Genomic DNA, 288,358 nt, shown 5'->3' on the forward strand with positions numbered 1-288,358 from the left:
GAGATAGTTTGCAGAAACTAAAAGGACTTTTATTTCGGTGCTTTGTATCATTTTTATATTGTTTATTTTTGTTCCTTGTATTGATCTTAATGAGTTGAGCCCATTGTGTAACACTACTTTCCCTGGTTTGTGATAGAAGCGCTTTTTTTACCCCCACCATATTTATCATTTGATTGTTCCAAGTAAGAAACATGTAGGTCAGTTGTTGCCGTTGGTTCAGCTATGTCGTACTTATTTTTCTTAAATTGTATTGTTTTGAATAATTTCCTTCGATTTCTGAATACACCACGTTCGAATTCGTTGCATTTCCTTCAAAAGTTTAGTGAACATCATTTGCGTGTTAAGGCGTATTGTCTCGTCTGTCTCATGCTGTGCGAACGGTTGCAAATATGATGCTATATTGCATGAAATGCCACAAATTATACTCTGATGATTTAAAATCAACACTGCTGTCAATAGTGAATGTGATTAAGTTCCTACAGAACAAACATTATTTCTAGTGTGACTACTGTATAATGACGACCACGAGGACGCTTGAAGAACTTTGATAATACAGGGGTACAGTCGATTCCCTTTTCTGGTAAATGATGTCATAAAGGCGCAAACAGTTTAGTGGTCAGTTACCTTGTTTCACAAATTAAGAGACTGTCCAAGTAAATATCAGGCAAATCCTATGATATTGGTGGCACAACATATGTTTTTTCCCACTGCATTTTTGGATCCAATGCAACGTTTATATCATACAAAGGATATATATGTCAAAGATATTTTTGAATCATCAGTGGATGGCTCAGAAAATGATTCTAAAGTTCACTAACAATGCAACAAAATGTTGTACAAAATGAAGAGTTATCTCCCCTTTGCAATGAATTTGCAGTGCTTTCTATGTATTTTTTTTCTCTTTATTAGTTGTAGTTAATAAAAAAACAAAATTTAACTTTAAGAAAGAATGCAATTGTGATATGAAATAGATGAAAAAAAATTGAAAACAAAATATGTCATGTGCCACCCACTGCCTGGTTTTTCCATGGACACCCTCTTAAATGTAGCGTTTTATTAAGAATTGAATGCTTCTTTTTGTAACTTCATTGGGGTGTAAAAGCGTTGGCCGAAGTACATTTTGTATGTGCGCACAGTCAACGCTTTTACAACCCTATGAAGTTACAAAAAGAAGCATTCAATACTTATAATTACATTTTTTAGCAATGATTATGAGAACACGATTTTTTTTATTGTTTTATTTAATTCACTTGTGCACTTTATTGTGGAACCACGTGTTATCATGAATGAAAAGTTTTATTGAGCAATGCAATTGCTTACGGAATAACACGTGGTGTGCAATTAGCCAATCAGAATAAAGTATCATAATGAAACATACATCTAATGTAATTATTAGCTGACTATACGGTATTGGTTCTTCTCAATATTAACGAAAACAGGGTTGTCTGTAACTGCTTTTATCCACTCTTCATTTGATATTTGTTGAATACATTGAAGTTGTAATATTTGCTATCATGCAACAACTGCTTACTTTTTATTGGTTAAATCACTTACCTAATTGTGTATCGTGATTTTGCAACGTTTTGTCATGATCCACGAGCACCTGCAAAATTTTTTGCTTTCATAGATATGTTATAAATACCACCAATGATATGATAAAGATACATGACCCCTCAAAGGAACATAAATGAGGAAATTGACCAAAGTTGTTATCCATAACGAAGTTGTTTTGATAATAAAAAAATAACTTGTTTCTGAATTCAAAAAAGATCACATGGACTTGTAATTGCATAGTGGTATTTATTTTTAATTCAAAAATAGACTTATTTCAAGTTATGAGTGAATTTAAGCCTATGTATTAAGAGGAAAACCTGGCGAAATCAAATTTGTCTCGCTCTTTTCTTGTATTTATATCGTCTGTGTTCTTGATTGCTATTGTGCTAGGTTATTGATTGCAGCAGTGTAATTATCATAATTGAGGTAAAAAAGTATTATATATACCAAAAGATAAAGTCTAATAATGAAATACGCATTTGTTTTTATGTAATGAAATACTTTTACAAAATGTCCGTGTTGTGTAACACAATTGGTATATATATTCGTTAAAAGGGGCAAACAACATTTTCCAAAGCAAAACTGCGTCGTGTCTTTTTGGAATATATGTCTTATGTCTTTTTTGGATACATGTCTTCTGCAGAAGTCGGATTTTTGCTGATGATGTGTTTAACATTAATGGGTTTAAATACACTTTGATGCATATCTCTTTCCTGTTGTCATACGATACAATGAACGTTTGAAATGTTCATTCAATTGATTGTTTCGACATAGGCACTTGAAAATCTAAATAAAGTCAAAATTATCTCAAGGATATGATTGAAACATTTCGAATATACCTGTAATCGTACTTACTTTATCTATTTCAAACAATCGTTTCTCTATATCTTTCTTTAACTGGTCTATGTTATAGAGGAGGAGGATTTTAACTTTTTCAGTTCATTCACCATATTTATAAAATTGCTATCTGTTTCTGTTGCCACTATTGAATTATATGTCTGTTTGTCCTTTTTTAGTCATGGCGTTTTCTGTTTATTGTCGGTCTATGAGTTTGAATGATATCTTTCGCCCTTCTTTAACTGATAAAGCTGTTCATGTTCGCCATAACAACATCAATGTACGTTTCGGCATAACATTTTTCTGAAATTTCAAAGGTATTGCTTTTGACACTAGTTCCAATCTTTAAACTCAATCTTGTTAGGAATTGCCGTTTACAGACAAACTGAGGCAAAATCCGTTTTAGATAAATTGCTATATTTGTAAACTAAGCGTGTTGAATAAGAAATTGAAATCGTTCTTAAAGGTGTCTTCGCTTGTTTCAATTTTCAAGGGTTGACATCCTTTTATTTTCAAAACTAAACGAACGAGACAAAGAATTCCAATTGAAAATTCAAACTCATATGATATTAATCTCCAGCTTAACGTCATATTGAAGATTGCATGAATTGAGTTATAATTACAATCTCGTTCCCTTTTTACGTATGTAAACTACCGAATTAAACGAAAAACCGGGTTTGTGAAAAACATACACAACACGACGGGTGCTACATTTGGAGCAGGATCTGCTTACTCTTACGTAGCACCTGATTTCACCATCAATTTTTAGTTGAGTTCGTGTTGCTTAGTCCATATTGTTCTATGTTGTGCTGTGTGTACTATTCTTTGTCTGTTTATATAAAAAAAGAAAATGCAGTGTGGTTGTCAATGAGACAACTCGCCACAAGAGACCAAAATGACACAGATAGTAACAACTATAGGTCACCCTACGAACTTCAACAATGATCAAAGACCATATCGCATAGTCAACTATAAAAGTCCCCGAAATGACAATGTAAAACATCATACGACATAACTAACAGCCTCATTTATGTACAAAAAATGAATGAGAAACTGTCTGTTTGTCTTTTTTCTATTTTGAACATGGCGTTGATTTAATGGTGTTGTTTGAGATTTCAATGAACGTTATCTACATGTACCATGTTCATCCTAAAGTTATGGGTAAACTGATGACAAATTACTTAAATCCGTAAATTAATATACAGGTACGTTAGATGCAAACGTATTGCATAATGTTGCTTGGGGAGTTTGAATACTGTAAATAAGGGCAACAGCACTCAGCAGTATATCGCTGTTTGAAAGTAAAAATCCATTGACAGAAAACAAATTTGGGAAACAAACTAAAACCGATCAGACACATTAATTATTAGAGGAAAAACGGCAATGAAACAGTCAGAAAAACTAACTATAAGATAACAACTGCTATGTATCCTGACTTGGTACATGACACTTTAAGACAAGGTTGGGTTGAACCTTGTTTTGTGGCTAGCCAAACCTCGCACTTTTACGTTCTGCTATTCATTTGTATTGTAGTTCTGTATTATTATGTTGTCATTTTAATGTTATATTTAACAATGCCATCAAAGTGCGAGGTTTTGCATGCCACAAAACCAGGTTCAACCCACCATTTTTTTCTTTAAAAATGTCCTGTACCAAGTCAGGAAAATGGCCATTGTTATATCATAGTTTGTTTCTGTGTGTGTAACATTTTTACGTTGTGTTTCAGTTGTGTCGTTTGTTTTCTCCTATTTTTGAGTGTGAATTCACATTACTATAAGACGTGACACGGTACTTTTCTATCCCAAATTCATGTATTTGGTTTTGATGTTATATTGGTTATTCTCATCGGATTTGTCTAATGCTTAGTCCGTTGCTGTGTGTGTTACATTTTCATGTTGTGTCGTTGTTCTCCTCTAATATTTAATGCGTTTCCCTCAGTTTTAGTTTGTTACCCCGATTTTGTTTTTTGTCCATAGATTTATGAATTTTGAACAGCGGTATACTACTGTTGCTTTTATTTTTTATGGCAATGTTAGGTATAACACTAAAATGACAACATTACATGACAGGAAAAATAAATGCAAGAACATTCAGGACAGAATGCAAAAAAAAAAATAAATCTGTATTATGCCTACTCGGAAGAAATAGTTACAATTACTTTGTTACTATAACACGAATCCATATATTTTAGGTATGGTCACAGTCTGTTTATTGCATGATGTACGAATACCTGTTGCTCGTGGTTGTTTTGAAACTATCTCATCGATTTCATCTTGTAACTCTTGTTGTAAAGAACGTTTTATACCCACTTGATGTCGAAGTTTCTTCTTCCATATTCTGTAGGTAACAAAGCTGGGTTTTGTTTGTCACAGCATTGAGTTTTATAGATTGTCTTCCATTTCTGTATCTTTTTTTTACATCATTTGACTGCAATCTTTTAACTGGTTATTCATTCTAGGGAAATCATATTAAGAAGTATACAGTTTGTAATTTGGTTTGTTAAAATGTAAACCCATTTTAAGTCTTAAACTATTTGCAGAATAACACTGAAGATGTTTTAAAAAAAATCTAATTCGTATGAAGGTCGATGCATAAAAGCAAATGTTACTTAATAGTACCAAAAAGATTAAACGTACTTAGACGATTGAAATTTGATTAAAAAGAAAATAACTAGAAAAATATATATCTTACTTTTACTAGATCCTTTCTTAAATAATATTCTGTAGTTTTGGATGTTTTAGAATACTTAATACATCAAATATGGTGGAATTATATAAATACCAAACAGCAAGCAGATTTTCCCTTTAACAAGAAGCTTGTATTTGAATTTGTATAAGTTACAAACAAACGTAGTGTATAGCTGTTCGTTAGTCAGAAATCGTTGATAGAAAACAAATAAGGGTTACAGTAAAACTGAGGGAACCATATCAATTACAAGGGGAAAAGTTGGTAAACACAGAATCACTGAATTCAAAGTGCGACAAAAAGTAACACCAGCGCACATAGATACGGACCATTTGATATCAACTTCCAAATTCCTGACTTGGAACCAGACATTTTAAGAACACATAGTGGGTTGTACTTGGTGTTATGGCTAGCCAAAACTCCGCTTATATGATAATATAATAAACAACAACGCTTTCAGTTCAGCTTTTACCTGTTTTCTTTGGAAGAACGAAATCTCTTATATCGACCCCTGAAATCATTAAATGGGCGGCAGATACCCAATTAAGCGTGTTTGGCAAAACCTGCAAAATACGGAAGATATTCACAAATAAACAAAGTTATCCTTCAAATGTTGGATATCTGAAAAGTGTTAACCCTTCATATTTTTGTTGGGTATCAGATATAGAATTTAAAGGTCGTATTATGAAATCAAAGTAAATATTGGAAGAACGTCCATAGGACAGTTATCAACGAAAAAAAAAATTTCAAAACGCATGTAGAGCATGAATTTCAAGCAGGATACAAACAATATAAAACAATCAAGATTTTACTTACAAAGTATATGTCGATAATGCGTCAAAACCATTTTATAGAAAAGTAGGATAAAATAGTTATTAAGTTATATGCGTACTCGGTATGTTGATATCTTTATCGTGTTTGTCACATGCTATCCTAAATATAGTTATCGATAACAATCATTTTACACAAATAAAGTTTTGGTAAGGGCCTTTAAGTGCAGGAGAACATAATTACAAAATACACATTTGCATTGCTAAAATGAAAGGTCTTTGCATAGAGGTTTTTAAGATAACGACTGAACAATTTATTTTTTAACTATTACATCCTAATGTTTCATTTGAAAAGAAAAATACATATGAGGTAATGTTTTCAGATAATTAATCCGGTGAAACATTCGTTAGTCATTTAAGATAAACCGTAACCTACATTTCTTTTTACTCGTAAGATGATGTTTACATAAAGGAGCCTTGATAAATTAATTGTCTTACTATGAACTTGATAATTTTGAATGGAACAAATTTTGAACCGTGCAATCGCATAAAAACTCAAGCGATTGGGAAATCGTGATTATTTAAGTAAGCTATTAACGCATAACATATTATACGTGTACCGTAGAAATTGGAGACTAAAAAATAAAATGATACGATCAAAATTGAAATATTCTTACGAGATTTTCGTGAACAATACCGTTGTCGTTAATGTATATATGTGAGATTTCTTATGATTCAGTTGAAGAAATAACTTAACATTTTATGAATTTGTATGTAAACTAGGTTGCTATTGTTACAAACATAGAATAATAATAAAGGAGATATCGGATACCCGTCAACGACACAGCAACCAAGCGTTACATATTTTCATGATAAAATAGTTAATAAATTTTCTTGTGCATTTTTGATCCAAGTTCAGTGGCATTATTTAATATTCAACTAAATCATTGCTCGGAAGTTTAAAATGGACAGAACACACCAATATTTTTGATATTTTATCATGTAAGATATCAAACACAAAATACAAAACTAAATAGATAAAGGACATGTCGTGTCATCTCAAACAAGACGCATCCTAGCGACTAAAATAAACTAATTTGTAACATAGTATTTGTTATCTCTTCTTAAACCTCAAGGTTGGCAAATGTTTTCCCTTTATTTGTCAAATTTATTACTCCCATGAAAGTTTGAAACAATATTTTTCTAATTATAATCTGAAAATATATAACAAAACTGAGGAAAAAAATATAAAGAAAGAGGGAAGTCAATTTAATAAGTACATGTGTTTGTCTTTTACACTTTAGATAAGTAAACATTCTTAAAACTTTTGCGCACGCACGTGAACTTTAAATCAAATCGTTGCTGCAACGATCTCCTTTGTTTAAAGACAATACTGTATTTACATTCATTTCTCATGATTCAACTATTTGTATCACACTTTTGTGTTTCATGATTTTTATTTCAAAGCCGTCTTTTTTCCTTAATAATCCTTCTTTAAAATTAAAAAAAAAGGAGGTATACTGACGGGACTGGTGCAGTGATGGGTTAATCGTCACTAACACTGCATGCATCACTTGCCATGCGAAAAATTGTTCAGTTAATGTCACAATCGGGAACAGGGCATAATCGGCATAACTATACTGACCGACTCAAAAAACGCAACACTTAATTATTTTGTTAGTTTTGCATTTAATAAAATACACATGAGGCATGAAATACTAATTTGAATATAAAGTTGATTCATTTCTTCATCGTCTAAGGTAAGTCTAAAATTCGAATGATGAATTGATTGCGTCATGCTTGACGTTTAAATCATGTGATTATGCACTAAAATCCAGGTTTTCCTTTAATTGTTGGTCGTGTCAATCGTCAAAGGCAAATAGTTATCAAAGGTACCAGGATTATAATTTAGTACGCCAGACGCGCGTTTAGTCTTCATAAGACTCATCAGTGACGCTCATATCAAAATATTTATAAAGCCAAACAAGTACAAAGTTGAAGAGCATTGAGGATCCAAAGACAGCTGTTGCAAATTTGTATATAATTGACAGAAAGTTTAACCACAACTGTTAAGAACGGTTTTAGTAAAGTTTCCCTTCTTATGATTGTGTCCATTTTCACCCATTTCAGTCTGTTTGTGAAGTAATGTGGTAAATAGTGAAACCATTTACAACAATTCTACAGTGGATAATGTGGCATTGCAGCATTCAAAACATTGCTTATGTAAATCTGCATACCAAATAATAACTACCTGCTCTCAAGTTTCAGGGACCTAAACGTAATTTTATTTCGTGATATTGCTCTCAAAAGAACGTGCACTAAATTCTGTCTGTAAATTTCTAACGTCATGAAATTCGTGCGACGTCTAAATTAGACCATGTTTGAGTGTCTGAGGAAATTCAGTTATTGATTTTTCTAATCTAAGAGAAGTACGGGAGGCATGATGAGCAATAAAATGAATATACGTCAGGATTTGATCAAAATAAAATAACGAAACATGTGTTACGTTTTTAAAGTCAGTCTTTATACAAATCAGGCGACAGACCCATCATGTATCATCAGTACAGCGGATATAGGTACTAACCAAGCACGCATGAACGTTTTTGAACTTACACGGTAACGAAAATCTTTATTTTGTTCCCATAATATCATTATGCATTTCTATCTAAACATAATTTTGATTTAAGTAATGATTTGGTCGAAGGTTGATGATTAGAGTCTCATTATTTTTTCAAAACAAGAACGATCAATAAAATCATGTGCAAATACTTGTAAACTAAGTTGGCGCCCGTCTCATCCGATATGATTCAATATTCAGTGCAACTCTTTTTCTGATAGAATGCCACTGTGTGTGTGTGTAATAGGTATAGCGGTTTCAATAATTGGCATTGAAATATTACATACATATGTTATTTTTCGATATTTTATTCCGAAAAGAAGCGTTTTGTACGATGTTTAGCCGACCACATAAATCCTTCTGTACTGTGCATAGTTAAGATGCTGTACACCGTACACAAAAACATTATTCGCATACTCGTGTATTACCCCAAAAGTTTCAAGAAATGAGTAATCACAGGTAGGTTTATGATTGGTAACTATTACTTTTGCCCTGTATTAGTTTTCTTTCAGATAAAACAAGTAAATGTCTCGACAAATGTATTGAAATTGAAAGTTGGTTTGACACGCACAACTATTAGCGCATGTACAAGTTAATTGTTCTTATTAGAATTTCAAAGTTGTTTTATAAATAGGAAAAAAATCGATGCGAAATTAATTGAGAGCAGGAATTTTAAATGTTGAGAAATGTACACTGAATATTGATAAAGCAAAACAAAGATTTTCGTTACCATGTAAAGTCAAAATCGATCACGGCCGCCTTGTAAGTACCTATATCCGCTGTACTGTCGATACACGGTGATACCAGTATTTAAATATCTAAAACCGCAAAATCATTTCACAAATAACTTGAGGCATCAACAGATCGAATAGATTTAGTGATCGTTAGACTTTTAAGTACTGTCACTTTCATTCGTGCTTCTTCATTACTCTGTTTGGACAGATTTTGTATAAGGATGTTTCAAATAAAGACAACAGTACTATACCGCTGTTCCAAATTCATAAACTGATAGAGAAAAAACAAATCCGGGTTACAAATTAAAACTGACTGAAACGCATCAAATATAAGAGAACTACGACACAACATTAAAATGTAACACACAGAAACAAACTATAATATTACCATGGCCACTTTACTGACTTGGTGCAGGACATTTTAAGTAAAATAAATGGTGGGTTGAACCAGGTTTTGTGGCATACCAAACCTCCCGCTTTAATGGCAATGTTAAATATAACATTAAAATGACAACATTACATGACAGGACTACATTACAAATAAATGGGAGAAATATAGACGAAGAAACACACGTACAATAGCCAACAAATCGTAAAGGTTTAAAAACTAACACGCCAGACGTGCGTTTCGCCTACACAAGACCAATCAGTGACGTTCATATGAAAAACAGTTTCATAACGAAAACAAGTCAAAGAGTACCGAGTACCGAATGTTCCAAAAAGTTGTGACCAATACGACCAGGGTTATATGCCTGGGACAAAAGCATCCTTTTTATTTCGAATAATTCATGCTTTTGCATTTAGACTGACCATTTTAAATTGTACAGTCTATTTCAATTTTTAGTAAAGTGTATTCCTCTAAACTAGATTAGTGCAGTTCAGACGTTTGTGATTTACTCTTCTATGTTCAGACTGTTGATTAGTTCTTATATACTGCTACACATAAAAATCTGCCGGCTACTTAAAATCATTCTTATCAATATTTCTAGTAATGCTAGGGTTTTTTCTTTTGGGTATTGTAAAGTGCGTGTATCAATTTAAGTCATAAATAACTTTTATACATATACCTTACTTTCCGTTGACCCGTTTTGCGTTTTAAATAATATTCTTAGTATCTGTGATAAGTTATACAATTACTGGTTTAGTACCATGAACATACGTATCGTGTCCGAAGGTATAACTATCCATGTTCTAACTTGTGACTGTTGACACATTAACCAAAATACTAAGGTTTTTCTACTTTTCTTACGCTTGTAGTTAGCAATATTGTCTTTGATTACCAGAAATATGAAGATGGTAAGATTATTTATTTTTGAATGGTTATAAGTTATAGTTTGTTTTGCATACCTTTTGATCATTTATTTTCGTTTGTACCAATTGCATTTTCTTAGGAGATTTTTTTTTTATTTGATCAAGTCTTCTACTCAGCCTACGTACTATGTTTTTCTTCGTTGGACACAAAAGTTCGTGGTTCGTTCACACACACGACATTTACAACCAATGGTACTCGACGAACCTTATTATGACTATAAATTATCTATTGCACGTTAGAACTAACACTTGATTTGCAATATGTAAATTAGAATGTAATGAAACAGCAAAAAAATAATCTTATACAAACTAAATATTTTACAAAAATGTCTATTCGTTTACATGTGGGAGTTTGTGTAAAAGTCATTGAACTTTTACTTCCTTGCATTGGGTTTTATATGTTGAAGTTTTTCAGTGTTCCTGTTGATTAGAATCCACAGATCGAGTCGAACACACGACATTTTAAAATTTTTATTCCAATCATATATTACTTTTTGATTGGAATACTGTCATTGGAAATAAACTAATCTAATCTGAACAAACAAACGTATTCTAAACATACTAAACAATATACATATTATCACATTACCAAAGAGTTCCTGATATAATCTCGTTCAGCAAACGAAAATCTGGAAATCTAAAGGTTTCCTTAAAGATTTAACAGTTCGTATCTACAAAAGCTATAATGTTCGTCTTACAACATCGCTTAAAGAAGAGCGAAAGATACCAGAGAAACATGCAAACTCATTAATCGAAAATAGAAACCGACAATGGCATGGCTAAATATGAAAAAGACAAAAAGACAAATAATAGAACGCAAGTAACATCATAGAAAACAGAGGACTGAGCAACACGAACCCCACTTAACACTGGAGTGATCTCAGATGATCCGGAAGGATATGCAGATTTTGCTCCACATGTATCATTTGTCGTGTTGCTCTTTTTATTACAAACCCGGTAAATAGTCTAATTCAGTAGGTCACGCTCATCTTATGGAAGGGATTTGTAGTAAGAAACATATCTGATATCATCTGTGAAACAGTCATTCCATAACAATAAACCAACTCTTGATTGCGTCCGTAGAATTTACGCAGGGATGATTTCAACTTCACCATTTTGAAATCTTGATTGAATAGCTTCCTTATTAGCAACAACCCTCTTTCAAGAATATATTTATAAGTAATACAAGCTCGGGACTATCGTATCAATTGGAAGATACATACTTCGTATGTAGGTGTTGCTTGTACATGATTAAAAAACAAAACGTTCGCATTATATTTAGTAAACGAAGCATCCAGTTCAAACAGTACAATAACAGAAAGGTTGTTATCATCATCTACAAAAGGTGAGCAAAGGTTTACAATTTTGCCATAAACATTTTTTTTGAATGAGTGCTGTCAGAAGTGATTTTTTTAACAAACAAGAAATCATATAAACCAGAATTTGTGCATAATATTCAATGTTCAATAGACAGTTTAATTGGGGACTAAAACTCTAATTTGGCACTTAAATTAAAAAGATGATATTATACGGAATATGTTTATAACGTTGATTGAACTTCAACTACCTCAAAAACGACATTGACGAAAATCTTTAATATGAAGCGAGACAGACGGACGGACGAACGAACCATTAAACGAACAGACAGACAAACGAACGAACAGACGCACAGACTTAAAAAAAACAAAGTCTCCCTAAGTGATTAAATTTGTTTTTGTGGTTGTTTATATTGCATATCTACATTTATATCTATGTTAATGCGTTAAATGTAACGCATCCCATGTCTTGCTTATGACCAGTACCTGGTGACAAGAATAAAGATTTTCATATGGTTAATCATTTCCTTTATAATTAAGTAACTGTGTAACTTCTTGTGGCCTTGCGTATGCTGAAAATAGATATATATATGATCATAGATAGGTAAATATCCTATGAACAAGAATTTGTGAAAAGTTACCACCGATTAAAGTTGAAATGTTTTAGTTTTTTTAATTATTGAACTGCACAACTGGAACAATATCTAATAATATTGCAGCGATTTTAGTTTGACAGTATAATTTATTATTTCGTAATATATCTTTTAAGTAATACGTTTGGGTTAAATTACATTTCTACAGGGCACCGCCCGGTATTTTTATCTATTTGAACGGTATCTTTATCATTTAAATTCACCGTCCGGTATTCCTTCTTTGAAACCGTCGAGGTACAGCCCGTAACAGAGAAGTGATCGAATTGATGTTTCTTTACCGTCAAAATTAGCTACGTTATCGACAAACTTAATTGAGTTGTGACCGAACAATTGGTACCTTAACGTTAAAAAGATTGACAATGCTGACAAACTTTCATGTGTCGATAATCAAGTTTTATACCGATAATATTGAAAATAATTCTAATAATATGAAACAAAATATGTCCATGCACCATTTCGATTGTGCGAAAAGTAGTCATTTCTTCAAAGTCAGAACAAAAAAAAAAAAGATTTATGGAAGGACGTCTTGATAGTATTATTTCCTTTACAATTTTACCCAAAACTAAAAGAAATATACTGGTAAACAATTAAAAAGGTGTTTGATAGGAATGAAGTCCTTTATTTTTTTTTAATTCAATCAATAACTTTGAAATGTTTTCTCATATGTATACACAAAAGGGAGGACTGGTATTTGTACTTCTGTTTAGAATATGTCTTCGTCCGTTTCACATGCCAAACTTTTTTCTAGTACAGTTTAAACGGGAAAATTTTGTTGAGAATTTTTTTTTATGACAAAATAACGAGCAAAACTATTTCTTGCAATGGCACACACAGAAAATATTATTTTTAGCAAATGATAATATAATTTTTCACATGCCTGAACTCATTGACGATAATGTAAGGTGCTCTATTAGAAAAAAATGGATTTCTGGTTCGGGTTTGAAAAAGAAATTTCGCCTTTTCTTGAGCCTGTTTTGTACATTTAGTTTAACAGATATGATCCAATGGAAATTGTCACATGGAACCTTCGGTAAATAGGAAAATGAAAAGATGTGGGGTAATTTACAGAGAGACCACACTCCATCCATGAGAAAAACGGAGGCCGGAATTTAAAAATCTAGAGGTCTCAACAAGGCTTTCAACAAGGGTGGAATTTCACTCCTGAAAAGCTCTAAATCGCCCCAACGTGTACATACGTTTGGTCATCAAGAGATTCTGGTTTCTCTTTTTGTGTGTCATAAACATTCAATTCGGATTTGAATTTAATTTACCGAAACGTTTCCGTACATTAAATCTTAGGACGGTCAGAACATTTTACGGACGCAACAGATCGAAGTACAATTTTAAGTAGAACATAGATGTGCAATAGTTCAGCTTCCTGTACATGTTCATGAAGTTCTAAATTTTGAATGTTGATTTCTTTAAAAAACACCATTTTTTTACAATAAAAAATCTCAAAATGTCCGTTAACAATGAAAAAGTTTGACCATGAAAAATCACATATCTAAGAAAAGCAGTCGTTTAATTGATTATAAGAAAGTTTCAGTATATCATGTCAAATTTCTTTAATTTGAGAGTTTTCATTTAGTTAGAAATGAACCTCCATGTCTGATGGTGAAATAAAAATGAATGTCTCAGAAAGTGGTGAATTAGTTTCAATAAATGACAGATGAATCGGGCCAAGCTTAGTAACTTACAGTAAACAGACTACTGTAACATTGACGCACTCGTCGAACTGTTTAAAGATTTGTGTTTATGACCAAAAATTTATATACAACTTCATTTATAAATTAATCTGAATTTCATAGCGCGTCGTCACAATAATGAAAGTTACAAAAAAAAATTATAACCAGCAGATCTATACTTCTATAAAGAAAGTATTCTTGTACAAAAGGGTATTTATTATAAAATGGTCCTAACTATAGAATAATTAGTTTACCACAGAAATCTTAAACGGAAGTTTCGACAATTTTAAACAGAAGAGATTTGAAAATAAATTTGACTTTAAATAAACACTGAAATAATTTTAATACCTCGAAGGTGTAAAGAATAAACCAACAATCTCAATCTTTAAAAGTGTCTTCATTGCACTAATCGACGAGTTCATGTTTATCTTAGATGCTCATAAAAAATAACAAGATTGTTATTGGCAGGAAATGGCCACAGCATTTATTAACAGATATGATATATGTACTATTATATGAAATGCAATTTGCACGGCAATTTGTGATATGATATATGTACTATTATATGAAATGCAATTTGTGATACATGTAGATCTATGAACTAAAATTAACTGATAAAAATGCATATGTGTGACAGTGTCTTTGAAAATGTTATATGATGATCGCCGAATATGTTTGAGGTGGCAGACCATATATGAAAAGGGGAAGTTCAAGATAAGCTATTAACCCTGGAAATCAGAGGCTAATGCTATCATACGATTACAATAAGTCTGTAAACTGCAAATATGTTATCTAAGCGCAGCGAAATCTGCCATAAATCAAGCGACTAACCCTGGATATCAGAAGTTATCGCTACCAACGCTAAATTTACATGTTTGAATGTAATAAATATCTTTCCAAGTTATCCATTCAATTTCTATATGCATGTAAGTCCACTCCTCGTCCAGGATTCGTCTTTTTTCTTAAATGACCGTCTCTGTCATTTAAACTTTTTTTACATCTTTCCACAATGAGTGATGGTTTAATCGATGTAGACAATACAATTCTGAAATAAACAAACAAAACCAAACAGCAGTATCTTCCGTAGGAATTGCATTCTACTAATTAAAGGGAGGGTGGGCGGGTTTTAGAAGATAAATCTATGGCTAAAAATGCGTCTGCTTTTCCTAAATGTCGACGTCAAAAGGAGGATTATGGGTAAATCAATCACTTGCAAAGATCGATAATCCAACTAGAAACCAAATACTATTACTTGACGAAGTAGTATAACGACGGACAGTGGTATGAGCACTACCGATAACTGATTTAAAATTTAGATTTTAAATCCTATTATCTTAGATGCTCATAAAAAATAACAAGATTGTTATTGGCAGGAAATGGCCACAGCATTTATTAACAGATATGATATATGAACTATTATATGAAATGCAATTTGCACGGCAATTTGTGATATGATATATGTACTATTATATGAAATGCAATTTGTGATACATGTAGATCTATAAACTAAAATTAACTGATAAAAATGCATATGTGTGACAGTGTCTTTGAAAATGTTATATGATGATCGCCGAATATGTTTGAGGTGGCAGACCATATATGAAAAGGGGAAGTTCAAGATAAGCTATTAACCCTGGAAATCAGAGGCTAATGCTATCATACGATTACAATAAGTCTGTAAACTGCAAATATGTTATCTAAGCGCAGCGAAATCTGCCAAATTGGCGGTGCTGCGACAATTTTAGCTTACAGTTAAAATTTTCACAGAACCGTCAACCGCCAATAAAATTGGGGGGAGCTGCGCATAGCTGTGCCATTTCAAGCAAAATTTGATTAAAATAATTTTCTGATAAATGAATATATGCCATTATATGGTCTAAATTGTAAATTAACAAGCAACTATTTGTATTATTTATAAAACAGCCCAATAACGCCGATGTTTCGTTTAACTGTTCACTAAGATCATATATAGGCATTTGTTACTGACAACGAGTCAACTATAAAAATTCAAAGCATGGAATAGTCGTCTGGAAAAGTAATGCTACCCGTCTTACTAGAAATTATTGTTTCTAGGGCTCCCTGTATTAAGTTCAGAAAAAAATTGTTCTTCTCTTTGTTAAATACACCCCATCTTCTGCTAGAGACTCGTGTTTAGCTTTTATGTAAGGATATCGAATGTAACATCCATGCTTTGTCATGTGGACAACAATGGAGCTGTTTAACCGACGCCTGCACTTGTCCATACATTACAATTCCCATTATTTGAAGTCCTTCATTGCAGTCTTGGCAATAAAACTTGAGACCAAATCAAGTTGTATCAGGCAAATCAATATATAACCTTGACATAATTTGAACAAGCTAATGATGAAAGTAACCTAGTTTGATATTTTATATATATCATTTCCCAATGTGCACTATAATATAGCTGGGAGGATCTTCAAATCTTCGCATTATTTTAATGCGATTCTTCACCTTAGAAATAGTTAATCCATCGGTTAAAACAAACCTACCATCAAATTTTCACTCCCGACCTTTTCAAAGCCAAATAAGCTCCTCCCGGTCGTTGTCTTGCTTCCAAAATCACATTCTTAATAATTGACGACCTAACAATCCAAACCCTTATAGGAGAATCAGCAACATACAAACAATTAAATGGAAATTCGTATATGTGACGCAAATATGCACCCGCTTTCAAACGACCTAAATATTTTTATCGGATAATCCATCAACGACACAAGCTATCTCTATATATAGATATAGAAAGATGTGGTATGAGTGCCAATGAGACAAATCTCCATCCAAGTCACAATTATAGAAGTAAACCATTATAGGTCCATACCTATGTTAAATGAGTTCGACGAACAACGAGAATATTTAATACCTAAAGCATGTATAGATATTTTGAGTATTGCAGAAAATTGGTATTTAGTCCAACTAGCTAACCATCAAAAGACGAAATAGCGGTCCACCTACCACAAGTCTATCTGGCAAATAGCAAAGCAATAAAAGCCACTGGACAAATACATTTGTCTAATTGCGCAGGAATGTGTATAGTTAACCCTCTACCAAACTGATCGGTCTTAGATGATACCAAATGAATTTCTACATATTTCTTGTAAATTTTGACATCATTCTTGTTTAAATCATGATTTGTAGAACATGCATTGCTCATATTTTGAACTGTCAACTCCCCAACCATGCATAAAAAGACAACGTCAAGCCAAGGAAAAAAAATGCCTGGAATAGCCTAGCTTTGTATGCAGAATATCATACACCTGATAATATTGACAAAATACGATGCAATATCTCTCTTAAAAAGTCAGCCTAGTGTCCATCTGAAGCAACCTTGTACGCTCAAAACCATCGCTTACAATCAATTTTTAGTAAAGTCTTCATAATCATTTAGCTTATTGTAAATTCTTAAGCCTGATCAAGCCTGATCGATGTGTACGTATTGTTGAATGATCAAATCCTTATTTAACATATATGCAGTAAAAGCAACAATGTCCAGCAAGGACGAAAGCCATACTTTGGCAAGACAGAAATCTTTCCTGAAACTGTTTAACAAATTTAAAGCCCGGGTAAACTTTTCTGTACTATCAACTACCGAATTGTTTATTTGAAAGTCTATTCCAGTTCCGAAATGACCATATGAAAGTTCATATTAGGAATGTCTGGTATAATAAATGCTTCCGGTCCCAATGAACGGGAACGGATAACCCGAAAACGAGACAGAGAATCTGCACCTGCATTACTTGAGCCTGGAATATACAACGCTCGAATCTGAAAATATTTACTCATTAATAACAATACTAGAGGACGAATCAACATCCTTACTAACTTTGATTTTGATATTTGCTTGTTAATTATCAAATATAGTGCTTGGTTTTTAATTTAATATATTCTTAATAAAAAAAAAATGTTGCTAAATTGAGAGGTTCAAATTAACATTTAACAAACATGTAATAAGATTAAAAATATCCGATCCCAGCTCTTGATTGATTTTCATATGATAATACGAACTTCCGTGCTTAAGACATTAAATTTATTTGCGGTAGTTTGGATTCGAAATCAATACAATCCAAATTCTATATAAAATTAAACATAAGATAAATATCACAAAAATTCTCAATTTGATATCTCTTTAAGATCAATTGTAATTGCATTTGCTAATAATTCGCTTCATATTTTGCCCAGTATAAGATAAATATCACAAAAATTCTCAATTTGATATCTCTTTAAGATCAATTGTAATTGCATTTGCTAATAATTCGCTTCATATTTTGCCCAGTATACGAGTTCGTATTGACGAGTTGGTTACACGTGCCTTATATCTCGGTCTAAACTGAGGCCTAGTTTGCTTAAATTTTACATTTGCCTGCCTTCAGGAAAACAGTCTTGTCTGGGGCACTGAATCATAAGTGGGTGCTGATCATTTGAAGCATCTTAAACAAGAATGAGTATAAGCACATGATTGATTCACACATGAACCTTGGTAATTGAATGCGTAACATTTTAAGCGCCCCATGCTTATTGCCATTACCAATACTAGACGGAGGAAACATATTGAGCAGGCATAAGTCAGGTTCAACGACAGCCCAAGAACCAGCTGGATCCTGTGACATTCTGAGACTAAATTGTTCATCGTACGACTTCCATCCTAGTGCGCACCGCTTAGCGCCTAGCCGTATACTATGCATGTACTTGAGTAAATCTTGAAAAACAGTCAAGTGAGCAGTCGTACCAAATATACTAATATCAACTAAAAAACGCATCTGTCCAGTTACACAATGTACCTATTGTGTAAATTTCTTTTTTTTTGTTGCCGTCTTGGTTGTATTCCGGGGGTGGGGGAAGTAACTGACTATCTTTTCGGGTATAACTGTGCCGACAGCACTTTCCAAATCATATCCTGTTCTAACCAGAAAACATTGCAAATCATACCCTGTTCTAAACATAATATTGAAAAAATTACCTGTTCTAGACACGCTCGGAAAATGTATACCTTGTTCTGGACAGAGACCTATATTTTCTATAGCACTATAATTTCGATTACATTAAATTTCTGGTCGAGTGATCATTTACCACGTGCGATTTGTTAAAGGGATGTGTAGTTCATTCATAAAAAAAATGGATTAATGATTTTGATTCCCAATAAGGATTAATATCAAAGATATGGTGAGTAAATATTTGTTTATAATATGAACCTGTTGATACAACAGGTCTTGTTACAATTAGATGATATACATGAATATATACACAACAGAAATTACATGTAGGGAGTTGCGAGCAGTGTACATATTATTATTCAATCAGTATCAAAGAGGTCATTGAACTGACCTGACCATGCAAAATATATATTTATATACAAAAAATGTCACACATAGTAGAAAAGGCTTCGATTTTCGTATTCGGTTTAAAATATTTGAGCAGAAATTGCATTTCATGTTTTATCATATTTAAAATCACCAATTTACTTATCCCTTTCTTTTGATATTTTGCGATATTTCTAGTTTTCCAGATAACCCATTTCGTGATTAAAAGCACCGTATCTAAAATTTGGGTATAAGATACATCTGCATTAATGACCCCAAAAATTATACTTGTTTCCGATTTTTGTAATTTTTGGATATTTAATTTTGAACAAAATTCCCTTATTTTCTCAAAAATTTCCCGCCAAACGTCTTCCACCAATTTACAATAAATAAAAAGATGAAATAGTGATTCTTTTTCATTGCAAAAGTGACACTTCCCGTTTGAGCGATTCATTTTTTGTAACTTTTCTTCAGTGTAAATTATATTATGTAGTAACTTCCATTGAAATTGTTTAATTTTCCTGTTAGCTAAATTCTTATTCAAAGTTTCCCAAATGTAATCCCATGGTAGTTCATTCCCAAAATGTAAATTCCACTTTAACTGACTATTTGGAGCTGTTTTATTCTCATAAAAGTATCTAATATCTTTAAGGCATAATTTTTTGGCATCAACGACAACTCCATTTTTTATAAATTGACAAGAATTTATTATTTTTATAGGTCCATCAGAATGACTATGTATACTAGAGTCTGCTTTTAAAACGTCAATTTGTTGAGGTGTTAACGAAGATTTAATGCGGCTGTATTGTGCAATCCAATTCCTTTTATCTTTAAGACTGTTAAAAATATCAAGGGATGTTTTAAAGGATTTATTGTTTAAGTCCCATATATCTTTAATTTTTTTTATTCCACTGGAGGCAAAATTTGCATAATATAATGCTTGTCCCTTGAACTTCAATTTACAATTGCCGAAAATATTTTCTTCTAAAAGGTCCTCTTTCGTGACCGATTTTTGGATTTTCTGTAAGTCAGTCCAGGAAATTAAAAGTTCTTTATAATATTTGGACATTTGTATTTGCTTAAAACATGAAGTGTCCGAACAAGAACATATAAAAAAGTCTGTATCATATTTTTCGTCTAGTGACGTTAACCAGTATTTTCCTATTGCATTCCATTTTTGTGTTTTTGAGTTGACAATACTGTACATACTTTTCACTTGTTTTGATTTAATAAGTCCCTTAAGTTTATCATTCATATCCCCCCTTTTTCTTTCGGTAAACAGCACACTGTTCTAGCGACTTGGTTTGTTTTCCCATCCCATATAAAGGACCATATAATATTATTTATTTGTTTTTCGTATATATCCGGGATACCTCTCATTTCAATTTCGTATCCAATGACGGACAGTACAAAGGATTTAATAATTAAGACTTTTCCCGTAAATGTGAGATCTCTTGATTTCCAAACTTCCATACAGCTTTTTATTTTATTTATTTTTTCTAACCAAATTTGATCTAAGTCCACCCCGTATCCATGTAGTACCCCTAATGCTTTCACAGGACGCTTAGACCATTTAATTTTGTTAAATTTTGGTTTTTTATTTCGCCACTTGCCTAAATACATGCCAACAGTCTTATCCATATTCATTTTAGCCCCCGAAGCATTTTCGTACAGTTTTAAAGTTTTAAATGTTTCTTCGATAGACTCCTCGCTTTTATTAAAGAGTTGAGTATCGTCAGCAAACATATTTAGCTTTGTTTCAATAAAGTCCCCAGTTCTAGTAGGAAGTTTTATTCCTTTTATATTAGGATTGTTTCTAATTGATGCTGCAAGTGGTTCTGCTTGCAGGATATATAACATCGGGGCTATTGGGCATCCTTGACTAATTGAACGGGTTATGCCTACGAATCTAGAAGTAAACCCATTCGTATGAATGCACGTCTTAGCGTTTTAATGTCACCAGTTTATTAATGTAAGCAAAAAACATACTTGTGTCAATATCCAGTATCCAATCTGTCCTTCTTTTTAAATCGATTGTTTAAAAATAAACATGTTCCCGACAGCAGGGCATGAAAAAGCAACCCTGTTCTAATCAGCAAGACATGAAAATAAGGGACCATGTTTTTGCGTCACATTCGTACATATAAAAATATAGGAAGACCCCCCCCCCCCCCCCTTTCCGGGGTATCAAAAGTTCCTGTGAAATAACGACTTTCTAATTATCCCCAGAAGAGGCCTGTGAATAAACTAATGGTAAGGCCAGATCAACATATTCTCAATGTTTTAACTTATGGACATTTCTTGCAAGCTCAACATTATCCTTACTACACGGAGATGGGTTTCGAAAAACTGGAAATTTACCTGATTATCATCAGCAGAACTAGAAGTAGCGGTCGTGAATACCGGAGCCATAGTCATAGACATAACCTCTGAACTGTGTAAAGTTGTTGCTACTGGACCCTCTATAGATCTGTTAACACCCGAATCTCCGTCAATGTTTGAACGCAAAAAAGTTTTCTTAGCCGATGTAGACCACATTGTCGCCTCTTCCTACCAGATACCCTAAGAATTTTAAACTGAAAAAGAGATGCTATGATAAATTATGTAAATATGTATATGAACATATAAGAATTAAAACAATGCAAAAGAAACAAACAAAAACAACAAAAAAACCCCAACACATCTGCTGATTCTGCTGTGGCCGATCGTGTCACAAAGCACGAGAAAAAAAATAAATATAAGATTTGCTAATGGCCCATCCATCGTAAAACAAACAATATTTTTTATTTTGTATTCAACAATCCAGCCATCTTAACATTTTAACGTGCGTCTCTAATCAACCAAAATAATGCTAAATTTAGATTTAGAAGTTTGCTCTAAATTTAAACTAAATTCAAATTGTCAAAATTGCATATCGGAAATAAAATTTAGAAATAATTCGATGTAGAAGTAATCTATTTTCTTCTCGGAATGACGACAAAACCTGACCATGCCGTCTGCTAAGAATCATAATTTTGCCATGACCCTTCGACAATTGTATCCATCGAGTCAAAATAAACGACAATTAAATCCTTGATAAATATTATTTGAAACAGTTTTAAAAAAAATAAGGTTTTTAACAACTTATGTGTCAGATTGGTGTCGATTTTTTAGAAGATAAATCTATGGCTAAAAATGCGTCTGCTTTTCCTAAATGTCGACGTCAAAAGAAGGAAAATGGGTAAATCAATCACTTGCAAAGATCGATAATCCAACTAGAAACCAAATACTATTACTTGACGAAGTAGTATAACGACGGACAGTGGTATGAGCACTACCGATAACTGATTTAAAATTTAGATTTTAAATCCTATTACAGTAGAAACAGTGGATGTGACTCCAATAAATTCATTATAATTGTAGTCATGAATATATATCGCTTATATTAAATTGATAAAGATTTTATCGAGGTCGCACCAACTGTTTCTACAGCTAAGATCAGTTACATGTAACATGATCTCGTCGATTCGCACGACGAAACCATTGTTTATGACAGAACACACATTCTAGATTATGTATTTTTGTTTCCGTCAGTTCGAAAGTATTTGATCATTTCACATGTTTCAACTCCTTTGTATTTCATAATATGTGTCATGAACAAAGACATATGTTCGATTGAATAATGATTTCCTCGTAACAAATGATAGAAATTTCGGAGATCCCGTATTTGATCCTTTACCGTTAAAATGAAAATGCCAATGACTGAGGTTGATTATAAAAAATGTTTTACTGTGTTAAAAAAACTTCGACTTAAACAATGAAAACTTACACGTTGGACATGAAATATTTTGTCGATGAAGAAATTTAAATTATGTCACTTCTGAAATAAGTTTGTCGATAACGTAACTTATTCTGACGGTAAAGAAACGCGAATTCGATCACTACTCTGTTACGGGCTGTATAGTCCGGTACCTCATCTTTGAAATTGCCAGGGTGCCGCCCGGTAGCCCATCTTAAGAACCGTTGAGGTACCGCCCAGTATCTTTAGAACCGTCCGGTACCCTATCTTTGGAACCGTTGGGGTACTGCCTGAAATTATAAATATAAAGGGATGCGAGAGAGATCAGAGAAGGTGAGAAGGATATAGAAAGCTAGAGGACTCGGAGTGATATTGTGTTAGTGAATTCGGATTATTATTCAACTGTTTTATTATGTCAAACTGATATACATTTTACAGATTACATAGTGATTTGAATTGAAACGTTGTGTTGTGTTTTTTTTTCTTTGTGCCATTTGAACATAAATTTTATGTAAATTACGTTACCAAAATAACACATCGACATACACGAATCCATACAAAAACGACAACGCTACAATATTGAGAAAATGTAAGTTGTACATTCATTGATGATTAGGTTTATGTCTTATAATGATATAATATAAACACTAAGGTATTATTCTAACTACAGTTGAATTTATTAAGATACGAGTGTAACTATATTTAGATAAACATGTATTTTAGATAGCTTGAAATTATCCTTTAATTAAAATATAGCTAGACAACGTTATTCTTTTATTGTCGTTGTTACATCAACGGACAGTTAGCAAGGTATAAAAGAACATCATCAGTTTTGCGACCTGGTAGTCAAATTCGTTCTGTTAAAATATACTTTTTAACTCTTTTGGTCTTTTTGGAAATTGTTGTTTGTGCTTGTATTTAGACACCTCTACAACGAAATTTGTTTTACATGAATACGTATAAAAATTGCGGGTTTTATGCAAAGCATTCATGGGTTTGGACGTACGCGTTGTTTTAAATTTAGACTTTTTTTTGGGTTTATATTTGCTTTCGGTTTTATATTATCCGTTCATCATATCTCGACTCTTGCAGTTTCAAGTGTTTGTCCTAAATTGAGGCCTTTAAAATACTGTTTCTTTTTCGTACGTCACTGAAGCTACAATAATTTTCGAAATCCGTCTATGGTTTACACTTTTTTGCACTTTTCGTTTGCGGTATTTCACATTTTCTGCAGGTTTATTGTTTTCTGTTTAGTATCAAATCGATATTTAAGATCCATTTTGTGATACCTCGTGATTCGTTTATTTGGCAATCACCATTGGCAGTCAGCAGGGTTTAAGAACATCTGTAAGTCAAATGCATGTGGTTGAAATATACTTTTCAACTTGTTGGTCTCTTGGAAAATCTTGTATGTGTTGTTTTATGACCCCTCTACCAAAAGTTTGTTGATTTTTTTTTGGCATGGATATGTATAAAAATTGCGATTTTAACCAACGCAATCAAAGTTTTGAACGCTGTTTTCAATTTAGACTTATATATTGTTTTAATGTTAGTGCGTAATACAAAATATTTATAACATTTTTAAGACAAGCAGACAGACTAACAACTATCCATTTACCCATTCATTGAGTATGAAGACTCAACATATTTTGCATGGCCTTGCTTAAGGGAAAATCCTGCAAAACAGTTTCATGACATAAAGAATTTTGATTCCAGGGAGAATGACATCTTATTGTGTACAGCGCCTAAAACAGGCAAGTTTAATTTCATTGCCATAACAAATATACAAAAATGTGTGTTTGCATACACAAATAAATCATTTTATGACGATACATTTTATGTTCATTTGTTTTCTATAAACACTTTTTCTTGTCTATCATTACCAAACTTGTAAATATATAGAAAACGATGTGGTCTGAATCCCTATGACAGAACACCCCACAAGAGACCAATTGACACAAAAATTGCAACCTATAGTCACCATACGGTCATTCACAAGCAGAACAATCCTTACCTTATAGTCATTTTTGAAAAATCCCAAAATAACAATTGAAACGATAAAAACAAACGGCCTTATTTATGTACAAAATCATTTTGAAAAACGAATAAGATAAACAGCAATAAACATCCATATTTAGTCCGTATTCATAATGGTAAAACTGTTCTGCTGTTTATTGTTTCAGAAATGAAGATGTGATTGTTATTCACATTTATTCATCCAGGTACCCATTGGGTTCATGAGATTATAACTATGCTAGTGGACCAAACGACAGAACATAACAGTAGGGATGCCACACTGAAAATGCATTTAGACTTTATGACTGACTTTTAAGTTTTGGAGTCCGAAACACGGCGGAGAATTCTTCATTCACATCTTCCTTGAAGTTTCTTGCCATCAAACCATTAAGACAAAAAGGCTAACGTTGCGTATGTGAACAGAAATCCGAAGGATAGACTCGCTTCCCAGTACAATTGGTTGACACATATGAATGGTGTTCCTCCAGATTTGAAATGGAAGGAGTATTTTGAAGATATAGTTATCAATGGTAACGTGTTTTCCTTTTCGTAATGTGCAATTGTAATAGTGTGAGACCCGTAAATATAACATAAAACAAACACAAACGTATATTTGCATAGCAGAGATATAGTTAAATCACAATTATGGCGTAATCCAAAATAAGTGTTTTCTTGACAATATAATTTAAAAAAAGTGAGTTATGTTTATTATTTATCATAAACTATACATTTGTAAAACGTTCACTCGTTGATACTACATAGATAAAATTTTGATAAACCTGCAAAGCATATATACATTTTATCATTAAACACAAGTCGTGATTCTTGACTGAATTATTTATGTTTCCATATTAAATGAACTCATCATAGATACCAGGACTAACTTTTGTATATACGCCAGACGCGCGTTTCGTCTACAAAAGACTCATCAGTGATGCTACACATTAGAAAAAAGTTAAAAAGGCCAAATAAAGTACAAAGTTGAAGAGCATTGAGGACCAAAATTCCTAAAGGTTTTGCCAAATACTGCTAAGATAATCTATGCCTGAGGTAGAAAAGAAAGGCCCCGAAATGTAAACTACAATTGAGAAAAACAAATAGAATAATTGGTAACAAAACAATTGACAAAAACAAAAATAACCATGAACCAATGACATCTACTGAACAACTAAAGGGTCGTGATTTAGGACAGCCACATAACGATATTGTCGGGGTAAATAATGTTTGTGTGCGCTCAACTCTCCGAACCTGGGGCATTGGCATCCATAACCCTTTGGATGAAAAGAAGTTGCTCATCGGGTTCTTAATTTTCTTTGCTCAGTTTCGGCAGATTATCTTAGGTTATTATCTTCCAAACCTATATCGCATATGGATATGATAATATAGACGTTCTTTTAAAATCCAAATATGCATAAATGTGATGATACACATAAGATATATATAATTGAATTTGGAATCTTATACTATGACAGGCCGCTGAAATGAGCATCTAATTTGGAATGTATATCAACAGGGTGTCATTTCATGGATTATTATACTAATGTAGACAATTACATGTGAATTGGTCATAAATATTCATTATCTTCTGTCAAGATGTGTTTTAAATCTGTGTCCTGATTTATTTGATAGTGTCGTTAAATAATCCCATCAGTGTTAACTTTTATGTAAGATGTCATGATAGCTCAAAATGATGTATAATTTGGTTGTTACTTTCGAATGAAATATATCAATGGAGATGGATTTTTTTAACACAGCCTGACTTATATACCCAAATGTGAATGGTCGTAGTGAGACACCCTTCCACCTTCCGTGAACAAAATGAGCCGGCACTTACCGGTTCAAATTGAATAAATCTTGAAGTTAAACTAACATCATGAGAAATAAATGCTCAACATTTCTTGACGACATCAGTATACATTTAAGGTTCATCATAACAGATGGACAAATATGGCCGTATTTTTACCTCAAAAACTACTCTGTGTACAGACTTACCTGTGCTGTTTTGAAAGTTTTAAGGCCTAGCATTCACTAGATATATAAAAATTAAATGCAATTTGTGTTGATTTTTTATGGGCATTTTTTATGTTTAATTAAAAAGACGTTGAAATGTTCGTATTTTGTGCAATTGAAAATTTAAGGACATGATTTATATTCATATAAGAAATCAGACGATACCAAGAGCAATAGAATAATTTGACCACTAGTGCAACACTTACAGGTCGGAAGAACAAAGACGGAAAACAATCAAAAAATAAACAAATTAGACCCCAAAAATTATTCAGTAACTTAAAAGTTGACTCACTCTAAACTCTTGAAATAAGTAAAAATTATGTCATTCAACTCCCAGTTTTCAACTTTTCCTACATGTGCAGAAAATAAACAGGTGTCTTCTATTCCGTCCGCAATTTATGGGAAAACTAAATTTTAATTTAGAAGCATATTGAAATTGAAAGTACACATTTAAGATAAAATATAACACGTCATTTCTTCTTTCACAAATTCCAATTTCGAAGAGATATATAGCGAAATCTGTTTTCTTTTATTGTGCCTGTGTGTATCATTCAAAATTAGAGAATGTAATTTTGAAGTATCAAGTCTCAATTCAAGATAATGAATGAATAGAATATAGAATTACGGGGAGGGGGAGGGGGTAGGACCTTTATCGGAACTCCGGGATCGGGTGTTTTCAAGCTCGGGATTTCGGGATTGACCCTTTCCCGGGATCAGGGAATTCTATTTCCGAATTTCGGGTAGTCGGGATTTAAATTTTTTTAAATTCAGGACCTCGGGATTTCTTGTTTTTAAGCCCGGGATTTCGGGATCTGGCTACCTCCTTCCCTCCTCCCTCTATTATGGTTAAAGAAAAGAGGTCAGGGAAGTTTTGTGATACTTGTAACTGCAATTTAATATTTAGTGGAATGAGAGGTGAAATGTGTTCAGACTATTACATTTCGATTTTTTTTTAAATTTAACCCAAGTTTACTGCAAGGGGTATTTAACGACCTCGATGATTATCCATGAGGATCTCGCACTCGGTCAGCTCTAGGTTTTCACCTAGTTCATGATCATACAAGAATTGTAGAACTAGAAGCCTGTGGTTTACTAGTCTTATAATAGGAGACTTTGGAGTTCATATAATTTACATTCAACGTTTTTTATCGAATATTTCAAGGCTTTTTGACTATCAATGTTGACCCTCCCCCCCCCCCAATTGATTGGAAATGAATTACCGCCCGTATTTCAAACTAAAGTCCTATAAACTGACTGGTATTCGAATTTGTTAAAAGAAAAAAATGGTATCTCTCATATTGATTCAATACCGTAATGCCGAAAATCAATCATTTGTTTCCGCGAATTCCGAACAGCTAAAAATATATTCCCGAGTTTCAATTTGAGTAACTCGAATAATTCAAGCCCTTTCCATGTCCGATTTTCTCCCACACGAGAAATGTAGCATTCGTACATTAGCTGATTAATACGACTGAATTATTCGGGTTACAATTTGTGTTAATCCCGAATGCACATAAAAGTAAAGGTCCAGCCCGACTTTCGGAAAAGGACTGTTGTAGATTTCAGATTAATTTCCAGAAATAAAAATCATACAAAAATGTTTCACACAAATATTCGTCTTCAGACGTGTAAAGTTATACAACGGTTACTAGCCGGTCTGGACTGTGATAAAAAGAAGCGCATGCAATGCATAAAATATATAATGTCGTGCCTCAGGGATGTGTTGAATTATAGAGATGCTTATGCGGCATAAAGATAAGATTAATTTACCCAAATGTACTAAGAATTACCGCACAACTTAAATTTACTTAAATATTGATTTGTTATCCTGTGCCAGACAGATGGCTGATATTCTGAGAAGAGACCTAGATGAAATGAAGTTTTATGGGAACAAAGATTTTGAAAACACGTCACAGTGTTTAGATTTTAACAAAAATAAGGCACCAAGGTCGAAAATAGTTCAAGTTCATAATGAAGAAAATGTCAACCGTTTTCTAGCTTGGCGATCTCCGCACGCACCCGAATATAATAGACAAAGTCAATACAATAGTACACAAAACGAAACATAAAGAACTAAAGACCGAGCAACACGAACTCCAACAAAACGGTATATATTTCATACAAGTATATGAAGCGTCGTAACTGTTGCGGCGACGTCAATAACGTTGTCGTTGTTTTTTGTTTTTTTACACCCAAGATTCAACTTTAACAGGGTATAAGCGTCCGACTGAAACAATCAAACGACTTGCTGAGTTTCAGAAGTTGCCGATAAAAATGTCTTCCGAAAATTGAAAGATAATAAACAGGATGCTACGGTTGTAATATCAAAAGATTACAAGTCAGTGTTATTTAGAAAAGGTAAATATCAAGAGATTACAAGTCAGTAGTGTTTAGAAAAAATAATTATTAGTAGATAACAGGTCAGTGCTGATTAGAAGAGGTGATTTATCACCGTTTAAATAAGATGGTGATTACTAGGATATATTGCTCATTTTCTTAATTTTTGTAATGAGCAATATATCTTATGGATTCGCATGTACTTGGGTTTTTTCTTAATCACTTAAGGTAGCACAATACAAAGATTTTGTTACTCCCAATCAGACAACTTTAAACTGATGTAATTCATTTCATCCTTCTTTATATTTTATAAATAAGGTACCAAAAGAAAGAAGAAAGATTAATCTTTCAAATTGTGATAATTTCATTATGACATAATTATTACATAATTAATTATTATGTAATTAGTTGCTATATTGTGATGTCCACACTTGAATGAATTTAGCTTCTTTGTTCTTCATAACATCCCAAAATATTTTATATATTCTTGTACAACACAGCTTGACCTCCAAAACTGTGTCTCAGATTTCCAAAAATATCAATAGAACAAATTGTATACCCAATTGAATTTAGTGGTCTCTTATGAATTGATGTTGCAAACTTCATTGAAGATTTACGAGAGAATGAAATACGATAGGAAAAATCTGAGACACAGTTTTGGAGGTCAAACTGTGTTGTGCACGAATCTATAAAATATTTTGGGATGCTATGAATAACAAAGAAGCTAAATTCATTCAAGTATAGACATCACAATATGGCAACTAATTACATAACAATTAATGATGTAATAATTATGTCATAATGAAATTATCACAATTTGAAAGATTGGTCCTTCTTCTTTCTTTTGGTACCTCATTTATAAAATTTAAAGAAAGATGAGTGGAATTACATCAGTTTAAAGATGTCTGATTGGGGATGAAATATCTTTGTATTGTGCTACCTTAAGTGTGAGTTACTGAAAACAAAACACGCTACAATTATTTATTCAGGTTAACAGGTTTTTACGCTACATATCGGAACTAACTAAAAACATCGAACTGATTATCAGTGAATGTCGTTTGTTGATATGGAACATAAGTGTTTCTCGTTTCTAATTTTTATATAGATTAGACCATTGATCTTCCCGTTTGAATGGTTTAACAATAGTCATTTTTGGACCCTTTATAGCATTCTGTTCAGTGTAAGCCCAGAATCAGTGTTGAAGACCGTGATTTGACATAAAATGATTTACTTTTACAGATTGTGACTTGGATTGAGGATTATCTAATTTACATCTATAATCATGTGATCATACCACATCTTCTTTTATCTATATGATAAATATGAAAATGTGTGTAATAATGATATAACGTAAATGTTATTCAATTGAGAGCGCTGGCTCCTTTTTGAGCGCATTCTTCACGTTGTTTTTATTGGTTATAGCTCTAGAATTAAAAAGGCAACATTTTTCGCCACTTAATATTCACTTACTCACCTTAATTTGCCTATATTGTCAACATCAGTCGTCTGACTTTAAAATGTAGATAAAATTTTTCAGTAAGTCAAATGTATATAAGTTTTATATACAACTCATTCAACAACTATACGGAAAAAGATGCATATACCTATCAAGATGTCTTTAATTCTTATAAATGTAGAAAATTGATATTTGTTGTCAGTTTAAGAACGTCTACTGTAATGTTAAAGCAGTTGTTGTCCGTTTAAGAACGTCTACTGTTATGTTATAGAAGTTGTTGTCCGTTTAAGAACGTCTACTGTTATGTCATAGTAGTTGTTGTCCGTTTAAGAACGTCTACTGTTACGTTATAACAGTTGTTGGAGTTTATGTCTCCTACATAATCTCTTCAAACTGTCACGTGTGTGAAATATTTATTTGTTATTAATTCGTCTTTAAAAATTATTTCATAAACTATCATTTTCTGAGATGTTCCCTTTCTATGTTTTTTACTTTCTCTTGCAGTTCATTACACGTTATGTGTCTTTTCTTCCAGGGGAAATTGGAGACTGGAAGAATTGGTTTACGGTTTCTCAAAATGATCAATTTGACGCAATGAATAAAAAGGAAATGAAAGGAGTCGAAGTAGATTTCAGCACTTCGGTGTTGACATGAATATCAATTATATGGTCATTTTCATAAATTTTCTGTTTACAAAACTTTGAATTTTTCGAAAAACTAAGGATTTTCTTACCCCTCTGGTATCTTTCGCCCTCTTTTATTATAGAAAACGCACCTTGAATGTACATACTTATCTGATGGTCGAAATAACCTGCCTGTTCTGACAAACAAATGCATGTTACCATAGATCATGTATATCAGTATATTACTAGATTTTACAAAATTATATAATTTAAGGTGGTGCCACCTCTTCTTTTTATATTATCCTTAGTGTTGTTTGTCGGTGATGTATATTTACACAGTTTCGGCTGTTGGATACTAGACATTTATTTCATAGTTTCAACCAATCAAATATTGATAAATATATCAATATATATAAACAGTGGCATAATTGTATTATATATGTAATTGTTAATGTATAATTGTTATCCTCATGGGGCACCAATATAGAAAAAAAAAAAAACTGTCATATAAAACTTGGTTAACCTAAAATATTTTCTCCAAAAAACGCCTGTAAAAAGGCATAAATATCATATTAATTTATGGCGTTGTCAGTTTGTTTTCGATCTATGAGTTTGACAATCCCTCGGTATCTTTCGATCCACTTTTATAGTATTTAAAAGTATAATATTCGATTCTGTTAGTATTTATGGACTTTTCATTTTTGAAATTCACCTTTCAGTTCAGTTTATTGGTCAATACTTTAAGTGTGATATTGTGTTAAACATTTTGCAAATGAATCCTTGATTTTTAAAAACAACAAAAAAGTTAAGTATATGAAGATATTTTATGCATTAAATAAATAACCTGTATTCATTATTGTTACACACGGTGCATTATATAATATATAATATATAAATTCATCGATTGTTCTTATAATTCATGTTCACGTAAATGTACTAATTGTAACCAATGGTCAATAAACTTATCATTGATTCAAGGATTGAAATTATGAAGGCCGTATACGCATTTCATCTACGCAAGACTCATCAGTGACGCTCGAAATAAAGGCCAAATAAAGTACGAAATATCAGAGTATAGGCTAATATGTACAAATAGATAGACAAACGTTTAAAAGTAATAATATTTTGCAACGGATGAAAACATTTAGTTATGCAAGGAATAAAAAAAGCTTCTAACTCTGCAAGTGATACATATTAGAATAGTAAAAACAGCGAACACTGACACACGAAATTCCTTTATAATATCTTGACTCTATATCTCGATCTCCTTCGTATCCAAGTCATCATACTAAAAATGAAAATAAAATATTATAATGAACATGTGTCAACTTAAAAATGCATTCGATAGCTGTATTTGATTTTAATTCAAAATTGATGACTTGACTGAACTTTTATAATTGGGTAGTACCTCAATTATAATGTCGTCATAAGTGTCTAATTTTTCATTTCAAATCAGGTTCTTTTTTTTATTCGAGTCTGTCCCGAAGACAAAATATATGTTAAAAAGAATAGTTTTGGATTTCCTAAGCAGTTAACGCTTATCTGAGTTAGGACGTTTGATGCAACGCTTTGTATGGGGAGAGTACCATGTTCACTGAAAGCTGAAGAACTGTCCCCTTTAACACTAATTTAATCATATCATTACTAGCATATCTTACAATAGGTCTCTGTATATTGACAGATTCTGTGAGAGTAGGTGCTAAAATTTCCGAGCCCTTTTAAGCCTCCTGCTTCCATGACTGATTTTAATTTAAACGGGAATCCTCAGTTTGCATCCTGTACAACTGAGGAAATTGTAAAGAGGCATTGTTTAGAATAGACAAGTATCTATTTAAAATACTGCAATAGTTTAGGTTAACATACCTATCTATTGTTTCTTGTGTATATTCATGGATTCCGGTGAACTGCAACTACAAGCAACGCAATACATGAAAACAAGTTAAGTGAATTTACATTACTATAAGACGTGTCACGGTACTTTTCTTTCCCAAATTCATGTATTTAGTTTTGATGTTATATTTGTTATTCTCATCGGATTTTGTCTAATGCTTAGTTCGTTTCTGTGTATATTACATTTTCATGTTGTGTCGTTGTTTTCCTCTTATATTAAATGCTTTTTTTCCTCAGTTTTATTTTGTAACCCGGATTTGTTTTTTTCTATCGATTTATGAGTTTCGAACAGCGGTTTACTACTGTTGCCTTTATTTTGTGTTGATTCTTTTCTGTTTTAATCCATGGTGTAATATGTTTGTTTTTGTCGATTTATGGTTATGTTATATCGCTAGATTTGATTTGTCTAAAAAAAAACATGAACCTTTGGAAAAAAGGAATAAAAGAATTCATGAATAATGCACTGTTTTATCCCAAAATATCGCTTACTTATATCTACAAAAGAGGGGCGAAAGATACTCGAGAAGCAGACAAACTCATAGACAGGAAAAAAAAACTGACAATGTCATTGCTAAAAAAGAAAAACACAAACAGACAAATAACTGTACACAAGATGATGCATGCGATATCCACTCGGATTTTTACAAATGTTTAAGAAATGCTTCAGAAAAATATTTTTTACCTCTACATGTCCTTCTAGCTAATGAGCTTTCGATGGACGACAGAGCAGCATAGCTGTCTACAGAAAATGAATACTTTGATGTAGGAGTGGACGCTATGATATCCAATTCCTTCTGATCTATGTATGGTCCAACACCTCGGGTAAAGGAAAAATAGTTTAAAATTGTATTCAATGTAGCATATGTTTAGTTGGAATTTGTTTATATAAAATTAACAATGGGAATTGGGAATGTGTCAAAGAGACAGAGAAGAGAGTAGAAAAAAAGCCTGGGGCTCAAAAGGGTCGCTATTTATTTCTTTAAGACGAAAACTTATTAATGTTTGTGAAGCATGTCATTTAATGTTAAAAAAAAAATACAATTTCTAGATTTTTTTCTATGGTTAATTGAATGTTTAAACAATCTACCGAAATTCTGTTATTTTAGAGTAAATTTTTAGATTATATAATCTTTAATTCGCCATTTACTGACTTATGAATCCATATCTTTATCCATCTATTTCTATATTAAATTTTTTTATTCCATTTGTTTTGTCATTGCAGTTGCGAATTTAACAGTGTTCGTTCGACTAAACATTTGTGGTATAGAATTTATTTTGGATTTAATAATCGAATTAGATATTGCAATTACTCCCCTTTTTAATTATATTTGATATGGTTTCTTTATTCATCAAGAATATTTTACATTCAAGACTACGTATGTTTTAATTTCAATAGGAATTTTACAATCATAACGTTTTCATTATGGTTTTTACCTTTTTAATTTCCAACGTTTTGATTATGTAAACATACCTATCGCAAAAATAATAATTCCTTGATTTTTTGCCTTAACTGCTTGCATTTTTGTATTAAATGGTTTCGTTGATGCTCCGTCTGTAATAACGATTGCAATCTTTGGAACTGTGTTTCCTCTCTCGCCACTAGCTCTCGTAAATCCATCCTTGTATAGCAGTTGTAAGGCCTTATGTGTATTAGTAATGCCAGTAGTGTATGGAATATTGAAAATAGCATTTATTATATCTGACTTTCTACCATAGGTATTCAGTTTAAACTGTATTTCTGCGTCATCCGAAAATGTAATGAGACCAATCTTTATGTGGGTTGGACCAATTGTAAACCTATTTACAACAGACGTTGCAAATCTCTTCAATTCGTTAAATGCAGTGATACCTATACTAGTTGAGCTATCAGCAATGAAAAAAATGTCGGCAACTGCTCGGCGACAGGCTACAAAAACAATTGTGTTCTATTTAACGATATTTCATTGCTAGCACTCCTATACCTGTATGATTAGTAGTTTTTATGTACAATGCCATATCTAAAACAACAATGTTAACGGTGCCACTTAAACCATCTTTGTCATAGTAATCTTTAATAAAGCACGAGTATAAAGATATCCGTCATTAGTGTTTCTCCTTTTATTATAAATATACCTATGTGTGAATTGTTAGAGTTCATGTGTTTAAATGCATCCAAACAACTATGAAAATCCGGTTACTGAAACACAACAATGATGAATAAACAGCTGCGCCACGAGCGCATGATACGCGCGTCGTCTTGTGTGTGAATTTTTGTACAATAATCATAAATAGTATATCGATGTTCCAATATGTTATATCTTACTGAATTGTTTTCTTATTATCAAATATTATTTAATTTGTATACAATGAAGACTTTTATACCAGATCATTTGATAATTAATTATCAATTTATTTCATTATATAATAAAGCATTTGTAAATTGATTATTATTGTCTTATAATGAATTCTATTTAACTGTTGGCTAAATGTAAGTTAACTTACGTGGTGATGTCGGTGGGGCTACAAAAACAACATAACAAACTGTGTACATCAGTCAATTATGGTCCAAACAATTAAGACATATTGGTGGCCTTCGGCTGTTGTCTGTTTTATGGTCGGGTTGTTGTTGCTTTGACATATTCCTCATTTCCTATCTTAAATTTTAAATATTATAAGGAATGGAACAATTTCTCTTTCCATACACGAGAAAATTTTTAAAACAAAAAAGCTATTAAGGGTGAAGATCTGTATTTTCTTCAACCAGTTCTCTGACGGTATACAAAAATTTTTCATGGGGAAAACATGTAAAAAAAAATCACATTAGTTTAGTTTAACAAACTGACAAAATACTGTCATTATTAAGATGAGGATAGCCAACACTAGAAGTTTTAGGAATGTAGAGGTGAAAAGGGACAGATCAAAGAACAAAAGACAATATTACACTTTAATACAAACATAAGAAAATGTTATGCGTTTGTGTTAGGAACACAATTAAATCTCTGATCTTTATTTGGGCTGGAGGCTGCCATATACTTATAAATATCGATTCTTGAATAAGGCCATTTGTTGTCCTTTAACCGCCCTTTCTTATATATTGAATTACTATTCAGCGATATACATGCTAAACCGTCAGCAACAATTTCACATATTAACAATTACTCAACGGCTGTCATATATTTGTAAATGTCGATTCCTATTGAAGGCCGTTTTTTGTTCTTTTAATTGCTCATTTTAATTAGATTTTAAGATATGGGATTACATATACGCTATAACATCTGCAGAAACTTTCATATTGAAACAGTTGCTAAATGATTGTCATATAATTGTAAATGTCGAAATTTTATTGAAGGCCATTTGTTGAACTTTCAATTTTTTTTTCTTACATATAAATATATTTAATTGCTTCGTCGACCTTTACGCCATTTTTTCTGCAACAACTAGTGTACTGAAAAAAAATGAAAAGTTTAGATTCTCTTGAAAGATGAATTTGAAACAACGTTGCAAACGAAAATGAAATTTACAAAGGAGAGAATTCGTATAGTAGAATATGTGACTAATTATCAATTTCAATGTTCAAAAGCACGAAATATACAAATTTTAATAAAAAAAAATTAAAAGACTCACATGTTGACACATATTGTTGTGGTTGTGCAGTAGTGGTTCCTACAGCTAAAACAAAAGCAATGATTCGATTTTAATAAATGAACCCACACCTTCTAGATATGGGTAACTGTTTCAAGTAATTTCATACTAAGCACAATACATATTTGTTGTCATATTTATACGTTTGGTACTTTTATTCCCATTGATCAGTTGTTTTATGTCGTGAATAATCGTATTTTGAGAAGAATTACCCTGATATAAAAAAAAGAAAAATCGAAGATTAAATCGTACATATGCTGGATATTGATTGACATTGAACATATTTTTTTGTGTTTGGTGTATAGATATTTCACCAAACAATAGGTATTCCAGTGACTAATAATTGCGCTCTACTATTGACCGATTGACCAACTTATTGTTGCACTGAACTGTAACAGCACATTCGAATTGTTAAGTCTTTGATTCGTATGACGGGCGTTCGAACCCACAATCCGAAGCATACAGACCAGCACGCTTTCATTAGACAATCGAGGATGTTATGCTTCGTTTTGTTGACTCTGAAATCCAAACAAAATATATAAGGGTCCAAGGTCGTTTGCTTTTGTATCAAGAGGTTAAAGACTCTTCGCTTGCTTTCAAATGCCATTCCTATTTTTTTTTTATTGTTACTTCAAACTTATGTTTCTGTTTTCTATCAAACCGTTATCATACATGTTATAATATTTCTTATTTTATAGTGATCTGTTTGTCCGCTTTGGTAGTCCACTGATTAAAATTAAAACATCTCATAAAACATGTTTATACCAAACATGTTTTTTTTTATATTTCTGTTCCAACAAAGCCAGATTATTTTATAGCTATTTTTGTCCATAATCAGTTATTTATTTTTTGAAATAATATATAATTTGATTACAATAGTCGTTTGGTTGCTGTCTAACTTACCCACGCATACTCTTGATAACAACGTTCGTTTGACAGTATCTGTATTCAAAGCTTCAAAAGTAGAAACTTGGATCGTGAATTCTTCATCTGGATCACTAGACATGCCGTTCAGTTCGTCAATATCTACAAGACTTCCAACTCCGATCACAAATATGAAAGCTGGTCTGGCCTTAAGGATGGCAGCCTCGATCTGAGTTTGTCGCTTTCCATTTTCATCTCCGTATTTATCATAACTGCCTGGATTTGTTTTTCCGTCTGTCAAAACAATAACGACATCTGCTACATCCGGCCTTTCACCATTTCCGTGTCCGTAAAGTATGAAGTGTGTATATTCCAAAGCAAGATAAGTTCTGGTTGCATCACCCTGAGAATGATCAATTCTTTTGATTGATTTTAACACATCCTCTTTTCTAGAAAAATTGTTAAATCCAAATTCGGGGAAGCCATAATTGCTAAATGACACAGCTGAAATACGTGTCTTCTGTGGACCAACATCTAGAAAGCTGACAATATCTTCAATAAACCGTATTTGTCGTGTAAAGTCTATATGTGGAATACTTCTTGATGTATCGACCACAAAGGCGAGGTCTACGTTAGACTGACAATAACTAGATGGTCTATCCGGTATATTAACTGAGGCTGCATTTTACAACAATAATAATAATTAAAACAGTAATAGTTATAATATTATGATAAGATAATATAAAATCAATGATAACCACAGACGGAACGAGGGTTTGTAAAAGGGGTAGGCGTTTTTCAATCAAATTAATATCTAGATGTTTTTTTTACCCTAGTAATCATTCTGTTTTCCAGTTATGTGAAGTCCTGGTTCTTCCTTGTTCATTATTTTACTTATATTCCTTATCGGGAAGCTCATCAATATTGTAGATATGATGGATATACGGACTATCATGCAAATGGGATGCATAGCATGCTATAAAACCAGGTTTGAAACATCATTCTCTTCGGATAAAGTAAGTGCCAAGCCAGTTCTTCTCCATTTGTCCGTTGGAAGATAAATAGTAAAAAAAAGTATTGTGTCCATTATTTTTACGAAGAGCTTGCATGGTTAAAAATTATACTCAAGATGCTTAATTAGTTACGACTATAAATTATCTATTAGATTTAAATAAACGGGTTTTAAAGTGTGTGTTATATGTGAGGCATAAAGTCGAAAGTACTTACAATTTACAAGTGGTTAGGTTTTAATTAGATTTCTGACTTCTTTTCCTTACCATTAAAAATTTATAATATAAAGCTTAGAAAATGTGTCATGATTGCCAATAAAGCTCCCATCAGAGACAAAATTGATTAAGAATTTAACAACTGAAGGAGATCGTACGTCTTTACACAATACGCCTAACAATACCGTATCTAATGTCACGAAAGGCCTCAACTTCACAAATGTAAAACAATTCAAGAGAGCAAACTTTCGGATCGATCTAGGTTCATATAATAAAAAGAACAGCAGCATGCGACAATTTTGAATTAAAGAAAGATGTTATCTTACTTACTACTTATGTTTACAAGTTCAAAATTGGAATGAGCAGAACTGCGAATTTCCACATAAATCTTCAATGAAAAGTATTGGAGCATCCGAAATATTACATGCAATTATGTGAAGTAGTCAATTATCCATACATAACAAGCTCGTGTTAACAAGGGTCCGTTGAAATTACAAACTAATTAATAGTTTTTAGTTAAAATTCATGTATCAAACGTTTAGAAAAACATCATGGACAAATTTTATATGGTCTTTCCATTAACCTATCTCCTATGGCAGTGAAATAAATTCCCGAAAAATGAGACGTTTTTTGACTATCAAAAATGTATAACATCGTATAACTATGCCTAGCTCAACTGAATGGGCGAGGTTAAATTCATGGTTTTTTTTTAGAAAGAGTAAATGACAGAATTATTGCACGTTAACTTTTGCATGACAATTTTCCCGCCCCTTATCTTGACACACTATCTTTTAATAAGGTTAATGAAATTGATTTAACAATCAATTAATAAATCAACAAAAGACGAATAAATAAACCCGTTGGTTTGCAATTGGTTGAAAAGTACATAAGGAGCAAATACGAACTTTTACAAATTAGCAGACAGTTGTATGACTTCTATGGAAAAAGATCGCAAGCAAAAGAAAGGTAAATTCCGCGATCATTCTCGATTAAAAATATATTGCAAATACATTATTGCTGTTTCACTTTCTGTTAAAAAGGGAAACATTGCTGTTATATTATCCTTTCTCGTTGTCTCAAATGTGCAAAATGGAACTATAAACAAGAATAATGACGTATTGACTATTATTGACGACTAATAGTTGACTTTCTAACGTCTTTAGCTTTCACACGTTATCTTGTTTATTTAGTTTTTTATGCTTTTCATCAAAATATATCAAACAACTTCTTATGAACAAAATTGCATATTAAATTTAAAACAATTAAAAAAATACTAGAGACTCACTTGAAAATAAAAGTGGTGGTGGAGTTGTTGCCCCTAAAGCTGAAATAATACAAATATGGATAAACATAAACCATTTATCAGTATAGCCATTGTGTTCTTTGTTTAGTTAAAATAAGCACTTTTCAGAGTGTTTGCTCAAATCTTTTTTTCTGTTTCAATCGTTCGATGCAGTTGCTGTATGCCAACTTTTGTGCAGCAACTGATACATCAAAAGTATTTCATGTTTTTAAGTCAGCAGCTCAAATATTTTGAGTTCAACAAATGCGAAAATTTCTCATAACATTAGAGTTAAGGTAGATACATGGTATACCGCCATCTTGGATTGTAAATTTACAGTAAAAAATCGGTCTAGTTATTTGCCTTAATCTTCAAATTTGGAGACAGATTTGCAATTTAAAGGTTAGACTGTTTAATAATTTAAAGAACACTTGGTTATTTATTGTATAATTTAAAATATTTTAACAAATATATATTTTTTTGCTTTTAAAATCATTTTTTTTCAAATGAGCCATTTAAGAGAAGATAACTCTTTTAGTTACTGGACTGATAGGGAACATTTTTCTTCTTATTTTCTTAAAATTTATAACAAAACCTATCTTTTCAGAATTTATTTCAAAAATTCTATCTCATAATATCTTTTTATGAACACAAATGTGTTTTTCCATGAACAATCTAACTAAATTTAGGCAATTTTCAACGACTCACAGCTTGAAAAATAGCACGGTGACCCATACTTTTTATTATATTTTTGAACAGAGCATAGTAAAATCTTCATTTTAGCTAAGTATAAGAAAATTCTGTCTCAAAAAATATTTACTTATGATCTACCTTAAATCTGTTCATAAATGATGGCATCCTGCCTGTACCATGTCATGAATATGACGATTGTTTTCCATTCGTTTGGTTAGTTGGTAGAGTCGATCGTTTGATTTTGTCAGGTTTTGTAGATTTTCGTTTTTTTTTTAATTTAGCTTTAAGATTGAACCGCAGTTTTCTACTGTTGCCTTTATTTGTAAAAAGTAAAATCATAAAATACTGCACTCCGAGGAAATTCAATCGTAAAGTCCCTTATCAAATGGCAAAATCAAATGACAAAACACATCAAACGAATGGACAACTACTGTCATATTTTTGACTTGGTACACGCATTTTCATATGTAAAAAATGGTGGATTGAACCTGGTTTTATGTCAATGTGATTTTTGTTTTAAACGGGTAATATTTGTCACTACGTTAACTGTTTTTTAAAATGTTTTCGTTATTTATTTTTTTTGCCCTTTTCCAGAGTTTTAATTTTGAACATGTTGATATTCCAATTTTGGAAGTAAAATAATAAAATGTTTGATAAATATAAAACCAAGAAAGTCCCACATTGTGTTTCGTGTGCCTTTCGAAAGACAGAAACCTCATCAACATGTTTATTTGTATGATTTTTGGGTCATTTGAAGAATTTGATGTTATGGGAATATATTTTATAGTTTTATGCATAATCAATTCAGACATCACTTAACACGCTGCATATTGCTTGACATATGAATAAGACATCCATCTATTTTGTAACAATATATTTTGACCATTTTTGGTAAGACGGTGTTAAAATATTTATATTGTTCGGTTGCTGTTTTACTTACCCACGCAAACTCTTGATAGCAACGTTCGCTTGACAGCATCTGTATTTAACGCCTCAAAAGATGAAACTTGAATCGTGAATTCTTCATCTGGATTACTTGACATGCCGTTTAGTTCGTCAATGTCTACAAGACTTCCAACTCCAATAACAAATATGAAAGCTGGTCTGGCCTTGATGATAGCAGCCTCGATCTGAGTTTGTCGCTTTCCACTTTCATCGCCGTAATTATCATAGCTACCAGGATTAGTTTTTCCGTCTGTTAAAACAACCACCACATCTGCTACATCCGGCCGTTCACCATTCCCAGGTCTGTAAATGTTTTCGTGCGTGTATTCCAAAGCAAGATATGTCCTCGTGGCGTCACCCTGAGAATGTTTAATTTTTTTTATTGCATGTATGACGTCCTGCTCTCTTGAAAGATTGTTGAATCCAAATTCCGGGAAGTTATAATTACTAAATGAAACAGATGCAACTCTTGTCATATCTGGACCGATGTCGAGAAAGCTGACAATATCTTCAATAAACCGTATTTGTCGTGTAAAGTCTATATGTGGTATACTTCTTGATGAATCAACCACAAAAGACAGGTCTACTTTAGTCTGACAGTACTTTGATCTGTCTGGTCTATCTGGTACTTTATATGCGGCTAAAGTTTTCAAAAACGATATAATGAAATGTTAATTATAAAATCAACTATAACAATATCATATAATATAAAAAAGAAGATGTGGTATGATTGCCAATGAGACAACTATCCACAAAAGACCAAAATGACACATTAACAACTTATGACATAGATTTTGAAATTCAAATTAACGCAACATCGGGTTAAGTTGAGCACTATTGCTCCATAATATCTATAGAGGTAAGAATATGTAAACAACGCTTGAATGTAGCCGACATTTATTATTTGTAGAAAAATAAGTAATACCAATTACCGTAGATGAGTTTATTGAAAAAATAGGTCTAGTTCTAACATTTTATTTTGTATGTATAAAATATAATACTTATAATAATACTGCTGTATAATGCAATTAAAAAAAACACGTGCCCTAACCAAGCCAAGCAGTCTAGACCACGTTTTGTACGTTGTTTGTTTAATTTTGTAGGTCTGTTTTTTCACAGGTTGCTGTTATTTTCTGATTAAAGGAGATAAGTACGTTATTTATCTTTTTAATACGTACTGGATAAACATTTCAAATTGTCGTAACCACAACCACGTCTACTCTTCCATAAATGTTACCTACCGAAAACGACGTATCACAGGGTTTGTACATATATGAAGGATGCTAATGTAAAACAGAATCTACTAACTCTTTCGGAGTACCTGGAGTGTAAATTTCCCATACATATATATTTCTCCTTTTTTATGTATAGAACTATACAACATAAGGCCAGAATTTTTAAGAGTGTTGGTTTACGGATCCGCCGGTCTTATATTACAGTTATCAATAAAAATAATATTTGCTATTTCACGTTGTTTATTCCAGCCAACCCTAACAGATACATTATTTCTGATATATAAATCAAAGTATGTGTGTGTTAACTTTTTCCTGGAATATAATGCATTATTTTAGTATGTATAATTAATACACAGTGTATAATCTGTTTTACATTTCGTTTTAATTATTTCTTTTGGTTTCAAAACAGTCACCATGACAAACTGGCAATATTTTATTCACGCCAAAATACTCAGCTCAAAGAAGCATAACTCTTTTAAAGAATAATAGAATCATGATCTCCTGTCGATTTGCAAATCTACCTTTTATGTGTTCATCATTTACAACATTTCATTAAATTTTGTTTTTTTTTTGTTTCAACATAATTGTGCTGACAAGCTAGAACTGGGTTGACTAACGGCCTTCCGAACGAACGGAATGACGGACAGACAGATATGTCCTTAACAATTGTAGCATTTGTATTAGAATAATTCGTATTTAACATTTTTACACACAGAAGAATTAACATGATAAATGATTCTGCTTTTACACAATAATCATTATTAGCATTTGTAATTAGATAATGATTTTGTTTAGATTTTGCTGAATAAAATGACACTTTAAACATATCGTTTGCTCCAATAAAGCAGGCAAATTGACTTCACCAAAGAAATCCAATCAAAATGTGCTTCATAATGGTTAACTTATTTAAACATTGTTCAAACTGTACCCCTTATCTCTACATTTCCTAAACTATTTGTTTTACATATAATATATGATAATTTTAAACGTTTCAATATCAGAGAACTTAAACTAGTGGAAATGAGAAGCAAATAGATAAAAGAATAAAACAAACTATGTTGTACTTTAATTTGATATTTGTAATAAAAATAATGGTTGTTGTTCGTTCTAGCTGTGATCCTTTATATACATTGATTTATAATTATAGGCTTGTATGCCTTTCACGAATATTTTCGACCTTCCTACATATTTATAATTTTATTATTAATCAAGCTGTTGGTTAAGTGTTTCATCGACATATACCCAACAACTTTCTATTGATGCTGCAGAAACAAGTTCATTGAAACATTGAAGCAAATTTACTCAGTTAAATAGGTAATGAGACTCACGTGTAGTCAAACGCAGTTGTGGAATTGTTGTTCCTAGAGCTAAAAGTTATACAAATATGAATAGATGTAAACAAGTTATAATCAAGATCATCAACTGCTTTGTTAAGTTGTGCGTCATGTTTTGTCAGTTTAGACAATATACAAAATACTTGTTTTTCATGCAATATTTTTGAACTATGTCTACTTGTTGAAGATGTTGATGAGCACAAGACATCATGTTTTAATAGCAGTGGGTCAAAAACTTTGAGCTTACAAGTGACGAATTCGTCTTTACATTATAATGGCATGTGTTATTTGTTATTATTTTGTATATATGTTTAAAGATTGGTTTCCCTATGCTGCTTCTACTGGCTTTCTCAATAATAGTATGTTGATAATGTACTTTGACAAAAAAAGGTAGAGGATTAAGACATGGCGAACCTGGGAAATCCAAGCCTTTTGTTTAGTGTGCCTATCTCATATTGCTGGAACAATTTTTATCGTTTCATTTATGATTAATTCAGAATTTTTTAACTCGTGATGTATTGCTTCGCTTATGGATAGATGTAACATTAGCAGTATTTGGCACAACTTTTTGGAGTTTTGGGTCATCAATGCTCTGTATCTCTGTTTTGTCTGGTTTTATTTACAATTTTGACATGAGCGTCACTGATGGGTCTTGTGTAGACAAAACACGCGTCTGGCGTATATAATTATAAGCCTGGCACCTTTAATAACTAATATAATGTCGTAATGTTCTATTGTAATATTCATTTGTGTTTTTCTCTGTCCCGTATGTTCTTCAATATATTTGTATTACAGTCCTGCCATGTTACGTTGTTATTTTTGTGGTATATTTATGTCGTTTGGGTGTTTTCTCACTTACCCACGCAAACTCTTGATAATAACGTTCGTTTGACAGCATCTGTATCTAACGCCTCGAAAGAAGAAACTTGGATCGTGAATTCTTCGTCAGGATCACTAGACATGCCGTTTAGTTCGTCAATATCTACAAGACTTCCCACTCCGATAACAAATATTAAAGCAGGTCTGGCCTTTATGATTGCAGCCTCGATCTGAGTTTGTCGCTTTCCACTTTCATCCCCGTATTTATCATAACTGCCTGGATTTGTTTTCCCGTCTGTTAAAACAATTACGACATCTGCTACATCCGGCCGTTCTCCATTCCCACGTCTGTAAATGTTTTCGTGTGTGTATTCCAAAGCAAGATATGTCCTTGTGGCGTCACCCATAGAATGTTTAATTCCTTTGATTGCATTTAGTACATCTTCCTTTCGTGAAAAATTGTTGAATCCAAATTCTGGGAAGTTATAATTACTAAATGCAACAGACGCAACACGTGTGTTTTCAGGACTGACGTCGAGAAAACCTACAATATCTTCAATAAAACGTATTTGTCGTGTAAAATCTTCATGTGGAATACTTCTTGATGTATCAATCACAAAGGCGAGGTCTATTTTGGTCGTACAGTACCTTGATATGTATGACCTGTCTTGCATATAATTATTGAAAACACGGCTTCTACGTTTTATGTCAACTGAAGCTGGATTTAGAAATAACAATAATCATCAACACCGATTCCCCAATTGCATAAATAACATGTAACATTAATTCCAAAACGTAGTGTTATTTTAGTATTACATCAAAAGCGCATTTTTATTTAACTATTAATCTAATGTATTAGATATATAAGACCTTTTCCAGATCAAGTCAGGAATATGGCAGTTGTTATCAAACAGTCTGTTTATTTGTATGTTAGAGTTTGTTTTTGTTACAGTTCATTGTTTTTGTGCTCCTTTAGCAGTGTTTAGTTGATGCGTTTCCTCCTGTTTTTAGTGATCTAGATATTTTTTCTTTATTAATCAATTGATGACTATTTAAGAGCGGTATACAACTTGTGCCTTTTTTAAATGTATATCAATTGTATGGAGATACCTGGAACACATCGCAGTTCATTTGTACCCATTACATTGAGTATTCTCAGGTAGATAGGTAGCTGGTTATAGGGTTATCGTCATGTTAAAAAAGATCAAGTATGTATTTGTTTTACTGATACTTCAATTTGTTTAACAAATAAGATATTCGGCGGATAGGCTTTTTAGTCAACATAAAAATATCATAATTTATATTTATATATACACTTGACTGACAAGATAGCTGTATATAATTTATTCGGCTTCCAATACTTTCATTTCGTCATTATCAAAACACGAAAGAACTACGTTGCAACTAGATGGAGCACATACTGTGATGTTCTCTTGGTTTGTTTTTGATCATTTTTTTCACTGTCACATCTAATCCTAATAGCATTAACTGAAATATTGATTTTCCTTTTTAAATGTTAACGTGTTGATTGTATCAAATATTCATAGATAAACTTGTCACAAAAAAAGTTTTATACTTACTTATGACATCGGAGGCCTGTAAAAGTGAATATGATAAACTTCGATGAATGTACTTTAAAAATGATTAAAACCATAACACATCAATTTGTAATATTTCTGTATTATCAAAATATCAACCTCCTTAGAAAAAATAAGTTCTGTTTGGTACATATCTGCCTACATTTGCATTAAATAGTTGCTGGTAAACAAACATATGTTATCGTTTATCCAAAAATCCAAAATCTAAAATCTAAAAACCAATGTGAATATCAGATTCGTTGGGTCAGAAGTTACAATGGAAAACAGTAAAATCCCATAAATACCGAACTCAAAGGAAAATCAAATCGGAAAGTCTCTAATCATGGCAAAATCAAATGTAAAAACACACCAAAAACAAATGGACAACAACTGTCATATTCCTGACTTGTACAGTTTCAATTGTAGAAAATGGTGGATTAAACCTGGTTTTAAAGCGCTAAACCGCTCACTTTGTACGACAGTGTCATCAAATTCCGTTATATTTACAATGATGCGTGAACTAAACAGACATAATAAATACAATTATAGTCAAAATATGGGTACAGCAGTCATCATCGAGTGATATTTTAAAAGACAACCTGAAGTTGAGGATCTCTACTTGTGATAATACTAACAATTAAATGTGTCTGCGAGAAAAAATAGATGTTATTATTGTAATTGTTCTATAAATTTATTGGTGTTTTTGAGAGAAGTGACCGATTGTTAAATGAAAACAGGTTATAGGAAACTTTTCTTAACGTCTGCCTTACTTTCAAGTAACAAAGTAATGCATATCAAACGACGGTATACCTTAATCAATTTACAATGTGTTTCAATCAAAATTCATGTTTTACCTCGGTTGACTAGGCTATAGAAATATGGTCATTTGTTTATTTCTCCCCACCAACATTGAAAACTGTGCTGAAGGGTGTATACATACGTAGTCGTGTCATAAATATTATGCTCGTTTCGACAGCATGGTTTATCGGATCAAAGCTAAGGAAATAGATCAAATGAACCCATCACATTCAATTATTTGAATATATTACAATCATATACAAATGACAATTTCTTAATTTGATTGTTGTCATGCATATGCGTGAAATATTAACCAATGTAAGTTGAGCAAGATTTCTTTCGAAATAATTTTTGATTTACTTTTTTTATGTTCCCAAAGTAGAATAACAAACAGTATAAAGAGAAGTTTTCACAAGCAACAACTATTCCTACCAAAATATGAATAAGATTACTTATACATTTATGTAAAACATTACTCACCAGAATAAGAAGAACTACATGAGAAAACTCCATTTTGAATATAACACTGGTTATTTTTTCACCTTCAAAAAAACTTCAAGTTTTAATTTTTTCATCGAAACTTTACATTATTTACTTATCATAAATAAGTTATTTGTTACTTCATGATGAAAGACAAGTATAGTTTTAAATAAGTCAATAATCGCATAACCTACAAAAACAGTTACTTAAAATTATCTTCAAATTTGACATATGAGATTAACATAAAAGACAAGCACTTTAATAAATTACATCACAATAAATATACAATTGATATAACAACTGAAAATTTCCGGAAATCCCTACAATAAAACAACTGCATTATTATGAGAGCGTTCTGACATAAGTATTAAATTACTCTTAAGTTGATACTGAAAATAAATGTCATATACAAATTAAAGAATTATCTACTTATGTGTGTTTTGTCAAATATGTAAAAAGGTCTTCGTGTCGTACACAAACTAATGAGACCCTGTACAGTTTAAACAAAGAGCTTAGAATAAAAACTGAATAGATAAAGCGTTAGTCGTGCCGTAAAATGAAATTAAACAAAATTATGTAACTATAAGACACCTTCTCGCACTGTTGCATCTCCATTTGTAAGGCCTGGCTTGGTCAAATTTTAGACTTAATACACAAAGACTGTTCGTTTTAACATCATTATTGAAAAGTAGACTAGTAAAACAGAAGGCATGGGATATCAAAGCCACGCTGTTACACTATAGATCTGATTAAAACATATTGTGAATAAATAATAACAAGCATTATATTAATCCATTGCCTGACGGATCAAGTATATTACAATGTAATGAATAAGTAATGGATAAACCACAGATAACTATATCAGCACACCTTCCTACAAAATACTCAAATAATAGCTACAACATATATTTAGACTGCTTATACCAAATTTACGAAATTGTACAAAAAGTATGGTGGGACCCGTGAGATTTTAATCGGAGGAGATATCAATGAAGACCTATAGAATCCATCCAATAACAGCAGACATAAACAAAAAATCAACGATTTAATGATGGAATGTAAACTGAAAACTAACTCTGAAGGCCTCACATTCATAAATGTAAATGGTATAGATACATTGAATATTTTTTATATACTGATCTTAAGTGTGAACAATCAAAAAGACTGCTCGATTTATCATCTAATGAATCAGACCATCATCCTATATCACTGAGAATCAAATGCAACATCACACGAGAATAACAATCAAGGTATTCTGAAAAACAAAAACACAAAGTTAGATGGAATAAGGTTAACAAATCTAGATATAAAGAGACTATCAATAGAGATAATGGAATAAGGTAAACAAATCTAGATATGAAGAGACTATCAATAGAGATAATGGAGATTATACAGAAATGTTAAACTCTGTTAGGATTAATAATAAATTATCACCATTCAAGCAATGGACCTCTTGTCTGACACTGCGAAACAGCTTGACCAGAAGAAAACGTATGGCAAAAATAAATTCAATGTATGGAACAAAGAAATTTCGGAATCATTTGAAGCAAACAAATTGGCATATAAAAACTGGAAATCATCTGTTAGACCTTTAAATATAGATAATTTACTTTTAACAGAAAAGAAACTCACTCGAAAAAATGTCAGGACAGCCATTAGAAATGAAGGAATTTGAAGAAGGCACAATGAAAGAAATGACATTCTCAACTACAATCAGAATGATAAACAGATTTTTTTTAATTAATACGCAAACAAATGCAAAATGGGAACACATTCATCAATGACCTAGATGTTGAAAATGAAATATTTGAGAGAGATGATGTAATAAATGACTGGAGCCAACACTTTATCAAACTGACAATTCCCTCAGAACATCCTGACTTTAACTATCAACACTTAGCACTATGCGAAATGGATTACATCTCTATAAAAAGGATAAGTGAACATTATGCTACCAAACATGTAGATTTAGACACTATCGAGAAAGCTATAAAATCAATCAATAAAGGAAAAGCTGAAGATATATTTGGTATGTCTATTGAAAATATTTTATATGCCAGTCACATTTTAAATATTTTTACATAAACTGATTAATCGAATGTTTCAAGATAGGTTACTTCCAGACATCATTAAAATTGGGTTATTGTCACCAGTATTTAAGAACAAGGGGGAGACAAAAACGATGCCATAAATTATCGTGGAATTACAGTTCCTCTCATACACTTGAAGATCATCGAATTCATTTTACGTATAGACCTAAGATCCGGCTCTCTAAAACTACAGTCTATACTTTAAAAAGGCTTATGGTATAGAACCACTAATTCAGGCCCGGTTGGAATGAACATACAAGAAAGTAGTACATATTTTAAACAAAGTAGTTCCTACGCATAGCTGTATCTTTGTCAATAGCGGGTATATTTGGTTAATTGTGGTATCAAATGAAAGCTTGGGGACTTGGGAACAATGTACAAACCTTGTTGACAGATTTATTTGAATAATAAAGAAATATATGAAATTTTGATAGAAGGGCACATTTGACCGGTTGTTCAGATCAGACGCTCCTGTTTTTGTACTATCAAACTTCAGGGAACCAGTACGCTCTAATATGCAATTAAAGGTATGTCGATTTTTACAGCACAAGTCAGGATAAGGTACAGTTTTGACATGAAATAACTGCCACTTTATTTGAACTTAAGACAAAGTAACCATAAATTCTTGAAATTGCAGAATTTAACATAGAAAGCAATGGGGCTATGATATGTGGTTTTTATACCTTATCAGCAAATACTTCACTATTGAATGCTGCCATTATTTTAGAAGAAGTGTATAGGGACAAAAAAAAAACCGTTTTATATAGTACTATTGGATGCAAAGTCAGCATTTGATGTTGTTGTTCTAAAGATGTTGTTAAGAAAAGTATATATATATATTAGGCACTGATCCGTCATCTTGACTCCTGATTGATTAAATTCATAAGAAGACAGAATATCGAATAAAATGGTCAACGGAAATCTCTGAAAAAATTCAGGTTCTACAAGGAGATAAACAAGGTGGTCTTTTGAGCGCTGGTATATGTAATGTGTATGTCGAAGATCTTCTTAATACATTTGAAAATACTACATCTGTAACACAATTGTGTTTCATATCATTAATTATCAAGGAGTATTAATTAGGAAATTTATTAAAAAGGAATTAAACAATTCAATGACAATCATGTACGCTTTGGACACTTAATAACGATCTGTTCAAATATTATAGACATATATACCCTGAAGCCAATAAATGACCATGTCTACTGTGAAATAACATGTATCCTTCAGGGGTTTAATTGCATAGTTTGACAATTAACCATAGACTAGAATGATTTAATATCCAGACGACTATGTAATCGGCCTACAGCTATTTGTATGGACCACTGGACTATATAAGATTCCTCAATGGACTACAAGGACACAATTCCATTAGACGAGAATTCGAATAGGACAGATTGGTACCGGAGATTCCGCCAAGGTCTCCCCCTCGTGGGTAGGCTGGAACTCATGCGCTTAAATATCCGAAATACTCTAACAGGAACGAACAGTTATACCACTATACGATCACGTACCCGTGTGAGATATTGAACATTCGAACAATTTAACTTTAAAGACAGTTTGTGAACATTCGAACATTTGAACTTTAGAAACATTCTTGACTTTGTAATTACGTAATAAAATATATTTATCCATTGACTATGTTACATAAGTCACGATTTGATGCCGTTTGACCACGATCGACTTGGATTGTCTAAAATAACGCGAAGGAATACAAAAGGTAAGAACTCAGTTACTTTCATTTTTCTTAATGGAAAATCAAGATATTTCTATGTCAGTACAAAAAGAAGAAAAGGCTTTTCAAGGGATGTTACACATATTAAGTAAAGTTTTTAATTTTAAAGGGAATTTGAGGCTGTACTTTTAAAAGGCTTAAAATCTGATGTTTTTTTTCACGAAATGTGGTTGGCACGATTTTTGTTATTAGGTATTTTTAGGTACTATATATATATATAGGTCAATTTAAAAATTATGAATACATATTTTTTTCATGATAAGAATGAAAGGTTATTTTTGTGTTATTTTTTATGCTGTACGTGTTGTTTAAGGGATAGGATAGATTAAACTTATGATTCTTCAAAATAAACCGTTTTTTGTGAAGTTTAGAGAAGCTAGTTTTTCGTTTAAAGTAAATATGTAAAAAGATAAAATGTCTGATACATTAGCATTTTTTCCGTATTTAATGGTGGTTTCTGGTCATATGATGGGTTATTTTTTTTGAAGATACATTCAATTATTCTAGAAAACATATGTTTTACGTAAAATTAGTAGAGCACCGGTGTAAATTAAGGTTGATTTAGAACCTTTGGTAGATGAAGTTAAGGGTACATTGAGGATACATTGTTTGCGTATTCTAGCCATTGTTGATTAATGGGTTTATGCAGTTGGATAGTGTGTACGCACATTTGTTTAGAGAAAACAAATAGTCTATAATTTTAGATTCCAACCCCTTCTTCGGATGATTAACATAAGTGATGTTAAGTTATTAAATGGTGCAAGTTGTTTATGGTGTTAGATTACGCCATATTTACATATTGTTAATAGATTAAGAGAAGTATCTTCATAAAGTAGCACATTAAAGAAAAACATGGATATGTTTGCCCTTAGGGATTTACTAGTATTGTTGTAGTAGACTGATATTTGTAAAGAAAAAATAAGAGACATATGAACTTCAGAACTTAATGACCAAATTTTAGTGAAATAGATAATTGATATAAAAGGAAAACTAGCATTCAAGTAAAATTGAAATTGAAAGTAAACAATGATGAGGATTATAATCATGAAATAAGAATAAGGAAACAATTATTTAAGGAGTTGAAAAAAAAATCTTAACGATGTGTTTTGTTCATAAGTAGTCATAGATTTTTTTTTAATTGTTTTAGTTTTAAGAGGTTAGTTAAGTTTTAAATGTATATACTATTTTTAAACTCAGATCTCAACATAGTCGTATGTAAATGTATAAAAGGGATAGGCAGTAGGTTTGAAATTTTAAAACAAATGAAAAATAGATATATAAAAAAAGAAAGGAAATAGTATAAGGAAACTATATACTAATTTTAGAAAAATGTAATACATTACAGAGAACAACATTTTTTTCGCAATAAGGTGTTTTTGTTGTCAAATATGAAATGTAGAGTCAGTAACAAATTGCGCAAGAGGTAGTTAAAATTTTATTAATGGAATCTTAAATGTTGTTAATTTTTTGGTCTATATTTAACGTTAAGATTAATTAATGAAGCAAACAAAATAAAACTGTAAAAGTATTACAATTGGGAACAAAGTAACACATATAATATTTAGTATATATTATTTGTTATAGGTATTATGTAGGTGTAGGGGTTATAGAAAAGGATCACATTATATATATTTTTTTAATTTGTGAATTTTTAAATCTATTTTTTATGTCTTGTGTTAATAAACATATATTTGTTTTTATTATGTAGGATTTTAAAAACTTGTAGAAGTGGTATACGACAGTTTTCCCCTTTTATTTTTTTGTTTTGAATAGACAATTTAATATAAAAAAAAAAGAACGTATTTGTTTTAAATAGATAATTTGATATAAAAAAGAACGTATTGATTTATATACGTAGAAATTGTGAAAACTTAATTTTGCTAGGCTTAGATAACTTTTGGAACTTAAGGCGAGCTAACAAACTGTCAATTATCTGATTGATAAATAAAAAATAGGAAATTAAGGGGAAGTAAACAAGTTTTAGTTTGTCCAAATTGGGATAAATTTATCAGTGGGGTTTAGGTGCCATCTTCATTGGAATAGCCATATTTTTGTACTGTTAATTAATTAAGAATATATCTTGGTTAGCCAAAAAGAATGTTGTGAGTTCTGGTTCTAATGCCACGAACAATTTGGTAAAAACAAATGGTGTCTTCGCAATTGGTTGGAATAGATGTTACTGACAACAGAGAGATGTCTTCCTCCGTGCCATTGGTCAAGGACAAAATTTAACCGAATGTCGATGTCAACAGCCTCTTAAGAAGGACGAACCAAATAGCTAGATGCGTCAAATACTACGTAATGGAGATGATGATGACGACATTTGTACAAAGATGTGCGCCCTTTCCAGCAGTTGATGAACTTTATACTTTGATGGTGACGGAAATAAAACATGAACTATGTATATCGAACTATTTAACTGGTGATTCAAATGAACTATGTGTAGATATATCCAGCTATTGGACTTGGTGAATGTAATGAACTTATTATAAACTTTAGATGTGTGGTGATGGTTACCGGAAACTTTGCAATGAACTATCACAATAACCTACAGGAAGAAAAACTACCGTATTTTATTGAACTTTCGTTTTATTTAGGAGGAAAGGAAAATGTAACACAATTGTGTTTCATATCATTAATTATCAAGGAGTATTAATTAGGAAATTTATTAAAAAGGAATTAAACAATTCAATGACAATCATGTACGCTTTGGACACTTAATAACGATCTGTTCAAATATTATAGACATATATACCCTGAAGCCAATAAATGACCATGTCTACTGTGAAATAACATGTATCCTTCAGGGGTTTAATTGCATAGTTTGACAATTAACCATAGACTAGAATGATTTAACATCCAGACGACTATGTAATCGGCCTACAGCTATTTGTATGGACCACTGGACTATATAAGATTCCTCAATGGACTACAAGGACACAATTCCATTAGACGAGAATTCGAATAGGACAGATTAGTACCGGAGATTCCGCCAAGGTCTCCCCCTCGTGGGTAGGCTGGAACTCATGCGCTTAAATATCCGAAATACTCTAACAGGAACGAACAGTTATACCACTATACGATCACGTGCCCGTGTGAGATATTGAACATTCGAACAATTTAACTTTAAAGACAGTTTGTGAACATTCGAACATTTGAACTTTAGAAACATTCTTGACTTTGTAATTACATAATAAAATATATTTAATAATTACTGACTTCGTCACACATCTGGATGTGAGATAGGTGAAACGCTGATTAATTCAGTAGCAATCGTTAGTGAAAACCCATATAAACTACAATACCTAGTGACTATTGCTTCACGATACAGTGAAGACCATCATTACCTCTTACAACCTCTAAATAGCGTAGTTCTACAAGTACAACTCTCAAACCGAAAAAAAACGGACAATGCATATCTATCAATAACAACGCAATGCCAGTTACAGACAATTCTCCACACTTGGGCATTTTAAGATCTAGATCAACAACCAGTAAAAAAACACAAGATGCTACCATTGAACAGAACATCATAACATCAAGAAGAGCTGCCTACAGCTTAATGTCAGCCGGTATGCATGGAGAAAAGGACTTGACCCTAGTTCTGGTATTCAACTATTTAGAACCTTTGTACAGCCTATCCTAACATGTGGTCTCGAAGTCATACTACCAACTTCTTAAAACCTACTTAAATTTGAAAAATTTCAGAAGAAAATATTGAAACAAATTTTATCCGTATACCAATATCGTCTCCTGATCGTATTTACATCCTGTCTGGAATTCTACTTAAAGAAGCTCAAATTGATAAAAAAAAAAATATTTAACAACATCTGTTACCAAAATGAAGAAAAAAATATTGGAAAAAGAAAATAGCAAGAAGGCAACTAATCGCAAAAATTGAAGAAAGTAATAGCTGGTTCATAGCGATCACTTCGGGCCTTCGTACTTTATTTGGCCTTTTTAACTTTTTTGGATTCGAGCATCACTGATGAGTCTTTTGTAGACGAAACGCGCGTCTGGTGTATATACAAAATTTAGTCCTGGTATCTATGAGGAGTTTATTCATATATGCTCTTCACGTAGCTAGCTAGGTATAGAATGTTAGACATTAAGAAGAGATAACTGTTATTTTATAACCAAAAAAAAGTATTCCGTGAACATAAAGTGCTTATTTCACCCTGGTGATGGATTTTCATATGGTGACGAATTACTGTATATATAGATGACAGAAAAAAAAAAACACTACTCATTTGAGGTTGTCCCAACGTCGACGGAAGAAAATTACCAGGAGAAGATGACTCTCATCGGTCAATCCGACATCCTCCAGCAATGGAAACTGACCGTCACAAAATATATTAATGTACTTACGGCAGCGTTAAACACCAAGTATTAACTTATCAATCAATCATTTGTTTTATATCGCCTTGAGGTTGGTTGATTGTACTATTCTGTATCCATTACAGTTTATTTTTCCTCCATGTATTTTTTTTTTTTTTTTTTTTTTGCAGTTCTTGCTCGACGAACATGACTTTTGTGCGTTGTTGTCCATGAAAATGTATTGATCATTAAAAATGTACCAGGGTCCATAATCAGTCGTCAATATGGTAAACAAATATGTGACCCGCCATGACATTTGCAGGCTTATGGAGGTAGAACGTCATTGTTAGAAAAATTATAAACATGATAAATATCGAGATTCAATGAAATACGTATTTGTGAAGAAGAGATAAACACTTTCCTTGGCTTCTTTTTTGCTGACGCCGAACTATACATCATATATAAGTTTTGATGAAGTTTTACTTTATCGTTTGAAGTGAAAAATATTTAAATCTACATTTTAAATTGATACAAAAAAAAATCAAATTTCTGCTCTATATATTTCCTTTCATAAATGAAATCTTAAGGCAGCAACCATTTGATTTTCTGGGGGGTGGGGGGTGGGGGTGGGGGCTATGGTTTTTTTTTTCTGTACAAACTTTTTTTTTCGCCTATGGCGAAAAACAATCTATTTTTTTCGCGACAAGTCGTAAACAATTTTTTTCTTTCAATTTTAGCATTACATATAGTGGCAGCTGAGGGTGTAACAAACAATTTTTTTTTTTTCAAAATTCAAAACAACTTATTTTTTTCTCCAAAAACTGGAAACAAACTTTTTTTCCAAAAAAAACCATAGCCCCCCCCAGAAAATCAAATGGTTGCTGCCTAAATATATCCCTAACAAATGCACCGTATAAAATGCATATAAGAGAACACCTACTTATAAACTGTTACGCGTCGCATACTATGTTTAGAGACATGCATGATAAATCTAGATTAAAAGACGAATTTAAAAAAAAAAAATTAAAGCTTACAATGTACTTTGACAAATTTTAAATTAACTTCATTTCAACAAGTTTAAATTACATGTTCTAAAATAGAGCTAAGAATTGTTTGTATTGTAGTAAATTGAAGTCTTTGAAATTTTATTCAAATACGCTATTGAACATTGCTAAAAGCCAATAAATACAATAGTTTTGTATTCTATAAATTAGTGTCTTCAATAAATAAAAGCCGTCATAGAACAGTCTCATTTTCATACCAATATTCGAAATGACTCCTTTCATTGCTATTACAACAAATATGTCATAATAACATGACAGAGAGTTTTGTTTCGGAATATTCTAGATAAATATACAAAAAGCAAATTTTAGACAATGTACCCTCCTAAGCCTGGAAGTGGCTAGTCACATATAGTTAACGGTGTTTTTCTCACAATGACGTTTTACCTTCATAAGCCTGGATATGTCGTGGCTGGTCACATATGTGTCTGCATTTATGTTACTTTCCATTGCTCCGATTCCACAATTTCCGAAACATATTAAAGTCCCGAGATTATTAAAGATACATTCCATTTTGATGCAGGACACACTACGCGTAGATTGTTTTTTTCTCCCTTCATTTCTACCTATCACACAAATTCTTTTTAACATATTTCTTCCGAATATGTTAAATTCTTATACCCGCTCTCATATTTGTTCCTCTAATACACCTTGCAAGACAGCACTTTTTATTTTATTTATCTTCGTCGCTATCATTTTTCTTCTCCAGCCTTTAACTGTGTAAATGTCCTAATACTGTTTTATGATGTAAGATATTGTATATGAGCTATTTGTTTTATTTTCACAAGACGAACTCAAGCAGTGCTGTCTCGTTAGTAAACAAATCTCGACTCCAATTTAGCAGCATTTTTTCCAATGTGTTTTTAAAATGTATGTATCTATATAAAGGACAATCGGTTGTTATAAAAAGATTCATGTGAATGTATATTATGTACAGTTACTCTATAAACCAGAAATATAAACCAGATAAGACCAGACACAGCATTTATCCTAAAAGTACAAAATTGTCGTAAAATAGGTAAGAATCGTAGTTTTGAAATAAATTTATAAATAACTTTTCGTTGCGGTTGAAGAATAGTGAAAAGGATGGGGTACTATGACAACGTTAGGGGAAGTATTTCAGACATCCCCACTCCCCACCGAAAAAAAAGAAAAGAAATAGATATAAAAATCAGCCTCTGACTTCATAATTTGGAGCCCGGTAAACATAACATATACATTTATTGTAAGTTAACAGTATGTCAAGCATTTACATAGTCATAACTGTTTTCAGATGGTTCTTTCAATTTCCTGTTTTTAAATTTCCTGTAGATGAAATGAAAAAGTGTTTGTAAAATAGAGAAAAACGCTTTACCTTAATTTCTTTTTACACTGAACTAAACATCCTATATAAGATCTGAAGAAGTTTTAAGTTATCGTTTTAAGTGAACATTATTTGAATCTACATATAAAATTAATTTAAAAAAATATAAATTCACTGCTCTATATAGTTTCATAAATGGAGTCTAAAATATGAAATGATATCAATATCAAATGCATATATGAGATCAACTACTGATAAACTTTTACGTTTCGCATGCTTAGTTGTGTAGTGACAACCCTAATAAATCTAAGTTAAAAGGAAAATTAAAAACATCATTCTTTGATAAATTCTATACTAACTTCATTACAACAAGTTAGAATTACTTTTTCTAAAAGAGAACTTAGAACTATGTGTATTGTAGTTATATTAAAACATTTGTAAGTTGTATTCAAATATGGTGGTGAAGATTATTAAACGCCAATGAAATTCATAATTTTGTATTGTATAAATTATTGCCTTCGATAATAAAAAGTCTTCATTATGCTGATAAATCACATTAAAGGGGCACTAGCTGTCAGATTTGACTCAAATTCTCATTTGATTTATAACATACTAAAACGTATATCAAAGTTTTAATAAGTCGTAAAGAAACAGTTGACAAAGCGTGTACTCGATAATATAAATCAGACTGTCGTGTGTATATTAATCAAGACACTATCTAATTAACTCTCGTTACATCCCAGCTCCATTGTTCTAACAGGGGTGATCTGAGCCGGATCACCCGTACTAGATCACCCCAGGTTGAGTTTCTTTGTTTTGTATGCTTTCCTTTGTTCTGTAACATTTTGGCGGGAATGTCAAATCCACTACAAAACTTATAATTAATTATACGGAAAAGATTATCTATCAAAATGTAGAAAAAATACAGTGTATATGCTGGGAGTCGAACTCAAGACCTTTAGCATATCAACCCACCACACATACCACAAAAGTGGGGCGAGTCGGTAAACAAGAGTGGGTCGATTCTTTTATAAAGTGACGATCTAGTGTGGGCCGATTGGCCAGTGGGGTGAGGTGATATTGTTTTATCTTCTCATCCTGTTCGTGGGTATTAAAGGATATATATTATGCAGTAATATAAAAAGTGTATTATAATGGTTGTGTGGTGTTCTAAACAAGATTTTATGAATTGGTTTTTCATCTAATCTAAAACAACTGGGATGTAAAATAGTTATCCCACTCGGACTTGGTGTGTCAGTGTTAGATCGCCATCTGGCCTCCGGCCATCGGGGTGATCTTACACTGACACACCGCGTCCGAGTGGGATAACTATCAAAGCTAACCTCTGAATACTGCCGACGATCACATAAACCGATTTAAACATAAACATATGTATTATTAGATTGCAACCTCGTGCAATTGGATTTTTATAGGTCTGTTTGATTTCATGATATATGTTAAAAACAATAAGTGTTAACGTTTTCACCTGGATAAGAATTATTTTTGGTGGATCGGATCTGTCAATGAAATGGTAAAACTTTTGTCTCACTTTCAATGCTGACATTCTTTTCCTTTTAATGACTGAACACGAATAATGCATGCATTAACAATCTCTAGCTAACTGGTTACGGTAGATTAAAGATGGATTTTTCTTGAGATAGAATTTTCTTATACTTTGCCAAAATGAAGATGTTAATATGCTCTTTTCAAAAATATAATAAAAACTATGGGTCACAGTGCTATTTTCCAAACTATGAGTCGTTGAAAATTGCCTAAATTTGGTTAGATTGTTCATGAAAAACGCATTTGTGTGCATACAAAAAAATGTATGGGATAGAATTTTAAAATAAAAATGTTTTAAGAATTAGAAAAAAATGGTGTCACACAACTTGTTTTATTGCTGCAAATAAAAGTCCAGAGATATATTTTACTAAAAGAGTTATCTCCCCTTAAATTATTTGAATTTTAAAATAGATTCTGAAAACATAAAATTCGATCTTTGTTTAAATATTTTGATTTATACAATAAATCACCAAGTTGTCTTTATGTAAATAAAGAGCCACTAGCTACGAGAAAAACGCATCTTTTTTATAAAAAGGTCACTAGCTGCGAGATAAATTTTTTTTATAGAAAACCAATGAAAATAAAAATAAACAAAGAGCAAGGAATAGCTCCTGCTTTTATACCCCAATGGCAGCCGATGGCTTTAACCGAATAGTTCTAAACCCCTTCTCTCCCAGATGTTCAAAGTTTCTTAAATCAATTCGATCGTTTTCTATTCTATCTGCTTTTTTACTAGTCCTATTTGTTAAGCTATGACATTCTCTAAACTGTTGATTCATTTATTCAGGTACACATGTAATGTAAATTGATCCGTGTATAAACATATGACCTAAGATTACATTATAATCATCATGTTGTATTTCATCACCCTGTAAACGATAGGCTTGAACGAACATGATTTCAATACATTTTACTACAGGAAACCAATTATATATATAAATACATATTTTGTATTTATAAATCACTAAAGATGTCAAGGTAAGATGAATATATTTACATTTACTCGGCATCAGTATAACAGATAAGTTGGAAGTCTCATATGTATGTGCCTGTCCCCAGTCATGGGGCCTGTAATTCAGTGGTTGTTGTTTGTTTATATATTACATAATTGTTGTTCGTTCATTTTCTTACATAAATTAGGCCGTTAGTTTTCTCGTTTGAATTGTTTTCATTGTCATTTCGGGGACTTTTATAGCTGAATATGTGGTATTGGCTTTGTTGAAGGCCGCACGATGACCTATAGTTGTTAATTTTTGTGTCATTTTGATCTATTGTGGAGAATTGTCTCATTGGCAGTCATACCACATCTTCTTTTTTATATTGACGTCCCAAATAAGGAGCGTGTAATTCAGTGGTTGTTGTTTGTTGCTGTATATCACATTTGATTGTACATACATACCACGCTTGAATCGTTGAACATTTGTCCTTTCGTGGCCTATTATAGCTTACAATGCGTTATGACTTTTGCTCAGTATTGAAGGTTGCAGGTTGACCTAAATCTGTAAATTTCTATATATTTCATGTTGGTCTCGGGTTAAAATTATCCATTGGCAATCTACTTTTTTGTATTTAGGATGAAAACAACAATAACGTACAGGTCACGGTACGGTTTACCGCAACAATGAAAACCGTATTACTACAATTTTGTACCTTTAAAACAACGAAAAGTGAAAACTTCAGAGGAAAATTTAAACTTAAGTTTTTATTTTCCTCTGCAGTTTTCACTTTTCGTTGTTTTAAAGGTACAAAATTGTAGCAATACGGTTTTCATTGTTGCGGTTAAGTTTTTTCTTTTGGTTAGTGAACATTTTGAAAAACTATATTAACATGATAGTATGTGACGTTGCGCACGATGTTGGTAGCGCATGTGACGTCGCGCAAGAATGATGGTAGCAATTCCATTTTGCTTTAGATTAGCATATAAATAAATACGTAGACTGGTTAGTTCGATAAAAATGTTGTGATTTCTGATTGAATTCATTACATTAGACTTGGAATTAAAAAAAATAAGGAACCGAAATTTAAAATACCAGGAATTATGACACTTTATTATTTCATTTTTACGCAAAAACGTAATGTGCAACGTTTCATTTTGTGTGCAAAAGATCAGAGTTCCGTTTCTTTCCTACAATATGTTTTCCTCATATCATCGTAAAACTTATATTGTTATAGTTATTCGCGTGTTAAACCAAAACAAAAACAGTATCACTGAAACCGTAATCCGGAAATGTTATTTGTGTAAAGGTTTTAATGGTTACACGCCATTATTCCGACAGCCCATTAGTCCGACAGTTCATTAATCTGACAATCCATTGTTCCGACAGCCCATTGCTCCGACAACCCATTAGTCCGACAACCCAATAGTCCGACAACCCGTTGCTCCGACAGCCCATTAATCCGACATCCAATTTGTCCGACACTTTAGAAACAAATATTGGGCGGTATCCAGTGGCGGATTCAGAGGGGGCGTAGAGGGCGTACGTCCCCCCCTTTTTGCTCGGACCTTTTTTTCCGTAAACTTCGTGAACTTTGCCATTTCCCGTGTATTTAATTTTCATGCGACAATTATTTCTTTACTTATAAAGATAATTTTCGCTGGTAAATATAACCGGAAGAAAAGTGACATTGGGAACTTTTACTATTATTTGCAAAGTGCTTTATAGGAACTCTCGTTTTGAATAGTTATATGAACTCTCGTTTTGAATAGTTATATGACCTTTCGTTTTAAATTGATTATTTCCCATTTTAGTTTTAAGTTGAATATTTCTTGTTGTAAATGTTTCTTTATTCTTAAATATAATGTTTCTTATTTCAAATATCTAAAGAGATTATAGAGTTACTATATATATATTTTTACAACTTAATCCGATGGCTGTCAAAAGTGTGAGAGATAATACATGTATCTAACACTCGAACTACAAAAGCAATTGTCGCTATTTTATAAAGTTTAGCCGGAGGACAATAATCCTATTATTATTACATAACATTGGACAAGTATATTTATATTTTATAAGAACCTTTTATAATGTTTTAATACCCTTATCTTTGAATTAATTTATGTTTTGTAAACTGTTGCTGGAGCAGTCTTCCCCTAGCTTTCGAACTGTAAACTTGTGTTAATAAATTTGTATATATTTTTATACGGTCTTGCGATTAAAGCAGCCATAGTGTCAATTATAGACCTACAGACTTAATGCAACCCGTGCCGAAGTTCACGGACTTGTATACTACATGTCAGAAAAATGCTTTGTTATATTTAATCAAAACCTGCTTACAAGGTAGAAATATCCACTGATAATCTGATAATCGGTTTAAATTCTTGATAGTATTTTCGAAAATCTTCCAGACAGTCTAGTGTAGTTTGTTAGAATCCTAAACGGGTCAATGATCATTATTGCCCCCCCCCTTTTTTTCTGTAATTCATTGAATACTCGGATACTTAGTCCTACTTTTATGATTATGATAAAAGCGACTTCTTTGTTGTTTATATATCTATACATATTATAGAGTCATGTTTTTTTTTCTTCTCGATTTGTCAAGTGAAACTGAATATTTTTAGTATATTTGTGTTAATCCCCCCTCCTCAGAGCGTTTTAGTATATGTATGCCAGGAGACCCCCTCCTCATCGTGTTTTAGTATATTTATGTCAGTAGTCCCCCTCCTCAGAGTATAGTATATTTATGTCAATAGTCCCCCTCCTCAGAATACCTACTATGTTTAACCCCTCCACATACCGCCTTTGTATATCTATTAAAAGGTCTAGTATGTGCATTTTCTATGTTCGTGATGTTTTCAGTATGTACACACTTTCAGCAACCAGAAAGATGAATTACCCATAGACGAATTACCCAAAGACGAATTACCCAAAGACGATTTACCCAAGACGAATTACCCATAGATGAAATAACATTACAAACCCAAATACGAAATGTAGCAATTTGTGCTCGGGACGAGCACTTCGGGGAAGCAGTGGAGAATATAACCGGAAGAAAAGTGACATTGGGAACTTTTACTATTATTTGCAAAGTGCTTTATAGGAACTCTCGTTTTGAATAGTTATATGAACTCTCGTTTTGAATAGTTATATGACCTTTCGTTTTAAATTGATTATTTCCCATTTTAGTTTTAAGTTGAATATTTCTTGTTGTAAATGTTTCTTTATTCTTAAATATAATGTTTCTTATTTCAAATATCTAAAGAGATTATAGAGTTACTATATATATATTTTTACAACTTAATCCGATGGCTGTCAAAAGTGTGAGAGATAATACATGTATCTAACACTCGAACTACAAAAGCAATTGTCGCTATTTTATAAAGTTTAGCCGGAGGACAATAATCCTATTATTATTACATAACATTGGACAAGTATATTTATATTTTATAAGAACCTTTTATAATGTTTTAATACCCTTATCTTTGAATTAATTTATGTTTTGTAAACTGTTGCTGGAGCAGTCTTCCCCTAGCTTTCGAACTGTAAACTTGTGTTAATAAATTTGTATATATTTTTATACGGTCTTGCGATTAAAGCAGCCATAGTGTCAATTATAGACCTACAGACTTAATGTAACCCGTGCCGAAGTTCACGGACTTATGCCGCAATTTCACGGGGTTATATATTTACTGATTATGTCAAAGTCTTGTGATTCGCTATGATGAAGTTGACCAGTGCGTCAAACAAACGTCACTTAGTCATTTTGAAACTCAAATTACAGTATAACATGATTGCTTAGGTTGAGGCCTGATGACAACCATCATAGCTTCAAAACGAATTAGGATTGAGAAAGAACGTACTGACTTCTATTTCCCAATTTCAACCAAACAGAAACCCTCTCATGAAAAAAAAAATCCACAGCAATATTATTTACCTACGTAAACATGTTTAACCCCAAACGCCCCAGCCTATTTTGAAATAACTTGATAGCTTAATAATGATCCCCAGTCAGTATAAGATCTAGATAGATTTAAAGTCTAAGGTACGAACCATTTGATTTGAGGAGGCAGTCTAAGGTATTTCAGAGAGAAAAAAAAATACGACTCTGATTTTTGCATTAAATAAAAATCTGGCCGTATCTGGATTGAAAACAATAATCTTGTCCACTTTTTTGCTATTAGAAACGAAAATTTCCAACAGAATTATTTAACATTAAATGAACATGATGAATAAAAAACGGGCGTATTTTTTTAAGGCCGGGGTTTGCATGTCTGACGCGGCGGAATTTGTGTTTCGCCGAACTGATATAGCGAATACTTTATTCAAGACCAGACTGCAACCTGACTGCTGAGTGTGGCCTTTATGTCTCCATTTGTCGACCGTCATTCATAAATTCGTTGTCATTTCAGACTCATTTGTAGCCTTTGGTTGATTTGGAACCCCTCAGCTCCCTTAATTTTGTCGGGTGAAACATATCAACCAAACATTTGAAAGAAAATTGTTTGTTTGACTTTTTAACTCGTGTCGGTCCCATTGTATATTTCATCGAATATTATAGCCCGACGTATTTTTTGTTTACAACAAGAAATCTGTGAGGTTATGCTAACTTAACATACATGTAAAACAAACGAGAATTTTCCTTGTCTATTTTTTACTGACAAGTCCGACATCAAATATATCAGTACATATAGCTTTGGATCCACACTATCATTTTATGATAGAATATCAATAGGGAGAAAACAGCATAAAAATGTCCAACACTTACACTTTACAGCAACTATAGAATATACATGCCCCACGCCAGGAACCGTTTTCAAATGTGCATTTTACACTTATTATATGTTTTTACGACCAAAAAAAAATTCGCCTCGCTCCGCTCGGCAAAATTTAACAAACTTCACCCCCCTTTCCAAATTCTTGGATCCGCCCCTGGTATCAGTGTAAAATAATATGTCTTTTTTAGTGTCTATATCATAACGTTTATGTTATACACAGAAAACGTGTATTTATATACCATTGATAATGTACAGAATTATTTCCTTATGGATTGACTTCGAATTCCGTATACACAGAAATATGACGTAACAATTCCTTGCTAACTTAAATACAGACCGGGCAATTGGCAATCATCTTCTTATTATGGGCGTCAAGTTGGTTACCTATTCCCTATTCCCTATTCGTTACCTATTCCCTATTCCCTATTCGTTGCCTATTCGTTACCTATTCCCTATTCCCTATTCGTTACCTATTCGTTACCTATTCCCTATTCCCTATTCGTTACCTATTCGTTACCTATTCCCTATTCCCTATTCGTTGCCTATTCGTTACCTATTCCCTATTCCCTCTTCGTTACCTATTCGTTACCTATTCCCTATTCCCTATTCGTTACCTATTCCCTATTCCCTATTCGTTACCTATTCCCTATTCCCTATTCGTTACCTATTCGTTACTTATTTGATTTTTAATATCCTTCCCCCTTTTTAATTATGGCATGGAATAGTTTAATATGGCTGCCGTTACCATGGAAACGGCACAATTGTGAAAAAAATGAGCTTTTGGTTTTTGGTGAACTGTTTGGATATGCTTCCACTCAGAATCATCATATTTTAAAACAATGTAGGTGCCCACTATATACAGGTGTTGGATGATTTTGGCGATCATTGGAACTACTATGATGCCATGGAAACTACACCAAAATTTTCAAAATTCTCAAAATGCTCAAAACTTCATGAAACTTCACAGTAATGATGAGCAACATTGGAGTTGGAATTTCCAAAATAGGTCTTGTTACCATGGAAACAATGCAAAAAGGTCAAAAATTTCAAAAATAAGAATTTTCCGCAAACTGGATGAAACTTTACAGGAATGGTAACTGGCATAGGCAGAGTTGGATTTTGAAGTTAGAATTTTCAAAATGGCCGCCGTAACCATGGAAACAGCAAAAATATCAAAAATTCAAAATGTTCAAACTTAATGAAACTTTGCAAAAATGTTACTAGACATCTGTAGATGCTCTCTTTGACTTTGGAATTGTCAAAATGGCTGTCGCTCACCCGGTAATAGGGGGAAGGGGTGCCTTCCGTTATTGCTAGCAATTACAAATCTAGTTGTTAATAGTCTTACATATGGTAATAGTTCTGAATTGGTTGAGGTAAAATGATCTTTTTATGACCTATTTATATGTGTTTGTGCTCAACCGATCCTTTTACTTCATGTTCGATACGCATTTGTTCCTTACTTGTTTTTTATACGTTCTACCTTTTAACTGCTTTATGTCCGTATGTTTGAAGATGGATCTTGCTTCGACGGGATGAAATCACCGTGATAGCGCTTGCGTAAAAACGAAGATGTGGTATGATTACCAATGAGACAACACTCCACATTAGACCAAAATGACACAGAAATTATCAACTATAGTTCACTGTACGGCCTTCAACAATGAGCATAGCCCAAACCGTGTAGTCACCTATAAAAGGCCCAGACATGACAACCTCATACAATTCAAACAACAAAACTGACGGCCGTATTTCATATCCAAAAAAATAAACGGAAATATGTAACACAAAAACAAACGATAACTACTTAATTTCAGGCTCTTGTCTAGGGACAGGCACATACTTACATAATGTGGTAGAGTTAAACATGTAAGCAGGGTGTACATCGTTTCGGAGCATGCTATTACCTTGTTTAATTCGTTCCATCACTCGCTTATAATTCGCTTATAATACGTGTATCTTACGTTGCACCTTTTAAAACATGATTTTCAATTGTTTTGTTGTCTCTGGTGGAAGATTTGGGCTCTTAGAGGTGATATAACTCTATAAGTGCATTTGTATCCGTTCCAGCGGTCGGATAATACCCTGTTAAATATTCGTTACTAATTCGCTTTTAAAAAGTTTGTTGTACGTTGCACCTTTTAGAAAAGGATTTCCAATTGTGTTCATATCTCTGGTGGTAATAATGTGTTCTTATAGATGAAATACCCCTATAAGCGCATATGTACTCGTTCCAGCGATCGGTTAATACCCGGTTACCTATTCGTTACCTATTCGTTACCTATTCACTTATAGTACGTTTGTTGTACGTTGCACCTTTTAGAAAAGGATTTTAAATTAAATTCATATCTCTGATGGTAACAATGTGTTCTTAGAGATGAAATGACCCCATTAGAGCGCATGTACCCGTTCCAGCGCTCGGTAAATAACCTGTTACCTATTCGTTACTTATTCGCTTTTAATGCGCGGGGTATACGGTGCACCTTGAAATAAATCTTTTTTAATTGTGTTCAGGTCTCTGGTGGTAAGAATGTGTTCTTAGAGATGAAATTACCCTATTAGCGCGCATGTACCCGTTCCAGCGCTCGGTTAATACCCTGTTACCTATTCGTTACCTATTCGCTTATAATACATTTTTTTATACGTTTCACCTGTTAGAAAAGGATTTTCAATTATGTCCAGGTCTCAGACGGTAACAATGTGTTCTTAGAGATGAAATGACCCCATTAGAGCGCATGTACCCGTTCCAGCGCTCGGTAAATAACCTGTTACCTATTCGTTACCTATTCGCTTTTAATGCGCGGGGTATACGGTGCACCTTGAAATAAATCGTTTTTTAATTGTGTTCAGGTCTCTGGTGGTAAGAATGTGTTCTTAGAGATGAAATGACCCTATTAGCGCGCATGTACCCGTTCCAGCGCTCGGTTAATACCCTGTTATCCATTCGTTACCTATTCGTTACCTATTCGCTTATAATACATTTTTTTATACGTTTCACCTGTTAGAAAAGGATTTTCAATTATGTCCATGTCTCAGGTGGTAACAATGTGTTCTTAGAGATGAAATGACCCCATTAGAGCGCATGTACCCGTTCCAGCGCTCGGTAAATAACCTGTTACCTATTCGTTACCTATTCGCTTTTAATGCGCGGGGTATACGCTGCACCTTGAAATAAATCGTGTTTTAATTGTGTTCATGTCTGGTGGTAACAATGTGTTCTTAGAGATGAAATGACCCCATTAGAGCGCATGTACCCGTTCCAGCGCTCGGTAAATAACCTGTTACCTATTCGTTACTTATTCGCTTTTAATGCGCGGGGTATACGGTGCACCTTGAAATAAATCGTTTTTTAATTGCGTTCAGGTCTCTGGTGGTAAGAATGTGTTCTTAGAGATGAAATTACCCTATTAGCGCGCATGTACCCGTTCCAGCGCTCGGTTAATACCCTGTTACCTATTCGTTACCTATTCGTTACCTATTCGCTTATAATACATTTTTTTATACGTTGCACCTGTTAGAAAAGGATTTTCAATTATGTCCAGGTCTCAGACGGTAACAATGTGTTCTTAGAGATGAAATGACCCCATTAGAGCGCATGTACCCGTTCCAGCGCTCGGTAAATAACCTGTTACCTATTCTTTACCTATTCGCTTTTAATGCGCGGGGTATACGGTGCACCTTGAAATAAATCGTTTTTTAATTGTGTTCATGTCTGGTGGTAACAATGTGTTCTTAGAGATGAAATGACCCTATTAGCGCGCATGTACCCGTTCCAGTGCTCGGTTAATACCCTGTTACCTATTCGTTACCTATTCGTTACCTATTCGCTTATAATACATTTTTTTATACGTTTCACCTGTTAGAAAAGGATTTTCAATTATGTCCATGTCTCAGGTGGTAACAATGTGTTCTTAGAGATGAAATGACCCCATTAGAGCGCATGTACCCGTTCCAGCGCTCGGTAAATAACCTGTTACCTATTCGTTACCTATTCGCTTTTAATGCGCGGGGTATACGCTGCACCTTGAAATAAATCGTGTTTTAATTGTGTTCATGTCTGGTGGTAACAATGTGTTCTTAGAGATGAAATGACCCCATTAGAGCGCATGTACCCGTTCCAGCGCTCGGTAAATAACCTGTTACCTATTCGTTACTTATTCGCTTTTAATGCGCAGGGTATACGCTGCAACTTGAAATAAATCGTGTTTTAATTGTGTTCATGTCTCAGGTGGTAACAATGTGTTCTTAGAGATGAAATGACCCCATTAGAGCGCATGTACCCGTTCCAGCGCTCGGTAAATAACCTGTTACCTATTCGTTACCTATTCGCTTTTAATGCGCGGGGTATACGGTGCACCTTGAAATAAATTGTTTTTTAATTATGTTCATGTCTGGTGGTAACAATGTGTTCTTAGAGATGAAATTACCCTATTAGCGCGCATGTACCCGTTCCAGCGCTCGGTTAATACCCTGTTACCTATTCGTTACCTATTCGTTACCTATTCGCTTATAATACATTTTTTTATACGTTTCACCTGTTAGAAAAGGATTTTCAATTATGTCCAGGTCTCAGACGGTAACAATGTGTTCTTAGAGATGAAATGACCCCATTAGAGCGCATGTACCCGTTCCAGCGCTCGGTAAATAACCTGTTACCTATTCGTTACCTATTCGCTTTTAATGCGCGGGGTATACGGTGCACCTTGAAATAAATCGTTTTTTAATTGTGTTCAGGTCTCTGGTGGTAAGAATGTGTTCTTAGAGATGAAATTACCCTATTAGCGCTAATAGGGTAATTTCATCTCTAAGAACACATTGTTACCACCTGAGACATGGACATAATTGAAAATCCTTTTCTAACAGTTAAAACGTATAAAAAAATGTATGATATGCGAATAGGTAACGAATAGGTAACGAATAGGTAATAGGGTATTAAACGAGCGCTGGAACGGGTTCATGCGCTCTAATAGGTTAATTTACTCTAAGAACACATTGTTACCACCAGAGACATGAACACAATTAAAAAACGATTTATTTCAAGGTGCAACGTATACCTCGTGCATTAAAAGCAAATAAGGAACGAATAAGAAGCAGGGTATTAACTGAGCGCTGGAACGAGTACATACGCGCTAATAGGGGTATTTCATCTAAAAGAACACATTATTACCACCAGAGATATGAACTGAATTAAAAATCCTTTTCTAAAAGGTGCAACGTACAGCAAACGTATTATAAGTGAATAGGTAACGAATAGGTAACATGGTATTTATCGAACGCTGGAACGGGTACATGCGCGCTAATAGGGTCATTTCATCTCTAAGAACACATTGTTACCACCAGAGACACGGACACCATTGAAAATCCTTTTCTGAAAGGTGCAACGTACAACAAACGTATTATAAGTGAATAGGTAACGAATAGGTAACAGGGTATTTACCGAGCGCTGGAACGGTTACATGCGCGCTAATAGGGTAATTTCATCTCTAAGAACACATTGTTACCACAAAAGACATGGAGACAATTGAAAATCCTTTTCTAAAAGGTGCAACATACAACAAACGTATTATAAGTGAATAGGTAACGAATAGGTAACAGGGTATTAAACGAGCGCTGGAACGGGTTCATGCGCTCTAATAGGGTCATTTCATCTCTAAGAACACATTGTTACCACCAGAGACCTGAACACAATTAAAAAAACGATTTATTTCAAGGTGCAACGTATACCTCGTGCATTAAAAGCAAATAAGGAACGAATAAGTAGCAGGGTATTAACTGAGCGCTGGAACGAGTACATACGCGCTAATAGGGGTATTTCATCTAAAAGAACACATTATTACCACCAGAGATATGAACTGAATTAAAAATCCTTTTCTAAAAGGTGCAACGTACAACAAACGTATTATAAGAGAATAGGTAACAGGGTATTTATCGAGCGCTGGAACGGGTACATACGCGCTAATAGGATCATTTCATCTCTAAGAACACATTGTTACCACCAGAGACACGGACACCATTGAAAATCCTTTTTCTGAAAGGTGCAACGTACAACAAACGTATTATAAGTGAATAGGTAACGAATAGGTAACAGGGTATAAAGCGAGCGCTGGAACGGGTACATGCGTGCTAATAGAGTCATTTCATCTCTAAGAACACATTGTTACCACCAGAGACATGGGCACAATTGAAAAACGATTTATTTCAAGGTGCAGCGTATAACCCGCGCATTAAAAGCGAATAGGGAACGAATCAGTAACAGGGTATTATCCGAGCGCTGGAACGAGTGCATACGCGCTAATAGGGGTATTTCATCTAAAAGAACACATTATTACCACCAGAGATATGAACTGAATTAAAAATCCTTTTCTAACAGGTGCAACGTATAAAAAAATGTATTATAAGCGAATAGGTAACGAATAGGTAACAGGGTATTAACCGAGCGCTGGAACAGGTACATGAGCGCTAATAGGGTAATTTCATCTCTAAGAACACATTGTTACCACCTGAGACATTGACATAATTGAAAATCCTTTTCTAACAGGTGAAACGTATAAAAAAATGTATTATAAGCGAATAAGTAACGAATAGGTAACAGGGTATTAACCGAGCGCTGGAACGGGTACATGCGCGCTAATAGGGTCATTTCATCTCTAAGAACACATTCTTACCACCAGAGACCTGAACACAATTAAAAAACGATTTATTTCAAGGTGCACCGTATACCCCGCGCATTAAAAGCGAATAAGTAACGAATAGGTAACAGGTTATTTACCGAGCGCTGGAACGGGTACATGCGCTCTAATGGGGTCATTTCATCTCTAAGAACACATTGTTACCGTCTGAGACCTGGACATAATTGAAAATCATTTTCTAACAGGTGAAACGTATAAAAAAATGTATTATAAGCGAATAGGTAACGAATAGGTAACGAATAGGTAACAGGGTATTAACCGAGCGCTGGAACGGGTACATGCGCGCTAATAGGGTAATTTCATCTCTAAGAACACATTGTTACCACCAGACATGAACACAATTAAAAACAATTTATTTCAAGGTGCACCGTATACCCCGCGCATTAAAAGCGAATAGGTAACAGGTTATTTACCGAGCGCTGGAACGGGTACATGCGCTCTAATGGGGTCATTTCATCTCTAAGAACACATTGTTACAACCTGAGACATGAACACAATTAAAACACGATTTATTTCAAGTTGCAGCGTATACCCTGCGCATTAAAAGCGAATAGGTAACGAATAGGTAACAAGATTATTTACCGAGCACTGGAACGGGTACATGAGCGCTAATAGGGTAATTTCGTCTCTAAGAACACATTGTTACCACCTGAGACATGAACACAATTAAAACACGATTTATTTCAAGTTGCAGCGTATACCCCGCGCATTAAAAGCGAATAGGTAACGAATAGGTAACGAATGGGTAACAGGGTATTAACCGAGCGCTGGAACGGGTACATGCGCGCTAATAGGGTCATTTCATCTCTAAGAACACATTCTTACCACCGGAGACCTGAACACAATTAAAAAACGATTTATTTCAAGGTGCACCGTATACCCCGCTCATTAAAAGCGAATAGGTAACGAATAGGTAACAGGTTATTTACGGAGCGCTGGAACGGGTACATGCGCTCTAATGGGGTCATTTCATCTCTAAGAACACATTGTTACCACCAGACATGAACACAATTAAAACACGATTTATTTCAAGTTGCAGCGTATACCCCGCGCATTAAAAGCGAATAGGTAACGAATACGTAACAGGTTATTTACCGAGCGCAGCAACGGGTACATGCGCTCTAATGGGGTCATTTCATCTCTAAGAACACATTGTTACCGTCTGAGACCTGGACATAATTGAAAATCCTTTTCTAACAGGCGAAACGTATAAAAAAATGTATTATAAGCGAATAGGTAACGAATAGGTAACGAATAGGTAACAGGGTATTAACCGAGCGCTGGAACGGGTACATGCGCGCTAATAGGGTCATTTCATCTCTAAGAACACATTCTTACCACCAGACATGAACACAATTAAAAAACGATTTATTTCAAGGTGCACCGTATACCCCGCGCATTAAAAGCGAATAGGTAACGAATAGGTAACAGGTTATTTACCGAGCGCTGGAACGGGTACATGCGCTCTAATGGGGTCATTTCATCTCTAAGAACACATTGTTACCGTCTGAGACCTGGACATAATTGAAAATCCTTTTCTAACAGGTGCAACGTATAAAAAAATGTATTATAAGCGAATAGGTAACGAATAGGTAACGAATAGGTAACAGGGTATTAACCGAACGCTGAAACGGGTACATGCGCGCTAATAGGGTAATTTCATCTCTAAGAACACTTTCTTACCACCAGAGACCTGAACACAATTAAAAAAGATTTATTTCAAGGTGCACCGTATACCCCGCGCATTAAAAACGAATAGGTAACGAATAGGTAACAGGTTATTTACCGAGCGCTGGAACGGGTACATGCGCTCTAATGGGGTCATTTCATCTCTAAGAACACATTGTTACCGTCTGAGACCTGGACATAATTGAAAATCCTTTTCTAACAGGTGAAACGTATAAAAAAATGTATTATAAGCGAATAGGTAACGAATAGGTAACAGGGTATTAACCGAGCGCTGGAACGGGTACATGCGCGCTAATAGGGTAATTTCATCTCTAAGAACACATTCTTACCACCAGAGACCTGAACACAATTAAAAAAGATTTATTTCAAGGTGCACCGTATACCCCGCGCATTAAAAGCGAATAAGTAACGAATAGGTAACAGGTTATTTACCGAGCGCTGGAACGGGTACATGCGCTCTAATGGGGTCATTTCATCTCTAAGAACACATTGTTACCATCAGAGATATGAATTTAATTTAAAATCCTTTTCTAAAAGGTGCAACGTACAACAAACGTACTATAAGTGAATAGGTAACGAATAGGTAACGAATAGGTAACAGGGTATTAACCGATCGCTGGAACGAGTACATATGCGCTTATAGGGGTATTTCATCTATAAGAACACATTATTACCACCAGAGATATGAACACAATTGGAAATCCTTTTCTAAAAGGTGCAACGTACAACAAACTTTTTAAAAGCGAATTAGTAACGAATATTTAACAGGGTATTATCCGACCGCTGGAACGGATACAAATGCACTTATAGAGTTATATCACCTCTAAGAGCCCAAATCTTCCACCAGAGACAACAAAACAATTGAAAATCATGTTTTTAAAGGTGCAACGTAAGATACACGTATTATAAGCGAATTATAAGCGAGTGATGGAACGAATTAAACAAGGTAATAGCATGCTCCGAAACGATGTACACCCTGCTTACATGTTTAACTCTACCACATTATGTAATTATGTGCCTGTCCCTAGACAAGAGCCTGAAATTAAGTAGTTATCGTTTGTTTTTGTGTTACATATTTCCGTTTATTTTTTTGTATATGAAATACGGCCGTCAGTTTTGTTGTTTGAATTGTATGAGGTTGTCATGTCTGGGCCTTTTATAGGTGACTACACGGTTTGGGCTATGCTCATTGTTGAAGGCCGTACAGTGAACTATAGTTGATAATTTCTGTGTCATTTTGGTCTAATGTGGAGTGTTGTCTCATTGGTAATCATACCACATCTTCGTTTTTACGCAAGCGCTAACACGGTGATTTCATCCCGTCGAAGCAAGATCCATCTTCAAACATACGGACATAAAGCAGTTAAAAGGTAGAACGTATAAAAAACAAGTAAGGAACAAATGCGTATCGAACATGAAGTAAAAGGATCGGTTGAGCACAAACACATATAAATAGGTCATAAAAAGATCATTTTACCTCAACCAATTCAGAACTATTACCATATGTAAGACTATTAACAACTAGATTTGTAATTGCTAGCAATAACGGAAGGCACCCCTTCCCCCTATTACCGGGTGAGCGACAGCCATTTTGACAATTCCAAAGTCAAAGAGAGCATCTACAGATGTCTAGTAACATTTTTGCAAAGTTTCATTAAGTTTGAACATTTTGAATTTTTGATATTTTTGCTGTTTCCATGGTTACGGCGGCCATTTTGAAAATTCTAACTTCAAAATCCAACTCTGCCTATGCCAGTTACCATTCCTGTAAAGTTTCATCCAGTTTGCGGAAAATTCTTATTTTTGAAATTTTTGACCTTTTTGCATTGTTTCCATGGTAACAAGACCTATTTTGGAAATTCCAACTCCAATGTTGCTCATCATTACTGTGAAGTTTCATGAAGTTTTGAGCATTTTGAGAATTTTGAAAATTTTGGTGTAGTTTCCATGGCAACATAGTAGTTCCAATGATCGCCAAAATCATCCAACACCTGTATATAGTGGGCACCTACATTGTTTTAAAATATGATGATTCTGAGTGGAAGCATATCCAAACAGTTCACCAAAAACCAAAAGCTCATTTTTTTCACAATTGTGCCGTTTCCATGGTAACGGCAGCCATATTAAACTATTCCATGCCATAATTAAAAAGGGGGAAGGATATTAAAAATCAAATAAGTAACGAATAGGTAACGAATAGGGAATAGGGAATAGGTAACGAATAGGTAACGAATAGGGAATAGGGAATAGGTAACGAATAGGCAACGAATAGGGAATAGGGAATAGGTAACGAATAGGTAACGAATAGGGAATAGGGAATAGGTAACGAATAGGTAACGAATAGGGAATAGGGAATAGGTAACGAATAGGCAACGAATAGGGAATAGGGAATAGGTAACGAATAGGGAATAGGGAATAGGTAACCAACTTGACGCCCATCTTCTTATTTGCTTGTGTGTGCATTTTATAGTTTGTTCTTATATTTGTACTATTACAGAACTGCATGTTAGTCCAGGTTTGGGGAGGGTTGACTCCTTCAGACATGTTTAACCCCGCTAAATACTGTATGTGCCTGTCCAAAGTCATGAGTCTGTAGATAAGTGGTTGTCGTTAGTCCTCATTGTGATACATACCCTTAAGTCTTAAGTGTTGCTACAAAAAATGTATTTCTTATTTTAACTGGAAAAAAGAACAGTAACCCTATCTTTTCTTTTTGATATTCCTAAAGCATTTTGTTAAAGCTATCTTCTCGTATTTTATTTTACAACTATATCATTCAGTTTAGCTTCTTGTCACAAAATGATGTTTTTTCCCTTGTATAATCCATACAAAAATTTGTCATTGTGCCACAACCTAGAACTTGAGAAATTGCTAAGTGACCTATAATTTTCATTCTTTTTTTCAAACCTATCACAATTAATACTACAATTTGGCAAAGTGTGACAAAATTATATCTGTTTAGGTTTATACTCCCATATCAACTTAAACTAGAGGACAAATTTCACACGTTTTAAAATGATTGAAGCTGATTAAGTGATTTCGGTGAAGATACTATACATCGTACCATCGGCTGCTTTTTTTTTAAGATGTCACATGTAGTACGCCCAAGAACGTTTCTAAGATTTTCATCAATTGGTCGTTGCCATAAAATTTGCAAAATCGGGGGATCACTGCATACAATCTATTTAAGGAAAAGTAAAAGGGCTCTTGATCATTCTAATAAACATAGATCTACAGCCCTGAAACGTCCAGAAGATTCCGAAGTAGAAAATGCATGATAGCCATGAATAGTGTTTGAAACGTTCACAAAAACGGTGAAGGACCTATAAAAACAATAGAGAACACATCAAACTCTTCAATGTTTTACTTGTGTTTGTACTTTTTTTTCCATCGACATCTTTGGCGTAAATATCTTTATATTATTTTACACTCATTTCATCAGGACCCTCTCGCACAAGGGACTACTAAGGGCAAAATCATGTACCCAAACAATTCATCAAATGCACGGTGGATGTCTTTTTAAAAGCCGGAGTTGCTCATCTTTGCGGTTGAAAGTGCTGCGTTATATTGACAAGTAAAAAAACACATGATTGTATGAATTACAATACAACCAATTTATTTGAAAGTTTAAGTTTAAGTTTACATTCAAATGTTGACCAAATGAGATGGATATATAAAAACATATCGGAATCTTAGGTTGTTTTTTTTTATAGCATAATTGATTTGTATAAGGAACATTGTCTATCTGCAAGTTTTAAAGCGTCAAAAGTAACATGTTTATTTTTATTATTTTTTTTTTTGTTAATAATATAAAATATGGAAAACCCATTGCTGGCAATTTTAACAAACAAAGGATATGCCACAAAAATACGGAAATGAGAAAATTTAATACATGAATCCCGAATGTTTAACCACCTAATATATTTTGCGACAAAGAAAGCTTCGGGAAATGATAAAATATAGAAAGGAAACGGAAACGGGAAGAAATGCAACAAAATCATGAGTATGTACAAATGAATATAAGTATTACAAAAATATGAGAAAATTACGGAAGCCGATAAGGGCCATTCAAAAAAAAAAAAATTATGTCGTAATTACGACATAGCATGTCGTAATTACGACATAACATGTCGTTATTACGACATCGGTATGTCGTAATTTCGACATAACATGTCGTTATTTCGACATAACATGTCGTTATTACGACATCGCTATGTCGTAATTTCGACATAACATGTCGTAATTTCGACATAACATGTCGTTATTTCGACATAACATGTCGTTATTTCGACATAACATGTCGTAATAACGACATCGCTATGTATATAAAAGAATATGTATTATGACTGCCAAGAGACTAAATGACACAGAAATTAACAACTATATGTTATCATAATGCCCCCAATAATTAGAAAAGCCCCCGCATAGTCAGCTATAAAAGAGGGACGAAAGATACCAGAGGGAGAGGCCCCGAAATGCTGTGTGGCAGACAGTGTTAACATTATTAATTATTAGCTCCCTTGGAAAAACTCCAAATTTCATATTTAAAGTATTTCATTGTTGATTAATTTACATGATGCTTAATAAGTATATATTTGTTAATTGCAAAGCTTTTGCTATTTGAATTCATTGGTTAAAGATATTTATTCATATTGTAAAGTTTAATATTTGTATCGTTGCAAAATCTTTGGTCACCTTCTTTGGTTACCTTCTTTGAGAAACTTATATAATTTATAGATCCAAATTTTAAATTGCTTGAAGATACCGACCGTGGAAGGGATGCAGAGTCAGTCAAGGTCTTATAAACCTTCTACTTGTTCGAACAAATTAGTGTGGAATTACGTGAGAACTGACACACAGTCCTACCTATAAACAAGCGCTAACTACATGCCTTCGTGTAATAAGGGTGAATTGAAATATTGATTGCTCTTTTTCTACTTTCAAACGTTGGACACGATGTTCCTACAACCTCTAGGATTTAAAACAGAATCTTCGAAATTTCATCCGCAAAACAAAATAAAAATGTTAGAAAACACGAACCAATATTAAAACAAATTCAATATATGTTTCAAATTATGTTTTTACAGCTCTTGATCATATACTAAGTAATATCTAGTATATTTGATGATTAGATTAGCAAAGCTATGTGAAAAAAACCGGATGTCCAACGTTACATTTATGAAAAACTGTTTTAAATCTTATGTATAGTGATCCTATTTCTTATTCTCTGATCTTCTTGATACTTGGCAGGAACAACGACAGGTGTCGGTTCTTTGTGGCGTTAAAGCCGTTATTTTTGCCAAATTTTATTTGACTTCGGTGGCTTCATATTAAGCGGGAATAAGAAAAATGTCCATCGACGTTTTTCGTCATCTCAACGACTGAAAGTGAATTTTGTAAGTAGCAGAAAATGAATAAAAAGAGTAAGACAATAATAATATCTAACAAAAGTACAAATATTTGCCTCATTGTTCGTGAGTTCAAATATTGCTGATTCAATAAAATCTTCTCTACACAGTCGTTTTTCAAACGGTAGCCATTTTGTCCAAGTTGATATTTCATTTTTCAAAGCATTTAACGCGTATTTTTTTTATAATTATTCAAAACAAAAGTTAGGTACACGAAGAGTAAAAAATGCCAAGATTCTTTTCTTATTAACTACATGTTTGGGTCTTAAAGGAATAAAATGCTTCCACACATTACAAAACAGTAGCCAATTTGTCCAAACGTCGAAAGTTTATTACGACATGTTATGTCGAAATTACGACTTAGCAATGTCGTTATAACGACATATTATGTCGAAATTACGACATAGCGATGTCGTTGTAACGACATGTTATGTCGAAATTACGACATGCTATGTCGTAATTACGACATAAAATTTTTTTTTTAATGGCCCTTATCGGCTTCCGTAGAAAATTAATTCTAAATTTAATTTATATTAAAATAAATCTGTGTAAATTTGGAAATTAATGTATCGGATTCATTCATGCGAACTGCTGCCAAAAGGAAAATTATCAATTATGGCCTGGAAAGACTGGCAACTCCTGTAAATGACTATTCATGAAAAGAATATCTATACGACCACTCTGAGTTTTATTTGTAAAACTATGCATTTTTTTCAGACATACCGAAATCGATTGTAAATTGACCTCATCAATAATATGCTTGAACGCCTGAAACTTTCTTTGAAATCATCGAAATCGTCTTATTTTGAGGAACGTCGTGAAACGCTAAGTAGAGCGTTTACATTATTCACGTATCAGGATACGTGCACGGATCGACGAGATCGACTTATACATATCGGACAGATTTGTTTACAATAATGAATCAACCCCGATCTCAATTATAATTAGATGCATTGTAAAATATTTTCATCGGGACCAACTTGACTTAATTTATTCTTTCCTCATATACGTTTTATACACTATAAACTGCTCAGAGTCTGAATTGACCAGTTTTTGTGCTCGACCAGTAAAATCGAGCACACATTTTACTCGACTGTACTTAACTGTACTTAAGTGTACTCGACTAGGTCTCGACTTTACTTAATTAGTCTGATTCAGTACTTGATGATCTTTGTGTAGTCTGAAATGGTCTTGACCAAGGCTTGACCTGTCTCGACCTGTCTTGACTTGTCTCGACCTGTCTCGACTAGTCTCGACTCAGTCTCAACCAGTCTCGACCTGTCTCGACTAGTCTTGACCTTCAAATTTAGTTTTGACTGGTGTAAATCAGCCCGTCTAACTAAATTAAAACTTGATCTTACAAAATTCAAGCTTATTAGGTAGTTTGATTTATTGCTGTGAAATGAAAGAATTTAATTTTACAATATGTAAAAAAAAAATTATTATATAAAAATTCAGATAGGCATCTTTAATTATTTTTATAACTTTTTCAAATCAACTTGGATTATCATCAAACTATGCAGATATCTTAGATATATATCAAGCTTACTGAATCCCATTTCATTTAGTTTTTTGTTGTATTGCTGTAAAATTTAAGAATTTAAGTAATCTTGGTATAAAAGGCTAGGATTTGCAATTCGGACAAAATAGAGATAGTATACTTTAATTTTTTTAATAACTTTTTCAAATCAACTTGGATTTGCATCAAACTATGCAGCTATCTTACATATATATCAAGCTTACTGAATCCCATTTCATTTAGTTTTTTGTTGTATTGCTGTAAAATTTAAGAATTAAAGTAATCTTGGTATAAAAAGCTAGGATTTGCAATTCGGACAAAATAGAGATAGTACACTTTAATTTTTTTAATAACTTTTTCAAATCAACTTGGATTTGCATCAAACTATGCAGCTATCTTACATATATATCAAGCTTACTGAATCCCATTTCATTTAGTTTTTTGTTGTATTGCTGTAAAATTTAAGAATTAAAGTAATCTTGGTCAAAAAAGCTATAATTTGCAATTCGGACAAAATAGAGATAGTACACTTTAATTTTTTTAATAACTTTTTCAAATCAACTTGGATTTGCATCAAACTATGCAGCTATCTTACATATATATCAAGCTTACTGAATCCCATTTCATTTAGTTTTTTGTTGTATTGCTGTAAAATTTAAGAATTAAAGTAATCTTGGTCAAAAAAGCTATAATTTGCAGTTCGAACAAAATAGAGATAGTACACTTTAATTTTTTTAATAACTTTTTCAAATCAACTTGGATTTTATTAAAACTATATAGCTACCTTGGTGATCTTACTAAATCCCAGGTTGTTATGAAGTTTTAAAATATTTTTTTGTCAAATTTAATGACATGGCACTATACATGATTTAATTACATCAGTACACGTGAGTTTTACAGGTAAAAAGAAAGCCCTACTTTTCTTAAACTCGTGTATTACTTATCTAGTGAATTAAAAGCCCTGCGATTTAGATTTAACAGGATGTTGCAACTTTGAATAAATGTTATTTAGAATTTAAAACTCTCTGGTAGATGTGATCTTTTTAATAAGTTTGCCCCAAGCAGAAGGTATTGCTTTATAAATCACCACAAATCAGAAGAACTATTTTAATAATTTCTAATGTTTCATCCCTTTTTGAGATATTTATATAGTGTATATCAAAAGGAATAAAACATTAAAGAATTATATAACTATTTTATATATACTTTTTCCCAAATTATGAGAAAAGATGTATTTCTAATATCATAGCTTTTTGACCTAGGTTAATTAAATTCTTAAATTTGACAGAAATACACCAAACAAAATAACAACCTATGATTCAGTAAGATCAATATATTGCAAAGAACAGACTCTATTTTAAAAGAGTAAAATCCATTTTATTCCTTTTTATAATCTTTTTCAATGTTTACCATAAATTGAATGCAGATTTCATAAAGAAACACACATTTTTTACAACATTTCATGTTTTTATTCTTATAATTGATAAAATTTACATTTATTGTTCAGGAAATTTCCCAAAATATATGAAAGTTTCAAAATATTTGTAGTAAAGATGTATGTGACAACAAATTATTCGGGAAATGTCCCGAAATCATTCTCAACATTATTATTTATTACATATATGTTGGCAGAGCATTTTAACAAACAGATCTGAAACGCATTTCGGGAAATATCCCGACAAAAATAAACTAAGTACAACATGTATAACACAGATGTCTTCAAATATTTCGGGATTTATCCCGAAAATTCAAATGTATATGCTAGACCTCATGACTAATAATTTCTTTTCACATTTCGGGAAAAATCCCGAAAATATAAATCTAATATCAGACACACACTTGTTACATAGATTTTGTTTACCCATTTCGGGAAAAATCCCGAAATAAAATCTACAAGAAAAAATTATGCATTTTGGTTTTTTAAACATATTGGGGAAAATCCAGAAAAAAAATATCATTCAGATTTTACAACACATAATTTTGATACATTAAAAAAAGTTTTTACATAAATTTGTTTCCAACATTTGTTAAAATTCTAATTCATAAAAAACATGTTTATAACCATACTTTTCATTTCTTTAAAAAAAAAAGTAATTTCTTAGAAATAATAAGGTTACTCTATACTGCATCCCTTTTGTCATGCTTCAGTAATTCCCTAAATATAATATCAACCAAATTTGTCCCACAAAAAGGGGGGCCTATGCATCCTCTAAATCCTATTTATAAGTGGTCGATGTTAAACTGGCCTAAGCATAAACTTTAACATGTAAACAGAAAACTGCAAAAGATTGTAAGTTATAAAACCATGATTTAGGGTTCAGGATTATTAAAATCCCTAAGCACATGCATTGTCCCAAAGCTTATTCAACTGCATATAAATTATCCCTGACCTACTTTTAGTGGTTCTCCTTTAAACTGGACTAATCACAAATATTTCAGTGTAAACAAAGGAAATTTTCAAAGTCAATATGCCATTACTGAGAGGCTGGTGAGGAGGGCAATTGAGATATGTGTCCATAACACATTATACTCTGCTTCCACAATCAGATTTCCATGTTCAGTAACTTATTAGTAATTGTTTAAAAAACACTGACTTAAATGAACACTTGAAAGTACAAAGTTTCAAGTTTATTTGACCATTACATCATAGTAAACTACTGTACACAAAACCTTAACCTTCTCTACTGTTGTACATCTTGAAAACAAAATAATTGATAAAAACTAGTTTCAACTCATTATTTCAAATGCCAATGAAATTTTAAAATAGGAATGAAAAAAAACTCAAACTCAAAAATATTCAATAATGTAGCCTCATTTAATTTTCCTAATTTGCACATTTTTTTTTGTCACAGAAAATATGGAAGAACTATCTTTAATTATGTTTTTCTAAATTTCTTTGATATTCTCCACAGCAAAATATAAAAATTAAAATACCGTTCTAAAGTAAAATACATGTACTTTTAATATTACAAATACATACAATAAAATATAACTACAAATCATAGTATACATGTGAATAAATCTTCATAGCATGTGCAATGTTTGTTATATTCAGATGGAATTATTACATATTATAAATTGATCTGTTTCTTTACTGATGCCTAGCTTTCTCTTCCTTTCACTCCTGCCTATAAGAGCAAAGTAAATTAACATTCAATAAAATATAACAAAAACGTTCTATTCTGCTGAATATGCTAAAAGTAAATATTAACTGTGAAATCAACAATTTTGATTATGTTGATAGGTTGAGACTATAACCATTTGACATTTATAATAAAACTTCTTTTCCCCCCTGACCATTTTGATTGCCTTGTGTGACGTTTCACACAATCAACATGATCATAATGTACATAATGTTTTTGACATTTTTATAAATAAAGATAGTATAGCCAATAAGTTTTCAAAATTATTTAGGGTAGAGTTGTGTTCTTTTCCCTTTCTCCAATTGAATGTTACTGGCAACCTGCATTCTTTTATGTTACTTTTTTTCTTTTTACAAACACTGATCGAGATTTAAAAGGGGAGCAATATTGAGTTTGCATGTGACTTAATAAACAGATTAAAATCCTTAAAACAATATGTTTTATCTGTATGAACATTATGGATTATTTATTCCTTTTAGAGTTTTCTGAATAAATAAATGATGAATGGGTCCATGGGACACAGATTATGCCCCTGCTTGCATATAACATTTTAAAGGGTCATAAATCAAGAATGGTAAAAGTGACACACAGTACCCAAATGAGTACTTGATCTGATTTTTGTGGTAATAAGCATTGTGTTTAAATTTCAGCACATTTGGTTAAGCAAACTTAAGTTTATAGTGAACTAAAACAAATAAACAGATGCGCCATGTGAACATGATACCTCCGTCTCTTTTTCAAGAATAAAGTTCAATAACTTCTTCATAAAATTGAGAATGGAATTGGGGGAAATATGGAAACAACCTGACCAAAGTGCAGACAACAACCGAAGTCCACCAATGGGTCTTCAACACAGTGAGAAAATCATGCACTATAAGTGTTTGTCTTATTATATCTAATATTATGTACAAACATACAAGGATAAAACTTAATGACCCCTCCGCTACGACGGGGCATAACAAAATGCATATGTATATAGAGAAGCAGGACTCTTATTAAGACTGAATATTACAGTACCTTATTCTGCATTCTTTCATCTTATCCCCTGATTGCTGACATGAATGGTTCTTTATTTCTTTTACTTCCAGGCAATTTTGGTATGAAAGCACCATATTTCAAGTTAAGTGTATCCATGGTTTGTCCTGGGCGTATTTTGATAAAAATGATAAATGTTGACCGCATCTTTTGGTGTCTCTCTTGTAAAACAATAATGCAAAGCCTCTGTGTGTTGTTTAAAATTACAAATCAAAGGAATTAACCAGTAAAATAAATTGTATTATAATTTCACTTCTGAAACAATCCTGACCAGTGACTGTACAGTTTCAGCATATTTTCCTTTGTTCTTAATTTTTCTGATATTTAGCTGAAAGCAGGATCAATGAAAATCTTCATGTGCGTGGCCAACAGGTTCTTACGACCAGATAACCTGAAAAAAATTATCTGTTGAGGTCTTGACTAGTATCGTTTATTTATCCATTAATGAGATAGAGCTTTGTTAGAATATTGAAAGTTGGAAGCAGTATAATTACTTTAATACACTAAAATATGTAATAAATAAAACAAGAATGTGTCCATGGGACACAGATGTCCCTGCTTGTAAATATATCTCTAATATATATCCTTTTTCCTATTAAAAAAGTAACATATTCATGACAATATGAGAATGACGAAAGTGACTTGATCAGTGTTTGGTGTTAACAAGCATTGTGTAAACATTTCACAACACTTAATGGTTGATGCAAAGTAAAGTTAAAGTGCAGTTTGGGATTTGAACAAGTTTTCAATTACTTCAAGTTCCCGTAAATCTCTTTAATGTTTTTTTTTTTATTGCAGTACAGTAATAATCTAATGGTTCAAGAGAGCACAAAACCACGACAACAACATGTTTAATGTTTATCAAAATATCATTTTCCTTTGTTTTTTCTTAATATTATAAAACCAGAAGAAAAATAAATTTCCATATCTTGCCCTGTTAACGAGTTGTAATAAAATGTATTCATCAACATGATCAAATACACTGGATAAGAATCTGTTGGTAGTGCTCTGAGGTTAAATAATTGACTTATTTTCATAGGTTTATGACCACTGACCAGCTATAACAATAATGGCTATAGAAAGTTGAGGCTCCAATGGGCCTTTATCGCTCACCTGATATTCTCATTTACAATTGATGCATGAAATAATGCAACTGTTATACTTTTGCTTTAGTTTCAGAGATATAAGTAAACACTGCATTTTCCTTCTATTTTCTATTTTTAGCCATGTCTGCCATGTAGGTTGGCAGGGTCATCAAACACATTTAAAACTATATATACATACCCTAATGATGAGTGTGGCCAAATTTAGGTAGATTTGTCTCAGTTGTTTCAGGAGACGACTTTTCTATAAGATGAAAAAAAATTATGAAAAATTATTCATTATTTATTCCTTTCAAAATTCTCTGAATAAATAAATGTCATGATTGGGTCCATGGGACACAGATTATGCCCCACTTGCATATAACTTTTTAAAGAAAAAAAAGAAAAAAACATACAATAGATTGTATACCAATATGCGAATTAAAATATTAAGGTACAATGTAATGTATGTGCCTGTTCCAAGTCAGGAGCCTGTAATGCAGTGGTTGTCAATTGTTGAAGTGTTACATATTTTTTTTTCTTCATTTTTTGTACATAAATTAGGCCGTTAGTTTTCTTGTTTTACATTGTCATTTTGGGGCCTTTTATAGCTGACTATGCAGTATGGGCTTTGCTCATTGTTGAAGAGGGTACAGTGACCTTTAGTTTTTAATTTCTGTGTCATTTGGTCTCTTGTGGAAAGTTGTCTCATTGACAATCATACCACATCTTCTTTATATATAAAGTTAAGTACAACATTTAAAAGTGTTGACAATGGTTGATGTTAATTACATTATATTAGATTTTCTTGAGGAGAATAACTAAAATATGATTTTATTAGGGCTTGGATCTCACTAACATGTTTAATCCTGCTATCTTCTGTGCCTGTCCCAAGTCAGGAACCTGGACAATCAGTGGTTGTTGTTTGTTGCTGTGTTGCATATTTGTTTTTAGTTATTTTATTTGTATACATGTATTAATATTAAGGTCATTAGTTTGGAATTATTTTACAATTGTAATTTCAGGGCCTTTTTTATATATGACTAAGCAGTATGATCATTGCTGAAGGCTGTACTTTGACCTATATATATAGTTAACTGACCGACGGAGGGATAGGTGTAAAACAATATGCCTGTCAACTTTTTCTTACAATTTCATACATTTCCCATATCATTGACTATTTTGTCATTACTTACATCTGTCCATTATTATACTGTCTTTTAGGTCACATTGCATTTCAAGCTGATGTTCAATACTTGCACAGTTGTACACCTAGAAAAAAAATACACAAAATTAAGATAAAACAGTCTTGTGTTACTGTCACACTAGTTTAGATAGAGAGTCGTGTGAGTTTCTAACAGAAAATTTACAACACATCAATGACAAATTGAAAAAAGTAAATAAAATTATACATTTGTCATTTTCACTGTTGAGGTTACATAAGTGCATTAGCTGCCTTACTTTTACATGTTCACAAATCAGTATCCAGGAGAAGAGTAAATATATAGAGGCACTGCATCCTCCCCCTGAAATGTTGTGTTCTTAAGGGAACCAGGTGCTTTTTCCAAGTTAAGAAAGAGTTTTAAAACTATCCATGCATGTCCTCACATCTAATTTATAAAAGATGATTAAATTGATCATTGAAATATGTATCAGAGTGAGAACTACTCAATGTTCATTTTTTTTTGGGGGGGTGGGGGGGGGGGGATATTTATTACCCTAATTTAATATTACTATTGTCTGTAGAATTTTTTTATTAATGAAAAAAAAAAGAATTAGCTTAACTGATTAATCAATATTTAGGTCACAAGGCTTTTTACCCTGATGATCGAAGCTTGTCTAGAAATTGCTTCAGATTAAAAGCAAATAGAACAGTTTTGAACATTCAAAAGGTCCCAAGTACATGTAAATATTAATGACACACATTTTTGATGACCAATAATGTATGAAGAAATTTTCAAAGAACATAAAAATAAAAAACACAAAAAAAATCACATTATAAATCGAACACTGTTTCTGTTAGCGCTTTCACTGCATCCCTTACAGTTCATCAGACAGAATCGTTATCGTTACTAGTAACAACTTGTGATGTTACCTAATAGTAACGTCATGTGGTAGTTTGTATATATTACGGAATCTTATTCACAAACCGAATTTCACTTCCTATTAAAAGTCGGCTTATACAGTTAAATAAAATAACGTTCCTTGGCTTCAAGTGGAATTTTATCTTAGGTCCACATCTGAAACTAGAGGCTCTAAAGAGCCTGTGTTGCTCACCTTGCTCTATGTGCATATCATAAACGAAGGACACAGCAGAGTGATGGATTCATGACAATATTGTGTTTTGATGCTGGTGATGTGTTTGTAGATCTTACTTTACTGAACATTCTTAGTGCTTACAATTATCTAATGAACCTATGAATCTATCCCAGTAGTTAAACTATTTTGTCAAATTTTACAAGATTTACAAAATTTATGAAAATTGTTAAAAATTGACTATAAAGGGCAATAACCCCTTAAGGGGGTCGATTGACCATTTTCCATACATGTGATGGACTGTGAAACTCAGATCAGGAGAGTTGGAAATTTTGGTCAGGAGATTAGGACTCAGATCAGGAGGTTTTTTATCGACATAAATTTTGTCGTAAATGTAACCGTATGATGTTTGTTTTTTCTCCAAATTTCCATCAAATTGTTATATGTTTATAGTACCCTTATTGCCTTTCTATTTCAATGAAAATATTAAGAAGAATCTGTTTCTTGTTTTGGTTTGTTTTTGATAATTAAGTGTTCACTGCTGGCAAATAAATCATTATATATTTATTCATCTTATTTGTATAGATTTGTATTCATGTCTCCATCTCCTTATCATTGGTAACTGTATAGACACATAAGAAAGAAATATGCTATACATGTATATTTGCAACATGATAAATTCGTTAATAAGAAAAATAACAAACACTAACAATAGTATTGCATGGTTTTTAAGCATAAAGATTATGAAAGTAATATTTCTAGAAAACTTAAACAATCAAACCGTGTAAAATGTTTTGCTATCTTTAGCTAAATAAATAAAATCTAATATACTGTCATAAACAATTCTCAATCTCAAGGTTTTATTAGGAATTGAACCAAACAGGATTTTTATTCAGTCTAAAATAAAATGTACATAATGTGCATTCCTCTCACAGAAATTAGAGACAGACTTACCATCAATGACCATATAAACTTCAATTTAATCATTGAAAAGAAGTCTAGATTGCTAAAATAATTTATAAATTTATATTTTTTTATTTGTCCCAAAACATTTAAATTCATTTAATTAACATCCTTTTATAATTATTTGATTAAAATATTATTCATTTATACAGTAGTCTTTATACAATTTACATTTTTAAAAGCAAAATAACTTAAAACAGGATAAATCAAAGGGAAGTAACCAAATACACAAAGTTTTTATTACACAACGGCAGTTAGCCAGAGGTAAACAACGTTGATTACCAGTATGTTTGACACCCAAGCTGTCAATTGAAGCCATATAATTATACTTCTTTGATTTACAGGTAAAATTTAACACGGGTGTTAATTACACCTCTACGGCAGTAAGAAATTATCAAATATGGTGGCTGAAAATTTTCATTCATGAAATATTTCATCCACGGGAGTTTTTTCTACTAAATGGGAGGACGAAAGGAGACCCCTGAAAACAGGATTATTATACTCCCGTCGGGAGGTTCACATGTATGATTTTCATCATGTTGACTTATTTGTAGGTCTAACTTAGCTCTACATTATTGCTGTTTACAGTTTATCTCTATTTATAACAATATTCAAGATAATAACCAAAAGATGCAACATTTCCTTAAAATTGCCAATTCAGGAGCAGCAACCTAACAACATTTTGCATGTTTGTTACAGAAATTTCAGGGCAGATAGACCAAGACCTTTTGAAACAAATTTAACTGCGTCAGATTTGCTTAAAATGCTTTGGTTTCTGAGATTTTAGCAAAAAACTGCATTTTACCCTAGTTACAATTTTTTGCCATGTTGGCCATCTTGGTTCGCCGGATGGCATCATTCAACACATTTTTTTAAACTAGATACCCTAATGATAATTGAGGACAAGTTTGGTTAAATTTGTCTTAGTAGTTTCAGAGAAGATTTTTGTAAAAAAAAAAAATTGACAAAAATTGACTATAAAGGGTAATAACTCATTAAGGGGTCAACTGACCATTTTGGTCATGTTGACTTTTTTGTAGATCCTACTTTGCTGAACATTATTGCTGTTTACAGTTTATCTATTTCCATAATAATATTGAAGATAATAACCAAAAACGGCAAAATTTCGCTAAAATTTCCAAATCAGGGGCAGCACGACAAATTTGGACGACGGACGCCAAGTGATAAGAAAAGCTCACCTGACCTGAAAGGGATATAGTTTAAATTTTCCCTTTCCACATTGGTCAAAGTGTTCAGAACATTGAGAGTTTCTAATTGAAGGGACCTTTGTCCAGACAGCTGTTTGTGAACTCTTCCTCTATCAAATGGTTTGACCTATGTAGTTTTGATTACAAATGGGACAGGTTGCACAATAAATGATATTTTTCGGTTTAATTGCTGTGCCTGATTTCAGAGTTTTACTAAGAACTAGCATTTAGCATGTTCCACATCTGGGATCCCCCCATTTTTGTATTTCTGCCACCTTCATTCTCTGTACTGAATTTTGCTCGTGTCAGAAGTTTCTTTAGATTTGGTGCTTGTTGACGGCTCCCAATAAGTCACGATTCATCGACTAGATCTTTCATTTGCTTGATGCAGAATAGGTAAAAAAAAACTTAGCAGAATTAAAGATCAGTGACTTTTTTATTATCTCCCTTTAAAGGACACTTAGCTTTCACTGTGAAAAAGTCCTCTTATTGAATGTCAACCTTGTAGGACAGAATTTAATAGTACTTTATCATAAAAGAATGTCCAATTGAAGGACACTTTTTCACAGCATCTGACAAATTAAAATATTTACATTTTCTATAAAAAAGTGTCAAGGTGGTTGATAGTAAACAAATTAGGTATTGTTACTTAAAGACCAAACAACCTATTCATTTCTACCAGTGATTTTTCCTTAAAATTTTGTGTGAAGGTATTTCATGATTTGAGGAACAAAATGTGATGAAACAAATCGGGGGTCACCGACTTATTTTTGTCACTATAGCAACCTTAGTTTCGCGTTTCCTGAATATTATCGTAATATTTGCTTGTTATCTAAACTCTCAAAAAAATCCTTTATATCAAACCTACAAGCATAGTTCTTGTTTCACATTAAACAATAGATTTGTATCTATCAAAACAGGTTCAAGAATTTAAGACTTGTATTGTTTTGATCTTTAAAAATATGATTTATTTCATCCCTGCCAAAAATAAAAATGAAAAATGAAAAACGTTTCCAGTATTAAAAAATATCTGCCAGTGATTTATCCATACAAAATTTCAAGAAGGAAAGTGCCATGTGTATGTAATCTTCAAAATAAAGCAAAAAAAAGTGTGTGTCACCAACCTTTCAAAAAAGTTATGAGCAATTTTCATGTTTTTTTTCTCGTTTGTTTTGAAGAAAAGAGTTGTCTTTCTTTAGAACATTGCATCTGATGTCATAGTACAAACTTTTCTTGCTGGCCCACTATTTGAAAAAAATCGCAAATTGGACTTTTGAAACTCACAGTTAAATTTCCAAGAATAGCAAATATATTCACCTACTTTATCATCCGGTTATACAAGAGATTAAATGCATGTATCAGTATCAGATCTTATGATGCTGTTGCCGCATAATATTTACCTTCAGAAACACCATCCGTTGGAATGAAAAATTGTTTGAAATAACCTTTCACGCCGCTTTTGTTTTTTTTCGTGTCAATTTTAGAAGTCTGCCATAATGAACTTATTCGCTACTGTTGACAGACGGACACACAAAATCATGAACGAACGTCTTTATACCATTACTTTTCCTGACTCAGACAAACTTAATTATTGCATCAAGTTTGTGATTCATTATTTCTGAATATTTAACAGTCAGGGGACTTACTTAAATGAGTGATTTTCTAAATCACTGATTAAAGTAACATTATTTCCATAAAGATTGGAAGTAAGAGTTGTCTTTCTTTAATAATCACCTATTTAAGTAGTACAAATTAATCACTAAAAGAAGTGATTTAATTTTATTATAGCTTTAAATATAGAATACTAATGATCCAGGGACTAATTATGTTTCTAAAATTATCAGAACCAACATCTGTTTTGTCTAAGATGACCAGGTCATTTCAGGTGATGACCTTGTACTGAATCTAGGATAATGACATTAAGATCTCTTGTTTAAGTATCATACCTCAATTTCCTTCCCAAAAATCACTTATTTAAGTATCATTATTTTAATAACCCCCACTAATTTCAACTGTCCCCTAACAGTGAAATTTTTATCACCAACAGTAGAATTTTATTACATAATCTGAAAGATGAAACCTTGAACTTCACAGGAAAAATACTCCCACTGCTGGGAAAAATCTGTTAAGAAAGTATCAGTTCATTATGTAAAGCCATTATTATAGCAATTTTTAAACTAAAATAGAATTTGCAGATAAATGATAGCATCAAAGGCATAAACCTTGCTACATAAAAGAAGCAAACAGTTCATTTTTTCCAAGTTTATTAATGAAAAGATATTATTTAAACCTATGTCACAGTTTAAAATTTTGGTAAAACTTCAAAATCACAATTTGTGACAAAACTTCAAATTTGCTACTCAAATAAGTGATTTAAAAATCACTTATTTCAGTATTTAGTCCCCTGACTGTTTAAGATATAAGGAAATTAAAATTATAGTATAATATATGAATTAAAGTTTTTTATTCTAAAATGTTATAAATCTATCATAAAATACAATCCCTGTTATTACTATCTCAAGTGTTTTGAATAAACGGGACAGTAAATATAAAATACAAAAAAGTTTTTAATTCAAAAATTATTTTTAGAAATAATTTTCCGTTGAAAACTACAAAGTAAGATTTCTCCAACAGGATAAAATATTATAAATCTAAATTGCTCATTTTGGAAATTTAAACAAAGATTGTTGCCAGCATTTAAAATCAAAATTTGTTTTCAATCTTTCCGGTCAGAGTTGAAGCTAAATGAAAAGGAGAGATTTAATGTTGGATATTATTCTTGGAGCAATTCTTTTTGTCTTAAGTTAAATTTATAACTATTTAGTTTTTACCACCGACAATTTTGATTTTATTTCACATTCCCTGAGTATTAATTTTATTATTATGTTTTGCCTTACAGCTAATTTCCTAATGCATGTAGGGTAAAACTTTGGTTGGCCTCCTTGCTTTGTTTGTTTAAATGTTTATACAAGCTTTGTAATTAAGATTGACATCTTCATATATAGGTATGTAAACCTGTATATATATATGATATTACAATTCAATTGGACATTATCAAAAAATAATTAAACAAAATATACAAACAAAGAAAGCAAGCTAACCAAAGTGTTGATATACATAAATTAGGTAATTAGCTTCAGTGAGATCAGGGGAAATGTTTGTCATATCTCCTTTAGACAATTTGTAATGAAACAAATGACAAACGACAATGACCCTTTGTCATAATTTTATTTTTACTATAAGATTTTGTGAAATAAGCAGTATAAATAAATTTTAACTTCATTGCAAGATCGGACATTATTTTACGAGAATCATCCAGACATTAGTTCCATGCATACCTGGCCAGTATGTCAAAACATCTAGGAATATCATTGTTTATCTGAATACTCAATTTTTGAAAATTGTGACATAAAATTAGAAGGATCATATCATAAGGAACATTGTGTATTAAGTTTTAAGTTGATAGGACTTCAATTTCATAAAAAACTGCCTTGACCAAAAACTTCAACCTAAAGCGGGACAGACGGAGGAACGGACGCACAGACCAGGAAACATAAGGTTCATAAATGTTGCTGAAAAAGAACTTTCACCTATCTAATTAACATGTACACAATTGGAGAAAATGAAAGACAAAATCTACGCAAGTGAAAGATAAAAAAAAGAAATGCCGATTGGCACAAATACAAGACAAATATGCATGTGAAATAATAAAAAAAATGATATGCAGATCGGCGAAAATGCAGAAAGTCGAGATCAAAATTTATATTTGATTATTTTTATTAGAACGAAGGTCAAATATAGTGTAGTATCTTTTGTGTCCATTTGTGTTAAATTTTACATAAGACTAGAACACACCCAATAAATCGCTGGTCCCTGACTAAAATAAAGTATATAACTATGTGTAAGCCTTATTTTAGCCTGGATATTTAGTTATCTGATAAAGTCATGCTGATTATAAGATGCACAGTTTTCTCTACTTTCAAAATCTTTCTGTTAGAAACCGTCGACCAGGAACTTATCAATTATTGGTACTATTAACTATTTGAAAAACAAAAGAGCCTGGAATGGAGTAATTTTTTATCAACAGCATTGTCCAATATTAATTATAAATAAAGTCGAATTCTTGGTTTTGCTGTTTTGCATCATGCCGGCTAACAAATTGTAAACTGAACCTATACGCCTTATTTTAAGTCTAGGATTTTAGTATTCATATTATCATCTTTTAAAGTCATACTGATTAAAATACTACAATAGGAAACAATGTGATAGAATTTAGTATTGTTAACCTTGTGATTATGACCCTTGTATATATATAGCAAATCCTAAATACACCGTTTGGTGGTGTGCCTGTCAGATGCAGAACGTACAGATAAGGTATAGGTAAAAGGTGAATATACTATTGGTATTGGTATTGGAACTTGTTAATTATTTACAATATTAATTATGTGGAAAACAAAAGGGTCTGGAGTGGTGTAACTTTTAATCAACACCATTGTCCTATATTAGCTATATATAAAGTTGAATTCTTTGATTTGACGTTTTTATCCCATGCCGGCTGACAAATTGGACCTCGTTATTTTAGTATTATAGATATCAGCATAACAAAAAATGAAACATCTGAGTGGATTGAGTCTCCAAAACACATTTTATGAGAATTATTTTACTTGAAATTGATTTTGTTTTTTGTTTGTTTTTTTTTTTTTGGGGGGGGGGGGGCTGGAGGGTGTGCTTTTTCTCCTTATTTCTTATATTCTGCTATGATAGAACATTTTCCTAGGAAATACTTAAATAAATATATGTTTATAAGTTAATGAAATTATTTTTAATGCTGTAACGACAAATTATTCTTTAAAAGAGAAGCCTTTTATGTCCCTCTCTGGAATGCTGCGTAAATTTAATTTTGACGTAAGGACTTATTGAAACCTCCATGGAGACAGTATACTTATATATGGATTGTTCATTCTGCTTAAATACTTCAGTTACTCATTTCTGATAACATTTCTATCATAAATGAGTGAAAGTTACCCCATTACTTTTACTTATTGACCTGAAAAGTTAAAATTTTAAGGAAATTAGAGGTATAAATTTATTGGTCCACACTATATTTTATCTTGATGCGACTTGGTTTGGATTTGTTGAAGAAATTTTGCTCGAATCGCTGTAGATGTCGTCTTTCATTATGCTAGATTTTTCTCAAACTATTGAACTCTGGTTATGACAAAACTTAACAGAAATGCTTGAAATAACCAGTATTACAAAGGAAAAAAAGTCACATTCAGTTTATTAAACAATAATCAGATAATGTCTTCTTTAAATTTAGTCCTATAACAATTCTTCCTTTTTTTATATCTTCATTCCAGGCAGGGATAGGGGAAACCAACTATCATTTTTGCATGGCCTGATCTGGACAAATAGAAAATAGGGATTGTATGCAAGTAAAGCTTAGATTTATGTAAAAAAAAATATGAGACTTTTACTTAGTTTGATCTATTACAGATTTTCATTGTGATTAAGTCACTAATACAAGTATGATATGTTCATGCCAGCATAATCATTTGTTGTTTACAAAGAGTCCTACACAACTTTAATTTGATTACAATCAAAAGTCAAGAACACCCTGGACCCAAAGCCAAAGGTGCACTTGAATGGGTCTATAATATTATTTCATGTATTTGGTAGATTGATTTATAAATGAATAACTTTATTTCTGAATTTTAAATTGGTTTTTTTTAAACTGTGTAAGATAAATAATTGCTCCATCTAATAAGCATTGACCAGTTGACATTATTGTGGTCAAACAAATGACAAAAAAATATTCTGAATGATGAATCCAGATTTTCCCCATACCTGTCACTATCAGGTAACCTGAGGATTCCCAAAACCGAAGTGGTTCGTCTGAAAAAGGTGGAATTTACAGAATAGGCGACGGGTAACAGGTCTGTGGATAGAACAAACATCCTCACCTTCAGACTGGTAAAGTTCAACTTCTACAACAGTCCAGACAGAATAACGTCTGTTATCCAATGTAGCTATGCAATCTGGGAACCAGTTCAGGTAAGACCTTGAACTTGAAGATGCAGAGCTTTGCTTGTCGGTACGACAGCAGCCTGTTGTTGAAGTGATTTCAATATATATGGTCCTATATGGTAAACATTTAGTTAAAACAAGTGTGAGAGCATTATTTACGTTTAAAGAAGGACTGGGTGTTTCGTTTTGTCCTTCTTTTTTTTTTGGGGGGGGGGGGGGGGGGGAGGGGATGGAATGGAATGGGATGGGATAATGGGTCTATATATTTAGATAAGGGTAGTCCAAATAAACCCCATTTTTTTTGCCGATCAATGCATTTGAATGGGGACATATAGTTGGAACATCCTCCCACCTATGTCCTGGGTTGGGACCCCCCGCTTTCAAAATGGCTGGATCCGCCCCTGCTTCTTGTATAATTTTATATTAACTTTATGTTTTACATTGTGTACTTGATATTCCCGATTTAGTATACACATTTATGATATAATTGGTTTACAGCTTTTAAAAAAGTATTTCTTGACGATCCCTGCCAATTTAAGAGTTTGAATTTTATTTGAAAAATACTGAGCACGCAAAATAAGCATTTGAAAATCACGATGCACATAAATTTAAATTAGCAGAATACATTGCACGAGGCACCTGAGTCTTTTAAGACTGAACAGAGGCGGATTTAGGGGGGGGCAGGGTGCCCAGGCCCCCCCCCTTTTTTAGAAAATATTTGGTTGGTTATATAGGGAATCACTGAAGCATGACGGAATCCCCCCCCCCCCTTTGGGCAGACAGTGGCCGGCCCCCTCTTATGAAAATATTTAGATTCCTCACTGCTGAACGTCAAATTAAAAAGTTAAAACATGTTGAACGTAAAATAAAAACACAGGTTGCAAGGTGAAAGGTATAGATAACGGACCTACCATTTGGTTTTTAAGGGGGGGGGGGAGAGAGGGTAGGATGAAAAATTTTGTCCTGCATTCTATTAGTTGTTATGTATTTTTCACTCTGCCATTTTTTACATACATATAAATAGATCTTAATTTGATAGTCAGATCCTGCCTTTTTTTGGCAAAGTGTCTCATCCCCTATTTTAATCATTTTTGTTAATTCTCCAAACTCCTGTCCTGGCCTTTTTCAAATTTCATCCTGATTTTTTCATATTATAGTCTACATGTAGTTGCATAATGTTATTATTACTAAAACCTCAGTCTATATCAAAAACTTCATATTGTCTGAGGGTCTGGATGGGGGTTCTGTTATTCTGTAAACATTTAATTTTCACCCCTTTTTTCTCTAATCTTCAAAAAATTAACCCTTTTTTCTCTAATCTTCATTATTTTTGCCCTTTATTCTCTAATCTTAATTTTTTAAGGGCATTATTCTTTAATCATTTAACCACATCCAAACCCTCTTGTATATGTTCCAGACCATATGAGTATTTGAACCGTACACCTATATTCGTGTGGTGGGACCGTATGTGTACGGTCAGACCAATATATATGAGTATACTAATACAGTCTAGTTAGGACTAACTGGCCCTTTATGTATTTTGACCCTAGGGGTTAATTTTTGACAAACATGCAGGGGCGGATGCAGGAATTTTCGAAAGGGGGGGGTGCTAACCCAGGGCAAAGGGGGGGTGCAGGGGGTGCAAAACATATGTCCCGATACAAATGCATTGATCGGCAAAAATAAAGGGGGGGTGCGCACCCCCGGAACCCCCCCCCCCCCCTGGATCCGCCACTGAACATGTATCAAAATCTGTTATTGAATATATATATGCAAACATAAAAATTAATATTATGAAAATTAGATGAATGGAGTGAAATATATATATCATCATATCACTAACCCTAATAATCTGGAAACAACTACATTGTATTATTAGAGTAACAAAGCTACCTTATTTATTCTTTGCACTAGTTTTTGACACATTTTTATTATATTTTCTCTATGTGTTTTCAAGGGATTTTTTTTATAGTTTTTGTCATGTATCGATCTGTGGAGATTTTGTAGAAAAGTTCCTAAATATTCTAAAATATTTTCTTCCAACATTATGTTTATTCTGATAACTTCAATTTCAGCCTCTGATGTATTAACTGACATGCTAAATGTACAGGAGCTTAACAGAATAAAGCTGTGATTAATATAATGATACTGTTCCACAACATTTTAGGGTCAGAGAAATTTTATGCTTGATTGGGAGCAATTATTTGTTGTCACTTAAACTGAAGAAATTTATTGCTTTTAATTAATTGACCATGTGCAGCTGGTAAGCACATAATCAGCTGATTTACTAAAACAACATTGATTACCTTGAATATTATAATGGATAGAGATAAATTATAAACAGCAATAAGGTTCAGCAAAGTAAGATCTACAAGTAGGACAACATGACCAAAATGGTCAATTGACCCCTCAAGGAACTTTATATTTTATTTAAAGAATTTTTCGTAAATTTTTGTAATCTGGAACTACTGGTCCAAATACATGTACATGGAATATATATGAAATAGATTCAAAGGAGTAGGGGCAATAAAGGTCATTTTTTTTCGTCCAATTTTGCTTATTATCTTGAAAACTATAATAATAGATAGAGAGAAACTTTGAAATGCAAAAATGACCAGAAAAATACTCTTTTGTGTTTGAACTTGAAGCAAGAGCTAAATAAGATCATAAAGATAGAGAGAAACTAAACAGACTTCATTGATCAGCAATATAGTTACGTACAATACAATTTTTTTTTAGTAAAGAACACGATGTATTAAAAAAACATACAGTTATTTCAAGGCATTAAATACATTTGTATATAGTCATAATATGCATTAATTAGGGAATGATGTGTTACTGTTAAACTTCAAACCCACTGTTGTTGAACTTTTAAGAAATATTTGATAGAGACTTGTTGACATTATCTTTTTATATTAGATTACTGTATCTAAACTTCAAAGTGTAATTTTTAAAATAACTTGCCATTTTCTTCTTTGAACATGTTGAACTGTTTTCTTTCACTGCATGGTTCTTCACAAAATCACCACAAAAACAATATTGTAATAAATTGAAGATAGTTATAAGATGTGTATTCTTGATGAATTTCAAACTACATTTTATTTTGCTCTACACATTTTATGATGTCCAAGTAATGAGGTCTGACATCAATATGAATCCATATAGTAACCAATGAAATAAAAGAGAAATTCATTTTATGTCTTCCTAGATCTTTGGATAAAAACAGGCCACATTTACTTTTACATGTTGTGTGTATTGTACTTAAATATAAAAACACCAGTAAATGTTATACATACATGTATATATCATTTATATACTCTCACCGCATTCAATGTCATTGATTCAATGGACTTAATTAAGTATAATGGGAATAGGTCTATTAGTGTAAATAAAAGTGAAATAATTAGAAGGATGTTAGTATTGTATTTCACAATGACCATGATGACATACAGGAATAGAATTTTGAAAATTGTATTGTAAGTAATAATTTCATACTTAATGCGAATTATAATTATGATAATTGTATTTTTTTTTTTTTGTGTATGGTCTCCTTAAAGTTTTATTTTGAGGAGGATTAAGGGGGATGGGGCAAATGGGCCCGGGCATTCCCTTTTTGATAAAATTTTGTTCGATTAATCTATTTAGGGATCAAATCACTGAAGCATGATTTGTACGGGTCCCTTTAAAAAAATTCTGGATTTGCCACAGGCATACAGAAATTAAGGATGTTTTATAATTTTAAGAAATTCTAATATATATCAATTAAAAAATATATATATATATATATGCATTAGTGATAAATTTAATAATCGTGTCACCTAAGGATATTTGCCTATAGATGTTTTATGTCCCACCTTTGGGCATTATGCTTTCTAATGAGTCATGAGTATGAGTCTGTTCCTCCATCTATCTGTCTGGCTTCAAGTTTTTGATGAAGTTGAAGTCCAATCAACTTGAAACTTAGTACATGTTCCCTATGATATGATCTTTCTTATTTTATTATCCAATTAGAGTTTTGCCCCCAATTTCATGGTCCTCTAAACATATAAAAATGATAGTGCTAGTGGGTCATCTGTTCACTATGGACACATTATTGTTATTGATTTAAATGCAAAGTATTAAGAATAAGTTTCTGAATTTCTCCAGTTGATAATTCCCTACAACATGTACAATTTAAAATTCAAGAATTTTGTACAAGTATGTACCACTTGAAAGTATATTTGACATGGATGAGAGTTTAGATGGGGTTTACAAATTAGAGAATAACAGGCAAAATGTACAGAATAAAGGTAAAAAACAAAATAATAGGGAAAAGAAAGAAAACTAAACATTTGCTAAAACTAAATAAATATTAGAAAATTTAACAGGGTGCTGAAATAAAATATAAAAATAGAGATTAAAGAAAAACAATTTAATATACATGTCTTAAAGAATAAAGATACATGTATACAGAACCCCTATCTAGACCTTAATAAATCAAGCCATATAAACACATAAATGACAAATACTCTGATAATTGTGATTAGGTCAGACAGGAGTTTGTCTGCAAAAGACTCATAAGTAACTCGATCTCCAATAAAAAAAAAAATGAAAGGCCAAATAATTCACAAAATTAAAAACTTTGATAATCAAGAGAAAAACTGAGAAAGACATTATATATCTATGATTCATACATAAAATACAAAACTCAGAACCTGAAATTGAAAAATTATAAACAGTCAGGGGCGTTACTTTAATAAGTAGTTTTTTCACGTTACTTATATAAGTAATTTTTGTTTTTGAAAATAATAAGATTACTTAATCATGTTAATAGAGTTATTTTAAATTTGAATAGAAGCATAGATTAAATGTAGTTTGAATGAGATTTTATATAATTTTATATGATAAAATAAAGAATTTATTAGATTGGAGAGGAGTATGGAGATAAAGGTTTATAATGACAAAAACATTACTTGAATAAGTTATTTTATACATTTTAATTTTTTTTAGTAATAACACTTATTTAAGAAACACATGTAGTTGATTTGGGTTAGCAGTTATAAATAACTTGAAATCTTAATTAGTTCACAAGTATGTTAACTTTCTATTTATACCAGTCTACCTTCAAGATTTTGGAGGAAATTGATAATTTAATAGTCCCTGAAGAGACCAATCTAAATTTACCCAGAAGTATCAATATGAAAGATAAGTGATAATTAAGTGCATCAGCAAGTAAATTAGTGTTTCAGAAGAAATTTATATTTCATGTGGAAAATAACCAGATGACTGTGAAAATTTGTTAAAGCTAGTAAAATCTGCATTTTTGGACACCTTTAAAAATAATATTTAGAAAAGTTACCTAATATATAAGTAGTATTGAACATAGCCTGGTTTTCAACATAACTTATATAGGCAGTTTTAAATGTTACTTGTTAAATAATGCCCCCGACTTATGATTTTTTGTTTGTTTGTCAAAAGTTTTTTTTCTATTTAGCTCACCTGACCTAAGAGGCCATGTGAGCTTTTGCCATCCCTTGGCATTAATTGTTGAATCATCCATTAATGTCTGGTGTACACTTTTTCATAGATCTTCTCTTCTGAAACTACTGTAATTAATTAATTTTAACCAAACTTTGGCTAAATGATCCTTAGGGTATCTAGTATATATTTTGTAATTTTTAGCTCAGTGAGGCCCGAAGGGCCAGATGTGAGCTTACGCCATCACTTGGCGTCCTATGTCATGTATGTCGTCGTAAACTATTTAAAAAATCTTCTCCTCTGAAACTACTGGGCCAAATACATGTACCTTCAAACTTTAACTAAATGTTCCTAAGGGTATCTAGTTTATAAATTGTATCCGAAGTTTTGATCCATTGACAAACATGGATGCCATGGCTAAAAATAGAACATACTGGTCAAATGCAGTTTTGTTAATTGGCCCCTTAAGGAGTTATTGCCCTTTAAAGTCAATTTTACACAATTTGTTGATCAAGTTTGCTAATTATATATAACATTTAAAAATCTTCTCTGAAATACAGATGAGCGATTAAGGCTCTTGAGAGCCTCTTGTTATCTTGTCCTTTAATTAAGAAACACTGCATAGTTTGGTAAAAAACAATAACTTTAATATTTAACATAGCATTTCAAGATTAATCTGCCTTTAAAATTAAGACCAATCTTGAAAACCCTTGGCTATTTGAAGTTATTGCTCCTGCAATAGCAAGTTCCCACAATTTATATATGTTATATACATTTATATGTTCTTGTTAACAATGATTGTCATATTGAAAACAATTATAGATATCATAAAGATAAATTTAAAACAGCAGAATTGTAGTGTGGATCCTTATATGAGTTATTGCCCTTGAAAGACAAAATTTTAGCAGAATTTCAAGTTTCATGCAGGAAGTATGATAGATGTAGAGACATTTATTTATGTTCAGCTAAGTTAAAGATCTGCGAATAAGCTTACATCATAACCAAAATAGTTAATTGATCCTTTATAGGATTTTTTGTCCTTAAGAAATTATTTTACCAAAAGTTATGTTTTTTTGCAGATAATAATAGAAAGAAGGAATTTTAATTTTTTTTTAAGTGATAAATATGTTCAGCAAAGTAAGATCTGGGAATAGGACTTGTATTATTTAAATTGCCAATTGATCCTTCAAAGCTGTTATTGCCCTTGAAAGAATATATTACCAAATATTTTTTTCTTCGGTTTTTTGATTTTTGATTTTTTTTTTTATGGAAGTATTATATTTCATTTTTCTTCCAATGGTCGAATATAGAAAAGCAGAAATTTAAGTGACCACACCAATTATAGGGGCCATTGGCGATTGGGCCCCTGCTAATTTAAGTTTTTCATAGTAAAGAAGTGTCTTCATCAGAATTACAGTTTACATGTGTTGTTTACATTAATGTCATTAATTAGTTCTGCACAGTTAAATGTTAGAAGGAACTCTTTAGTTCACATAAATTCTTTTATAGCTGTTTAACTAATTCACCAATGTTTCTATTTCTTTTGAATCCTATTGATAGGTTTTTATTGAATTTGTCACCTATTGTAGAATCTATTTTGATAAGATTCCCGGTATTTCCTGAATATTGTTTGAAGTTTTCTGCTTAAGAATTCGATTGATTATTCGTAATGAATGATATATTTTATCTATTTTCAACTTTGTTCTTTTTCTAGACATAAATTCATAGAAATTGATCCAATATCCACCTATTTAGGTGAAAATCCTAACTCTGTCCTGATTTCATAGACAGAATTTCATTGAAATTAATCTAATATCTATCTATCCATTAGTGCATATCACAATTTTAAATTAAATAAATGTGCCTTCAAGTAGTTCATGTGTAAAAAAAAAAATGCTAAGGATAATGCTGTGGATTGATTTAAATTTTGTGGTCACATGTATCAATTTTCGTGGATTAGAGAAATTTTGTATTTGTTTTGTTTGGTTTTTTCATAGTCTGTATACAACTCGATGGCAAATTTATAATTCGTTTAACATTTAAATTCGTGATTCAGCTGTTTCAATGAAAACCACGAAAATTGGTATCCCATGAATAATAATGAATCCACATTGAACATTTTCAGCATGAAGGTTTATGCCATTCTGTTCTTATTTCAGATTGACATATCTGTAGGACATGCAGTTCGCCTAGACAAATAGGAAGAGAAAGGTCTTTGATTCTGAGTTCTCTGTGAAGTTCAAGGTCTTTTTTAGTCTAAATTATAATGGGAAGATGTGAACGGTAAGTTTGAAAGTTTGTAATTGTGCAAAAATATGTTATTTTTAACAAAATGTGCTGTTTCACAAATAAAATCCTCTGTCTCTTAGACACTTATGTAGCAATAAGGCCACTATATTGGTATATGAAATGATTGTAAGCTGTATTTGCTTGACTGGTTAAACTGACCATGCCTTCATTTTCATGGATCAAGTTTATGTGAAATTATTAAAAAAAAAGCGACAAATTTTCAATCATAAGTAAAGCAGGCTTAGTTGTTAATTTATGTGTCATTTGGGCTCTTGTGGAGAGTAAATGTCTCATTGGCAATAATGAATTATACCACATCTTTTTTATATGACATTTGAATGTTGCATTTATATATATATATTATATACGTATTGCAATCACTCATTAGCTGGCCAATTGTTTATTAGCATCCATGTTCACAAATAACTACATTTGTGCAATAATGGGATGATTTGGTGGCACCATGTACTTTAACTGTTCTAGAGTAATGCCCTTTACAAACAAACAAAAGTGCTGAATTTTGTTTCCATTTTCTAACTTTTATAAGTTTGCCTCTGAACCAAATGCTATGAAATCAATACACAGCAATGCTTATTACCACAAAATACAGATCAAGTATGTATTAAGGGGTTGGTGTCACTTAACTGTTCTGTAGTTATGCCCCTTTACAAATGAAAAATATACTTATATTTACAGTTTCCGTTCTCTAACTTTGATTTGCCTCAACTAAATGCAATTAAACTTATACACAATGCTTGTTACCACAAAATACAGATCAAGTTTGAATTTTAAGGGGGTCACTTTAACCGTTCTAGAATTATGCCCCTTCACAAATTGAATGATTGCTGAAATTTTAATTTCCATTCACTTACTTTAATTAACTTGCCTCAACCAAATGCTATGACATGTATGAATAATTGTACACAATATTTATTACCACAAAATACAGATCAAGTTTGACTTTTGAGGTTGTCACTAAATTTTTAAGAGTTATGTCCCTTTGAAAATGGAAAAGTTGCTGGATTTGTGTTTCCTTTCTTTAAATTAAGTTTGCATAAACTAAATTTTATGAAACTTATACACAATACCTATTACCACTAAATCAGATCAAGTGTTTTCGGTAGAGTCACTTTTACTGTTCTTCAATTCTGTCCTTTTATAACTTTATATGATATGCAAGGAGGGGCATCATCTGTGATCCATTGATACATTCCCCATTTAATTTTTTGTTAAACATCAATTTTTTAATTTTTTGGTTGTCAGAGCCGATTAATGCCCCATTTGTTTGTAGGTAAGAATTGGTAAAGTAACACACACACATATATATATCAAAAAATGAAAACACCAGATTAGAAAAAAAAGATGCAGTATGATTGCTAAGGAAACAAAGTCTGCCATAATAATTATAAGAACAAAATTTAAACATCATCAGAGTATTAAGGCTTCAATTATTGAAGAAAACAAATGACATACAGTAAGCTATGAAAGACATGTGATAACAAATTCATCTATTATCATGATTATAAGACAGAACAAAATATGTCAGGGGGGGGGGGGGGAATCATGAATATTAATATGCCTGAAGGACTTTAGAATATTGAACTTGAATTGACTTTTCTTTGTAGGATACAAAGAAATCTTGGAGGACAAATTGGTGCGAGTCTTAAAAGACACAGATTTGAAGATAAATGAAAGAAAAAGAATGACAAACATAGTTTAAAGGACTGCAGACTTCCTGATATCTTTCAAACTGTTCTTTTGGTATACATGGTATAAATGTAATATTGCAATATCATTTTATTTGTATAGGTATACATCCTGTAAATCTTGTTGGTGCCTTTTAGCTCTTTAAATGCAACCACTATTTAGTAAACATTGTCATGATTGTTGTTCTATATGTGAGCTTATTAGTTAACTAGAGCATAGTAATTGCATATATATGCAATCTTAGTCTTTTTAATTCAGAAATAATTTTTAAAACAAGTTATTCTAATCAGACTAATGGAATTTTATTTTGTATGTTTAACCTGTTATATGCACTTTGTCAAATTTAGCATGTTGCAAATGTGATGCAATAGAGAGCAACCTTTATATTTCTTAGAAAATGCTTTTTCTGAACTGTAATGAAAAGTATGGTTATACATACATGACATAATATCCAAAAAAAAAATTTGAAGTGAGACATATGTTTTATGAATATTTCAATAAATGTTAGAAACAAGTTTACATAAAAAATTTCTTATGTATCAAAATTCTGTGTTGTAAAATCTCAAAGATTTTTTTTTTCTGGACTTTTCTCAAAATGTTTAATAAATCAAAATGCGTAATTTTTGCTTGTAGATTTTATTTCGGGATTTTTCCCGAAATGGGTAAAAAAAATCTATGCACCAAGTGTGTGCCTGACATTAGATTTATATTTCGGGATTTTTCCCGAAATGTGAAAAGAAATTATTAGTCATGAGGTATAGCATATACATTTGATTTTTCGGGATAAATCCCGAAAATATTTGAAGACATCTGTGTTATGCATTTTGTAATTAGTTTATTTTTGTCAGGATATTTCCCAAAATGTGTTTCAGATCTGTTTGATCAAACGCTTTGCCAACATATATGTCATAAAATTTAATGTTGAAAATGATTTCGGGATTTTTCCCGAAATGTTGAAAGAAATTATTAGTCATGAGACCTAGCATATACATTTGATTTTTCGGGATAAATCCCAAAAATATTTAGCGTCTGTGTTATACATTTTGTAATTAGTTTATTTTTGTCTCCCGAAATGTGTTTCAGATCTGTTTGTTCAAACACTTTGCCAATATATATGTCATAAAATTTAATGTTGAAAATGATTTCGGGACATTTCCCGAATAAATAGTTGTCATATATACATCTTTACTACAAATATTTTAAAACTTTCATATATTTTGGGAAATTTCCCAAACATTTAATGCAAGTTTTATCAATTATAAGAATAAAAACATGGAATGTTGTAAAAAATGTGTGTTTCTTTATGAAATCTGCATTCAATTTATGGTAAACATTGAAAAAGATTATAAAAAGGAATAAAATGGATTTTACTCTTTTAAAATAGAGTCTGTTAAAGATATTTGTAGAGTTTGATGAAAATCTAAGTTGATTTGAAAAAGTTAAGAAAAAAATTAAAGTGTACCATCTCTATTTTGTGAAAACTGCAAATCCTAGCTTTTTTTTACCTAGATTAAATTAATTCTTAAATTTGACAGCAATACAACAAATTTAACAACCTGGGATTCAGTAAGATGAATACATCACCAAGGTAGCTATATAGTTTCAATAAAATCCAAGTTGAATTTAAAAAGTTATAAAAAAAATTAAAGTGTACTATCTCTATTTTGTTCGAACTGCAAATTCTAGCTTTTTTGACCAAGATTACTTTATTTTTTAAATTTTACAGCAATACAACAAAAAACTAAATGAAATGGGAATCTAGTAAGCTTGATATATATGTAAGATAGCTGCATAGTTTGATGAAAATCCAAGTTGATTTGAAAAAGTTATTAAACAAATTTAAGTGTACTATCTCTATTTTGTCCGAATTGCAAATCCCAGCTTTTTTTACCAAGATTACTTTATTTTTAAATTTTACAGCAATACAACAAAAAACTAAATGAAATGGAATTCAGTAAGCTTGATATATATGTAAGATAGCTGCATAGTGTGATGCAAATCCAAGTTGATTTGAAAAAGTTATTAAAAAAATTCAAGTGTACTATCTCTATTTTGTCCGTATTGCAAATCCTAGCTTTTTATACCAAGATTACTTTAATTCTTAAATTTTACAGCAATACAACAAAAAACTAAATGAAATGGGATTCAGTAAGCTTGATATATATGTAAGATAGCTTCATAGTTTGATGCAAATCCAAGTTGATTTGAAAAAGTTATTAAAAAAATTAAAGTGTACTACATTGTATCTCTATTTTGTCCGAATTGCAAATCCTAGCTTTTTATACCAAGATTACTTTAATTCTTAAATTTTACAGCAATACAACAAAAAACTAAATGAAATGGGATTCAGTAAGCTTGATATATATCTAAGATATCTGCATAGTTTGATGATAATCCAAGTTGATTTGAAAAAGTTATAATATAATAATTTTTTTTTTACATATTGTAAAATTAAATTCTTTCATTTCACAGCAATAAATCAAACTACCTAATAAGCTTGAATTTTGTAAGATCAATATTTAATTTAGTTAGACGGGCTGATTTACACCAGTCAAAACTAAATTTGAAGGTCAAGACTAGTCGAGACAGGTCGAGACTGGTTGAGACTGAGTCGAGACTAGTCGAGACAGGTCGAAACTAGTCAAGACAGGTAGAGACAGGTCAAGCCTTGGACAAGACCATTTCAGATTACACAAAGATCATCAAGTACTGAATCAGACTAATTAAGTAAAGTCGAGACCTAGTCGAGTACACTTAAGTACAGTTAAGTACAGTCGAGACAATGTCGAGACTAGTCGAGTAAAATGTGTGCTCGATTTTACTGGTCGAGCACAAAAACTGGTCAATTCAGACTCTGAGGAGTTTGTAGTGATACGATAAACTGGTCCGCCGTTCTATCTATAGCTTCGCACCGAAGGTCAGTGTAGCGATAAGTGAACACAACAGGGGTCCAGTTTAGTTATACGATATATCAATACGGATACTTGAGTTAATACTTGATTGAATATTGTTCACGTATCAGGATACGTACACGGATCTTCTTCTTCTTCTTCCAAATCTTCACATCCTTTGTAGGACAACCACACCGTTAAGGCATGTAAAACAAAACCCACCACCATACAAGTAGGAATATATTTACACTATAATTTGAATAATTCCATCCTCCACCGCTATATACAGGATCACTTTTGTAGTTTCACATATATCTTGTTGTATGTATTCTTAGTTGCGTTTAAAATAGTTAGGCTAGTTACCGGACATATATACAATGGGATTATATATGTTTACGTAGTAAAATAGTTCATTCTTAAGAGACAATGTAGTAAAATAGTTCATTCTTAAAAGACAATGTTGTAAAATAAGTTGCTACACTCAAGTTCGCACTAATAAAAAGAATAATAGATTTGCAGCAGTAAAATGTAAAATAGTTCGCCTTTCGTGATATGATAAAAAGATCTAAAAGCTAAAAGAAAATCACTTTTTTTTTCCTTTTCATATACTTAAAATTGATTAAGATGTTCATATTGCCTAAAAACTTAATCCACGCATATAAATAGACAATTTCACATCATAAAATATAAAACAAGATTTTTAAGATTTCGTTGCATCTATATACGATCTAGGCGCGCACTGTAATGTAACAGCAATTGTCATATGTTTATTAATATAGTTCTAAAAGCTTGTCTTTAAAAGGTAAAAGATTTTATCTCACATCTAAATTGGCACCGGCACACCCATATTACGTATTTGTTGCAGCATTCTGCATAATGTTCATTGTAAATATGGTCAAATTACACCCATGAATTCCGAAGCGTTTGAAATTAGCATGTTATACAGTGAGCTCGACTTATTTGGATTTGGCTGCCCTACACACCCAGACCCAACCCTACCATAAACCCTGATCAAAGCATCTTCCAATCAGCTATGGTTGAAGTAGAAGTTTACATCTGGCGCTGTGTATAAGGTATATGAGACGTTTTGCTTGGTGTTCTATCTTTGAGACTTCTTCACTGTTCAGACGAAGTTGTCGTTGTACCATGGTTATGTCCATCAATATCTGTATTTTGGTCCCTTCATTAAGAGATTCCCACTCTATTTTGCTGTTGCTTGTTAATATGTTCTCTATCTCTTTAATTACAGGTCTTCTGATGTTATCCCAAGCTTTACATTTGATCAATAGATATTCAACCGTTTCCACTTCCTGGCTGCATGCGTTGCATATTTCCTGGTTTCCTTCTTTGTAGATTTTATATCTCAGGGGCTGCAGTGAGTAGGTTCCAGTGAGGAGTTTTAGTTTGATTGGAATTCTAAAACGGTCTTTGTTGGTGTATCTTTTAATCTTCAGTATGCTGTGGATTTTGCCTGCCATGAAGTTGTCTGTTTGAAGGTATTTTAGCCCTTGATACAGGTTGGCAATAACTGATATTTCGTTGACCCAGTGGTTAGCAATTTGCCTTTTTATTTGATTGACAGTGGTTTTAGTCACATCTGCATTATTCAGCATATCGATGGCTCTGCCGAGGTTGTATTTGAACATGACCCTCTGTACTTCAATATACCAGCTGTGGCTTCCTGAGGATTTTACAGCTAGTTGTCTTTTACCAAGCTGTTTTTCAACACTATTGTCTGATTGCTGACATATGTTACTAAAGAATGTCATCATTTTGATATGGATTTGTGCCTCGACTGGTAGGATGCCGGTTAGAATGTACACTGCTGGATCAGGAGTACTCATAGGGACTGAGAGAATTTGTTTGAGCATCTTTTTCTGGAACTTCTCTAGGGTTTCCAAGTGTGCTGATTTTGGTGTCAGAAGCTCCATCTCGTAGAGTAGTACTGGTGATATGTAAGTCTTGTATAGATGAATTAAGCTTTCAGGATCTAATCCGTTTTCTCCATGGAATCCACTTCCGAACAAGGCATAGGCACTTCTTCTTGCTTTCTTGACATTTTCTTCAACATTGGACTCAATGTTTTGTCTCATTGATGTTGTCCTTATTATACCAAGATGTGTTGATTTTGTGACGTTTGGCATTGGATCTTTTCCTAACTGGTAGTGTTCTGGTTCACAATTGTTCTTGGTTGGCTTAGGTTTGATGTGTATTGCCACACTCTTCTGGGGTTGGAGCTTATAGCCTTCCATTCCTGCGTAGTCGGCAGATATATTTATTTGTACCTGCATATCAGGTGGTCTTTTTCCCAATAATGCTATGTCGTCTGCACATGCTGTAGTATTGCAAAGGACATTGCCAATTTTGCATCCAAGGCCTGATTGTTGTAATCTATTCAGTAGAGGGTTAACATATACCTTGTATAAGTCAGTGCTGAGGATTCCTCCTTGGCGCACACCTTGGCTCACTGGGAACTCGTCAGCAATCATTCCTTCCCATTTGATGGCACTAGTTGATTGCCAGTGCATACTCTGTATTATCCTCCAGAGAGTGTCGTCGATACCGCAATGAAATAGTCGTCGCATGAGGTGATTGTGTACCACTACGTCAAATGCAAACTTTGCATCTAGTAAAACCAGCTCAAATTCTTGGTTACTGTCTACACTCTCTCGATAGACTTCTTCCACAACCAGACCTGCGTTCAGTGGCGATGATTTTGCTGTGAAACCTCGTTGGGTTGGATTTTGATCTTTAAGGACTCTTGGTTGTATTCTATCCCTGATTATTGCCTCTATTATCTTGTTAACGACTGGCAGTACTGTTATACCTCTGTAGTTGGCAGCATGACATCGGTCTCCCTTGTTTTTGAAGACAGGTGTAAGAAGTCCTTTCTTAAGTATGTCTGGGACACAGCCATGTTTAAATACCAGATTAATGAGCCTTAAAAGTAGTTGTTCTAGCTTTTCTCCTGCATAGATGAGGTGCTCAACAGTGATGCCATATATATCTGCAGATTTACCTCTATTTAGTGACTTTATGGCCTTCTTAAGCTCTGTCTGGGTTGCCAGGGGAGTTTCCTTACTTTTTACCATGTCGTTGATTAATTTGATTTCATATTCAACCAGTTCGTGATAGTAATATTCATATTCAACCAGTTCGTGTTCAGTAAAGCCTTCGATTACTTGGTCACCAGAGTAAAGATTATCATTTACATGTAGATCCATTATACCAGTTCTGTTTCTATTCCTGTTGCCTTTTACTAGTTTGTGATACAGCTTACTGTCTCTTGTTCTTGCCTCCAGTATCTCTTGTTTTTCTCTGTCACGCTCTCTAGCCTGCTCAACTTTCACCTGCATTTTAAATTCCTTTCTGCTGTTGACTCTGTCTTGATAAGACTTGTCATCTGGGTTGGTGGGTTTCCCATTTCTACTCCATATATCATAGCATTTTCTCATCTCTTTCAAGCTACTTTTGATGATTGGTGTCCATACTTTCAGTTTTGGTTTTGCCTTGTACTTGGATTTATTAGATGAGGTCTCATTTGCTGCGTTTGTTAGCATTTGGTGCATCTTACTGATTAGGAGTTCGGCATCATCTGCTGTCTCGGCTGGGCTTTCTGCCATCGTGTCCATCTGCCTGTTGATAATTGCCAAGTATAGATCTTGGTCTACTTTGTCCCATTTTATAGTTGGTTAAAGTTGCTGAAGTTTGCTGTTTTGATTTGTACCTCTTTTTGGAATCCCTATCTTAACTTCACATTTAATAGGATAATGGTCGGAGTGGTTACTTATGACATCTTTCAGGACTTCTTTTTCTGTCATCTCCATATGTCTGGACTTATACAGGAAGTAGTCAAGTTCGAAACATTCTTGGCCATTTGTCTTAATAAAGGTCTTCCCAGTATTCTCATAGCCTAGCCTGTAGTCTTCGATTAGTTGTTGTAAATACTTTTTCCGTTTGTTTTGCCTTTCATCATTTCCCAGATCTTCATTGAGGTCTCCTCCAATTATAATTTCATGTGTGCCTTGGTATTTAGTGATGATCTCATTTAGTTGGTCAATGGTGTCCAAGAACTCATCTGTACTGTTTCGCCCTCCTGTTGAAGGTAAATACACTGATACCACCAGTAGTTTTTGATCTTTCCCTGATATTTGTACACATTGGATCCTCACTTTACCATCGTCCAATGGTCTGACTTGACTGTCTATTTCGTTTTTCCATATAACAGCAACCCCTCCATGTCCCCTTGGTAGAAATGTTGGTTGTATTGGGTCATATTCATCACTTCCTTTTGCAGCATAGTTGGTACATTTGCCAATTTCTTGTAGACAATGTAATTGTGCATGAAATAGCCAGTGTTCTTGAAGCAACAGTATGTCGTTATTTTCCATTAGATCGTGCAAGGCGTATATGTTGGATTTTGCATTTTTACAGTTGAATGATATAATTTTCAGAACTGTAACGCCTTCTTCTTCTGCTGTTTTTGCTAACTTCTGTTTTTTTGGAGGCTTGGCTGGCATAAAAAATCCTCGTTGTGGGTTCTGGTTTTGTTGAGGGGCTCTTGATTATGGCTCGTTGTTGTCAGTCTGGTATTATTGTGCCAATCATGTATACCCTGGTTGTTGTGTTCAGCATATCTTCGATCTTTGACGGTGACATGTCTCCTATCAGGTGCGTGTGTTGCTCTGGGTTGTAGGGTGTCAGCTTGTCTGTTGTTGCTTGGCTGTGATACTCTCGGTGGGATGGTGTTTACAAATGGAACACTTGGCTGTACAGTATTACGTATTAGTGGTATTCCAGCTAACATAGGTTGTGGGTGGCTATTTTGGTTGATAAATGTTGCCATATTTGGTTGCTGGATATGTTGGTTGATAAATGCTGCCATTTTAGGTTGATGGTAGTCTTGTCTGGATTCAGGTTGTTGCCTATGCTGTACCTGTAGATGTATATTTTCATCCACGATATGGTGTGCCATGTTAAGGTTCATTACGTATGAGTTTGATGCCGTATCATCTTTAGGATTCTCATGATCGTCGTTGAGTTTGTGGAGAAGACTGGGATCACCTTGACTTGCTTTCTCATACTGTTTAGTGGTGTTATCAGTGCTCAATAGGCTTGTGGCTACGGAATCAATCTGCTTTTCTACCTGGTCCATCACCATTGATGCTAATTTTTCGTGTATTGTCATCATTCTGTTATTCAGCTTCTTCTGCATTTGTTCAAAGATTCCGGGCTGTTCTTCTCCAGGTTGCTTCTTATTGTCTGCTGTGCTACTGTTTCCCTGCAATTCCTCAACTCAAGGCGACGTCTCATTGTTGTTACCAGTGATTCTAATTCAAAGTTGCGGGCTTCCAAGTATTGTACTCTTGTTTCAAGCAGTATTGTTTTTGCCTGGTCTTCTTTTAGAGTTTTTCCCTGATTTTGAGTTGTTCTTCAGCTTTTCTTAGTTTCAGCTCTCTTTCTCTCATGTCTTTTGTTTTAGTATCTGTTTGGTCTTGTTTAGTCTTTGAGGCTTTTGTAGGGGGCACTTCAATGCATACATCTGCTGGACGCAATATTGTCTTTGAGTTAGCATGCTGGTGGTTTGGAGGCTCAGATTGGGGCTTTCCATTTATAGTTGTTTGCTGTTCCTTGGGTGTTTCTCCCAGTTTGACGTAAGTTTGGTGCTCATCTATATTGCTGTTAACCTGAATTTGCTAGTTCGTTTAATGGTGTCTATACATGGGAAGCAAGTTGTTTGACCATCACTGCATACTAGACAAGATGAATGGGCTATGTTTTGGCAGATCTCACATGAGTCAGCATTATCTTCTATTGTGCCTTCACATATTCCACATAATTCAGCTTCACATACTTCTTCTTCTCTTGCAGCACCTGCGTCTGCTAGTATACTTGAAGCGTTGTTACTACAGGTTGGTAGGGCGAGCTGCTGATATTGGCTGTCAATTGGTTGTGATGTTTGAGTGTTTTTTGCCTCTCCCTCAATAGCTATATTACCATTGCATATCTTACATGTATAGTTGTCGTCATTCTCCTCCTCCAATTCTATCTCCGCTATTTCTTGGGATGTCATCTTCTGGCATTTGTAATGGACCCAGTGCTTTCCTGAAGTACAATAGGCGCTACGTGTTCTACAACTCCTATTGCATTTTATGCATAGAATGCCAGCATTTACATTTTTATCGCATGTGGCTTGTGTGATTTTGGCTCCAACAGTCTGCTCCAGTCTTTCTCTCATGAGGTTGTTTAGTTGAGTTAAATTGACTTTGGACTTTCCACATTTGGCATTTTGTGCTATCTGTCTTATTTCTGTTAGGTCCACATCGACAAAACGGTCTTGGTCTTTTCCGTTTACCAATATCTTGCTCTTGGTGTTATAGAAGTTAATAGTGTAACAATAATCCTTGTTGTTGTACTTATAGCTGTGTTGTACAATTATGTTGCCTGGTTTGTCTTTTTCTTCTTGGATTAGTATATTTTCTTGTGTCATTCTACTGTAGTAGATTGCAGTTGCTTGTCTTATTAGCTCGAACGTAGCCGCGTCGGCAGTTATGACCAATCCACCTCCTGTGTTTTTAAATTCAAGGTGGGCCTCTCTTTTAGTTGCCTCTAGCTTATTCATTAGTGCTCTCTGGATGTTAAGGCTGTAGTCCTTGGTAATCTGTCTCTTGTTTGGTATGCAGATGGATCTGGATGTAGTTCTACGTATTTAGTTTTGTAGTTGTAGTATGTCAGGTCACATGTACCTAGCCATACATATATGGAGATGTTGTCGAGTTGGCCTATCTTAGTGGCTATGTTGTCTCTTAGCCACTGGACTCCTTTCTTTGTTGTCCTACCTTTCTCACTCCAAAATTTGATTACCCTACTGATTCCTGGTCTTATCTGTCTCTCTAGGTAGTTTCCTTTACTGTCACTGAATAAAACAGGTGTCAGAGCTTTATCTCCCTTTATTGGCAGATCAGGTTTTTTCAGATAGTCATTTAGTTTCTTTATGGACATACCAGTTGGACACTATTTGGTGTTGTTAATTGGAAATGGGGGAGGGGTGGGGGCAGGACAGCCAAGCTTTAATAAAACGGTGAAAAATTCAATTCACAGATAATATAAGTTCGCGACTAGCCTATTTTGACAAAGTTAATATATCAAATATACCAAATATATGCTGGAGTTTGGTCAGTTGTACCAAAAACTTTCGGTTCGGGTCGAAACCCACGTGGGTTCAACGGTCAGAAATGTTCAGCTATTTTTATATGATTTTCCTGATTTGAACGTCTAAAAGTTTGTATGTATTTGCTTTCCAATGACTGTTTGAGTGTTATTGTATGGTTTTTGGTGGGTTTTGCTATGGTTTGCTACACTTATTCACAAATTTCTTCCAAGTTTTTCCTCTGCTCTAAAAAACACAAGATGTCAGCCGGGCCTCGTTTTCGTAATGGATGGTATCGACGTATACGTATCGAGCAAATTTGTTTAGAATAATGATTTAACCCCGATCCCAATTAAGTTTAAATGCATTATAGAATATTTTCATCGGGACCAACTTGACTTAATTTATTCTTTCCCCATAGACGTGTTATACGATACGCCGATACGGATACGCCAGCAAATACTTGATTAATGCAAAATTAATGCTCTATTAGTACCAACATCGTGCGCAAATACGTTGACGTATACCCGTCTGCACACATACTTTAAAACAGTTTTCGATTCCGACATTTATATCATATGAAATTGAAGCAAACACAACATGCACACTTTTCAGGCGCGTGTAGCTCCCTATACGCTAACACGCAGTTGCGTGCACATCGATTCGGCAAGCAAAAAAAATAAAAATGCCAAAATAAAAATTTATAAATTAATTATGGTTAAAGGAAACACATATAATGTTGTCACTTTTTTAATTGATGAACTTTCATTAAATAACGGCATTTCAAATTAAACGTTTTATTGGAGATCATGTAAAAATCGGACAGTAACTTGTATTTTTTAACAGATTTGAATTTATCATACTCAGTCTAAGACGTGAAGTTTCGGAGCACATTTTACAGAGTACGGCTTATCTGTTTGCGATGCGATGTACCAATCGAGATTTATCGAAGCCCTTTGATATTATTGAAAATATGCCGAGGCGATGTATTCGACAGACTTCCAGAGCCAATCACCCTGAAAACACGCCAAAAAAGCATTGGAAAGTCTCATTATATTTTGCGTTCACACACGTACACCATATGATAATGGAATTGGAGAGTAGAGGGTGTCTGGTATTATCAGAAAATAGCTTCTTTGTGTCGTATCTGCTTCCTCGTGTTGTAGGAAATATAACCAACGAATAATTCTCAACATTGTCTGAGACATACAAAATAACCTGGCATGTATTTGGCGGACAATTTCAAACGGGAGGTCGCTCGATGGAGAACACGTACGCTGGTTTATAACATCTCGCGAGTGCTACCATGCAGATCTATCAGTTTATTAAGTCTGTTGAAAACAAATGTACGATCAACAATTAACAACGTCAGGTTATCATCGCTAGCATTACTGCATATTGATCGGGATTTCAGTGTGAACGTTGACAAAGTAATAGAGAAGTTCGTTTCTGCTTAGACCCGAAGAGCAGATTTTTGTCAATGTTGAGTAAATTCTGTAATTCAAAAATGTGTTGTTTATGTATTAAATTAACCATGATTTACTCTATTCAGAAGATTCAAGTATTAATAGTTTTACGTTCATAAATTGTTTATCAGTCATATCTACATGTAGCTCCTCTTTATAAACCGTCCTATGACCGAAAACCGAAAAAAAAAAAAAATCTGCATTAAAGGGTCCCAAAAAGTATAACAAAATCAAAGCTCGGCATCACATACTGTTGTTTTTATTTTTTTTTTTTTTTTGTATACCTACAGATGCGTATACGTCAACGTATATAACATGATACTGTCGATACGTCTTCAAATGACCGACCTCTATTACACGGCTATATTCTTAAACCGATCCCAGTCAATCGGTTATAGTTATTTGTTATGTATTTAAAATATTTCTATTTGTTTCACAAAAAAATAATAAAATCCAATAACATCAAAGAATCCATCAAAACCACAACCACTTTCATTTTAGAGTATGTTCTAAAATCAGTCACATCCTTTGATAATCTATATAATTATTATTATATAATTGCAGATTTGCAACTGTTTAAAATTAAATAAATGTACATGTACAGACGTTACTTTATAATAAACTTTCAGACCAGGTGAACTTTTTTTAAAAATAAATAAGGCCGTTAGTTTTCTCGTTGAATTGTTTTACATTGCTGCTTCGGGGCCTTTTACAATAGCTGACTATGCGGTATGGGCTTTGTTCATTGATGAAGACCGTACGGTAACCTATAGTTGTTAATTTATGTGACGTTTTGGTCACTTTTGGAGAGTTGTTTCATTGGCAATCATACCACATCTTCTTTTTATCTTGTCCAACCGTACAACCTGGTCTAAAAAGAATGATTTTTTTTTAATATTTCAAAGTGTTATAATAGCTTTAATATCATTTATATATAAAAAGATGATACCAAAGAAGTTAAAAAAGCAAACATCAATCGAAGAAAGACACCATAAGTAACAAACAAAAGAAAAATAAATGGAATAACACTTCACAGTTAACTTAGTATTGATCAGAAAGATCCGCACAAAAAGAACCTCCGTGTTAACTCATGTGCTCCAGATGTCGTTATCATAGATAACAGTCATTACCTCATCATACGAAGTAAATTGGCTTCCACAATGAAATTGAAAATGGAAATGGGGAATGTGTAAAAGAGACAACAACCCGACCATAGAGCAGACAACAGCCAAAGGCCACCAATGGGTCTTCAATGCAGCGAGAAACTCCCGCATCCGGAGTAGTCCTACAGCTGGCCCCTAAATAAATATGTTACTAGTTCAGTGATAATGGACGTCATACTAAACACCGAGTTATACACAAGAAACTAAAATTAAAAATCATACAAAACTAACAAAGGCCACAATGCATAGAATGTTGTACGTCGCTACTTGACCTTTTGACCTACTCCACGTTTTGTCCTCATTCTACAATTAAAAAGCAAAACATTGTGTGACTGTATTGTAATTTCTACATGTAATATAATAAAGATGTGATTTGAGTGACAATAAGACAACTCTCCATCAAATTCAAGACTCAATGTATAAAATGTAAACCATTATAGGTCAACGAACGGCCTTCAACTCGGACCTCAGCCTCACACCGAACAGCCAAGCCAAAAGGGACTCCTGAATGAAAAATGTAAAATAATTGAAAATGAAAAACTAACGGTTTAATCTATATATGAAAAACGAGATACAAGAAACACTTTTGAGCCAAACCAGCAACCGACAACCAATGAACAACAGGCTCCTGACTTAGGACAGATGTATACAAATGCAGCAGATTTTTAACATGTTAACAGGCACTGAACGAATAAGTTTGATCTATGACCCAATATAACTACAATATATATCAAAACATGATATAGTTACCTATAAAACATAGACGTTATAGGTAGTAATAAAAAAGATATAGGAACAGAACATATTGTCCATTTTAGGTTGAAAGTCTTTCCCCTCGTCAAATATAAGGACTTTACTCTTGCTCCATGGCCCTGTAACGAGGAAAATCCAGGAAAACACCTACAGCTATTGAAGATATTTGATTCATGGAACAGCGATATAATGTTGTGTACTTCACCAAAATCAGGTAACAATTAATATAAACAACACTAAGCATAAAGTTAATAAGGGATCGTACAACACAAAGCATTGGATTAAATTACGGACGGAGACATACAAAAGTTAACTAATGTTAACTCTTATGAAAGAAAGAATCTTGCAATCTGACTGGTTGAGTACCCAAATGTAGATAGTAGACACAATTTGGCCAATTTAACCAAAACTTGAATTTGCAAATGTTGCCTTTTTATTTAAAAAGTTACAAAAAAAAATCAATAAAAAAATCATTATTATTGTCTAATTTTACATCCCGGTATAACAATTAAAAAGGGAATACTTCATAAAAAATTCTTTTTCATCTTAGTGTAATTGGAGAGTATACATTTTAAATACCGTGTAAAGTTCCGTCATACATCTGATGTGTGACTTGCTGTTTTATTTACCCCACATATCATTGTTTACATAAATCCCTATAAAGTCACTGCTTGTCCTAGCTTTTGTATTAAATTGGCTTTAAATATAAGCGCCCATGCTCAAAATTTTTCACCGGACAGAACGGACGTCGACGGACAAAACGTACGCTAAACGGACATGAAACGGACATGGACGGACGTCTAACGGACATGAACAGATTGAAAAATAGTTATCCGATCGGCATCCGTTCGAGCTATCCGTTAAGCCTCGATCACACCTTAACGAATAGCTCGAACGGACGCTTAACTTTTTTTTAAATCCGTTCATATCCGTTAGACGTCCGCTCTTATCCGTTAGACGTCCGTCCATATCTGTTGCAGGTCCGTTTAGCGTATGTTTTATCCGTGGACGTCCGTTCTGTCCGGTGAAAAATTTTGAGCATGTTCAAAACTTTGAACGGACGACCAACGGATGAAACGTCTGGTAGGCGTCCGTTTAGAGAACCACTGAATTGAATGAAACCAAACATAGCATGAATGTTCCTTATGATATACTGACCAAGTGGTGTTACTTTGTCGCCGATCCAACATCCAAGATGGCCACCATTGTGGGACTTAGTATAACAAAGGATTCTATAGGAAATACATATAAATTTCTTCTTTTAGAGAACCACTGAATGGTATAAAACCAAACATAGATATAGGAAGATGTGGCGTGAGTGCCATAGCATGAATGTTCATTTCCTTATGAGATGCTGGCCAAGTGTTGTCACTTTGTAGCCAAATTTTATCTTATTTATATGATTTCAAAACCCAAGTAGAGTCAGGTGAGCGATACAGGCTCTTGAGTACAAAAAGAAAATGTGATATGATTGACAATGAGACAACTCGCCACAAAAGCCTCTAGCTCATAATCGATCTTAGAGTAAGGGCACGTCTTCACAATCAAGCAGCTCTTATTCCGGCCAGAACTTGCCCTTTGTTGGCATTTTGAAGAACAAACCCAAACCAGTTACACAGAAACATTTTGAATATTTATGCGATTTACATGTATTATCATTGTCGCCTTTAATTTTTCCGTATATTTCGTTCATCCGTTCAATCCAGTACGCTTCCGTTAAGTGTCCGTTTTATGCGGTACTCGCCCGTTGGATGTACGTTCGACATCCGTTCTGTCCGGTACGTTTCCGTTTCTCGTACGTTGCATAGCCGGTGTGCTTCCGTTATACATTTGTTATACATCCGTTTAATTGGTCAGCACTTCAACGGACTCCCAACGGATAACAATTTTGTCAACGTGCAACTTTTTCCCCTCCGTTAGGCGTCCGTTCGTACTCTCCGGTAAGGTATGACCGAGGCTTCAAAGAACACCTAAATGTCAAATAAACTTAATGCAATTTTTCCCCCTTCAATTGCAAGTTATTTCAAGCATAACTGTCAAGTTTTGTCTCAGTCAGAACTATAGTTTCAGAGAAAATCACTATAATGTAAGGCCATATCCTACGGCAATTTCAGTCCAATTTCTTCGAAAAATCCTAATTTCAGTGTATCATTATAAAATGCAGTGTTGACTAATATCTGATCATAAACTCATGATATATGCATTCAAACAATTAAATAGAATACAAAATACAACTTTAAGATGATAAACAATTTTATTGCACCTTTTAGAGTTCATTTGAAGGTCTGTTTTGGTCTGTTTTGGTCCATTTTTCCTCCTTCCTTCCTTTTTCATCAAAACTTGATATCTTTTGTCTAAAAAATAAAATAAATGTGATTATTTTCCCACAAAAATGAAATAAATGTAATGTTAAATCAATAATTACAGTGTTTTAGCTGAAAGAACTGTCTCTATAAATGTTAACAGTCTACACGGAAGTTTCTATAAGCCCTTATGTGTAACTTGAGTTTTTGGTCTGTTCCCCTAGTGTGAGAAATAACAGTTCCCTCTCAGTCAATCATTTATTGCTACTGGTATCAAAGTCTTTTTATTTACTCGTAACAGTATATTTCTAATAGATTTACACAAAAAGTCCACTTTCTTGTATTTTACATTAGAAAATGGGGAGAAAGAGTAATAAAAAAATACCTCAAAATGTTTTTAAAAAGGGTTATGTCCCTTGGAATGCTGGTACAAAAAATAATTGGTAAGAATTATAAAGTTTAAGTATGTGAGACTGGATTCTGATGTGTATAAATCCAGGACAAATAAGTGTTTAGATGAGTTATTGTCTGTGCAAAATGTAGACGGCACAATGGCAAATTGTAAACTTTTGCGGCCAAAACAAAAAAAACATGATGATAGTTGATACATACTTTAATGCTGAAGTCAAGGCCGTAACTAGGCATTTTATTTTAGTGAGGCAAAATAATTGAGCCGAGCGAAGCGAGGCGGAATTTTTTTTTTTTGGAGGGTATGAAATGAATGGTGCAAAATCCTGCATTCTAGGCATTTTTAGAGAGTTTGATAATGTTTTGAATTTGGACACTTTTTATATAAATTTTTCATTTTTTAAGACTTTTACTAACACCAAAATTTTCAAATATCACTGATTTGAGTCTGCTGCCAGAACATAGAACAAACATCGATTCAGTAGAGTTTTCCAAATTTTTCTATGGCCGGTTCAGTCAAATCGTTTCAGAATCATAATTTGGTCTGCTGATATCCTTATCGCGATGAACATGGAGCATGGCAAGACCGCACAATCTCTCGCACCTCATGCATGCTCTTTTCCAAGTTTACAATTGTTTCAGAGCAGTCTGTGTTTCTAAAGGTAGCACATCATCATCAACACAATAATCAATGTCTTCTTCCAATTCCTTCTCCATCAGCAATTCGGTAGCAGAATCTGTAGTAACAGTTTTGTTTGCAAAAGGGAATTAAGCTTCCCTGTAAGCAACATCATACAGTCGCAGATACAAAATATTAAACTCGCTTTTATGCTGACATAGAGTAGACAAACTAGGGATAGAATGAGATAAGATACATGTATATGATTCTATCTATAGAGTAAGTATATATGGGTACAGGGGAATTGGAATGGAGTTTTTGACGTGTGTACATGTAGTTCCGTAATTTCAAATTATTTCTGGAAATAGTTGGTGGTATTTTAGTTCCAGAATCTATAAATTTAGGGTTTGGGGGTGTCCGATTCCGAAACCCACGAATATAAAAAAACGAAATTCCGTCGTCCCGAATAAGTAAAGACAAAATCCTGTGTTAAAGGTTCTACCATTCCTCAATAATATCAAATTGGAATGTGGGATATTCTTTCAATTTTTAAGGTTAAAGAAACATGGATAAAAACTAATCCATGCATTCATGTTTCATATTATTTATATTTCATTTATCTGTAAAGAGAAAGTTTAAAGTTCGTGAAATGAATACGCAGACAGGACTGCCCCCTTGCGATGCCCAGTACTTGATTTGTCAAAAGTTGGTGAAACGGAGACATGAATACGCAGACAGGACTGCCCCCTTCCTAAGACCAGTACTCTATTTGTCAGTCTACTTATCGTTTTTTTATTGTTCTAATGAATTTATATGCAATACTCAGACTCTGTTAAAAAAATAGATTTCTAGAATTATTCCTTCTTTACCTTCAGTGTCGCTTTTCCTTTTTCTGCAAGAGCCTGTTTTTAACTAAAGATCCATGATGATAATCGAGAAACATCACCCGTTGAGATGCTGAGTTATATCCAGGAAGAATAGTTTAAAAGGAATGGTGACAAGTTATAGAAATTAAGGTTGAGACAGAACAACAAATGACTATTATATTTATATATATGTATAAAAAAAAAATAATCAGTGTCGAAATTTTAGTGAGGCAATTGCCTCACTTGCCTCAAGGGTAGTTACGGCCTTGGAAGTGTCATCTGCAGACCAATTCACATATAAGATTTTTCAACAGAATGCTCTTCAGAACATGGTTAACACTGAAATAAAAAATTTACATGTTGTATAAACAAAACAAAAACTGTAAGGGTAATTTAAAATTTAACACAGTAATCTAAATACAGCTTCGTCTGTCCACCCATTTGACTAAGAAAACACCCGTAAACCCCCATTTCAATGCAATTTTACCTCAAACGTACTTTCTGTGTCTAAATCCATTCCGAATAGTCCATGTTTACAATGTATGAACTGGTTTATTAATAAATTTTAAAAATGAAAGTACAATAGGGTCACGAGTGCACATTTAGTTTCCCTAAATAGGTGTAATACCACCATTGATTTTTCCCTATTAGTCTTTGTTAAATTGGCACTTTTAAAAAAATCGTACAGTATTTACCTTTATTTCAACCAAAGAAATACTTTGCATGTGTAAAGTTCAATCCTTTCCAGTGATACAGTGAAAATTTCACACTACATTTCATTGCATATAAGAAAGTAACCACCGCCGAGGGTAGACAACCCAATTTTTACACTGTTATTTACTGGTTACCTGCTTTGGTAACTATGTAACCTTAACGTTCCAAAATATTTTATAAGACCATCAAATAAAAAAAGAATGATGCTTTCAGACACCCAACATACATATTTACGACTCAGAAAAATTTAAGTGCATTGAAATGCAGGGTTAATTTTCTACAACTGTCAAATTCAAGGGAATATTTTTTTAGGCCTACTTTCGTATGCAACCGGATGTGACGTACCATGATTTGGTGGTATTACACCTAAAGGTGTGATCGAGGTTTTATGAAGGATAAACAAAAAAAAGCATGTTTGCACGTATATCATGATCATTATAGAAATAGAGAAATAAGATGTGGTTTGAATGTCAACGAGACTACTCTCCATTCAAGTCAACATCTGTTAAAGTAAACCATTATTTGCCAAAGTACGATATTCAACGTGACGGAGCCTGACTCTCACCCAACATCAAGCTATAAAGAGGCCGAACAATGACTAGTTTAAAACCTTTCAAACAAGAAAACCAATGGCCTAATCTATATAAAACCCAAGAAACGAGAAACATTTATGAACCACATCGACATACAAACAACCACTTTAAATACATTTATATCATTTGTAACCTAGCCAGTTCGGCCCTTTTCCTTGTCTCTTTATACCAGTAACAGTATTTTTTAATTTAACCATAAATGATATTTGCTGACACTCACAGTGCCTTGTTGTATGCGATTATTTAAATGTTATAACATTACATCTTAGTTTAACGTTAAAAGATATTTTTCAGGCAACTATTGGTTGCATGAGATAATGTACATATACCAATAACACTACATCTTAGTTTAACGTTAATTGATATTTGAAGACACCCACTGGATGCATGAGATAGTTAACATGTTATACCAGTAACAATACATATTAGTTTAACTTTAATTGATATTTGAAGACACCCATGTATGAGATGATTTACATGTTATACCAGTAACAATACATATTAGTTTAACGTTAATTGATATTTGAAGACACCCACTGGTTGCATGAGATAATTAACATGTTATACCAGTAACAATACATATTAGTTTAACGTTAAATCACATTTTGCAGGGACCCATTGGATACATAAGCTTATTTACATGTTTTACCATGTTAAAGTTAAATGATATTTGCAGGCACCCATTGGTTATATGAGATTATTTACATGTTTTACCATTAAATATTAATGTTAACGTTAAATCATATTTTGCAGGCACCCACTGGTTGCATGAGATTATTTATATGTTATCACGACAGACAACAGAGTATTGTCCACAATCACTATTCACTACACACATGGATATGATGGGCGACTTCGATTCCCTGGAAAGTCAGTCGGAGCCCAGAATACTTCATACACATCTCCCATTTAGCTTCTTACCCACGAAACACGTAGAAAATGGAAGGAAAATAGTGTTTGTCAACCGAAATCCAAAGGACAGACATGTTTCTCTTTACAATTTTTTATTGGGAAAGATGGGAGTTCCTGAGGACTACAGTTGGAACGATTACTTTGATGAAATGGTTTTACATGGTAAGGAATAGATATATCGCTTTTTCACGTAAATGCATACAATAACAGTCTTGTTTAACCCCACCATAATCTGTATGTATGTGCCTGTCCCAAGTTAGGAGCCTGTATTCCAGTGGTTGTTGTATGTTGTTGTTTTGGGGGAAGACGGCTTCAAGCCGTCAATCCCCAATGGGGTTGACCAGAGTGACATTCCCTCACATCATTCATTTTGTTTTTATAGTGTGGAAAACCCCCAACAAATCTTACTAAGAATGATGAGATGGGGAGACACAGATGAATAAATTGACTTTAAACACTTTTTTACACATTTCCCTTCTGTTTCTCTCGAAATTATCGTATATCGAGCTCTCCTTTACACTATTTACATTTCTTTTACAATCCGGAAAAATCAGTATGACGAGATATTCTAAATATATCCAACCTACATTATATTTTATAGTGACGTCATTGTTGGAATGCCACACTACGCATAAGCAGGGATATCCTTCACTGGTTATTTAAATCATTCTCAAAGATTGTGCACTTATTAAAAAATAGTATTTGTTGAATTTAAACATAATGATGATCATGCAATACTTTAATTTGTAGGTCAACAACTTTCAAAGTAAACAGGAAGTCCGAGGGGCTACATGAGATCGGGGAGAGAAAATATCTTTTCCATTTTTTTCTCTAAAACTCTGTTTTGAGAATCTTCCTTTAATTCAGGAGCACCTCAATTTATGAGCTAATTATCCACTAAAATAAACACTTAAAATGTGACATTTAGTATATGATAAGTAGTCTTTCATTAAAACTAAATTTTGTGTACCAACATAATCATTGTAATAGTTACAAAAAAAATACAAATGTTGCATTTTGTAGTTTAAACCTATTTATTCATGAAATTTATTTTACAAATATTTGAAAATGTAGGATTTGGAAACAAGCTTCACACAGTTTACATCAATCATATTGTTATTTTTATTAGTACCTGTATCCCTGTGATGAGAGATATAACTGGGAACTTTATCAATGGAAATTTAAAACTGAATAGAGTTTTCAGTCCTAACTTTCTTAAGAAAAAAATAAAAAATTTTAAGAGTACTATCCCAAAAAATGGAAAATGGCCCTAGCCTACAGTTCAGTCGTACACTATTAAGATTTAAAAAATAATTGTAGTTGTTGTCAAATGACAGAATTCAACTAGTTGAATTTTAGATAATTAACTATCAACTTTAATTGAATGTTTAGATTTAGAAGATGCAGAACTCTTCCATTGGTCTAAATTGAATCCTAAACTAAAGAAACGAAATTACATTAAACAACAATTGATTCCAATAGTGTCAACCTTCCACATGTTCTAGCTGTTCTTTTTTTCATTCTTTATATGAAGACTATCAAAAGATAGCCACCCCCACCCCAAAAAAAATTAAATAGAAACAAGGGCCGTCTTTCCCCTCAGAGCTATTCAGCTCTTTGATTATTAAAATATGAATAAGTTCGTCAGTTTTCTGGTTTGAACTGTTTTACATTTTTCATTTCGGGCTATAAATAGCTGACTATGCGATATAGGCTTTGCTCTTTGTTGGAGACTGTACTGTGACCAATAGATAATATTTTCTGTGGCATTTGGTCTCGTGTGAAGAGTTGTCTCATTGGCAATCATACCTCATCTTCTTTTTAGCTCACCTGGCCCGAAGGGGTCAAGATCTATCTGCCCTGAAATTTTCAGATGAATCGGACAACCCGTTGTTGGGTTGCTGCCCCTAAATTGGTAATTTTAAGGAAATTTTACTGTTTTTGGTTATTATCTTGAAAAATTTTAATAAATAAAGATAAACTGTAAACAGCAATAATGTTCAGCAAAGTAAGATTTACAAATAAGTCAACATGATCGAAATGGTCAGTTGACCCCTTTAGGAGTTATTGCCCTTTACAGTTAATTTTATCTAAAATTAATCCAAACTTGGCCTCAATCATCAATGGGGTGTCTAGTATAAAAAATGTGTGGAGTGACCCTGCCAACCAACCAAGATGGCCGCCATGGCTAAAAATAGAACATAGGGATAAAATGTAGATTTTTGCTTATAACTCTAAAACCAAAGCATTTAGAGCAAATCTGACAAGGGGTAAAATAATCTATTGGGTCAAGATCTATCTGCCTTGGAATTTTCAGACAAATCGGACAACCCGTTGTTGGGTTGCTGCCCCTGAATAAGTAATTTTAAGGAAATTTTGCAAATTTTGCTTATCATCTTGAATATTATTATGGATAGAGACACACTGTAAACAGCAATAATGTTCAGCAAAGTAAGATCTACAAATAAGTAAACATGACCAAAATTGGCAGTTGACCCATTAAGGAGTAATTGCCCTTTATAGTCAATTTTTAACCATTTTTTCTAAAATTTTAGTATTCTTTTAAAAAATCTTCTCCTCTGAAACTAGTTAACCAAATTTAACCAAACTTGCCCACAATCATCACTTGGGTATTTTGTTTTAAAAATGTGTGGCGTGACCCTGCCAACCAACCAAGATGGCCGCCTTGGATAAAAATAGTACATAGGGGCGAAATGTAGATTTTGGCTTATGTATCTGAAACCAAAGCATTTAGAGTAAATCTGACAGGGGATAAATTGTTTATCAGGTGAAGATCTATCTGCCCTGAAATATTCAGACAAAACAGACAACCTGTTGTTTGGTTGCTGCCCCAGAATTAGTAATGTTAAGGAATTTTTTTTTCAGTTTTTGGTTATTATCTTGAATATTATAATAGATATAGATAAACTGTAAACAGCAATAATGTTCAGCACAGTAAGATCTACAAATAAGTCAACATGACCGAAATTGTCAGTTTACCCCTTAAGGAGTTATTGCCCTTTATAGTCATTTTTTAACAATTTTCATAAATTTTTGTAAATTTTTAGAATATATTTTCCACTGTAATTACTGGGCCAAGTTCATTATAGATAGAGATAATTGCAGCAAGAAGAACGTCCAGTAAAGTAAGATCTACAAACACATCATGATCACCAAAACACAATTTTGTCATGAATTTATCGGTGTCCATTGTTTAATATGCACAGAGCCTCTAGTTTATATATTATATATATACACGGACGTGCATTTACACATATAGCAAGTAGAAAATATGTATGTAACTTGCCGTCGTGTTTTACAGGTCATTTAAACAATATATTTCCGGACTAGAAATAAGTTTGTAGAGACAAAAACTAAAGTTTAAATTTATTATTATAAATCCCTGAAAATAGGAAACAGGAAATTTTGTCACTTTAGATTGGATTGTATACGGATAATGCCAAAAACTTTGTTGTCAACAATGATTAGAATTAAAATGTCGAATAGCTATCATGTATAAATTATTCAAAAGCCTGAAGAGAAGCAGGAAAAATGTGTTTCGGGGCCTTTTATAAAAGATTATGCAGTATAGGCTTTGTTCATTATTGAAGTTCGTACGGTGACCTATTGCTGTTAATTTCTGTGTCATTTGGTCTATTGTAAGAATTTTCTCGTAGACAATCATACCATATCTTCTTTTATATTGATACAAAATAAGTTGAGTTATTTGAATTCTTCAAGTTAAGCTACTACGCAGATTAAAGCTACAATGTAGTATATTTAGAAACACGGATAGATGGGGACATGATATCTACGCTGAATTTAAGGAAATAGGAACTGTATTAAGTAGGACCTAATGTTTTTATATCAAAACAAAAGCAATGATAAAAATAGTATAACTTATTTTATTACAGCGTTAAATTGATCAATTTTAACAATTACATTGAAATTGAATAATTTGAATTGATATCGAGCGATATTCAATTTTCACTCGATATGAAACCTATAAATCATGAACTGTTTGACGAACAACAATGTGCATGCATTTTAAACCCAACATATTAAATAGAGGGGGCTTTTTAAAATACAATTCCAAATTAACGGAAAATTAACTGGCATATAAACGGATCCGTTTTTTTAACGGATGATCTGTGAAAAAAAAATCCAAGACATCTTAAATTTTCTATAAGTTTCTGTAAGTTTTTCGAATGCATTCAGTAGAATACAAGGAAGATTTCATCAACATTGCTGGTTAACCCATCTATTATAATTATATTCAAAAATGTTCAATCCTGCAACTTGACTGAAACAAATGGAGTATTTACATTGATTTTCATTTTATGAAATGTTTAAACGGACAAATGCAATGGTCACTCAGGCAAAGTTGCCTTTAGATGAATTTGGCTATTTGTTTTTAGATATTTTTGACGTATAGATCTTCAACGGTTTCAGTACTTATACATCTTCGGATTTCAAATGTTGCTTTGAGCGTTCCTGATGAAGGTAAATCCAGAAAAGCGCTTCGGATGCAAGAATTATCATTTAAGTGTTTTTTTTTTAATTTTTTATATACATTTCAGACACCCTGTATAAAGGATGGTTCAACTATACAAAGGAATTCCTTGAAGCTGTTGATAAAAATCCTACAAACATTATTCATCTATTGTATGAAGACATATTGAAGGTAACATTCTTGTACATTGTACAATGGACATGTATCTTTCGCTTTTATCCAATGAAAAAAACGACCTTAAAATTCAAATATAAAGTGCTTCTTTCGCTTTGTGAATAAAGTTTAACCAATGCTCAAAATCTAATAAAATTTGTTTGCGCATGATGCGTACAATGTATATTCGTAATTCGTTTTACTTCCAAGTCTTGCATGTCTGAATCCTTTTTCTTGTCTTTACTCAGTTGTTTTATGTTGATATTTTCTTGTTTGATCCTTTGAATTTCCAAGGGCTGGTAAAATTTCGAGGGATAAACGTTTCTAAGCTCATTGTTACTAATTTCGTTGAAAGGTAAAACTGACACAAAATGTTTTCTCTCTTTAAAGCAATGAAGTCGTTGTATGTCTCTCCACTTGGTAGAACTCGATTTAAGTTCTCAATTCCGTCGTTTGCGTATAGTAAATATGTCTTTTTTCGGAGTGTAATCGTTTTTGAGATTGTGTCTCCTTACTCTAGCTGAACGGTTCAATGTAACTTGATTGATATAGTTTACACTGTATTCCGAAGGTATTCGGTTGTGAATTCCCTGGTAGTGTTGTTGCCATGGAATAGGCATTCAGTTGCATGCCGATTCATGTATCTTGTGTGAATGTCTTGATATCTTCGTTTGATATACTAAATCCATTGTTGCAAAGAGTAGGCGCCCGAACCTACTTTGCCACTCGCTTGTTGTATTTGCAAGAGGTTCCTTAGATCGATTCGATACTCCACCAAATTATGAAGAAAGATTTTGTATCTTTCCAGATAAATATTGCCAAATGGCTTCGAGTGGGATTCCGTCTTTGGGAACGATTCACAATGCGGGGTACTAGCTCTTTATTCACACACAAGTCGGCAGTTCAATACAGTAAACATAAACAAATTGGTAAAGTCCAAATTCATTTTAAGTCCAAATATAAAGTATAGGTGTTACAACTTAGTTAATTTAAACCAAAAACAATGTATATGAATGCGATGGAAAATCCGAACGCAGTTCATGTTGGCATATCCAAACGGAGTCCTTGTATATAAATTTATCTTTCTTTAAATACCAAATAGCGTTGCTAACAACAAATTTTGAAATGGTCATTTTGTCAACAGAAATTAGATAACAGACTGATTACGTTTATCAAAGAGAATTACGATAGGTGATCAATCTATCGGTGAATTAAATTATGTGTATTTGATATGACCGAATAAAGTTGCATAACGAACTTGTAAAATATTTACATTAGCTTAGATTTTAAAAGGTTATTGACAAATAGAAATTTATAATCTTACATGTTTCAGATGTAAACAAATATTTCGGACATGTGAATTCATAGCGAATTTTTAGATCATTAATAATATTGAATAAATTAAATATGCCAGCTGCATACGAAATGTGCACAAAAGAAGTCAATACAATTAGACAGTTTGAAATATAAATTTAGTACCAAAGTAATGTGTGACATAATGACCACTGCAGAATAATGAATTTATTTAATATGTTCCATTAGCTTAAAAGACCACATGAGGCTCACCGGGTGTGGGATTTTCACATAGCATTGAAGACCCATTGGTAGCCTTCGGCTGTTGTCAGCTCTTTGGTCGGGTTGTTGTCATTTCGACATATTTCCCATTTCCATTCTGAATTTCATATGTATTTTGTAGTAATGCAATGTGTCTGTCATGATTTATCTTTAATACATTCATAATTTACTCTCACATGATATTTTTTATAGTGTGTCGTCCTTTATTCTCTCTTTTAGAACCCAACTAAAGAATTAACACGACTAGCTGATTTTTTAGAAATACCTAAAAACGAAAATTTAGTGGCTGGTGTAGTGGACAAGTGCTCGTTTAACAAATTAAAGGAAAATAAGGTTATGCCTTTTAGAGTGAAGGGTAAACCGTCATCACTTTTTAGAAAAGGTAAGTAATCATCAATATTAATATAAAAAAGAAGATGGTTGATTGGACCTGGTTTTATAGCTAGCTAAACCTTTCACTTGTATGACAGTCGTTTAAAGTTCCATTATATTGACAGTCGCATCAAATTCATTGAATAGATAAGTACTGGTAACCACTTTAATGGAATACATAATACAAACATAACATTTTATTGTGTCAAAAATTCATGCAGCATCTGATAATAAGTAAACAATAACTTTCAAAAACTGACGCACGCGTGCGTCTGATATTATACGTCGTTGGTTTGCTTTTTTTTTTTTGAAACATTAATGAATCTTGAAAGTATTATTGTATAAGGAACATATACAGTCCGCCAAAAGTTAAGCACCACCTATTTTTATTGCACCGATTTTTTTTCCAATTTAAAAAATCAATTATATTATTCCTCGAATAAAAGAAAACATTAATGTAGCAATTTTGCTAACATATACCACAAAGAAACCACAAATATAATTTTGGTCACTTATGAAGGTTCTATGCATTTATCTTTTGCTGTCATAGAAATAGTGTAAATTCACACGAATCAGAAACGGAATTTAAGTTTCACTGTGATTTTATTTTTGTACAACAATTTACCACCTAATATCATTAAAATTTTCTACACATATTCTTTGGTATGTTAGGCAAATTTAATGTCAATATTTGAGTCAATAGCATGTGTAACTGTCTCTCTTCTGATATAGTTTCATAACACGACGGCTCACCCTTGGAACAAGCCTTCAAATCTTTAGTTCAGGATATCTCTTCCATTTTTCAACAAATTGCCACTTTCTCTTAAATCGACAACATTTTTTGGAGGCGGATTTCTGCGATTGATATTTCTGCCAGTGGCATCCCAGACATGTTCGATAGGGTTTATGTATGGGGAATTGGAAGGCCGATAGATAGAATACATGGCCTTTTGCTCTTTGGACTCGGTTACAATCCTTGCCCTGTGTGGTCTAGCGTTGTCGTCCATGTACAAGGGTCTTGGACATGTTGATGCAAGTGGGGGTATCAAAAAAGTGACTACAATGGTTATAGGCACCAAATTCATTTATTACTGTCCGTTTTTGTTACCCTGCAGAATATGCAAACACAGCTTACAACGGTATAAGAAGCAACCCCGTACTGTAACACCACCATCATTATGCAAATGTTATTTTGGTCATAGGTCGTTTTATTTCCCCGCGAAATTCGTATTATGGCATCTACTGATCGTAACAGAAACTGACTCTCATCTGACGAATGAATATTTTGCCAACATCTCGTGTTCAAGAATCGATAGTCATTATCCCATTGGAAGTTGACTGTACAGTGCCTGCCTGTTAAAGCTTAGGGCAGGTCTCATGACAACACGACTTGCTCTTCGGTTGATTCTATGAAGTCGACGGACCAATGTTCGAACTCTAGCACGACCACCTGGACAAACAGTGTAGTTGTAAATGCGCAGATGCCCTTAAATAAAAAGTTGCTTGACTGGTTTATCGGAATTCAATCTTTTTGGTCTTAATATATTTTCTTAGTGTATGTTAAATGCAATTCATAACACCAAACATAAATATTATATTCGCAATAGTTAAAAAAATATTGCCGGTTATATTTCGGTGGTGCTTAACTTTTGGCGGAATGTATATATTTGTTTTGCTTGTCTAAATTTTTCTTTTTATGTCCAGGACAAATTGGTGACTGGAAGAACTGGTTTACTGTTACTCAAAATGAACAGTTTGATGCCATATACAGAAATGAAATGAAAGATGTCAACATCAGCTTTAGCTATGAATAAACCAGAAAGAGCAATGGTCATGCATACATAGTTACGTCCTAAATAAATCTTTCTCATGTTCTGTATGTTATAATACACTGATGTTTTATTTGAAAAAAAAAAAAAAAATAGATAGATCAAAATTGGAAATTTACAATAAAAAATATCTGAACAGTTTTTTATAGCGCTATTTTCATTAGAGGTTAAACGGATTTTATTTTAACAGGGTTATCCAACGTTATCCTTGTTATTGGTACTGGCGTTTACAGCCGGCGTGTTTGAGGATGAGTCCAGATGTTTCCATCCGTTCATTTATCAACTTTTCAATTAATGATTTACAAGTATTAGAATGTGGTTTTTGATACTAAATCAAGGTCAAGTTGAATATTAATGACGATTTGCCCACTTGATTGGTTGTGCATTGGTATTTTAAGTCATTGCCGTTCAAAAAAAGTTGTTGATCTTCCAACCAATATTGCTTCTAATGACACAGTGGTGTTCATGTCTGATTTTGACAGATTTCACCTTTTGCTTGTCAGGAGTTATGACCCTTATAAAGCTTGAACTTTAATATCAGATGTTCTGTTTTAGAATAATAATAGTTGTACTGCGCACCTTATCGAAACAGAATTATACAAACTTTTCATCAGGCAAAAAGAAATTATATAAGCATATAATATTTTTATTTTACTCTCGGATACATATAAATAAAAGTTTTCCTTGCAACTATTAATATATTTCTTTTGAGACTATTGTAATGTTTTCACTACCATTTTCTAAATTTTGGTTAATTGAATATAAAATTGTTAACATGAGATCCTCAATGTTTAGCCTAGAAATAGAAAGTCATGTCGGGATCCAGTTATGGACTCGAATTTTGAATAAAAATAGAACCGTATATCTGATAAACACGCCTTCATTGTAATCTTATGCCTTTGAACGATACCACAATGGCAACAACCCTTGCCTCTCGAGTCATAGGAAGAGCCGTGCAGGTAGGCGGCATTACACTTGGTTCTTTAAAACATAACCTTTGCTTCGGTTGTGATATGTGACAATTTGTCCACCTAGTTATACATTTCAATACCTCCGGTCTTACTTAATTATTAATTATATTCAATTAAACGACCAAATGAGATATCACATTTACCGTTATTACGTGATATAATTTTTTCTTTACATTACGGAACTTTTACTATCCCAGGCATAGATTACCTTAGCCATATTTGGCACAACATTTTGGAATTTTGGGTCCACAATGCTCTTCAACTTTGTACTTATTTGGCTTTATTACTATTTTGATCTTATCGTCACTGATGAATCTTATGTAGACGAAACGCGCGTCTGGCATATTATAGTATAATCCTGGTACCTTTGATAACTATTTACGACTTGTCAATTTTGACATAGTCATACTGTCTCGCATATGAGAGAAGTCAGTATTTATCCTCTACCAATGTGAAAGCTCATAAATGTCCAGCCTATAAAGTTATTATTTGTATTCGCGACGGTCGTCACTTTTTTATGTCATTTTGGTTTTTCCGAGACATTTTACTCCCAAACATAGTCACAGTCTTATATTATTCAAATTTTAAGAATTTGAATTTTTTTTTTACAAAAATGTATTGTAGTATTTTCACAAGTGTTAAATTGATGTCCTAAACTGCCGTAAAAATATACATATGGTAATCATAGACTTATTCCGTCTGGCAGTTACACTTCTGCGGAAGTGGGGCGTCAGTTTGGATGTGCAGAATATAAATACGCAGCCACATTCGGTCGGAAGTGACAGTCACGTTTAATCAGAAGTCTCGTGTATGTCGAATGCCAGGGTCTTTGTACGCTGACGAACCCAATCAATAACCTTCTAAGGGTTCGAAGATGGCCTATTGCATGGCAAAACTTTTATTGTCTCCAACAATTTTAGGCCTTAAATCCCAGTATCGACGGAAATTCGGTCAAATGACTTTTTTCGTCGGAAATTTGTAACAATCACTTGTAATCCTTCGGAACTGTTGGTATATTTTAGTGTATCTCTGCATGAAATACGTTCCAGCATTAGTGATTCAATTATCAAAGATTTTGAAAATATATATTCCGAGGAAACTTTTTATGTTGTCGTTACTTATATACATCATAAATACTCCTGATCCGAAAAAAATCGTTTATCAATACTTGGTATTAATATGTTTCATTATCACCTGTTTTATATTTCCTTTGCAGTTATAGTTTCATTTTGTAGATGTTTACATTTTGTAGATGCTAACATTTTGAAGGTTTAGTTCGTTACTTTGATCATGAGATACATGAAGACTTAGACATTAGTGGCAGGTACTCTACAGGTTTTTATGGTTCATACTTTTTTTTTATCTTGGACAGTCATCATCAGCTATCAGTGTTGTGTAAAGGTGTAACAGATAAATAGCAAATTTATTCATTTCCAGTCACCAACCCCTCCCTATCCCGGTCAAAATTAAACAAAACCATAATCCCCCACCACCTCCTACCACTAAAATGAAATGACCGTCCCTTACTTTTTGAACTGCTCCTATTAAATATGACGGTAAGGAAAATCACATCGTTGTACTTTTCGTCGGGTAGGATCCCTAATTGACCTTGAGATGATGAACTCAGTTGAGTAATTAAAAAAGATATTAGTCCGCCATACAATTGTGGACGCTGTGATTTTAAAAATGGACATAAATGAACAATAAGAACTGTTTCATAGAGCTGATGTGATGAGAAAAGAAATATGTAAATTTGACCTGAAATAAATTATTAGAAAGGACATTTTCTTATTGAATTTATGATCAGAATTTTGGGATTATTTCATAAGGAGAGTGACATTTTTCACCATCTTCCGGCGTCCAGCAATTTGCGAAAAAAAGTAATCTCACTTGCCACCCCGAAAATTTAACCAGACATGTATAAATGTACCAGCTTCGATATGAGCCATCATACATGTTAGAGTAAACGTTATGGACTGAGCAACGGAGGAAAACGTTACCATTACCGCCTACAGAGAATTAATTGTAAATGTTGACCCGGTCATTGAATACTGATAACTATATTTGTACACTTGGGTTATGACCTTGTTTACGTTATGGAAAAGTCCACTCGTAACTTGAATGCATGATGGACCCAAAATCGTAAGTTTATTTTTCTACATAACATATTTATTGTTTTTTCAGTCGTGACCATGGTGAAAGCCTTTATTGGCTTAACATGCCTTACTTTGTTTTAGATCGATTGTATTTTAGTCATTTCAATATAATTTGTAGGAAAATATTGTCACGTTTTATGAGTGACATACTTTACACAAGACTATTATGTGCCTTACACACATTTATAATAATGCTTTGAATATTGACGATGCAAACGTACACCAAATGAAATATCCCATTTTATGTTATTACGCGATATATATTTTTTTATTTATATTAAGGAACTTTTACGACTTGTCAATTTTGACCTAGTCATACTGTTTCGCATATGAGAGAAGTCAGTATAAAATGTATCCTCTGACAATGTGAAAGCTCATAAATGTCCAGCCTATTACTATTAAGTTATTATTTGTATTCGCGACGGTCGTCACTTTTTTGTTATGCCATTTTGGTTTTTCGAGACATTCTACTCACAAACACACAATCTAATACTATTTAAACTTTAAGAATTTGTATTTCGTTTTATAAAAAATGTATTGAAGTATTTTTACACGTGTTAAGGCGAAGTGTACGTAATTGCACGCCTCTAGCGGATTACGGGATTAAAAACGTTCGTCGTTAGTTACGCAAGTTATCTCCCTTACTCCAAGAAAGGACACACGGAAGAGAAACTACTTTCTGCGGTCTATAATGAATCCAACAAGCACTCCTATGCTGTCTTAAACCTCATAGAAATTATCTAAATAACTCCAATTAGAAATCACAGCATTCTGTACGTTGTTCTGTGTGCAGCCTGCCTTAAAAACACTGTTTTTTTTTGTTTTAGACGCGTAGGAGAAGGCGTTTCGTGTTTATGATATCAACAGAAAGAAAAAACGCCTCACAACAAAATTATAAACAAATAAACAAATAAACATGTAACAATGTTTCTTCTATTGATATCAAATTAATAAAAATGAAACCTGAATTGACCCAACAATATCGTTTTAAAAAGCCGTAGTCTTGAACGAAAAACACAGTACTCAACGTAAAGTTTTATAATAGGTTACAAATAATTAATGAAAGACGTGTGAATTTAATTATTTAATTAAAAAGACGTTGAAATCATCGTATTTTGTGCAATTGAAAATTTTTAAGGACATGATTTATATTCATATAAGAAATCAGACGATACCAAGAGAATAATTTGACCACTAGTGCAACACTTACAGGTCGGAAGAACAAAGACAGAAAACAAACAAAAAATAAACAAATTATGCCCCAAAAATTATTCAGTAACTTAAAAATTGTCTCACTCTAACATTTATATTAAAATAAGTAAAAATTATGTCATTCAACTCCCAGTTTTCAACCTTACATGTGCAGAAAATAAACAGGTGTCTTCTATTCCGTCCGCAATTTATGGGAAAACTAAATCTAAATTTAGAACCATATTGAAATTGAAAGTACACATGTAAGATAAAATATATATAACATGTTCTTTCACAAATTCCAATTTCGAAGAGATATATAGCGAAATCAGTTTTCTTTTATTGTGCCTGTGTGTATCATTCAAAATTAGAAAATGTAATTTTGAAGTATCAAGTCTCAATTCAAGATTATGAATGAATAGAATATAGAATTACGTGGGGGGGGGGGGGGGGTAGGACCTTAATCGGAACTCCGGGATCGGGTGTTTTTAAGCTCGGGATTTCGGGATTGACCCTTTCGGGATCCGGGAATTCTTTTTCCGAATTTCGTGTAGTCGGGATTTTATTTTTTTTTTAAATTCGGGACCTCGGGATGTCGTGTTTTTAAGCCCGGGATTTCGGGATCTGGATCCCCCGTCCCTCCTCCCTCTATTATGGTTAAAGAAAAGAGGTCAGGGAAGTTTTGTGATACTTGTAACTGCAATTTAATATTTAGTGGAATGAGAGGTGAAATGTGTTCAGACTATTACATTTCGATTTTTTTTTAATTTAACCCAAGTTTACTGCAAGAGGTGTTTAACAAACTCGATGATTATCTATGAGGATCTCGCACTCGGTCAGCTCTAGGTTTTCACCTAGTTCATGATCATACAAGAATTGAGAAGCCTGTGGTTTACAAGTCTCATAATATGAGACTTTGGAGTTCATATAATTTACATTCAACGTTTTTTATCGATTATTTCAAGGCTTTTTGACTATCAATGTTACCCCCCCCCCCCCCAAAATTGATTGTATAAAATGAATGGATTACCCTATTTCAAACTAAAGTCCTATAAACTGACTGGTATTCGAATTTGTTAAAAGAAAAAAAAATGGTATCTCTCATATTGATTCAATACCGTAATGCCGAAAAACAATTGTTTCCGCGAATTCCGAACAGCTAGAAATATATTCCCGAGTTTCAATTGAAGTAACTCGAATAATTCAAGCCCTTTCTATGTCCGATTTTCTCCCACACGAAAAATGTAGCATTCGTTCATTAGTTGAATAATACGACTGAATTATTCGGGTTACAATTTGTGTAAATCCCGAATGCACATAAAAGTAAAGGTCCAGCCCGACTTTCGGGAAAGGACTGTTGTAGATTTCAGATTTATTTCCAGAAATAAAAATTATACAAAAATGTTTCACGCAAATATTCGTGTAAAAATATAAAACGGTTACTAGCCGGTCTGGATTGTGATAAAAAGAAGCGCATGCAATGCATAAAATATATAATGTCGTGGCTCAGGGAGGTGTTGAATTATAGGGATGCTTATGCGGCACAAAGATAAGATTAATTTACCCAAATGTACTAAGAATTACCACACAACTTAAATTTACTTAAATATTGATTTGTTATCCTGTGCCAGACAGATGGCTGATATTCTGAGAAGAGACCTTGATGAAATGAAGTTTTATGGGAACAAAGACTTTCAAAACACGTCGCAGTGTTTAGATTTTAACAAAGGCACCAAGGTCGAAAATAGTTCTAGTTCATAATGAAGAAAAAGTCAACCGTTTTCTAGCTTGGTGATATCCGCACGCACCCGAATATAAAAGACAAATACAATACAGTAGTACACAAAAAGTAACTCAAAGAACTAAAGACCGAGCAACACGAACTCAAACAAAACGGTATATATTTCATACAAGTATAGATTTATATGAAGCGTCGTAACTGTTGCGGCGACGTCAATAACGTTGTCGTTGTGTTTTGTTGTTTTTTTTACACTCAAGATTCAACTTTAACAGGGTATAGCTTGAAAAGTAGCACGGTTGCTAAGGACTTTCTTTGCACAAATCGATTCCTCAGACATTTTAGAATCGTCTCATAAATTTAAAAAAAAATCGATTGTCTAATATAATAGAAAATCTTGGAAATGTAACAATTCCTGCCGAATTTCACGATTTTCCCTATATATCCTTTGTAATTTTGGTGTATGATGCTGTTAGCTTCAACAGCTCGTATCTCAAACACGAAAACGGTTACCCCCTTTTTTTATTTTACTTTCCGATTTATTATTACAAGCAGAATCTACATGTAAAATTTAAAAAAAAATCCATTGTGTAGTTTAATTACGTACACTTCGCCTTAAATTAATGTCGTAAACTGCAGTTACCGTAATAATAGACATCTGGTTATCATGGACTTATACCGTCTGGCAGTTACCGTAATTATAGACATGGTTATCATGGACTTATACCGTCTGACAGTTACCGTAATTATAGACACATAGTTATCATGGACTTATACCGTCTGGCAGTTACCGTAATTACAGACATATGGTAATCATGGACTTATACCGTCTGGCAGATACTATTTTGATTAAGTGGGATATAAATACGCAGCCACATCCGGTCGAAACAGACAGTCATGTTTAATCCGAAGCCTCGGATATGTAAAATTCCAGAATCTTTGTACGCCACGAACCCCTTCAATAACTTTCTGAGGAGTTCGATGATGGCCTGTTGCATGGTAAAATTTTTATTATCTCCAACAATTTCAGGTCTTGAATCCAAGTTTTGACGAAAAATTCTGTCAAATTACTTTTTTCGTAGGAAATTTGTAAGTATCACATGTCATTCTTCGGAATTTTTGGTATATGTTAGCGTAACTAAAGCGAAGCCTGTGCATGAAATACGTTCCTGGGTTACTGATTCTCAATTTGTCATATTGGGATGTCTGTAACATCATTTACAGACATCAAGTTAACCAATACGATTCCAAAGTATCCATGATTTCGAATATGTATATTCAGAGGAAACTTTTTATGTTGTCGTATACATCAAAAATATTCCTGATCCGAAAAAAATCGTTTACCAATACCTGATACCGCATGTGTTTCATTACAACCTGTTTCATTTTGTATATGTTTACATTTTGTAGATGTTTACATTTTTTAGATTTTTTTTAATTAAAGGCAGTATTCGTCACTTAGATCATGAGATACATGAATACTTTGGCATCTGCGGCATGTACTGTACAGGTTTTTATGGCTCAAACATTTTCTTGGTTTTTCCTGGACATCAATAGCTATCAGTGTTATGTAAATTAAAAAAGATAATGTATTTTCAGTTATCACTAGCCAGTATATTCATTTTAACCCCACCCAACCCAAACCCCCGTAAAGTATAACAAAACCGCCCATACCCAATCCCCCACCATATTTAACCAGGAAAATCAAATGGCTGTCCCCTACATTATAACCTGCTCCTATTAAGTATCACGTCACTGCAGTGAATTCGCATTGTTTTATTTTTAGCAATTTCATAAGATGCCTATATTTGTACACTTGATAACATACTTGGGCTATGACCTTGTTTATATAATGAAAAAGTTCACTTATAACTTGAATGTATGATATCCCCAAAACCGTAAGTTTATTTATCATTATAACGTATCGCCTTAACTTATTTCCCATATGTGAATAGATGTTAATAAAACAAACGATATATTCATTTTGCCCATAACCCAGACTAGGTCGCAAATGGTTAAACATGGGAACTAGGCTCTCAATTTCTTTTCCGCTTGTGCCTAGAGGCTAGGTCCCATGTGTTTAAACATGGAATCTAGGCCCTCAATTCCTTTTTCGCCTGTTTCTACAGGCTAGGATCCATTAGTTTAAACATGGATTCTAAGCCCTAAATTCCTTTTCCGCTTGTTTTTGCATCTTCCTAGAGGCTAGGTCCCATTTGTTTAAACATGGGAACAAGCTAAGACTCTCAATTCCTTTTTCGCTTGTCCCTAGAGGCTAGGTCCCATGTGTTTAAACATAGAATATAGGCTCTCAATTCCTTTTTCGCTTGTTTTTGCATGTTTCTAGATGATATGTCCCATGTGCTTACACATGGGGACAAGGCTCTCAATTCCTGTTTCGCTTGAACCGAGCGGCTAGGTCCCATGTGATTAAACATGGAATCTAGCCTCTCAATTTTGTTTTTGTATGTTCTTTGTGGCTCGGTCCAAAGTGTTTGATATCCGTGGAAAGACAATTTGCTTTTGTTCTGATTATTATTAGGTCTTTCCAATTTTCCGTGGAAAGAAATTTTGATTTTGTTCTGATTATCTTTTTTTTTTTTTACCAAATTGCTCATCATATTTTCAGAATATGAAAACAGATTTTGATCGAATGGTACCGGATACTCCATATGAGGGTTATTTCTCCTTATGCATTTGATATAAATGATACGTATTTGATACTAATAAATCATAAGTGATAGAGACATAGGGTCTTTTAATTTGAGGTCCTTAGTCCAAAAAAAAACAGAAAATTATGTAAAGGTTATGTTCTAAATTTTGAATTTGGCTTATTATCACTTTTTTTCAAAAACAGTATCAGATATTGACAAAATAGTTTTACTAAATTGTTAGTTGCGACATGTCATAACACATACATTTAAGTTTGAAGGGAACAATGACATAAAAATGGCAGTTCTTCCAATTTTCCGTGGAAAGAAATTTTGATTTTGTTCTGATTATCTTTTTTTTTTCTGCCTAATTTGTTTCTTTCGCTGTTTTTTATTTCAACAGAAGAAGCTTAAATGTCGAACAGTTCATACGCCGTTGAAAATGACACTGCTTAAGCGAACACTTGTCTTTGTAAGAGTTATCTCCCCTAAAACTGTTTTTCTTGTGTCCACTACTCCTTCGCAACCGTTACAGAAACAGACAAATTTATTTTACCAAATTGCTCATCATATTTTCAGAATATGAAAACAGATTTTGATCGAATGGTACCGGATACTCCATATGAGGGTTATTTCTCCTTATGCATTTGATATAAGTGATACGTATTTGATACTAATAAATCATAAGTGATAGAGACATAGGGTCTTTTAATTTGAGGTCCTTGGTCCAAAAAAAAAAAGAAAATTAGGTCAAGGTTATGTTCTAAATTTTGAATTTATTATCACTTTTTTTCAAAAACACATCAGATATTGACAAAATAGTTTTACTAAATTGTTAGTTGCGACATGTCATAACACATATATACATTTAAGTTTAAAGGGAACAATGACATAAAAATGGCAGTTCTTCCCCCTTTTATATGTAAAATTAGACGTAAGGTGATACAAATAATTAACCATATATAATAGAGACATAAGGTCTGTTGATTTGAGGTCCTTGGTTTATGAGCTTGAAATCAAGGTTATAGGTAATTTAGATGTTCTAAATTTTGACATTTGCTTTAACTTTATATGTTTACAAGTTAAAGCCAAAGGACATAAAACCATATGACTTTTGCATTAGCTTGCAAACCATATGACCTTGAAAAAGTCAAACGGATATGAACTTGTGTATACCGGAAGTAGCTATTGTTGGTACTTATTTATGTCAAAGTTTCATAGAACCATCTGTTTTTAGAATCAGTTTCAAGTAAACTATCAGATTAAACCAGAAAATGATTTTTTTTAAACCGGAAGTAACATACTATCTGCCTTATATCAAACAACAGTTTATAGAAACCAAATATTTTTGGAATCAGTAACTGGAAATGAAATGTTAAACTGGATTTTGTTATTTTAACTCCAAAAAGAACGTTTTGGGTGAAATTAATGCCTCTGAACAATTGTTTTTTAATTATATTTTTTTTTCTTCCGCCTAATTTTCTTTCTTGCGCAGTATTGTTATTTCGCAAGATGTGGCTTCGATATTTGGTATATGATATCAAACAGTTTATACGCTTAAAGGAACACTTTACCTTGTAAAAGTCATCTCCCCAAACGCTGTTTTACTTGTGTCCCCTACTCCTCCGCAACCGTAAAAGAAACAGAAACATTTATTTTACCAAATTGGTCGTTATATTTTCAGGATTGGGATGATCATTTGGATCGAAGTTATCATGAGACTCCATATGAGAGTTATTGCCGCTTATGGATTTGAAATAGGCGATATGCATTTATAGCTGATACATCATAAGTGAAAGAGACCTATAGTCTTTGGATTTGAGGTCCTTGATCCAAAACAATTAAAGAAAATTAGGTCAAATTCAAGGTCAAGGTCACGTTCTAAATTTTAATTTGGCTTATTTTCACTTCTTTTTAAACAATTTAAAAGATTTCGACAACATATTTTTATCAAATTGTTAGTTGCGACATGTCGTGACACATAAGTTTTGGCTGAAAGGGTACGTTGACATTAAACGGGAGTTTAAACCCCTCGTATATATAAAATTAAGTGTATGGTGATATAACTCATTAACCATATATAATAAAGACCTAAGTACTTCTGATTAAAGGTCCTTGGTTTATGACCTTCAAATTGATTTCAAGGTCATAGTTAAATTTGACCTTTCCTCTTAATTCATAAAATCATAATTCATTCTATACACCATAAAGCATAGAAATTGTGAATAAGGTTGAAACCAATATTACTTTAAAAAAGTCAACCGGAAATGACCTTGTGTAAATCGGGAGTAGCTATTTTTAGTACCTGTTAATTATCAAATGATATCAGAAATGATTTTTTTCAGACCGTAATTATCTCCCTTATTTCAAACAAAAGTGTAAAGGAACTATCTTGTTTAGATATTAGAAAAGACATGTTAAACTGGATTTTAATATAATTATATCAAATATATCTTTTTGGTTGGGCTAACCTTCAATTGTTCTCTGAACAATTGGTTTTAATTGTAATTGCATTTGTGTCAAATTGTCTTTTGTCATTTAACTTGTATATTTAATGGCTGTTATTTAAATTCAATCTTTTAATGAAATAATTGCATTTCCTTTGAAGCTTGTCAGTTGAAGATCCAAGAGCTACTTACCCCTTTATACCATACAAAGATTGGGTTTTCATGCCAACACCAGCAATAAGGACAAAGGGACCAGAGAAACACTTTCAAGATATTAAAGATTATGAAACCAGAGATAGTGACATCATCCTTTGCTCGTCCCAAAAATCTGGCATGTTTATTAATATAGTTTTTTTTATGTGGTTCATAAATATAAATAATGAATGAATTAATGAATATGTATTTGCAAAAGCAAACATGACATTCTATGGCACTACATATTATATACACAATGTGACAAAAGACTGATTACAAAGAACACTACAATGATGTTATAACTAACCAATAATGTCCGATCTAGCCGTCGATGCATTTTTCCAATAGTTACAGAGCTTAATTGTAAGCGATTAAGAAGTAGCGTTCAACAATCGAGATAATTAAAAAGATTTGGCCATGAACAATATTAACGTGGCAAAAATATTTCTGATTGTTCTACTTGTTGGACATACCAAAACAAAATCAATTCGTTCTTAACACATTGCATGCTGCCACTTACACATAAACGTATTAACAAAAATGCAAAACTTTAAGTTTTCTATTTATTAGGAACGCATTGGATACATGAAATTATGTCTATGCTCATGAAGCAAACAACGGAGTATAACTCACTTGGACCGTGGTGGGAGTTGAATTTAGAGTATCTTCGACAACCGGAAGAGGTGAAAAAAATTACTGGTCCCCGTATATTCAGTACACATCTACCATTTAGTTTCTTACCACAGACACATGTAGACAATGGTTACAAGATTGTTTATCTCAACAGGAACCTGAAGGATAGATATGTATCACTTTACAATTTCTTGCAAGGAAAACTTGGGGTTCCTAAATGGACTTGGGCAGAATTCTTTGACGACTTTATTTTGGAAGGTACTAGCAATATTTATTCTGGAAGGCACTAGCAAAATATTTAGGTCACCGTATGTCCTTCAGCAATGAGCAAAGTCCAATTGATATCTTTATATCAAGTTTTAATTTCAATTATATAACAAGTGCTATATAAATATATTCTGTCAGTACAAGTATTTTAGAAACCAAAATTTACACTAACCACCTGCAGTCTTGAAGAATACAAATGGCAGTTGAGTCTTATCGATATACCAGGCGAGGGTAGGTGTTAAGAGCATAAAGTCCCATTTCTACGTCAGACGTTTACCTGGTCAGCTGGTAAGATAACTCACACTTGTTTTTTAAATATTTCAGGGCATCGGTGCAACGTAAATACCATTTAGATATTAATAGAACAATGATGATAATTTATCAATTTTTTTAGATAACTTGTATACTGGATGGTTTAATTACACGAAAGAAATGATTGCAGCTACCAAGAACAAGTCGAACAAAATATTTGCTGTCATGTACGAAGATCTTCTCAGTGTAAATATGTGCATGTAAATTAATTAGAATCATAACGAGCTGAGCATACCATCTGTAATACGTATAGCTCACTTGATTTCAAATTTTACGGCATTTTTGTTCTATAAAATAACAATCTTATATTACAAGTAATTGACAAAGATCATTCGTTTTTTTTTCCTTATTTGCCTAAATTTCTATACTTATTCTTATTTGCATAAAAAAATCCCTAGATTACCTCTATGAAACATTTATCACAGAACGTTAAATGACTAGCGATCAGCGGCTTTGTTTCCAGGGTAAATGTTAATAATTGTCTTAAGCTTCTGGTGCCAATGTTTGGGTCATTCACTGCCTTCTGTCATTAGGGTATCATGGATCATTCACTGCCTTCTGTCCCACGAGTATAGATCATTCACCAACTACGGTCACATTTTATTGTCAATCACTGCAGAATTGCTTTCTGTCACCTAGATATGGGTCAATCACTGCCTTCTGGCATCAGGGTATGGGTCATTTGCCTCTGTCGGTTACCGTTGTTTCGTCAATCGCTGCCTTCTGCCACCAAGGTGTGGGTCATTCATCACCTTTATTCATCACGGTATAGGTCAATCACGGCATTCTGTCACCAGGTAATAGTTCCATCAGCGTCTTCTGTCATCAGAGTAAAGGTCAATCACTGCCTTCTGTCATCAAGGTATGGGTCAATCACTGCCTTCTATCATACGGGTATAGATAATTCGCCACTGTCGGTCACCATGATTTCGTCTGCCTTTCGACATCAGAGTAAAGGTCAACTACTGCCTTCTGTCATCAAGGTATTGGTCAATCACTGCCTTCTATCACACGGGTATAGACCATTCGCCACTATCGGGCACCATGGTTTCGTCTGCCATTTGTCATCAGAGTAAAGGTCAATTACTGCCTTCTGTCATCAAGGTATGGGTCAATCACTGCCTTCTATCACACGAGTATAGATCATTTGCCACTATCGGTCATCATGCTTTCGTCAATCACTGTCTTTTGTCATAAAAAAATATGTCAAGCACTTGCTTCTGTCACCTATGTATTGGTCATTTACTACCTTCTGTCATCTTGTCATAGATCATTTACTGTCTCTCGTATCCAGGTTAAAGCGAAATTGGCGTTTCTATCATCAGGGTTAATTTCAATCTGCCTTCTGTCACAAGAGTATAGATCATTACCACAATTGGTTCCAAATGATTCGTCAATAATTGCCTTTTGCCACCAGGGTATTGGTCAATCAGTGCCCTTTACCGTCGGAGTATAGGCCAATTACTGCCTTTTGTCACCATAGCATTGGTCAATCACTGCCTTTTGTCACCAGTATATTAGCCTATTACTGCCTTTTGTCACTAAGGTATTGGCCAATTACTGCCTTTTGTCCCCAGGGTATTGGCCAATTACTGCCTTTTGTCACCAGATGATATTTCTTAATTACTGCCTTTTGTCACCAGGGTATTGGTCAATAACTGCCTTTTGTCACCAGGGTATAGGTCAATTACTGCCTTTTGTCACCAGGGTATTGACTAATTACTGCCTTTTGTCACCAGGGTATTGGCCAATTACTGCCTTTTGTCACCAGGGTATTGGCAAAGTACTGCCTGTTGTCACCAGGGTATTGGTCAATTACTGCCTTTTGTCACCAGAGGATATTTGCCAATCACTTCCTTTTGTCAATAGGGTATTGGTCAATCAGTGCCTTTTGTCACTAGGATAATTGTCAATCAGTGCCTTTTGTCACCAGAGGATATTGGCTAATCACTGCCTCTTGTCACCAGAGGATATTGGTCAATCACTGCCCTTTGTCACCAGAGGATATTGGTCAATCAGTGCCTTTTGTCACCAGGATATTGGACAATCACTGTCTTTTGTCACCAGAGGATATTGGCCAATCACTGCCTTTTGTCACCAGGGTATTGGTCAATCAGTGCCTTTTGTCACAAGGATATTGGTCAATCACTTCCTTTTGTCACCAGGGTATTGGTCAATCGGTGCCTTTTGTCACTAGGATATTGGTCAATTAGTGCCTTTTGTCACTAGGATATTGGTCAATCACTTCCTTTTGTCACTACGATATTGGTCAATCACTGCATTTTGTCGCAGAGGTATTGGTCAATCACTGACTCTTGTCAACAGGGTATGGTCAAACAGTGCCTTTTGTCACTAGGATATTGGTCAATCAGTGCCTTTTGTCATTAAGATATTGGTCAATTAGTGCCTTTTGTCACTAGGGTATTGGTCAATCATTTCATTTTGTCACTACGATATTGGTCAATCACTGCATTTTGTCACAAGGATATTGGTCAATCACTGCCTCTTGTCACCAGGGTATTGGTCAATCGGTGCCTTTTGTCACAAGGATATTGGCCAATCAGTGCCTTTTGTCACTAGGATATTGGTCAATCAGTGCCTTTTGTCACTTGGATATTGGTCAATCAGTGCCTTTTGTCACTAGGATATTGGTCAATCAGTGCCTTTTGTCACCAGGGTATTGGTCAATCACTGCCTCTTGTCACCAGGGTATTGGTCAATCAGTGCCTTTTGTCACTAGGATATTGGTCAATCACTGCCTTTTGTCACCAGGGTATTGGTCAATCACTCAAGTCTGTCACATGTATTTAGGCGAATTCCCGTCATCAGGGTCAATCGATGACATGTGATTCCAGGGTATAGGTAAATCAATGACTTTAGTCAACTGTATTTAGGCGAATTTCGTCTTTAGGGTTAAAGTTAGACATTGCCCTGTAACCAGAATATAAATAAGTCAATGACTTCTCTAATCAGGGTTTAAGGTCAATCAATTACATCTGTCATCATGTAATGTGTATGTCTATGAGGGTGAAGTTCAATCAATAACTTTTGTTATCATAACAATGAATAGTTAAATTCTTCTGTCGATATTGTATTGGTCAAAACAGTGACTACTGTTACCAAGTTAAGGTCAAACAATGAATTATGTCAAAAGAATATAAACCAAACAGTGACTTTTATCAACAGAATACAGATCAATCAATTACTTCTGTCAGCAAGTTATAATATATCAATAAATGATTCGATCACCAATGTATAGGTCAGATAGTTACTGCTCTCCTCAGGTAATAGGTAACACGAGATAGCAAATGAGTGCCATGCAATTTGACTGATTTTTTTATTGTCGGGCAGGCGTTAAGACTTCACTGAATATTAATATAAACACAAAAAGATTGCTTTAAACCAATCAAATGTTTCGGCAAGAAAGATTTCATTTTTCCTCTTCCTTTTTATTAAATTTTTGTGCCAGTGGGTAAATGACAAACATATGTCACAATCGATGAAAAGATGTAACCAACAGCACAATCACAACTTTTTTTTTTGTATATCAATATATTTTCCAGGATCCAAAGAAACATATTACTGACCTAGCCAATTTTTTAGATGTCCCATACACTGACGAATTTATAAATGACATCGTAATAAAATGTAGTTTCAAAAACCTGAAGGACCATAAATTAGATGTATGTTCTATTATTGATACAGATAAGAAATCAACGCTGTTCAGGAAAGGTTTGTTTAATTTGACAATTAATTTGATAATTTCAGAAATACATAGAAACAGATCTGAGCAATTGTTATGAGTTTAACCTTGAAATAGCAAAATTAAACTATAGAGATAAACATATTATATTGGCACCTACTACTTATCTAGTGTTGAAGGGCATTTGTTGACAATCTCTTAAAAAGTTGTGTTTTATCTATTTTATTTGAATATCTCTACTTTTGCGTGTTGGCATTAGGTTGCTTTTTCATTATATCCCACCCTATCTTCTTTCATTTTCAAGAAATAATTTTCTGTAATTTCATAATAATCACTGGGATACTAATTTTTGTTCATGTTGTTGGTACAGGTGAACCACAAGTTCAAATATTCAACGAATTATAAATTGTCCTTAGTTTTGAATGCATACTATATCAAAACCACGAAATCAAATGTCATAAAAAATGAAAGTTTTTCTCAATCCACGAAAACAGGTATCACGAAAAAAAATAAATCTACAGTATGTGATTTCGTACGAATGATTTAAACACATATAGAACAACCACTGATGCTCAATTATATATTATTTTGATACAATAAATGCGTGATTGTAGGGTTGCTTTCAATATTTTTTAATGATTCCAAAACATAGGATATTAATATCGGCCTATATGAATTCGTGTTGCTAAAGCGATGAGAAGTGTGGAAGGTTTGCTCAAGCTTTACCAGTTATTTTTGTTTCAGTATCAAATGATATATGATGCCAGGAGACATATATTAAAGCTCACGATCATTTGATGATTATTTAATGCTAATGGTTAATATTTTTTTTAAATGCACGACTGTACAAAAGCTAGGGAAACGATAGTGTTAAAATTAATGTAAAAAACCTTTAAAGAGCCATTATATGTCAAATTCATGATCACAGTTTTTACTCAAATTCTCATATTTGATATACAACATACTAAAACGTATATCCAAATTACATAAAGTAAAAAATAAATAATCAACAATGCATGGACTCGATAATATGTATCAACATGTCGTGTGTATGTCTGTCTATACATCATCTAACTAACCATCGAAATGACCTCCGAAGACTGCAGACCGTCATATAACCCGATAGAAACATTGATTACAATATAAATAGATAGCAATCACGTGCAATTGGATGATTTGTCTAGTTGTAGTTCGGTTACATAGGAATTTATCATTTGTTTATTTAAATTTGTTACACAACGTGTGTATGATTATGTTTAATATACTACATGTAGGTATAATTGGTGATTGGAAGAATTGGTTTACTGTAGCACAGAACGAACAAATGGAAGCCATTTACAACAAAGAAATGAAAGATGTAGACGTGAAATTTATATATGAATAGCTTAATAAATATTGTATCAGACTACAAAGCAATTCAGATGGCGCTTCAGCTACAATATATATATATATATAAATAATAAACATGTATTATAGAATTAAAAACTGTATTCTGTCTCCTCATTATGATACAACACCCTCATGGGTAGTCAAGGTCGTTAAAAGAAACTCGCCAGTACAAAAATATCGTGTCTAGTAAAAAATGTATACATACAAATAGATTACCATGTCCAACGAGCAAGGGTGTCACTTGCGGAGCAGAAACTGGTGATTCCTCTTAACATTTTTTGACATTAATCTTTTTGTGGGATTTGTTAATCTTAAAGTGTTTTTATGTAATTATTTTGTAACTGGTATTTGTCTTTTTTCCCTTTATATTAAGGTCATTTTGCAATGTAGATGAGTATATACTGGATAACAATACTATTTATCAGTTGACAGAAAACATTTTTGATAATTATAAAACTGATTGCATCATTGGAGTACAAGGCTTGATTATTATGGTCAAAGAAATAAGTTGAGAACATATGAATTGTTTAAATGTTCATACTCTACTTGGTGTCGCAGTGCATATACTTAATTTATGTATGGAGTAAATACGTTCTCATCTGAAATTAAAAATTCTCATTCACGGTCATCTGCCATAGTTTATACTCAAATATGCCGAAGTATTGCTCGTAAGACCAACGCCGATATGAAAATACGAGATAAATAAAGGGTAAAATGTTTTTCTTTTTATTGAACTCTTTAAAATCCCGAATCTGGCATATTAAACAGCTGGTATATATGCTGAACTCAACTTTAATCAATTAACTTGCATTTCTCCGGACTGTGAGTCTGCATACGAACCTGATGTACATGTATGCAAACCTTGAAATTTTTCTAATACATTGCATCGCTCAGGTCTGTATGCCTGCATACGAATCTGGTGTATGCAGAACAGCCAATATTGAATCAAATGTTGTATTTCGCAGGTCAGTATTCCTGCATACGCACCTGGGTGTTTGCAGAATCTTCAATGTAATGCATACGAATCAGGTTGCATACAGACATGGTGTTGTCAAAACTCTTTACTTCAGTAGTTGTGTTTAACACCGATTTCGAGTTTGTTTATTTTAAACTACAAGTCGAGTGTTGTATTCTTTGACTTTTTATCAATTAGCAATACAAAGTATAAAAAGACTATTTTGTTGCTATTATTTTAAGTGTACTGGTTAAAGTAACTCACGTAATTCAAGGCCCACATTGTGCTATCCGTCTGTAATTCCACCCGCCTTAGATCACAAGGTCCCTGACGTCATTTAAAATTTTGTCAACAACTTGTTGCAAATAATGATCGCCTCATTTTTCCGTGATTTTAATTTGCAAAAAACAAAACAGATTACTTGCATGTGAATAAAGCGATCATAGTCGTGGAACTTAAGAATCGGTTTTCATTTCAGATTAACAACAGTAAACGATTTACCGGATTGCTTTGTAAATCAAGGCTTTTCTGTTTACATGTGTTTTCTCAAGAGATTTGTCCACTTCAATCAATTTTATTGTAGATCTTGGGTGGCGAAATTTACCTATCTATTATCTTTTATTCTTTTTGTTGTTAACTATTTTTGTTAACTATTTGCTGTTTTAAAAGTTACTTTCTTTGAGTTATTTCCCATTATATCTGAGTTATCTCCCTTCGTGTGGCAAAGTTTGAAAAAGAATTCTGTTTTTTTTTTTGTAAAATACAGCCGTTAAAACTTAACATGCCTTAATTTGTTTTAGATCGATTGTATTTTAGTCATTTCAATATAATTTGTACTAAAATATTGTCACGTTTTATGAGTGACATACTTTACACAAAAATATTATGTACCTAACACACTTATAATAATGCTTGAATATTGGCGATGCAAACACACACCAAATGAAATATCGCATTTATTGTTATTACGTGATACATATTTTTAAAAATTTATATTAAGGATCTATTACTTTTGGACGTGTCAACTTTGACCTAGTCATAATGTTTCGCTTATGAGATAAGTCAGTATAAAATTTATCCTCTGACAATGTGAAAGCTTATAAATGTCTTTCCTATTACTAGTAAGTTATTATTTATATTCGCGACGGTCGTCATGTTTTTTATGCCATTTTGTTTTTACCGAGACATTCTACTCACAAATACACAATCTAAAATTATTTAAACTTTAAGAATTTGCATTTTGTTTTACAAAAAACTTATTGAAGTATTTTTACACGTGTTAAATTAATGTCCTAAACTGCAGTAACCGTAATAATAGACATATGGTTATCATGGACTTATACCGTCTGGCAGTTACCGTAATTATAGACACATAGTTATCATGGACTTATACCGTCTGGCAGTTACCGTAATTATAGACACATAGTTATCATGGACTTATACCGTCTGGCAGTTACCGTAATTACAGACATATGGTTATGATGGACTTATACCGTCTGGCAGTTACCGTAATTATAGACATATGGTTATCATGGACTTATACCGTCTGGCAGTTACCGTAATTATAGACATATGGTTATCATGGACTTATACCGTCCGGCAGTTACCGTAATTATAGACATATGGTTATCATGGACTTATACCGTCTGGCAGTTACCGTAATTATAGACATATGGTTATGATGGACTTATACCGTCTGGCAGTTACCGTAATTATAGACATATGGTTATCATGGACTTATACCGTCTGACAGTTACCGTAATTATAGACATATGGTTATCATGGACTTATACCGTCTGACAGTTACCGTAATAATAGACATATGGTTATCATGGACTAATACCGTCTGGCAGTTACCTTTTCAATTAAGTGGGATATAAATACGCAGCCACATTCGGTCGAAACAGATAGTCATGTTTAATCCGAAGCCTCGGATATGTAAAATTCCAGGATCTTTGTACGCCACGAATCCTTTCAATAACTTTGTTAGTTCGATGACCGCCTGTTGCATGGTAAAAAAATTTATTATCTGCAACAATTTAAGGTCTTGAATCCAAGTTTAGACGGAAAATTCTGACTTTTTCGTAGGAAATTGTAGGAATCACATCTCACCCTTGGAATTGTTAGTATATATTAGCGTAACTAAAGCGTAGCCTCTGCATGAAATACGTTCCTGGGTTACTGATTTTCAATCTGTCATATTGGGATGTCTGTAACATCATTTACAGACAACAATTTAACCAATATGGTTTTCCTCACGATTCAAAAGTATCAATGATTTCGAATATGTATTTTCAGAGTTAACTTTTTATGTTTTCGTTTCTTGTATACATCATAAATATTCCTGATCCGAAAGAAAATTGTTTACCAATACCTGATACCCAATGTGTTTCATTACAACCTGTATCTTTTTTTTTTGATTTACACTGATAGCTGATGCTGTCCAGGAAAAACAAAGAAAATGTATGAGTCATAAAAACCTGTACAGTACCTGTCGCCAATGACTAAGTATTCATGTATCTCATGATCAAAGTGACGAATACCGCCTTTAATTAAAAAAATCTACAGAATGTAAACATCTACAAAACGTAAACATCTATATAATGTAAACATATACAAAATGAAACAGGTTGTGATGAAAATATATTTTCAGTAATTACTAGCCAGTATATTCATTTTATCCCCCCCCCCTTCCCCTCAAACCCAACCCAAACCCCAAAACCCCGTAAAGTATAAAAAAACCAACTCCGAATCACCTTTTGACGTCAATCAACAATCATTTTTAAATTGTGACGTCAAATATTTTAAATTATGATGTCAAAGTTTACGGGAACCTGTGTGATTTTACGTAATGGCGGATAAATTTGCAGACAAGTGTAAATACGTCTATTATATGACGTCACTGCAGTCAATTAACATTGTTGAATTTTTAGCCATTTCATAAGCTAACTATATTTGTACACTTGATGACATAATTGGGCTACGACCTTGCTTATATAATGGAAAAGTTCACTCATAACTTGAAAGCACGATGGACCCAAAATCGCAAGTTTATTTATCAATATAACGTATCACCTTAACTTCTTTCCCATATGTACATAGAATTGAATAAAACAAACGATGTATTCATATTGCCCATAACCCAGACAGCTTGAAGGACACCGGAATTTAATAAATATCAAAACAATATTTACGAATATAACTCATATATAAGCATAAATACACCAATACATCATTACAATTATAAATGATGACTGAATGCTGGTATGCGTATTTTTAACTTAAATACAAAATAATGATAAAATCTCTATCATCAACGATCCCACCGGCCAGAAACAACCTACTTACACTAAATATGTAGTGGGAAAAAGTTGGAAACCTGAGTCCAACACCCCATGCTCGGAAGACCAATATTTGTAAACGGGGGATAAATGCTCTAAATTCCGTTTTCGCTTATTCCTAGCTGCTAGGTCGCAAATGGTAAAACATGGGAACTAGGCTTTCAATTTCTTTTTTGCTTGTTACTGGAGGCGATATTTCATGTGTTTAAACATGGAATCTATGCCCTCAATTCCTTTTTCGCTTTATTCCTAGAGGCTAAGTCCCATGTGTTTAAACATGGAATCTAATCCCTCAATTCCGTTTTCGCTTGTTTTTGCATGTTCCTAGAGGCTAGGTCCAATTTGTTTAAACATCGGAACAAGCTTAGACTGTTCATTTTTTTTTCACTTGTCACTAGAGGCTAAGTCCCATGTGTTTAAACATGGAATCTAGGCTCTCAATTCTGTTTTTGCATGTTCCTTGTGACTCGGTCCACTGTGTCTAATCAACCAACTAGCCAACCAGCCAACCAACCAATCAATCAATCAATCATTGCATGCATGCATGTTTTGAGCCCATTTGTTTTATACGGGGTCCAAGATCTCCGTGGAAAGACATTTTGCTTTTGTTCTGATTATTATTAGGTATTTCCACTTTTCCGTGGAAAGACCTTTTGATTTTGTTGTGATTATCTTTTTTTTTCTCCCTAATTTTTTTCTTGCGCTGTATTTTTTTTTCAAAAGATGACGCTTAGATGTCGAACAGTTTATACGCTTTTGAAACTGGCACCACTTAAGTGAACACTTTTCTTTGTTATCTCCCCAAACACTTTTTCTTGTGTCCACTACTACTTTGCAACCGTGATAGGAACCGACAAAGTTATTTTACCAAATTGTTCGTTATATTTTCAGAATATGCAAAATAATTTTGATCGAATGATACCGGAGACTCCATATGAGGGTTAATTTCCGTTATGCATTTGATATAATTGATATGTATTTAAAACTGGTAAACCATAAGTGATAGATACATAGGGTCTTTTAATTTGAGGTCCTTGGTCCCAAAAAAAGAAAATTAGGTCAAGGTCAAAGGTCGAGGTCATGTTCTAAATTTTGAATTTGGCTTATTATCACTTTTTTTTTCAAAAACAGTATCAGATATCGACAACATAGTTTTACTGAATTGTTAGTTGCGACATGTCATAACACATAAATTTCAGTTAGAAGGGAACAATGACATAACATGGAAGTTCTTCCCCCTTTTATATTTAGAATTACACAAAAAGGGATACAAATAATTAACCATTTATAATAGAGACCTGAGGTCTGTTGATTTGAGGTCATTGGTTTATGACCGTGAAATGTAAATCAAGGTTAAAGTTAATTTAGATGTTCTAGATTTAAACATTTGCTTTAACTTCATATGTTTACAAGTTAAAGCCAAAGGACATAAAACCATAAGACTTTTGCATTAGCTTGCAAACCATGTGACCTTGAAAAAGCCAAATGGAAATAAACTTGTGTTAACCGGAAGTAGCTATTGTTTGTACTTATTTTATGTCCAAATTTCATAGAATCATATATTTTTGGAATCAATGTCAGGTAAACTAACAGATAAAACCAGAAATGATTTTTTTTTCAAACCGGAATTAACATACTATCTCCCTTATTTCAAACAACAGCGTATAGAAACCATATATTTTTTGAATCAGTATACAATAATCTACCATTTGACACTCGAAATGAAATGTTAAACTGGATTTTGTTATTTTAACATCAAAAAGAACGTTTTCGGTGGAAATACCTCTGAACAATTGGTTTTTAATTATTTTTTTTTTCTTCCGTCTAATTTTTGTTCTTGCGCAGTATTGTTATTTCGCAAGTTGTCGCTTAGATATTTGGTGTATGCTATCACACAGTTTATACGCTTAAGGATGTATTCTTCTGAATTTTCTGTCTCGTTCAGTCTCGTTAAAATCTCGTCCTTGAATTATTCCCAAAACATGTGATACAAGTGGAAAATATCAATGAATTTTAAAAAGATTATAATCAAACATAACTCTGTGAAAAAATTGTGTATTTACAATGAATGGATTTTGAGTAATCCAGTTTTCAAAATTTACGACCAATCAAGTCTGTATTTTTAGTCAAAATTTTGAGAAAATGGGTGAGGGATACAAAAAAATATTTTACAAGAATCATGTACATCCCATATCATTTTGGTCTTTTCAAATTTCTTAGATTTAGACAATATACATAGAGTGTCTTGAAATAAGACATTTATTTGTATGAGGCTTAGAAAAGGGGGAAATGCGAGGTTGTACCGAGCATTTACCCATTTCGTGCCGAATACAAATACATTTCATATTTCAAGACAATAAACGTATATTGTCTTTATACTGAAATAGATAAAAAATAAAAACATATTTAACAAATTGTTGTTAAAAAAAGTGTTTGGAATTTCCCTCATGGGGTACCATTTTGGGGTATTTCCCTATGAGCGTAGTCCTGGCGGTAAGCTATTGACATTTTAAGGAATTAGAAAGGGAAAATGAACTTAATTAATATCATTTAACAAACATGGTATTTAAATTACCAATTTGAAGACATAACAAGTTTAAATTCATAAAAGTTTGACCATTGTAACTAAACGTTGTCATGGTTGTGACGTGACGTTGTTGATGAAATACAGTAGTTCTGGTAAGTATGCGGGGCTTATAGGTTAGTTGAGGTCATTTACGTATAACGCTAACGTTTATACGGATAGCTTTATCTGTATATATAGTAAAATAGCTAATTGCAGTATAAATGTATTTTTTCAATCATTTATAACAAAAAAGGTTGAAATAATATGCATTTTGTTCTTAAAACTGAGAAAAATCACAAAAATACAAAATTGACAGCATGGTAAATTTGACACAAAAAAGCGTCAAAATATGATAAAACTTTCGTATATTAACACCTACCTCAAAGTTTTTTAAAGTAATATTTATTTAGATTGGTCCACTTCATCCTTTGAGAAAGTATGAAAAAAAAGTTTAATTGTGGAACTGTGATTTTTTTCACGATAATAGCCCAAAAATAGGTAAAAATCGATGAAAAAGGGAAAATCATCAAAATTGGGCATTTTCAAAGGACCGTAGCAAAAAAAGAAATGCACCACCATATGATTTTTTTCTTCACCAATTATTTTATTACAGTCTCATAAACCTCCCAAAAAAAAACAGGTTAAGAAAAAGAGTTTAATTCTTGAAATTTTTGGCTTCTCAGAGGTGTACAGAAACATTATTTTACCAAATTGCTCGTTATATCTTCAGGATAAGGATGATCATTTGGATCGAAGCTATCTGGAGACTCCATATGAAAGTTATTCCCGCTTATGCATTTGAAATAAGCGATATGCATTTATAACTGGTACACCATTAGTGAAAGAGACCTATTGTCTTTTGATTTGAGGTCCTTGATTCAAAAAAAGAAAGAAATTAGGTCAAATTCAAAGGTCAAAGTCACGTTTTAAATTTTGATTTGGCTTATTTTCACTTCTTTTTAAAAACTCTGAAAGAAATCGACAACATATTTTTATCAAATTGATAGTTGCGACATCTCGTAACACATAATTTTTGGTTGAAAGGGTACGTTGACATTAAATCGGAGCTTAAACCCCTCTTATACTTAAAATTAAGTGTATGGTGACATAACTACTTAACCATATATAATAAAGACCTAGGGACTTCTTATTAAAGGTTCTTAGTTTATGACCTTCAAATTGATTTCAAGGTCATAGGTAAGTTTGACTTTCTAGATTTTGACCTTTGCCTAAAACTCATATTTATACATCATAAAGCATAGGAATTTGTGCATAAGGTTGAAACCCATATAACATTTAAAAAGTCAACCGGAAGTGAGCTTGTGTAAATCGGGAGTAGCTATTTTTAGTACTTGTTTAATGTAAAAGTATAAAGAACCATTCGTGTCAAGTTAACTATCAAAATGATACCAGAAAAGATTTTTTTTCAAACGATAAGTAACAAATTATCTCCCTTATTTCATAAAAAAGTGTAAAGGAACTATCTATTTTTAGAAATTAGAAATGACATGTTAAACTGGATTTTAATATTATTATATCAAATATATCTTTTTGGGTGGAAAGACCTTCAATTGTTCTCTTGTAATTGCATTTGTGTCAATCAAATTGTCTATTGTCATTTAACTTATATATTTAATGGCTGTTATTTAATTTCAATCTCTTTATGAAATAATTGCATTTCATTTGAAGTTTGTCAGTTGAAGATCGAAGAGCTACTTACCCCTTCATACCATACAAAGATTGGGTTTTCATGCCAACACCAGCAATATTGACAAAGGGACCAGAGAAACACTTTCAAGACATTCAAGATTATGAAACCAGAGATAGTGACATCATCCTTTGCTCGTCCCAAAAATCTGGCATGTTTATTAATATAGTTTTTTATGTGGTTCATAAATATAAATACGGTTGAATGAATGAATGAATGAATGAATGAATATGTATTTGCAAAAGCAAACATGACATTCTATGGAAATACATATTATATACACAATTTGACAAAAGACTGATTACAGAGACCACTACAATGATGATATAACTAACCAATAATATCCGATCTAGCCGTCGATGCATTTTTCCAATAGTTACAGAGCTTAATTGTAAGCGATTAAGAAGTAGCGTTAAAAAACAAGATAATTTAAAAGATTCGGCCATGAACAATAATAACGTGGCAAAGTTTTCTATTTGTTAGGAACGCATTGGATACATGAAATTATGTCTATGCTCATGAAGCAAACAACGGAATATAACTCACTTGGACTGTGGTGGGAGTTGAATTTAGAGTACCTTCGACAACCGGAAGATGTGCAAAAAATTACTGGTCCCCGTATATTCAGTTCACATCTACCATTTAGTTTCATACCACGGACACATGTAGACAATGGTTACAAGATTGTTTATCTCAACAGGAACCTGAAAGATAGATATGTATCACTTTACAATTTCTTGCACGGAAAACTTGGGGTCCCCAAATGGACTTGGGCAGAATTCTTTGACGACTTTATTTTGGAAGGTACTAGCAATATTTATTCTGGAAGGTATTAGCAATATTAAGGTCACCGTATGGCCTTCAACAATGAGCAAAGCCCATACCGCATAGTCAGCTTTAAAAGGCCCCAAAATGACAAATGTACTAACACGAATTCAAACGAGAAAACTAACGGCCTAATTTATGTACGAAATATGAACGAAAAACAAATATGTAACACATACACAAACGACAACCACTGAATTACAGGCTCCTGACTTGGGACAGGCACATACATAACAGAGTTAAACATGTTAGCGAGATCCCAACCCTCCCCTAACCTAGGATAGTGGTGTGACAGTTTAACATAAAAGCGAACTATAAAATGAGTGGAGAAAGGCTTAACTCATCAGGTGGATACAAATAGAAATACATCTCACAAAAAAACAGAGTGGCTAGGTACTTGTATATCCAAACAACAAAAAGGCACTAAGTACTGATCTGAAATTGATTATACATAAGGATCTTGCACAGTCAGCTCTATTTCATCACTCATATTTTTTTTTGCCCCAATGCTTTTGTAGTTCAGTTTTTGTCGAGCCTACGACTTTTGTCGCAGAAGGCTCGACATAGGGATAGTGATCCGACGACAAAGTTAAGATTGTTTGTTATGTTATATTCTTTCTTATCACAAGAAATAGGATTGCTATATTTGGTATGTGCGCACCTTGCAAGATCCTCATGCTCGTTAGACAGTTTTCACTTGATCTAAAATGACAGTCTCGCAGGTTTTACTTGACCTTGACCTCATTATCATGGTTCATTGCTCAGTGCTAATTGTTTGTGTTTTAGTCTATTTTTTCTTAAACTATAAGCAATAGTTCGACTATATTTGTTTTATGGAAGAATTGTTAGCTGTACCTGCCTGCCTGGCATGATTCATCTGACCTTGACCTCATTTTCATGGTTCATTTGTCAATGTTAAGTTTCTTGGTTAATGTTTAGTATATTTTTGAATATGTAGACCAATAAATTAAAAATGTTGATCATGTAAAATATCTGCCGATTTTAAAGTATCCTAGGTATTTTTTGCGTCTCATGTTTAAAGTGAAGTCTCAGCTCGTATCTCAAACACAAACATCGGTTACACCCTTTTTTATTTTAACATCGTGTACTTTTACTAGCAGAATCCATGTGTGAAATTAAAAATAATCCATTCTGTTGAGTAGTTAAGTACGTATACTGTGTTTCAATAGAAACTATACCTTTTAAAAACAATTTTATGTAACTACATGTCCATTAAGGAATAACAGTACTGTAGTTGAAGAGTTGCCACCGTCAATTGTCAATTTGATGGTCGCGTAGCGGAATCAGTAAAACGGACATTTGCGACCGTCAAATTAAATTGGCGGTGACAACTCTTCAACTACAGTACTGTAATTCCGATTCCAATGCATTAAAAAAAGAAATAATACCTTAGAGCTTGAAAAAATGTATAAATTTGAGATACAAAAAATTTCGCGAACCTTAATGAATGATTTTTGCGCAAAGACATCATGCCTAAACGTGACGTCAAACAAATGAAAACTTACAAACTGGAGGTGATAACGTTACCTCTAAGATTCAAATTCGGATAAAATCAAAACGGCGAATTCGAGGTAGATGTTGTTCTATTTACGATAATATTGTAGTAATCGAACATTTGTTGATCCAATCAATTCAAAATGGCGGGTCCTTCCGTAGTTACGCCTGGGCCCGGTTGTTCAAAAGGCTGAATAAAGTTATCCACAGGATAAAGTCTGTATCCACTGGATAACTTTTGTCCACTGGACAAATCCGGTTGTTCAAAAATTGTCCAGTGGATAAAATAGCTTAACCACGGACAAAATTTGTCCAGTGTCTGGGGGTTCGGATAAGTTCTTATCCAGAGGCTAAATATGGCTGCCCATGTGTTGTATGATGCGGAGTAGACATATAAACCACGCCAGATAAATGGTGAATTTCACGGTGAACCATATATAGAATTTCAGGCTAGGTAAAGATTTTCTGAAGCTAGCATAGAAGTTAGTTTAAACAATTTTGCTTTATGATGATTTGAAAAGACCTACCCAGAGAAATTATGCCATTCCAGGTGCACACTGATTAAAATTACTCTTGGATGTTGTGTACAGTTGCATTGTTATTGTGTAATATTGAATTGAAAAAAAAAATCAGTTCGGATAAATTTTAGAACGCCTTTTACTTTAAATTATTACATGACGTCACAAAAGTTCTGACGTAAGAGATACTCGGCCAACGCACCTGTTGATGAACAATACGATACAAGTTGTTTTTCATATCGGATAAACTTTCAACTGTGATTTGAAAAGCACAATAGAATAATCAGAAATACTGGTCAGTTCTTTTAAATTAAAAGACAAGGTACGATAAGCATCAGAGAACGACCCCCTTATTTCATTCAAATTAAAAGTGACTTGCCATTATAATACTAATTTATTTTAAAAAAAATCCTGTATTTTTGTAAACATCAATAGATTTTCCAACTTCCGCTGATATTATTCATGCTCTGTTGCTGTAAACACCTGAAGATTCGCGAAAAGTGCGTTCTTTCACGTCCACATTTCTATCAAGTATGGCATGCCAAGTTAACATTTTAAGGCAATCTTTTAATATAAATACAGATGGCGAATATAAATTACAGAACTGTCAATAATAACATACATTGTACATGTAATTCATATGACATAAGAAGACACCATGTGACAATTCTAATTATTTAATTGTGTAAGTGTAACAATGATACATTTGTAAAGATCAAACAAAAATATCCAACACTTTTATGATCTAAATTATGTATCTTGAGTAATTGTTTGGTTATGGTGTTGAATTTATTTATTGGACTTATGATAAGTAATTGTACCCCGCCTTCCCGTTGTTCTTTTTCGACGACAACGCATGCTACCTCTTATTTCTTGTTTGCAAATTATTCTCTACATAACTTTCTGTTTTAAACATGCATGCATAAAGTATTTGTCACTGGATGGTCAGAACACAACATTCAATCAATCATATCTCCTCCTAAATAACAGTACTATAATGACTTTAAACATTTTCAAAAGAATAACATATTCGTTTATTTTCTAATCAGGATATTCACACGTCAAAGAAAATAAAATAAATATTGAATATTAAAGGAAAGAACCGCATCATAGTCAAAGATGTCTTGTTTTTTTAATTTTGTACACTAGACATGTGTTTCGTATCTTGAGGTGTTAACAGCAACAGAACATAAATGATTTCAGAAGAAGTTGAAAAACTCATCAGTGACGGGCGAATAAAAAAAACAGTCTCAAAATTCTGCCAAATACAGCTAAGGTTTATTAAATTTTATTCCTGAATAAGTTATCCGTAGTTTTTCAAACAATTCAAAGTTTTGTTAACAGTTAATTCATAAAATTACGAAAGCCTAATTAATAGGGTCACAATTTTTTTTTATCTCGTAATTATGGGTAAATATCTCGTAATTACGAGAAAACTCTGGCGTAATTACATAATAATTATTTCGTAATTAAGCGATAATTCTCGCGTAATTACAAGATAATCATTGTTTTATCTCGTATTTTCGAGATATACGAGATATTTATGACGTAACTACGAGATAATTATGGCGTAATTACGAGAACATTATCGCGTAATAACTAGATAACTATCGCGTATACAAAGGAGAAGTGGAGAGATGTTTTGAACTATTTAAAGTCGAAGAATTTTAATGTATATTGTCTTCAGGACACACATTTTACAGAACAAGATGAATTAAATATTAAAAATCAGTGGAAGGGAGAATGCCTTTTCAATTCATTTACATCCAATCAGAGAGGTGTGGCCATCTTTTTTAATGAAAACTTTGATCTTCAAATTCACAAAGTTAAAAAAGATGAGGGTGGAAATCTTCTTGGATTGGACATTACAATTGAAGAACAAAGAATTACTTTAGTAAATATTTATGGGCCAAATGTAGACACTCCTTGCTTTTATCAAAAGGTGGCTGACATTATTGAGGAATTTGATAACCAATCTTGTATTCTTTGTGGAGATTTTAACCTCATTCAAAGTTTTAATCTTGATACCCATAATTATGTTAATATCAACAACCCAAAGTCTAGAGAAAAAGTATTACAGCTAATGGAAGACTTTAATCTAGTTGATCCATTTAGAGAATTATACCCCAATCTGCAAAGATTTACTTGGAGGAAAAAAAAACCTTTAAACAATCTCGTTTAGATTTTTTTCTGATTTCTGATAATATTTTTCACTTTGTTAATGATGTTAAAATTGATAATAGTTACAGGTCTGATCATTCACCTGTGGTCTTTTCTTTCAAGATTAATGAATTTATAAAAGGCAGAGGTCTTTGGAAGTTTAATAATTCCCTTCTTCATGATACTGACTATGTTAAAGAGATAAAAAACCTCATAAGTATAGTAAAAGAACAATATGCCGTCAAGATATATAGAGATGAAAATTTACAAAATATTGACAACTCTGAAATTGAATTTACTGTTGATGACCAGTTATTTTTAGAAACTCTACTCACAGAAATACGTGGCAAAACTATTTCATATGCCTCTTATAAAAAAAAGGCGGGTATAAAAATTGAAAATGAAATTATTTCAAAATTAAAACAATTAGAAGAAAATGCTCTAACAGTAGAAAATCTGGAAGAGATTGATCAGATAACTATCGCGTAATTACGAGATAACTATCACGTAATTACGAGATAATTATCGTGTAATTACGAGAAACTATCGCGTATTTACTTCATACGAAGCTGTTTTATCGCGTAATTACAAGATAATTATCGCGTAATCACGAGAAAACTATCGCGTCATTACGAGATCAGTAGTTTATTATCTCGTTGTTACGAGATAAGTATCGCATAATAACAGGAAAACTATCTCGTAATTACGAGATGAAAATTAAACCATTGATTTTCCCGTTTGAATGGTTTTAAACTATTAATTTAGGGCCCTTTATAGCTTATGGTTCGGTGTGAGCCAAGACTCCGTGTTGAAAGCCGTACATTAACCTATAATGGTTTACTTTTATAAATTGTAATTTGGATGGAGAGTTGTCTCATTGGCACTCACACCACCTTTTCCTATATCTATAAGATGAGAAACAAATGCATAAATAAAAGATAAAAAAAAAAACAGTAATATTTACAAATGATGAAAAACAGTTTAATTTTGATAGTCCATTCATTTCTCTGATCAGCAAATGGAGACCCAATGTAAACAATGATATGATAATATTTTGAAAATAATCACCACATTTTTCCTATGATAGTTCTGGACAAACATATTTTACAACCGTAAACACAAATTTTTAAATGCCCATTTTTTCGTGTTTTAGAATAGTCAGTCGCAATCCATTGACGCACAGCATATGTCTTTCACACAGAAAATCCAAAGATACCCTTTAAGAATGATAAAAATTTATATATTGTATAAATTGATATTTTCTGTTAGCTGCAACCATGCTGGCCTTAACAATTTCGTATCAACGAAAATTTATTTTAACTGTTTGAAAAATGCTTGATTTGCGTTTTACATGCAATATTCGTTTGTTTTTTGACGAAATAATATCTGATCAAATGAATGAACTAGGTTTTTTTATTTATTTGAATATGCTAACAAGTCTTTTTTAATACTGCAATTAAATAGAAAGTATTATTAAATGAATGTTGATTTTTGACCATCCAGTGGCACACACTTCATGAATATTTTTGACAAAAGGTGATATAAAATAAATATAAGTTTCTCCCTGCTCCCGCCCGCTCTTCTCCTTTCTCCCGCCTCTCTTCCCTTTTCTCTCTCCATAACTTTTTCAGACATACATTTCATTAAAATCCATTAAACATTCAGGAAGAGTTTCGCTTAGAAGATTAGTAATGCCATACATTAAAGTAAAGAGTAACATTTAGAACTTTCTCGTGTAAATATTTCTTCAATATCCATCTAGTTGTTTAGGAGGAGATGCGCTTAACAGAGATAGATTGATAGACAGATAGGGTGCAATATATATGCCTGCAACGTGATCAGACGCATACACATTTCCTTCTAGGAGGGACATTTCAAAGTAACCTCCCATGTTTTCGATTTTTGACAAATTTTAATCGAAAATAGTCCTGTCAAGAAGAATACAATTGTCCTTGAACTTGGTTATTTTAGCGCACAACTTTCCCTATATGTCCCAAGTGTTAACAAGTTTTGGAATATTATTGGCATGATTGGACTGTACAGAAAATATGGTTCCGGAAGCTTGTAAGAATAGATTGCCAAAACTGTTAACATATAAGCGCAGTTATCACAGGACAGCAACATCAAAATGCGGAAAAGTTAACAAAGGCCTGTCATTTTGGCATGTCAACACTTGATGCGCACCCGTTGGAACAAACATAAATTAGATCATTCAGACCCTGTTACATATTTTTCTTTCAATTCCGTATTTTAAAAATTATTTCTTGAAATTTACAATCACACGATTCATTAAATTAAACCCAGTGGCCAAGAATAAAGGAATAATCGGAATTTTGATTTAGGTAAACCCAGAAAAGCGCTCCGAACGCCAAAAAAATATGAAGAGATATGTTTGTTTGCCTATATTTCTTCAAATGCAGAAACAAACTGAAAACATTTACATTTTAATATCACTTTGATACACGTTAATTTACACTTGGGTGTACAGGAATGGGTGTGTTTTATTGTTGAGTTGGACATGATGTACAGTTGAGATTTCCCAACTATATTCCACTATGAGCTGCTTATTAAAAAATAAATGTTGTCACTAAATGCTTTGTAAAATAGAACACAATCATAAACGCTTATTATATATTTTGGTCCCTCGACAAAATGCGTCGAGCGTACTGTTTTTACCCGTGTCCATTTGACCACCCAACCCTCACGTAATCGGTATATAGGATGTAGCTTTGGGTTTATACAACTTATTTCGAAGTGCTACATTTTCTTTATGTCAACTTTAAAAAAATATATATACTAAAAGTGCGCATATTCAGTCAAGACTTTTTTAAATGACAGTTTGCTAAATTTGGTATTTTGAAAATATATAAAGACACTCAGAGCACATAGTCCGACTTCCTTTTCTACAGTGTACAATTTCAAGGTCGACATTTTTTTAATGTACCGAGTGTTTTACTTATAGAGAATGCATGTAAGTTCTCAGATTTTTTATTGTATTTTTTTCACGAATGACAGAATACTTACATTTGATACAGTTTGCAAAGTTTGTCTGCAACTATGCACACTACCCAAACGTTTATATCATACAGAGAATATACTATATTAAAAACATGTATTATTTATCTTTCACTTTTACAACTGACGGAATAAAATTGAGAAAGGAAATGGTGAATATGTCAAAGCGACAACCACCCGACCATAGAGCAAACAACAGCCGAAGGCAACCAATGGGTCTTCAATGTAGCGAGAATTCCCGCACCCGTAGGTGTCCTTCAGCTGGCCCCTAAAATATGCATAATAGTACAGTGATAATAGACGTCATACTAAACTCCGAATTATACACAAGAAACTAAAAATTAAAATCATACAAGACTAACAAAGGCCAGAGGCTCCTGACTTGGGACAGGCGCAAAATTGCGGCGGGGTTAAACATGTTTATGAGATCTCAACCCTCCCTTATACCTCTAGCCAATGTAGAAAAGTAAAAGAATAACAATACGCACATTAAAATTCAGTTCAAGAGAAGTCCGAGTCTGATGTCAAAAGATGTAACAAAAGAAAATAAATAAAATGACAATAATACATAAATAACAACAGACTACTAGCAGTTAACTGACATGCCAGCTCCAGACATCAAATAAACTTACTGATTGAAAGATTATGTCTTCATCATATGAATATCAGGTACAATCCCTCCCGTTAGGGGTTTAGTATCATACTATCATAAAATATATGAGAAGAACATAACCCGTGTCATGCCAACAACTGTTTTTTTAGAAATAAATGTGTTTAGTTCCGATGCAAAGACCCTATCAGTGAATCAATGTTAAAGCCAAAATATGCAATCTTTAATGACCTGACAACAGTATCGTAACTATATCCCCTTTTAATAAGTCTATTTAAAGGTTTTGTTAGTTTCTGAGGAGAATACTGACATTTTTGTGCTTTATAAAGAATATTTCCATAAAATTTTGGATGTGAAATACCTGAACGTATAAGATGTCTGCATGTTGAGTTATATTTACGAATTATTTCCTTATACCGGTGATAAAATTTAGTAAATGTTTTGACCAGTTTGTGATATCGAAAACCCTGGTGTAATAATTTTTCAGTAATACATAAATTTCTCTCGCTAAAATCTAATACATTGTTACATACACGAGCGAATCGTACAAGTTGAGATATATAAACACCATAATGTTTTTATTAGTAACCTTTTTCGGTTGCTGCATTAGAAATGCGTCTTTTAGACACAACAGTTTCAAATTGTATTGTATCGTCCTGAACATGCCTGAAATGCTTGCCATTGGACATTTGCATCCTCAAATCAATCAATTCAAATTGAACTTGAAAATCTGTTAATAAAACTAAATCAGTAAAATTAATAAGGAATTTACGAAACCAGACAGGGAAAATGAAAACAAAATAACAAACACCATTAAGATCCCGTTACATGTTTTTTTTCAATACCTCTCAGATAAAAGCACGTTGATCTATATTAAGTAATGCCATACTTTTTCTGCCAAATTGTATGCATATCGGTTAACTTTGAAGCAATTTATCTAACAAAAAAAAAACCAAAAACAAGGATGTTGACATGTGTCTCTATACATTCATGGGCTCACAAAAAAAAATCCTTGAAATTGTTAGTTTTTAGTCTTTCTCTATATATAAGAGATCGTAATGAATTAGTGATGAGGTTCCGAATATTTTTTCCGTTAGTATGCCATTTTGGGGAATTTTCTGCGACTGTCATACAAGTGAAAGGTTTGACTAGCCATAAAACCAGGTCCAATCCACAGTTTTCTACATAAGAAAATGCCTGTACCAATTCGGAATATAACAGTTGTTATGCATTTGTTTGATTTTGCAGTAAGATTAAGGACTTTCCGTTTCAATATTTCCTCGGGGTCGTTTTTTTGTTTGTTTTTTTTTTTTTACTTTTTATTAGCTTTTTCTTGAACCTTTTGATTAACTCATTTATTAGATAATTGTTTTCTTGCTAAATTTTAATAATTTTAATATACATTTTTGTCTCCTTTTTTACCCCCTTTTCTCCTTTCTCCTGCCCCTTCTCTCCTTTCTCCCATGCTCCCAATACCCTGTCCAACCCCTGGACCCCCCCCCCCCCCTGTGGATCTGCCAATGTTGATGTGGTTCTGTCCCAAAAGTAGTACTCTGGTCTGTTCGTCGTCGTGTGTCTGTTGTTCTCCTCTAAAACTACTGAACCAATTTCTACAGAACTTAAGCTGAATGATCCTTCATGTTATATCTATGGGTATCTAAAACACAGTTTTGTTTTGTTTTCTGTTTCGTCAAAAAATATTGTGATCATGTGATCATGGCTAAACAAAAACATAGGAGGAAAGGTAGTTTTGGCTTTTATCTCAAAACCCAAATCAAAGGATTTAGAGCAAATCAGACTTAGAGTTAATTGTTCATTATAGTTGAAGTTCTATCAACAATAAATTTTCAGACAAGTGTAACAACCCATTGTTGGGTTGCTGCCACTAGATTGGTAATTTTAAGGAAACATTGCAGTTTTTATACGACTGCAAAAAGTTTTTTGCGATCATACATTGTTATAGTGTAGTCGTTGTCCGAAGCCATTTGGTTTTCGCATAATTACTTTAGTATAAGTTAATAGAAATCTATGAAATTCAAATAAAAAGGAAGGTTGGGATTAATTTGGGGAGTTTTTGTCCAGAGTTTAGGAATAAGGCATTTTAGGGACCAAAATAGTCCAAAATTAAACTTTTTTTGATTTTATAGAAAATGAATTATGGGGGTTCTTTGATATGCCAAATCTAACTATGTATTTATATTCTTAATTTTTTGGTCCTGTTTAAATTGGGCTACCTTAAGGTCTAAAGTTTCCAAAATTAAACTTATTTTGATTTTAACAATATTTAAATTTTTGGTGTTCTTTAATATCATGAATATGCTGAATCTGAATATTTACTTAGATTTTTATACGACCGCAAACATTGAAAATGTTTTGGTCGTATATTGGTATCACGTTGCCGTCAGCGTCGTCGTTGTCGTCGTTGGTTGTCGTCATCTTCGTCGTCGTCCGAATTCTTTTGGTTTTTGCACTATAACTTTAGTTTAAGTCAATAGAAATCTATGAAATTTAAACACAAGGTTTATGTCCACAAAAGGTTGGTTGGGATTGATTTTGGAAGTTTTGGTCCCAACAGTTTAGGAATTAGGGCCAAAAAGGGCCCAAATAAGCATTTTCTTGGTTTTCGCACTATAACTTTGTTTAAGCAAATAGAAATCTATGAAATTTTGACACCAGGTTTATGACCATAAAAGAAAGGTTGGGTTTGATTTTGGCAGTTTTGGTCCCTACAGTTTAGGAATAAGGGGCCCAAAGGGTCCAAAATTAAACTTTGTTTGATTTCATCAAAAATTGAATAAATGGGGTTCTTTAAATGCCGAATCTAACTGTGTATGTGGATTCTTAATTTTTGGTCCCGTTTTCAAATTGGTCTACATCAAGGTCCAAAGGGTCCAAAATTAAACTTAGTTTGATTTTAACAAAAATTGAATCCTTGGGGTTCTTTGATATGCTGAATCTAAAAATGTACTTAGATTTTTTATTATTGGCCCAGTTTTCAAGTTGGTCCAAATCAGGGTCCAAAATTAAACTTTGTTTGATTTCATCAAACATTGAATAATTGGAGTTCTTTGATATATATGCCAAATCTAACTGTGTATGTAGATTCTTAATTTTTGGTCCCATTTTCAAATTGGTCTGCATTAAAGTCCAAAGGGTCCAAAATTAAACTAAGTTTAATTTTAACATAAATTGAATTCTTGGGCTTCTTTGATATGCTGAATCTAAACATGCACTTAGATTTTTTATTATGGGCCCTGTTTTCAAGTTGGTCCAAATCAGGATACAAAACTATTATATTAAGTATTGTGCAATAGCAAGAAATTTTCAATTGCACAGTATTGCCCAATAGCAAGAAATATCTAATTGCACAATATTGTGCAATAGCAAGAAATTTTCAATTGGAGTTATCTTTCTTTGTCCAGAATAGTAGTTGAATCAACTTAAATCATTGTTTTATACAATATACAATGTATATTCACTTTTACTACCAACTGATAAATTAAAACAATCTTTACCATTCAGTGATAACAAGCACTTTTTTACATTTATATATTTTATAATGTATTTAAATGAGTGGTTATTGTTGCAAACTCCATTAGTAATTTCAATTGAGATCAGTTTTGGAATAAGGGAAAGGGGGGTGTGAAAAAAAATGGGGGGGGGGGGGGGAGGGGCAATTTTTCTTATTTCAGATTTCATAAATAAAAAGAAAATTTCTTCAAACTATTTTTTGAGAGGATTAATATTCAACAGCATAGTGAATTGCTCAAAGGCAAAAAACAAATTTTAAGTTTATGAGACCACATTTATTCTGTGTCAGAAACCTATGCTGTGTCAACTATTTAATCACAATCCAAATTTAGAGCTGATTCCAGCTTGAATGTTGTGTCCTTACTTGCCCCAACCATTTAGGGTTCAACCTCTGCGGTCGTATAAAGCTGCGCCCTGAGGAACATCTGGTTTATTATGGGCCCAGTTTTCAAGTTGGTCCAAACAGGGGTTCAAAATTTTACTTTGTTTGATTTCAACAAAAATTTAATATATGGGGTTCTTTGATATGCTGAATCTAACCATTCATTTAGATAATTGATAATTTGGCCCGTTTTCAAATTGGTCCACATGGCAGTCTGAAGGGTCCAAACTTGAACTTTATTTGATTTCATCAAAAATGAATTATTGGGTTTCTTTGATCATGTTGATATGCTGCATCTTACCATGTATTAAGATTTTGAATTTTGGACCATATAAGAGGTTAATTGTCAATTTAAAATTTTTAACTACTTGGACCACATTCATTCTGTGTCAGAAACCTATGCTGCCTCAAATATTGAATCACAATCCAAATTCAAAATTCAGAACTGTATCAAGCTTGAATGTTGTGTCCATACTTGCCCCAGCTGTTCAGGGTTCAACCTGTACGGTCGTATCAAGCTGAGCCATGACGTAAGGTCTACAAATATGATATTAATACACCAAAAATTGTCAATTGACCCCATAAGGAGTTATTGCCTTTTAAAGACAATTTTTCGCAATTTGTTCATCTAGTTTGCTTAATACTCTAAAGAATCTTCTCCTTTGACATTGTGGAATCTATTACAGCCAAACTTGGATTGAATGAGTTTCAGAGTAACTAGTATTAAGTTTGTATTTTATTTCCTTTTAGGTCAAGAAACATAACATAGTCACTTTATAGGTACATGGCTAAAATGGAACATAGGGGTAAAATGATCACAAATGGAAGATTGATGCAAAAATTTCAAGTGAGCACTTCAGGCTCTTGAGAGCCTCTTGTTTAATTGCTTCTGTAAGTAATATATATTAATTTGAAATTCTGACGAGTTAGACACATTCAGATTATACTGTAAACAATATTTCAGAGTTTAATGTAGTCAAGCAAACAAATGAATGAAGAATATGCGAATCATGTCTTTGTTGTCCAATGAAAAATTAGTACAAACACGAAGAAAAAGTATGGGAATGTTTGTTTTTTAAACTATTGACCAGGGTGAAAGTCTTTGAAAGTGATGACTGGAAAACAGTCTGTGAAATGAAATAACACAAATATTCCATTCTTTTAAAATATTATTGTATATAAAGAAAAACACATACTGATGTTTAATAATAGTTTTTACCCTTTTTATGTTAAGGACAAGCAATATAGAAAAATAATGAAAAGTATAAACAGTTACAACAGAAATGAGCGGCAAAACAAGATAAACAGAATACAACAAGACCTAAATGGTAAGACCACTTCTATATACTGTAAATTCAGAAATTATTGCCTGCATTTATTATTGTGCTTTTTCACGAATGGACAATTTATTGTGATTACAAAAAAAATCTGCATAAAGATCTATATATATATATATATATATAAAAGTCTATAAAAACGACCAACCAGCAAATTTACTATGTACCGGATCGTCTAGAATAGGCGATACTATGCAGATAAGGAAAAAATTATATCAGTCTAAAGATTTGCACAACGGTTGTGCAAATCTTTAGACTGATATATATATATATATATATATATATGTTTCTATTATCAAAATATGAATTCTTATTTTTGCAATACTCACCAGTCACATTATTCACATTACTAAAAACCTCTCGATAATTTCTGAATTACAGAAATAAAAGTATTTGCCTTTGAATGATGACTTAAATAAAAATAAGAAGATGTGGTATGGTAAACGAGTGACTTATCCACCAGAGTTCAATGAAGCGGATGCAAGAAATTAAAGGCCATTGATGGGCCGGCCTTCAATAATGAGAAAACACTTCCTTTATAGGTCAGCCAATAAAGATCCCAATATGAAAATATTTAAACAATCCAATTTAGTTCAACATGTTCAAAGTCAATAACAATTAATAATAAAAATCATGTCTGTGAGCACTCAACCTTACCATAATATTTGACAGTGGTTCAAATTACACAACATATGAACATTCTATAACAACAATTGCAAGTGGTTCAACTTTAAATATCACTGCAAGGCACTAAACAATGAATATTAAATTTTGGACACAAAGCACTGATATAAGAGAACTCAAAAGTACAAATATCAAATGAAAGTTTCTCAAAATGTTCATTCAAATATGATAAAATAAGCTTATTTATATTGCTGTTTTTTTTTGTCCATTTAAAATTTTTTTTTTAATTTGTTTATTTATAGGTCAGATATCTTGGTTTTTATGATCATCAACAGGTCCTGCAGGGTCTATACTAAAAAGGAAACTTAATTGTTAATACTTTTCTACATAATATGCTAATGGTATTAATTAATGTGAAATGAACTGTGTGTTTTTCTGGAAAAAGAAATAGAAAAAATTAAAATGTCAATTGTTCTTGAACAATTGAGAGGTCTTTTCTTTTGTAATGTAAAATACATGTTTAAATAGACGTAGAATGTATTGAAAAGTTCTTACAAAGGTTATGCCCCTTACAGAAAGGTCAAATCTCTTCGGTCAAATGTAAAAAAAAGTTGTGCCTCATCCACCTCATTTCTGTAAGTACAATCGTTTTTGAGATATCGACTAAAAAGTTGAAAGGTCAAAGGTCAAGGTCAACCTTAAAAACATTTAAAACACACTAAAAATCCTTAAAATAAGGTCAAAAACACATAATTCGCTATCTGGGACATGACCTTGACCTTTGACCTTGTGACCTTTGTCAAGGTCAATAGTCCCCAATGTCATTGCTGGAGATCGCATGGGTCTAGGACCTTTGGTTATATAGTAAAAGCTGATTTTGTCTTTTCAGAAACCTAAATCAGGGGTTATGCTCCTTACAGAAAGGTCAAATCTCTTCGGTCAAAATGTAATAAAATTGCGCCTTAATGACCCAAACATTTTCCACTATTCAAAATGGAGTACATGTACTGTCAAAGATGCACAAGAACACAATTGTGTAAAATGTAACAACCTACATATTCGATGATGGATTATGGAGAAATTAAGAAAAAAATAGTATCTTTGTCATGTTTGTTGTCGAAATAAAAAACTGCTTTATCCATTCATGTACATGGCTCCATCATATCAAATATACAGAGAAGATGTTTGAAGAACAAGTTGCTAAAATGTATTCAACCAATTGAAGGAAGATGTCTAGTGGATGGAATTATTTATGCACTGAACTGTCATGTAGGGGGTCGAATAATTGTGCACAGCAGCTGAAACAGAAGACAAGTTAATTTAACATGAAAAGTGTTTATTTTATTTAATGTGCAAATATGAGCACAATATTAATAACATCACAAACAGTATGATATTCATAGTGTTTTTCTTATTATTGTATTGTCTTAAACATACTAAACAGTCAGCCTATTTTTTTGTATCAATAATTCAGTCAAGGAAAAATTACATTTATACCATCATGAAATTTCCATAGAGGAAAAATAGGGGAAAACATTTCCTTAAGGGAAATTTGATGTTCAGAAATTTCCTTCGAGGAAATTTGTAGAAAAATGATTTCCTTAGAGGAAATTTAATGTCTTGTATTTTCCCTCAAGGAAAAGTGTTTGTCAACAATTTCCTCACAGGAAAAAATAAGGAAAATTTGAAGCTGAAAATTTCCTCACAGGAGAAAGTATTTCTTCAAGGGAAAATTTGAAGCGGCAAATTTCCTCAAAGGAAATAGATTTTCCTAAAGGAAAATTTGAAGCCGCAAATTTCCTCAAAGGAAAAAGAATTTCCTCAAACGAAATAGAATTTCCTCTAAGGAAATAGAATTTTCTCTAAGGAAATAGAATTTCTTCAAAGGAAATGTTTATGCAGCAAATTCCCTAAGGGAAATCGTTTTCCCTCGAGGAAAAAACAATTTCCCTTGGGGAAAAATCTTTTTCCTTTAGCATGTTTAGGGAAATTTGATTTCCCTTGAGGAAACTACTTTTCCTCTGAGGAAATTGTTGAAAAAAGGGGCATAACTTTTTCAACAGTGGTGCTAGTGCAAAAAAAAAATTAGGACAAATATCGGGGAACAAATACCAACCAAGTTATCAACTTTATTTTGACTTAACTCCAAAAATTAAGGTGACAACTTTTGCACTCAGCGGAATTGCAAACTTGTCCCGGAGACTGTTTGTTGTTTAATATTCACCATGGCATGCCAACTATCTAACAGAGACTAAATGATCAAAGAAGTTTACAAATATTGGTCATCGTACGGCCTTTGAAAATAAGCAAAACTTATACATATTTTTTTTAGCTATATATAAAATGTCTCTAAATAACAAATTTATGTAAACAAAAACGAAAACACCAACGGCCTGTTATGTGTACAGATTTAAATACTATCAACACTTAAACAATATTGATAATTTTTTAACCTTTTCTTATTTGCTTTAGTCAGAAGTTAGCCCATATTATAAGGACTTGTATGCAAGGAGATTTATACAACGTACTGATTCTGGTATAGCAGGCCTGAAACACCGTCATTTGGAAACAGAAATTTATTTGTCTCAGGTAAGCAACTTAACTACCGTGTGACAAAATATAGAATTAAAGGTGATTAAACAAATTGTAATCTATAAGTGCCTAACAAGATTGTGTGAGGTAGACAAAATTGACCTTAAAACGATCGTATTGTCTTTTGATGTCCAAAAATAGGCAGATCGTACATATAAGGACTTTATCTAATGACTACATAAATTTGGGATTTATTATTATTATAATATTCGAATGAAACTGAAAAATGTATTTTTTTGTTAGGATAAACAATTTTTACCTGGCGTAGCCGTGCGTACAATGTTTCTCTGCATTTATCTTCGAAAAAAGTGGCGTTTTTAATGGAATAGAACGTAAAAACAGTAAACTTTCCCATTTTTCTTCGCTATGGGCTTTCAAAAATATTTTATATAATGTGAATTCGGAAAATTATGTGAAAATATAAAAAGTGGCAATTGTTACCTTTCATACCTTAAGTTTCATTGATAAAACGTAATATGGACTGGTCCAGTGTCCAGTATGCAGGTCATTTAATTTACTGTACACATTCACGTACGGTATGATTTAATCAATATACTCGTACGAAAAGCATGAACAGTTTGAAGGTAATCAAAAAGAACTTAATCCAATCAAATTGCATAAGATTCAATAACAACGTCCAGTCCACATTATAATAAGTAATAGGGGTAAACTGGGTAGGGAGAAAATGACAGATATTTCAAGTTGATATTTATGCAAAAACGAATTAAAATTTGTCGACCAAAAGTTTTGCTACAATTTCAAAAATATATCGTTCTGTATTGGTATAGTTTTCGGACCTTTCATTAGCGTATTTAAAGCTATAAAAAGTTTGAGCTTCAAAAGTTCACACAATTATTGACTTTATACAGAAAATTCGTCCTTATAAAATATTTGATAGTTCACAAATGGTACGTGATTTTAAAGTAAAATGATTTTTTAAAACACTGCAAAAATTTTCATTCATATTGATAAAGTGGTATCGTCATAAAGTGCGTTGAAATGAACAGTGGTATAGCAAACATCGAATTCCCTCACAAAATGTTATCACACACTATAGTATTTGTTGGTTACGCACATTTTTGTATGTACTTTTGAATGTTAATGTAAAGTTATTTGGAATTTTCGAACTAAAAAATAAAAAGATAATGTTCTTTTATTCAGGACTTTGCTTTTAAAATTCATAATTACGTCTTGAACTCTTTTTATTGATTGTTTTAATTTGTTACATTTGTTATTTTCATTTCTTGGTTTGATTTTATTAACTTTATTTTTTCGCTTTTTAGAATCGTGAAAAATGGGACAGTAGTATGTATCCGGAGGAGTTGTTTCCCCAAAAAGTATCCAAACTTACAGAAATGCAAACTTTTCATCCCGCAGTTAATGAAGTATTATACTTTAAACCAAATTCAGCTTTATCCGCGGGTACAAACGTTTTTCTGTCCGGGTATTGGAAGAAAGGACTTGTTATAAATATTGAAAATGACGACAGTAAAGGGAAGGTGTATACCATAAAGGAGCTTGAAAATGGCAATATTCATCAAGCTTAAGTTTCTAAATATGTAATTCGTCCAAATTTGATTTAGATATTTATTTCATGAATTCCATGTCATTTTAAAAGTTGTGACAAATAAAGTCTACTTTTAACTTTGTAATTGATGATTTATATTTTATCAAATAGAGTTAGGAAGATTGATATGAGTGCCAATGAGATAACTTTACATCAAAGTCACAGGTTTTAAATGTAAAAGTATATTTGTTAAATATATTGATTTTCGCCAACAAGACAGTAACCTATCAACACAACTTGTAATATCATAATATGATTGCCAATGAGACAATTATGGGAAATAGATGAATACTCGACATCCAACCAGTAACAAAAAAACTGCAGGTGTAGTATCATAAAATGAATGCCAATGAGACAATATGGCTCTATCCAAGGTTAAATATTTTTTTATTAACTATAGTTTACCGTATAATAACCCTGCAAAAAGTAATCTATTACAACCGAGTGGTATCAACAACCAGCGGAAAATAATTGAAACAGTCTTATTTAAATACATAACACTAACTTGTCAACAAAACAACTATTCACCAACGACTAAATTTTGTTGGTGTATGCACATTATTATATTATGACCTGCAACATGGAGCACATTGAATCAGGCTATTTAGGACCACACAATGACGAGTGTAAAACAGTTTAAAAGAGAAAACGAACGGCATGATTTACAAATAATACAAAAAAAGAAATAACTATTAAAAACACTAAAAATAACCATTGCATTAACCCCATTTCCGTTACATCCTTGATCGTAAGCATGGCACATGTGCTACCATAGAACTTTATCATTCCAGACCATCGCACTTTAGCGTGTTATACCATCGTACTTTAGCGTGACAAACACCATCGCACTTTAGCGTCTCATGCCATCGTACTTTAGCGTGACAAACACCATCGCACTTTAGAGTGTCATGGAGATATATGTCTCATTGGCACTCACATCACATTTTCTTTTATCTATTTGTACAACTTATTTTAGTGTTTTAGTGCACTTCAACCCCGTCCTTTATTTGGCCTTAAACTGTATTGATTAGAGCGCAATTGAGGACATTTAAAAAATTTAGCAGACAAAAGACACGTCTAATGTACTAAATTAAACCAAATATCACTCTCACTGATGAGATTGTATACCCCAACTGTTTTATTGATACTGTGGTTGTGTAAAGTAAGGAATAAAAAATGCAGCTTTTGTAGTTTTTACAATTTAAAACTAGAGGCTCTCAAGAGCCTGTGTCGCTCACTTTGGTCTATGTGCATATTAAACAATGGACACAGATACATTCATGACAAAATTGTGTTTTGGTGCTCATGATGTGTTTGTAGATCTTACTTTACTGGACATTCTTTTTGCTACAATTATCTCTATCTATAATGAACTTGGCCCAGTAATTATAGTGAAATATTCTAAAAATTTACAAAAATTTACAAAAATTTATGAAAATTGTTAAAAAATGACTATAAAGGGCAATAACTCCTTAAGGGGTAAACTGACAATTTTGGTCATGTTGACTTATTTGTAGATCTTACTTTGCTGAACATTATTGCTGTTTACAGTTTATCTCTATCTATTATAATATTCAAGATAATAACCAAAAACTGCAAAATTTCCTTAAAATTACTAACTCTGGGGCAGCAACCCAACCACAGGTTGTCTGTTTTGTCTGAAAATTTCAGGGCAGATAGATCTTGACCTGATAATCAATCTTTCCTACGTCAGATTTGCTCTAAATGCTTTGGTTTCAGAGATATAAGCCAAAATCTCCATTTCGCCCCTTTGTACTATTTTTAGCCATGGCGGCCATCTTGATTGGTTGACAGGGTCACGCCACACATTTTTTAAACAAATGACCCAAATGATGATTATGGCCAAGTTTGGTTAAATTTGGCCCAGTAGTTTCAGAGGAGAAGATTTTTTAAAAGAATACTAAAATTTTGTAAAAATGGTTAAAAATTGACTATAAAGGGCAATAACTCCTTCATGAGTTAACTGACAATTTTGGTCATGTTAGACTTACTTGTAGATCTTACTTTGCTGAACATTATTGCTGTTTACAGTTTATCTCTATCTATAATAATATTCAAGATAATAAGCAAAAACTGCAAAATGTCCTTAAAATAACTGATTCAGAAGCAGCAACCCAACAACGGGTTGTCCGATTTGTCTGAAAATTTCAGGGCAGATAGATCTTGACCTAACAGATTCTTTTACTGCTTGTCAGATTTGCTCTAAATACTTTGGTTTTAGAGTTATAAGCCAAAATCTACATTTTACCCCCAATGTTCTATTTTTAGCCATGGCGGCCATCTTGGTTGGTTGGCAGGGTCACGCCACAAATTTTCTAAACTAAATATCCCAATGATGATTGTGGCCAAGTTTGGATTAATTTGGCCCAGTAGTTTTAGAGAAGAAGATTTTTGTAAAAGATTACTAAGATTTACGAAAAATGGTTAAAAATTGACTATAAAGGGCAATAACTCCTGAAGGGGTCAACTGACCATTTTGGTCATGTTAACTTATTTGTAAATCTTACTTTGCTGAACATTATTGATGTTAACAGTTTATCTCTATCTGTAATAATATTCAAGATAATAATCAAAAACAGTTAAATTTCCTTAAAATTACCAATTTAGGGGCAGCAACCCAACAACTGGTTGTCCGATTCATCTTAAATTTTCAGAACAGATAGATCTTGACCTGATAAACAGTTTTATTCTGTCAGATTTGCTCTATAGGCTTTGGTTTTTGAGTTATAAGCCAAAAACTGCATTTTACCCCAATGTTCTATTTTTAGCCATGGCGGCCATCTTGGTTGGTTGGCCGGGTCACCGGACTCATTTTTTAAACTAAATACCCCAATGATGATTGCGACCAAGTTTGGTTTAATTTTGCTCAGTAGTTTCAGAGAAGAAGATTTTTGTAAAAGTTAACGACGACGGACGACGAGGGACGACGACGACGGACGCCGGACGCAAAGTGATGGGAAAAGCTCACTTGGCCTTTTGGGCCAGGTGAGGTAAAAAGTATGATACTTTCCAGATGACCTTTTGCAAAATTTCTCGTTAGTTTTATGAACATCTTCTTTATGTTCAAACTAATATACATGAAGCGAACATGAATTATCTTTTAAATCGTCATTTGTTAACCTAACATACTTATTGACAAAAATATAATTGAGAAATTATTCGCACAAACAATACGTTAAATACAATTCTAAAGTTCGCAATACTAAGTTAAATATTAAGGTCAATCATATACATTGTACTAGGATAATTAATCCTTCACCAGAACATCACAACTGACACGTTTTATATTGTTTACTGACACTTTTAATTAATAATCAACCTTGGACTGACTTAGTGGGTCATCTTTAATACAGAGGTATATAAACTATGGTAATTTTTAAGAATATAAATCCGACGCGTAGCCTGCTATAATTTATGTTAAATCGAAATAAAAACAAACAAGAATGTGTCTTTAGTGCACGGATGCCCGACTCGCACTATCATTTTCTATGTTCAATGGACCGTACAATTGAGAACAAAACTCACAAATTAGTAGGATCATATCATAGGAAACATGTGTATTAAGTTTCAAGTTGATTGGAATTCAACTTCATTAAAAGCTACATTGACCTAAACCTTTAATCTGAAGCGGGACAGACGGACTGACAGACGGACGGACGAAAACAGAAACAGATGGACAAACAAACTAACGGAGTAACAAACAAACGGATGAACAAACAAACGAACGGACGGACGATCGCACGAACGCAGTTACCGATAAACATAATGCTTCTTAGTGGGGCATATGAAATATTTCCTTCAGTGTTTCAATCAAAAAAGAGAATTAAGTTAGGTAACATTATCTATATTGCAACTATTCAAAAAAATAAAAAAACTTTTGTGTGACGAATATTAAGAAAATTGAGCGTAATTGATAAACCGATCAGTTATGTTGTCCCAATTAAGTTGAAAAAAAGTGTTATTTATGCCATCTAGACAAAGATATTGGTAATAAATTGTTCACATTTTATCACAGAGAGAAAGAAAATTATAAACATTTTTTTTAAATGAAAGCAAAATATTATATTATTTATTGAAATTATGTCTTCTACAAATATAACAGATATCATAAATTCATCTTTGTTTTACGAATGATAAACAAGAGGGTGTGTCCGCCGGAATAAATTGAAATGTTTTTTGTTTATATTTATATTTATGTTCTAATTCATAACTTCAAGCGAACCTAAATTATTTACAAAAATAAACTCAACACCTTTGTATGGGATCAGCTCGCCTGACAGTATGCAACAAAGCTTTAATTTTATAAAAGACAAATGCAAAATACGAAATGTTCATCTGTTACTGTCTGTCTAAGCCGCTGCAGGTAACGAACATAAAAACCAATCTACAAAAAAAAAAGCAATTTTTATTATGAATCAATTTAAAGATTATGTTTTTACACACATTATTCACAATAAACAAAAATAACACAAGAAAAATACATCAAGTCGGTCGGGAAGGGCGGTAACTTTACTGCACCAAAAGCGAACCCCGAATTACAATATCTTAAATTCGCAAAACCGCCAAAAGTATAGCACGAAATATTTGAATTGACCTTATTGAAATATTATGGTCAGTTCTAACTCGACCAATGAATAACATTTAACTTATCATATACTTTGAACACGTGTATAGTTATAAATACCGATGTACGTAAATAATATTTATATTTATGTTAATGTGTTAAATGTAATGCATTACATGTCTAATCTGTGCCCAGAACCTGGTCACGAGAATAAAGATATTTATATGGTTGATCATGTCCTATATGATTAAGTAACTGTGACACTTCTTGTGGCCTTGAATATGCTAAAAATACATGTTAAGGCCACACCAATTTGATTCCTTGTTTGACGGACCCGCCCACACCTATTTTTTTCAAAACATATTTTTTTTATGTTCCCGCTTCCCGCATCCGGAAATGTAATCATGTCCATTTCCCGCACCGTTTTTTTTTTGTAAATATTATAAAAATATATCAACATTTGTTTTTAAAATCACAGTCTACCTGTATATTACGATTTTAAACATAAAAACACCCGCTACACTGTAAATATCTGTGAGAATATTTGTTTCAGAATGAAACCAATTTATCCAAAGTGGGAGTGCTCCGATATAAATTTATAACAGCGAAAATACCTGAAAAGAACAAAAAATTGGTTTCTTTCCCCTTTACTTATATTCTCTATCAAAAAATGTTCGTTGTTAGAATAAAGTACAAAGAACTTCTGAAGGATTTGCCTTCAACTGCAATTATATTGTATGCTGGCGAAACAAAACTATCCATAGCCGCTGCATGTTTATGCACCTGTCCTGATTGATTCAGGGGCCTGTCGTTCAGCAGTTATCGTTTGTTGATGTTGTTCATTGGTATAAAAGTTTTCCCGTCTGGATATATAAATTAGATCGTTTATTTTCCTGTTCGAATTGTGTACGCTAATAATTTTGGGGTCTTTTATAGCTTGCCGTTTGGTCTGTATCAAAGCCCTGTGTATAAGACCGTACTTTGACCTGTGTTTGTTATTATCTTCTTCTTCTTCTTTCAGTACAGAGCCGGACTCTTCTTGGGTGTATATAAATGACTCTTGCTCGTGAAATCATGAGGCCTTTTCTCCTCAATTAATAAAAACTATTTACAGGAAAATTATTTACAAATAAAATTATGTACATCTGGGGTCTAAGGAGTTCTAGGTGTGTGAAGCTCCTGTCGAGGCCTCTGACAGGATGGTAAGGCTGCCCTTGAACTCTTCTAGTGTAGCTGCTGTTGTGGCTTTTTCCGGTGAGTGTTCCATTCCCTGGTTGATCTTGGAAAGAAGGAATACCTGTATTAGTCTTTCAGAGTGCGCTGTTGGTGTATGCGGTGGCCTCCTCTGGTCCTTGAATCTCCGGGTTTATAATAGTTCGAGGGGTCAATATCCACCAATCTATTGCGGATCTTGTATGCCATGGTGAGTCGGTCTTTGCAGCGGCGATCTTTAAGAGGCTCCCATCTTAGTCTCTCCATTAAAGAGCTGTCACAACCTGGGGATACGTCTTGGTATTCATGGAACACGAACCTGACTGCCCTTCTATGTACTTGTTCTAGATCTTTTTCAAGGTTATATTGCTAAGGGTCCCATACAGAGAAGGCGTATTCAAGGGTTGGTCTGACCATGGTGATGTAGGCATTAGCTTTGACTTCTGGTTTACACCGTCCTAGGTTCCTTCTCAGAAAGCCTAGAGTCCTTGATGCTTTGCCTACCGTCTGGTTGATATTTGTCTTCCACTGTAGGTCATGGTTTATGGTGACTCCCAGGTATTTCTTATGCTCGACTTCATCTTGTGTGTGACCATGTAGTTGGTAGTCCCTTATCAGTGGGTTTCTTTTGTTGGTTATCCGTATCACGATGCACTTCTCGGGATGGAAATTCATCTGCCATCGTGATTCCCACTCTCGGAGTTTGTTAAGGTCGTCTTGAAGTGTCTCGCTATCCTTTACATTCTTTATTTTTCTATAAACTAGGCAATCGTCTGCAAATAACCTTGCCTCAGAAGATGTTGAATGTGGCAGGTCATTAATATAAGCCAGAAATAATGGGGGTCCGATGACTCTTCCCTGAGGCACCCCTGAGATGACGTCTAGGGGGGCGGATGTATGCCCTTTAAGCAATACGGATTGTGTTCTCTTGCTTAGGAAATCTTGTATCCATTTGAGTGTTACTCCACGTATTATGTAATAGTTCATTTTTTGGAGGAGTCTCTTGTGGGGCACTTTGTCAAAAGCTTTGGAGAAATCAAGCAGGATGATGTCTGTCTGTTCTCCTTGGTCTAAATTCTTGCCAATTTCTTCTAGTGTTATCAGGAGTTGTGTTTCACGAGATTTTTTGGATCTGAATCCGTGTTGAAGGTCACAAAGGATCTGGTGGCGGTCAAAGTGATCCATGATGGTGCTGTGAACAATATGTTCCAATAGTTTGCAGCATATCGAAGTCAATGAGACTGGCCGATAGTTGGAAGCTTTGTGTTTTTCCCCTTTTTTGAACACTGGGACAATGTTGGCAGCTCGCCAGTCGTCAGGGATCGTTCCAGTGTCCAAAGATTTCTGGTAAAGTATGGTCAGATATGGTGATATGTGTTCAGCTGCTTCTTTGAGTATATAGACTGGAATATCATCAGGCCCAGTGGCTTTGAATGGTCTTAGTCCACGGAGTAGCTTGTAAACTCCGGCCTGGCTGACTCTGATGTTGTCCATAGTTGGGAATGGACTTGGTCCTATATGTGGCATGTTATGTATGTCTTCTTTGTTGTAGACAGATTGGAACTGCTGGTTTAAGATTGAAGCTTTAGTTGGTGTGTCGCTGTGGAGAAGTTCATCTTTGTCTTTGAGTGTAACAATGCCTGTGGATTCTTGTTTCCTGCTTTTAATGTAGGACCAAAATCATTTTGGTTGCTCCTTGTAGTCTGTACTTATGATGTCTTCCATGTATTTTCCATGAGCAATCCTAGATTCTTTCTGTAGCTTTGCCTTGAGAAATTTGTAGCGTTTCCAGTCTCTAGTGTTTTTAGTTCTTTTAGCTTTGGTGTATGCACGCTGTTTGCTGTTGCTAATTTTACGTAGCTGTGTGTTCATCCAAGGGTGGCTGTATCTCTCCTTGGTCTGTTTAGTTGGTACGTATGTGGTCATTGCATTCATGATGATGTTCTTGAATTTATTCCACATTGCGTTGATATCACTGAACTTGGTGGTTTGAAATTCAGTGAAGTTATCAGTAAGGCTTTTGTTGATTCTCTCCGTATTGGCTTTTTTCCAGAAGTTGATGGTTCTACTAGTAGGTTTCGGACTTGTTACTTTAGCTGCTAGGTCTAATAGTACAATGTCATGGTCACTGTTTCCGATTGGAGGAAGTGTCTTACATCTCTCAAGATGACCTGGATGGGATGTAAACCTAAGGTCCAAAGTGTTTTCCCTTCTTGTTGGTTTGTTCACCAATTGTTGGACGCTCAGGTCTGCGGTCATCCTAATGAAAGCTTGATTGACCTGTGCTGGTACTTGATTGCTGTGGGTATCATATGAGGTCTAATCAATGTCCGGAAGATTAAAGTCACCTCCTAATAGGAAAATATTGTTCTTATTTTTCTCTCGTAGGTTTTTTTTATTTCTGCCACTGTTGTATCTATATATTCTAGGTCTTGTTTATTTGGTGGTTATCCTGGATATTGATTTCCTAGTTCCTATTTTGATGTTTCCTGAAATCAGTTCTGTTTTGTCGCTACAAAAACTCTGTGTGAGGCCAAGGTCATGTCATGCTGCTATGATCACCCCTCCATGCGGGTCTCCTTTTCTATCCCTACGAATGATGTTAAAACCTAAGGAATCCGGGAAGATCTCCTTACTATAAATCTTGTCAGATAGCCAACTTTCAGTTCCAAGTATGACGTCTAGTTTTGTAGATTCCAGTACTACTTGCAGGTCGTAACGTTTGTTTTTAATACTCTGAACATTGATAATGAGTATTATGAGTGGACTCTGCTGTCGTTTTGATGGTAAAACCTTTGGTTTGTTTGGCTTTGGTGATGATGCGGCTTGTGGATGACCAGGGCTAGACATCAGAGAATCTGACGCGCTAGCATAACTCTGGTTTGATGATAATACCGAGTATGCGTTACTGTCGGCCGAATCTAGTAGGTCGTAAAGTACAGTTGAGGAGTTGCAGGTGTTACATACTACACAATGCCAGGAAACAGAAGTGTTTGCTAGATCTGTGTATTCTAGTGTGTCTATTCCAGTGCAAGTGGCATGGTACCAGTGGTCACATTCGTCACATGCAAGGGCTTTTTGACCCCATTTACAGGCTTTGCTACAGATAGCACATGGACACTTTGGTGTTCAAGGACCAGGGTTTTGTTCAACTCTTGTTAATACTAGAAGAAGTGATCGAAAGTATGTCGTATATTTGTTATCAGGTTTAGAACAACCCTCCCTCAGACAATGGGTCATTTTACTGATGCAGAAAAGAAAATAGAAATACCAAGGATTTGTATAGTTCTTCTATACAAAACCTTTGAAAACTTAGAATTTTGTACTCAAAAAGAGGAGAGTTACATCATATTTTAAAATACTTTTTCTAAAAGAGGGGTCCTCTTATTTTGAATAATATTAAACTGTTAAAGTAAATGTGTTAACATGGTTAGAGTCCAGGAATATTAGAAAATTTTTGGACATGTTTTGACCATTTAATACCAGATAGATATATAGTTTTTTTAGAAAATATGAGCCCTTTTGTACAAACAAATATAGACTTATATTGATCCCTCATAAAACATGTAAAAGGGATATTTGTAACATTAAAGGGTTGCCCCCAAACTGATTATGACTTGGATGGAGAATTGTCTCATTGTCAGTCACACATACATAGTCCAGATTTAATTATTTCTTGATGAACAGGGAAAAATACTTCAGAAATTAAAGAAGTGTCAAAATACAAGTGATAAATCAAGTTTTAATATTGTCAAAACATACTATTTAATGTTTACAAAAAAGATTATAATCGCTCGCCTTTACTTTTCAAGTTTCGCCTAAAAAATTTGCAAATTAAATATTTTTTTATTAAAATTTTCAAATCGCTCACTCGCCCCAAATTTTGGAGTCCAAAAATCCGTAGAACAAGAAATTAAATTGGTGTGGCCTTACATGATCTTAGATAAGTTTATATCATATGAACAAGAATTTGTGAAAAGTTACAAACGAGATTAAAGTTCAAAATGTTTTAGTTCTTTTTAATTATTGAGCTGCACAACTGGAACAATATCTAAGGATATGGAGAAAAAGTAAGTTGTCTTTTTATTGATCATTAGGTTTATGTCTTACAAAGTCAAATGGTATAATATAAACTGTAATGTATTATTCTAACTACGATTGAATGTGATAAGATACGAGACAGGGTAACTATATTTAAATAAACATTGCATTTTAGATAAGTTGAAGTTATCCTTAGATAGGAATTACAGCTACAAAATTTTATTCTTTTAAGGTCGTTGTTACATCAAATGGCAGGGTTTAAGAACATCAGTTGTTCGACCTGCTTATGAAATGCGTTTTGTTAAAATATATTTTTCACTTTTTGGTCTTTTGGAAAATCTTGTTTGTGTTGTTTTAAGATCCCTCTACTATTTATTTTTTGCATGGACACATATAAGAATCTAGATTTCATCGAACGCAATCATAGGTTTGAACGTATTTTTCAATTTAGACTTATATATATTTTTTTATATAATGCTGATTATTTTAAAATATTTAAAATATTTTTAAGACGAGCAGACGGAGACTTACAACTAGCCATATATCCATTCATTGAGTATGAAGACTCAACATATTTTGCATGGCCTTGCTTAAAGGAAAATCCTGCAAAACAGTTTCAAGACATAAAGAATTTTGATTCCAGGGAGAATGACATTTTATTATGTACAGCGCCTAAAACGGGCAAGTTTAATTTCTATTATCATGTCAAATATACAAAATTGTGTGTTTGCATACACATATAAATCTTTCTATGGCGATATATTTTCTGTTTATTTGTTTTCTATACACACTTTTTCTTGTCTTTCATTACCAAACTTGTAAATATATGGAAAACGATGTGGTCTTAATGCCTTTGACACAACACTCCACAAGAGACCAATTGACACAGAAATTGCAACCTATAGTCTCCATACGGACACCCACAAGCAGACATATCCTTACCGTATAGTAAGCTGTAAAATAAAATATATAAATCCTAAAATAACAATTTAAACGAGAAAACAAATGGCCTTATTTATGTACAAAATCATTTCGAAAAACAAATATGATAAACAGCGATAAACAACCATATTTAGTCCTTATTTATCATAGTAAAACTATTCTGCTGTTTATCGTTTCAGAAATGAAGATATGATTGTTATTCACCATTATTCTTCCAGGTACACATTGGGTTCATGAGATTATAACTATGCTAGTGGACCATACGACAGAATATAACAGTAGGGACGCGACACTTAAAATACATTTAGACTTTATGACTGACTTTCAACTGTTGGAGTCCGAAACGAGGCGGAGAATTCTTCATTCACATCTTCCTTGGAGTTTCTTGCCATCAAAGCATAAAGATGAAAAGGCTAAGGTTGTGTATGTGAACAGAAATCCGAAGGATAGACATGCTTCCCAGTACAATTGGTTAAAACAGATGAATGGTGTTCCTCCAGATTTTACATGGAAGCAGTATTATGAAGATATGGTTATCAATGGTAACCAGTTTTGTATATATACGTACTATTGGTATGTGACGGGTGCCACAAGTGAAGCAGGATCTGCCAACCCTTCCGGAGCACTTGAGATCACCACTAGTTTTTGGTGGGGTTCGTGTTGCTTATTCTTTAGTTTTCTATGTTGTGTCATGGGTAATAGTGTTGTCTGTTTGTCTTTTTCATTTTTAGCCAAAAAGTTGTCAGTTTATTTTCGATTTATGAGTTTGACTGTCCCTTTTGGTATCTTTCGTTTCTCTTGTATATCAAGTGTACGACCCGTAGATACTACACAAAACAAAGAAAAAAACGTATATTTGCAAATCAATAATCCAACTTGACAATGTAATAAAATAGTGAGTAATGTTCATTATTCATTTTCTATCCATTTGTATAAAGGTCACTCGTTGATACTACATATTAAATAAAATTTTGATAAACCTACAAAGCATATATACACCTGATCAATTAACACAAGTCGTGATTCTTGACTATATGATTTATGTTTCCATATAAAAAAAGATGACAGTAAAACGCCCAGACATGAAAAATACAATTGAGAAAACAAACAACATAATTTGAAACAAAACAGTTGACGAAAACAATTACAACAGGCACGAACCGACGACAACCAGTAAATTGACGGTTCGTGATTTAGGACATGTACATAAAGATAAGAGTAAGGTTAACAATGTGTGTGAGCTCTCATCCCTCTCCAAACATGGGGTATTGGCATCCATAAACCCTTGTTTGAAAAAAATGTTGCTTATCATGTTCTTAAATGACTTCGTGCAGTTTCTTCAAATAAGCTTAAGTGATTGAAAATAACAATTAATTCCAAACCTATTCCGCATACGGATATATAAAAATAGGCGATTTATGAAAATACGAATATGTATAAATATGATGCTGTACTTCAAATAAATAAAACTGAATTTTGGAATCTTATCGGATTTACTGGTGATCGTGTTGCACGGTAAAATGTTTTTTTCATGAGTTTTTTTGTGAATTTGTTTAATATCATTATAGATAGGTTATTGACTGGTTGGTTCAATTACACGAAGGAAATGACGAAGGCTGCAAGAAGTTACAAGAATGTTCACTGTGTGCTCTTTGAAGATCTAAAATTGGTAAAAAGATTATAAAGACTGTTTTTTTTTTTTCTTTTTTTGATTAAGTTCACTTTTGGATTACTATGGGGAAAAAAGGTTTTGAGAAATAAAATTGTATTTTATTTTCAATTTATCATAACTTGAAATATAAATTTTAAAATATTGCAGATATCTCTTTCTGATTAAGACAAAACATATCAAGAGGTTTATTGATCGTATGTTACAAATACTGTGAACGAACTTTATTTCGTGGGTATCAATTTTCGTGGTTTTACACACTTTTACACGTTCGTGGGTTTTTAAATTCATGGATTTATGTTAACTTAAAAAATAAAATGAAAAATTGAAGCCATTAGAAACGAAGGTTACAAATTGTCTGGATATAAAGAAATTGCAAAGTAAAACATTTAGTCCTGTAAATCGTAGTAACCAGACAAGTTAACCCTTGATATAGTGATTAACAGATTAAAGACCACCAAAGGTGTTAATTAAGGCAGAAACATGTCATCTAAAGAAAACAGTAACATAAACAGATGCTTTAAACGTATCTTGAATTGTCAAATAATTCTTATGAAAATCAAGCCCAGCATAAAATTATTATTTCCCATACGTACGAGAACTATGAGGATATAAAATTAACACTTTATCATACTAGCATACATGTATTAAAACCGGAAATCTGATCTTCATCGATCAAAAGTATTTTATTATGAGCATTAAAAGGTCAAAAGTTGTACAGTTTAGGTTATTAAAGATTAAATGGGTATAATCCTGCAAGCACTATTGCAGTTGTAGTCCATATTGCGTTTGCCCTGTGACTACTACTATAGTATTCTCAGATTTGGAGATACTCAATATATTCTCTGGATTATATCAGTAGTCAAACCTACATGGGGATCTTTCAATGTTTTGATTTGGACAACAGTTGTTTTATTACGTTGGACACTAATTCGTGGATAAAGTCATCCACGAAAACCACAAAAATTGGTTCCCCACGAATAAAAGTACTTTCACAGTATTACAAACGTCAAAATATGAATTTTTGGATGTTGGGTGTACATTTATGAAACTGCAAACAAGAGCTATAGCAACATAGATAGAACAATTTACCATCTTAAATAATAATGATAATATACACAGTATGGCGTACTGCAATCTGCACGAGTCAAAAACAGTTGTGAACAAAGGGACTACCAAAGACTAGCCATCAACACTAATTATTTTATCTTCTCCTTTTCAACATACATTGTAGCGCCCAATTGAAACAATCAAACAAATTGCTGAGTTCCTTGAAGTTCCCTTTGACGACCAGTTCATAGCGGAAGTTGCCGATAAAAATGTCTTCCGAAAGTTAAAAGATTATAAACAGGATGCTTCGGTTGCAGTATCAAGAAATTACAAGTCCGTTTTGTTTAGAAAAGGTAAATATTAGTAGATTACAGGTCAGTGTTGTTTACAAAAGGTAAATATTAGTAGATTACAGGTCAGTGTTTTTTAGAAAAGGTAAATATTAGTAGATTACAGATCAGTGTTGTTTAGAAAAGGTAAATATTAGTAGATTACAAGTCAGTGTTGTTTAGAAAAGGTAAATATTAGTAGATTACAGGTCAGTGTTGTTTAGAAAAGGTAAATATTAGTAGATCACAGGTCAGTGTTGTTTAGAAAAGGTAAATATTAGTAGATTACAAGTCAGTGTTGTTTAGAAAAGGTAAATATTAGTAGATAAAGGTCAGTGTTGTTTAGAAAAGGTCAATATCAAGAGATTACAAGTCAGTGTTGTTAAGAAAAGGTAAATATTAGTAGATTACAGGTCAGTGTTGTTTAGAAAAGGTAAATATTAGTAGATTACAGGTCAGTGTTGTTAAGAAAAGGTAAATATTAGTAGATTACAGGTCAGTGTTGTTTAGAAAAGGTAAATATTAGTAGATTACAAGTCAGTGTTGTTTATAAAAGGTAAATATTAGTAGATTACAAGTCAGTGTTGTTTAGAAAAGGTAAATATTAGTAGATTACAGGTCAGTGTTGTTTAGAAAAGGTAAATATTAGTAGATTACAAGTCAGTGTTGTTTAGAAAAGGTAAATATTAGTAGATAAAGGTCAGTGTTGTTTAGAAAAGGTCAATATCAAGAGATTACAAGTCAGTGTTGTTTAGAAAAGGTAAATATTAGTAGATTACAGGTCAGTGTTGTTTAGAAAAGGTAAATATTAGTAGATTACAGGTCAGTGTTGTTTAGAAAAGGTAAATATTAGTAGATTACAGGTCAGTGTTGTTTAGAAAAGGTAAATATTAGTAGATTACAAGTCAGTGTTGTTTATAAAAGGTAAATATTAGTAGATTACAAGTCAGTGTTGTTTAGAAAAGGTAAATATTAGTAGATTACAGGTCAGTGTTGTTTAGAAAAGGTAAATATTAGTAGATAAAGGTCAGTGTTGTTTAGAAAAGGTCAATATCAAGAGATTACAAGTCAATGTTGTTTAGAAAAGGTAAATATTAGTAGATTACAGGTCAGTGTTGTTTAGAAAAGGTAAATATTAGTAGATTACAGGTCAGTGTTGTTTAGAAAAGGTAAATATTAGTAGATTACAGGTCAGTGTTGTTTAGAAATTGTGATTTATTATGACCTTTTAAATGAGATGATGACTACTAGTTGCCAAGTAAAAAAAAATTAAAAAAAACAAGATATCTTAGGGATTCGCATGTACTTGTTTTTTTTTTTTGTCTTATTGAATGAAGTGCGAGTAACTAAAAAAAACGTTATATTATGTATTAAAGGTTAACCGGTTTTTACGCTATATATCGTGACTAACTAAAAAAAACCGAGCACATATAACTCCTTATACCGGCATATATCTCATGATATGGTTCATAAGTGTTTCTCTTTTCTCATTTTTATATAGATTACTCCGTGTGTTTTCCTGTTTGAATGGTTTTAAAATAGTCATTTAGGGGCCTTTGATAGCTTGCCGTTCAGTGAAAGCCAAGAATCAGTGTTGAAGACCGTAATTTGGCATGCAATGGTTTACTTTTACAGATTTTAACTTGGATTGAGAGTTATTTAATTCACATCTGTGATCATGTGATCATACCACATCTTCTTATGTCTGTATCATAAACCTGAAAATGCTTTTAATAACGATATAACGTGAATGTTATTCAATTGAGAGCGCTGGCTCCGTTTTTAGCGCATTCTTTTAGTTTTGTTTTTGATTGATTGTAGTTCTAAAATTATAAAGGTAAAATTAAAATCAGTCGTCTGACTTAAAAATGTGATAAACTCTTTCAATAAGTTTTATATAAAACGCATGCAACACCTATACGAACAGAAAAGTTTCCTATCATATGCTAAGATGTCTTTAATTCGTATAAATGTAACAAAATGATATGTGTTGTCCAGTTACGAACGTCTACTGTTATATTATAGTAGTTGTCCATTCAAGAACGTCTACTGTTATGTTATAATAGTTGTTAAAGTGCATGTCTCCTACGGAATGTTTTCAAAATTGTCACGTGTGTGAAAACATTTTTATTTATCTACACTTTGTTTTTAAATATTGTTTCATAAACTATCACTTTCTGAAATGTTCCCTTTCTAAGTTTTTCACTCTCTCTTGCAGTTCACTACACGTCATGATTCTTTTCTTTCCAGGGGAAATTGGAGACTGGAAAAACTGGTTTACGGTCTCCCAAAATGAACAATTTGACGCAATGTACAAAAAAGAAATGAAAGGAGTCGAAGTAGACTTTATATACGAAACGCAGTAGATAATGTATCGATATTGTTTGTAAACTTTATAGTTATCAAATTATCAATAAAGACAAATTCCAAGGAGCCACATGAACTAGATTTCTTTTAACAACAAACAGTCTGAAAATGTTTAACTATAAGACTTCAATGTCCTTCTGGTATCTTTCGTCCCCATTTACAATAGAAAACACACATTGAATGTACATCTTATGGTCGAAATAACCTGCCCGTTCTGACACAAACAAAATGCTTGTCAGCCTAGATTGTGTACATGTATATCAGTATATTCCTAGTTATTACAACATTATATAATTTTAGGGTGGTTCCACATACTCGTTTTTTATTTAGTCCTGTGTGTTGTCTGTGACGTATATTTACACAGTTTCAGCTGTTGGATACTATAAAATTGAAAATAGAAATGGGGAATGTGTCAAAGAAACAACAACCTGATCAAATAATAGATAACAGTAGAGGGTCAGCAATAGGTCTCCCGCGCTGGTATACATTTATTTCCCGTGTCTGAGGGAGGTATGAAGATGTGTTCACCCAAGAATATTCATATTTCACGAGGGCTAAAACAGCCTATGCTTTTTTCACTACCTGCACATAAAATATTAGTTTGCATACATTTGTTTTCTTATCTGCTTGTTTTTGTAACTAAACACGACATACACATTGATAAACCGTACGAATCCAAAGTTAATTATTAGTCTATTCGGTTTAATGTCTGTAATAAATTTAGACAAGAAAATATTTTTGCTGTTTAAAATAAGAAATTCAAAGCCTTATGTACATTAAATGCGCGTAACGTCGTACGAATTAGTCCCGACATTTTAGAGGGGAATATGATATTCAGAGTGGAATATAAAGATTTGTTCAATTACACGTGAAATAGTTTCAACCAATCAAATATTGATAAAACTATCAATATGTATAAACAGCGAAACAATCGTTAGTGTCACATTGACCAATTATTACAAAAATAAAGACATATATGGTATGATCCGCCATGAGACAACAAAAAAGTTAAGATGAAATGGCTATACGCAATTCTGATTATTTTTGGTTGTTCTACCATTTTTGTCAATATTAGAAAACTATAAACAAATGTCATATAAAACTTTAACCTAAAATATATTCGTCAGTATAACGGCATGACTATCATAGTAATTTGTAATACTAGAACACACCCGTGATATCGCGGGTCCGTGACTGAATTAAAGTATACAACTATGCGTAAGCCTTATTTTAGTATTGGTATTGTCATCTGATAAATTCGCCAATAATAAGATACACAGTTTTCCCTGCTTTCAAATTTTTCAATTTGAACCCGTCGACCTGGAACTTGTCAATCACTGGTAATATTAATTATTGGGAAAACAAAAGTTCCTGGAATGGAGTATTTTTTAATCAACAGCATTGTCCTATATTAGTTATAATAAAAGTTGAATTCTTTGATTTGTTGTTTTACCTCATGCCCGCTAACAAATTGAAAACTGTACCTATACGCCTTATTTTAAGTCCAGATTTTAGTATTCGTATTGTTATCTTAGAAAGTCTTACTGATTTAAATACTACAATATGGAACAATTTGACAATGATTGAATTTAGTAGTGCTCATCCTGTGATTATGACCCGTGTAGTGCGGTGACAGAAGTGTAAAAAGTCGTCTAGATCGCGAGTTTAATCTCCCCAAATAACGCACGGCTAAAAATGGTCTTAACTTAAAGACAAATATGTCTTCTTTAGTTTTTGCCCTGTCGTCAGAATTTCGTACGGTCACTTTTTTCTAAAAAGTTGTTTTAATGACTGGTAGTATATTGGAGAGTTTCAACCCCCCTTTTTCAAAATGTAAAAAATGGGTATGTTTGCTTACATTTAATTGAAATCGTTTTTCCTCAAGCTATTTTCACATGTCAAAATATGCTATTCAGTATTTTATTTTCTTCTAATCTATAAAATTTGTGAAGTTCAGACTATTTAAAATTGAGGTAATTTTAATTGCATATTCAGACTCAAACTTTAGTTTCTTCTTCATAGTAGTAATACAAATTATCCAATAATATTTTAAGCATATAGTATTTAATAAAACTAATAAGTGATAAAAATTTCGGAACCAAAATATGAAAAAAACCTTAAGAAATCAATGGAAAAAGAATGGAGTAAAAATCTTCAATTTCAACACGGAACTCAATCACTTGCCTTCCGTCCCATTTTGTGTATTAGTCAATAATTTGCTCTCAAATGATATATGAAATTACTACCTTTTTCGCTATTATATACATATATTTTCAATTAAAGTGCACTGATATATGCCACATACTTTATTTGTATATATTTATATTCTATGTTTTTTCGTTATAAAACATCAAATATACTTTGTGAGAAAAGTCTTATTGTAAAATCAAAATAATTGACTGATAGTTTCAGTAAATATTCCGTGATATGTCAAGTCCTTTGCAAAAGAAGGACGAAAGATACCAAAGGGACAGTCAAACTCATAAACAAACTGACAACGCCATGGCTAAAAATGAAAAAGACAAACAAACAACAGCACACACGACACAACATAGAAAACTAAAGAATAAATAATACGAACCCCACCAAAAAACTAGGGGTGATCTCAGGTTCTCCGGAAGGGTAAGCAGATCCTGCTCCACATGCGGCACCCGTAGTGTTGCTTATGTGATAACAAATCCGGTAAATGGTCTAATTCGGTAGGTCACATTCATGAAACGGAAGGGGATTGTAGTTACGACGTAAGGAACATATCCAATATCATTTGTGAAACGGTTATTCCATAACGATCAACCAACTCGTGATGGCGTCCGTAAAATTTACGAAGGGATGATTTCAACTTCACTATTTGGAACTCTTGGTTTAATAGCTTCCTTGTGAGCAGCAACCCTCTATCAAGAAAGTCATGATAGGAAATGCAAGCACGGGAATATCGTATCAATTGGGAGATATATACCCCGTATGCAGGTGCTGCTGGAATGTTGCTACTTAGAAATGGAAAGTTCACAATTGGAAAGCTGAAATCATCTCTGTTGTCGTAAAGTTTTGTTTGCAACTTGCTCAATTAAGTCCAAAGAACAGACAAAAGTCGTTAAATTTTATGCAGTGAATAAAAAATATGCTAAAAAAACCTCGATTGAAATTTTAAGTCAATTTACCACTTTAGGGAAGTCGACTTTTGTATCTGCATTGCATAAAAGATTGGATGAGGGGAACATCAAGATGTTTCATGCGATAGCTGTTAATTTGAAGAACTCCGTGCAGGGAGTTTGACGACATACAATTATCTGACTGTTGTCCCTCAGTTTCGGTTATTCAGTGTACACGTTCTAGAATGCAATCGTTCATCTGGAGTGCTTGTATATTTTGTTGCTACAAAACATTTTAGAAAGATAAAAAATTACTCAAGTTTGAATCAGATGAGCGTATTAAAAATGTTTTATCCGTGTCAGATAAAGTTAAAGTTGAAATAGTTTCCCGTCCATCTTTTAAACTTCAAGCACTCTGTCATTTTGGTTGCATTACAAAATATTTGCTAAAAACGAAAAAAAAAAATCCAAACCCGTGGAAGCAGATATTTCAGAACACGATACTGCTTTTACTAATTCTATTTTGGCTATTGACAACGATTTAATGGTCATTCCTCTTGGCACCGTTGCTTATAAATATAGATCATTTCTTCAGGCTGATTCTAATTTAAAATATTCTACATGTAAAATGCAGTCTAAACTCATTTATTTCTATAGAAATTCAGTTGTAAAACAACTTCAACAAGTTCAAGGCAAATATAACATAATATTTAGTAGCAAATTAACTATTTTAGATGCCATATAAGCTTCTAGTCAATTGAAAACTGACCTCAAAATCTCAATGTCAACTGTAATAGACACAAATAACGGACAGATATTTAATTCTACTGCACGTTTTATACTTAGAAAAGACATCGAAACTCTAAAGAAGACTACCCAACTTTGGATGAATTGTTTCTTCCTTCTTAATTCAGTCAATGCCTTCGTATTTATTGCAATTCATTTTATGGTTACTCAATGAAAGAGGGACGAAAGATACCAAAGGGACAGTCAAACTCATAAATCTAAAACAAACTGACAACGCCATGGCTAAAATGAAAAAGACAAACAGAAAAACAATAGTACACATGACACAACATAGAAAACTAAAGAATAAACAACACGAACCCCAACTGCATACAGCCAAGACTGTTCTCAGGAAATGGCACCAGAGAAATTGTGAACATGCTAAGCAATTGTTGAGGCAATCTTTTTTATTTTACTCCTTTTCATTTAGGATTGGCTTTACAAATGCATGTACCGTGAGTTTGGTTCAAAACACCTTGTTGAAACATTGAATGCCAATGGATTTTATGCTTCTTAAAATAAAGTGCGATGCTGTCTAATGTGTTGCCAACCATGAAATTGAACGAATTCAAGATAGTGTGTAATTCTCGTATGATGTTTCCCCAGCATCTTTGCAGACAAGCATATGGATGTCATCACACTTTCCTAAACCCCCTTATAGATCTCTGTTAAATCTTGGATGAATTGATAGGGATGGTTTGAAGCTGGTAATGTTTAGGAACAAATGTCTTCGGACTTCCTACAATACCTTGTCTGTACTTGTAAAGAAAAACTCAAAATAACGTGTTTGCTTTGAGCAGAACCTTTCATGTGCAGATCTATGGCCATGAGTGAAATGTGTAGAAATATTAAAACATGTCAAAATGTTAGAAATTATCATAAATTAAGGAATGTATCTCCCTCATGCAAAGCTCTGATTCATTTCACGGATTTGGCTATACTTTTTGGAACTTTTGGATTATAGCTCTTCATCTTTAATATAAGCTTTGGATTTCACATATTTTGGCCACGAGCATCACTGAAGAGACTTGTATTGTCGAAATGCGCATCTGGTGCAGAAAAAATAGTACCGTTATTGTTATTGTGACAGTTGATGAAAATGAACATGATGGAGATAAGGGTTGATTTGGTATAAAGCTTGTTGCACTGGTACACACGAATCCAGTCCCGAGGTTAGGGGATTGTTGGCGTGCCCTTAAAAAAGTTAAACCCCGCCACTATCTGTATGTGTAAGTTACGAGATGGTAATGCAGTGTTTGTCGTTTGTTTCTATATACTATATTGGTTTCTTTATTATTTATTTTGTACATTAATCAGGCGGTTAGATTTTTTGTTTGTTTTACATTATTCGTTTTGGGAATTGAAGACTTTGCAGTATGACTTTTACTCATTGTTGAAACCCGTACGGGACCTATAATTGTTTTATGTCTCATTTGGTCTCATTTGGTCTCATTTGGAGAGTTGTCTCATTTGCAATCATATCACATCTTCTTTTATTTATATGGAATACTTTTGAAGTCTGTCGTACGTTGCAAGGGAAAAAAAGGGGGATATAGTTAAAAACATATAATGTAATAGATATTAACCAGAGTTAAATACACAACAAAAGATAATACTATGGTAGCAGTAATAATTGTGAAAAAAAAACAAAAAGCAAAGAGTAGTCTATAAAAAACCTGAAGTATCCGCAAATTCAATTAGAGGTCATATTTGACTGTAGTGTTCTATGGCTTTGGTTTGATACCTCACCCAATATGATAGTTTAAAAAAGAATTTTAAAGTATTGTCCTGCATGACACTTGATTTTTACCTGAAATTGATATTTTTCATAAGGTTTAGGTGCTCTTAACATTTTATAGGTTGAAAACTTGATTTTTGAAGTTTAGTTTATATAACGTCGTTTTAGGATTTTTTTGGATAAAAAAAATCTCAATGATTAAGGTTTATGTATAATAACAAACATTACTAAAGCCAAAACAGTATCATTTGTATTTAGGTAGAGTTTAGAAATAGAAAAAAATGTCAAAATTGAAACCCACCTAAATTTTCACAAATTGTTACATATGACCTTTGACCTCAATTTTAAAAAAAATCTGACCATATCAAGTCCTGACGACAGGCATATTATTATAGTACACGATTTCCTCTTTCCAATGATATATTATGTAGGTGTGTGTCCGGTGGGGAGATTAAATTCCAAAAAATCTGCCTTCAGTTACCGCACTAGTGTATATAGCAAAATTCTAAATACACAGTTTGGTGGTGCGCCTGTCAGATGCGGAACATACAAATAAGGTAACAGGTAACAGATGAATATACTATTGGTATCGGTTTTGGATTCGACCCTGAACTTGTTAATAACCTGTATTCATTTTTGTTACACACGGCGCATTATATAATATAATCATACATAACATAATTTCATAAACTTGATTTTTAATTCGTGTTCACGGAAATGTGCTAATTGTGACCAAATGTCTTTAAACTTATCACTGATTCAAGGATTGAAATAATGAAGGTCATCAACGCATTTCATCTACGAAAGACTCATCAGTGACGCTCGAAATAAAGACCAAATAAAGTCTTAAATTTCAGAGTATTGAAATATTGGTTAATATGTACAAATAGATAAACATACGTTTAAAAGTAATAATATTTTGCAATGGATGAAAACATTTGATTTTGCAAGGAATAAAAAACTTCTGATTCTGCAAGTGATACATATTAAAATAGTTAGAACAGAAGACACTGACACACGGAATTCTTTTATAATATCTTGACTGTATATCACCCTCTCATTCATATCCAAGTCATCACACTAAAACAAAATAAATATTATAATGAACATGTGTCAACTTAAACATGCTGCTGTATTTCTTTTTAATTTCAAAATAATGACTTAACTGGTTTTTTATTATTGTGAATTTCCTGAATTATAATATCGCCATTACTGTCGTTTCGTCGTTTCGTCATTTCAAATCCGATTCATATTTTTTCGAGTCTGTCCCGAAGACAAAATCTATGCTTCAGAGCATGTTGTTTGTTGGCTTTCCTAAGCAGTTAAGGATTATCTGAGTTAGGACGTTAGATGCAATGCTTCGTATATGGAGAGTACCATGTGCAATGCAAGCTTAAGAACTGCCACCTTTGACACTAATTCAATCATATCATCACTAAAATATCTTACAAATCGGTCTCCGTATATTGACAGATCCTGTGGGAATCGGTACTAGAACTGTCGAGCCTCCTACTTCCATGACTGTTGATTTTAATTCAAACGGGAATCTTTAGTTTGCATCCTGGTCAACTGAGGAAGTTTTAAACAAGAAACTTTTGGAATAGACGAGTATCTATTCAAGAAAAGTATTTCAAGGCTGTACACTGTTTTGCAATAATGAATACTGAGCTACCTTATTTGATTTTCCCCACTGCAATAGTTTTATGCTTGTCATACCATAAGGTACACATACCTATCTATTGTTTTCTTAGGTTTATTCATGGATTCCGGTGGACTGCAACTACAAGCAATGCAATACATGAAAACTAGTAAAGTGAATTCAAAGTACTTTAAGACGTGTCACGGTACTTTTCTATCCCAAATTCATGTATTAAGTTTTGATGTTATATTTGTTATTCTCATCGGTTTTTGTCTAATGATTAGTTCGTTTCTGTGTGTGTTACATTTTAATATTATGTCGTTGTTCTCCTCTTATATTAAATGCGTTTCCCTCAGTTTTAGTTTGTAATCCGGATTTGTTTTTTTTTCGATCGATTTATGAGTTTCGAACAGCGGTATACTACTGTGCTTTTATTTAGTATTGATTCTTTTCACTTTTAATCCATGGTGTAACATGTCTGCTTTTTTCGATGTAGGGTTATGTTATATCGCTAGATTTGATTTGTCAAAAAACAACATGAACGTTTGGAAAAAAGAATAAAAGAATTCATGAATAATGCACAGTTTTATCCCAAAATATCGCTTTCTAATATCTACAAAAGAAGGGGCGAAATATACTCGAGAAACAGTCAAACTCATAGACAGAAAATAAACTGATGATGTCATTCCTAAAAAAGAAAAAACAAACAGACAAATATCAGTACACAAGATAATGCATGTGATATCCACTCTGCTTTTTACAAATGTTTAAGAAATGATTCAGAACAATAATTTTTACCTCTACATGTCCTCCTTGCTTATGAGCTGTCTATGGACGACAGAGCAGCATAGCTGTCAACAGAAAACGAATACTTTGATGTAAGAGAGGACGCCATGATATCCAATTCCTTCTGATCTATGTATGGTCCAACACCTCGGGAAGAGAAAAAAAAGTTCAAATTTGTATTCAATATAGTACAATCATGTTAATTTGGAACTATTTTATATAGAATTTACAAAGGAAATTCGGAATGTGTCGAAAAGACAACAACCCGAGCAAAGAATAGAAACATAGCCTTAGGCATCAAAGGGTTTTTGACACAGCGAAAAATTCTACACCTGGAGTCTGGTTTCAGCTGGTCCCTAAAAGGTACTAGTTCAATGAAAGTTGCCGTCTCAATTAACTCCGACATATATAAATGAACTAAAATCAAAGACTTAATACAGGACTAACACGGGCTACAAGCTTCCAGACAGTCGATTTCTGGTTTGCTTATTATTGAAGCAGAACAATATTCAAACATGTTTTCACTTGTTGATTTGTGTATAAAGATTTGCTTTTTACTTGACATAAAAGTTAAAATAAAACATCGTCAATAAAAAGTGTTAAGCCATACGGGCCCGATTCAGTTCATTTCAGAAGAATTATTTTCAAAAAGTCTTCCAATATGAACAAAATAGGGCAGGTCACTTTTACATGGTTATGTGTTAACATCATCATGGCATATATCGGAACATGAAAACACATTTTAAATGGCAAATGATGTTTAAAAACTGCATCTCTTGTAAATTCATAAAATGTTAAAATATTATTGCAGACGCAAATTTGTCATATTTGAAATAAAGCTATTTATTTCTTTAAGACGCAAACTTAATAATGTTTGTGAGGCATGTAATTTAATGTAAAATTTAACAGTTGTCGATAGTGTTTCATTTTGGTCATCAACAACAATATTTAACAGTGACAAACAATGTTATCTTATCGAAAATATGTAAATCGACACTTTGATTATTCAAATTTAATTAGGTTCTAACAACTTCTAGGAATTTGTGTATGAGTAAATTGAAGGTGAAATAGTGCCTGTCTATGTTTAAACATACAATGTAAAATGGATTATAGATTTTCAAATAGTTATTTTGATGTTGGATGTCCCGAAATTCCGTTATTTTAGAGTAGATTTAGATGATATGATCTTTAATTCATCATTTACTGACTTATTAATCTGTATCTTTATCATGTGTATATTTATCTATTTCTTTATTGATTTCTTTATTCAATTTGTTTTGTCATTGCACTTGCTTATTTAACAGTGTTCTTTCGACTTCACATTTGTGGTATAGAATTTATTTTGGATTTCATAATCGAATTAGATAATGCAATTACTCCCGTTTTTTATTATTTTTCTTGCACAAATTTTGTCCGTGCGAGTTCTTGGAATCCAATGGACCAATGTTGATGGAACTCTTCTATAATGAGGACCCCAATGTGAAGTTGTGCACCTTGCTATGGAATGGTAAAAAATGGCCGCCGTTTCCATGGAAACAGCACAAATGCGAAAAACATCAAAGTGTTCCAAATTGGAGGAAACTCCACAGGAATGTTAACTGGCATGTGCTGATTTCCAGTTTGACTTTGGAATTTTCAAAATGGCTGCCGTTACCATGGAAACAGCTAAAATATAAAAAAATCTAACTCTTTTGTTATAAGATCCATCTGGATGAAACTTTATGAAAATGTTCTCCAGTATGCCAAGATGTCAAGACAATATTTGGATAGTTCAAAATGGCCGCCGTTGTCATGGAAACTGGGGCCAAGTTTTACATTGACCCTATGGAAAAATGCATAAAATCAGCATTTTCTCAGAGAGTAGTGCATCAAAGTAAATGAAACTGTATTGATATATAACATGACATGTGGCAATGAGATGTCTTCTTTTAGAATTTTGGAATTATCTACTGTAACCATGGTTGCAGCACAAATGTTCAAAATTTCCAAAAAAAATTAAGTGCTGCAAACTGGATGAAATTTTACAGGAATAGTGACTGACCTGTGCGGAGTTGCATTTTGAAGTTGGAATTTCCAAAATGGCAGCCGTAACCATGGAAACAGCAAAATTTTCCAAAATTTCAAAATGCTCCAAACTTACTGAAATTTTGCAAAAATGACAAGTTGCAGGTGTAGATGCACTCTTTGACTTTGTAATTTCCAAAATGGCTGCCGCTCGCCTGGCAATGGGGGGACGAGGGTGCCATCCGTTATTGCTAGCAATTACAAATCTAGTTATACTTGATGTGGTTTCTTTATTCATCAATAATCTTTTACATTCAACACTACGTATGTTTTAGCTTCAATAGGACTTTCAGAATCAGAGCGTATTCATTATGAGTTTTTACCTTTTTAATGTTTAACGTTTTGATAATGTAAACATACCAATTGCAAAAATAATAATTCCTTGATTTTTTGCCTTAACTGCTTGTATTTTTGTATGCAATGGTTTAGTTGATGCTCCGTCTGTAACAACGATTGCCATCTTTGGAACTATGTTTCCTCGCTCGCCACTAGCTCTCGTAAATCCATCCTTGTAAAGCAGTTGTAAGGCCTTATGTGTATTAGTAATGCCAGTAGTATAAGGAATATTCTAAACTTGTCCTTGTCATATTTGAACCAAAAAATAAAAAGAGCATAACAATTTCCGCCATTGTTTTGTCGCTTAAACTTTTATTCTTTAAAAGTATGTTTCCAATTCAACGTCTGATTTTTTTGTAGTTCTTAATGAAAGAAATTAGCTTGTTAAATGAATCCAAAGCACCATGCTTGCTAGTATAATAAAGTCGGAACACACTATGGTGCATAAAAACAACCGATATAATTTTACTTAAGTTTATGATGTATCTCGCATATATCATGTTTATATGATGCATGGGTAAATTTGTTTTATTTTTAATGATATTTAATTTGAAAAAAGTAAGTCCTGGATCTTGTGCAAAAACTAAAAATAACTATTTATGACTTTCATTCATTATTATGACTTACTAAAGATAATACATTTACATATAAAACCTTGTTTTTGATTCGCCTTTTTCATTTTATTTATTGAGAGGTAACACTAGTTTATCAAAGGGATTACTTTAACGTCGAATGTGTACAAGGTATATTCGAACATTTTGGAGGAATCTGTAATGACCTACTTAGAAGAAAATAATATTTTAGGCGAGATTCAGGGGGCATTTAGAAAAAATAGAAGAACAGAGAATCATATTTTTACTCTACAAGGTATTTGTTCCATTCGAAAAGCTAAAAAATATAAAACGTTTTTAGTTTTTCTACATCTATCAAAAGCTTTCGATAGAGTCTGGCGTGATGGTCTTTTCTATTTATTGTGGCAAACTGGCATTCAAGGTAAGTGTTGGAAAATGCTGAAATCACTTTACAGTAATGTATCAAACAAAGTTTTGTTTGGTGATTGTGAAACAGACTTCTTTGATTAAGAATTTGGCTTGAAACAAGGTTGTGTCTTGTCTCCGGCTCTCTTCTCTGTTCTAATGAATGAACTCGTAAGTATGCTCGAAGCCAATAATTTTGGTGCCGAACTATCCTCACAGTTAGTGAATTGCCTTTTATTTGCTGATGATGTAGTCCTTATCGGGAAGTCCGAGGCGGAACTACATCGTCTGCTTGATATATCAGCTAATTTTGCTTCAAAGTGGAATCTAAAATTTAACCAAAACAAATCCAAGGTTATGATAATAGGCAAGCGTTTAGATAAAGATAAGAAGTGGCAATTAGGTAACCTGCTCCTGGAGGAAGCCAATGAATACAAATATTTCGGTGTTTATTTTACCCGTTCATTGACTTTTGCCTACCATATAAATTGTTACTTAAAAGATAACTTCGAGCGCAAGCTCAATTATATGACAAAGTTGCTAAATGAACACGAATCTTTCAAACGCATATCCTTCGGAGATGCCCTCTTGAACTCGGTAATACGGCCTTCTATCACACACGGTTGTGCTGTATGGCTACCGTCGTCAGCTTCAAGCAAACAAATTCTTGAAACTTGGCAATATAAATCGGCGAAATTCATTTTTAGTACTAATATGAATATCTCCAAGTCGGCTCAGTTCGTAGATTTGCGTAGGGAACCGATACATGATTTCCTAGATAAACAAAGGGTGTCTTATTTTGCTAGATTTCATGACCTAGATAGAATAGATTATGTCGAATAATATTTGACGAGCTAAAGGGCTTAACGCTACATCGAGGATGGGGATATCCCCAGTATATGAAAAATGTGTTTAATTCTGTTGGTCTTGATCATTTTTACAACCCGAATATTTTCAAACAGTTTTTTGGAAGGTTTGTTCGTGAAAGAGAGTTTCAAGTTATAAGAAATTAAAGCAGTCTCCAAATTCAACCTTGCGTCTGGTAGACAGCCTTATTTGTCAAACTTGCTCGATTTTAAGTCTACAAGATTAAAATTGTTAGCACGAACAAATTGTCTACCCATAAATCAAGTTTTGTATGGAATGAATATGTCCGAGACTACCATTTGTCAAATGTGTTCAGGCAAATCTGAGGAGTCCGTGGAATATTTCGTTCTCGAATGTTCTGAATATTCTCCTATACGAAGTAAGTATTTTATCGATATAAATGAGTTCCTAAGTACTAACTTCACCGATTTTTGCTTCACAGAGTCACCGTCCTACGAAAAAATAAACATACTGCTAGGTGAATGATTTATAAGGTTGATCCAAATGTTTGTAAACATGTTGACACTTTTAGTAAAAAGATGCTGAGTGAAAGGTACACTTACAGATCTTCAATTTTAGAAGATTAAACTACTGTGGATTCATTTTTATTCGTGGTATACCAATTTTTGTGGGTTTCGAGGGTCACAGCGAACCAGGAATTTAAGAATTCAACGAAGAATAATCCCGATAAAAATGTATGGAGTCGGATGTTTATTTCCGGTTATGTTATGCAGTTCTAGTATAGTGTTGAATGGCGATAAACATTGTAACATAACACGTGTTTTTTTTTTATTAAAAGAAGATACAAGTATTTTGATTAAATCAATAATTAATATATCGAATATCAGTGATAATTTACTTTTTAAAATTGATTAAAACTGTTCATGGAAAATAACTGCAAGTTGTTAATTACCGTGTCATAGTTTGGTTTACTAGTGATTAAAAATCAATAGCATTAAGTACGGAGATATTGCCCGTAGGTAATATTGTTTATGACAGGAACATTTATTTTCACACCTTTTACTTATATGACTGTTTATTGAATCGTGATTAGGAAAATGAGCTTTCAATCATAAAGTTTTGATTGCCTTATAGAATTCCGACAAGCATTTATAAATTGTAAAACAAACAAATAGTTATTTGTCTTTGTCCATTATTGTAATAGAAGTTTTCAATGAACACTTTAACCTAAAATGACCAAGCGAGGATTTTGACAATTCAAAATTAACTTTTTCAATGAATTCCTTCTTTTTTGTTTGTTTTATTATTGATCAAACCAAGGAGGTTAAATGATCTACTAAATCAAAAAGAAATCCACGAATAACGTATCAGAATTTTTGTTTTTGTAATCAGCGATCCACGAATATACGTATACCACGAAACGTCTTTTTTTCTCTATCCACGAAAATTGATACCCACGAAAATAAATGAATCCACAGTAACTGTGATTTACTTGTGCAACTTAATTGATGTGATCTCTAAATGTTGAGAATTTATATTAATATATAATGTTATGTTTTACATGAATGTTGACTTGTTTTAAAAGAGAATTAATTTTTAACTATGATATTGTCCTATTTGTATTTTATTTAATTGTACATAATTCATTGTATATGCTCTTAGACGTACAAGTGCCCCAGTTGTAAAGGGGTAGTTTCTTAATAAATATATATATAACCACTACACCACGGCTCTCCTTAAATGTGTTACGAACTGTAAAATATTGTAGGTTCTACAAAAATACAAGCTACTTAAATGGATTCAATGAAACAAAATGCATTTATCTATACTAGGAACAATCGGTTTTAATTAAAGGAGTGACGTGAATATATACCATGTACAGATACTCTATAAATAAGTATAAACAGAAAAGACCAGACACAGGATTTATCATACAAGTCCAAAGATGTCGTAAAATAGGTTTATATCGTATATTTAAAATATATTAGTAATTAACTTTTAGTTGCGGTTCAGGGATTTTGAAAAGGGTGGGATACCACGACAACGTGAGTTAGGAGTGGCATTTAGGACCAAACACATAAACCCCCTTCTCCAACTAAAAAAAAGAACAGAAATAGATATAAAATTCTGCCGCTGACTTCATAATTTGAAACCCGGTAAAAAAAGCATATAAATCGAAAGTAAATCATTAACATATTCATAACTAATTTTAGATGATTCATTCAATTTCCTCCAGATTAAGTTGAATATGTGTATTTAAAAAAGAGAGCAACACTTTACCTTAGCTTCATTTTGTTGACATTGTACTGAACATCCTATATATATATATATATATATATATATTCTGAAGAAGTTTTGCGGTATCGTTTGAAGTGGAAAAATATTTGAATCTACATTCAAAATTGATAGAAAAAAATCAAAATTGTCTGCTCTATAGATTTTCATAAATGGAGTCTTGAATATATCATAATAAATGCCCCATATCAAATGCATAGTTGAGAAAACTACTTATAAACTGTTACGCTTAGTATGGTATATGGTGTAGGGACATGTATCATAAATAAATCTAAGTTAAAAGCAAATTTAAAAAACAATTTTCTAAAAGTTTTCTTCGAATTTCATTACAACAAGTTAAAAGTACATTTTCTAAGAGAGAGCTGAGAAATGTTTGTATTGATGTAAAATTAATGCATTTGAAATTTGTACCCAAATACTCTTTTGGAGATTACTAAGCGCCAATGAAATTCAATAATTTTGCATTTTATAAATTAGTGCCTTCGTAAATAAAAAATCGTCATCGAATAGTCTAATTATGCCGATATTCAAAAAGACTCGTTTCATTGTTATTACAACAAATAGGTCATATTAACATAACAGAATGTTTTGTTTCAGCATGATTTATATAAATGTACAAAAAGCAAGTTTAGACAAGGTACCCCATAAGCCTGAAATTTCGTGGCTAGTCACAAATATATGCAACAATTCTAAAAAGAAGATGTTGTATTGTTGTCAATGAGACAACTCTTCACAAGAGACCAACTGACTCAGAAGTTAACAACTATAGGTTACCATACGGCCTTCAACAATGAGCAAAAAATGTACGAGTCGATATTTGCCTGTCTATATTTAACACCCGATATTATCTGAATAGAACGACTTAAAAAAATTCTCGGAAATTGACGAATACTGACTGTTTCTAAATTTGACCACGGTGAAAAAATCTAATAGTGTTTATAGTCATATCTGCAAAACTTCCAGCGCATACTCGCCGATAACATATAGTCTGTGCACAGTTTAATTCGTATAACAAAAACCTTTTTGACGTGCTGCTAATACTTTGTTCGACATTGTGAACTACACATTTTAGAAATGAGTTTTATAAATTAATAGAAACAGTAATGCCTGCGGAGTCTATGTATAAAAAGCCTGTATAGGTTAACTTCTATATTTTGAGTTTAATATGATTGATTATGATTAATGTGTGTATATGATGTCGCTCCATTGACAAAAAAACGTGCGAAATATCTCTTACATTTGTAAGCGGGGCAACACATATCTTTAGATTTATACATCAAATGCAATTGCAAACTTCTTGCAAACATTAACAGAATTAGTAAACGCTGATAAATAAAATGTATGGAAAACGTGTCTTATTTTATTTTAAATTAATTTTTTAGTTTTATGATTATATACCTAATTGTTATGCGATAATAACGTTTTCAGTAGACATTCCATCTGTTCTGGCCGTCTGTAGTTGAATGCAGCCCATGTATTATCTTATGTAAAGTAGATAGTACATTTTACATAACCGACAATTTATACAGACTTTACCTCTTACTTGTTACCATATAAAAGCATAATTTCTTGAATCAATGAATGCATTTCTTATTATTATAGGTAGACACACATTTTTTAGCGGTTATTGATGTGTTAATATTGCCGATTACCTCACAAAAAAAGTCCAAAGGAATATTAGGTCAATTTCCACTTTCTTGAAACCCCAGGATTCCATTCATTCATGTGTATTACACATGATCATATCACTGTGACATTGGCATGGTGTTTAAATAAGTTTTTGAGAGTACTTTTGGCAACATGGTTAGTATAAACCAAGGATATAGATTTAAATGGCAGTATTTTAACCTATAATTGTTAACTTTTTATACATTGTGACTTGGATGGAGAGTTGTCTTATTAATTGGCACTCATACCACGTCTTTTTATTTATATTATCAAAATATACTATTTTTTTATGCATATGTAAATCTTATAAGAATTATACACAAAAGAGAGGCAGAACATATGAAGGGGACCCTTAAACATGATAAGTCAATAAAAAACTGACAATGTAATGGCTAAAATAATAGGAATTAGAATTCCAATCCTTCACCGATAGTTGCAGCTGTGATTTGCTTATGGTGAGGACACATTCGATGATAAAATGATTCCGTGATGCCACAATCGATGAAACGAGGATTGGATTCTGGTTAAGGCAAGTGATATTTTTGGACATCTGTGACACTGATATTGACACTGACTGGATTCTGGTTAGGACAAGTGATATTTTTGAACATCTATGACACTGATATTGACACTGACTAGATTCTGGTTACGCCAAGTGATATTTTTGGACACCTGTGACACTGATATTGACACTGACTGGATTCTGGTTACGACAAGTGATATTTTTGGACATCTGTGACACTGATATTGACACTGACTGGATTCTGGTTACGACAAGAATTATCCTTGGACATCTGTGTTCTGATATTGACACTGACTGGATTCTGCTTACGACAAGTGATATCTTTGGCCATCTGTGACACTGATATTCGTTTTTCATATATCAGCAAGCTATAATTACTGACTGGAAAAACATAATCATCTTACCGAATACCGATAGTTCTCTATTTCGATTTAAGAGTTGTTTATCCATATTCTGTTCGGTATATATAATTGAACCTATGTAAACAAGATATCATAATTTGAATATATGTGATTGACATATGTGATATAAGGTCATCAAACCAATAACCTTTTTTAAAATCATGTTATCGATATTACAAATCCATCGGTACTCATGCTCTTATACGTATACTAGTATTGTATTTCCTAATATTTGAACTAAGATTTTAAAAGACATGTGTTCTCCGAACTGGTTTTTCACATGCTTTTTTATTTTATCTATGGACTACCACTGGAACTATTTTTCAAAACCTTTCGCATTTACACTTATATGCCAAACATCAGCTCTAGATCTGCAAGCATAAACATATAAGGACGAATACAGACGCAATATATTCCGACATAATTTATTATTAGAGATAGAAACGCATACGCTCAATTTGTCAGGTATAATTATCCATTTATTCAATAAAAACAACTTTGAATAACAAAAAAATATGGTCAACCATTTCATAATTTCTAGGATATTAAATTTCGACATTCGATTAAATAAATATTTGGATTCAAGTTTCGAGATTGAAAATTGAATAAAATATCTAAATTTATTATTTTCAATTTAAATGTATGACTGAATGAAGGAGCTACTGAAGAATTAAGGTTTTGTTTTCAATATTAAGAAGATCAAAGTATTTTTTTTTCTCAATTGCAACATATTGATATCATGTGCACCATGTCACAAGTGAAAATAAAAATTAAAACAACACTCGAGCTGCGTCAGATAGAAATCGATCTTATGCAAATGAATATGAATACATCTGTTAACCTATTTCGGGTTTACAAATCTGTAAGGAAGGTCTTTAACTGTTTGTAAATTGCACTGTTATAAGAACCCTACAAAACAGACCAAAATTTATCTTTTATTTCATATTTGAATGTTCCAAAATCAAAGTCCTATACATGTATATATATACGTGCGCTTGCATAGGTTCAATTTGAATCAGACGCAACTCACTTTATAAATACGATGTGTCAAAGTTGTTTCCTGGATTTACCTTCATTATGAACGTATCAAACCAAACGCAAAACACATATAAATACAAGAATACGTGAGGAGTTATATGACAAACATAATTTACTAATATACGTCAAGCATATATGTTTCTAAACGCAGAATATAGAGCAAAAACTTGTAAAAAGTAAAATACAACAAATACCAAACTCCAAGGAAAATTCAAAACAAAAAGTCCATTATCAATTGGCAAAATCAAAAGCTCTTACACCACAAACGATGGGAAAACAACTTTCATATTCCTGACTTGGTACATGCGTTTCCTTGGTTCTTGGTTCTTGGTACAAATGTTGGCATTAAAATAAAGATTGCTACCATGACTCACTTGTATATACAAATGATTTACACCAGGTTAGTTCATGCTTCTAGTAAATTGACCCGTGATGAGTATGGTCGGAAATGTCAATATTTCAATTAAACATTGTAAATGAAAATGTACAAACAGTAGTAATTGGTTTTACTTTTATATCATTGAGAGCAATGTAAAATGTTAAACACCACAAACCCTTCTAATTTGTTGAACATATCTTAGAAAAGTCAGTAAATCGTCGAGCACAATAAGGCTTAAAACCGAAACAAGAATAGTAACACCTATTATTCCGAGATTTCTTGCTGAGCCTCGATTGTCAACTGCCGATGACATTTTCCTTTTCGACTTGGACAGCGTCTTTCTATCCAATTTGAGTTCACGCTGAAGCTCTTTTAGTCGAGGCTGTAAGATTTCTCTCCACTGCTCCATTGTGTAATTTGGTAAGTCAGTGGAAGCCATGAATTCTAATTGCCGTTTATAGTCACAAGAACACGGGCATTGAAGGTCGTCTGAAAAAACAATGGTACATTAATACAAATTTACAACAACAGCCAAAAATCTAGTTGTGCATATGAAAAGGTATATTGTTCAGTTAAATGGTAGGAAATACTATCCTTCTTTGATTTTCATTTTATAAAAGTACATGTATTCAAGGGTCTTTTCCAAATTCCGAAGTCAGAAATTCCGTTAGAAGTTGTGTTAGATGGAAACAAATTTTTTTTTACAGTTTCTACTGTTTTTTAATATCTTAATGCTTCGACACATAGCTTCGTGAACTGTCTTCTATTAAAAATATTTTTTGTCCTTTAGATTTCGTTATTCTTGGTATTGTTTTGTTTGGCTACTGTTTTATCGATGTAATTTCCAAACCTTTTGCATATAAAGCTATTGTTCCGTAATAATCTGTTTTAATCAGTGATGTTGTTATGGTGAAGGTCTACTATTGTTCTGCTATGATCAGATATTCTAAACAGTCGTATTTCTATACTTCGTCTTTCCAAACAAAATAATACACCGAAAAATACAAATTAAGTAACGCGAACTCCTAAAATATACAAGACTAAACAAAGGTGGTCCAAAAACGAATGCAACTTATTCTCCAATAGCAGCATTATGAAATTTTCTATTACTTCTTCGGTGCTCTTGCTGGTTGACCACAAGACCCGAAGGTACAACAGGCCATTTGGTAGGCATAACTATTCTTTGGTAGGTAAATACTTAGTAACACATTTTCAGCATCTGACTAAAATTTGTCAAATTCTTAAGATATTTTTCGATTTACATGTCTCTTTTTGATTACTTACTATGTGTCGTGTTTTCCGACTTTCTGCCAGACACGTCTGAGGTATAAATTTCTCTAGAACCATATATCTCAACTTCACACAATGCAAGGACAGAATTCTCAATACCCGTTACAATTTTCTGTAATTTGATTTCCACGAATCTTCCTTTAGTACCAATCTTGCATGTTATGTTAAGAATCAATGCAGAGTCTCCTTCATAATGGTAGCAACTTTGATAAGATCCCTCCTTGTGTGTGTCAGACGATGCATAGACAAAAATATCGAAATTACTTAATTGTTCACCTGGTTAATATAAAACATACACCAGTCATCAATATTAATCATCAATCTATTTCATAAAGTTTATTTGAAAATCTATGATATTTTAAATTTCTTTGAATATCTCAAATTATCCCTAATTGAATGGACCTGTCAAAAGTCAGAATTCTTTATCAATGGTTCTCCCTTTTCTTGAAATGCTTTTCTGTCAATTTTAGAAATCAGTATTGATAGGATACCTTTGATAGTTTGTACTATTTTTTTTAAAATATATTTTAGAATCCCGGTGTTTGAGAGCATGTCAAATTGCATAAACATATCTCTTTTACTGACCTCATGACGGCATTTGAATGATTGTGTCATTGTGCTGTCTCATTTACTAGTTAAACCCTCTTTTCGTATTTAATTTATACTTTGTTATAAACAATTGAAGTATAATTTTGAAAGAAAACTACCTTGAAAATGACTTTGTTTACAATAATTGAACAATGCTCAATAAAATTGGTCGGAGTACTTTGACATAAGGTATGAGTTGGACCTCTGAAAGTTAGATGTTATTGCGAAAATTAGAAAACCATTTTAAATCAGGGAACGTATCACCCTTGATCTGATTTCTTTTCAAGGTTTGGCTCTATTCATATGTTCTTTTTAGTTATATTATATCTTCAAAGTTTGTATTTGATTTGAAATTTAAAATATTTTGGCCTGAGAATTACTAAAAAGACACATATTTTCAAAATGTGCGTCTGGTACAGTAAAATTGGTACCATCAATCATTATTGATTATCCTAATGGACAATATACGACAAAACTATCTGTGATGTAGATATTAAAAGTATAGAATAGTCTGGGGATAAATATTGATCTGCCCTTTGAGATGAAATTATGTAGACATTTTGTTAATGAAAAAATATTGCATCAGTTGAACATCACTGCCATAAATACAAATGATTTAAAACAAAACAATTCTAGTAGATCCAAGTTACGGTCAGTACGATAAAGGACAAATAGACATACGGATGCGCAAGAACTATACCAAAACTTGGGACTGAACTCATATACTCTGGAAATATAGGAAGTGTCTGTTGTACTAACGTTACCCTTTATTTGAACATGCAGTCAGAAATCGTAGTCAGTCAGAAATTAAAGGATAAATAGGATGTGAATTTGGCCGTTAAGCCTAAAAGAACGATAGAAATGCTGATTACATTTTATCATTACATTCATTCAAAACTTACTGCAGCAGTCTTTTCTATTGTATATAATAACTGTATTTATTACAAAGTCTTCATCTAAATCTACTTCCCACCATGGTGTGACGTCACTGTTCAAATCTGTCTGGGTAACAAACCCAGAAGGGAAATTATCGTAATCAGTTATGCCATCATTACCAATTTGAGGTCCGTATGATTCAACCGCTTCATTCCAAGTTGAACTCTGTCTGCTAACTTTATAAAGTGCTAAATTCCCAGAGTCTACAAAAACGAAGAAGACGCAGAATTGATTTACAAACAAACAGCTTAATATAAGACACGAAAATTCTTGGAATCTGAATTGTAAAGTGAATGTTACATTACTACAGAAACAGGACACGACGGTCTTTAGTTTTTTATGTTGTGTTTTGCATACGGTTGTTTGTCTTTTGATCATTTTTGCCATGATTGAATGATTGACACTACTAAATTCAATCATTGACCCAAACAATGTATCTACATATAGTTTCCGATTGTTGTAAGTAAATCAGGACGGATTCAAACAGAAAGATTTCGAAAGCAGAGCAAATTATGCACCTTATAATCAACATGACTTTATCAGATGACAATACGGATACTAAGATTCCAGGCTGAAAATAAGGTGTAGTTACTTCAATTCAGGCACTGACCGTAGTTGTTTTTCGGATTGTATTTCATTTTATTACTAAATTTTTTACCATGCATTTTAAATCGACAAACAAAAAAACATTACCGGGTTTGTTTTACTGAATTTAGATTATAAGTCATAACATGATTTCTTAATAGTCAACCCATATGGAATAGGATCCTAGTTACCGGATACCAGTCCAGTACCAATGGATGAAGTCCCTTAATAAATCTGCCATCTTTTAAATGGAATCAAACAATTCATCTTTATATATAACTAATATAGGACAATGATGTTGATTAAAGTTGCATCATTCCAGGCCCTTTTGTTTTCCACATAATTAATATTACCAATAATTAACAATTTCCAGGTCGAATCCGATACCGATACAAATGTACATGTTACCTATTACCTAATATGTACGTAACGACTCTGTCAGGCGCACCACAAAACGGTGTATTTGGAATTTGCTATATACACGGGTCATAATCACACCTGAACTTCGTCATTATACAGTGATTGACACTACTTAATTCAGTTATTTACTCAAAAGAATATATCTACAAGTAGTGTCCGATTGTAGTAAGAAAACCAGGCCGGATTCAAACGAAAGATTTTTTAAAGCCGAGCAAACTATGCACATTATAATTAGCATGACTTTATCAGATGACAATGCGAATACTAAAAATCCAGCCTGAAAATAAGGTTGTAGGTGCTTTAATTCAGTCACGGAACCGCGATGTCGCTGATAGGGTCTAGTTTTATCTTAAGATGATTGAAATTCCATATTGCATATTATGTTACAGTGTAATTTTTTTTTATTAATAGTATTTCATTTCAAGATGATTGAAATTCCATATTGTGTATTATGTTACAGTGTAAATTTGACGATCTTTTTTTAGTTGTTTTTCCCGGATTGTATTTCCTATTATTACTAATGTTTTTATCATGCACGTTAAATTAACAAAAAACGTATTACCTTCCTAATATTCAACACATATTGTGCGGGAAAATCGTCTCCCAACGTTAGAAAATAGATAATCAATAACATATCCAGGCAATTCCAAATTAAGTACAATAATATACATACATTCAGTCAATTATTAAAATAAATTGGTGTTTTGTTTCATAATAAACCGATGCAATATGAAAAAATTGCAATATTTATTTTTTCTGATTACTGGCCGGTGATAAGATTTCGTTATTACAAAGTCATCATTAATTAAACTATTGTTGTTCATTCATTATCGGTCTGTAAGTCATATAAATCTAAACTGCATCAAGTCACATTGCATCCTACGCTGGCTTGCATTTTATAGAGTTTCTCTACGTTAAAGGTTTGCTGATGCAAGGTAAAAATTATACACAAATAAAAACTATATACACAATACACATCTATAAGTGCTAATGAAGTCCACATTTCAACTTGTTGTGGAACGAAATAAGTCTTTCGTGTATTTTAAAAGCCAAAATGTCGGGAAACACAGAACAACGTTGTGTATTCTACATTTATTAGTATGTAAACTAATAAACATTCAAGACTTTTAAATTAATCATTTATAACGAAGAGACTAAATACGGATTTTGTTACCCTTGACTTACCACTGGTGAAGTTTTCTGTCCTTATTCTACCCCATACTTCTACCTCACACAGAGTAAGTGTTTGTTTTGAAAACACGTTTTGTTTTTTCTTCATCAAAATCTTGACAAATTTTCCTTTCATCCTTCCTTGTTTACATGTGACGGACAAAGGAGTAGGACTTTGATTATATTGGTGATGACATAATTCTGCACGTCCTGTATTGTATTCGTCCCAAGATGTGGTGGAGGGATTATAAACAAGAATGTCAAAATGGCGAAGACGACTTTCTGCAAATTGAAAAATCAAAATACATCAGAATTTAGAGTGTATAACACCTTTTTCTGAAACTATCTTAAACACATAGGCTAAAATTGTAGGACGTCGATGACATTATTAATATGAAAGGAATAACCAAAGTAGTTTTTGTACAATGTAATAATGAATAATGATCAAATTTACAAGCCATAAATCCAAATCAGTACAAAGGCACTATCAACTGTGTGTACCAGATGTAAGCATAAAAAGTAAAATCACACAAATAGCGAGCTCTGTGGAAAATTCAAAATGGTAAGTCCCTTAACAAATGGCAAAATCAAAAGCTGAAACACATCAAACGAATGGATAACAACTGTCATATTCCTGACTTGGTACAGGCATTTTCTTATGTAGAAAATGGTGGATTAAATCTGGTTTTGTAGATAGCTAAACCTCTCACTTGTATGACAGTCGCATAAAATTCCATTGTATTGACAACGATGCGTGAACAAAACAAACAGAAATAATAGGTAAAAATGTCAAAATAGGGAGACAACAGTCAACATTGTGTTATAATCTTAATCACTATAAAAACAAACAAATATATAACAAAGAAACACAAAAGGGCATATCGACAGAGTACATAAGCAAAATTGACCAAAAAACAAAAATTTATCATAACACAATAACACAATGACGGGATGTACAAGTACCGAGCCACGTCAAATGGATATCACAAAATATATACTAAACGGTAAAAGTAATATTCAAAAAGACAAATAAAATAATACTATAATACGTTATTAAGAAGATAAACAACGTCAGTACCTATTATCTATACTTCAAGACCATATTATATGTAAGGGAAGTTAGCCCCGACGATATGAAAGGACTACATCTGATTAACACGGAAGTAAAAAATAAATATTTTATCTTTTCTCTTGTCATAAAAAGAGCAAATGATTTTCATAAACCAAGAAAAGTATCATTATCTCATATTTTCCAGATGTAATAACACTTTCAGAAGAGGTTTTGTAGTTTTTGGTATGAAATCTTCATTGCGTCATTTTTTCTGTCAATAAATTGATACCTTGTCACCGCGTTTGTATGACCTGTCCATATAAATCTCTGTTTAACTGTCAAAAAGCTGAACTATTTGCTGATAAATGATAGCACTTTTATGTAAGTATGATTGACTACTGTATCCCTATTTTTGACATTTTTTCCTATGATGTCTGTTAGTTTGGTTCACACATTGTTTTCAGTATAATGTAATTGTATGCGACCGTAATACAAGTGAGAGGTTTAGCTAGCTATGAGACCAGTTTTAATCTTCCATTTTCTCCAATAGGGAATGCCTGTACCAAGTCAGGAATATATGACAGTTGTTTTTCATTCGTTCAATGTGTTTTAGCTTTTGATATTGCCATCACATAAGTGACTTTCCGTTGTAAATTTTCCTTGATGTTCGGTATTTTTGTTATTTTACTTTTTGGACGAATGATTATACATCTTTATTATTGTCGATTCTTATATGTTATCTGTGACAGACCATCAGCAGCATTAAGACTGGCGCTTTATCTCATCTCATGTGCAATCGATTTTGATATGTTAGGAATTCTTATAATACGGTATGTTGCATGCAAACGTAAACTTGAGGGTTTGATTAAATTCTTCTAAGGTCTATTGTTTTATATCGGTCATCAAGTACAAATTGCTATCTGCATAATTTCCTAATTTGGAATTGGTTTAATGGGAGACAAAAGTTTAAAATAAAGTGTAAAGTATTCACTTTTTGACGTTTTGTCAATTTCATATTAAAATGTTGGTGAATGTCGAATTTTATCTCTTTGGGTGTCACTAGTAGAATTGGAACTGATTACATTCTATTCCATCAAAGTTCAGTTCCGGTTTATGCCTTGTATGTCTATCTTTAGTTGTCTATGAAGTGTTTCGTAGAATGATGTCTCTCTTTTGATATTTTTGTTTGGTCCTTTTTTTCTCTTGTCTTCATGATTTCTTTATTACACGTTATTGATATTTCATTTTAAAGAATAAATATTTGATGAAGCCATTTTTACATTAAAGACTATGACACCAGACATTTCTTAACTAAATACTTATTTCAAGAATCAAAACTTACTGCAACAATCTGTACGCCCGTAGATTTTAACTTTCTCTATTATATATTCTTTTTCAAAGTTTACGGTCCACCAAAAGTATTCAGAATCAAATCCTGTATGGGCACATACATAATTAGTCCCTATTGTGTCGATATTACCGTCGTTGCCTAATTGTGGCCCCCTTTCAGCTAAACTGGCGTTTGGTGGTATGGAGTCTTGTCTGCTCTCTTTCCAGAGTGCAACGTTTGTAAGGGTATCTACAATTTCACAATCTGTATAATTTGTAACATTCTTTTTCAGACATAACTCATTTTTGGGGCCCTTTATAGGTTGCTGTTCGGTGTGAGCCAAGGCTCTGTGTAGAAGGCCGTACTTTGATCTATAATGGTTTACTTTTACAATTTGTGACTTCAATGTAGAGTTGTCTCATTGGCACTCATACCACATCTTCTTATATCTATTAAGTAAGTTCCTCCCTTATTATATTTGTTTGGGGGTTGAAGATAGTTTATGTACACATGTACTTGAAACTTAATACTTACAGGTATTATGATTTGGTTTTCATTATAACTAAATATGGATAACTAAATATTAATAAAGAACTGTCTTAATTCATGCGAAATATCCAATCGTCATAAAAATTGAATGTTAAAATTTTTTAATCTTCAATATGATACATGTATTAACATATAAAAAATAATGAAAATTCATTAATTGTTCTAATTAAAAGAATATGCTCGAAATTCATTGTTTTCTTATAAATCACACAAACCGTACATGTGTATGCAATACACATTGGCCGATATCAGATAAACATATATATGATAATCTGCGAACATTTACGCCAATACTTATTCAACGTATGTAGAAATTGTAAACGCTAAACGATAAATTCTGGTACGCTATATTTGAAGTTTTATGTAACATTTACTGGAATGGAAATAAACTCATCGTAGAAAACCAACAGATGTAGCAAAAATCATTGGTCAATTCTAAATAACCATCTACAAAATCAGATGAATAATTAATTCCTTAGATCTTGTCAATAGTAAAAGTTGCTTTTTTTCATAATATAGACGGCATGGGCATGACTTTTTTATACCTTGTGTCAAAATCATTCATTTTTCAAGCATTAGTTTGAGCGGGGTATGTGCTCTATGTTAATATAGTCAAATTGTTTTTATATGAGCAAAAAAAAAATCTGACAAATCTCGCTTATGACGTCACAATCCAAATTATATATCATTCAGGTAGATAAGGTGTCTTCCGTCATTTTGAATTGTAAAAATTGCAGAAGACAATCAGTGAAGATCACCAATGAAATATACAAACGTTCGAGAAGACGTACTAATATTCATTGGTAAGATCTTTCATCTCAATGAAGAACATTATGGGTTTAATTTTAGTATGAGGCAGGTGTTACCTGTGAAAGTGGACGAAGTCAGAAATCCTTTATAATACTTTACTATATCCCGTTAACAGCAGACTTATAAATATAAACATTTATTGCAATTCCCAGCATAATTTCTGGTAAGAAAGTAGTCCAAATAATTATGACTTCTTGAAAGGCTATTCTATTTTGTGTCGTAGGAAGGCGTGAAAGCAAACATAAATAAAATAGACTTTCAAGACGTCAAAATTATATTGACTCTCGGGGGGCTACTTCAATATTTAATTGATAGGAGTGCCGCTGGGATTTTGTTACCCCACCCTCTTCATATAATTTAAATTTTGAAAATGTATACCTTTTCATATATTGCGTAGGTAAAAATGTAACATGTTCCTATATTGTTCGGGTTTCATGTGGTGTGTAATGTAGGAGTGGAATACCGAAGTGTCAAAAGAGAAAACTTGGTTGATAAAAACACAGCCGGGAACACAAAGAAAGATGACAGGAGAAGAAATTATGGGAACTTTATTGACCTTTTCATATGTTTCTGATAGTTGTCCCGACCTTTTCACATATTTAAAAGCTTGAAAAGGTGACCTATTCCAGCTGCACGTCCTATCATCTTGTGTATAGGAAGTCCCCCCCCCCCCGAATTTGGACTCGTGAGAAAGTAACTGAATTTAATTAAAACATGAGTTATACATATAAACGATATGCGGTACTATATATTAAATCTGGATGCCAGACATTTCGCACACATCAATACAATATACAATAACATATTGAAGCTAGAAGGCTGCAACTAGTTAAAACTTGAACAGTTCTGTGCTTTTTATAGTCTGCATGTGACACACTCTGTTCCGGCAGTAAATCTGTTTGGTCTTCAATGCATAGAATATACAAATAAGAACAATTCAAACGATAAAAAGAAACGGCCTGATTTTAATATGTACAAATCAATTGAAGAAAAACAAATATGATATACAGCAACAAACAACAACCACTAAATAACGGGCTCCTAATTTGGGACAGAAACGTACACAATGTGGCGGGGTAAAACATCTTACATGGGAAAAAAAACTATAAAATCAGTTGAAAGGGTTTAACTTATCGATAATTAGATCTAAGTAAAATTAATGTATAGTTTTCTTGAAAATTTGACAAGACAGTACATTTACTAGAGGTTTGATACTTGATAAGTGGTAGAGAAAGTGAAGTTCTGTACTAATTAAATCTGTTAATGTGCTATGGGAGTCTAAATTAAAAATGATAGAATTTGTTCATACTTTGCCAAAACGAAGTATCTATAATACTAAAATAACGAGGTTCAAATTGTCTGCCGTCATCGGGTAACTACGACAAAGCAAATAACTCAAGTTTATAAATAGCTAATATAGGACAATGGTGTAGATTTAAAATTACACCACTCCAGACCCTTTTGTTTTCCACATAATTAATATTGCCAATAATTAACTAGTTCCGGGTCGAATCCGATACCGATACCAATAGTATATATACCTGTTACCTATAACCTTATCTGTACGTTCCGCATCTGACAGGCGCACTACCAAACGGTGTTTTTAGGATTCTGCTATATACACGCGTACGGGTCATAATCACAGGGTTGACACTACTAAATTCAATCAATGTCAAATTGCTCACTATTGTAGTATTTTAATCAGTAAGACCTTCTAAGATAACAATACGAATACTAACAATCTGGACTTAAAATATGGCGTATAGGTACAGTTTTCAATTTGTTAGCGGGCATGACGTAAAACAGCGAATCAAAGAATTCAACTTTATTTATAACTAATATAGGACAATGCTGTTGATTAAAAAATACTCCATTTCAGGCCCTTTTGTTTTCAAAATAATTAATATTACCAATAATCGATAAGTTCCAGGTCGACGGTTTCAAACAGAAAGATTTGAAAGCAGAGAAAACTGTGTATCTTATAATAGGCATGACTTTATCAGATGACAATACCAATACTAAAATAAGGCTTACGCATAGTTATATACTTTAATTTAGTCACGGACCAACGATATCACGGGTGTGTTCTTGTATATTGATATAATTATGTTGATATATTGATGTATGTTCAAAAAATATCATAAGAATGATGGGTCATCGTGCATTTTCTCAAGCTACAGGTTGTGACGAAATGACACATTTTGTATGGATTATACAGGAAAAAACATCATTATGTGATTAAAAGCTAAACTAAATAATAGAATTGTAAAATAAATTACGAGAAGACAGCTTTTAGAAAATGTTTTGAAAATATCAAAAGAAAAGATAGGGTCACCGTGCGTTTTTTTCGCCTAAAATACAAAATAGCAAAATTCCATGTACATGTAGACTCTTTCAGGAAATTCACTATTTCAGAGTTAACTCCCCTTAAAATGCCAATTTAAAAACATTAAAAATCAAGCCAAAATATTCTTTACTTGTAAACAATTTTAATATTTATTTATAAGTTATAACCTTATAAATTTGTTCTTTTAAATGCAAATTCACATTAGTTTTCTGCATTCCTGCATCAAATTTTGCTAACTTAATTGAAAATCTGGACCTTAGATTTTCTGTTTTTTTGCAATCCAAGATGGCGAAAGACACCCATACCACCTTAACCTCCAGAAAATGTCATGAAGAGTTAAATTCCACTTTGTTGATTTCTTCCAAGAACTCGAAAGGCAACTATTCAATGTTACGAATAGCTGATAACAGTTATCTTCTTAAAACGTACAGAAAAAATTAAAATTAAATGACGACTGCCAAAAGAAAGAAAAAAACACAAACAAACAAACATGTCGAGGCCTTTTTAAGCCAATTATACGGTATGTATTTTTTTAAGGCCGTACGGTTGCCTATAATTGTTTAGATCCACTTCATTTGAACTTTGGTGGATAGTTGTCTAATTGGCAATTACACCACATCTCCTTATTTTTATAAACATCTGAAAAACGTCCTACTCTAAAACAGTATAAAAATGGGCATCAATATACATCATATTTCCTTCGAATGTTATACATGATCATTTTTTATTGTTTCTTCATCATGTTCACTGTATCGCGGTACAACACAAATTTTCCACTTGTTACTAATAGATCTGGTGATGTGAAGTTGATTTCTCTTTTCACTTCTCAATGTATCAATTTTCTTTTTTTTTTACTCTTTTGTGATGCTAAGACATGCATGTTATTGTAAAAAACAAAAGTGTGTCGATTTTGCTCAATACCTGTGACCTGTAGGAAAATCTATAATCATCTAAACATTTTTGATAACATGAAAGCATGAAAACGTATTGTATTTTTTGACGACAATGTTATAGCACTTACCTGACCAAGCACCTGCACATACAGAGCTAAATAAATTAACAAAAAATAGACATGTTACATACACGATGTCCATCATACATTCTGGCAATATCACTTATGTAAATGGTGGATAGACACTTAATCATCATTCATTATTCATGATTTTTTTTTATAAAGTTATCAAATTACATGTCAATACTGTTTACTTTTATCTTTTATTTCATATGCAGTTCATACTTCTTAAAATCAATGTAACGGTCTTGGAAAGATCAGTAAATACATGAGTAATCATTTATTTTTTATCCATCTTGTTTCTCATTCTGTTTTATACACATATTAGCGATGTCTTCAGAATGAAACCTTGCACGTACTCTATCACAAGGAATATAATCATGTGTTATTGTTTACTTAATAGTAAAACAGTTAAATAAAATGTTCAATTGTTTGGATTTTATGCTACTTTCTTGGTTTACTCTTTTGTATTTTTACTTTCGTTATTAAAATCTGAATGAATTTGCGACATCTGGACATTGGTAAAAACTCATCAAAGATACCAGGCTTATAACTTAGTTCGTCAGACGCGTTTTAGCCTACATAAGACTCATCAGTTACGCTCAAGTCAAAACTGTTTGTAGACCAAATCAAATACGAAACTACTGTTACTTCTTTTTTAGTGTTGTTTGCACAATCCCCTCACTAGTTTTCATATGCATAACTATGGGAAAGTGGAGACATACGAACAACGCATAACCATGCTTGTCAACGGAAACCCGAAAGAGAAACATACATATATATGCATGTTTCAAAGTATACTATTTTAGGGAATTAATTTGATTCCAAAACTCAAGCTGGCAAAATTATATTGATGAGATGGTTTTGAAAAAATGTCTTTGGTAATTATTGAGATATACTTGCTGATTTAAATTGAAAATAAATTTATATTGTCTTCCAAACTTTGCGTAAAGCCCTGAGGGTTTACGCAGTATATATTGGACGATGTCCGTAGTCTTTCGGAACACCGGATGTTATTCGGAATACATCTGTTCTTTCTATGGCCGACTTTCATATACATGCGCAATAGCTTATTGATTGACCTGTTGAATAAGCATTAGCATCCAAAAGTTGCTATAGAGATATGTTACATGTGATACGAAATTTTTTATGACTCACGATTCTTTAATGAGCATTTGAATACTTCCATTCCTTGCAGGCAATTACATTGTCAAGCTGCTAATATTAACCTTACATAATTATATATGCGTAGTAACGTTAATTAGAGATTAATGTTGAAACCAGCTGTGTTTAGATATGACTGAGATAGGATTTCATGAAAACAATGCGATTTATATTCCGAAATCAGATTTGTCAAATTTAAACTTAAAACTATAAAAGTTGTATTACAAGAATTTCATTAAAGATTCTGAGTCTAGGGAAGATGTACATGATAAACAAAACAGGCTACTTATTTTTTTTTTCATACTGAAATTAAAAGGAAGTATCACTTGCACTTTATAAAAAATGTTACGTCTGGATAGAACAAGGACGTATATATAAACCTATTGCAACTAAAATTTTCAATTACAAACGCGTTTTGCAGAATCTCGATATGGACGACTTCAAGTCTAAACCTCCTGATTGCACTTGTGCTAGTTCCCAATTCACATATAATACTGCTGGCCACGTTATTACCGGTGACCTTAACATTGTTAATAACACTTCTCTACAAAATGTGTTATCGAAAGGTCCGAAATATCGTGAGCCTAAATCCATCCATTGGAAATACAACTTTAAAATTTTGATGGATTCAGTCGAGACGTGAAAAGGAAGACGTAGACACTTTATCCGAATGGATTAAGGCAGTGAGGTCGTTAATACAAATCAGAATTAAGAAACTGAATGGGTCCATCAATGCCCATGCTACGTCAATCTTCAAAGACCCAAATGTTGCTAAACACTTATCCGACCTCCATGATAAATATGTTGTTGTCCCCGCAGACAAAGCCTCAAATAACATCGTTTTTGTCTGTAAAAGTCACTACATTAATTGCTTGATAAACGAATTAGGTATAGACTATTTACTTGGAAACTCAACATATACCCTCACGACACTTACCAAAGAGGAAATCCTGGATAATCATAGGTCTGTTCTTTGTTCCTTTGGTATTTCAACCAAAGATGAAGAACTGGATCTTCCATCACTGTATTGGATACCTAAACTACATAAGTGTCCTTACAAACAACGGTATATTGCTGGGTCTTCCAAGTGCTCTACGAAACCTCTTTCTAAATTATTAACATCTATTTTATCAGCAATCAAAGACGGGCTTCAAAGTTACTGTGAAACTGCCTATTCTAGAGGTGGCGTGAATCAGATGTGGATACTTAAAAATTCCAAAGATCTTTTAGAGTACATACAATCTAACTCTCTTTCATCTTGTAACAGTATTAAAACATTTGACTTTTCTACTCTTTACACAAGTATTCCACATTCCAAACTAAAAGACAAATTGAAAGAGTTGGTATTACTTTGCTTCATAAAAAAGAATGGCCAACGTAAATACATGAATCTTGTACACTTGACTATACAGATGTAAGAAATAATACTCCAAGCAATGAAACGAGGAATTTAATGTGCCGCTTTAATTACGATGGATAACCTTAAAATTAATCATGCATGTAATTTTAGCAGACTTTGGGTCAGATATCAAATGTCTATTTATAGACACCGAGTGATGACAGATGCAGACATGGATCAGAAAAAATAATTTCTATTATATAGTTATCTGGGTCAGGGAACCGATTATCTAACTATATGTTCCTGTAGTAATTCAGGCTCTTCAAAATGTTCGTCAAACTAAAAATAAATAATATTTTTTTCTTAAAGACAATCAAATGATGAATTTTCGGTTTAATATAAAAAAAATATTATAAAAGTACGAAAATGTAAAAAAAAGTGTAAGGAGATTTTGAGCAATCTCATTGATCAGTATGCTACATAGTGCCCCCAAATGACCAGTATAAAACTATCCAGAAAGAGGGAAAAGGTTAGGTCAATATAAGAAACTAACAAGGCAACTACAGTTCAATTTCAATATTTAGACTATTCTAATGAATTTGCCAAATGTCACAGGGAATATCTTTTTAAATGTGGTAGGAATACCAATGAGACAACTCCGAGGCTCCATCAAGTGTTAGACACAGTGCAGTCAAGTTAAACATTATAGGTTACAATACAGCCTTCATAACAAGGGCTTGGATCACATTGGACAGCATCCTACTAAGGGCCCAAAACACTGTTTTAAAACAATTTAAACGGAAAAAAAAAACGAAATCTAATTTAACGTCAAACCAGAAACAAAAAGCAAATATTAACTGCACCAAAATCAAAAAAGACAACTACTAAAAAACATGCTTCTGACTTGGGATATGTGCTTATGAATACACCTGGTTTAAAAGAATTTACATACATACCATACGACAGTAGTGTAACTTTACCATTCAAAAGACACCCTTTGAAAGTTAATGAAAAAATCGTTTTCAGATAAAAAAAAAAAAAAAAAAAAAGAAACACCTTACAGCAGTTCATAAATGTGGCCTTTAAACAAACTAATGTTTGGGTGATGGGTATTCAGTGGTAATTTCAGGTTTGACCATGTAAGTTTTTTTGTTTCTTTCGATTTTGTTATTTTATTTATAAGAACAAGGTGTAAGCTGGTTTTAACTAAGCTATAAATATCTTTATTTGTTCATTGTTGTCGGTCATCAAGGTGAGGAGTATACAGTGCAATTCAAATTATAAATATGTACAATTAAACTTGCAGGCCCTTTTCATGACCCACAATTTAAAATATTAGAAGACTTCAAAACAAAAAAGTGACATTCGGAAAATATCTTCAAAGCGAATTAAAAGTTTTAAAAAGTTTGTTTTTAACGATAGAGATTTGTCTATATAATTACTTGAATATATACCATTTTCCACTAGTTTACTCACTAAATTTGGTCCACATTGATAACGAAAATTATTTCTGTATTTTCCGAATGGTTTTTCTGTATCTCCCTTCAGCGAGAATGCCTAAATTCAAATTTTTGAAATACATGGATGTATAAAGCTGATAATTCCGAAAAGCCAAATTCGACAAGAAATGATAATTTGTTACAAAGTCTAATTTAATGTCAAAACTGGTTGGTCTCAAATAATATCGACAGTTTGATCATTCAGCATACAAAATATCTCATGTACCCAGTGTGTACCGACAACGAAAAATAAGTCTGGTCAACAATCATGAATACACATTGTATCTTATTCCGTATTTCGTATCTTAGTTAATGATTAAAAGCATTACGTATAGACCTAGTTGTAAGTGCAAAGTTAGACTCTACATGAACTGTAAAGTGATTTACTTGGAATTTTACTGAATCATCCAACAAATTGTTTTCTAGTAGTAAGTATTGGCCAAATTTGAAAATCAAAGATGCTTTTCTGTTTATAATTCGTACAAAGTTAGTATATACGTATAGGAAACTTCCATGCATTAAAATCAATCAGTTTACAAACAGATCTGGAGAAGGAGTACCAGTAATTATATGTTTTCTGCATACACTAAACAAATACTATCCTACGAAAATTCGAATAAGGTTTACATATACAGATTTTGCAGACGTTTGTTTGTCCTTTCGCTGATTTGTGTGTTTTTTTTTTGGGGGGGGGGGGGTCCCGTGTCATTTGCTGCTTCTCAACTTATGAGTTTAATGTCCCTCTTGTGTACCATGCCTCTTATTTTCGTCATATTGATACTATAAAAATATCAGCTGTAAATCACCATATGAAGTTCAAATGATGAGTTGGCACAGCGAATGAGGTAAAAAAAAAGTCGTTATATTGCGTCGAGTAGTTGAATTTGTACAAAATCAATTTGGTGATAATTGATATAACGGATTGTAATTTTCACGTTTTTCAAGAAATCAGATCAAACAAAGCAAACCGAAAGAAGACTTTGTACGTTCAGGTCAAACTTATTAACGTCGGGTGAAACATTATGACGTAGGTAATTACATTATACACCCGACATCAAACTCTATAAATAGTACATACTGTTGCAGAACTAGTTATACTAGTTCCCATCTATAAATAATTACCACTAAAAGCAAACGGGAAAACACCAATTTCAAACGAACTAAAATATATTTAAATTCTCCCTCGCCCTGCTCGTCCGAATTTAAAGTATTTAATCTCTAAATTCAATAGGCTATAAACAAAACAAACACAGATATAGGATCAGTTGCTCGCAGTAACATCGAAACAAAGGAAATGAAACAGTTCAGAATAAGATGCCGATATAAAAAGATATTACCAACTGATGATCTAAAATTTTTCTTCATATAACCATCTTCAAACTGACATCACGAGCTCTATAGTACGATAAAGGTGTATTATCTTCTCTTAGCTAGTAAACACTTCGCGACTTCAAAGAGAACACAAAACCGGAATCACTATTCGGACTCCTTTTTTGTCGTTTTTCTCCAAAAATCAACTCAATCTGAATAATCATAAGAATGGATGACAAATGCGACTATGCACGTTATCTATAGAACACAGAGGCATGATGATTAATTTATCGTGGAAGGAAGAGAAGCGACACACAAAATGAGGTTTTCTCGTTTAATAGTATAGATAGATAACACAATACGTAAATCTTCATAAATTAAGATTACTTGTAAATGTTATTACAAAAACCAGCAGCTTGACGAACTTTACCATAAAAAAAATTAAAGATGTTGATGTAAAATTCAAATATGAATATCCATAGTAAAACTGAAAATTCTTGTTTTAATAGAAGTCAAAGGAATAGAATGCTTAATTTAACAACACAAATAAAAGAGAACAAATACTCTTCTTATATTAAAATCTTGAGGTTGAAATAATTTTCTAATTTACTATTACCTTGTGTTAAGGTATCAGAATGATCTTTTGACCACCCAAAATGTTTTAAAACTGTTATAAAGTTTATATTTTACAAATTTAATTAATTTATTGAGCTTTGTATTCAAATTTTGTATATCGAGTGATTGAAGTACATATCTGCATCTAGAATTTTATAACAAACATAAGCATCATAAAGTAACCCATCGTCCAATTTGTCAAGCCTGCGTACATATTTTACCATAGATATAAAGATAGATAAATAAAGAGGAAATCTTGCAACCTCTGATAACACTGCCAAATTTGAGGCTATTTTATTTACACCAAGAATATACTTTAGATGTCTGAAATGTGATTTTTCAAAATAATCATTTATGTAAATTAATTCAAATAGATAATCACCTTTTTTCTTGCAAACAGCAGAGTTAATCTTAAATGTACCCCAAATTTCACTACAATATAATAAAATTGGTTTTATTGTGTGATCATATAAATGATCATAAATGAATTGCAGTATCAATACTTGGATAACAAGCTGACATGAATATTTGTAATTTAAATTTTGCCTTTAAGGACTTTTTGAATAGCTCTTCTTTGCCCTGCTGAAAAGACCACTAGAAGTAAAGTAAAGGCAACAGTAGTATACCGCTGTTCAAAACTCGTAAATCTATCGACAAAAATCAAAATCGGAGTAACAAACCAAAAATGAGGGAAACGCATTAAATAAAAGAGGAGAACAACGACACACCATTAAAATGTAACATACACAGAAACGGACTAAGCATTAGACAAAATCCGATGAGAATAACAAATATAACATCAAAACCAAATATATGAATTTGGGATAGAAAAGTACCGTCACACGTTATAGTAATGTGAATTCACACTAAAATATAAGAGAAAACAAACGACACAACGGAAAAACAACGTAAAAATGTTACATACACAGAAACGAACTATGATATAACAATGGCCATTTTCCTAACTTGGTACAGGACATTTTTAAAGAACAAAATGGTGGGTTGAACCTGGTTATGTGGCATGCCAAACCTCGCACTTTAATGGCATTGTTAAATATAACATTTAAATGACAACAAATAAATAGGAGAACGTATTAATTAGGCAAAAAAACACATGAATAATGGATAACAAAAGACATCAGGTTTAAAATTCAATACGCCAAAAACGCGCCTCGTCCACACAAGACTTACCAGTGACGCCCAGATATAAAAGTTCGAAAGTAAAAAAAAGTACAAAATTGTACAGCACTGAGGATCAAAAGTTGAAAAAAGGTTGTGCCAAATACGGCTTGGGTTTTCAGAATGTGATAAAACATCCTTATTATTTAGAAGAATTTATGCTATTGCAAACAGTAAATTTTATCAAATGAATATAAAAGATATACATGATAAAACTGAAGTCTTAACTAATTACAGAAAACCAAACCCGAATACATAATACAAAGACCACAAAAAATACAGAAAATAGACACACCCGACTTAGGGAGCTACCATTTGATTTTTATGGGGGGGGCTAGGATGAAATTTGAAAAAAATAGGCAGGACAGGAATTTTGAGTAAAAAAAAAGGCAGGATGAGACACTTCCAAAAAAAAAAGTCAGGATGACAATTTAGGTAAAAAAAGTCAGGATCAACTAAAAAAAAAAAAAAGGCAGGACCGAATAGAGTGAAAAATAAAAAGGCAGAACAGAGATTACAACTAAAAAAAATGCAGGACAAAATTTTTCATCCTAGCCCCCCCCATAAAAATCAAATGGTAGCTCCCTTAGTCCAGGCCTCAACGCAAAATGTCATAAAAATGACGTCACATACGAAGTGGTGAAAAGGCACAAAAATTACGTCACATGTGAATTTCTGAAATATCACAAAAATGAGGTCACATTTGAAAAACTATTATAATATATCTCAAAAATAAGATAGAATTAGGATTGATTTAAGATTATAATAGGACTAAATACTGATATTACATTTAAACACAATGCACATCGCAATACTTATTAATAGCAATTAACTATATTATATATGTTCCGGACCATATGAGTATTTGGACCATACGCGTATGGTCATGACCATATGGGTATTTGGACCATACGCGTATGGTCATGACCATATGGGTATATACTCATATGGTCCGACCGTACGCATATGGTCGGGGTAATTAACACTTGATGTTACAGTTTACTTTTGATACTTCTAAACTCTTCATAGACTGTTCATTAAAAAGGCTCTATTATATACGTAATTTTATTATCATATTACAATAAAAAGATTAGCTAAATAAAAATTAGAAGTTTTACAAAGTTAATTTTACTTACTTCTCGAAACTATAATAAACACATGTTATACCGATGGTCATAATCGATTTGTTATTACGAGTGAATGACAATATGTCGACTTAAAAAAAAATAACTATATGGTTCAAATACTCATATGGTCCGGCCCGTTAATGTCCAAACGAGTATTATACTCATATGGTCCGACCATATGAGTATATGCATATGGTCATGACCATACGTGTATGGTCCAAATACTCATATGGCCCGGAACATATATATATATATGTCCGGTTTGTTTAGAATCTAACTTCAGACGTAAAACATCGTTCAGATTACGTTGAACAAAATCAAATCTAATAAATGAAGGCGTTGATTAATTATCTTTACCATAACACATGAATGCAATAGAAAAGACGTCAACAAATTTGACAAAATCCGATGAGAATTACAAATATAACATTAAACTAAATACATAAATTTGGGATAGATAAGTACCGTAACACGTCTTATAGTAATGCGAATTCACACTCAACAAAACAGTCACAATCGGGAATAAGTCACGTTCCGTAATTAAAAGAATAGACGACGTAATGACAAACCACAATCTACCATGTGGTAAAAATGTCCTTAGCTAGCCTAGTTTGGTCAAAGACACATCGTATGGATCAACTAATTCGTGATGGTGTCCATAAAATTTACGGAGTGTCAATTTTAATCTGTCCTCTTCATAACTTTGTTGGAGCAGTTTCTGTGTAAGGAGCACACTTCTGTATATGAAGTCCGTATAGTGTGAACAAGCACGAGAATAATCAATTGTAATATGTAAACACCATAAGAAGGGGCAGAGGATGTGTTACTGCTGAGAAATGGGAAATTGATAATTTGGAAGTTGAAATCGTCCCGTTTATCATATATTTCCGTGTGAAGTCGTCCATCTGCGTCAATATTGAGGAAAAGATCAAGGTATGAAGCAGTCCTTCTAGTATCAGTAGTATAGTAGTTTAATATATATAAAGACTATCCCTAAATATTTATATGTGTTAACACATTCTATAGTCTCATTATCTAAACAAAGCGATTCCTTCAAAAATTTTCCAGGCTTGTTAAAAATTAAAACTTTTGTTTTGGACAAATTTACATCTCGACACCAATCAAAACAATAAGTATGCAGTATATCAAGTTGGTTTTAAAGACCCTGTTTAGTGTTTGATAATATAATATTGTCATTGGCGTACATAAGACAAGCAATTCTACGCCCATGGATATCAACAGCATCTGGACTCGGCTCAAATCTTGGAGGCAGATCGTTAATAAAAGCTTAAATAAATTTGGGCTTAGAATACAAAGGATATTATGTCTCCAAGCAAAAAACAACACAAGTTAATCTGTTTAAAATCTTTAAAAAGGAATTTCTTCCAACATTAGGAATAATATTGATAAATAAAGAAAGCAAATGTGAAAACTTCAATAATATGGTTGCAGAAAACATCAATTTATCTTCCTAAACTTAATCAGTTGTATCGTATTAATTGGCTGAATTATAATATATATTGTGTACTAAAAAAACTCATCATAGATACCAGGACTAAATTTAGTATATACGCCAGACGCGCGTTTTGTCTACAAAAGACTCATCAGTGACGCTCGAATCCAAAAAAGTTAAAAAGGCCAATAAAGTACGAAGTTGAAGAGCATACTAACAAGTACTAACCTTATCACTGATATGATATATACTAACGTTAACGAGGCCTGGATACGGTATCGGTACTTTATGTATCTCTAACAAAATGTAAAATTCAAATAAAATAATAAACCATGAAGTGTCATGAAGTCTCATAGTAAAATTAAAATCGTTTGTATTTTTGAGAGGCTAGAGAGTGTTAAAATGGTCAGACCACCAAAAAAGAACCATTTTGACTGAATTAATGAAATTATCACGCTTGTAGCCCTAGGTGTTGAAATAGTTTAGAGATTTCCCGAGTTTGGATATATTTTTTGCAGCATTTCAGTTTTTGTTTAAGGGGCATTGGATACCAACTTTATACCGGTCGAATATATTTAAACTCTCAAATTTGATTTACTCTACATCTTGAAAAATGTAAATGTTAAAAAAAAAAAAAAAAAAAAAAAAAAAAAAACTTTTAATGAGCTTGACAGTGGGACCTCTGAAACTGAAATAGCTAATGCTTTGTCATCTATAAAAGTTAATAAGCAGCCGGCTTATATAATATCTCCAATAGTATGTTAAAATATGCTTAACCCTCTTTACTACCATGTTTCCTCAAAAATTTTAATCTTTGTCACCACAGGTTTTTTTTCCCCAATCTTAAAGGGAATGGTGCATCTGATCCGTATAGTTATCGAGGAATCAGAATCACTGATTCATTGGGGAAGCTGTTTAATAAGATACTTGACACCCGTTCTTGTACATTCTTTAAGTTAGATAAATGTCATATCATTGATGATAGCCAAATTGGGTTTACCAAAAAAAAAAAGAAAAAAAAAAGCACGACCATCTGACCATATGTTCATTCTTAAGACTATTATTGATAAGTATTGTAATACAAAAGAAGGTAGAGTGTTTGCCTGCTTTGATCATTTCCAGAAGGCTTTTGTTACTGCCATTCACCAAGGGATAAAACTTAAGCTGTTAAATATAGGGGTGGTTTCAAATTTTTATAATGTCATTAAGAGCATTCATGCCCAGAATAAATCTTGTGTTCGATTAAACAATTATAGGGTGACAGATCTCTTTAGAACTAAGGTAGGAATAAAACAGGGAGACAATCTGAGTTCTTGTTTGTTTCAAATTTTCATTAATGACCTTCCAGGTTGTCTTGATCTAGTCGTTGTTAATTCACGACCAGTTCATTACTTATTATATGCTGATGGTATTGTCATGTTTTTCAACATCAGCAAAAGTACTTCAGAGTAAACTTGATCGATTAAGTACTTGTGTAAAGATTGGTGTTTGAAAATTAATCACAATAAAACTTAGGTGCTTGTTTTTAACAAGGCAGGCAAACATATTAAACATAATTTTTATTTTAATGACATACTTATTGATTGTGCTCAACATTGTAAATATTTAGGAATAACTTTTAGTGCAACTGGATCTTTTTCCTTCGCTCAGAGATAATTGTATAATAAGGCGTTAAAAGCCTCCTACAAGCTACGCAAGGAATTTCTGTCACTAAATCCAAGTTTAAAAAACTGCCTTCATGTATTTGATCATACAATTATATATATTCTTTTATATAGTTCAGAAATTAGGGCATAATCTAACCCTTTCAAAACAAAATTTAAATCTATGACTTGAAATGTAGATCAGACTTATCCTAAACTTCTTTTAGAAAGGCTACACATAAAATTTTGTAAACTTTTTCTTGACGTTGGCAAAAGGGTTACACATTTTGCCACTCTTTCTGAACTATGTAGATTCCGTCTGCATTTTGGCATTGCAAAGTCTATGATCAGATACTGTCACAGACTTGAAAATTTGGGTTTACCTTTTCCATTACTAAAGGAGGCATATTTAGAGTCAAAATTATTGCAGGAGTAAAAATTTCATCATGGTTAGATCCTTAAACTTATTTCTAAAATATATTAAAGCGGTTGGCAGTCTAGCTTCTGCAAGCAGTTATAGCTTTGAATTTCTATACAAAAAAATATGTACCAGTACTATGAGGATCAGTGCATGGAGACTCTAAATGCACAACTGGGCTGATGGAAAACTCTGTAACTATAGCACCTTCAAGACAAATTTTGGTCTTGAAGGATACCTTATTTCATTGCGATCCCCTGAGCAGAGGGGAAATTTTACTCCATTGCGTATGTCGTCACATAGACTCAGAATTGACAAACGTAGATGTCAGGGTATTTCTCGACAAAACAGAGTATGTCTCAGGTGCACCTCAAATGAAATTGATGATGAAAAACATTTTTTTTTTTTATTTGCAATGCACATCATCTTTAACTAGGAGAAACTGCATGTACTACATCATTAACTCACTCTGTCCTAACTTTAAGCACTTGATTTCTAGCCAAAAACTAATTTGGCTACTTAATGTTGATATCTTAGTATCTGTTTGTGATTTGAAGATGAAGGCAAAATATAAATCTAGCTTCTCTGCATCAGGCACAATGATGGTATGATGGTTACCTATAGACTTACCATTAATAATAATGTACCTTGTTGTATTTATTTTATGATTGGTAATCAGATTTATTCCCATATATATATTAATTTTAAACATAAGTATTTTTTCTATTTAGTACTATGTATACTTGGGCATGTCAATTAGCATCGTCCCTTGGTACCTTTGCAGTCGGGTCACCTGACAAAATATGTACCAACCCCTCTTCATCAGGCACGAGGATGACATACCAGTTTTGTGCATCTGCTCATAATATCATAATCAAATTGTCTATTTGCATGTATACCATGTGAGTCTATCTCCCACCTTGCCATGCAGTAACGTCCCTGGTAGCTTTTACATTTAAGTACATTTAATATTCTAACGATTATTGGGAAATACTTAAAAGAATAAAAAACAAAAAAAAAATATTGGTCATGAAGAAATAATTACGAAGCATATTCAGGACCAAGGAAAACCCACATTCGTAAATATAAAATGGAAAGAGAAAATAGAAAAACAACTTGTTAATATTGAAAAGAACATAATATCTAATGGGAGAAATAGATGCTCTGATAAAATACTCTGAAGTAAAAATGCTATAAGTAAGCAAAAAAAAAAAACAACGAAAAAGCGCCTGGGCCAGATACCATTATAAATGAAATAGTAAAATTTAGTAAAAATGTATCTATCAAAAGTATTGTTAAACTGTTTAACCTGAATACGGGTATGTACCCATCAAAATGGAAATACTCATACTTAATTTTATTGCATAAATCAGGAATAAAAATAGATCCTAATAATTATAGGGGAATATCTCTGATAAGTTGCTTACATGTACCAAAGTTGTTTAATGCTGTATTAAATGAAAGATTGATTAAACTGATGGAAAATACTATAAGTAATACTCAATTTGGGTTTAGAAAAAAATCACAGAAACTCTGATAGTATATTTGTGCTTAAGTCTTTAATAAACAAACACTTAAACAAAAATAAAAATAAAATATATGCATGCTTTGTAGATTTAAAAAAGGCTTTTGATTCTGTCTGGAGAAAAGCCTTACTTTATAAACTGTATAAGGCAGAAGCAGGGAAAAAATATTTAATATTATTAAAGGACACTATGAGGAAACAAAATCTGCCTTCAAGGATCAGAGGCGGATTTAGGTTTTTGGAAAAAAAATTTGGTTGCTTATATAGGGAATCACTGAAACGTGACTGGAGCGGGCCCCCTCTTAGGTCAGTCAGTGGGCCCCCACTTATGAAAATTTCTGGATCCGCCACTGAGGATCAAAAGTGGCATTCGGAATATTTTGAGGTCACACAAGGGGTTAAACAAGGGGATTCATTGAGTCCTACTTTATTTATTTTATTTATTAATGATTTAGATGCAGAGTTTTCAAATGAAAAAAAGCTGTCCATTAAACAAAAAATACAAATAGTAAGCACGTGTAAAAGTTTAAAGAAGTTTTTCTTCGTTCTGTTTGATCTCATTTCTTAGATATTGTAAATCACATAACCTGTTCAAGACTACTTTTTTGGAGGGTCGAATCAATCAACGAAATCGGTCCTTCTGAAACTGCTGAAGTTGTACTGATAAAATTTCTGAGTTCCAGTTTGGTAGAAATTGGTCAAACATTTTTTACTAAACTAACATTTAGCAATGTTGTGAAAAAGTCAGTGTGTCCCAACCAGATATTATTATAACCACAAGAATATTTTTGTATCAAGAATATTTTTTATGAAATTAAATTATTTAGACATATAATTATTCTGTGAATATAGTAAAACATAAAATTATATATAATAATGTGTTGATAAGCGGACAAACTTGTTCTTTACACCTCTTAAATTAATTCTTATTATCGGCTCTGAAGATCATCAAGATAGACGACTTAAAACGAGATATTGTACGTTTAGGAGTAATCATTTTTTTTTATTTTTATCTTCACTTGATCAATGCTGAATTATAAAATAGTTCAAAAACCATCAAAATATCAGACGTAGTTATCACTGCACGGATTACTATGTCATGGCCATATTATAATTATTATTCAATTTTGATTTTCTATGATAAGAAGGATAACTCTGGAGACCATCAGTGCGTATTGATTGTAGATAGATAGTATTTATGTGTGTACGTGTAGTGGAGTTGTGTTAACGGTGTATGATCGACTTATTGACAGAACACGATGGACGCAAAATTGTAAGTAGATAAACATTTGCAATATAATCATCATTGTAAATTAGTGAACCACTAGTGGTAGGTCTATGATATTTGGTATGCAGTTGTACAAGCGTTCAACTTGGTATATCTCATTTCCATGAAGAATATTGGACTCTGACCCCTCAGTCATGGTCTATTAACTTTAAACTTTTGCTTAGTTAATGATTAGGTCATTTCAAGGAGGAACCACAAGTGGCAGGCCAATGCTAGTTGGTATGCACTTGTATAAGCACTAGCACATCTCATTTCCATGGAGAATATTAGGCCCCGCCGCCTCAGTCACGGTCTATTGACTTTGAAACATTTTTTTAGTTTATATGTATTAGTTTGTGATTAGATCAGTTTAAGATGAACCGCTAAGGTTAAGTCAATTATATTTGGTATGCATAAAAATTGCATTTGCAAGTCTCGTTTCCATGGGGATTGTATAAGCCCTATACACCCTCATCATGGTTCATAGACTTTGACACTTTTACATAGTTTACAAGTTAATGTTTGTGTTTGGGTTTGTTTAAAGGGGACGGTTTGTGATCAGTAAGATGAACCGCTTAGGTTATGTCAATTATATTTGGTATGCAAAAAATTTGCATTTGCAACTCTCGTTTCTATGGGGATTGTATAAGCCCTATACACCCTCATCATGGTTCATTGACTTTTATACTTTTACACAGTTTACAAGTTAATGTTTGTGTTTGGGTTTATTTAAAGGGGACGAATTATGATACGTAAATAGTTTTTAATATGAATTTGTATTAGCATTGGCACACCTCATTTCCATGGAGATTGTTCAGCCATGCATGTACCTTCATTCATGGTTCATTGACTTTGAATATTTGCATAACTTACATGGTAAAGTATTTTAATTTCAACATTTGCACTATAACAATTACAAAAAGGCGAGACATATCTGTGTTAACAGTTTATAATAATTATATCATGTACATAGCAATTTATTGAAACTTGAATTTAAATATGTGCGTACCTCCTAATTGATACGGAAAAAATAGAAATACTATCGATACACATGTACCGGTAAGATTTCCTTTGACGCCAGTTAATCAATGTACAATAGGGGATAATTGTATTGTATTTTAAGCTTGGCCTTCGTCAAACATAAATTACATAGCGACGCGTAGCGGAGCAAGGTAAACAGGTATTCACCCCGTATAAACCCGATACAAATGAATCCGGACGTTGACGCGTTCGAAGCGATAATCAGGACAACATTTGGGATGACAACAATTTCGAATGCCTCTCTAGAACTTATTTGAGGATATATAAATATGTCAATGTGCGTGTTAGTTTATTTATTCAATTATACAGTTGTAAGTTTTAGATATTGCATAGAGCCCTTGCATAGAACGTTTGATAAAACTGCTAGATGCAAAACGCACAAACATGGTGCAGTTTCATACGTTTTATGAGATAAACAATGCTGAATATCTTTTCGTGCATGCACTTATGCGTATTAATACCTTAAGCAATAATAAATAATTACACGTTGAATTACTACGTGCCTTAAAATGTTCCCTAGAACTTAGAATAAATGCAATATCATACTGAATAAGTTTTCTCTTACTGTATTGTTCGTTCCACCAAATGTGTCGCGTTCGTTGTCCGTTATTAAATAATCACTGTACAGTTCGTTGACACAAACCGTCACAAATCATTTTCTTGTCAAGGTATTAGACATGGTGTCGGTGACCCTTTTTCTGTATTTTATTGTCTTATTTTTATTTAATATTTATCTCTTAACTTAGTCAAAGTAGTTGAACTTAAAATATTAGTCATCAAAAGCCAAAATTGCAATGTTTAAGCAGCGCACATCTGATAAGAATGTTTCTATTGAAAATAGGGACGTTCAATGTTATTCCAGGTATAATGAACTGTGAATAAGTATATTCCAGAGGGAATAAAGTTTCAAAAAGTGCAGTAGAATCAATAATGACTTACTTTTCACAATTTGAGGTTCTTCCAAATCCCGATGTTGGTCCAAATTCGCCTAGACGAAATCAGACATAGGAGTCTTCTTCGACATAAGTCAAAATTTGAATGAAATTCATATATATGGTTATAGACTTATTAAGGTGCGTATAGTAACCAGAATTACCAATGATTTAGATGTTGGCACCACAGTAGAAAGACTGTAATGTTGAGGCAAATTAAGCATAATCTTTATACCTTAAAGATTAAACAAACAAAGTCATAATTGAAGAAAGCAACGAAGCATACAGTATAAAAGGTGTAATGACAACGAAGCGTACACAACATGAAAATAAAGACACTTTAAAATGTGTATTTTTTTTTTTTTTTTGTTTCTAGATACAACATAAACATAAGATCTTTATAAGTTTGTTAATTTTAAACTATAAAATTTTCAAAATGTGAAATACCAAGCACGTTTTATTATTGATATCGTCATGCGTTTTTTGATGTTTGTATATAAAAATGTCACATATTTGAAAAACCTTTTAGTATTTAATGAGTATTATGGCAAAGAATATATTGGATCAAAATATCCGGAGAATAGATATTGGATTTTCTTTATAAGTATTAATTCCTTACTGTCTGAATTCAGTGTTACACGTTGTGTTCCATTCGAATTCGTCAACGTCCGTTTTCATCTGTATCGGGGTTATACAGGGTGATATTTGCGGCAGTAAAATCAAGTTTTACGAAGACCAAGCCTAAAATACAATACAGTAATCTCAATTATAATGATTATGCCACATATTGACATAAATTCCATTTAATAAATATTTTGGCTTAAAAATACCATAAATGAGAAAGTCCCCGAAACTGTTGCATTGCATTGTCTTTGGTATTTAAACAATGTGGCGTCATATATATATAATCCAGTATCGAACATAGACATATTTATACTTTTCGTACGCTTCTGAATGATTTCAAAATTGACAAAAAAAAGACTTTGATGCACACAATGTGACATTCTTGTTTATTGTTTTGAGAAATTACATACCAAAAAAATATCAAATTCAAAATGGTGGCTTTCTTAGTTACGGACTGGTAGAACGTGGATTCAAAATATTTGTCAACGTCCAATGAAAATTATCGTATTACTAATGAATTGCATTAAAACATTTATTTATTCGAAAAAGCAACCAATGCCCCAATGATACCAATAAGATAATCCTTCACCGTAGAACAAACCTGTTCAGTTCATATGAGAGAGAGAAACTAGATGTGGGATACACAGTTATAGGACAGCAGCCCAATATTTACCAATGTTACAGTATAGAATAGATTACAGTCTTCAGCACTTCGAATTCTGTGTTGACATGAATTATCATATATATTTATGAATATTCATATTTATAAATTAACTGTTTACAAAACTCTGAATTGTTAGAATGTGAATTCATTGAAGTGGAATTTTATTTTTCAGTCTAAAAACAGAAGAACCAAGAACAGCCTACCCCAACATTACATACAAGGGCAGTACATTTCCACCAAAGCCACCGATACTCGAGAAAGGTCCAGAAAAACATTTTGCAGACATAACAAATTATAATACAAGAGACAATGATATTCTGCTATGCTCTTCTCAGAAATCGGGTAAATAAATCGCTGTTATTATTAAAATAATTACTAGAGACGGTACTGTACAGCTACTTGTTTGATTTTCCCGAAGCAGGATGTCGCTTGCTCTGTCGATGTATCATGTCTTGATTTTCCCGAAGCAAGAGATCGCATGCTCTGTCGATGCATCATGTCTTGATTATCCCGAAGCAGGAGATCGCTTGCTCTGTCGATGTATCATGTCTTGATTTTCCCGAAGCAAGAGATCACATGCTCTGTCGATGCATCATGTTTTGATTATCCCGAAGCAGGAGATCGCTTGCTCTGTCGATGCATCATGTCTTGATTTTCCCGAAACAGGAGGTCGCTTGCTCTGCAGATGCATCATGTCTTGATTATCCCGAAGTAGGAAATCGCATGCTGCTCTGTCGGTGCATCATGTCTTGATTTTCCCGAAGCAGGAGATCACTTGCTCTGTCCATGCATCATGTCTTGCTTTTCCCGAAGCAGGAGTTCACTTGCTCTGTGGATGCATCATATCTTGATTTTCCCGAAGCAGGAGATCGCTTGTTCTGTCGATGCATCATGTCTTGATTTTTCCGAAGCAGGAGATCGCTTGCTCTGTCGATGCATCATGTCTTGATTTTCCCGAAGCAGGAGATCGCTTATTCTGTAGATGCATCATGTCTTGATTTTCCCGAAACAGGAAATCGCTTTCTCTGTCGACAAAAAAAAACGGTCGATGCATCATGTCTTGATTTTCCCGAAGCAGGTGATCGCTTGCTCTGTCGATGCATCATGTCTTGATTTTCCCGAAGCAGGAGTTCGCTTGTTCTGTCGATGCATCATGTCTTGATTTTCCCGAAGCAGGAGATCGCTTGCTCTGTAGATGCATCATGTCTTGATTTTCCCGAAGCAGGAGATCGCTTGCTCTGTCGATGCATCATGTCTTGATTTCTCTTTGATTTAAGTTCATGTCATTTCAATAATTCCTTCTACGATGTTTTTCTGCTTTGAATCACGTTTGTACAATCAAAGTTTTCAATTAAAAGAAATATTTGACAAGGTTTTAAGATCGTGATAACCGGCATTAAAAAAAATTGACCAAAACATTGATCCTGTATTTCTAACCTTTCTGGTGGACTCTAAAATGACCTGACCTAGTAGAATGAGTTTTGGAAAACAAGATAAACAAAAGCACACAGCAAATATGGAAGTGAACATTACATCTGCTAATTCAGACACAAATGACCAGAAATATAAACAAACGAGATCCCTGACAAACCGATAAATTAATTTGCCGTATTAATCATGCCAGTTTCGATCAAATCAAAACCTTTGTGTACGTAAAATATGCCTTTTTTCTTTTGATTTAGTTTTTCCTTCAAATTCTATGGTATTATTACCTGAGAAAAAATGTTCGGATACTTTCCACATTTCTACATGTCTAAGGTTTGTTATGTAAAAGAAAGGTTTGGTATTATGAATTTTCATACCGTATATTTCTAATTTTTCAAGCAGAATCATATACATATACATTTATTGACTTTTGATATAATACATAGTTATTTTTATTTCAAGGAACCCATTGGGTACATGAGATAATATCCATGCTTTTGACACAGAAAACAGAATATAACTCCCATGGACCAATGTGGGAATTAAATCTAGAATATCTAAGACAAACAGAAGAGGTTGAGAAACTTGTTGGTCCCCGAATTTTTACCACGCACCTGCCATTTAGTATGCTACCTAGGAAACATATAGAAAAAAGAAATAAGATTGTTTATCTGAATAGAAACCTGAAAGACAGATCTGTATCATTGTATCATTTTCTTCAAGGAAAAATAGGAGTTCCAGTTTGGACTTGGGAAGAATATTTCGAGCAAACCGTTTTACACGGCAAGTATTTTGTAGGATTAAGATGTACATGTACATAATATAACTAAACATGATGTTCGCCTCTCACATTTATCGCTTTTCCTTTAGTGTTTCAATTATTTTGCGTTTTCCTAAGCTGTATATAAACATCTTTGCAAAACAACTCCTGCATATTTGATTTTTTTCTTTCAAATTTGGCATTTTAAATACATAGTTGTAATTGTAAAGCAACGTAATAGTTTCCACAGAACAAAACGAAAAGTTATGGTGCAATATTCTGTCGTATTGTATATTGTATTAGATTAAGCGATCGGCAGTTTAGCATATGTCATTAAAATCAATAAAATTTGCGAAGTGTTATCTTGGCAGGATCAATAAAACATCTCATGTGGACATGATAACATTTTGTATCGGTGTTCCCATTGTCTGTATCCACGCTGGTGTCTCTTCCTTACAGAAAACTATACACAGATGTGCCGCTGGAAGGGGTACATTTTTTCAATCTAATTTAAATATAGAACTCTGATTTCGTTATACTCCATAAAATATAGAACTTTGCTTTCGTTACACTCCATATAAAACAAAATCAAGAGTTTTATATTCGAATTAGACTGAACTTTTTTGGAATGTCAAAAATATCAATGGGGTGCAATTTCACGGAGGTGATATATCAATGGATAAGAATTCACATGTTAATGGGTCATAAATGTTCATTTTCTAGAAAGATGACAGTAAAAACTGTGTTCTGATCTTCTTATCTAATAAAATGAATGATCCTTTGTGGTAAACATGTCATTGAAATACGGTCCAACAGTGGCGAATCCAGAACTTTTCCTAAAGGGGGGGGGGGGGGGGGGGGGCGCTGACTGACCTAAGGGGGGCCGCTCCAGTCATGCTTCAATGATTCCCTATATAATCAACCAAATTTTTCCCACGAAAGGGGGGAGGCCGGGCCCCCAGGGCCCCCCTGGATCCGCCTATGTCCAACGATTTACAGAAAAGAACCCAAAAGGACCAAAAAGAACCGAAAAGGACCGAAAAGAACCGAAAAGAGGATACATTTATATTTATTATATAAAGTTAAAACAATGTATGTATATTCACGGATTTTGTTTTTTTTTATATTGTTATATCATTTCTTCGTAATATTTAAAATGAATGCATTATTCAACTGTAGTCTTATATTGTGCATTTATAGGGATACATTGTATCATGGATATGTGAACTTACAAAAAAGAAACAGTATAACTTGGTTTTTAAGTAATAATTTTTAAATATATAATGCATGCTTAATTATCATTTATTTTTCATCAATGATTTTAATCTTATCATTTAAAAAAATTGTTTACATAGATATAAGGTGTGGCAACTCTCCATCCAAGTCATAATTTGTACAAGTAAACTATCATTGGCTCACACCAAACAGCAAGCTATAAAGGGCCCCTAAAATGACAAGTGTTAAACCATTCAAACGGGAAAACCAACGGTCTAATCAATATAAAAAATGAGAAACAAGAAACACTTATGAAACACAAACCACACCAACAAACGACAATCATGCACTGAACATGAGGTTCCTGACTTTAGGACAGGGGCAAATAAATGCAGCGGGTTTAAACGTTTTGATAAGCCGATGATATTACATGTTTTTAATATTATAAATACGTAGTAAAAATAAATGAAAAGCTAATATTCTCGTACTATAAAAGTTTATCCTAACATTTAAACAATTGTTTCGTTTGTTTATATTAAGATGCACGATGTCAGTATATTGCCGGTGGCATTGGGTATGGTTGTATAAAAAGTATACATGTCAGCATCACCATTTCCTCTCGGATGTTAAATGTCAAATATACAGGGAGTCCTTAATTGGTCAATTAAAATTTTTCTTTCTATTTTTCTATTCTATAAGATAGGCATCCGACCCTACCTGTAATGTTTCACATTCAAGTTAAAATTAGTCCTACCACAGTATAAGGTTTTCAATGCTTTGCAATATGCTAATCCTTCGATTACAAAAAAAAATCGATTTCCTTTTCGGTTCTTTTCGGTCCTTTTCGGTTCTTTTTGGTCCTTTTCGGTCCTTTTCGGTTCTTTTCTGTAAATCGTCGCTCTTTTCTGTAAGTCGTCGAACCCTTGAAATAAGATGTCATGATAGCTGGGAAATATAAATGGGTTCTGATGTTCTTATGAAATATATGAATGGGTTTGGATTTTCGCGTAAATTAATTAATAGTATATGAATGAGGGGTGTTGGTGTTTTCTAAACACGAGCCTAACGTCTGTACCGTTTTTATGTTGAGACGTTATGTTTGTGGTCCGTCAACGATTTTATTTTGCACTATTGCGCAAATGAAAGACATGATGACGTTTTGTTGTAGAATCTGATTCTATACTGCATGCCTCATTTATCGAGGATTAATGTAATAATTTAAATTTATAGCAACCCCGCGACAAATTTGTTGTATTAGTTTGAACTGAACTTTCCTGTTGTTATTCTGATGTTTAAAGATTTTATAAAGCCCTCTGAAAGATATTAAGATCTTGGGATAATAATAGGGCAGATATGGAAAAAGGAAATGAAATATTGCGCTAGTACAAATATATAATGCAAATATTGACATCATCAGTGACAAAAATATATTTTAAACAGTTTTTCAAGCTTTGAGCTTTCAACGTTGCTAAAATATTTGGTACGTTGTCATGTGGAGTGGGAGCTGCTTACCCATCAAAAGCACCTTTGCAAATGGTTTGTCTTGCTCGGTCTTTAGTTTTCCCATTTTGTGTTTTGGATGTTATTTGTTTGTTTTTTTGCCATTGCGTTGTTAGTTTGTGGTTGGCCAATGAGTTTGAAAATCCCGATGGTACCTCCCACCTCTCTTTTTGTACTGTATTGTGAACGGGTTAATACACTTATATGAATGCATATTGTCCCTCGCAGTATATCGTACTGCACTCGAAAGCTCGTGAAAAAATGATATACTGATCGGGGTAATGTTCCTCAATGTTAGTGCAATGACCCTATATTTTTTCTTTTATTATTCACATGCTAATGCTTATTTTTCAATATTCGTTTCCCGGACAGTAATCAGTGATCACCATTCATTCATTCGTGTTCACTAAAGAATCATGATTATTGTAACAAATTCACAAAATTACGAAAATAAATGTCAGAACACAAAACGTCAAAAGCGTACAATTTCCAAATTTTACTCTTCATCTTGAAAAACCATTTACCTTGTGGTACTCATATGGTTAATACTACAGAGAAGTCAAATGAAGTTCTCATTGAAATATGAGATGAAAAAATTCTTTGGTGGATAAATTATAGAGGTTAGAGATATGAAAGCGAAGTTGATACCTAATTGAAAGTGAGTTCCTACATGCAATTTAACTATTGATCCAGGGTTTCTTGATAGTCAAGTTGAATATGAATAAAATGAGAATTGTGATTTAAGTACAGACGAAATAAAGATGCATCCACACGATACGATTTTCCATTCGATTTTCATGTTATTTTTACCTATGCACCTGCTTTCGACTAAAATCGTACCGTGTTAACACCAAAATCTGAAGTCGAAAGTCAAGTCAAAACGTCGTTTTAAAATAGAGACGTACGCTATTTCAATTCGACGTTTTAACTGGAATCGGATCGTGTGAACGCCAAATCGACTAAATTTATATATTAGTCGATTGAAGAAATCAAGCAAATAATTTTAATCGACAATATTCCGATTTTCACATCATTCTAAACGTTTTTAATTCGTAAATGAAACAGTGTCATCTTTTGGTCGCCATTTCACAAAGTCTATCGTAAAAAAAAAATCGTAGGTTTTACAGCTTTTCACAAAGCCGTCGTAAATTAAAATGTGAAAAGACGAAGACGAATCTTTAATATTAGAACCACATTTTCTTCATTTGATCATTTTTAAAATGAACTGGATATCATATCCAGATTGTGGCAGATATAGTCTATAGATTACAGACGCGCTAAGTAATACGGGTTAGATGGGTTTCATCCCAGACCTGGCCAGGCCGAGGGCGGACACCACACGTGACACTAGCGAGGAACACCACCTGTGACACTAGTAGGGAACACCACATGTGACACTAGTGGGGAGCACCACATGTGACACTAGTGGAGAATACCACCTGGGACACCATCGAGGAACACCACCTGTGACACTAGCGAGGAACACCACATGTGGCACAAGCGGGGAACACTACCTGGGACACTAGTGGGGAACAGGTCACCTGCTAAAGCACATTAGTTCAGTCCCAGTTATCGGCGTAATATGAACTGTAACACTTGTTTCGTAGTTTATTTTCCATTATCATGTTCCTGCCCATCTTTAATCAACTTGTAAGTGGCTTTTATAGGGGAGGGAAATTTGTCCCCGTTCCCTACCCCTTCTGAAATTTTCTGTTGTACTGTTTTGAAATGTTGAATTAAGAAGAGTGTATTTTAGTTGGTAGTCGTGACAGGTTTATTTCTTTCAAGTTTTACCTGTGGTAAATGCAGTAAATAGGTAGGCTCAAATTGGTGAAATTGCATTTTAACATCAGTTTTATATTAAGAAAGAAAGACCAAAAATGCATTATAGATAACACGACAATGTGTCATTTGTACTATAAAGGTCAGCGAAAGTTGCCATGAGTGTTACTTAGTGAATTATTATTTCAAAACTGTCGAAATATTAACTCATAGCTTTTATCGGTATTTGAAGGGGTTTGTGTTGTTCATTCATTTGTTTTCTATTAGTGTTGTCAACGGTTAACCGGTTAACCGGTAAACCGTTCGAACGACCGAATACCGAATACCAAAAACCCTAACCGGTTAATCGGACTTTTTTTCAATCTTAATAGATTTTATTTAAATTTGTAGTACAATCATTAAATATTTATGTTTTCTTTAAAAATTGTCGACGTGGTAATTAATTTGACGCATCAATTGTCCAGTATATTGATTGCTATTGTTAATCCAAAATATGAAATTAATAAGAACTTGTTTCTCAGCTTGGGCAAGGTATCAAGAAAACATAATATGTTACTTGTTATTTTAAATCAGTAATAGGATTGAATTTTACGATTAACTTTATTATTTCATTTTTGATCTAATATTGTGTAGACCTACATCTGAATGTACAATATCCGTCGTGCAAGTCTTTGTCATGCTTTAAATGAAAAGCTTACTCAAAAACTATAAAAAGCAAACCAACGTGAATGTAATCAATATATACTTGATGGTACCAGTACCAGGATAAATCAATTCAAATTAAAATACTTCACATTATTTTCGGAGACAACAAGAGAAAATGAAAGAATCATAGGTTTCAGACATATTCAATTCTACGAGATCAAGATTTTGTTTTTATTTTTCAATCTGAAGTTAGTACAAACGCCATAGTTGATACCGTGTATTTGATTATTAAAGGTCAAACTTCGACAGGAATTTTCACAGACAAGCCTTATAATACCGAAGGACAAACTTCAATTCATCGTATTATAAAAATGTTAATGTATTACTTGAATGGAAGGTAGTCACATTGACACTCATACCACATCTTCTTATATCCATGTGTAGGGTACTATTGATAAGGCCTTCAAACATCGACTTCAACTTCCGGTTAACCGGTTAATCGGTCCAACGATTATCCGAGTAACCGGTTAGGCAAAAGTGTACGATTTGACAACACTATTTTCTATATTAATTTTTGTGGACGTTTTTATGTTTTTTTTGTGGTTTGGTGTGGTCATGGCGTTTCAATATTTCATTGATTTATAAGTTTGAATATCTCTTGTTATCTTCTGTCTTTCTTCATATAATATGCAGCTAATCATGAATAACAATATACGAAATCGGATATTTTCCCTCTTATATAAACTGGACTCCTGTTGTGTTCACTTATCGCTACACTGACCTTCGGTGCAAGGCTATAGATGGAATGGCGGACCAGTTTAACTCTTATATTGATTAGATAAATTTATGCGTCGAATCAGTCATCGTGAAAATCAAGACTTTGTGTCAAATTGTATCAATTAGGAACCTAATGTGAACCAGTAATGAGTGAAAACAAACTATCTCACTAATTATTTCCCTCAAGGAAGTACACCACTAATTCATGGTCCCATTGCTTTCTATGTTAAATTCCTCCATTTCAAGCAGGCACACCTCTTTAATTTTAAGTTCAAATAAAGTGGCAATCATTCAAGCAACACTTTATGGTGTGTTATGATATTGTAATTATTATGTTTATTTATGTTGGCCTAATTTGTGTTGTATGGCCTGATAGTTGTTTACCAAATAATCTTATAACTGTGCAGTTTAGGAATCACTGGAACAATCACAGAATGATTGGAACTTTCTAGAATGATCCTTATAAAAGATGCGTAATTTAAACTTCTGCGTTATTCCAGAAACTTCCGTTGTAACTTTCCAGGATTTTCCACAATGTTCCATTATAGAGTGTTCTAGAATTTTCCATGACAACACTATATATACAGACACTAAAGTTAAACTCTCATAATTAAACTTGGACATAGACATTGATAGACATTAGTATTCACAGCATTTGGATTGACACTTTTATTCTACAAACAACATCATACTGGATTGTGACCTTAGTAGTGAACATAATATTCAGATTGGATTCCGAAAGATTTCCGGATACAGATAAAGATTGGACTCATATTTTGACAGTTAAGTTAACAGTAAATTTTGTGTAATACCTTTTGTAAACTTTTGTATAATAAATATTGTTAAATTTTACTATTGATTTGTGTCTTTTGTTGGCTATAATTTAAAGGCGATTTCTGGCCGTAACAGAAATTGGGGGCTCGTCCGGGATACTGAACATATTTTATTCAAAATTTGTTTAATATTTTTATTATAACTAGCCAACAAAATTCTACAAAATGGCATTTGATGCTGGTAAATTTTTGAAAACGCCAGACCTGGAGGGGTTTGATAATTTAAAGAAAGAGGAATTAGTGTTGCTTGCTAAACATCTGAAATTAGATTTTAAAGTATCTATGAGAAAACAAATTATAAAAAATTTGGTTATAGACAAATTAGTTGACGCAGAAATTTTAGGTGAAGAGGCTCTTGAACTTAAGGTCGAAAATATTGACGCCTTTAAATTAAAACAGCTTGAATTAGAACATGAACTCAAATTAAAAGAACTGGAGATAAGAAAAGAAGATGAATTTAAATTAAAAGAACTGGAATTGAAGGAGATGGAGAAAAGAAAAGAAGATGAATTTAAATTAAAACAGGCAGAACTGGAAATGAAGGAAAGGTTAGAAATGGAGAAAAAAGAAAAAGAAGATGAATTTAAATTAAAAGAACTGGAAATGAAGGAGAGGGAGAAATTAAAAGAACTTGAAATGAGGGAAAGGCTAGAGATGGAGAAACTGAAAATTGAAATGGTCAAAGAAGAAAGCAACACTAAAGTTCACTCGAAATCAGATTATTTTGATGCAGCAAAAAACTTACGTTTGGTTCCAAAATTTTGTGAAAAAACAGTTGATAAATATTTTCCACAGTTTGAGAAAATTGCTAACAATTTGAAATGGCCTATGCCGTATTGGACTACGATGCTGCAAAGTGTTTTTGAGGGGAAGGCCGCTGAAATATACTCCGCACTTCCATCAGAAAAAAGTTCTGATTATGACACGGTAAAACAGGAAGTTTTGAAAGCTTATGAGCTAGTACCAGAAGCATATAGACAGAAATTTAGATCTTATAAAAAGTTTGATTCACAAACATATGTGGAATTTGCTCGGGAAAAAGAAGATCTATTTGACAAATGGCTTACGTCAAAGAAAACAGATAACAATTTTGATAACCTAAGACAATTGATATTATTAGAAGAGTTCAAACTATGTGTTCATTTAGACTTAAAAACACATTTAGACGACAAAACTGTTGAGTCGATACATGATGCAGCTGTCATTTCAGATAATTATACTCTTTCACATAAAAGAAGTTTCAAGGGTCAAAATGTCAATACTTCCAGTGGAAATTACAAAAATCAAAGCAATGAGCGTACTGATAGTAAGTCTGTTGCACAGAATAAGAGTCAGTCCAGTTATAATATGTCTAGTCCAAAATTTGATACTTTTGAGAAGAAGTCACTGACTTGTGCTTATTGTAAGAAGATTGGTCACCTGATGGCTGATTGTTTTAGACTCCAGAAGAAGAATGAACGAGATAATAAGCCGAAGACCAGTGCTTGTACGACACCTTATAATACCAGTACATTGGAATGCCCTGCGCGCCAGGCTTTTAAGTCCAGTTTTTGTGATTACATGGAGGAATACAAACCCTTTATGTCTGATGGGTTTGTTTCTATTGTTGATGATACCACTCTTCAGCCTATTAAGATTTTACGGGACACTGGAGCTTCTCAGACTTTATTGTTAGAAGGTGTGTTGCCTTTGTCCGAGAATACTTCTGTTGGTGCCTCCGTTTTGTTACAAGGTGTAGAGTTAGGTTGTATAGATGTTCCTCTCCATCGTATTTATCTGAAGTCAGATTTGATAACTGGACCAGTTGTTGTAGGTGTTCGTCCTAATCTCCCTGTTGAGGGTGTTACATTATTGCTAGGAAATGATCTAGCTAGGAACAAAGTGGTTGCTGAACCAATTGTTACCAGTGAACCGGTGGTGGATGTTAAATCACCTGAAGATGATGCTGAATTGTATCCAGCTTGTGTTGTTACTAGGGCGATGGCTAGAAAACAACAAAATCAGAATTTGCAAGAAGACAAGTTTGATTACATGGACCTTTCTGACACTTTTATAGCTGACATTGAAGGTCCTGGTAGCTCAGAAAAGGCCATTACAAGACCACCTAGTGTTAACAAGAATGTTATTATGCCATGGCCAGACGTTAACAGCCATTCATTAGACCGAAAGAATTTATCTGAAGAACAACATAAAGACCCTGAGGTTCTTCAGCTCAGCCAGAGAGCTCAACCACAGGAGGAAGCAGACAAAGTGGCCGAATGCTATTACCATCAGGACGGCATTTTAATGAGGAAGTGGAGGCCTCCTGATGCCACCCCAGAGGAGGAATGGAGAGTGCTATACCAAGTGGTGGTGCCTAAAGTTTATAGGCAAGAAATTATTGGTCTTGCCCATGACACCCCCTTGGCTGGGCACTTAGGTATAAGGAAGACTTGCCTAAAAATATTGCAACATTTCTACTGGCCCAGACTTAGAAATGATGTCGCAGAATACTGCAAATCATGCCATATATGCCAGGTTGTTGGTAAACCTAACCAGAAAATACCACCAGCACCACTTCTGCCTATTCCAGCCTTTGACGAACCTTTCAGCAGAGTTCTAATTGACTGTGTTGGACCTTTACCAAAGACCAAGACTGGAAATGCATATTTATTGACAATCATGTGTACATCTACCCGCTTTCCTGAAGCTATTCCGCTCAGAAATATCAAGACACCTACTATCGTCAAAGCTTTGATCAAATTTTTCACATTAGTAGGACTTCCTAAGTCTATACAGTCCGACCGGGGATCAAATTTCATGTCAGGTTTATTTCAGCAAGTCGTATACCAGTTAGGGATTGCTCAGTACAGATCAAGTGCTTATCATCCAGAATCTCAAGGTGCCTTAGAACGTTTTCATCAAACATTGAAGAACATGATTAGAACTTTTTGTCTTCAATTTGACAGAGACTGGGATGATGGAGTTCACTTTCTACTTTTTGCGGTTCGAGAGGCTGTTCAAGAATCCCTTGGATTTAGTCCCTTTGAGTTGGTATTTGGTCATACTGTAAGGGGACCGTTAAAATTGATTAAGGAAAAGTGGCTTACTGAACATACTGACTTGAATCTTTTAGACTATGTATCTAGATTTAAAGAAAAATTGTATACTGCTTGTCAAATTGCTCAGAAAAACTTAAAAAATGTACAGAACAAGATGAAAATATGGTATGATAAAGATGCCAGGGACAGAGTTTTTGAGCCTGGTGATAAGGTACTTGTATTTCTGCCTGTCCCTGGACATCCTTTACAGGCTAAATATTGTGGTCCTTATACAATAGAGAATAAAATTAATGATTTGAATTATATTGTAAAAACTCCAGGTCGGCGCAAACAAAATAGAGTGTGTCATATTAATATGTTAAAACCATATTTTGAGCGTACTAATGTACTATGTGATAGTAAACCAGTTGCCACTTTAGGCATGGTTAACTTTGAGAACAATCATGACAAACCAGATGTAATTGAACCAACTTTTAGTTGTAAAACTATGGAAGAGACAGTTAGATTGAAAAATTCAGAAATTTTGTCAAATTTAGATTCAAAACTTGCACATCTGTCTTTTGATCGTAGAGAAGAAATAAAAACTTTGGTATTTTCTTTTAAAAATCTTTTTCCAGATGTGCCAAACAAAACCACTGCTGTTTGTCATGATGTTGATGTCGGAGATGCTTCTCCAATTAAGCAACATCCTTACAGGCTCAATCCACTCAAACTTGAAGTTATGAGAAAAGAAATTAAATATATGCTTGACAATGATATTATTGAGCCGAGTAACAGTGAATGGAGCTCTCCTTGTCTCCTTGTGCCAAAACCAGATAAAACTTTTCGTTTCGTGACTGATTTCAGAAAAGTAAATTCAGTCTCAAAATCTGATTCCTATCCGATTCCAAGGATAGACGATTGTATTGACAATATTGGTCAAGCAAAATTTGTGAGCAAATTTGATTTATTGAAAGGTTATTGGCAAGTTCCATTGACACAGAGAGCTCGTGAAATATCAGCTTTTGTTACACCAGATGGCTTATTTCAATATACTGTAATGCCATTTGGCATGAAAAGTGCTCCAGCTACATTTCAAAGAATGATCAATAATGTTATAAAAGATTTAGACTGTTGTTATGCTTATATTGATGATCTTATTGTATGTAGTGATAGCTGGGAACAGCATTTAACACATTTATATGATACTTTTGATAGATTGTCAAAATCAAATTTGACTGTTAATCTTGGTAAAAGTGAATTTTGTCAGGCCACTGTTGATTATTTAGGGCATACAGTTGGCCAAGGTCAAGTAAAACCTATTATGGCTAAAGTGGAAGCTATTTCCAAATTCCCACCTCCTACAAATAGAAAACAACTTATGAGATATTTAGGCATGATTGGATTTTACAGAAAATTTTGTTCAAATTTTGCTACTGTTGTTCAACCATTGACTCATCTTTTACGGAAAGATTCTAAATTTATCTGGAGCGGAAATTGTCAAAAAGCTTTTGAAAATAGCAAATCACTTTTAATTAATAGTCCAGTTCTGATTACTCCAGACTTTGAAAAACAATTTAAACTTGCCGTTGATGCAAGCGATGTAGGAATAGGAGCTGTTTTATATCAAGAGACAGATGATAATGTTGAAAAACCTATATCATATTTTTCTAAGAAATTGGATAAACATCCGAAAAATTATTCAACTATTGAAAAAGAGTGTTTTGCAATGTTGTCAGCACTTCAACATTTTGATATATATTTGAATCCCACTGTATATCCTATTCTTGTTTATACTGATCATAATCCTCTCACCTTCATGCATAAAATGAGAAACAAGAATCAGAGGTTGACTAGGTGGAGTTTATTGTTACAGGAATATGATGTAATTGTAAAACATATTAAGGGTAAAGATAATGTAATAGCTGATGCTTTATCTAGAGCTTATTAAATCACTTTGTATATATTATGTATTTTGTTCATATTATTCATGATAAGTTTTTGTTACACTAAAACTTCTTTTAAGGGGGGAGGTGTTATGATATTGTAATTATTATGTTTATTTATGTTGGCCTAATTTGTGTTGTATGGCCTGATAGTTGTTTACCAAATAATCTTATAACTGTGCAGTTTAGGAATCACTGGAACAATCACAGAATGATTGGAACTTTCTAGAATGATCCTTATAAAAGATGCGTAATTTAAACTTCTACGTTATTCCAGAAACTTCCGTTGTAACTTTCCAGGATTTTCCACAATGTTCCATTATAGAGTGTTCTAGAATTTTCCATGACAACACTATATATACAGACACTAAAGTTAAACTCTCATAATTAAACTTGGACATAGACATTGATAGACATTAGTATTCACAGCATTTGGATTGACACTTTTATTCTACAAACAACATCATACTGGATTGTGACCTTAGTAGTGAACATAATATTCAGATTGGATTCCGAAAGATTTCCGGATACAGATAAAGATAACAGATTGGACTCATATTTTGACAGTTAAGTTAACAGTAAATTTTGTGTAATACCTTTTGTAAACTTTTGTATAATAAATATTGTTAAATTTTACTATTGATTTGTGTCTTTTGTTGGCTACAATTTAAAGGCGATTTCTGGCCGTAACAGGTGTCTTCTACTGAAAAAAATAACATACCTTTAATGGCATATAAGAAAGAACTGGTTCCGTGAACTTCGGATGTACCAAAACAGGTACTTCAGATCTGACAAACAGACAAAATGTACCCTCTTTTTAAAATTTGGTGCAGTTTTTTTAATATTTAAAATTTAATAAAAGTCCAAAAGTGTTCTACAATGATCACCAGTCCTTCAACTTTCATTTGATGCCAAAAATACCTAAATATCCTACATATTTTGAAAGTTACACTCATGCGTAGGAACTATTTTGCGTTAAATATGTACTACTTTCTGGTATTTGCTTTCTAGCGGGGCCCGAATTAGTGGTGTTACACCTCAACGTTCTGTTGTTTTTTGTTCAATATTAATAATTGATTCATCTTACAACTTGTAAACATGAGAAATACTAAGAGTACTAACACGAAGAAGGAACTTAAAATCATATAAAGCAAATTATTTCTTCGTGTAAACAATTTCTTGTGCATAGGGAAAATTCACAACTGAGAAAACAATGTTTAACTTTTACACAGACAATATGTAAATTGCTGGTTTTGTTACGATAATAGTTTTTTTTTATGAGCAGAACATTACTTCATGTAAATACGCTTAAAGCTTCCTTTCTATGAGAATTAATCAACTGTACAGAAACTAGTAACTTTAAACATGCAAAGATGTCATTGTTAAACTTATTTACACATGTTATTCGGAAATTTAGATTTTTGGTATTTTAAGTTTACTATTATTGTATATCACTGGTATACGACTATGAACCACGATTGTACTCCGAACCGCGATGGTCACGCTTACATGCGATGGTTTGACGCTAAAGTGCGTTTTAAATCATGTTGAAGTGCGATGGTGACATATTGTGACGTTATTTTGTTAAAAGCTACACCGAAGTACGATGGTGGTAACGCTGAAGTGCGACGGATTACATAAACCATATTTTTTATGCTTTGCATGTCAATGTAGAAGTCATGATCTGTTCGTTAGAAGCAGTTTATTCTGATTTTAAGTTAATAAGGGGCTTATACACTTTTTATACTACGAGAAAAGGGGAATGATTGGTGGAGAGGGGATAGTAAACCTTCGGTAGCATTTTATTTTCAAAATCTACAAAAAGTTTTTTTTACCAACGATGAGCTTGGCATTCTCTAAATGCATACGGGTGCATAGACAGACTATCCGTAGTATAACATTACGATTAACGAGGAACTCGTGAGAAGACTATCCGTAGTATAACATTACGATTAAAGAGGAACTCGTGAGAGGTAATATAAAATGTCGCCGCAGAATTATGTTCACATGCATAAAATCAAAGAGGATGTCCTCACTTTTAGAATGCAACTGTAACTAAGAACATACATAGACAAAAGCGAATGCAAATTTATCTACTATCTATTAAAAAAATATATACTTCTCATAGGCCTAATACTTGAACATCAGTCTGTAGATTTTAAACTAGCCATCATGCGTAATATAGACCATCGCACATAAGCGAACGGACCATCGCACTTCAGCATCGCATCTCTGAGTCCTTCATACATATGTTATTATTATTAGGACCAAGAAATTAAATAATATCTCAGAAGTCTATTATTAATTACCGATTTTGTTCGCTTAAATACAAGTTGTCTCCCTTTGCCACTTGTAAATGATTCTTAAGCAAACATACATAGTTGCTGCTAATGCAAAGCCGGATAAGTTGAAAATGATTTATACGGATTTTAAACAATTTTTATTGAAACAAATAACTATTAACATCAAACATTTTAGTAAAACCAGTTTTTATATGTAATTAAAAGATTTGAAAAACTTGCAGATTATACACAGTGCTCACAGATAAATTTGCTATTTCCGCTTGATCTTTATCAGCAATGAAATAAATTCCACGTAAGGAAAATATCTCGTAAAATGAATCTCTAATTGGAGAGTCAATCACGGAATTTGAATCCGTCAGATAAATAGTCGATCGTAGCTCAATTGTTTCCTTTAAAAAGCAACCCGAGATTACTTTCTATTAGGACCGCTTAAATCAATAACTACAATTAGCAAAATATGGATAGAAAAGCAATGTAAAGTCTTTGAATGGATTGGAGAAATGTTTGTTGGAAAATGTTGTATGAAATGAGTAGAGGTAATATCACTGAATATGTGGTCGATAACAAAATATATTAATAAATGGAAGCGACGTAGACTAGTACTAATGAAACAAAACAAAAACAAACATCAATTAAAGCAAGAAAACTAGAACCTAAATTGATAATGTCCTCTAGCTAAAATGTACTTGTTCAATTTAATTTTAGACACTGTCTATACCGGGTGGTTTAACTTTACAAAGGAGATGACAGAAGCAGTGAAGAATAGTTCCGGTCATATATTTCCGTTAATGTACGAAGACTTAGTATTGGTAAGTTATATATATAATTCGTCTAAATAACAGCCCAATAAAATTGAGAATGGAAATGGGGAATGTGCCAAAGAGACAACAACCCGACCATAGAGCAGACAACAGCAGAAGGTCACCAACAGGTTTTCAATGCAACAAGAAATTCTCGCACCCGGAGGCGTCCTTCAGCTGGCCCCTAAACAAATATAAACTGGTTCAGTGATAATGAACACCATACTAAACTCCAAATTGTACACAAGAAACTAAAAATTTAAATAATACAAGACTAACAAAGACCAGAGGCTCCTGACTTGGGACAGGCTCAAAAATGCGGCGGTAAACATGTTTGTGAGATCTCAACCCTCCCCCTATACCTCTAGCCAATGCAGAAAAGTAAAAGCATAACAATACGCACATTAAAATTCAGTTCAAGAGACGTCCGAGTCTGATATCAGAAGATGTAACCAAAGAAAATAAACAAAATAACAATAATACATAAATAACATCAGACTACTAGCATTTAACTGACATGCCAGCTCCGGACATCAATTAAACTGATTGAAAAATTATGTCTTCATCATATGAATATCAGGCACAATCCTCCCCGTGAGGGGTTTAGTATCATACCATCATAACATATATGAGAAGTGTCATGCCAATGTTTGATCTGTAAATTTGCGGAATTTTTTGTTCTTCCCTGGCCGGGATTCGAACTCGTGCTACTGAGATATCGTGGCAACGAATCGCCTTGCATTGTGCCAGACGCGCTAGAACCACTCGACCACCTCTAGAGGCTCTACAATAATAAAGCTTTTGGTAGCCGGGTGTTACCTTTCCTCGTCAGTTTTTATCTAACGTCGTTTATATATATATATACGTAAGAAATCGATTTAATGACGCAGGGCACCTGTTCCGGAAAATATTTTATTATATTAGTTTTGGTCTCTTTTTGTCATATTTTTCCTCACATATTCTAATACTTAAATATCATACATTTTTGTGGCCCCGCAACGAAGTTGTTGGTGCCATATAGTTTTACCCTAGTCCGTAATTCCGAAATCCGCCATTCCGTCATTCCGCAGCAAACCATTATACAGAGCTTTTTTTTATTCTAAACGCCTTCAGATATTGGACTGATTTTTGGTATGTGAGTTAACCATGATGAGTTACAGATTAAGTTTAAGTTTCGTTCTGCTCTACTAATTTGTGCTGAAATTACGGGCTTTAGTCTTTGAGAAATTGTTGAAAATCACAGTTATACGGGACTTTTTTTCTAAACGCCTTCAGATATTGGGCTGATTTTTGGTATGTGAGTTAACCATGATGAGTTACAGATCAAGTTTTAAGTTTCGTTCTGCTCCACTAATTTTTGCCGAAATTACAGGCTTTGGACTTTGAGAAATTGTTGAAAATCACAGTTATACGGACTTTTTTCTAAACACCTTCAGATATTGGGCTGATTTTTGGTATGTGAGTTAACCATGATGAGTTACAGAGAAATTATTGAAAATCACAGTTATACGGATTTTTTTTCTACACGCCTCCAGATTATGAGCTGGTCTTTTAAATGTCAGACCACCATCATGTTTGTGTCCACATGTATTTATATTGAAATTGCAGATTTTTCAACTTTTTGGGACGGTGCCATTCGTGTCGCTTTAACACATCTAGTTCTTTTATGTTTAGGGTACTCCGGTTGAAGATAAATCCATAAAAAAAGCTTTGGACGCGCAAGATTTAATAAGTGTTATTTAAATAAAATATTTATGAGTGTCCAAATATTGTTAATTTTAAAATGAATAATAATATGAACATTGATTTTTTGTATTTTCAGGAAACGAAGAAAAATATAACTAATTTGGCGAAATTTTTAGAAGTTCCATATACGGAAAACTTCATCAACGAAGTTATAGAAAGATGTAGTTTCAAAAATCTTAAGGGCAATAAAAGAGATGTCTCTGAAGTAATTCAACCAGACAAGAAATCTACACTTTTCCGGAAAGGTATGTGCAAAATGTGATACGAATGAGTATGCCTTTTATGCAATTCGAATTATCAAATCATCATACCCCCCTCCCCTTCAAAACAATCCATTTTCATTGAACTAGTTCACCTTTTGTTTAGGGGCCAGCTGAAGCCCGCCGCCGGGTACCGGATTTTCTCGCTATGATGAAGACCTATTGGTGGCCTTCGGCTGTTTTCTGCTCTTTGGCCGGGTTATTGTCTCTTTGACACATTCCCCATAACCATTCCCAATTTTGCTCTTCATTTTAATTGAAAATTGGAGAGAATCTTTGTCGGTGGATAGTTGAATTATTTTATACTACTTAAAGGACATATAGGTCATACGTCAACGAGACAGTAATCTAACTACACAGTAAACCGAAGGAGATTTAGAGCTCAGCATACAGTTTTCAATAATTACACAACTAGATTTTTTTAGAAGTAAAAAGTGTTTGACTTTATAATTCAAAAAAAGTTTTACTAATAGAAATTCCTGCTAAACTAGTAGTAGCAGTTGGGCTTATTCCTCTTTTGTTAGTTTTAGAAAATATGTATTAGGATTTTTGTAACATATATTTCCATTACTGTATACATTTTTCTTATGCAAACAAAAATAGTATAAGAGTACTTGGTGGTATTCAAAAGGTTAAAATATACAACAAAACAACACACAAAACTTTAAACCATAGTTACATTCATTTCTACTCTTTAATTTCATGTTGCTTGAATATTAGAAGTCTCTAAGATTTATTTAAAAAGACTCTAGAATTGATATACACTAATTTTATTTTAAAATGAATAAGATGCATTCGGGTTTTTTTTTAAATATTCCTTTGTACTTAGGCAGCAACCATTTGATTTTCTGGGGGGGCTATGGTTTTTTTTTGGAAAAAAAGTTTGTTTCCAGTTTTTGGAGAAAATAATTTGTTTTTGATTCTGAGAAAAAAAAATTGTTTGTTTCACCCTCAGCTGCCACTATATGTAATGCTAAAATTGAAAGAAAAAAATTGTTTTTGACTTGTCGCGAAAAAAATAGATTGTTTTTCGCCGCAGGCGAAAAAAAAAATTTGTCCAGAAAAAAAAACCATAGCCCCCCCCCCCCCCCCCCCCAGAAAATCAAATGGTTGCTGCCTTAGCAACCTGTATTGTTATTTTTAGCCTATTATAAATTGAATTATTTCATATAATTTCTATTGATATTTTTTTTGTTTTTTTTTTAATTAAAAAAAAACAAACAACATAATTTCAATTTCAATTGATAGGTGTACATTGTTCACTGCTTCAAAGTGATTTGTAAAGATTGATTGGTTGGTTTGTAGTACTATACAGTTGTATCTTACCCTGGATAGAATAAATTTGTGAAAACGATACATATCAGATTACATGCTTAATTAATACATTTATAATACACTGTGCTTCTATGATTGTATTCCTTTAAAAGCTAGATACATGTACAATACCTTAACCAATATTGTGTCCATATAAATGTTTCATTTTTAAATCTCTTTTTACCTTGAATTTGATGGACAACTGAAGCCTATGGTTTTTAGCAACTTCGATGAGTTCACTTTTTCTTATTATGAACGTCTCACTGCATATATAAAACGCCCCTAGCACCAGTTGTATGGTTTTTCCCTAAGTGTCGATCAAAATACATCTGTGCATTGACGATCACAGCTACAAGGTATTATCGCTATTTTACGAAATTTTTCTTTGATCTTACTTACTGATAATTTTCTTTCTCAAAGAAGTGTATTGATATGAAAACGGAAACGAGTGATATGAAAATTATCGCTAGAAAATAAGGGGCACGTGGCGTTGCTAATGAAATTGAAATGAAATTGACAACGTCGTCCTCGGTAAAATAGCGATAAATAGATTATCATTGGTCATCTCAACTCGATTTTTTTTCTCACTTTCGACGTCCCGGCTCAAGAGAAAACCAATCTCGTTGAGATGATCAACGATAATCTATAAGAATCAACAAATTATAGATTATATCCTGCAAAGAAATATTCGAACATATACTGTCATAAATTACCGATAACGGCATTGTAAAATACGTAAACAATACACAAATTTAAATAACCACGGGGCGCATTCAGATGTCTGATATCTTGGTAGTAAATAACGTATGATTAGGGTGAATATTTCGGATGAACTGCAGAATAATTTAAATAAACAAACTGCGTGCAAAAAAGAGAAAAATAAAGTAGCACATATGTTTCAGTCAAATTTACAAAACTCGGTATTATACTATTACTTTGACATTTTTGAGCCTATGCTTTTGACGGGTTCTCTTCTATTTACCAATATGGATGTGGGTAAGCTTCGGACAATCAACAAACAATATGCTGAAAGGTTAAACATTTTTTTTTTAATTTCCAATGTAGGGCACTTCACTGATAAAAGAATAGAATTATAAGTCTAAGTACTTAAACACAATAAGTTAATCATCACAAGTTAATGATATTTGTAAATATTATTATATATTGCAGGAGTGATAGGCGATTGGAAAAACTGGTTCACGGTTTCACAAAACCAGCAGCTTGATGAACTTTACCACAAGGAAATGAAAGATGTTGATATAAAATTCAAATATGAATATTCACAGTAGACTGCAAATTCTTGTTTTAATTGAAGTGAAAGGAATATATTTTTTAAATCGGAAATTTATATTGAAACCATTAACTCAAAACACCCGTAATATAGTTTTTCTAAGAAGTAATGGCTGTCTCTAATTAAAAACATTTTTAAGTGTTGTAGATTTTTTCTGATAGCCACTTATGTATGCACATTTTTTCAAGGTACCGTACAGCTTCTTTTAAGAAATGTACCTCGAATTTGGCCACACTGTTCATTTCAGTATCATAATCTATGACAAACGAGCGAGACGAGCCAATTTTGAAATTATAAATTTCCCTCACCTTAGCAGACCAGTCCAATTTTACTCTCGTATTGAGTATATATTCTCAACTCATACGATATTCAAGAGCCTGCTACTCAGACTTTGTAAAACTTCATTGGTGTTCTTGGTTAATACAAAAAAGCATGGGTTTTGGTAAGAACGTCTCGTCTTATTTTTTTTCAAAAAAATCATTGGAAAAAAGAGACGAAAGATACCAAAGGGACATTCAAACTCGAATATATCTGACAACGTCATGGCAACAAAATAATGACCAACAGACAAACAACAGTACCTAAAACACAACATAGACAACCAAAGACTGAGCAAAACGAACCACACCAAAACTGGGGGTGATCTCAAGGGAAGCATTTCTTCTTCATCGCAATCACCTTAAATGTTTGCTATTTTCATTTCCTTGTCTCTTACCTAAACAGTTTTAGTACAATTTTATAGTTTACATTAATTTAGGATTCTCTATATTTAACTTCATATTTTAAAAAGACTGTCGTATCGGCAAAACGAGTACAAGAAAGAAAAAAAAATGAACAATTTTGTAGGAGATGAAAGGAAATGATTTTTTTTTTAAATATTGGTGGGCAAATGATTAAATGCGTTGCGTAAGAAAATGTCAGAAGTTTTATATCTTTATATGAAATAATTTTCAGCTGCACGCATATTTTTATTATTTTTATTGACAATTTGATTAATATATAGACATTGAGATTGTCTGAAAACTAAAACAATTTTCCAATTGTAAAATATTCAATATTTGAATTGTTGAATGTTATTGACAGTTTGCAATAAGTTCCATTTTTCGTAGCCACGATCCTATCACCTATTTCTGGTTTTTGACTTCGCCAAATGTTATTTGTCAGTAAATATGTACTACTCATGAGCTACACGACGGTTTGTGGAACCCTTTCAAAGCACCTGCATTTATTCAGCTTTTTGGTTTGGTTTTATGGAGCTCGATCTTTGCTTTGTAGAACTCCCCTGGTATTTCGGGCATTAATTCATCGCGTTTTTGCCTAAGGTTCTTCTATTGATTAAAAAGGAACTCTACAAGAAGGAAACTGTATTATTCTATACAAACTTCATTAACAGGTGCGTGCTCATTACAAAAAATAATTCACACTTTATGGACTCAATTACATGGATGTGCTCCTTACACAAATACTGCTTTAACAGAGTTATCGATATGATCGACTGAAATCTTCACTACATACGTTTTACGGTCACCACCGATAATTGCTTGACTGATACTATTATTAGATGTCTATATTAAGGTGGTTATCTCCCTGTAGTGTTAGGTACCACATTAACTAGTGACATGTTTTCGCGGTCTTTGATCTTTATATTAGATATAAGTATATTTGTCTGAATTTTTACCGCTTTTTCCTATCTCAATCGCGACATTTATAGACTAAGTGTGTTTTTACAAGGTTAGAGATGCTTGCTCTTCTAATACACATCTGTTGTCGTTTTGTTTTTAGTTTATGCGGTTTCGTAATTTTTTCTTAGGTGTTTTACCTTGATCTTGTCTGGCAATCGATTTTGAAGATTTATCGTCGGTAATTATAAATACGGTTACCTTGATTTATCTTGGTTTTCTAAATATCTGTTACCCAATTAATATGTTTATCTGAAAGTTCTACTCTAATTGATATTCTGTTATTATTACAAAAGTAAATAATTGGTATAAAAATATTAAAAAATAAAATGCAGATTAAGTCACTAAAACCATCAAACATGCTAGCATTTACATAGAATCCTATAGATATAAACATTGATTGGTTACCTGGGAAATCAGTATGAATGACTGAAAGGTGTATAAATCATTTACAGGCTTACCAATGTTAATGTCATGCTGCTGTCATAGGTATATAGCGGAAAAACATTGCTGATGCTAATTGAAAGATGACTGAGTTTCTTCAGGAATTTAATGTTGTCCTGATTTGAGTTAAAGGATCTTAAATATGTTTTCTAAATAAATTGAGATTTCTTGTTATTTGGGTCTATTCGTCCACAAAACGGAAGCATTTTTCTTTTTAGAAAATGTCAATTGTGGTGTAAATTGAGAAGAAAAAATCTATTAAAGTTGCTATAATTACAAGAAAAACCGAATTGCCTAACAAGGTGATATAATTAAAAGGACCACGCCAAATATACCAAGCTGGATACGTGTGGAAGTTGCGTTTTTAAGACCGCAAAACGTTTTAAACATACGATGTTAAAAACATCAAAGAAGAATTCGATTGCACCTCTTGTATCAAGGAAACACGATGTAGAGGAAGCAATACAACATCCATCGTTTTTCGGACAGACTGTAAAATTACATTTGTTTAAAGTTTATATTATTTGTACTTTATCAGTGATAGTTATTCTAGGAATATCAACGTTTATCATATCTATGAATATTCAAAATTACACATCTGCTGACGGAAGTCTACAAGTAATTAAGATAACAAAAGAAGACATTGATACATTTCTTGATCTTCTACAAGGAGTAACTGCTAAATGTGTTCGTAAAACAGTGATTGACATCTCCTCAATTGTTTACGATATGAATTCCTTAGCTATTTCAAACTTCAATGATATGTGTAACTCAACAGTTATTCCGTCAAAATTCCGGAATTTATGCAACGCCACTGTTTTTGAGATGTGCACCAAGGACACGTCATATCAAATGGAACTTATGATCGAAAGCACCCTTATTCTCCTTCAGAATAATTTAGAACGTATCCATTTTGAAAATCCATCTCAATTTGTATATTTCTATAGTCTTGTAAAGTCCGGGACTTTTTGTATTCTTGAAACATTTCATTGTGCATCTTCTAGATCAACTATCAGTGATGCTCAGCACCTGAGATACTTTTACATGAAAAATAATGCTTTACATGACGTTAAGGATTTAAACTTATTGACAAATTTTGATAAACAAGCTATTACAAAAATTGAGAAAGAAACATGTCAACAATTTGTTCACAACGAAACCTTATTTTCTGAGCACTTACATGTTTTAGATAATATACTTGTAGATATCCGATCAGCTTTAGATAAACTACGAAATGAAATTGACACAAATACACGTTCAAAGGAGTCATTCTATATAGGACAAATTGTATCAGTTATAATAATGTGTATTTTTACCGCCGCCATGTTAATTGCTGTTGTTCAAACATCAAAGATAATGAATAAATGCATGGTGACATTTGCAGAAGAATATCAAATCAAAACGGAAGAATTAGATAAGGAAAAACAGGTTGCAGAAGATCTTCTCTTCAAAATGATACCAAAATCTGTTGTTTCACATCTCCGTAGTAAAAATGGTCACGTTTTCGCAGAAACTTTTGATTCCGTGTCAATTTTCTTCAGTGATGTTGTTGGTTTCACAGAAATAGCTGCATCAAGTAGCCCCATGCAGGTATAGTTTTTCCTATTATATTTTGTTATTTTTATGTTTTATTGTCCACAAAAAGTCTATTATTTATCTTTGAAAAAGGTAGGTCAGATGTTTAACTATTTCAAATGATGGTACCCTAGTGTTTATCAAAATAAATAGAAATGTTTATGGATATTATATGTATTACATCTTAGACACAAGCGCGTTACTCTTTCCAGTATATATATATATATATAAATAACTCATCTAAACATCAACCCAACAATGTTAGATCTGTAAATTTTTGCTTTCGCAAATTTTTGTTCTTCCTTCCCCGGGATTCGAACATATATATATATATTTAGATGATCTGTAAAAATAACATCTCCATGCCTTATATATCATTTACTGTAGTACGACGCTAGATTAAAACTGACGTGGAAAGGTAACACCCGGCCACCGAAAGCTTTATATTGGTGAAGCCCAGGTGGTCGTGTGGTCTAGCAGGACGGCTACAGTGCAGGCGATTTGGTGTTTCAGTAGCATGGGTTCGAATCCCGGTGAGGGAAGAACAAAATATTTTCGAAAGCAAATTTACATTGTTGGTTTAATGTTTAGACGAGTTATATATATATTCAAATTCCAAACGATTTCATTATTTTTTTTATTAACGTTCTTTTAGAGCACCAAATTTAGAATAAAAATATATATCCCTACATGCATACATGTATGTCACTTAATCATAAAAGACAGTTGACGGATACTAAAGGGATGCTTTTACTCATTGGAGATGACAAATTTACAAACCAATAGCAAAAGAAATATTCAAAACAAAAAAGCAAAAAATCAAACAACAGCATATATTTTGTTCGGGTCACATGAATATAATAAATATCAAGAATTATTCAAATACTTCCAAAATATGTATATATTTAAACAAAATTGTGTTTCATCTTTGAATCAAATATTAAATGACGACCTTGATGATTGTAATTTTTTTCACTCTAAATTAGATAAAAGATAAATGGGGAAAAATGGTAAAAATTAAACATTTGAACCTAATAAACTTTTTGATTTCTCCTTAAATTTGAGAGCATTGAATTATAATGCCACCATCGGATAGACCTTTTCTGTTTATTATGAATTGTTATTGGTTGTTCATTCTCTTCGTGAAGGAGAAACGTGCGTTTGGCGTAACAAATCAAAAGTCGGGTTAGTATCTTTGATGAGTTTGTAAAACTAAATAATTCTCAAAATAACGTTGACAACAGAGTAGATTTGTGATGTCTGGTGAATTATTATAGTTATTAATCTATTTGTATTTCCAAATACTTTCTTTCAATCATGACAATTCTGTTATCAATAACAACGTACCACATTAAAAGCGTTTATTTGTGCTTTACTATGATATATGAACTGCGATCCGTATAATATAAAAATTAGCTAAATAAAGCTAATTAGACATGCAATGCACTGTATAATATACTAAAAGGGGATTGTATTCATAAATATTCCCAATTACTATAATTTATAATGAACAGTTTGTGACGTATTTTGATATTTATGACAATGAAAATGATATTTGTTGCTCCTGTCGCTACATTTCCTCTGTCAAAGACATCGCATTACCTTGATCTTATGTTATTGGTTTGTTATTCGGTCCCGATTTTGTTCCAACTAAAAGACATTAAGCAAAAAACAAATTCAATTATTGAAATAACCTGCCCGAACTTCAAGTATTAGGCCTGGTCATATCAAACATTGCATGCGATATGAGCTTAAAGTGCATAGTATAAACTTTGTGTGATCTACACATGTTTAAGTTTATCTTGAGTGTATCATCTCGCAACAAGTATAGTTCATGCGGTTATCTTAAGTATATTTCCCTTTTCGTGTATGCCGAATGTATTTTGCGAGTTATTTTAAACATCTGTAAATTATAACTGTTGCTTGTTTTATATGAGTTTAGTAAGTGATTCGTTCTTCGTTTGGTATGTTGAACTGAATTATGAGTAATAAGCTCCGTAGGCAATGATTAGTTTATGTGGCTTGTAGAACTGTGTGAAAGTTTTCGTATTTCCTGCTATATAATCGACGAAAACAGGAATTGGCTGATGCAAAATGTTGAATATTTTGTAACTTGTTTTAACAATATTTGTTATCCTTTGTAATCAACAATGCTTGCTCGGCTGTCTTAACATTCAACAGAAATACTAAATCCACACATTTAGATTGTAAGTTTCAACTTTGGTACTAATGCATGAAAAAAAAATGTTATTAGACAAGGTGAAATACTGATTTATGTTATTTGATGCAAGACTAGTTGAGAGTTAAAAAGAGGGACCAGCTTTACTTGAAGCAAACATTCTTTAAAAACGTTTTCAATTTACGTTTTAGGGTAATCATGTTTGTTTAATTGCCAATTAGTGTTAGTTGCTTTGTTAATTTCATTGCTTGGTTTCTAGAGCCTATAATTTGTCTGATATGAACACTTTTCAATTCTTAAAGAAGGTTATCTGCCTGTCGTACTTATATGCATTGTTTTGTTTGCTGGAGGTCTCAATGATTCAAATCAACACATTCGTCCTACAATATAGAAAGTAGAAATATGTTTATTAAAAATCAAAATAGATGTTCCTAACAATATTGTAGAAGGGTATGACAAAGAGACTTTTCAAAACTTCAGTCTATTAAAAATGCATAACCACATTTAAACTTTGAGCATAACTCCTCAAGTATTTATTCATTCATACACATGTTTTGGATTTTTATTTTTTTTGAACATTGCTGATAAAGGTCAATTCGGTACTGCCATAATTTATAATAACTTTTGTAAAATGGTGTTTTTATAGATTTTGAAATTATAAAGAAACAAAGTTACAAGAGAGGCAAACAAAACCAGAGGGAATTCAAACTCATAAGTCGAAAATATAGTGAGAACGTCTTGACTAAAAAAGAAAAATACCACCAGAAAAACAATAGTACATTACACACAACATAGAAAACTAAAGACTCAGCAACAACTCTTGCAGGCAAAGTTGACCTTTTGATTTTGCTTTCAAATATTCGACTTTGAGCGTTTCTGACGAAGGTAAATCAAGAAATGTATTTCGGACGCATGGCATTTATAACGTGCAGACAGACGATTAACGCTCGTGTCTTAAGGGGTCAGACCTTGGTACAGGGAGATAACTCTTCAAATCAGTCATGCGTTTTTAAAAGTCAAGTTTCATCAATATATTTTAAGCCTTTACCTGAGACAGATTGGAAATAGTCTATGTAACACAGAAGCTTAGAAAATATTTATGAAAATGGTTGACACAAACGTACTGATGAATTTAAGAGTTATTTCCCTTAACTTAGGTCTACCTCCTTAAATTTGATATATATTGATACATTTACTTACCTAGGATGTACAGAAACACTCAAAATACTCGTTTGAAAAAAATACAATAACAGATCTAAGATTTCTTGTGAAATTTGAGAGAAATTCGATTATCAATACACTAGTGGCATTTCGTAAAGTTTCGTAATATGTTATGGATATTATCAGCTGGCTTATAACTAAACACAACATAATAATTCTTGGTTGTATTAACAATTTTAGATTCCTTGCGAAATCTGATTCTCATTAAACAATATTTATTTGTAAAAGAACGTTACCAACAGAGGAGATTTGAGATGCCTTTTTATATGATTATTTTTAAATTATCCGAATTGACACGTTTTGGTAAATTTACGAAATAATTATTTGTTCTAATTACAGAAAAGATTTAATGTTCATCATGATAGATATTTCAAATTACAATTAATATATATTAATGTGTTACATATATTTTACTAAAGTCATTGCCAAGAATATTTGTTCGTCAAGAATATTTGTCTCTCCCATGTAATGCTCCTCTTATAATGACATTGTGTTATTTTAATGTTATGTAACTCAATTTTGCGTTTTTCAATTCGCCAGGCTTCATCTTAGTAAATCAAGTTCACACAGTTAGACAATCTGTGTCTGTTTCTCAGTTGTTATAAGCTCAACGGATATACATATTTACCTTGTAATTATAAGAAATAAGATTTTTAATGAAAAGGTATAATATGACTACGTTTGGACTCTTGAATTCGAAATTCAAAAGATCTAATAGATAAAACAAATAACTGTCAAAGTTGTTCATATAATATTAGTTTGTAAGACATCAGTTCTATAATTTTCGAATTTTTAAATTTGTTTTTACAATTTTGTAATGCGAAGAAAAAGTCTAACATGTAGAGAAATAAAGCATCAAATTAGCCTCATAGAAATCAACGCGACTAAATATATGCTCTTTTGATCTCCACAGTTATGTGTTTCTTTTGTAACGTTGAAATTGTTTATGTCACGAGACTGTGCAAGTTATATCATGAAAACAAACAACAAAGAAGGAATAGGGCTAAATAAAGGCAACAGTAATATACCTCTGTTCGAAAATCATAAATCGATTGAGAAAAAAAACAAATCCGGGTTACAAACTAAAACTGAGAGAAACACATCAAATATAATTACAACACAGCATAAAAATGTAACACACACACAGAAACGAACTATAATACAACAATGGCACTTTTCCTGACTTGACGTTTTAATAAAAAAAAATGTCAGGATGAACCTGATTTTGTGGCATGCCAAACCTCCCTCGTTTTTGGCAATGTTAAATATAACATGAAAATGACAATATAACATGAAAGGTCTACAATACAAATAAATGGGAGAACATATAGGTCAGAGAAACACACGAATAGTAGCTAACAAAAGGTGCCAGGTTTAAAATTTAATGCGCCAGAAGCATGTCTCGTCCACACAAGACCAACCGAATGTTTTGCATTTTTTTATTCGCTATGCTAACACCAACAAAAGACAACCACCGAATTACAGGCGCCTAAATTTGAAAAATGTACTTACTGCATTCGAAAGAGTTAAACAGACGCGTTCCGAGTGCTTAATCATCTCCGAACCTAAGACAGTAGTGTGGGTGAGTTTAACAGATGTTTTGCGAGTGCTAAAACATGTACGAATCTAGATAGTAGTGTTGATGAGTTTAACTGACGCGTTGCGAGTGCTAAATCATGTACGAAACTAGATAGTAGTGTTGATGAGTTTAACTGACGCTTAATCATGTACGAAGCTAGATAGTAGTGTTGATGAGTTTAACTGACGCGTTGCGAGTGCTAAAACATGTACGAACCTAGATAGTAGTGTTGATGAGTTTAAGTAACACGTTGCGAGTGCTAAATCATCTCCGTACCTAAGACAGTAGTGTTGATGAGTTTAACAGATGTTTTGCGAGTGCTAAAACATGTACGAACCTAGATAGTAGTGTTAATGAGTTTAACTGACGCGTTGCGAGTGCTAAATCATCTCTAAACCAAAGACAGTAGTGATGATGCGTTATACTAACGCGTTGTGAATATCAATACCCCTAAAAAATATGGTTTGGTAATTTGTTACATATTTTATACTAATGCAATTGCCGAGGAAATTTTCTTATCAAGAATATTTGTTTCTCCCTTGGTCATGTAAATTTAATGCACCTCTGATAACGACATTGTATTATTTTTAAGTTTTGCATTTCTAATTCGCTATGCTACATCGTGGCAAATCAAGTTTACCCAGTGAGCCAATCTTTGTCAGTTCCTTTGATGAAATTAATTGTCATGTCCTAATTTTCTTCGAATACATAGATATAAGAAGAAGTACTATGAGTGCCAGTGAGACAATTTTTCATCCGACTTGCAATTTGTAAAAATAAAACCGTAATAGGTTCAATACGGAGCCTTAGCTTACACCAAACACCCAGCAAGATATAAAGGGTCCTAAAAATAACTAGTGGAAAACTATTCAAACGGGAAAACCAACGTTTTAACCTGTAAACAAAAAGAGAAATGAGAAACACTTATAAAACATATCAACAAACGGCAGCTACTGAACATCAGGTTCCTGACTGAGGACAGGTGCGAACAATTGCAGCGGGTTTAAACGTTTTATAGTATCAACCATCACCCTTCCCCGAAACAATAGTTTAACATGTGTTTTGTCATTTAATTTTGCCATGTGATTAGGGACTTCCCGATTGAATTTTCTCGGAGATCAGTATTTTTGTGATTTTACTTTTTTTTAACACAACATAGAAGACACACTATAGAATATCAATGAAAATGGCTTAATATTTACCGTTTACATATTTACCTGGTAATATAAACAAATTCGTTTTGAATGAACAGGTATACTATTACTACTGTTGGCCTCTTGAATTCGAAAAGCAAAAGATATAACAGCCAAAGAGTGTGTCGAACTTAAGTACTTACATTTATTATTATTATGATGTTGCAATGAGACATGATACGTCTTCATTGTAGAGAAATAACGCACCAAATATGCTTTCCACAGTTCAAAACTGTGTATGGCATATACTTAGGAATAAAAATATCTTTACAAATGATACAAACACAATGTGAAAGAATTGCAAATGTGAAACCAAACGGCCTGAATCGCTACAAACGAATAAGGAATAAGACTAACAGCAACCAATGCCAACCACTAAATTAAAGGCTTTTTAAATAGAAATATGTATAAACGGAAAGGGGACGAGTTCAACTGTCGCGTTGTGAGCGCTTAATCTACTCTTATCAGAAGACAGTAGTATGAAAACATAAGATCGCATTTCAAACATTAAAAGGAAACTAATGTACTCATTTTAATGGACAACAAACCTTAAAAACAACTAGAATAGAAAAAAAAACACAAAGTGCTGATCTAAGATTACTAGCAGTTACGAATAGCTAGTTAAAAACTAATATCAATCACGTTCTGTAAGAAAACCTTGTTCACTTTCGTATAGTTACAGTATACCTTTATCTAAATATATGCTGTTATTTAACGTTGAAGTATTGATTTGGATATTCAATTTTATAGCATAGTTACACTGTTCATTAAGAAAATCTTTTAAACAGCCGAATTAAATATTTTCTTACAAATTTTATTACCAAGCAAAGTTATTAACCAGAAATGCATTGATTTCCTTTTGAAAAATTTCTTTTAATCGTCACTTTATATTAGAGCCTATTGAAAGTATCAAATTAACTTGAATGGTTTAAATGTTGATTAAGCAACGCATTAGTAGAACGTATAATTTAGGATAAATCAGTATCACGTGTATTGTTACGTGTCTCAGATAAAAAGTGTCTGCACTTCTTGTCTTACGTTTTTTTTTTTAAATCTGTATATGTAATTTTTAGTGTTGAAATTTTGCTGCCGAAACAAAAATCATAAAACATCATAAAAGAATTATTTCCATATACATGTCCACCTTATTAAAATCACTTAGATTGGCAATTGCATAATCTTGACAAGGTACAGCACTTTATGATGCATGTTATGAGTTGAAACATTTTACAGTACACAACATATATGAAGATAACTTTATCAAGCGTGACTACGAAAATTCTGCATCAACTCACGAATATAACAGTCTTCCTGGTACTACTCTGCTGTTTGCGCAATACAAACATACCATTTTAATACAATTATTAAACATTTGATTTTGAATGGACATGGGAAACAAACTCATAAATACATGTACCAGCTTCACATTATGTATGCCAGACTACAAAAACTAATCGTTAACGCTCGAATAAACAAGTACGCACATTTTCGATATTTTCTCAGCCGTACTCTTACAAATTGTCTCTACGAATGTTAATTGCAAAACTTTTAATTTCATATAAAATACATTAATTTAAATGAATAGATAGTATTCAAAATCCACTAAAAGAAGAAGAAATGAAACTATGTTTACAAAAGAACAGATCAATTGCTACATGTACTCTTAATATCATTAATATAAATAGTTTTAGCTGTCTTTCATGTAATATTTACGCTAAAACATTCATTAAAAGTGTATTCTAAATTCAAGTATTACCAAATGATATTGCTTACCGAATTTGACTGACCAGGAGAACTAATTGAGACATTTTGAAATTCCAGAGAGACATTCTTTTATTTAGAACCGGCAAACCTTTTTTCAAATATACAAAAACGATTCCAGGTTTGATACTTGAAACAATACATGACTGCAAACTTATCATAGTTTTAAAATTCATCAAATATACAGGATTCAATGTTGAATATTAATTAATACTATACTTTGGAAATTGAAATGGTGAAAGACTCTTTATGATACAATGATACACTAATCGTAATGAGTTTAGTGCTTAACAACGATTTAACGACAGTAATGGTTAATTTGAACATACTCTTAAGGAAATATGTCCACGAATTGTTATATTGTTTTCTTGGAGGAAAAGTAACCAGACAGAAGGACGTCTTTCTACAACGTGACCATCAAAAAGTGTTTTTTTTTTCATTAAATTTAAGTATATAAGATATGTGCATAAAATCGTAACCGCATATCTACATCGATTGAAACCTAATGTGACAGAAAAATTGCTTCTAGTATCACCATCTTATTATATCTATAGTTTAGAGTCGCTCGCCTTACTAACATGGCTGTTAGTTATAGCAAACTGAAGTTCAACCGGATAATATAATTAAGATATGGCATAACAAAAATAAGGATGTCACAGGGGTAATTAAGAGATATAATGAAATATAGACCAACACTTTGTCGGGTAAAAACGAAAATATAAACTAATGAAACTACAGATTGAGCAATACAGAACCCCCAGAAATCAAAAAGACTGTAGGTACTCGATTTTTATACCGCCGAATGCGCTTTATCACTGACATTTCATTTGACATTACAGCATGGCCGGTGCTACAAATAAAGTGGGATATGTGGAACATAGTAGAACTCATCCAATATTTTGTTGCGGGGGAGAGGGGATCTTGTTATTCATTTCTCCTTTTTTTAACTTATGAGTTGATTATTCTATTTGTACCTTTTGCTTCATTGTATTTATGTAGAAATCGGAAGCAAAAATCTTCTTCTTATGAAAACCATTTACGTATCCAGAAAGATATCTTTCCTGCAGAGCATTTGCATATTAAGATAATTTTAAAAGTATAAAAACTCATGCTGTTCGATCGACACTAGTGCATGTATGATTCCTGTTTGATTCTCTTTTTTTCAAAATTGCACGAAGGATTTAACTTTTGGTTGCTATAAAATAAGCTTTTCAATTTGTTTCCTTTGTATTTAGTAAACTGTAGAATGCGTGATAAAGAAATATCAATTTTCTTTATATATTAAAACCCATCTTCATATAAAACTTACACTTCCTTTATTTGAGTAATAATCAATGATGTATTGAAATCTTTTTATGGTAATATTGATATAAATTCAACAAGACAGTTTAATATAAAACGATATGGTATATAATTATATATATCACAGAACATTGACAAACGTATCCTGTATACATAACATTCATATGCAAATGATAATCAGACTTAATGTTAATTATGCAGCAAACGAACAACAATAGGAACAAAAAGACATGTCTCGATCTGAGTGTGAATATAAGATACAGAGAAAGTCTTTTCATTTATGCTCGTGCAAATATGTTCATAAATTAACTACACACCAAAGGGCCAAGGCTACTGACAGTGTGAAATGGATTAAAATTGGATGTTTAAAATTGCACATATATGAATTCAAGTTAAAACACGTGTAATCGGTTTTGTTTTAAAAAAAAAATAAAAAAATGAACTTTGTGCACATTATTTTGATACCTTGTTTCGTATTATGTACTTATTTTGTTTTATTTGGTGACTCGAAAAATTAACATACTTTTCCATAATAGCAATATCTTCTTAAATTTGTCATAAAGTTTTGCAAAGTTGGGATTCCCATGGATCGTTTTATATTAGTTTTTTTTAAAAAGTTGACAGGAAATTGAATACTTAAGTGCTTTGAACATAGAAATTATGTATTATCTTGTTTTAATTATGAGCGTAATACCCTTTTATGTAACTATTGGAAGCCAATGATATTGATAAATCTACTGTACACATGCTGATATCCAGTTGAAACTACGCAAAAGAAATGGATTTGAATAGCGCATGCAAGCTCATCCCTGAGCATGACTGTTAGGCCCGGTGTTTCTGCCGTGTTTGGGGGGAAATCCCTGAGTCCGGCTTCATCACTGGTCTACTCAATAAGTTGTATATTGGCGTATTATTTAGGTTTTTTGTTTTATTTCGTATTTTATATCGGTCCAAAATATTCCGTCTGACAACGAATCAGACAAATGATGCTAATATATATGTTTGTCTTTTAAAAACACATCTCATGTAAGGGTCGTTATTAAGAAAATTCGATCAATTTATCAGTTTTCATGCTTTGTTAAATCATCACTGCAATGGCTTTCCTTTCATGGTTCAAAAAAAGAGGGGTGTAATGCGGCGATAATCGTGGCGAAGTAGCATCGTGACTAATCTCAACAAATGCAAGGTGATCAGTTTTTATATAAAAATATATACATATAATTACAACAGTTAGTAGTATACTACTGTTAAAAAGTCATAAATCGATTGACAGAAAACAAATCCGGATCACAAACTAAAACCAAGGGAAACACATCAACAATAAGAGGAATATACCGAAACAACAAAAACAGTGAAATGCAACAAAAACAAAAGCCAATGCAACATACACAGAAACGAACTATATATTTGATAACAACTGCCATATTCCTTATTTGATACAGGTGTTTTAATGAATTCTTTAATTTCGTGCAAAAAGAGATAATCTAGATATCAATGTTCTGGAAAATGAGGCAGTAATATCTAGCATAAAGATTGTTTTATATTATAGACACCACTGCATCTAGTAACCAAATTCTATCAAACTAAAAAAGGTTTGGGGCCTCCGGCTGTGTTTTTTTTTTTTTTTTTTTTTGATCGGATTGTCGATTCTGTGACAAATTACCAAGATCTATTCTCAATTTTATTAAAAACAAAACTTTATTTTTTTATAATGGTATTCCTTTGTTTTTTTTTTTACAATGTTCGGTTTTGTATGTATTTATGATCAATGACATTTGTCTATACAGACAAAACATATGAAATTTGCTTTTCTTCATTTGAAACAAAACGTTTTATAAGTTTAATTTGAAGTGATATGATACAGTGTATATCGTGTTCCTTTATTCATCCATGATGAGTGTATAGCAATAATACATTGTCACATTCACTTACTATGTCAGTTTGGGTTACTCAGGCATATTTCGACAATAAAACAGAACTATTAACTTTCACAAATGAGGAGTTAACCGACATGTAGCTATACAACCAGGTTTAACTCACCATTTTCTTGAAAATATGTGTTACATTGGCATGATTGGTTGACAGAGGAGTGTTTAATTTGTTAGTATTAATTGATTGTCCCTTTCTTAAATTACCGTATTTTCTATCTTTTTTTAAATCTCTCTGAATTCAATCCTTTCAATTACTTCAATCATACGTTTGCTTACAATGAAATGTATCAGTTCATCTAGATACGTCTTCATTTGATGTGAAATCATTAACTACAATATATAATGTGTTACCTTTGAAATGTTTCAGGTCATGTATTTAGCATCATTCTTTTTATTCTTGTTCAGCTATATCGATAACGTCCTGTCATAAGTTGATTAAGTTTTGTGACTATTTTTAATGCATCTTTACCATTGAACTTGCAATAAAGGACATAACGACGATGCAATTGAGTCTTTCTTATTTTTCGATTGACATTTAGAAATTGAACAAAAACATACAACGTAATACATAATGTCAGCTTTCCCATTGAGATTTTTTTTTATTTCTTTGTAACATATCAAAAGCGTCTGCATATGGAATTAGCATCTCCAAGTTCAAACGATTTTCTAGATGCACTATCATGGTGTCATAATCAGTTGCCGCTTACCAGAAAGTTATTGAATCACAAACCCGTTTGAGTATAGGAGAAGTCATCCCTTTGCTAATTTATGGACGGCATCATGATTTGGTTGGTCGTAGCCGAATATCTATGTCACAGATGACTAGCCACGATTCCTTCTTATTTTTCTGATAAAGACATCCTCGATAAAAAAAGGTAACGATAAACCGGAATCATCGAATGTGTAGTTATCTTATCAGCACAACTGGTGCAACATGTTTGTTCTCCTTAAACATAAACCGTTCCAACAAGAGTTATAAGGGTAACAGAACTGCAATCGACACAAACTAAGGTTAATATGTGGCATCAGTGTTTCAAAAATAAATCGAATGCAATTTTAGTAATTCTATTGGTTGTAAATAAACTCATCACAGATCCCAGGATTACATTTTGTATTTACACCAGACGCGCGTTTCGTCTACGAAAAAACTCACCAGTGACGCTCGAGTCCCATAAAGTCAAAAAGGCCAAATAAAGTACGATGTTGAAGAGCATTGAGAACCAAAATTCCTACAAGTTTTGCCAAATACAGCTAAGGTAATCTATTTCTTAAGTAGAAAACCGTTAGATTTTCAAAAGGCAAAAGGTTTGTAAACAGTTCATTTATATAAGCTTCAATAGTGCACAAATATTTATTATGAAGCCCTTCCGAGTGCCTCCCTAAATGTGCTTCAGTAAGCGCTTGTATAATCCAATGAAATTATTAAACAAAATACTTAATTTTTAATTAAAGAATCATATTCCCAGCTGCTCTCAGTCTCATATATCATTTTGCGTTCGTTAGGTTGGGTCATATACTAGTATCTCATATGAATGTATTTTTATATATATATAGATATATATAGATATCAATCAAAAAAGACTGAATTCATAAAAAGTGCTATATTAAGAAATAAATCAATATTACAAAATTGTATAATTGATTAATAATTGTGAATCATAAATGACAATTTACTAGCTAATTATCAAATGAACAATGTTAAAATCCTGTTCATCTTTAAAATCACGTAATTTTATCATTATTGTTAGTATAATCGTATTAATGATCATGTGCAATTTGCTGAATGTGTTTGTGGCTGATCATTTCATTTTGATGTAAAATTCATGTCGTAAAGGGAAATTTTATTATTCCTAGAATTTATACTTGACTCTGTAAAAACATCCGTGACTTATTAAAAGAGCTCCGGAAATTTCTATTTGCATGTTAAGCTAAAATGAAAAAAACGTTACTTATAATAGCAAAGAACGGATATTTCTTGAAATATTGCCAATAATAAAATTCACTGAAATGCACTCATGTTAACATAGTTCTGAAAATTCGTTTTTAGTAAGTGCATTTAATGATATTTATATAACCAGTTGTATCTAAATGGTTATTGTCTCCGAAAGATGAATTGAAATGATAATGTTTTACACTTACTTTGTTCTTGATAACTTATCAAAAAATGTACGAAAGGAAAAAAATCATACCTATTTGTTAATTTTCCGTTTGCTCCTGCATCATAAGAATTGTTTAGAATAAAGGACGAGAATGTAATACTTAGAAATATTAACAATCAAGTGACTCAATAAATACAACGACAATACGTTTCCATGAACATCTGCGAAAATTTATCATAAAATGCACGATATGCAATTCCTACAACGGAAGAGCTACGGCAATGTTTTATTAACTGCTGGATGTCATTTCATATTCTAATACAAACCCTTCAGACGCATGCGTTTGTTGTGTTTCATCATTTTGCCATTTGATTAGGAAATTTTCGTGTTGAATTTTCCTCGGAGTTCAGTATTTTTTTTTATTTTACTTTATACCATTTATAACTTTATTTTTTCATTATAATTTTTACACAAGATAAATATGTATCAATCAAACTGTCGATAGCGTTTATAATTACAAAACCATAAATACAATAGAAAATCAGTGTGAGCATACATGGAGTAAGTATATGACTATGATACTCTTTGTAATTCATAAATTGGAATTAAAATATTAATAGTATCACCCAATGCTCCTTTTAATAAAATTGATAAGTATGAGTTTAAACCCCAAATACAAAAAAATCAAAATGAAAATATAAATTTGTTTCATTTGATACATATACTCTAATCGGTACTGACTGTTCAGTTGATGTCCTGAATACAGTTAACCTCTGTTAATTTCGTTTTAAACATATCTGTTGGATCTTATTTACACTCAGTGTGTAATTTGTGTTCTAATGAAGTATGTTATATCTCTAAGTTCATATGTATACATTTTAAACTTATTATATATTGCTTTATAATCTGAATACGTAATATGTACTTTCTTTTTGTAGTTTTGTATTTTATTTTGAAAAAAATGACTCAAACAGAGTTTTGATGAGAACGATATTTCATAAATTTGCATCACCTACGTGGTAAAAATTTATATTTTAAAAGATCGAAGATTTCAGATTCAATAAAATCAACAGAATTGCAGATAATAACTATAAATATGAATTAAGTCGTAACACGCTTGTTCTGTTCGTTTCAACATCATGGTTTCTATTGAAAGTGTTATACACTTTTATCATTTTAAGTTAAGGACTTTAATCATTTTAAATTAAGGACTTTTATCATTTTAGATTAAGGAATCATCATCATTATGCAATGCTCTTATTCTTTCTCCTGATTTGACTGTATTTAAGACCATTTTTTTGGGGTGTTTTTATCAGCTCCTCATCGTTTGTATTTAGTTTTAGAATTTTTGATATTTCGGCATGAAGCAGCACTGAAGAGACATTGATTTTGTCAAAATGCATAACTGTTTCAGAACAATTTGTACCATTTATGTTATTTTCCGGAGAAGGAAGTGACAGTTACTAGATTTCGACTTTATATTTTATTTTGTAAAGGCACTATATAATCATTACGTTGTCATATTTAACATATCTGATAACCCTTTGTGGCTCCATAGATCAAACCGCAATTTTTCAGTCATTTTTCGTTTTCATGCCATGGAATTGTCAGTTCGAGTTTGACTAATGATTTAAAATCTATCGAAGTCCGAAACGGTCATTTTGATATTACAATTATCTAAAACATCTGACTAACAAAAATCTAAGTAATGTTCAGTCTTTGAGTTGTTTCTATTAAATTAAGTAAATTAAATTAGGTATCGTTCACGCTGGCAGTAAACTAAAAACTCCTAGTAACTATTAAGTCAATACAGTATGTTGTTGATTCATCCATAAACTAGATAGACCTTGATTGATTCCTGCTAGCAAATTGTCTAAACAAAACTGAATTAACCGCAGGGGATATTTGACGAGCACTAGCGAGATAATTTTGAACAATCTCCTAAATATACGTTATACATACATCGCATTTTAGTCGGCTTTTTATGTACAAAATAAACTCGAAATGTATTTCAACTTAACAAATAATTCGTGTTTGATTAACTGTAAAACAGTGCTATAGTTTTATATGAAAAACTTTTCTTCCATTTAGACATTTATGTATTTCCTTTGACAAAGTTTTCTCAATTGAACAGTATCTTTTTTAATGGATTTTTTTAATAAAAATTCATGTGAATGATTTATTGCAAATTATATTACGTTTCCTTGTCCTGACAAATAGTGCGTTAATATAAGATCATATCAAGGACAGGTTTACATGATAAATAGGTTGGAAAGTTCATTAACAGCGGGATTTAGAATTTACTTGATTGAACATCAGTAAATTAATGTTGCCTTAATTAATCATTACAGCCCATTAATCGTTAATTAAACATCAAACATATGCTGACTGTTTAGTACGATAATCAACGTAAAATACCGTATAACCTCCGTGTAAGGCAATGATGCAAATGTATAAAAGAGGCGAGGCCTTTAAACTATTCAAGTGAATTAATGCCTATTAGATGAAATTTGTATAGGGTGTGCTATGTTTTACATAAGTCTTAACATTCTAGCTTGTTTAAGATAAATTAACCGTTGGTCAATTTATTCTTCTGTGAGGTATCAGCTAGAGGGCATGTTAATCCGTCTTATGCCATTTTCCGTTACTTTTTATATTTTATAATAAATTGAACCGGGTTAGTTTAAATTTCTCTCGTATCTTATCAAACAACATTTATCAGAAACTTTTCTAAAAAGCATTTTTCAACGTATGTTTCAACTGATTGAGGCAAAGTATTCTTGTACGAGTACTATGATTTGTTTTGGGTTCCAAATATTACAAGATTAGAAAATGTATTAATAACGCTCAAAGAAAAATGAGGTCAAAATATAATACATAAACAATAAAATGACGAAATTGGCATCCTCTTAACTTGAAATAAACACATTAAAATATTTTTTTTAAAATATTTTAACAAAACAACTATTAGTTGTCAAAACTAGAGGCTCTCAAGAGCCTGTGTCGCTCACCTTGGTCTATGTGCATATTAAACAATGGACACAGATAAATTCATGACAAAATTGTGTTTTGGTGATCATGATGTGTTTGTAGATCTTACTTTACTGGACATTCTTCTTGCTACAGGTATCTCTATCTATAATGAACTTGGCCCAGCAATTACAGTGGAAAATATATTCTACAAATTTACAAAAATTTACAAAAATTTATGAAAATTGTTAAAAAATAACTATAAAGGGCAATAACTCCTCAAGGGGTAACTTGACAATTTTGGTCATGTTGACCTTTTTGTAAATCTTACTTTGCTGAACATTATTGCTGTTAACAGTTTATCTCTATCTATAATAATATTCAAGATAATAACCAAAAACAGTAAAATTTCCTTAAAATTGTCAATTTAGGGGCAGCAACCCAACAACAGATTGTCCGATTCATCTGAAAATTTCAGGGTAAATAGATCTTAACCAGATAAACAATTTTATCCCGTCAGATTTGCTCTAAATGCTTTGGTTTTTGAGTTATAAGCCAAAAACTGCATTTTACCCCTATGTTCTATTTTTAGCCATGGCGGCCATCTTGGTTGGGTGGCCGGGTCACCGGACATTTTTTTTAAACTAGATACCCCAATAATGATTGTGGCCAAGTTTGGTTTGATTTGGCCCAGTAGTTTCAGAGGTGAAGAGTTTTGTAAAAGTTAACGTCGACGGACGACGGACGACGACTACGGACGACGACTACGGACGCCGGACGCTAAGTGATGAGAAAAGCTCACTTGGCCTTTTAGGCCAGGTGAGCTAATAAAAAGTAAAAGTCGCTGAAAGATTTCTTTATACATTACAAACGTGAAAAAATAAATTTTGATATATTGTGGAATTGTAATAAATTATTGGGGTACGTACTGTTTTCTATTAATAACTTATAAATCATGTCGGCATACATAAAGACCATAATATTCAACACCAACAAATAATGTCATACAAATCAGGTTCTTCTGGTCGATGTATATTTTGCCAACACTCGTCTCGATGAAAAAACATATATTTGATGTCTTTACATTTAATAAAGTAGCCTCTTCTCAGATAGCCTGATAAGATAAAATGCTCTCTTCTGTCTCATTAAAAAACAATGATTGATTTAAACGTAATGGTTGTTAATAACTAATTAAGTTTTATGATACAAACTTAGCTTTATGGTTGAAATGACCGACATAGTTTTATATAATGGTAAATAGAAGAGGAATATAGTCTCTAGTTTACTTTTAATGTCATAAATCCTTTTTATCGTGCCTTAATTTTGAGCTTAACATCGTTAATGTAACATTACTAAACAAGTACCATCAAACATCAAATGATTCAAAGATACTTTAGACTGTAAAAGCAATTTGATCTTTTGGTTTGGGGATATTATGACGTGTGTTCCTTGATATTTCTGTATTTAGTTTTGTTTAATTACATGCACATTCCACGTATTGAAAATTTGATATTTAAGGATAATCGTCAGTGCATACTAACTTCATTCGATTCCCAGCATTATATAAGAGTAGCGTTACACGGCGGTGCTCATTTCCCAAAAATTACTTTCTTTTTTTTTTGCAAATTTATACCCCTTCTTATTTAATTTCCTTCTTTTGTCTAGTCTTCACTATTTTCTTCTTTCCAGATAATTACACATTTAACGAATAAATAATCGAAGAATTCAAATATAGAAAAATATTCAACGAGTGACCGAACATCCATTTTATTCACGAATCCGAAGAGTACATTGGTTAATGATCAGTGTTGTTCTGTCACGAAGTATCTTTGAACTCATATACAACTATACATCAATATCTCTTAACGGTAGTTTATGTTGAAAAATATAGATCCTGGTATCAATAATTAGTTTATTTATACATTCCTGGTTTCGAATGTTTAGATTTTAGCGTTCCTGGTGAAGACTTATTAACAAATACTCTCTTTTGAGTGTGAATTCAAATTACTATAAGACGTGTCACGGTACTTTTCTATCCCAAATTCATGTATATGGTTTTGATGTTATATTGGTTATTCTCATCGGATTTTTTCTAATGCTTAGTCCGTTGCTGTGTGTGTTACATTTTAATGTTGTGTCGTTATTCTCCTCTAATATTTAATGTGTTTCCCTCAGTTTTAGTTTGTTACCCCGATTTTGTTTGTTGTCCATAGATTTATGAGTTTTGAACAGCGGTATACTATTGTTGCCTTTATTTGACTCAGTAATTTTAAGCTTTAACTG

At 32.8% G+C, this 288,358-nt stretch overlaps 6 protein-coding genes and 4 long non-coding RNA genes across 12 annotated transcripts in view; 5 read left to right on the forward strand and 5 right to left on the reverse strand.

Moving 5' to 3' along the window:
- LOC143057850 (uncharacterized) overlaps positions 1 to 2,537 on the reverse strand; it is an 8,939-nt gene extending 6,402 nt beyond the window's left edge. The window contains exons 1-2 of the long non-coding RNA XR_012972834.1: positions 2,410 to 2,537; positions 1,555 to 1,603 (exon numbers count right to left, since the gene is read on the reverse strand). This is a non-coding gene — a long non-coding RNA (uncharacterized LOC143057850). The remainder of the gene's footprint in view (positions 1 to 1,554; positions 1,604 to 2,409) is intronic.
- Positions 2,538 to 32,507: 29,970 nt separating this feature from the next.
- On the reverse strand, positions 32,508 to 206,754 carry LOC143057596 (uncharacterized). Of its 2 annotated transcripts, none has more exons than XR_012972747.1 (4): positions 206,552 to 206,754; positions 204,140 to 204,274; positions 203,435 to 203,482; positions 32,508 to 32,985 (listed from the first exon to the last, which is right to left on the reverse strand). It is a non-coding gene; the product is annotated as an uncharacterized LOC143057596 (long non-coding RNA). The 2 variants fall into 2 exon arrangements; XR_012972748.1 differs by lacking the exon at positions 32,508 to 32,985 and adding an exon at positions 202,600 to 202,782.
- LOC143057595 (collagen alpha-3(VI) chain-like) lies at positions 33,530 to 48,649 on the reverse strand. Its single transcript, XM_076230921.1, has 12 exons — positions 48,462 to 48,649; positions 47,187 to 47,202; positions 45,647 to 46,324; positions 44,782 to 44,820; positions 42,214 to 42,858; positions 40,584 to 40,622; positions 38,112 to 38,750; positions 37,191 to 37,235; positions 36,069 to 36,086; positions 35,059 to 35,493; positions 34,270 to 34,404; positions 33,530 to 33,607 (listed from the first exon to the last, which is right to left on the reverse strand). The coding sequence occupies exons 1-12, from the start codon at positions 48,492 to 48,494 to the stop codon at positions 33,585 to 33,587; spliced, it is 2,745 nt and encodes a 914-aa protein (XP_076087036.1). The 5' UTR covers positions 48,495 to 48,649; the 3' UTR covers positions 33,530 to 33,584.
- On the forward strand, positions 61,353 to 135,136 carry LOC143057779 (sulfotransferase 1B1-like). Its single transcript, XM_076231173.1, has 6 exons — positions 61,353 to 61,508; positions 120,204 to 120,352; positions 126,395 to 126,715; positions 131,134 to 131,237; positions 133,014 to 133,176; positions 134,871 to 135,136. The coding sequence occupies exons 1-6, from the start codon at positions 61,501 to 61,503 to the stop codon at positions 134,978 to 134,980; spliced, it is 855 nt and encodes a 284-aa protein (XP_076087288.1). The 5' UTR covers positions 61,353 to 61,500; the 3' UTR covers positions 134,981 to 135,136.
- LOC143056499 (uncharacterized) lies at positions 82,995 to 97,308 on the reverse strand. The gene is made up of 5 exons (XR_012972378.1): positions 97,199 to 97,308; positions 88,005 to 88,080; positions 87,011 to 87,073; positions 85,709 to 86,117; positions 82,995 to 84,676 (listed from the first exon to the last, which is right to left on the reverse strand). It is a non-coding gene; the product is annotated as an uncharacterized LOC143056499 (long non-coding RNA).
- On the forward strand, positions 97,284 to 107,723 carry LOC143056500 (uncharacterized). The gene is made up of 3 exons (XR_012972379.1): positions 97,284 to 97,381; positions 104,879 to 105,002; positions 106,634 to 107,723. It is a non-coding gene; the product is annotated as an uncharacterized LOC143056500 (long non-coding RNA).
- LOC143056736 (sulfotransferase 1B1-like) lies at positions 137,752 to 152,680 on the forward strand. Its single transcript, XM_076229890.1, has 6 exons — positions 137,752 to 138,108; positions 146,311 to 146,480; positions 146,915 to 147,235; positions 147,639 to 147,742; positions 151,120 to 151,288; positions 152,534 to 152,680. Exons 1-6 carry the CDS (start codon positions 138,092 to 138,094, stop codon positions 152,641 to 152,643), a joined length of 891 nt encoding a protein of 296 aa, XP_076086005.1. The 5' UTR covers positions 137,752 to 138,091; the 3' UTR covers positions 152,644 to 152,680.
- On the forward strand, positions 189,621 to 196,159 carry LOC143057708 (sulfotransferase 1B1-like). Its single transcript, XM_076231075.1, has 6 exons — positions 189,621 to 189,761; positions 190,244 to 190,413; positions 190,893 to 191,216; positions 192,243 to 192,343; positions 193,578 to 193,746; positions 195,973 to 196,159. The coding sequence occupies exons 1-6, from the start codon at positions 189,751 to 189,753 to the stop codon at positions 196,086 to 196,088; spliced, it is 891 nt and encodes a 296-aa protein (XP_076087190.1). The 5' UTR covers positions 189,621 to 189,750; the 3' UTR covers positions 196,089 to 196,159.
- Positions 206,755 to 214,618: 7,864 nt separating the features above from the next.
- On the reverse strand, positions 214,619 to 226,813 carry LOC143056367 (uncharacterized). Its single transcript, XM_076229455.1, has 6 exons — positions 226,734 to 226,813; positions 222,019 to 222,255; positions 219,641 to 219,907; positions 217,417 to 217,653; positions 215,921 to 216,202; positions 214,619 to 215,125 (listed from the first exon to the last, which is right to left on the reverse strand). Exons 1-6 carry the CDS (start codon positions 226,807 to 226,809, stop codon positions 214,797 to 214,799), a joined length of 1,428 nt encoding a protein of 475 aa, XP_076085570.1. The 5' UTR covers positions 226,810 to 226,813; the 3' UTR covers positions 214,619 to 214,796.
- A 14,318-nt stretch (positions 226,814 to 241,131) lies between these two features.
- LOC143057612 (sulfotransferase 1B1-like) lies at positions 241,132 to 266,284 on the forward strand. Of its 2 annotated transcripts, none has more exons than XM_076230943.1 (6): positions 241,132 to 241,270; positions 244,698 to 244,867; positions 246,413 to 246,733; positions 261,437 to 261,540; positions 263,354 to 263,522; positions 266,022 to 266,284. In XM_076230943.1, exons 1-6 carry the CDS (start codon positions 241,257 to 241,259, stop codon positions 266,138 to 266,140), a joined length of 897 nt encoding a protein of 298 aa, XP_076087058.1. In that variant the 5' UTR covers positions 241,132 to 241,256; the 3' UTR covers positions 266,141 to 266,284. The 2 variants fall into 2 exon arrangements, with proteins under 2 accessions (XP_076087058.1, XP_076087059.1); XM_076230944.1 differs by lacking the exon at positions 241,132 to 241,270 and adding an exon at positions 242,269 to 242,323.
- Positions 266,285 to 288,358: the final 22,074 nt, after the last annotated feature.

This window comes from Mytilus galloprovincialis, chromosome 13 (genome assembly GCF_965363235.1).
Source record: "Mytilus galloprovincialis chromosome 13, xbMytGall1.hap1.1, whole genome shotgun sequence".
Lineage (NCBI taxonomy): Eukaryota > Metazoa > Mollusca > Bivalvia > Mytilida > Mytilidae > Mytilus > Mytilus galloprovincialis.

What these genes read in the sequence shown, in the direction of transcription:
- LOC143057595 (XM_076230921.1), bottom strand. Translation starts at nt 48,494, where the DNA reads ATGGAGTTTTCTCATGTAGTTCTTCTTATTCTG. An exon ending in GCTATCAAGAGTTTGCGTGG is followed by an intron (nt 40,623 to 42,213) that starts GTAAGTAAAACA and finishes GTATTATTTCAG; the next exon opens with CTTTAGGGGCAACAACTCCA. An exon ending in AATTATTATTTTTGCGATAG is followed by an intron (nt 34,405 to 35,058) that starts GTATGTTTACAT and finishes CCTTTACCCGAG; the next exon opens with GTGTTGGACCATACATAGAT.
- LOC143057779 (XM_076231173.1), top strand. An exon ending in GTGTACTTCACCAAAATCAG is followed by an intron (nt 120,353 to 126,394) that starts GTAACAATTAAT and finishes CATATTTTGCAG; the next exon opens with GCACCCACTGGTTGCATGAG. An exon ending in TGTATGAAGACATATTGAAG is followed by an intron (nt 131,238 to 133,013) that starts GTAACATTCTTG and finishes TCTCTCTTTTAG; the next exon opens with AACCCAACTAAAGAATTAAC.
- LOC143056736 (XM_076229890.1), top strand. An exon ending in TGTACGAAGATCTTCTCAGT is followed by an intron (nt 147,743 to 151,119) that starts GTAAATATGTGC and finishes TATATTTTCCAG; the next exon opens with GATCCAAAGAAACATATTAC. An exon ending in ATCAACGCTGTTCAGGAAAG is followed by an intron (nt 151,289 to 152,533) that starts GTTTGTTTAATT and finishes TACTACATGTAG; the next exon opens with GTATAATTGGTGATTGGAAG.
- LOC143057708 (XM_076231075.1), top strand. An exon ending in TGAAGATATGGTTATCAATG is followed by an intron (nt 191,217 to 192,242) that starts GTAACCAGTTTT and finishes ATATCATTATAG; the next exon opens with ATAGGTTATTGACTGGTTGG. An exon ending in TCTTTGAAGATCTAAAATTG is followed by an intron (nt 192,344 to 193,577) that starts GTAAAAAGATTA and finishes CATACATTGTAG; the next exon opens with CGCCCAATTGAAACAATCAA.
- LOC143056367 (XM_076229455.1), bottom strand. Translation starts at nt 226,809, where the DNA reads ATGATGGACATCGTGTATGTAACATGTCTATTTTTTGTTAATTTATTT. An exon ending in GACAGAAAACTTCACCAGTG is followed by an intron (nt 217,654 to 219,640) that starts GTAAGTCAAGGG and finishes TCGTTTTTGTAG; the next exon opens with ACTCTGGGAATTTAGCACTT. An exon ending in CAATAGAAAAGACTGCTGCA is followed by an intron (nt 216,203 to 217,416) that starts GTAAGTTTTGAA and finishes TATATTAACCAG; the next exon opens with GTGAACAATTAAGTAATTTC.
- LOC143057612 (XM_076230943.1), top strand. An exon ending in ATGCTCTTCTCAGAAATCGG is followed by an intron (nt 244,868 to 246,412) that starts GTAAATAAATCG and finishes TTTTATTTCAAG; the next exon opens with GAACCCATTGGGTACATGAG. An exon ending in ATCTACACTTTTCCGGAAAG is followed by an intron (nt 263,523 to 266,021) that starts GTATGTGCAAAA and finishes TATATATTGCAG; the next exon opens with GAGTGATAGGCGATTGGAAA.